At 36.1% G+C, this 269,474-nt stretch overlaps 2 protein-coding genes, 1 long non-coding RNA gene and 1 pseudogene across 10 annotated transcripts; 1 reads left to right on the forward strand and 3 right to left on the reverse strand.

The window, feature by feature from the left end:
• Positions 1-8,310: 8,310 nt before the first annotated feature.
• LOC103019875 (platelet glycoprotein 4-like) lies at positions 8,311-68,045 on the reverse strand. 2 transcript variants are annotated; one of them, XM_057550575.1, is made up of 15 exons: positions 67,967-67,981; positions 58,692-58,738; positions 53,198-53,406; positions 44,225-44,385; positions 28,144-28,291; positions 27,508-27,687; positions 26,124-26,215; positions 24,038-24,084; positions 21,268-21,337; positions 15,843-16,030; positions 14,707-14,825; positions 13,415-13,488; positions 12,795-12,849; positions 11,767-11,931; positions 8,311-9,232 (listed from the first exon to the last, which is right to left on the reverse strand). In XM_057550575.1, exons 3-14 carry the CDS (start codon positions 53,315-53,317, stop codon positions 11,767-11,769), a joined length of 1,419 nt encoding a protein of 472 aa, XP_057406558.1. In that variant the 5' UTR covers positions 53,318-53,406; positions 58,692-58,738; positions 67,967-67,981; the 3' UTR covers positions 8,311-9,232. The 2 variants fall into 2 exon arrangements, with proteins under 2 accessions (XP_057406558.1, XP_007187190.2); XM_007187128.2 differs by lacking the exon at positions 58,692-58,738 and having other exon boundaries at positions 67,967-68,045.
• Positions 33,796-35,324, reverse strand: LOC103005203 (cdc42 effector protein 3-like; annotated as a pseudogene).
• A 28,375-nt stretch (positions 68,046-96,420) lies between the features above and the next one.
• On the reverse strand, positions 96,421-210,396 carry LOC103018708 (platelet glycoprotein 4). 7 transcript variants are annotated; one of them, XM_057550142.1, is made up of 15 exons: positions 210,213-210,396; positions 128,538-128,626; positions 127,844-128,052; positions 117,100-117,260; positions 112,836-112,983; positions 111,906-112,085; positions 110,566-110,657; positions 108,435-108,481; positions 105,312-105,381; positions 103,640-103,827; positions 102,500-102,618; positions 101,453-101,526; positions 100,821-100,875; positions 99,835-99,999; positions 96,421-97,326 (listed from the first exon to the last, which is right to left on the reverse strand). In XM_057550142.1, the coding sequence occupies exons 3-14, from the start codon at positions 127,961-127,963 to the stop codon at positions 99,835-99,837; spliced, it is 1,419 nt and encodes a 472-aa protein (XP_057406125.1). In that variant the 5' UTR covers positions 127,964-128,052; positions 128,538-128,626; positions 210,213-210,396; the 3' UTR covers positions 96,421-97,326. The 7 variants fall into 7 exon arrangements, with proteins under 7 accessions (XP_057406125.1, XP_057406124.1, XP_007187186.1 ...); XM_057550141.1 differs by lacking the exon at positions 210,213-210,396 and adding an exon at positions 175,647-175,844; XM_007187124.2 differs by lacking the exon at positions 210,213-210,396 and adding an exon at positions 151,736-151,827.
• LOC103018505 (uncharacterized) lies at positions 175,887-180,158 on the forward strand. The gene is made up of 3 exons (XR_451428.2): positions 175,887-175,959; positions 177,610-177,702; positions 178,911-180,158. It is a non-coding gene; the product is annotated as an uncharacterized LOC103018505 (long non-coding RNA).
• Positions 210,397-269,474: the final 59,078 nt, after the last annotated feature.

Genomic DNA, 269,474 nt, shown 5'->3' on the forward strand with positions numbered 1-269,474 from the left:
CATACTTACGTCTTTATCTTGTATACCCCTTAAGTAATTATTGTAGCTACAGTTATTTTTACTACTTTTGACTTTCAACCTTTATACTACCTTTAGTAAATATTTACCTTTACCAGTGGGGTTCATATTTTCATAAGTTTTTTTGTTACTAGTTAGCACCCTTTTTTCATTTAAAAAATTTCTTTAACATTTCTTGTAAGACTGGTTTAGTGATAATTTATTCTTTTAGCTTTTTTTTTCTGTCTATTTTCTTTATTTTTTTCTGGTTTTATTTTTATTTGTTTTTATTTTTTATTCTTTTATTGAAGTGTAGTTGATTTACCAATGTTTCACATTACATCAAAGTGATTCAGTTATACACAAACACACACACATACGTATATACATAAATTCTTTTCAGATTCTTTTTCATTTTAGGTTATTACAAGATATTGAATACAGTTGCTTGTGCCATACAGTAGGTCCTTGGTTTTTAATCTGTTTTATATATAGTATTGTGTATCTGTTAATCCTAAATTCCCAGTTTATTCCTCCCCATCCCTTTCCACTTTGGTAATTATAAGTTTGTTTTCTATGTCTGTGAGTCTATTTCTGTTTTGTAAATAAGTTTATTTGTATCATTTCTTTGATTCCACATGTGATATCTTATGATATTTGTCTTTCTCTGTCTGATTTACTTCCCTTAGTATGATAATCTCTAGGTCCATCCATATTGTTGCAGATGGCATTATTTCATTCTTTTTTATGGCTGAATAATATTTCATTGTGTGGGTGTGTGTGTATATATATATATATATATATATATATATATATATATATATATATATATCTTCTTTATCCATTCATCTGTCAATGGACATTTAGGTGGCTTCTATGTCTTAGCTATTATAAATAGTGCTGCCATGAACATTGGGCTCCACATATTGTTTCTGATTAGAGTTTTTGTCTTTTCCGGATATATGTCCAGGAGTGGGATTGCTGGATCATATGGTAATTCTATTTTTAGTTTTCTGAGGAACCTCCATACTGTTTTCCACAGTAGCTGCACCAACTTACATGCTGACCAACAGTGTAGGAGGGTTCCCTTTTCTCCACACTCTTTCCAGCATTTGTTATTTGTAGACTTTTTAATGATGTCCATTCTGACTGGTGTGAGGTGGTACCTCATTGTAATTTTGATTTGCATTTCTCTAATAATTAACAGTGTTGAACATCTTTTCATCTGGATGTTGGCCATTTGAATGTCATCTTTGGTGAAATGTCTGTATAAGTCTTCTGTGCATTTTTTGATTGGGTTTTTTTTTTTTTATATTGAGCTGTATAAGCTGTTTATATTTTGGAATTTAAGCCCTTGTCAGTCATATCGTTTGCAAATATTTTCTCCTAGTCCATGGTTTGTCTTTTCCTTTTGTTTATGGCTTCCTTTGCTATGCAAATGCCTTTAAGTTTAATTAGGTCCCAGTTTTTTTACTTTTGTTTTTGCTTCCATTACTCTAGGAGATGGAACCAAAAACAGTTGCTGTGATTTATGTCAAAGTTTGATCTGCCTATGTTTTCCTTGAGGAGCTTTATGGATTCTGCTGTAACATTTAGGTCTTTAATCCATTTTGAATTTATTTTTGTATATGGTGTTAGAGAATGATCAAATTTCATTCTTTTATATGTAACTGTCCAGTTTTCCAAGCACTACATGTTGAAGAAACTGTCTTTTCTCCATTGCATATTCTTGCCTCCTTTTTTTGTAGAGTAATTGACCATAACTGCATGGATTTATATCTGTGCTCTCTATCCTGCTCCACTGATCTATGTGTCTGTTTTGGTGCCAGTACCATACTGTTTTGATGACTGTAGCTTTGTAGTATTGTGTGAAGTCAGGGAGCATGGTTTCTCCAGCTCAGTTCTTCCTTCTCAAGATTATTTTAGCTATTCAGGGTCTTTCATGTTTCCATGCAAATTTCAAAATCTTTTGTTCCAGTTGTGTGAAAAATGCTATAGGTAATTTGATAGGGATTGCATTGAATCTTAGATTGTTTTGGGTAGCATGGTCATTTTAAGACTGTTGGTTCTTCCAATCTAGGAACACGATATATCTTTCCATCTGTTTGTGTGGGATTCAGTTTCTTTCATTGGTGTCTTATATTTTCCAAGCATAGGTCTTTGGCCTCCTTAGCTAGGTTTATTCCTAGGTATTTTATTCTTTATGATGTAATAGTAAATGAGATTGTTTTCTTAATTTCTCTTTCTGCTATTGCATTGTTAGTGTATAGAAATGCAGCAGACTTCTGTATATTAATTTTGTATCCTGCAGCTTTACTGAATTCATTGATGTGCTCTAGTAGTTTTCTGGAGGCAGCTTTAGGATTTTCTAAGTAGAGTATTATATCATCTTCAAATTATTCCTTTAGGTTTTTCTTGTCTGTGAACGTTTTATCTCTTTCACCTCTGAATGATAACTTTTTCGGGTAGAATATTCTTGGTTGGAATTTTTTTTTTCTTTCAGTGCTTTGAATATATCATGCTTATCCCTTCAGGCCTGCAAAGTTTCTGCTGAAAAATTCTGCTGATGGTCTTATGGGTGTTCTGTTGTATGGGACAAGGTGTTTCTCTCCTGCTGCTTTTAAGATTCTCTCCTTGTCTTTTACTTTTAATATTTTAATTAAAATGTGTCTTGATCAGTGTCTCTTTGGATTCATCTTATTTGGAACTCTCTGTGTACCTGGATTTGGATGTCTGTGTCCTTCCAAACTTAGGCAAGTTTTCAGTCATTATTTCTTCAAATAAGGTATGTGCTCCTTTCTTTCTCTCTTCCCCTTTAGGGACTACTGTAATGCAAATGTTAGTCTACTTGATGTTGTCCCATAAGTTCCTTTAACTGTCTTCAGTTTTTTTTTCATTCTTTTTTCTTTTTGGTATTCTGACTGTGTGAGTTCCACTGCCCTGTCTTTGAGTTCACAGATCCTTTCTTCTGCTTCATCTATTTTGATATTAAATGTTCCTTAGTGTATTTTTAGTTTAATTACTGTATTCTTCAGCTCTGTGACTTTTATTTTGCAGTCTCTTACATTTTCTGTCTCTGTGTTGAAGTTCTCATTGTGTTCTCCTGAGTTAAAGGAGGATCTTTATGACCATTACTTTAAACTCTTTATCAGGTAAATTACTTATGTCTATTTCATTAAGATTTTTTCTGAGGTTCTATCTTGTTCTTTTGGGGGGAACATATTCCTTTATTTTGCTTTTTTCTCTGTGTTGGTTTCTGTGCATGAGATGTAATAGCCCTCCTTCTCAGTCTTAAAGGAGTGGTCTTCTGTAGGAAATGAACCATATCATTCATCTGTGCCCTAGTTCTTGGTTTTCTCTCACACCTTTGTGATTCAAGCAGCCTATTTTATTTTTAATAGCTCAAAGTAGTTACACGTGTGCAAGACCTGTCAGCATCCCAAATAGGAGGAGCTCACCAAGGACTTAGATTCAGGCTGATTGGAACCTCTTAAATTATGCTGCAGCTCTTAAATTATGCAGACTTATACTGTCTGGTGGGATCATAGTTTTATGCCATTTTGGCCTCCAAAACTAAGTGTTCTGGAGATGTGCCCTGAATGGCAGTTGCAAAAATCAGGGCTCCAGACTAGTAAAATAGTTCTTTTCTGGAAGTTACCAGTGAGCTATAGTGAGGCAGAGGGAGAAAACTGAGCTGGTGTTCACCAGCCTATGTTCCCTGAGAGTATCTCCATAGGACTCTAGATATATGCCAATCCTGAAGTCTGCCCCTCAGGTCAAAGCTCCAGGGCAAGCAAATACACCTCTATCACAGAAAGAATGGCAGTGTTTCAGTCTCTTGTTTGTGCAGTGTCCTTGGCATGGTAGTGTGCCAGGAACTGTCAGTCTGATTGTTAGAGTCCCATGAGACTCAGGAACACAAGGCCCTCTGGCCTCTAGAGCCAGGTGAGGGGTATCCCCTGGGAATCAGCCTCCAAACCCAGGGAATCAGGTATAAAAACTGAATTATTAAATTAATGTAAAACTCCATTATGGGAGATTCTGGTTTTCCTTAGCACTGCAGAGGGAGACTGTGAAATCGGCATCTTCTGACTGGAGTGGGGAAGAGGGGGTACATAAGCATGGCGCTCATGGAGGGAGGGGGAGGTGGCACCCACCTGCGGGAACAAGGCAGAGGAAGAGTGTGAAGATGGTGTCACCAGCCTCTGTCCCCCAAAAGTATCCCAGCAGGCCCCTATATGTGTATTAAATGAGATGCCTGCGCCTCAGTCTGACATTTTAAAGTTAGCAAGTGAGCCTCTTTCATATACAGTCTGGGTGCCTCTTGTTCTGCTGCTTCTGTACCTGGCCCTGGGGGAGGTGAGCCTGAGCATGTGAGCTCTTTAACTGAGTCATCTCTCAGTTTTTCTGTGCCCTTGTGGGTCTCATGGAATTGCTCAGCTAGTTTTTAGTTAGTTCAGAGAAAATTGTTCCTTATGTTGCTGTAGACTTGAAGTGTGTGTGGGAGAAGGTGAGTTCAGGATCTTCCTATGTTGCCATCTTCAACTGGAACCAGAGGTAAATATTCATTAATAACACAGCAAATATAAATAATACAGAAAAATAACACGTTTCAGCAAGAAATTTATTTGTAGAAGAAATTTCTGAATCCTAGTGACTCAACTGCCCACTCAGTTGGTTACTCCACTGATACCCCTTCTTATACTTCTAGAAACATGCTACATGTGTGCTGGTGGCAGGCTGGGGTGGGAAGGGAATGGAGATGGGCAAAAGGAAGTGGCTGACTATCAATACAGATAATTCTCACAATCTTATAGGACCTTTAATTTTAAATGATTATTCAGATATCTATGGGAAAATGTGCAACACTAATGTATGTTAATATTTCAAAAAAGTTTCAGAAGAAAATTTTTAGAATCCTGCTCCCTGGTCTCTATCAAAATCTGAAGATATTTAATACTTTCTCACAATCCAGATTTCTATTTTAAGATGGTTCCTCAGAAGTCTCCAATAACTAAATTCTCCTCTTTAATATTTAGGAAGTGGAGTTTATAAAACTACCCACCACTTATTTTCTATCCTTTCATGTAGGCCCATCTTTTCATAATGACCATAGTCCTCAACTATGTAGACTGAGGGTAGGATTAGAGAAGAACAATAGCTGTCAACTGGGCTCTTTGAGCCTAGCGAGTTCCAAGCTCAGTTCTCTCCTCCACACTGGCCTTATTTATTCTTCTGTAACTGTGTAGACACTCATTCTCCTCTAGAAATAAGCCTTCATCTTTGTATGCTTCTTCATTGCCCCTACTCCTTATCCCTCTCCAGACATCCTGCAAGTAAGCAATCCAACCCATTATTTTGCCCAGAGTAAAGCTCTGTAGCTCTGCAGCTACAGAGCTTTACTCTGGGCAAAATAATAGGCTGGATTTATATTTGTGTAATATATAAGACTCCTGGATGCTGAAGAGTCCCTTTATTCTGGTGGATAATTTCCATCTCAGATAAATTCTGGGGAATATCTCCAATGTTAATATCTCTTACTTGCCCCTGACCTATCTGCTACTTTACATGCAGTAAATATGAATACTTGTCATAAATATTGTCAAGCAGATCAAAGAACACATTCCAGAAAATTTAGAGAGTATAAAGTTAGAACTACCTCACCCTCTACTCTGCCATATAGATAGTTCTATTACCATCTGAAAATAGTGTTTACAAGCTCAACAGTCAAATGACAAAACTTAGTAGAATATTTATAGCAAATTTTAAAGTCTGATGGGTTTCTTCTCATCTCAGTATGCTTATATAGCTTTGCTCTCTTAAGTTGTTCTGCTGATATATCAAACTATTACCAGGAACAGGTCAAATAAAACTGTTACACAGTGGTCCAATTTCAGTATGACTTAAATCATGGCTTTTTCAATTTTTTGTGTATATAAATCACCGGGGGATCCTATTAAACTTCAGATTCTGATTCAGTAGATCTGGGTTAGCATATGAGATTCTGCATTTTTAACAAGTTCACAGGTTATGCTGAGGCACCCGACTCAGATTTCACACAATTAAAGAAATAAAACTTTAAAACATTTTGTTTTCCTAGGTATGTCACAGTTCTCCTTCATGAGTGTGTAGAATGGAACGTTTCTGAAGTATGTACACATAAGCTTACTAGCATCTGAGAACAGTTGGGAAAATAAAATAGTTAATATGTCAATAACTCATAGACAAAAACAGTTAATATACAATTATAGTAGCAATATCAAACAATATTGAAGTCAAGCACATTCAAAAATTATAAATGAAAAGCAAATCATTTTTCTAATAAAGTTTTTATTTTCACAAATATTTAAAAATGTAGCTTCCTTTGAGCCAGGAAAGGAAAAAGCAGAGTATGCCTGTATGTATTTGATACAGATATTCAACACTGACTCATTCTTAGTTCATTAACTCAGCTCGCTGCAAATAACTCAGAAAAAACAATCATAGGTAATTCTGTTAGTGTATGCAGAAAAGGGTAATGGGCAGTGATCATTTAAGTGGAGTGAATGGAGTGGTTATTTAGAGTTGTAGATGGACCAGAAGAGGCAGACAAAGAGAGAGCAACCACAGTGTCTCTAATACATTGAACTTCAACCGGAAACACTGAACTGACAGGTGGAACACACCTGCAACAAACTCCAGCTCCAAAGATAATTAATGTGTAGCTCAGACATTGAAAATGGGTTAAGATTGACAGATTATTTCACATGTAAAAATCCAAATACAAATATCCAGCACTTTCACAAGAACAAATTTTCAGGGATAACCAATTTGCCTTATTAGTACATTTTTTCCTGAAATGATACCCCCTTTACTTCTCTTTTTCTGAGAACTGAAAGCTGTATAGCTCTTTTCATGTACTTGTCAGCAACAGTAAGCCTTCACCCGTTTTAAGATGCTATATAGATTCTCTAACTTATGTTAACTCCTTTGCATATGCTATACATTTTCAAACTTAAGTTTTGAACGACTATAGTTTTGTGGTGATTAAACATACTTTGGAATGAAAATGTACCACTGTACAAGATGGTGCAGGTTTTCTATAGAATAAAACATACAAATTCATTCATGTGTACAATGACACCTTCTCTAGGTCAAACAAGTCACGTTTAACACATTCCCAAAAGCGCCCACTCCCAACTCAGCATATGCACATGCACGTGGAAACACACACACATCCAAATCTATTTTTTTATATGAAAAATCTATCTCCCATTTATTAAAGGAAATAGTATTTTTTTCTACTGGGTATTTTTAATGTATTTCACTTATCTTTGAGGATGAATTATCTTTCTTCTTATACATAATAAATAGAATTTAGAGAAAACATGGTGATGAATGGTAAAGATTAGAATATTCATGTATTTATAGACACATAAGTCAAAGCCTTTTTCCTGATACCTATATACTATGAGATGCATTTTTGTATGAAGATTTAAAAATGAGTAATTGATTGGTTGTGCAGTTCTACCATGAGGTGGATATGCAATTTCTCAACCAATTCTTTTGAACAGTTTCTACTTTACATCATTCAGCCCTACTTAGTTTAAGATTTAAAGAAGTATCCTTTATATTCCTCCTAGATCAACATGTCCACAAATATCCTAATACAGCGAAAGTAGACTCAAGTATCAGAAGAGGATGTTTAGGATCTCATATGTCCATATCTTAGGGGGATACTTTTTTTCTGTTCCCAATAAATGAGAGGACATTATTACATCAGTGTTTTTTGAGTATCTTCAAGATTTTCCAACAATCCTTCCAAACTGGTGGTATCTCAGTTTGGGGTTTTCAGTATTTACCCTGGCAGCTAACATGAGGAGATTAATTATTCTTGATTTTAATATCTAAACAAACCAGTTACTAATACTTTATCCTAGAAACCTCTGTGTGTAAAACACAGACAGAATGTGGTCCACCTTCCCTTTCTATGGGGGGCCTTTTTAGGGGGCCTAGTGCTCTCTGCCATAAGTGAACCCCTGCTAAAGACAGCAGGGTTACCTAACAATACGTCTTCTAATAAAAAAGAAAGATCCTTCATAGTCTAGACTTTAAGTACTGCAACTCTAAAGCCTGACCAAGTACCTTTGTATTTCCTTTTCCCCCAACTGGCTCAAAAAATTAGCGAAGGAAAAGTGGTCAAGATTGAATTTAGAAATGCTTCAGAAGGAAATATAGATGCATAAAGAAATAAAAATTCAGATAGAATACATCGGTCAGAAAACTAGAGTAAATGTTTTGTGACACAACAGGAACTGGACAAAAGCACAGGAATTTAAGGAGCAACATTTTTTAATGTTTGAAACCAGTCTTTCTGAGGCGACTATGAAAGCAAGAAATATTACAACAAATAACCATGAATGCACATTCTACTCTTTGTAATCTCCCACACAATAATTTCTTTATTATCATTTACATCTCTTAATACTAGCACAGCATTCTGAAGTTGCCAAGCATAAGTTGTATGCAACTGAGTGAAAAGATCAAAATCTACTCAGATTTCCAGAAGAGCCGCAGAATGTGGAAAACGACAAAGTCCCCAAACATGTTCATTTGCATTAGCACTGACAAAAATGTGAGCCATATTGTTATAAAGAGCATGGTGATAAGGCTTGCTCATTCTGTGTGTAGGATTTAATAGGGAAAGAAAATTAAGTAATATTTAATAAATGGTTCATAGGCCAGTCATTTAGTTTCCATTCTTAAATGTCTTTCAGAATAGTTGATACTCATGAAATGCAATGTCCTGACAGTCCTGGGGTCTGTGTATTGCAGGGACACTGATGAGGGTAGTTATGTTTTCCCTTTGATGAGGAAGACAAGAGTTCAGGGTCCAGGATTGTTTAGAACATCCACCCCTCTTCTGAATTTAGCAAAAGGGAACCAAATAAAAATAACTGGACCATGCTGAAGCCACATCTGTAGAAACTGAAGTCCATTCCATTGTGAACATGTTGAATTTTAAAAGGTGCCGTTTTTCTTCAAAGTATGGATTTTAATGACATCTTAATAATCCTTTAGAAATGTGCTGTTGCTCAGTACAAAAAAAAAAAAAAAAACAAATGCCACCAGTTCTTCCACTATAAGATAAGACGTGTTTTGCAAACATAAAGCATATTAAATCTTCATTTTGTAGGTCGATATTAAGAAAGGTCCTGATGTAGCTGGTGCATAAATGTAAAGGCTCATTTGCTTCCTGGAAAGCAGAAGAAAGGTAAGTACTTATCAGAAAGTCATGGAAAAATAAAACAGGTAATATTCGAATTCTAAATACTGAAGATGTCATGTTTTCTAGTAATTAGCCCAATTTCTCAAGCTGCAGAGAAAAATTCTCTGATGAACTTCATGGATAAGGCAATTATTTTCCCATTCCAGGATACATGGAAGGCTGCTTCCCAGCTCTCAAGAGCTGCGCATGGCCAGCTAAGGAGGGGTAGCTCGTTAAATCTGCTCTGGATGAGCATTTCCACTCTTTGCTGTCCCTTCAGACCATCCTCCATTTAGCGGTGTATATACTACTACTTTCCAAAGGACTATTGGCTTATTCTCTTTGTGATCCATTGAGCAAACTCACACCTTAGCTCCACCATCTTTGCTTTACTCCCTCTTGTACATCCATCTCCTTATTTTTCAATTGTTTATAAATCTTCCCAAAGGCATAATTTATTATAATATTTGAAACTGAAGCTTGTTTAAGGAAATCTATATCTGTGATTCTTCTAAATCTAGTAAATCAGGTAATCTACAGAGAACAGTGTTCTTCTCTATTTGTAAAGAAAAAAGAAAAAAGACGTATCGTTGTGTAAAGAGCAGTAGCTTTTCCCTGTAACAGTCAGATATTAAGCCAAACCAATATACTTGTTGACAAAGACACTCTAGAAAGTTTTCAATCTTTCACCCTAATAGAGCCATGTACAGACCCAAGATAATTGGCATTCAGGGCTCATTAAGCACTGATGAAATTGTTCATGTAATTTCAGTAGAGAACAGTACAGAAAAAATTTATGACTCATACTTCCTTTTGAAAAGCATATTTTCCCACTAGAAGTAGTTTTTGTTGTAATTTGGCTTTTCAGTGGATGATCTTTTTGTCTATTGTATAAGTGTTCATATGAATTACTTTGTTTAATCATAACTTATTTGTTACTAGACTAATGACAGGTCTTAAAGGTGATGCAATATTTCCTTTATGTGTTATAATGTGAATATATTAGGTTAGCATTTTGAATATCTATTCAAGTGGGTTATAGGCAGAATTGTTCAGTCCTCTTTTGAGTGAATAGTGACAGAAATAATCAGAACAAAAAATGGAGTTGCCTTCCTAGTCTCAAGCTCTCAATTTCATATCCAGAAAAATATTGTCCAAAAATTCCACTTCATTTTTCTTCATCTTCAGTTTGACTGATTCACACTGTGAAAATGGACAATTTTGCACAGTTTAAATTTATAACTTTCTGGGATGACTCCATAAGATAGAATGGATGCTAATGAATCCCTAATTATTGGAAACTCATGAAATATTATTAGGGATTAGTTGTGATAATTCATGTAAAATATTTAGCATGATTTTGGCACATAATAAAAGCTCAGTAATTATCAGTGGCAGTTCTAGAATTTCGACATAAGACAGGTTACAGTCAACAGGCTGATTGGAAGTAGAGCAAGAAGACTTGTATTGAAGTTGTGATTTTTCATACCAAGTATATTGCTTTTATTTTGATTGTGTATATTTTTTGAGGTTCCTGGGAAGGGAGGGCGGACAGAAACTATGGGTAAGTGACAAATTCCACCCCCCCCCCCACAGGCCATACCTATGCCAAGTAAGATTAGTAAAGAAAGGCTTAGGGAAGATAGGGTCAGACATTCATTCCTCTATGTACAAGGTGGCATGTGCAGTAATACCTAAAACACAGAGGCCTGAAACACCTCTACAGTTTTATCAAAACTCAAATCTGTCTACATTTAGCTGATTTTTCCTATAAACTCTGAGTAATTTGGTTTTACTGTGTTGAACATTTTTGTCTTCTGTTTTCTTGTATTGTTGTATTCAGTTCTAGCTCCTGAATTGTAGTAATTCATCAGGGCTTCCACACTAAACATCTAGAGTGCACACTGTGATTTTGGACAGCATGACTATATGCAACAATCTTGTTTATATATTAATATGCTATCTTCATTTAAAAATAGCATATTTTTACCTAATTTTAGTTCTATCATTTATTGAGTTTTCATTTCTCATTAATTTCTAGCTTATTTAATTTCCCTTTTTATTTTCTTTTCCCTTGTAAATTCTAATTTCCCTAAATAGCCACCATTTTCAGTTTTACATAAACTTTCCTGGTCAGTGATCTATTAAATTAATTATTTGTAATTTTAAACTATTTAACTAGCTAGAAATAATCAAGAAAAGAAAAGTTAGTACATATATAGCTTTTGTGCAACATTCTAACTTTGAAAGGTGACAATTTCATATTTAGCCCATTCCTCCAATAATAAAGATGAAATATAGTGATCTGCTTGATATTAATAGGCCTTATTACTCATTCAGGCTTTGTTTATAATTTACATTAAGCATCTCAAAACTTCAAGGATGTGTTAAAAATGATAGGTGACTAGACATATCCAGAAATATTTGCAGCCTAGTTTATAACCTCTTTTTGATAAAATGAAAACAAGTAATATATAAACTAATGTTATTAAAGCCATATATGATTTTTGTTATATACTTACTTAATTTACTCTCTTTGATCTGCATGCACAGTATGAAATCGTAAAAACAATAAACATCACCACACCAACACTGAGTAAGGTAATTTCTACCAGGCCAAGGAGGTTTATTTTTCCAGTCACTTGATTTCTGAACATTTCTGCCTTTTCATCACCGATGGTGCCAGTCTGTAATCAAGTTAACAATTAGCGTTATTTCAGTTGATTAGTGGAGCAAATTATTCAAAACTCTCCACTTATGTATCACTCTTTTTTCAAAACACCTCATAGATGTTAGTCATCTTTATCTATAAGAAAAGACAATGGAATTCCCTTTTCATGTCAGAGAAGGCAGTAAATGCCAAGGTAGAATATTTAGAGAGAGAAATATAACCTTCTTCCTTTGAAACATGTTATATAGCACACTCCAATACACTGACTTCATTGATCTATACAAAGGTCTTACTGAAATATTTTCCAGTTTTCCGAAGGATGTTTCCTAGTGACAGAAGGAAATGGCAAGGGCCAACAGTTTCTTTCCTCTGAAGGCTTCTGTAGTGCATTTCCTCATTCTGTGGCTAATCAATTCCGTGATTTGTACTAAAAATATCTTGTTAGGCACTCGGATAGACTGCAGACACCTACTCTTACATGGTCTTTATAAGTTTGGTTTGCTCTTATTAGCACTACAGTATTCACATTGAGTTACTTGGAGTTACATGTATGTATGACTCTTTCCTAACACAAGCACTATGACAAGAAAAAGTGTTTACTAGTTGTATTATGAAAATAATCTAAAAGTATAGGAAGTACTTCATCCTTCTGAAATAAAAACACTGGAAACTAACATAAACCTGATATTTCTGTGTGGCTTGGTTCTCTCAAAATAATTAATTATATAATTAATAATATATAAACTCGCCCGTATAGGTAATGGAAACACATACAACTTCAAATTCTATACATATGTGTTTAATTTTCAAGCATTAACAGCTTTTTCTATATACAAGGAAGTTTACAGTTTTTGGTGACTAATAGATAAGAATACTAACCTCATTAAGCCAAAGAATAGGCACCATATAATTCTGCTTCAGACCCTTTAATGCTCTGTAATAAACGTTGAAAATAATTATGAAAATATATACTAATATAATACACATATATAACAGAAATGTTAGTAATTACTAGTGTAAATAAATGTTCAGAAATTAGTTGCTCTTAAACTTGCTAAGTTCCTTGATTTTTGTTCCCTGTAATGAATCATTTAAATATTAATATGGCTGTTTATCAGACATCTTTCACTCTTATAAATCTTTCTAATGCATATTTCTAATTAGATTGACTTTTTCTAAGCATGTATTTTCCCTTTCGACAATTTATACCCAGGAAACTAAAACTGAATTTTAGAAACAATTGTCCTGGGAATATTTGGACAGCTAGCAAAATGAGAAACACCATCATACACTAATTCCAGAATATGTGTAAATACAATTTCAATACACACTAGATATAATTCTAAATTAAAGATGAAAGTTATAAACAGTAGTTATTTCATGATATTAAGCCAAAGAGAAGTTGAAATTTTATATTATTTCCACTTAATTTCATACATATACTCACTTTCTGACAAGAAAATACTAAAAATCATAATGAACCTGTTCAAGAGACTCACCCAATTTTTTTTCCTGGCTTAACCAGTATATTGATCTGCAGGCGTTTTGCAAACTGTAAAGTGAATCCAGTTATCTAAAAAGAGAACAAACTAAAATAATTACCAACTTCCTTTAAATAATTCATTTATAATATCCAAAACTTATTTTTACTGTTATATAGAACCTAAGGTAAAACTGTAGTACTTGAAACTTGTGAAATTTATTAAATAATTAATTAGATGTATTAAATATTATGTACATAACTTCATAATTACATTTTATGTGTATATGCATGTGTGTATACAGACCTATACACACGTGTATATATGCACACACACACAATTTCTTTGCCCAACCTACTGTCAAGGTTTTAGTTAAATTTGTGATATTTATCTGAACTGGTTTTGGGGAATCAACAACAGCAGTGAAACTTAGAACTCATATAGTCAATTTAAATCTCAAATTATATATGGTCAAATATATATTCAGTCAGAACCTATGTGTCATCAGTATAATTATAATACTACTTCTATCATTACTTAAAATTAAACGTGACTACTAAAATTCTGGCATGTCATTTAACTTTTGAAAAGGAGAATATTAAAATAAATTAAAAGTTGAAACTGTTACACTATAGGAAATTTAATAGATTTTTCCTGACGCTAAGTATAATAGATCTTGCCTCAAATGCGCATATACCCATAAAATCTCTTTTCATCCCTCATGATCTACAATGTCCCTTCATATAAGCAATACTTGCAGTTAAGTATAAAATGACAGTAAAATTGTAATTTATACCAAATTGTTTTAAGCCAATTAGAATCATACCCATCATTACTATCCCTGACCTACAAACAATTAAAAAGGATTATAAAGTTCCATACGCTGAAAAACTAAAATAGAATTACCTCAACATTTCATAAGCAACAACAGGAAGAAACCAGTGTTACTTTCCTTGAAATAAAAGTAGGTAATTGTATACGCATTACTCTACATAAAATAGATAACCAACAAGGACTTACTATGTAGCACAGGGAACTATACTCAGTATTTTGTAATAACCTATAAGGGAAAAAAAATCTGAAAAAAATACATATATATATATAAATATAACTGAATCACTTTGCTGTACACCTGAAATTAACACAACATCGTAAATCAACTATACTTCAGTAAAAATTTTTGAGTAATTTGTCAAGATTGTGATGCAGTAAGTATCATCAATAAATGTCATTGACAGAAAGGCGAGAACTTAATTTTTCTTTCATTTAAAAAATGCTAAACCAATCAGATCAATAATGTATTTGCTTACAGGTTCAACATCTAAGTACGTGCTATGTTCCTCTTCATTTGGACTTAAGCCTTCAACAGGTTCTGTAATTTCAGGACTTGCATGTAGAAAATGAGGAAGTGAAATGTACACGGGTTTTCCTGAAAACAAGTTTTAAGAGACAATTGGGATAAATCATTTTCCTCATTACGCATAGCACTCAAAAGATTTCCTTGAAAATAAAGATTTTTAAGTTAAAAGAAATGCAAAGTTGGCTTTGAATGCGAAATGGGGAATGAGGGTGAGAGAAAATTATTACATCTAATCACTTTAGAGCAAAAATAAAATATAAGCTTCTGCGTCATCCTACTAACCATTCAGTTGATGTCTGTCGTTATTCCCTTAGGTGTTTATTTTCAATATGTAAAGCTTAGCTGCTGAACACAAATTTACAACCACATACCTTCATGTTTTAGGGAGTAATATGTCTGTGGACTGAGAATTTAAGAGGCTTTTCTTTCTTTATTCTCACCCACTCCAATATGAAGAAGGTGAGCAAAATAAGATAGACTCCAAATTTCATGTTTGAGTCAGTTCTTCTTTCAGAGACACCCTGAAATATATTTATTTTTATTTACCATTTTCTAGGGTAGAAAAAGTTAGAAAAACGTCAGACGGGTAAGTTGGGATGCTCAGAGTATTCTGAGAATTATTTTCATTTTACCCTAAATCTAAAAGGAGCACAGGGATTCTGCACAGCAAAGAAAACCATCAAAAAATGAAAAGTCTACCTATGGGATGGGAGAAAATATTTGCAAAACACATAACCCATAAGTGATTAAAATCTAAAATATGCAAGGAATTCACACAACTCAAGAAAGTAAATAACCCAATTAAAAAGTGAGCAAAGGACCTAAAGAGACATTTTCCAAAGTAGCACAGGGAAATATCAGTAGGATTTTACCTAATAATAACTAAGTTTTGCAACACTGAAACAACTGGGAGGTTGAAAGCGGTACAAAAATCCAAACAAAAATATCCTATCATCACCTTTACTTTCTGCCCTTTTTACTTTCTCACTTTAAATTTCTGGTGGAAAGGAAACCTAGGTGAAATTTACATTTTAAAGAAAACTGCATATTATGCCATGGATTGTGACATCAAGACCTTTTACTCACCGTCTTTGCATTTGCCAATATCTAGCACACCATATAAGGTACAATTTTTGGAGATAATTTTTTCTGTGCAGAAACAGTGGTTGTCTGGATTTTGAAGTGGAGATGCAAAAGCCAAGGATGGAAGGATAAATCTATACACAGGGATTCCTTTCAGATTAATTTCAGCTCCAAACACAGCATAGAATGATCTAAACACAGACAAGAAAGAGCTTCATTCTGGAAAACTGAACTTCATTATGGAGATTCTGTTTTTCTTATTTTTAAATTTATATTATTGCTTTAAATTAGAAAAACTGGATATAGTCTTGTTAGAATTCTTGCTTATGTCTTAGGAAAAATGTTCTTGTGATATTTTAAGACACACCAGAACTCAATACCTGAGTATGAGCTCTTCTTACCTTTGTTTTCAAAAGCTTCTGAGAATAATTTTTGCTTGTGAACTACCATGGAGTATTTATACTGAGGACATTTCTCAGAGTTAGTTTCCTTTATAGATTAAATATTTATATGACCTCCTCAAGTCCTCTATTTGTGCCCAGTTTAAATGAAAGAAAATAAAATTTCAATCTTCCACCACTTAATCCTGGAGAGAAGGGCTGCTCACTTCCTAGGGTGTGTGCATGTGGGTTTTGATATATGTCTCCTATGCTCCATCATTTACCAAGTGTCCACCATAACCTCAGCAGCGTACTGGAACTCAATACATAATATTTCTAATGCCCAGCTTATTCTGTATGAAGAAATGCTGCTCTCTTCAATTTTATAGATAAGGAAAAGAGTCAGAGATATTAAATACTTGCCCACACCACACAGTGTCTAGAAACAGAGCTAGGATGCAAGCATACCAGTGTGGGTCAGTGCTTGTGTGATAGCTACTGGGCCCCATCAATTTGAAAAGATGCTGCAGTGTCAGTAGAGCACATGAACATAGTTCTGTGACTGTGGTATCACCATCTTGGACATTTTTTTAAAATTATAGTCTATTTACAGTGTTCTGTTAGTTTCTGGTGTACAGCAAAATGATTCAAATATATGCATATATATTCTTTTTCAGATTCTTTTTCATTATAGGTTATTACAAGATATTGAATATAGTCCCCTGTGCTATAAACTAGGACCTTGTTTATATAGTAGTGTGTATATGTTAATCCCAAACTCCTAGTTTATCCCTCTCCCACTTTCCCCTTTGGTAACTGTAAAACTTTGTTTTCTGTGTCTATGAATCTGTTTTGTAAATAAGTTTATTTATACAATTTTTTTAGATTCCGCCTATAAGTGATATCATACACTATTTGTCTTTCTCTGTCTGACTTACTTCACTTACTATGATAATCAGTAGGTTCATCCGTGTTGCTGTAAATGTCATTATTTCATTCTTTTTATGGCTGAGTAATATTCCATTGTGTGTATATACCAGATTTCTTTATCCATTCATCTGTTGATGGACATTTAGACTGCTTCCACATCTTGGCTATTGTAAATAGAGCTGCTATGAACGTTGGGGTGCATATATCTTTTCTAATTAGAGTTTTTGTCTTTTCCAGATATATGTCTAGGAGTGAGATTGCTGGTAACCGTAGTTTTATATTTTAAGGAACCTCCATTCTGTTTTCCATAATTGCTGCACCAATTTACATTCTCACCAACAGTGTAGGAGGGTTCCCTTTTCTCCACACCCTATCCAGCCTTTATTATTTTTAGACGTTTTGATGATGGTCATTCTGGCGGGTGTGAGGTGATACCTCACTGCAGTTTTGATTTGCATTTCTCTAATAATTTGCAGTGTTGAGCATCTTTTCACGTGCCTGTTCGTCATCTGTATGTATTCTCTGGAGAAATGTCTATTTAGGTCTTCTGCCCATTTTTCGATTGGATTGTTTGTTTGTTTGTTTTGACACTGAACTGTATGAGCTGTTTGTATACCTTGGAAATTAAGCCCTTTTGGGTCACATTGTTTGTGAATAATTTCTCCCAGTCTTTATGTTCTCTTTACAGTTTGTTTATGGTTTCCTTTGCTGTGCAGAAGCTTATAAGTTTGATTAGGTCCCATCTGTTTATTTTTGCTTTTATTTCTATTGCCCTGGGAGACTGACCTTAGAAACCACTGCTACGATTTATGTCAGAGAATGTTTTGCCTAGGTCCTCTTCTAGCAGTTTTATGGTGTTGTGTCTTATATTTAGGTCTTTTAGCCATTTTGCGTTTATTTTTGTGTATGTTGTGTGGGTGTGTTCTAACTTCGTTGATTTACATGCAGCTGTCCAGCTTTCTTAATACCACTTGCTGAAGAGACTCTTTTCTCCATTGTATATTCTTGTCTCCTTTGTTGAAGGTGAATTGTCCATAGATATGTGGGCTTCTTTCTGGACTCTCTTGTTCTGTTCCATTGATCCATATGTCTGTTTTTCTGCCAATACCACATTGTTTTGATTACTGTTACTTTCTGAAGTCTGGAAGGGTTATGCCTCCAGCTTTGTTCTTTTTCCTCACAATTGCTTTGGCAATTCTAGGTCTTTTGTGTTTCCATATATATTTTATGATTATTTGTTCTATTTCTGTGAAAAATGTCATGGGCAATTTGTTAGGGATCACATTAAGTCTGTAGACTGCTTTGGGTAGTGTGGCCATTTTTACAATACAATAAGTCCCCTACATACAAACCTTCAAGTTGTGAACTTTCAGATGCGAACATGCGTTCATATGTCCAATCACGTAAGTTAGTTCACATGTCTGGCGTACATTGTCACGTGTGTGCATCCTCCACAAGTGGTTGTGCTTTTGTGTACTTTACTGTACACTACTGTATAGAGTACAGTAGTACAGTATCTTTATTTCAAGCCCAGGATGTCCAGAAGTAAGAGTAAAAGCGGTGGTGATGTAGCTGGTACTACTGTACTGTATTGTAAGATTAAAAATGTTTTCTTTATTTTTTGTGTTTGTTTGTTTTTTATGTATTATTTGTGTGAAAAGTATTATAAACCTATTACAGTACAGTCCTGTATAGCCGATTGTGTTAGTTGGGTACCTTGGCTAACTTTGCTGGACTTACAAACAAATTGGACTTACGAACATGCTCTTGGAATGGAACTCGTTCGTATGTAGGGGACTTACTGTATTAATTCTTCCAAGCCAAGTGCATGAGATATAGCCATTTATTTGAATCATCTTCAGTTTCCTTTATCAATGTTTTATAGTTCTCAGTGTAGGTCTTTCACATCCTAGGTCAGGTTTATTCCTAAGCATTTTTTGGATGCGATTTTGAAAGAAATTGTTTTTTTACCTTCTTGTCCTCATATTTCATTGTTAGTGTAAAGAAATGCAACAGATTTCTGTATGTTAATCTCGTATTCTGCTACCTTGCTTTTGTGTGGAATGTTTAGGGTTTTTCTATATAGAGTATCATGTGATCTACATATAATGAGAGTTTTACCTCTTTGCTTCCAACTTGGATACCTTTGATTCTTTTTCTTGTCTGATTGCTGTGATGGGGACTTCCGATACTATGTTGAATAGAAGTGGTGACAGTGGGCATTCTTGTCTTGTTCCAGAATTTAGCAGGAAGGCTTTCAGCTTCTCATTTTTGAGTATTATGTTGGCTGTGGGTTTCTAATAAATAGCTTTTATTATGGTGAGATATGTTCCCTGTATATCCACTTTGGTGAGAATTTTTATCACGAATTGATGTTGAATTTTATCAAATGATTTTTCTGTATCTATTGAGATAATCATATCTATTGTGATAATCATTTTGTCTTTTTCTTTGCTGATGTGGTGTATGTCATTGATTGTTTGCATATGTTGAACTATCCTTGTGACCCCAGAATGAATCTAACTTGATCATAGTGTATGATTCTTCTTATATATTGTTGGATTCAGTTTGCTAATATATTGTTGAGGATTTTTTCATCTATATTCATCAAAGATATTGGCCTGTAATTTCTTTCTTGGTAATGTCTTTGTCTGGTTTTGTTATCAGGGTGGAGGTGACTTTATAGAATAACTTTGTGAATGTTCCCTCCTCTTCAATGTTGGGAAGAGTTTGAGAAAGATCGGTGTAAGTTCTTCTTTGTATGTTTAGCAGAATTCCCTAGTGAAGCCATTCAGCCCTAGACTTTTGTTTTCAGGGAGGTTTTTTGTTTGTTTGTTTGTTTGTTTTATTATGAATTCTATTTCACTTCTAGTGATCAATCTGTTCAAATTATCTATTTCTTCTTGATTCAGTTTTGGTGGGCTGTATATTTCTAGAAACTTGTCCATTTCTTCTCAGTTGTCCAATTTGTTGGCATTTAATTGTTCACAGTGTTCTCTTATGATTTTTTTGTATTTCTGTGGTGTCAGTTGTTATTTCTCCTTGTACCTTTCTTATTTTCTTTATTTGAGTACTCTCTGTTTTCTTCTTGGTGAGCTTGGGCAGAATTTTGTCACTTTTATTTATCCATTCAAAACACCAGCTCTTGATTTTATTTTTTTCTATTTTTTTTGATATCTATGGTATTTATTTCCTCTCTGATCTTTATTATTTCCTTCCTTCTGTGCATTTTAGGCTTTGTTTCTTCTTCTTTTTCTAATTCTTTTAGGTGGTAAGTTAGTTTATTTGAGATTTCTCTTGTTTTCTGAGGAATACCTATATTGCTATAAACTTCCCTCTTATGACTGCATTTGCTGCGTCCCATAGATTTTATATGGTTGTATTTTCATTGTCATTTGTCTCAAGGTATTTTTAATTTCCTCTTTGATTTCATTGTTGACCCATTGGTTTTTTAGTAGCATGTTGTTTAGTCTCCATGTAATCATTATTTTCTCATTTCTCTTTCTGTGGTTGATTTCTAGTTTCATGCCATTGTGGTCAGAAAAGATGCCTGAAATAATTTCTAACCTCTTAAATTTGTTGAGGCTTATTTTGTGTCTTAGTATGTGGTCTACCCTAGAGAATATTCCATGTGCACTTGAAAAGAATGTGTAGTCTGGTTATTTGGGGTGTAATGTTCTGAAAATATCAATTAAGTCTAACTGTTCTATTGTGTCATTTAAGATCTCTGTTGCCTTATTGATATTCTGTCATCTGTCCATTGATGTCTGTGAGGACTCTGTGAGCACACTGAGAATGAGGTTGCTCAGGTGGAGCCACGCCCCACCGTTTTACTAGTTTAGTAAAAGAAAAGAAATGTTCTTGCTTAGAAATGAAAAAGGAGAAAATGATTTTCATTATGCAAAGTATCCTTCTACAACCTTCAATTTTTTAAAGACTTAATAAACATATTATGAATTCCATATTTATTTATTCTTAATACATCAAGAAAAGCTTGCCTAAATGTATTTTATTTTTCTCAAATAATATGATTATCAAGTATCATCTTCTATGCCTATGTTTTTTCACTTGGAGAAAGAATTCTGATATATAGAAATATATCAGTTTCTTTGTCTTACCTGCAAACGTCAGGGGAAAAGAATTGCAATACCCGGGTCTTCTCAATGAAAGGTGGAAATGAGGCTGCATCTGGTTAAAAATCAAGCGAGTGGCAAGGGATTAGGTGAAATATGTGTCCTAGAAAAATCTAGAAATCTCAATTCCAGCAGAGTTAAGAGAAATAGAATACAAACTGTATATATAACATTAAAATTCTCCAGTAGCCACATTTTAAAAATAAAATAAGTATCAGGTATATTTTATCTAACCCACCATATCCAAAATATCATTTTAACATGTAATCAATATAGAAACTAACAAATCTCAAGATCCAGTGTGTACTTCAGCTTATTTCAATTTTTACTAGCCACATTTCAAGTGCTTAATTGTGACACATGGCTAGTAGCTACCGTATTCAACAAGTCTATATACTATACACATTCACTGGTATCCATTCATGTTAAATTTTCCTACTCCTTAAAAATAAATGAAAGTTTAAAAAACCAATGGCAAAACCACGTGTTGTTAAAACTGTGATTGTGTTTGTTTTTTGAAATCCCCACCCTATCTGTAGAGTAGTACTTTTCTTACCATGAGGTTCATTTAGAACTCCTGTTTGGTAAATGTTCTTCTTACTTTTAATAGTGATTCATTCATCTGCCCTAATGGCTGATTAATATTTTTTAAATCATTTATTGAAGTTCTCTCACTAAATAGAATTTCCTGAAAATGGTTGGAAAAATATACACATCAAACTAAAAAGGGCATTTGTTGAGTTTATTGAATCTCTACTATGGGTATGATCCATGCACACACTGGATATAAGAAGAAATAGTTAGATAATTCCTCCATTTGCTCCACAAATCAATATTACCAAAATGAGCCACCACTGAATGTGTTTGTTCAAAACAATAAGAACCATCCTTCAATTATGAATACCACACTCTTTTTCTGGTAACTGCACTAACCTTGTGATCTTATTACATTTCACTTATACTCTTGTGATAAGGGAAATACAACAGATGATCACAGTGAACTGGCATTGAGAGAATGAGATATTAAAGATTAGCTTAAACTCCCCAAATAGGTCCCTGAATGGGCATTGCCTACAACTGCCTTCCCAACACCTTAGCCATAAAAGAAAAGAATACATTGAAAAGCTTTAAAAAAATCATTTGAAATATCATCAAAGATTATGTCTTAATGACACCAGCAATTACCATGGGTCGTGATCATAAGATAGCTGATATTAGCAGGGCTCTTTTTTAAATGCATTCAAATGTAAATCAGTATTTTCCTTTTCTGTCTCTTTAAGTTTGTTGAAGAAGGGAGAGGAAGTACTTCTAAATCATGGTTAACACTCCTTGGAACATTTTCCATTTCATTAGTCTCTTTTCCCTAGTGCCATAACCAAAAATCTCTCTCACAGGGATGCCATCAGAGTCCTCTGGCTTGTTCAGTCTACCTCTGCTCCTAGTTTGTTTTACAGCTATTTTCTTCTTAGATACTTTTAACTTCATGCCTGATATTCATGTAGTTATGTTATTGTCATTAATAAATCCTCTACCTTGTTTTTTAAAACTTCTTTGCTTTTTAGTTTTGGAGAAAAGTGTTTAATTTTTTTTTTCTTAAACCCATAAAGACTCCTTTACTATTTAGGAGAAGCACAATATATTTCTCTCTGTATCTAAGGATACAGTATGAAGTTTATGGTTATGAAATTACTAGAGTTAGTGGTATTGGGACACTTGACAATTTATTGGCAGAAATGAACTACTTAGAAAGGAATTTCTTCACCCAATTCCATGACTCAAAGCACTACAAAGCAAACTCAACAGTGGTTTTGCTGTTTTTTCTACGAGAGTATTAAAAAATTAAATAAACATGCAAAACTCAGTAATACCTTTGGTAAAGTAAACATTCCCCATGTTTGCTTTTTATTCCCTACCTTTTACATAACTTTGTATTCAACATTTTTCATTTTCATTATATTACTTTCCTATGAAGTATTGCCTAACTAGCTTTGCAAGCATTATGCTCTGCTTCTGCTTTTTAGCAGCTGAGAGTTCACCTCCTGGTATTCAATTCCCATTGCTTTTTACAATCTTAATTCTTAAACTAATAGGCATATATATACTTTGCTTTACTTCAAGAAGAATAATAAGCTGGATCTAACCACGCTTAAATCTAAGTACATAGTACTTTCTTTCTTCCTAACTCTAATTCCGAATGTTCATTTTTGCATACATTTTTCATGGTTAGTACACATGTAACCTTGTTTTTGTTGCTGTTGTTCTTTTCTCTCTCTTTCTGACCATCTTCTTCAAGATAGATGGCTCTGCTTACAAGTTCACTGATTCTAACTAAGCCTGAAATCTTTGGAGGTATGTCTTACCTTTTGTAATTATCCTGATATTTTAATTCTTTTAATTTTAAATTATTATCTTTATAGTATTTACAAAAGATGTGAACAGTGACCACTACTCTAAGGTTTTCTAACCCTTTACTTCTGTGGTCAGGAAGGAGTTCATTAAGTTTGTACAAAGCAAACGTTTCCCCAGAAATGCAGTAAAGGCTCATCCTCGATGGTTAATCTTGAGAAATTCCATCACATTAGAGAGACATTTACTAAGCCTACATAAGAACAGAGACTCTGAATTATGTTGCAGGGATACAAAGATAGGCAAATGCATACGCTCAACCCCCAGAATATTGTAGGTATGGAGGTGGATTTGTGGGAGAAAGGAGTTGGTTTCACTGTGATTATTACCACAAAACATATGCCCTTACCTGTACCATTAATCATGTCACAATAACTTGGCCAATAGGAGAGACGCCTTAGGAATAAAAAAAAAAAGAAAATGTTATTCTTATTTCAAGGGCACCTTTCTCACATCACTTTGTCTATTATGATTCAGTACTTCTGCTAAAATAATAAATATTGATTAGACTAGATGTGACAAGCTAAGTTTAAGAAGTGTTCTAAATCATTTGATCCATGTTTTGTTTGAAGTTTCCATTTTGTTGAGTTAAATGAAGTGCCTGAAACCATTAAGTGATCAGATTATAAAATAAAAACTGCCAAATGTTGTTAGTTAGAAACAACATTGAACAGAAACACTTCTGCAGAAAAGAAAATTGAGAAACATTTATCAAACAGTTAGATCTTTTAGGGGAAAGTTTTTTTTTTCCCCCAATGGGATTATTTCATAGTATGCTGCATTCAAACTGAATAGGAGGAAGATAGTAAATGGATAACTGATGTAAACTCAGTATGAGGGAGAAGAGGGGAGTGTGGAGGAGGAAAGAAAGAGAAGCAGATGTTGGATCAATAGAGATTGGAAACATAGATAATTTATACTTTTCCTTCTCTTTTAACTCTTGCATGAACTGGCATTTAAGTAGGACAGAGTTTATTAATTTATACTCTGGCATCTACAAAAGATATATATATATATATATATATATATATATATATATATATATATATATATATATATATATATATATATATATATATATTCAATATATATATCTGGAAGCAATAAAAACAACAGTAGTGATAGTTTCTCTGCACACTCAGCCACTTTTTGGTGATGGGAAATGGGTTTTTCACACTCCCAACATACCATCCAGTAAGATGTCAAGGCAAGCTATTGTTTCTTTTTTAAACAGAATAAGCGATTAATCATGCTCAGTCTTGCCATGATCAGTTAAATTAACCTTGTCATAATCTTAAACTCTCCTCAAAACCTCTCTGTAATATTGAAATAGAAGAAATGCTTATTTTCCTCAATACAGAGATGTGATTCCCCTGAAGTGAGCATTTAGAAGTGTTTGTTTTCCTCCATTGGACTTTTCTATAAAAAAATATGTGACTGTGGACTCTGTGGAAGAAAAAGGACTACACGAGTGAACGTTTAACTGTTTTAAGCAATTTTTAGATAGGAACTCAGTGTGAGGCAAGGGTTACTTAATCAAAATATTTCATCTCTTGATTTTGATTACTTTATTCTTTGTCAGGAAATCACTGATCTAAAACTCATTTTAACTTTAAGGAGAAAAGATTTTCTCCCTTGATATTTATTGGGGTTCTTCCTATTTTAGACGTATGATGAATTAGGTATACTCTGGATAAACAGGAAGGAGCTAGGGTAAAATAGGAAATCATGGCTATGTGAACATATCTCATTTTACTACTATTTCACAGGAGGCGTGCTCTTTATCTTCAAGTTTAATATGTCAATTTTAGAACTTGAAATACTAATTCCATTTTTGCATTGATAAAGGTTTCAAAAAGCTGAGTTATTAATATAGAAAATTATTTCAAGAAAATTTTGAAAGGGAAGGTCATGAAAGCGTTGGCATGGATACATTGATCTTCCACCTCATGGCACATTTAGTCACGTTACTGGAATGAGCAATTTTTATATTCCATGCTCAGTAAAAAAAAAAAAAAAAAAAAAAACCACCCAGTAATATATACTTTTCAACCTGCTAGACACCAAGTTGATATGTTGATTTTCTTCCTTTTCATTTGTGGTTATGGAATTGTACGGGTGCTTGATAGTGCTGGTTATGCAGCAGAGATGGAAGTAGTCCCTTTAGATTTCTTTATGTAAGAGACCCTGTGCATAAAGGTCAACCCTCAAGTGGGGCTGATACTCAGCACCTATGCACTAGTATGACCAGTCGTCACAGCTAAAGGGTTAACGCCTGGCAGAACAGGAGTTTCTAGGGCTGAGATACAGGCAGGTCTGTTCCATAGGTTGGTGCCTGTGCCTTACCAGTTGTTAAATAAGTTTCTTGCCTGCCTTAGAGTATCCTAGTGACACACACACACACATACACATACACACTTTGCCTGGATACTTACTTTTTGCCTTTATATGTGTCAATTATGGCAACTTTGCTTATGTCATCTTTTCCATTGAAAACTTTATAAACTCCATCTGCAGTATTGTGGTACTGAAAAGATGCATACAAGAAAAAATTCCTTCTAGAACAAGCCATATTTTCCAAGTTATAAAATATGTAATTAACTCACCTTTGCATTTCTCAAACACTGGTTGTTTATAATTATTTTATGTGATTTGAAATATATACGCAATAAAGTTTAAAAATTATTGGTCTTTAACATTTTAAAAAGACAGAATATAAAAGGTGCCTAGAAATAAGTGCTAGATGCTGAGCAAAGGAAGAAAACAAATATAAGAAGCTGATGTGATCCAACTCTAGCACTCTTTGCCGTAATTAAGCCAGAAAGGCCATTTTGATCACTACTCCTATTATATTGAGGTGAGGGGATAGTGAACAAAACCTATGAGAACTGTGACAGATTTCTAGAAGTTTTCTCAACGTTATTATTTCTAATAAGTGGTTACTAAGGATTAGGTACACAGAATTAAAAACAGAATTAGCCAAGGAAAGAATTCAGAGTATTTAGTTAAATACTAGTAACTGAATTTATTATCCCTTAATGCTTTCTTAATTGATATATAACCTTGCAATCCTAAAAAACCATCTACAGTAAAATAACAACAGTGAACTGGAGAATATAACTAATGTCACATACAGTGCCAAGTGAAATCATGGTCAAAATTTCAATTCACTAGTCAGATTATCCTATTTATAACTTGAAACATTAAGGTATAACTAAGTACATCACCAAGTTCACATTTTTCTTAATCTCCAAACTGCCATTTCATAACTTTTGTAGATTAGAGAAATTCTTTTCAACTAATTCTATGAAAATATGACATTGCTGGTGTATCAGTCTCATTGTGTGCAATTTTGGCTAGGTTTTAAATATTCATTACAACAAACTTGTAGGATGTCTAGAGAAGGAAGAATAACATGATGAATATATTTAACATAAATAAATAAAAATGTGGCATTAAACTTGATTTTTTTAGACAGGAAATCAAAACCAAAAACAGTGTTCAAAGCCTTACGCTGCAGCTTACAATCTAATTTTAGACAGTTGTATATTTATCAAAGAGTGGAAACTTGATTAAATGTCAGTTTCTTAATTTTAAATTAAATTGTTAAAAAAATTTTAATTGTTAAATGCAGATAAGTAAATTTTCCCAACCAGGAAAGCTAAATCCATGTGAGATGGAGACTTAAAAAACTTAGAATATGTATTCCCAGATCAGAAATAGGGTTAACACACTAAATGATAAAATTGTGAATTACCAATGTCATTATATTTATCCAATTAAAGTTAAACAATATTGACATTCATATTTGGTACTCACAGGGTAAAACACACCAACTGTAGTAGTAATAGGGTATGGAATCAAGCTCAAGAATGGATCTTTATAGCCCCATAATAGTTCTTTCAAAGTTCTCTTTTGAAACATAGAAGAGTTTGATTTTTTGATAAAGATATTGACTATTGTTTGAACAAATGCGCTTGGATAGAGATGGGGCACAGCCTATAAAAAAAAAAAAAAAAATCACTGTTTCAGACACCAATAGCCGTATTAGATTTTTAAGAAGAAATGGATAAATAGTACAATTAAGTTTAATAAAACAACTTCCAACTGTCTCTTTAAAATTACTGCAAAATCTTTCCAGGACTAAAAGTGTAATGTTTCTTCATCTCTGAATGATTACTTTTCTCTGTCTCGGTGTGAGCCACAGGAAGAAGATTTCAAAGTTATATCCTACTTTTTTAAAATGATACACTTTAAGTGGTCTTCTAATTCAGTTGATTATTACATGATTTTGTCATCTTCCCAAAGGGCCATAATTCAAAATAATGCCATAAGAACATATTTTCGTAAAAATGACAAAACAAATAATATCTAATGATAGTTCTAATCATGAGATTAATTACAGAGGATACTAGAGTATTTCAAAACCCGTAATTTCGCTGTTTGTCTACTCACTGCTACAGCCAGATTGAGAACAGTGAAAGTGTCGCTCTCGGTTCCAACTGATAGTGAGGGTTCAAAGATGGCACCTTTGGGCTGTAGGAAAGACACTGTGTGGGTCTCAGAGTCCTGGGTTATATTTTCCTTGGCTAGATAACGAACTCTGAAAACAAAAGTAAATAAAATTCAAAATAATTGTTTCAAGTGAACATTAAGTCTCAAATGCCGTTCATTCATGCAACAAATAATTTTTGAGTGCATAGACTATGTCAGAAATTAGGCTAAACAAGCAGGTTAAAATGATATATAAGCAAATGCTGAGTTTCTAGCAAATCAGAGAAGGCGGGTTGGGGTGGGTGGGGAGGTGTCTTAGAGGTGCAGAGCAGGGGAGAAGGAATACGTGTTATTATAGGAGTTTACACAGAGTCTGTGGGAAAACACAGGACAGGTACAAACCCAGGCTTGGGATGGTTATGGTGGGGATAATGGACAAGATACAATTCCACATAAGTGGTCTGAATGACAAGGAGAAGTTTAGTTTGGTAAAGTAGGGTAGAAAATAGAATGTAGAAGATTAAGGAGTAAGAACATGGTGTAATTTTAGATATGCAAACATTTTTTTTTAACATCTGTATCGGAGTATAATTGCTTTACAATGGTGTCTTAGCTTCCGCTTTGTAAGTCAGAAAGAAAAACAAATACCGTATGCTAACACGTATATCTGCAATCATTTTACTATGGTTGGTTTACAGAGTTAGAGTAAGGAGAGTGGTGGAGATAAAGCCACTAAAATAAACAAGATCTCAAACACAAAGGGGTTGTGTCCTGTACTCAGATATTTAGCTTTTTATCCTGAGGCTCAGGAGGAGACAGCAGAGAGGTTGAAAGAAGGGAACAGTAAAAGCACGTTTTCTTATATTAGAAAGCCTGTTCAAAGTGCACAGCCTTTCCAGCATTGTTTTTTCCTAATTTCCAGTATTTTAATGAGAAAGATAACTAATGCAATATAGTTTCCACTTAAGAGATCAATTCCCCTCCATCTCTGCCTCATATATTGTATACTTATTAACTCTAAGCTCCTGGCTCTAAAATCTCTAGGCAAAGTACTAACTACTTTTTAGGAATGTGGTGAAGGGTTATACTATGGAAAAAAAAAATCTTTTGCAAGTACAAGATATTTACTGAGATGATATAAGGTAGACATTGCATTATCATATATTTGAATGTCTATTACTTGAGGCTCCAGTAGTTATCTATTATTATCTAACTAAGATAAAGACTGAAAAAAACATGGGACTGAAATGCATAAAACATAACAAACCAAAAAAGCCACACATTTCAATCAGGTATAATACCTGTAGGGTAGGTATATGAGTGTTTTTTTATTCCCAGACACAGTGCCTGGTACTTGGTAAGTTCTCAACAAAAAATTTTGAATGAATAAATTAATTAATATCTCACATTAATATCTCAAAAGAGAATTCAAAAAAGATAGAAATATATTTTACTTTTAATATAATTTCTTCAAAGCTTTATTATTTACTTTTCTCTGAGTACTGTAGACATACAAAGAATATAAAAATCTGAAACAGCAGCCAGGACAGTCTATTAATAGTCAATTACTATTTTCTCTTAGATAATTGTATTTTAAACCCATATTACTACTATTAACATTTAAAATTAAAATACTATAATTTTCAGGAACATTTATGTGTATATAATAATTGAGATAACAGCAAAATAATTGTGACCCAATTCTAGTTTACTTAGTTGTACTTACAATAATATACCAGTAGATGGCACTCACTAAGAGAAAAAAAATCCTTTAAACTGAGGCCTGTGTTTAGAATGTACTTTTAAAAAGAGAACATAATCACTGAATTTTTGGTTTAAAAATTAGAGTATAAGGAATTTCCTGGTGGTCCAGTGGTTAGGACCCCACGCTTCCACTGCCGGGGGCATGGGTTCTATCCGTGGTTGCAGAGCTAAGATCCTGCATGCTGTGCAGGGTGCAGCCAAAAGAAAAAAAAAGAAGAATATATACAGGTTTTGGAAAGTTTTTTTTTTTTTTTAATTTTTATTGGGGCATAGTTGATTTACAATGTTGTGTTAGTTGCAGGTGTACAGCAAAGTGAATTAGTTATACATATACATATATCCAATCTTTTTTATATTCTTTTTCCGTATAGGCCATTACAGAGTATTGGGTAGAGTTCCCTGTGCTATACAGTAGGTCCTTATTAGTTATCTGTTTTATATATAGTAGCGTGTATATGTCAATCCCAATTTCCCAATTTATCCCTTCCCACCCACCCCTTACCCCCTGGTAACCATAAGTTTGTTTTCTACGTCTGTGACTCTATTTCTGTTTTGTAGATAAGTTCATTGTACCCTTTTTACAGATTCCACATATAAGTGATATCATATGATATTTGTCTTTCTCTGTCTGACTTACTTCACTCAGTATGACAATCTCTAGGTCCATCCATGTTTCTGCAAATGGCATTATTTCATTCTTTTTTATGGGTGAGTAATATTCAATTGTATATCTGTACCATATCATCTTTATCCATTCCTCTGTTGATGAACATTTAGGTTGCTTCCATGTCCAAGCTATTGTAAACAGTGCTGCAGTGAACACTGGGGTGCATGTATCTTTTTGAATTATGGTTTTCTACAGATATATGCCCAGGAGTGGGATTGCTGGATCATATGGTAGCTCTATTTTTATTTTTTTATTTTTTTATTTTTTTTATTTTTAGTTTTTTAAGGAACCTCCATACTGTTCTCCATAGTGGCTGCACCAATTTACATTCCCACCAACAGTGTAGGAGGGTTCCCTTTTCTCCACACCCTCTCTAACATTTATTGTTTGTAGATTTTTTGATGGTGGCCAATCTGACAGGTGTGAGGCGATACCTCATTGTAGTTTTGATTTGCATTTCTCTAATTATTAGTGATGTTGAGTGTCTTTTCATGTATGTTTTAGCCATCTGTATGTCTTCTTTGGAGAAATGTCTATTTAGATCTTCTGCCCATTTTTTGACTGGGTTGTTGGTTTTGTTTTGTTTTTTTTAATTGAGCTGCATGAGCTGTTTGTATATTTTAGAGATTAATCCCTTGTTGGTTGCTTCATTTGCAAATATTTTCCCATTCTGAAGGTTGTCTTTTCATTTTGTTTATGGTTTCCTTTGTTGTGCAAAAGTTTTTAAGTTCAATTAGGTCCCATTTGTTTATTTTTGTTTTTTATTTTCACTATTCTAGGAGGTGGATCAAAAAAGATATTGCTGTGATGTATGTCATAGAGTGTTCTGCCTATGTTTTCCTCTAAGAGTTTGATAGTGTCTGGCTTTACACTTAGGTCTTTAATCCATTTTGAGTTTATTTTTTTGTATGGTATTAGGGAGTGTTCTAATTTCATTTGTTTACATGTAGCTGTCCAGTTTTCCCAACACCACTTATTGAAGAGACTGTCTTTTCTCCATTGTATATCCTTGCCTCCTTTGTCATAGATTAGGTGACCATAGGTGAGTGGGTTTATCTCTGGACTTTCTATCCTGTTCCGTTGATCTATATTTCTGTTTTGGTGCCAGTACCATACAGTTTTGATTACTGTAGCTTTGTAGTATAGTCTGAAGTCAGGGAGCCTGATTCCTCCAGCTCCATTTTTCTTTCTCAAGATTGCTTTGGTTATTCAAGATCTTTAGTGTTTCCATACAAATTGTAAAATTTGTATTAGTAAGGTCAAAGGGAAGAATCTGCCTCAGGTTTTGCTTTCTATGTACTCCTGCCAAAGCAAAGTAATTAAATAAAAAAAAAAGACTTACGTTGGATCTGAGAATATTCAGAAGGAGTTACCGGGTCTTCATAGAGATGGTGTAGGTTGGAATAATAATAATTAAGATCTCTATCCAGGTAATTTCATGCTTTGACCCATGTCACACCTTGTCAAAGTTTCATCAAGCTCACGTTAGCAGCCATTCTGTTTAAGGAAGGACATCCTCCTCCACTTCCAATTTCAACTGAGTTCAGGGTGTAATTGATGGGGAGGCAGGTTCACCTCAACACATGGAAGACTCTCAAATTATTAACTTTTTCTAAAATGTGACCAGTCATTTTCCCATCATTTAAGGCATCCAAACAGACACTAAGGACTCTGTTTTGTTGACATCATGAGAAAAGCTGACTCACAGTTGATCATAAATTCCTTTAACATTGTTATATAAATAGGAGTTTATTGCTTACATACTTTAGCTGCAGATCTAACTTCTCTTCTCCAATCCTCCCCATATTGCTTCTCCAAGTAAATCAGTTATACCTAACCCACCCCCTTTCATCCCTTAGAGAGATAGGTTAAAGCCTCTAAGAATAAAATTTATATTAAGTGTCACCTATCAGAGCAGGACTAGCACAGGATTCAATATTATGTTTATGTTTTCCAATACTCCAATTAAAATCTTTAAAAGTAAAAACATAACCCCTTCCAAACAAATAAAAAATTAAACAAAAAACTTGATCAGTTCTCAAATTCTAACAAATATTCTCTTTTCTCAGACATACTGAGTTCTCTCAGAGTATGATATTTATTTATTGACTGATTAATTTAACATTTACTCTATTGTGTTGTATAAAGTACCTATGTAATGCAAGCATGTACTGTCCTAAAATATCCATATTCCCAAATAACATGTGGTGTAGCCCACAGTCTCTGCAGAAGCATTGTGAGTAACCTGTGCCTTTACACTTTACAATCCATTTATGGCTGCTGTGAAAAGTGTGATAACAGCTGAAGAAAAAAAAAAATAAAGCTAAGTATGAAGACACTTTTCCAAACATACACAGCTTACAATGGAACGTCAATGGAAAGAGTCAAATGACCACATTTGATGTAGTATCTCTAAAATGTAGACTCTTCAATAAAAAGCCAAAGGCACATAAAAATATATTTTAACTTTAAAATAACTTACAGTGATACTTTGCTTGTGTCTTACCAACATGTTGCTGACAGTCAAAATTTCAGGATATAGATATAATATATAGGGATATATAAGAGCTACAAGCAAATATCCGAAACCCATCAAGTTCAAATGTGAAAACAGAGAAAAGTTTTAACAATGGAGAATTTGCTATGGTGAACTCAAACAATATAATATAGAAAAATATAAATATAATATAATATAATTATATTATATTAATTATATATATATAATATAATATAATATAATTCTATATAATATAGAAAAAAGGCTTAGGTGTTAAACAAATTTTGACTTCCTCTTGCTCGGAAAATGCCGAAGTACTGTAAAGGTCCTTAATGTGACTGACACAGCCCTTCATAGCTAGATAGTGCCAATCCTGCCCAAGCCAGATTTCTGACCTGTCTGGAAACAAAAAAATGTGAGCTGTACATCAGCAATGCCTGCCAAAAATGGGTTCTGACTCTCTTCCTCTCTTTGTCAGGACAGTTGTTTTTTGTTTTTTTTCTTTTTTAACTGTTTTTGCAAACAGGGCGTAACAGGTACAAAATATTTTGTTGGAATGTTATTTTAGAAAACCCATCATGTAATGGCAAATATAGTCAGTGAATCTTTCTCTTTGACTGTGGTTAGTTTTGTTTTGTTTTTTTGAAAACTTTTACCCCAAAGGAAAAGAGCCAGAGGTGTACTGTTACTTATTTTTATCCATGACCTTCAGCGCTGCATCCAGAAATGAAGGCCCAAGATGGAGCTGCAGGAAGAGGAGTGAACCCAGTGAGATCAGAGACAGAGTCCTCTGATTTTCAGTCTTTTCCTTGACAAGCTCACACCAGGCGGGATGGTCAAACATATTCTTGGCTGCCCAGTAGGGGTACAGTTTGGAGAGGCTGGAGGAGTGGCGGGATTGGGATGCGGACCCACCAGAGCCCCCATGAAACGTCCCCCTGATAGGCCATACTGTTCTCCTCCATGACCCGCTCACAGCTAAGCCAGGGCAGCTTTCCCGGACCAAAGGACTCCTGTTTGGAATTGAATGTCACCATTGACAATAAGGGCAACATGAGTGCTTGGGACCCTCCAATCGTCGGGAGGGAGATGGTGTTTTTGAGCACCAGGGTGAGCGTTTCTGTGAACGTGAAGTCAGTGGTGCTGCTGACCCTGAACTCCATACAGCCAGGGAACTGGCCCATGTGTGCTTTCTCCTGGTTTCCAGGTAGAAGATCAGAGTTCCCCTGAAGAAAGGAAATGTCTCCAAAGACATCGTGCTGGCCATCCTTGACCATGTGAATGGTGTGGCAGAAGTCTCCAAGGGGAGGACTGATCATATCGGGAGACAAGACGCCCCTCGGTTTAAATTTCTTTCCTTTCTTATTATTGGCAGCTTTCGGGTAAATTAGGGTCTTGGCTGCCCTTCTGGAGTTTGAGAATGTCGATTTCGCAAAAACGGCCACCTTCTTTCCGGATGTTATTTTTCCCCAATATCCTGTTTGATAGGAACTGTCACATCATTTTTCTCAAGCAGCCTCAGAAGTGGCTCTGAAAGGAGACGGAGGTGTAGGAGACCTTCTTGGACACACAGCCGACTGGGGCTTTCTGGAGAGCCGGCTACATCCTCGAATCCCTGGCACAGCGTGGAGAAACCAGCAGTGCCAAGGATCCCAGCTGCTGTGGGCTCCACACAGGTGGATGTGCGGGACCCACACCTCCCGAGGGCGCACTCAGCCCCTGCCCATCACGCGCAGATCCAGCCAGGTCAGCCAGCACCTGCTCACAGCAGTATCTGCGCAGAGGCTGTGTGAAGGCTCCCAGGGCTGGGGTCTCTGGGCTCGCCCCCCGCTGCTTGGCCCCCGCAGCTGCGCTCCCTGCCCTCTCAGGCCAGGATAGGAATATTTAAACAACCATGCTTAGATTCTTATTAGGTCATGTGGGAATTCTAGATTTTCACAGGTACACATCGTAGCTACAACTTTTTTTTGGACCAAGATAATACTCACATAGGCTTTTGATAATAACGGAAGAACTATAGACCATGAAAAAATAAAAATATTTTCCAAGGTGAGGGTTTTTTTTTTTTTTTTTTTTTTTGTAACAGTGAAAACCAAGCCGTCTTTGACAGAGCTGTGAATAGTCACAGATGGGCCTGGAGACAGGAGACGTGGGGATAATTACTAGGACAGAATAGGCACCAAGGCGCTTGGCATGCGTGCCGCTCACAGGCATGCTCATGTGCTGCGGCAGCAGACATCACCCTCCCAGCTACTGTTATTTCATTATATTTGAGTGTGAGTTGTCAATCTAGAAGTATATTAATGAATGGAGAGGAAAGAAATTATATAGTTATAGACCATCTGAAACAGATAAGAAAGTAAAACTATGAATTAGAAGAAATCATTACAAATATGAAATTTTGTGATAATACTTGATCATGGCATATAACTAGTTGTAATTATTCTTGAGGGAAAATCACACATTTTTTTTTAAACATCTTTATTGAAGTATAATTGCTTCACAATGGTGTGTTAGTTTCTGCTTTATAACAAAGTGAATCAGCTACACATATACACACGTTCCCATATCTCCTCCCTCCTGCATCTCCCTCCCTCCCACCCTCCCCATCCCACCCCCCCAGGCGGTCACAAAGCACCGAGCTGATCTCCCTGTGCTATGTGCCTGCTTCCCACTAGCTATCTATTTTACATTTGGTAGTGTATATATGTCCATGACACTCTCTCACCCTGTCACATCTCACCCCTCCCCCTCCCCATATCCTCAAGTCCATTCGTTAGTAGGTCTGTATCTTTATTCCCATCTTGCCACTAGGTTCTTCATGACCTTTTTTTTCCCCTTAGATTCCATATATATGTGTTAGCATACTGTATTTGTTTTTCTCTTTCTGACTTACTTCACTCTGTATGACAGACTCTAACTCCATCCACCTCATTACAAATACCTCCATTTCATTTCTTTTTATGGCTGAGTAATATTCCATTGTATATATGTGCCACATCTTCTTTATCCATTCATCCGATGATGGACACTTAGGTTGCTTCCATGTCCTGGCTATTGTAAATAGAGCTGCAATGAATATTTTGGTACATGACTCTTTTTGAATTATGGTTTTCTCAGGGTATATGCCCAGTAGTGGGATTGCTGCGTTGTATGGTAGTTCTATTTGTAGTTTTTTAAGGAACCTCCATACTGTTCTCCATAGTGGCTGTATCAATTTACATTCCCACCAACAGTGCAAGAGGGTTCCCTTTTCTCCACACCCTCTCCAGCATTTATTGTTTCTAGATTTTTTGATGATGGCCATTCTGACTGGTGTGAGATGTTACCTCATTGTAGTTTTGATTTGCATTTCTCTAATGATTAATGATGTTGAGCATTCTTTCATGTGTCTGTTGGCCATCTGTATATCTTCTTTGGAGAAATGTCTATTTAGGTCTTCTGCCCATTTTTGGATTGGGTTGTTTGTTTTTTTGTTATTGAGCTGCATGAGCTGCTTGTAAATCTTGGAGATTAATCCTTTGTCAGTTGCTTCATTTGCAAATATTTTCTCCCATTCTGAGGGTTGTCTTTTGGTCTTATTTATGGTTTCCTTTGCTGTGTAAAAGCTTTTAAGTTTCATTAGGTCCCATTTGATTATTTGTGTTTTTATTTCCATTTCTCTAGGAGGTGGGTCAAAAAGGATCTTGCTGTGATGTATGTCATAGAGTGTTCTGCCTATGTTTTCCTCTAAGAGTTTGATAGTGTCTGGCTTTACACTTAGGTCTTTAATCCATTTTGAGTTTATTTTTGTGTATGGTGTCAGGGAGTGTTCTAATTACATACTTTTACATGTACCTGTCCAATTTTCCCAGCACTACTTATTGAAGAGGCTGTCTTTTCTCCACTGTATATGCTTGCCTCCTTTATCAAAGATAAGTTGACCATATGTGCGTGGGTTTATCTCTGGGCTTTCTATCCTGTTCCATTGATCTATATTTCTGTTTTTGTGCCAGTACCAAACTGTCTTGATTACTGTAGCTTTGTAATATAGTCTGAAGTCAGGGAGCCTGATTCCTCCAGCTCCATTTTTCGTTCTCAAGATTGCTTTCGCTATTTGGGGTCTTTTGTGTCTCCATACAAATTGTGAAATTTTTTGTTCTAGTTCTGTGAAAAATGCCAGTGGTAGTTTGATAGGGATTGCACTGAATCTGTAGATTGCTTTGGGTAGTAGAGTGATTTTCACAATGTTGATTCTTCCAATCCAAGAACATGGTATATCTCTCCATCTACTTGTATCATCTTTAATTTCTTTCATCAGTGTCCTATAATTTTCTGCATACAGGTCTTTTGTCTCCTTAGGTAGGTTTATTCCTAGATATTTTATTCTTTTTGTGGCAATGGTAAACGGGAGTGTTTTCTTAATTTCACTTTCAGATTTTTCATCATTAGTATATAGGAATGCAAGAGATTTCTGTGCATTAATTTTGTATCCTGCTACTTTACCAAATTCATTAATTAGCTCTAGTAGTTTTCTGGTAGCAGTTTTAGGATTCTCTATGTATAGTATCATGTCATCTGCAAACAGTGACAGCTTTACTTCTTCTTTTCCGATTTGGATTCCTTTTATTTCTTTGTCTTCTCTGATTGCTCTGGCTAACACTTCCAAAACTATGTTGAATAATAGTGGTGAGAGTGGGCAACCTTGTCTTGTTCCTGATCTTAGTGGAAATGGTTTCAGTGTTTCACCATTGAGGACAATGTTGGCTGTGGGTTTGTCATATATGGCCTTTATTATGTTGAGGAAAGTTCCCTCTATGCCTACTTTCTGCAGGGCTTTTATCATAAATGGGTGTTGAATTTTGTCGAACGCTTTCTCTGCATCTATTGAGATGATTATATGGTTTTTCTCCTTCAATTTGTTAATATGATGTATCACGTTGATTGATTTGCGTATACTGAAGAATCCTTGCATTTCTGGGATAAACCCCACTTGATCATGGTGTATGATCCTTTTAATGTGCTGTTGGATTCTGTTTGCTAGTATTTTGTTGAGGATTTTTGCATCTATGTTCATCAGTGATATTGGCCTGTAGTTTTCTTTCTTTGTGACATCTTTGTCTGGTTTTGGTATCAGGGTGATGGTGGCCTCATAGAATGAGTTGGGGAGTGTTCCTCCCTCTGCAGTATTTTGGAAGAGTTTGAGAAGGATAGGTGTTAGCTCTTCTCTAAATGTTTGATAGAATTCGCCTGTGAAGCCATCTGGTCCTGGGCTTTTGTTTGTTGGAAGATTTTTAATCACAGTTTCAATTTCATTACCTGTGATTGGTCTGTTCATATTTTCTATTTCTTCCTGGTTCAGTCTCGGTAGGTTGTGCATTTCTAAGAATCTGTGTATTTCTTCCAGGTTGTCCATTTTATTGGCATAGAGTTGCTTGTAGTAATCTCTCATGATCGTTTGTATTTCTGCAGTGTCAGTGGTTACTTCTCCTTTTTCATTTCTAATTCTATTGATTTGAGTCTTCTCCCTTTTTCTCTTGATGAGTCTGGCTAATGGTTTATCAATTTTGTTTATCTTCTCGAAAAACCAGCTTTTAGTTTCATTGATTTTTACTATTGTTTCCTTCATTTCTTTTTCATTTATTTCTGATCTGATCTTTATGATTTCTTTCCTTCTGCTAGCTTTGGAGTTTTTTTGCTCTTCTTTCTCTAATGGCTTTAGGTGCAAGTTTAGGTTGTTTATTCGAGATGTTTCCTGTTTCTTGATGTAGGCTTGTATTGCTATAAACTTCCCTCTTACCACTGCTTTTGCTGCATCCCATAGGTTTTCAGTCGTCGTGTCTCCATTGTCATTTGTTTTGTAGGTATTTTTTGATTTCCCCTTTGATTTCTACAGTGATCACTTTGTTATTAGGTAGTGTATTGTGTAGCCTCCATGTGTTTGTATTTTTTCCAGATCTTTTCCTGTAATTGATATCTAGTCTCATAGCGTTGTGGTCAGAAAAGATACTTGATACGATTTCAATTTTCTTAAATTTACCAAGGCTTGATTTGTGACCCAAGATATGATGTATCCTGGAGAATGTTCCGTGAGCACTTGAGAAAAATGTGTATTCTGTTGTTTTTGGGTGGAATGTCCTATAAATATCAATTAAGTCCATCTTGTTTAATGTATCATTTAAAGCTTATGTTTCCTTATTGATTTTCATTTTGGATGATCTGTCCATTGGTGAAAGTGGGGTGTTAAAGTCCCCTACTATGATTGTGTTACTGTCGATTTCCCCTTTTATGGCTGTTAGTATTTGCCTTATGTATTGAGGTGCTCCTATGTTGGGTGCATAAATATTTACAATTGTTATACCTTCCTCTTGGATCGATCCCTTGATCATTATATAGTGTCCTTCTTTGTCTCTTGTAATAGTCTTTATTTTAAAGTCTATTTTGTCTGATATGAGAATTGCTACTCCAGCTTTCTTTTGATTTCCATTTGCATGGAATATCTTTTTCCATCCCCTCACTTTCAGTCTGTATGTGTCTCTAGGTCTGAAGTGGGTCTCTTGTAGACAGCATATATATGGGTCTTGTTTTTGTATCCATTCAGCCAGTCTGTGTCTTTTGGTGGGAGCATTTAATCCATTTACATTTAAGGTAATTATCGATATGTATGTTCCTATTCCCATTTTCGTAAATGTTTTGGGTTTGCTATTGTAGGTGTTTTCCTTCTCTTGTGTTTCTTGCCTAGAGAAGTTCCTTTAGCATTTGTTGTAAAGCTGGTTTGGTGGTGCTGAACTCTCTCACCTTTTGCTTGTCTGTAAAGGTTTTAATTTCTCCATCACATCTGAATGAGATCTGTGCTGGGTAGATTAATCTTGGTTGTAGGTTTTTCTCCTTCATCACTTTAAGTATATCCTGCCACTCCCTTCTGGCTTGCAGAGTTTCTGCTGAAAGATCAGCTGTTAACCTTAAGGGGATTCCCTTGTGTGTTATTTGTTGGTTTTCCCTTGCTGCTTTTAATATGTTTTCTTTATATTTAATTTTTGACAGTTTGATTAATAGGTGTCTTGGCGTGTTTCTCCTTGGATTTATCCTGTATGGGACTCTCTGTGCTTCCAGGACTTGATTAACTATTTCCTTTCCCATATTAGGGAAGTTTTCAACTATAATCTCTTCAAATATTTTCTCAGTCCCTTTCTTTTTCTCTTCCTCTTCTGGGACCCCTGTAATTCGAATGTTGGTGCATTTAATGTTGTCCCAGAGGTCTCTGAGACTGTCCTCAGTTCTTTTCATTCTTTTTTCTTTATTCTGTTCCGCAGCAGTGAATTCCACCATTCTGTCTTCCAGGTCACTTATCCGTTCTTCTGCCTCGGTTATTCTGCTATTGATCACTTCTAGAGTATTTTTAATTGCATTTATTGTGTTTTTCATCATTGCTTGGTTCCTCTTTAGTTCTTCTACATCCTTGTTAAACGTTTCTTGCATTTTGTCTATTCTATTTCCAAGATTTTGGATCATCTTTACTATCATTATTCTGAATTCTTTTTCAGGTAGACTGCCTATTTCCTCTGCATTTGTTAGGTCTGGTGTGTTTTGACCCTGCTCCTTCACCTGCTGTGTGGTTTTTTGTCTTCTCATTTTGCTTATCTTACTGTGTTTGGGGTCTCCTTTTCACAGGCTGCAGGTTCGTAGTTCCCGTTGTTTTTGGTATCTGTCCCCAGTGGCTAAGGTTGGTTCAGTGGGTTGTGTAGGCTTCCTGGTGGAGGGGACTAGTGCCTGAGTTCTGGTGGATGAGGTTGGATCTTGTCTTTTGGTGGGCACGTCCACGTCTGGTGGTGTGTTTTGGGGTGTCTGTGGCCTTATTAAGTTTTTAGGCAGCCTCTCTGCTAATGGATGGAGCTGTGTTCCTGTCTTGCTAGTTGTTTGGCATAGGGTGTCCAGCACTGTAGCTTGCTGGTCGTTGAGTGAAGCTGGGTCTTGATGTTGAGATGGAGATCTCTGAGAGATTTTCGCCATTTGGTATTACGTGGAGCTGGGAGGTCTCTTGTGTACCAGTGTCCTGAAGTTGGCTCTCCCACCTCAGAGGCACAGCCCTGATGCCTGGCTGGAGCACCAAGAGCCTTTCATCCACACGGCTCAGAATAAAAGGGAGAAAAAATAGAAAGAAAGAAAGAAAGAGGATAAAATAAAATAAAATAAAGCTATTATAATAAAAAATAAGAAAAAAATATTAAGAATAAATGTATTCAAAAAAAATTTTTTTTTCCAATTTTTAAAAATAGATTTATTAATTTTTATAGTAAAAAATAAGAAAAAAAATTATTAAGAAAAAATTTATTAAGAAAAATTTTTTTTAATTTTTTAAAATAAAAAATATGAAAAAACTTATTAAATTTTTTTTAATTTCTAAAAATAGAAAATAAGGAAAAAATTATTAAGAAAACATTTATTAGGAAAAAAATTTTTTTAAGTAAAAACAACAACAACAACAACAAAAAACAACACGGACGGACCTAACCCTAGGACTAATGGTGAAAGCAAAGCTATACAGACAAAATGTCACCCAGAAGCATACACATATACACTCACAAAAAAAGGAAAAGGGGAAAAATTAATATATCCTGCTCCCAAAGTCCACCTCTTGAATTTGGGATGATTTGTTGTCTATTCAGGTATTCAACAGATGCAGGCACATCAAGTTGTTTGTGGAGCTTTAATCCGCTGCTCCTGAGGCTGCTGGGAGAGATTTCCCTTTCTCTTCTTTGTTCGTACAGCTCCTGGGGTTCAGCTTTGGATTTGGACCCGCCTCTGCATGTAGGTCGTCTGAGGGCGTCTCTTCCCCGCCCAGACAGACCGGGGTTAAAGGAGCAGCTGCTTCAGGGGCTCTGGCTCACTCAGGCCGGGGGGAGGGAGGGGTACAGAGGAGGCGGGGTGAGCCTGCAGTGGCAGAGGCCGGCGTGACGTTGCAGCAGCCTGAAGCACGCCGTGCGTTCTCCCGGGGAAGTTGTCCCTGGTTCACGGGACCCTGGCAGTGGTGGGCTGCACAGGCTCCCGGGAGGGGCGGTGTGGAGAGTGACCTGTGCTCGCACACAGGCTTCTTGGTGGTGGCAGCAGCAGCCTTAGCATCTCCTGCCCGTCTCTGGGGTCCGCGCTGATAACCGTGGCTCGCGCCTGTCTCTGCGGTCCGCGCTGTTAGCCGCGGCTCGTGCCCGTCTCTGGAGTTCGTTTAGGCGGCGCTCTGAATCCCCTCCCCTTGTGCGCCGCAAAACAAAGAGGCAAGAAAAAGTCTCTTGCCTCTTCAGCAGCTGTAGACTTTTTCCCGGACTCCCTCCTGGCTAGCACCGAAGCCCGAGCCTCAGCTCCCAGTCCCTGCCCGCCCCGGCGGCTGAGCAGACAAGCCTCTCGGGCTGGTGAGTGCTACTCAGCACTGATCCTCTGTGCGGGAGTCTCTCCGCTTTGCCCTCTGCACCCCTCTGGCTGCGCTGAAGCTTCCCCCCTCTGCCACCCGCAGTCTCTGCCCATGACGGGGCTTCCTGGTGTGTGGAAACCTTTCCTCCTTCACGGCTCCCTCCCACTGGTGCAGGTCCCGTCCCTATTCTTTTGTTTCTGTTATTTCTTTTTTCTTTTGCCCTCCCCAAGTACGTGGGGATTTTCTTGCCTTTTGGGAGGTCTGACGTCTTCTGCCAACGTTCAGTGGGTGTTCTGTAGGAGCAGTTCCACGTGTAGATGTATTTCTACTGTATCTGTGGGAAGGAAGGTGATCTCCGCGTCTTACTCTTCTGCCATCTTGCCCCTCCTCCCACACATTTTTATAACAAATCATACAGCAGGACTTAACTCTGTTCCCATATGGGCACCATAAATGTATTTCTAATCCTTGGTTAAGTTTAGTGTCTTTAGCACCTCAGTCTCTATTTTTCTTACTTTAATAGTTAGAAAAGACACATAGTCTATAACTTAGATAGGAGAAAATGGACACAAAAATCTAAGAGTTACCAGTCCCTAGGTATGTGTGAACTTGGTAAATCACTTCATATCCCCTGGAATGAGTTTTCAAAATTTACAAAATGAAAGGTTCTGGCTAATTATTTCCCCCTAGTGCTAATGTCTAAGATTCTATTCAAAAGTGTGTTAAACTATTAAGGAATGTAGATAAAGGTATAGCTTATTCAGTCTCAGTACTGGAGAAAATATAAGAATGAAACTACTGGATGAATAAAAACACCCTTAAGACCTGGAAAATAGTTTGAATAGAAATCCTTAGTGGCATTGTAATTACGTAAAATCAGTTTAACGTTGTTCTCAAATTTGAGTGTGTATTGCAATCCCCCAGAGTACTTGTAAAACTCATTACTGGGGTCTAAACCAAGAGTCTCTGATTCATTTGGTCTAAGGAGGGGCCTGAGAATTTGCATTTCTACTTAGTTCCCGGAGATGCTGATGTTGCTGGTTCGGGAGCCGCCCTTGGAGAACCACTCGTATAACCTACACTTTCAATTTTAGGATTTTAAAGTGCTCTGGTTTTAAAACTTTGATAGATGGTTTTTTATTTAGCATGCATATTTTAGAGTTGTTTTTTAAATTCTATTTATTATTATTATTTTTTAATATTTATTTTATATTGGAGCATAGCTGATTAACAATGTTGTGTTAGTTTCAGATGTACAGCAAAGTGATTGATATATATGTATATATTTACACACACACACGTATCTATTCTTTTTCAAATTCTTTTCCCATTTGGGTTATTACATAGTATGGAGCAGAGTTCCCTGTGCTGTACAGTAGTTCCTTGTTTATTTTAAATATAGCAGTGTGGATAGATTGGGAGTTTGGCATTGACATGTACACACTGCTAGAGTTGTTGAGAATATATGCCACAAGTGTAAAACACCTGTAACTGCTTAAATGTAGAGCAGTTAATTGATGCTGGTGAATTCATAATAAAATCTGTATTTCTTATAATCATTAAATCCTTAGATTAGGGTTTTATATAGGCAGAAACAGAAATATTTCAATGTGTGTTAATGGCAAGAAAATAATAAGTACATTTCAATACAATGGCAGTTGTCAAGTGGAAGATTTTTCAGAAATGCATATGGTCAAGGAAAGAATGCCACTTTTTATGGGGACTCGCTCACCTGTACGTGTAAGGACCTCTTTGCTTAACTTTAATTTTGCTGCTGTTAACTGCCACCTCCTCTGGATTCTGCACATCAAAGATCCAAACCTGTCTGTAAACCTCTGCACCTGTTTTAACCCAACTTTTAAAAGCAATTGTACCTTCTTCAAGGACAGCTTCCTATGAAAAAGAAAACAAGTTTGGGTTATTTACTTGTAGTCAATATGGGCACTCGTGGGAGTTGAAAACCTTTAGTTAGTCAGCGAAAGGAGTAAGCTCAAGTACGTTGCTCATGAGAACTTTTGCAGCCTGCCACACGCTTGCAACAGAAATGTTTTCAACACGTTATGATTGCAATCTCTTAGTTAACCTTTTACAAAGAGAATCAGTGTGTAATATTGTAGACATGTCTGTCGATTGTAAGGGGAGCCATTGGCAAGCTTTAGAGTGACCCTATGGCAATATTGCGACAGTTCATGACACAATTTATTAAGCAAATTTTATTAAACTTTTTCCAAAAAATTCTTATCAGGTCAAACATTAACCTCTCCTCTGCCTTCAGTGAGTTAGACTGAGGAGGCAAAACAGAAAAACTGAGAGAAAAATGTAGTGGTATTGGAAGCTTTTTCATTTTCTTCAAATCTTGGACACTTCCAGGGAAGATGATCACTTAACATTTGTCAAACTAAGAAAAACACAAATTTGGCTTCTCCCCTTCAAAACGCTGCTCAATGAGGCTTTCCTAACTCTCAGTACATTTGCAGAAATCTATTAGTACATGTTTCCAAAAATTACAACAGTCTGATTCGTTACTATTAGGTTACTACATTTTAGATAAAAGGGTGAAAAAAGGACATGTCCTATTATTCTTTTGTGAAATCCATTAAAAATCTTTGATGCTCCTTGTAGTAAAGATAGATACATAGAAAAAAATACCAATGGCAGAATCAGAAAGCCCTACATTAGAAATTGGCTCCTGTGCTTTAGGAACTGGGACTGAGTAGAAAGTCACCAGGTCCCTTGGGTCAATTTCAGTATCTGTAAAACAAGGGAATTATAGATGGGCTCGTGGTTTCCTTCCAAGTCTTTCACTCTCTGAGCAGGAAGCCCATGAAGCTCTAGTAGCTAACGCAGACAAAGGTGACTTTGTATCAGGCAGTGTTTCCAAGTAAGTACCTTGGGAGGGATGTCGAGGTGTAAAGTTCCAACTTACCTTAGTGCTAGAGGAAGAGGGAGAAAAGTATTTCACACAAAATGAGCCTAACAAGACCCATGAATAGAGGGACAGTCTGACCTGTTTGTTTCCTTCACCTGCAAGCATCCATTCATAGAATGATGGATCAGGAAAAGACATTGAACATTAGCACATTTTCTAGGAGAGCGTGCTGAGGCTCTGAGAAACCAGGTGTCTGGCCCAAGGGTAACCGAGGCAAATACCTAGAAGTAGAATCATGACGAGGATCCTAGTCTCTGACCCTTAGGCTGATCCTCTTTTACACCGTATTTTTACTATTTTTTGTTCCTGTCACCTCTGCACTTAGTTGGTAGAAGTCAAATTAAGTTTCATATCTTCAGGAAACTTTACTTATTACTTAGTGGAGAGAATAAGGGAATTCCTTAGAGAAGAACAGGGCATCAGCTAAAATGCCTTTACAAAATCCTGTGCTGTTGCAATCCTTTTACACTGGGTACATTGGAGCTGCTAAAGTGATGTTAGATCTTACTTTTTTACAACTAATTATCCTTAAAAAATGCTTTATTGCTCCTAAAAATCTTATTTCCATAGTAAGCTGAAAATCAAGACAATATTGCACATAGATAAAGTATTATGGCCGTTCCTTTAAATGTAAAGGTGTTTATGAGGGTGTTGAAGCTGAAATCTATACTAAAATTGAAATCTGTGTTAATTTACCCATTTCAAGAAAACACACGAACCTACACATTATTACTCTCACACTATTGACATAAGAATCTTAAGGACTAATATAATATCAATTGTTTACCATGTACCTCTCAAGGACATATTTTATTTCAGTTCTTAATGAAAGGAACTCTATAAGTACTTAAAGAATTGAAAAGGGACTGTGACAGAATGTACTTGGCAGGACAGAAAACTTCCTCATTCTAATGTTTATGAATTTAATATCAAAAGGCATTGTAAGCGTATCATGTCTTTCTTCTAAAGGCCGTGAATCACTTTGCCTTATTTGTTCATCTGGAGATATTTTTTCAACTGGGAAAGTTGAAACACAAAGAGTTGAAATGAATGCATTGAATTACCAGCTATTAGAGTTAGGGTCATCTAATTCCGTCCATTTTTTAGAGGTAGAAGTGGGTCCTACAGAAAACAGATGTCCGATTCAATATTGTATGACAATTTAGTAGTAGATAATAGAGAATCAGGTCTTTTACTACAATCTTGTGTGGTTTGCATAACACCACGATTTGTTCACAAAGAAAAAAATATTGAAACAGTCAGAATAGGAATGCATTTCTTCTGATCCTAACACTAGTATATGTACTAGAAAATTGTATAGACCTCCTTGACTACTAAGATTATTTTATCATCAGTTCCTCTAATTTTAAAAGGAGCAAAAGTTTTTATGTCCTTTGTGAATTTAAGAGGCCTTTATTTTAAATTGACTTTGGACTACCTAGTCTATTTTGCAAATCTTTTGCTAAATTTGAAGTATAAAGGTGTTAATTATGTGTATAGAAAAAGTAATATAATTTAAGATCCTCGCACTTGGCTGATTCAGCCCTAGTAATGACCGGATTCCAGCCTGATGAATCTCACATGGCTTGGTCTCCAGCTGAGTTGAAAGACATTTACCTTGAAACTTCTACATTTGCTACATTTTGTTTACCTTGAACCTTCTATTTTGCTACATTTGCTAATTTGAAAGCAGATGTTTGGAAGAGTAATATCTTTTATCTAGTCACATGGTCATTTGATTATTGCTGTTACAGGAAAACAGTACTCATCCACATGACTGGCAACTTTAGTGTAACTATTAAAATGTCCTTGATATCTTCCTATGCATGAAGTATGTAGAGGACATATGTCAAAAATATATTGTCCCATTTCTCAAGGCTCTTACAGTATACCAGGAGACAGAATCATGTGTAGCATATTTTAATCTATGAGTTGATTTCCTTACCCTACTTCCAGCCTGACCAAGTCCATTGGCTTCTTTACTCAAAGCCTAGAGTGAAGTGGTTAACAATGAAACAAGATGCTATGAGTTTGATCCCCAGTTTGGTCACGTGCTAACCATTTAAATTTGGGCAGGTTATTTAATTTTTTATACCTCAGTTTCCTTATCTGTAAAATGGGGTAATAATAATATTAAGTTGAACTATACGAAATTAGTATTTTTCAAAGTCAAAATAAGTAGAACATGGTATAATTAAATATTTATCCTCATGGGTTGTTATAAGATTTATTAAATGTGAGCATTTAAAACAGTGTTAGCACATAGCAAGCATTCAATAAACGTTGGCTACTGTTATACAAATCCTATCCACCCCTTAGAAGGAGAACTCTCATCTCACTTGCTTCCCATCTTGCTTTAACTACTTTGCTCTTAGCATTACTGTCTAAACCACTTATGTGGCAATATCATGTAAAATCCTGTAACACTTCCTTTTCTGCTATTTAATTATTTATATATTTATTCTCCATCCAGTGAAATCAAAACTTCCTTAAAAAGCAGAAACATACTGAAAATAGTTTTCATCTTCTCCACTCACTACCAAAATCTGTTCCATTTGGGACCAATTACAAGCAGTTTCCTCGTCCAAAAATTTTTCTAATATGTGTATGCATGATGCACATGCATGTGTGTACAGGCTGAGAGAAAGAAATCTTTAATTTGCTTCTTGGTGTTCTGCAGTTAATATCATAGGGAAATTAAATTACAATTTATTTTAAATTACCTATGTTATACAGTATTCACTAAGCATTTATCAAGTGATACGAACAATGTCAAGGTGACAAATTATCCTTTGTAAATAGTGACAAAAGTTTGTCCTTTTTCTGAAGTCCTTTGGTAGTTTCTACTTTCCACATACATGGCAGCTCATGCCATTGACTTTTCGTCTGTCTAGCAAGATTGCATAAACCTGCTGGCCCAGACGAATCTACTAGGAGTCATAGTCTAAAATACTGGTAAAAAAAAAAAATAGTTTTCAGCTATAATGCATAAAAACCATGAAGTCCTTAAAAAAATCCCTTGAAAATAAACAGTAAAGAAATATGAATACATATATATATATATGAAGTAAACTGTATGGACTATTTTAGGCCATTTCAAATGCTGGAGTCTGGGTGCCATCTTTTAGAATTGAAAGGTATCGTAGAGTCTCAATTCTATACTTTAAAAATTAGATAACACCATGAGATGATTTTCTGATCTGTTAAAATTAAGCACTTTAATTCTTCTTTTTTTTTTTTTTTAAATGGTGTTTGTATGCAGGTAATAACTTTCCCAATTTGGTATTAGTCCATTAAATGAAGCAAGTAATCTGCAATGATTTCAATGGTAAACAAAAACTGACCAGTACTAAAACTTGTATATATTTGTAACATAACAGCATTAACTTAAGTGCTCTTGAGGTAGAGGTAAGACACTTGGCTCACTGGGTTTACACATAATTCAGAGATGTGACTCCTACTGTTGGCCAGTTTCTCTGTCTTTTTGTCTCTACATTCAGACGCTCTAGAAAGTGAACCTATTGCTTAGTTTTATCTGTAATCTCTATAGTAATGATCAAATCTCTCTGAGCGCTGACCTTTGAAATACATACTGATGTTCGTATCAAATCACTTCTAAAACCTCTGTCTTTTATTCTTCTAAGGAATACATCTCCTTCAATAACTCAACTAGTTATCTTACAGTTTGCAACTTTCACTCCTCTCCCTATTTAGTCCTTTTATTCCATTGTATCCCATCACCCATCAGTTCTATGTACTCCACCACACTAGACCAGAGTGCCTTTTATTATGTGCAGACTGTGCAATAATCTTATTAAAAGGGAGTCTTAAATGACACAAAAAAAAGTTGGAAAAAGAAAAACATGTAGAGGCTATATAATGTACTTCTAAACAACCAATGGATCTCTGAAGAAATCAAAGAGGAAGTCAAAAATTACCTAGAGGCAAATGAAAATGAAAACATGATGATCCAAAACCTATGGGATGCAGAAAAAGTAGTTCTAACAGGGAAATTTATAGCTATACAAGTTTACCTCAGGAAACAAGAAAAATTTCAGTTAAACATCCTAACCTCACACCTAAAGGAACTAGAAAAAGAAGAACAAAAAGAAATCTGAAGTTAGTAGAAGGAAAGAGATCATAAAGATAAGAGCAGAGGGGCTTCCTTAGTGGCGCAGTGGTTGAGAATCTGCCTGCCAATGCAGGGGACACGGGTTTGAGCCCTGGTCTGGGAAGATCCCACATGCCGTGGGGCAACTAGGTCCGTGAGCCACAACTACTGAGCCTGCGCGTCTGGAGCCTGTGCTCCGCAACAAGAGAGGACGCGATGGTGAGAGGCCCGCGCACCACGATGAAGAGTGACCCCCGCTCGCCGCAACTGGAGAAAGCCCTCGCACAGAAACGGAGACCCAACACAGCCAAAAATAAATAAATAAATAAATAAATAATTAAAAAAAAAAAAAGATAAGAGCAGAAATAAATGAAATAGATACAAAAAAAAAGATAAACATCAACAAAACTAAAAACTAGTTATTGGAAAATATAAATAAAATTGATAAACCTTTAGCCAGACTCATCAGAAGAAAAAGAGAAATGGTCCAAATCAATAAAATCAGAAATGAAAAAGTTACAACCAACACCACAGAAATGCAAAAATCATAAGAGACTGCTGTGAACAACTGTGTGCCAATAAAATGGACAACCTAGACCAAGAAATGGATAAACTCTTAGAAAGGTACATTCTTCCAAGACTGAACCAGGAAGAAATGGAAAATATGAACAGACCAATTACCAGTAATGAAATTGAATCAGTAATTTTAAAACTCCCAACAAGAGAAGTCCAGGACCAGATGGCTTTACAGGTGAATTCTACTAAACATTTAGAGCATAATTGACACCTATCTTTCTCAAACTATTCCAAAAAATTTCAGAGGAAGGAGTATTTCCAAACTCATTCTATGAGGCCAGCATCACCCTGATACCAGAAGCAGAGAAAAATATTGCAAAAAAAAGAAAACTAAAGGCCAATATCTCTGATGAACATGGATTCAAAAATCCTCAAGAAAATATTAGCAAACCAAATCCAACAATACATTAAAATGTTCATACATTATGATCAAGTGGGATTTATTCCAGAGATGGAAGTATTTTTCAACATCTGCAAATCAATCAGTGTGATATACCACATTAACAAATTGAAGAATAAAAACCATATGATCATCTCAATAGATGCAGAAAAAGTTTTTGTTAAAATTATACATCCATTTATGAGAAAAACTCTCTAGAAAATAGGCACAGAGAGAACATACCTCAACATAATAAAGGCCATACATGACACACCACAGCTAACATCACACTCAATGGTGAAAAGTTGAAAGCATTTTCTCTAAAGATCAGGAATAAGATAAGAACGCACACTCATGCAACTTTTATTCAACATAGTTTTGGAAGTCCTAGCCACACCAATCAGAGAAGAAAAAGAAATAAAAAGAATCCAAATTGGAAAGGAAGAAGTAAAACTGTTACTGTTTGCAGATGACATGATATTATATGTAGAAAATCTTCACTACACCACAAGAAAAGTACAAGAGCCCATCAGTGAATTCAGTAAAGTTGCAGGATACAAAACTAATATAAAAGAATCTGTTGCATTTCTATACACTAACAACGAACTATTGGAAAGAGAAATTAAGGAAACAATCCATTTACCATGATATCAAAAAGAATAAAATACCAAAATAAACCTACCTAAGGAAGTAAAAGACCTATACTTGCAAAAATGTAAGACACAGATGAAAGAAATTGAAGATGACACGAACAGCTGGAAAGATATACCGCATTCTTTGGCTGAAAGAATTAATATTATTAAATTACCATACTACCAAAGGCAATCTACAGATTCAATGCAATCCCTATCAAAATACTAATGACATTTTTCACAGAACTAGAACAAATAATTTTAAAATTTGTGTGGAAACACAAAAGACACCAAATAGCCAAAACAATTTTGAGAGAGAAGAACAGTGCCGGAGGAATCAAGCTTCCTGAGTTTAGACTCTAAAACAAAGTGACAGTAATATACTGGCACAAAAATACACACATAGGTCAGGTGAGCAGAACAGAGAGCCCAGAAATAACTACACCCTATGGTCATTTAATCATCAACAAACGAGGCAAGAATATACAATGGAGAAAAGACCGTCTCTTCAGCAAGTCGTGTTGGGAAAGCCAGACAGCCTCATGTAAATCAGTGAAATTAGAACACTCCCTCACACCATATGCAAAAATAAACTCAAAATGGATTAAAGTCTTAAATGTAAAACTGTATGTCATAAAACTCCTAGAGGAAAACATAGGTAGAACACTCTTTGACATAAATTGCAGCAATATTTTTTGGATCTGTCTCCAAAAGCAAAGGAAATAAAAGCAAAAATAAATCAGTGGGACCTAGTTAAACCTAAAATCTTTTCCACAGTAAAGGAAACCATACACAAAAAAGACAAGCTACTGAATGGGAGAAACTATTTGTAAATGATATGACTACCAATAAGGGGTTAATATCAACAATATATAAACATCTCATACAACTCAACACACATACACACACAAAAAAACAACTTTTAAAATGGGCAGAAGAACTGAACAGACATTTTTTCAAAGAGGAAATGCAGATGGCCAACAGCCACATGAGAATATGCTCAACATTGCTAATCATCAGGAAAACGCAGATCAAAACCACAATGAGGTATCACCTCACAACTGTCAGAATGGCTATTATCAAAAAGAACACGAATAACAAATGTTGGCGAGGATGTAGAGAAAAGGGAACCCTCGTACACTGTTGGTGAGAATGTAAATTGGTGCAGCCACTGTGGAGAACAGTATGGAGGTTCCTCAAAAAGCTAAAAATAGAACTACCATATGACCCAGCAGTTTCATTCCTGGGTTTATGTCCAAAAAACCAAAAACACTAATTTGAAAAGATACATGCACCCCAATGATCATAGCTGCATTATTTACAATCGCCAAGGTATGGAAGCAACCTAAGTGTCCATCAACAGATGAATGGATAAAGAAGAGTTGGTGTATATACACAATGGAATATGACTCAGCCATAGAAAAAGAATGAAATTTTGCCATTTGAAGCAACATGGATGGACGTGGAGGGCATTATGCTAAGTGAAATTAATCAGACAAAGAAAATACTGTATGATATGACTTACAGTGGAATCTAAAAAATACAACAAACTAGTGAATAAAACAAAAAAAAAAGCAGACTCACAGATATAGAGAACAAACTAGTGGTTACCAGTGAGGAGAGAGGAGGAAGAAGGGGCAATATAGGGGTGGGGGAAAAATGGTTATTATGGGATTATATGAAATCATGTGTGTGAAACTTTTGAAATTTGTAAAGTACTACAGAATTTAAAGAATATTTCAATAAAAAATGGTATATATGTATACCAAAAAAAGCATATCAACATACTCTTTGGACATAATTAAAAGAAATTAGTTCTATTAATCTGCATACCTAATATAGTTTTTAATCAAAATTTGGATATTTAGACTTAAGATGACAGTACATTCATATAGAATATAAATCATGCTTTGACCATTTCTCTATCACGTAGAGTTTCAATTGTTCATTATCACCTTTGTGTCAAAGACACAAAATTGCCAGTTACAATGAAATATAAAACAGGCACCCTAAGCCAAAACGGGATGGAAGATAGAATGAATCAGGATGACAAGAAATATTCTTGATAATACTTGTACCTTTTTAACTGTCTTCTCAATAAGCATGTCTCCAACTGGCATTAGAATACCTCCAAACACAGCCATGAGTGCACCAATGACAGCACCGGCGATGAGCCTGCAGTTTCGATCGCAGCCCATTTTTCTTGTTCAGGGAGAAAACTAAGGTTCAGCACCTGCTTCTTTCAAACTCCCAGGTCTGATGAAGGTGGTTTCCAAGAGGTCTGGTTCTATCATTGGAAGGAGATCATAAAGCAGAAACTTAAATACCAGTACAAAAAATCAAAGTAAACATGCAACTGAAACAGATCATTTTGCCAGTTATAAATAAACAGATGCTTTTTTTTTTTATACAAAACTTTGTAGGTCTCGTCCTTTCTTCATTTGAACTACCTACCAGTGGTAGAAGTAATAAGTATTGTCACATAGAGCATTTCTTTTAAATTCTCCTCTTTAAAATTTTCTTTCTATGGATGATTAACACACTGAAATATTAACTAAGGAGAAATGCTTACTGTACTCTCACCCCCTGCCTACCTTCCATCAGCCTGGGACACTTACGGGCATCTTTATCCTCTATCTGGCTTCTCCACCCAAACACAACCATCTGTCTGCACCCTACCTGGAGTTCTCCTGCAAACTGAATGTGGGTGGACTGATGTCTTTTCCATCCAAATGCTAAGCAAATACAGTGACAGATGTTTTCTTTACTATTCCTTTTTCACAAATAGAAAGATAGGGATTTTATAGGAAATGATCTGATGAGTCTGCGAAGAAATCAATTTTTCTAATCATTTATAAGCTATCTGTTAAAACAGAAAAGAATGAGTAAGTTGGGAAAATAATACTAGAATAGTTTCTAACATCATCAAAATTACAAGCACCATTAAAAGAAAATTCCACTGTCAGGAATATTGAGTTCATGCCAGAATTCTTTCTAATGCACAGTGTTGAAAACATTGAAATATTTTAAAGAAGAGTATTTTCAATTTAATTTTTAATAACTGACTTTTAGATAGTTGAGAGGTAAAAAAGATTTGAAGAAAATACGTAAGGTACAGGATACTTAGTTTCTGTCACGGCATTGGTTTCTTACTAGTCTCAAATGAATTTTTTTAACATATTCAAGTGCAATATTGTTCATTTTGTCATGGACAGCTGACTCATGCCAATTCTGTTAAAATATGTAGATTGTGTCAGTATGTATTTCACCTAGTCAGTCTTATCTTTGGTATCTTCATATAATATATGCTCCTTTCATAAAGATTGAAAGAAAACTCTTAGTGGAAGTGGTAGATCCTTTTGTAACAAAGTTAGTAAGAATTTGCTATTCTAATATTCGAAAACATGTTCATTTGAGATATTTTGTTTGCAACAGCATTTTTTTAAATGGGGTTGAGCTGACATTGATAAATGGAATGTGCTTTGTACTTATAAAAAATTATTCCCTGCTTCAAAATGCCCCTGGCCAAGCAAAACAAAAATGCCAACAGAATGGAGGCTACAGACAGAAAAGACACACAAACAATATTTTTGTCATCCTCATGAGTATAATAATAAAAATTATATTTTGTTACAGTCTCAGTTTTTCCCTCCCTAGCTTTGTAGTGGTAGAAATACCTCTCTGATGATTTTATTAGTATTTCTCTCCACTTGAGGAACCATTTAATTCTTTTAAAGTCTTGATATTAATTAATTCTTTAAGAAAATAAGGAAAGTTAGATTTTCCCCCAAATGTATAACAAAATTATAACCAATTTTCATGGCAATTTTTTTTTTTATACAGCAGGTACTTATTAGTCATCAATTTTATACACATCAGTGTATACATGTCAATTCCAATCGCCCAATTCAGCACACCACCATCCCCACCCCACCGGGGTTTTCCCCCCTTGGTGTCCATACGTTTGTTCTCTATATCTGTGTCTCAACTTCTGCCCTGCAAACCAGTTCATCTGTACCACTTTTCTAGGTTCCACATACATGCGTTAATATACAATATTTGTTTTTCTCTTTCTGACTTACTTCACTCTGTATGACAGTCTCTAGATCCATCTATGTCTCAACAACTGACTCAATTTCGTTCCTTTTTATGGCTGAGTAATATTCCATTGTATATATGTACCACTACTTCTTTATCCATTCGTCTGTCGATGGGCATTTAGGTTGCTTCCATGACCTGGCTATTGTAAATAGTGCTGCAATGAACATTGGGGTGCATGTGTCTTTTTGAATTATGGTTTTCTCTGGGTATATGCCCAGTAGTGGGATTGCTGGGTCATATGGTAATTCTATTTTTAGTTTTTTAAAGAACCTCCATACTGTTCTCCATAGTGGATGTATCAATTTACATTCCCACAAACAGCACAAGAGGGTTCCCTTTTCTCCACACCCTCTCCAGCATTTGTTGTTTGTAGATTTTCTGATGATGCCCATTCTAACTGGTGTGAGGTGATACCTCATTGTAGTTTTGATTTGCATCTCTCTAATAATTAGTGATGTTGAGCCGTTTTTCATGTGCTTCTTGGCCATCTGTATGTCTTCTTTGGAGAAATGTCTATTTAGGTCTTCTGCCCATTTTTGGATTGGGTTGTTTGTTTCTGTAATATTGAGCTGCATGAGCTGTTTATATATTTTGGAGATTAATCCTTTGTCCGTTGATTCATTTGCAAATATTTTCTCCCATTCTGAGGGTTGTCTTTTCGTCTTGGTTATGGTTTCCTTTGCTGTGCAAAAGCTTTGAAGTTTCATTAGGTCCCATTTGTTTATTTTTGTTTTTATTTCCATTACTCTAGGAGGTGGATCAAAAAAGATCTTGCTGTGATTTATGTCAAAGAGTGTTCTTCCTATGTTTTCCTCTAAGAGTTTTATAGTGTCTGGTCTTACATTTAGGTCTCTAATCCATTTTGAGTTTATTTTTGTGTATGGTGTTAGGGAGTGTTCTAATTTCATTCTTTTAGATGTAGCTGTCCAGTTTTCCCAGCACCACTTATTGAAGAGACTGGCTTTTCTCCATTGTATATCTTTGCCTCCTTTGTCATAGATTAGTTGACCATAGGTACATGGGTTTATCTCTGGGCTTTCTATCTTGTACCATTGATCTGTATTTCTGTTTTTGTGCCAGTACCATGTTGTCTTGATTATTGTAGCTTTGTAGTATAGTCTGAAGTCAGGGAGTCTGATTCCTCCAGCTCTGTTTTTTCCCCTCAATACTGCTTTGGCTATTTGTGGTCTTTGGTGTCTCCATACAAATTTTAAGATTATTTGTTCTAGTTCTGTAAAAAATGCCATTGGTAATTTGATAAGGATTGCATTGAATCTGTAGATTGCTTTGGGTAGTATAGTCATTTTCACAATATTGATTCTTCCAATCCAAGAACATGGTATATCTCTCCATCTGTTGGTATCATATTTAATATCTTTCATCAGTGTCTTATAGTTTTCTGCATACAGGTCTCTTGTCTCCCTAGGTAGGTTTATTCCTAGGTATTTTATTCTTTTTGTTGCAATGGTAAATGGGAGTGTTTCTTTAAATTCTCTTTCAGATTTTTCATCATTAGTGTATAGGAATGCAAGAGATTTCTGTGCATTAATTTTGTATCCTGCAAATTTATGAAATTCATTGATTAGCTCCAGTAGTTACCTGGTGGCAGTTTTAGGATTCTCTATGTACAGTATCATGTCATCTGCAAACAGTGACAGTTTTACTCCTTCTTTTCCAATTTGTATTCCTTTTATTTCTTTTTCTTCTCTGATTGCCGTGGCTAGGACTTCCAAGACTATGTTGAATAATAGTGGTGAGAGTGGACATCCTTGTCTTGTTCCTGATCTTAGAGGAAATGTTTTTATTTTTTCACCACTGAGAATGATGTTTGCTGTGGGTTTGTCGTATATGGCCTTTATTATGTTGAGGTAGGTTCCCTCTATGCCCACTTTCTGGAGAGTTTTTATCATAAATGGGTGTTGAATTTTGTCAAAAGCTTATTCTGCATCTATTGAGATGATCATATGGTTTTTCTTCTTCAATTTGTTAATATGGTGTATCACATTTATTGATTTGCCTATATTGAAGAATCCTTGCATCCCTGGGATAAATCCCACTTGATCATGGTCCAAGGATCATAATACTTTTAATGTGTTGTTGGATTCTGTTTGCTAGTATGTTGTTGAGGATTTTTGCATCTATATTCATCAGTGATATTGGTCTGTAATTTTCTTTTTTTGTAGTAACTTTGTCCGGTTTTGGTATCAGGGTGATGGTGGCCTAATAGAATGAGGTTGGGAGTGTTCCTTCCTCTGCAATTTTTTGGAAGAGTTTGAGAATGATGGGTGTTAGCTCTTCTCTAAATATTTGATAGAATTCCCCTGTGAAGCCATCTGGTCTTGGACTTTTGTTTGTTGGAAGATTTTTAATCACAGTTTCAATTTCATTACTTGTGATTAGTCTGTTCATATTTTCTATTTCTTCCTGGTTCAGTCTTGGAAGGTTATACCTTTCTAAGAATTTGTCCATTTCTTCCAGGTTGTCCATTTTATTGGCATAGAGTTGCTTGTAGTAGTCTCTTCGGATGCTTTGTATTTTTGCAGTGTCTGTTGTAACTTCTCCTTTTTCATTTCTAATTTTATTGATGTGAGTCCTCTCCCTCTTCTTCTTGATGAGTCTGGCTAATGGTGTATCAATTTTGTTTATCTTCTCACAGAACCAGCTTTTAGTTTTATTGATCTTTGCTATTATTTTCTTTGTTTCTATTTCATTTATTTCTGCTCTGTTGTTTTATTGTGTTGAATTGCATGGTTAGACAATTCCTAGTCTAACACTGTCTGGATGATGCATAAGCAAAGATACAAGAGTTACTCTAACATTCCTGCATATGTGTACAGATATTTTCAACAGAAAAAGATTGACTTTATCTACTTTTTCAAATTTTGAACTGCCTGACTCACTTTCGTTACCCTGATGTAAATTACCACGTTTTCCTCTAAGAACAGGCAAGATATTTCACATGAGTGTAGTCCTGCTTTATCAGCAGCTTTGCTTTCTATAGTTTCACTTACCCATGGTCAAACAAGGTCAACTGAGGGTAACTGAACATGTAGAAAGCAAAATCATGTATAAGGGAGGACTACTTAGGGTTCGGTGCTATCCTGCTATCCATGGTTTCAGGCACGCGCTGAGGGTCTTAGAAGGTATCCACCCACACCTGTGGATAAGGGGGGACCGTGAGTCCATTAATTATGCTTCAGTGTCTTGTCAGCATGATTAAGTATTGCTATTATAATCGTGCTTTAACCTTATGCTTCATACTACAAAATTCCAAACACATTTGACCCTTGAACAACACAGAGGGGTTACAGGCATGGACACTGTGCACAGTGGAAGAACCATATATAACTAACTATACAGTAAGCTCTCCTTATCTGTGATTCTGCATCCGTGGATCCAACCAACTACACATTGTGGATCGGGTAGTACTGTAGTACTTATTGAAAAAATTCTGTGTAAAAGTGGACTCACAAAGTTCAAACCTGTTTTGTTCAAAGGTCAACTGTAGTTTTATTCACCTGAAGCAAAAGAGGGACAAACACATTATGTAAGACGTGCACTGAGTACATAAGAGAAAAGTTCAGGTTACTCAGCATGTTTTACCTAACAGCTTTTCCACTTACGTTTATCTTTGGAAACCAGCGTTGTTTGTCCCCACTCTTCTCTCAAATGCAGCTATTTAGAGCATATAAAATTTTTGCCTTGCATGCTTGGTTTTCTTAATAGTGTAGCTTCTAACATATTAAAATCTATTTTACCTACTAATTAGATTAAATTTTATTCTTTATTGTTATTTCTTCATCATAAGAAATAGATAAGACATTGATATCTGTAGTAATTTACTGCTTGCTTAAAGTACTTAAATTTAGAAAACAAAGAATAATCACAGGTACAGGAAAGAAAACTAATTATTGGGACTTAGGTCAAGAAGAGAAAATAAGAAAGCATGTTTTAAGATACCGCCTATTACATACCTTTCTTGAGTCTATAGGGAGATTAGCTGTGTCAGCTCATAGATTGTTCTCATTTGTAGAACTCATGAGTATATCTACACGTGGGCTATCTTTGAAAGAGGAAATAGAATTTTTCTGTTTCTTTTTTTGCTGTCATATCTACGGAGTGTTTCTAGGATGAACTTATGAGCGTTATGCCTTTCCACTATGTTGGAAACCTGGTGGTAGGAACTGAGACTGAGCTATAAGAAGCATGTCCAGTAAATAGGTCAGAAAATCAGAGAATCTGTAATTATTCAGATGTGTGGATAGAGCTCTGTTCCCTGGGAAACCCCCCCAATGAAAGGCTTGGCCAGAGGTAAAATTTCCTGGGATGTGAACTACAAAACTTTAAAACAGTTTCAGATTACAAGAGTACATACTTGTACCACAAATGAATACCAGAACCTGTATGACATTTTTGTACTCATGAGTGAGTATCTCAAATTTCCTATTCTATCCATAAGCCTTCCTTCCACTTTTCCTTGGAATAGGAAGCCAGATCACACACCTCTGTTTTCCACTAGACACACATTGTGATTCTTTTGATACACAGTCTTCCTCACCTAATAAATACAGTATCTGCCCACAAAACCCAGGTTTAGCATTTTGGTTATGATTAATGCAACAACAGGTAGAATATGAATGATGAAAATTAACTTTTAAAATTAAGTTCCTTTTCACACTGTTACTTTACATGATATCTAGGTGTGTTTACAAAGGCATGATTCCCTAGACATGAGTATTATGCAGATTCACATTCAAGCTAGTTAAATCAATCATTTAAATCTGTTTGTGTTTCATTATGTGGAAACAGAAGGTCATTAGACTAGTACTTATTTTATGTGCAATCCCAATACATGAAGATAGTTAAAAGAACAGCTATTCTGGTCAAAGTTAGCAAGAACTGTGGCCCTTGCCCTTTCCAGTCACATCTCATTTGGGCTCTGAGTCATCCCCACAGAACCCAAGGGCTCTGTAGAAAATATTTAAATAATTAGATTAGGAGATCTCCAACACCTTTTCTTATTGAAGTTACCATAATCCTTCTAATTTACTTTTGCATTTCCATCCTATCAGAATATGTGGAGCTAAAAATATATAATAGAAAAACATTTATAGACATCTATAATATAAAATAATACACTTCACTAAATTATGCCTCTCAAATATTACAACTTACAGCTTGTTTTGGTCACAGTCTTAAAAAATTAAAACAATAAATACTATATTTATTGTTATATTGTTATATTATACTAAGGATTCTTCTAGAAATAAGCCTATCTTTTACAGTACTTTTTGCAGTACTTGATTTACAGGGATTACTATAAGTTTGAAATGATTCTCTTAGAGTCATGTTGGTTCAAATAGGATTATCTAGAGCCATTCTTGATGAATCCAAGACAGAAATGCTATTCTCTGTTTTTTTCTATCTCAAGTTTTACTGTAAATAATAAGATACTATACAATTTTCAAGAGTTATGATTCTGGGCTATGAAGTTAAGTAATTTAGGTCAATTCTGGGTCTTAATATTATAATTTCTCTGTGGCTCAATTTTCTCTAACTGGAGATAGAATACATCATATAAGATTGCAAATGTCAGATCAAATTAAATGAGATAATGAATAAAGATTCCTATCACAGCACATGTTATTTTTATTTCAAATGTTATTATGATGTGTTATTTTGAACAATCATAACAGTAAAATATTATCACATATTGGCCAAGTATTATTTTTTAAAAATCTAATAAATATATATAGTTTACACGAGTAGGAATGATTATTTGCAAAACACTTAGATTACCATAAAATCTGTTGAGATGATTTGTTCTTTATGTATACAGGAACTAAGACTATCATGCAAATAAAAAAGCAGCTTCTGGCTTAGAACAATGCTCCTTGAAATTTTCAGCTATGACTTGGGCCTAAAACACCCACTTGAACTAAAACACCTTGTGATTAAATCAGATAATAGTTACAGAATCAGTTCCTTCAGGACCAAAAAATCCACAAGATTCAAATATGTTTGAGTAAACTTCGCCAAATATTTTCATAAAAAATACGGGTAACAACTATAACTTTCAAGGTAAATTCCAAAATTTTCAGTACACTCTGTCCAAATACCTCTCCAGTTGTAATTTTGAGATTCTTCCCAGGTTAACCTGCTATCTGATGATTATGTATTGGATTTATTTTTCCAGCCTCTTAATGATTCTGATAAATGAAAAAAATTTTTCTATGTATTTTTTCTCTCATAAAATCCAGTCGACCACTGGACTATCTACATAACAATTTTTGTAAATTTTTTGGATTATTTTTTGAACCAATATTAAAAACAATGTTTCTTTTACTAATTTAAAACTACATAGTAAAGAAAGGACTGAAAAGTGCATGCAAAAGATTTTAGAAAACATCTTTCAATATGTAACTTGATAATTCCAGAAACTGAGATATAGAGAATTTATGCCATTTACAGTTATGTATGAATTCACTTACTAATTAAATTAAAACTTTAAATTTCTTCAGAATGATTTTTGTTATCTAAACTTGGTATCATCATTCGGGAAAATAATTCACTGATATTTGTAATAAGCTTCCTAAATAGCCAAAAATCATTAATTCTGAGTTGTTTTTATTCTGCTACCAAATTTTATATAATTTATACAAAATTATTAAGTCTAGAATCCTTATTTGGAATTAATATAATTTACCATTCCCAGTAGCAATTACAGTATCTTTGTTCACTTTAAAAGAACATATCCAAAGAACACATTGCGTTTAGCCATGTAGACAAAGTCAGGTTCACCAAAAGTTGTGAAATTCAGATAGAAAGTTAAACTAATAACTCTCTAAAATAATTAGTTAATAATTGCATATTAGAAAGCATGTTGGCATAAGAGTGTCAAATCATTTATAAGAACTAATTCCACTATACTAATTTTTATTAATGTTGACTTTTATTCATAACTTAAATTAAAAATTATGTATAAATAGCCTAAGTAGACAATGAAAGTTCTGCAGTAATCAAATTGGATAGTACCTCATTTTAAATATTAATAAATATGTACAGATAAACATAAGATTTTAAACATCAAGAACCAAAATGTTATAGACTAGTGGACAAGGTTTTAATATTTTTTTAAACATAAAAGGTAAGAAGATTACTAACTTGGAAAACAACACAAACCTAATTTTTTAAAAAAGCCTAATAACTTCAAGAAAACAATTCCTGCTTGCTGTTGTTGTTCTATAACTTCTTAAGAGTGTTTATATAGTAGTGTCATATCCTATTAATTTGGGAAATAGAAATCTTTTTATTTAAAAAAAATCATTATGATTCACCTTTAAAAAGGTTAAGAAGGATTTTTCAGTCAAATGCTCCAACATTTGAACAATCAATTTTTGTAGGACCAAATGGTATTCTGCAGAAAAACCCTACACTGAAATCTTTATTACATAAAGTGTGAGAGTTTAAATATGCTTTAAGAAAAATAAATGATGACATCAGATCCCAGTGAGTGGTTTGGTACAAGAGGAATTAAAAAAAAAAAAACCCACACACATCCCACCACTGATATGACTCCTATGGGTCTATTTTTATGTTCTGGTAAGGACCCATTACCTATATCTGAGATCCTCTGCAGCACTTTTTTTTTTTTTTTTTTGGCCATTTTCTATCCAAGTATATCAGATGCCAGAGAGACAGAAGGAACTAACTTGCTGAACAGCCTCTAATATACTGTTTTACTACACTATCATTATTCTGGGTGATAAACTGCGTCTGGGGAATTAAAGTGAATAATTAAAGAGAATTATCAGTCTCACTTTCCTGCATGATTTAGCTTGAAAAACTCATTTCATGACATTTAAATAAAACGTACTTTTCTATACAGCATTAATCTAAAGGGTGTTGAGGCTAATAATTGCGAAAATGACTGGAGACTGTCCGTCAACAAGGGTGACAAACAGACTTTAAAAAGGAAATAGCCTATTTTTCTAACTGGGAGTTCTTCACTATCATTTTCTGTTAGTTGTACAGAAGTTTCATGAGCACAGCAAAATCCTTCTATGAAAACCAAAAAAGTTAAATTTCTCTTAGATCTCTTCAGATAAAAAGACAACTGTTACATAACATTTAAACAAGTCTACTATTTATGATGACCCTTTAATATAAAAAAGCATATTCATAAGTTAGTTTAAAAGAAAGTCATTATTTTAAAATCTAACCAAATAAAAGGCCTTGCACTTTGGGAGAACAAAAGACCCTCAATATTAAAAATACATTTTTACAAAGAAATTCTCAGAAACATACAGGCAAAAATCAAAATCTTCAGGTTAAACTGTGACCTATCAGACAGACTAGCTGAATAAATGCCTCTAAGTCAAACTTGAAAGACAACAACCTAACAATAACAGGCAGAAATATATTTAGTTCATTAGATCATGTTTAAACCAGTCCTCACTGGATTGCTTGTGCTGTCCCTTCTGGGCCTGCGTTGGAGCCTCTCATTTGTTAGCTGTGCAATACAACTGGAAAGTAATCCAAAGCACTCTTTTTCCTCAAGCATTGCTTTCTTTCTCCAGGGTTTTTTGACTGACACACTTATTTAAAAATTAATAAGTTATAAAATTCTTTAGGTATATTGGGGTTTTTCAAATGTCAGATCACTTAATTATGAAAAAGTAGAAATGGCCTGTGTAATCTCATTATGATTTATGCTTTTCATTTAAAAAGAATAAGTTACAGGGATTTCAGGTAATTTAAGGAGATGATTCCCTTATAACTGTGACCTTTTTCTTTGTTGTATTAATAAAAAGGTAGTATAAAGTCTAATTTAATAAATATTTTAATTAAGAATATGTATTTTCTTGTAGTTAAACTGCTTTGATACATTTTTCTCAGTCTTAATTCTCACAAATACACACACATACACACACCCTCCTCTGTGACAATTCAGAAATAGCCTACCAACACAGGAGTTCAGATGCTATTTTAAACAGCATATCTTAAATATATTGAAAGGATAGTTAAATTACAATGAAAATATGAACACTATTAGAGATAGATATTTCAGAAAAAAATACATGTAAAATAGATGCCTAAGTTGACACTGGACTTACTTGGATCACTATTTAATCAGTAGCTTAATGACATCCAAATCCTCTGTTTCTGGAGGGGAAAATGTCACACCCTCCCATGAGCAAACCAGAGAATCAAATTTACATTCTCAGAGACAGCTGTTAAGTGTTCAGTCCCATAGACAACAGTTCCTGAGTAGCTTAGCACACAAGACTCTGAAAACGTAGAGCTATGTAAAATCTGCAACCATATTTTTATATTTCGAGCAAAATATTCTGCTTGAGCAATAAGGCAGAAAAATACTGTATCCATTTCTAACGTATGTTGGGGTTTCCATTTTTAAAAGATTATGCATGTGCAATATTTTGAAGGGATATTTTTTATGAGGGTATACCTTGCCTTATGTAAATCCACTAGAGCTGTAGACAAATTTAGTAGAATGAAAGCTAAAATTGTCCACATGCTAAAGGCACCTTAGGCACAGTGCTTTGGGAACTCTTTTTCCCTGAAAGACCACTTAGGGTTTGGAATCAGATGTTACCAGGCGCTAGATATATTGACTGGGGGTTAGGAGTTAACTAACAATTTATTCTTATTTTCTTAATCAAAAAATGGAGAAAACTAAATCAGGGCATAACAATAAGAACTAACTAAGGCAAGTCATGTGCAACACTTGACAGTGACCTGATTATGAGGCAACAAAATGCTTCCCTTCCCATCGGGTCCCTGCCCCTTTTCTCCCTTCTCTGCTCTGTTTCCTGGAGATTACATATCTTCGTCAGACATACATTTGACCTATTTTTTTGTCCTGTCTCTGCATCTACTAGAATGTTGGCTTCGTGGGAGGCGAGACAGTTTTATCTGTTTAGTGCACTGCTGAATCCCCAGAGCACAGAGCAGGCTCATAGCTGGTAATCAGTTGAATGAATGGACACACACATGATTATCACAACCACAATAATATTTTGAAAGGAGTGAGAATGACCAGAAATTAAAGGTTATTATATTGCTAGTTTGTAACACAAATAGGCAGTGCTTTGAGGTGAAGTGCATCTGCTATGGAAGTGAATGGACCTAAGTGGAATTTGGAATTCTTCCCTTCCTACAGTGTGTGACTTGTTGCTGACTACCTTACCTCTCTTAGTCATAGTGGAAATAGTTCCCTCTCAGCATTGCTGTAAAGATCGAGAGTGGTAATATGAAGGACTTAGCACAGACCCTGACATATAGTATTTGTTGAATAAATAATTGTTACGTGATCATTGGCAAATTTTTATTTTAGGAAATTCATTAAAGTAATATGGACAAGTAAAAAATATTGAAAATTATAGAGGGGTATAAAATGAGATGTCTCGTTCAACCACCAGTTCTATTCCTCAGAAGTGACCGATGTCAGGTGTGTCCTCATACCCTCCATTAATTTTAAGAATTTAAAACTTATATACATATGTATGCGGACTAGTACACACACTGAATCATACTTTCTGCAACTTGCCTCTTTTAATATCAGGTGCCTTGGAGATATTCTCATGTCATGGATAGTGTTAACTCTCTCTTTTTCTATTATTGAAAAATAGTCCATAATAAATGTAGTATTCTCTTTCAAATGACCATGTTTAATGGAACTTTTGATTTTTCTAGTTCTCTGATCTTACAAAAATGATGCTAAAAATTCGTGTCTGTATAGTTTTGTTTATGTGCTTGGGCACTAGTAAACAGCAAAAGTGAAATTTCTGGGTCAAAAATACGTGCTTATTTTTTTGGTAGGAAGAGTTTTACCTAATTTCTGTTCCTACGTGTACACAGCAATGTGTGAAAATGCCTATTTCCATACATCACACACACTGGTTTATACTGAAATTTAAGTTTTTAACAAGTGCTTATTTTATTGGTAAATATTTAATTGACTGAAGTTTTAACCTATTAAGTATATTGGCATGTATATTTTAAAATATTTCTGAGAATATACTTGCTCATCTTTTTTTTTTTCTTGTGGGTTTGTTTGTCCTTTCCTTATTAACTAATAATGAAATAGCCGCTCTTCTTACATTTGACACTTGAAAATTTTTTTGACTATATTAAACTTTATTTTTATTGTATTTTTAAATTACTGAAAATTTCAATTTTTATGCCATTAACTTTCACTTTTAAGTATTGTGTCATGCTTTGAAAGGCTTTCTCCAAGAATATAAAAAATAACAGACAAACTTTCTTCTAGCATTTGTATGGTTTCAAAAACTCCTTTAGAACAGTATTTCTAAATAAGCTGATTCATGGACTTTATCACTTGTGAAGTAAAAGAGGAAGAGTAAAGTATGTTGAGTAATTGTAAATATTACAACATATTTGAGAAGCAGACAATGGATGCATAATAAGAGTTCTAGAAGAGGAATCACACAGCCCAAGTCCTGACCACAGCTCTTTTAATAATAATAGGTTTTGTGAACTGGGCAGCACACAGTCATCATATTCCTGATTTCCTTTCTTGTCAAAGAGAATAACTACAGAGCCTACCTACAGCCTCAAGCTGAAGATCAAATCATATGGTAGATTTAAATTTAAAATGTAAAGATGTATGCAGGTTTTATATAGTAGATAAAAATGTTTGATTCATTTTATTTTTGCAGTCTAGCAAATGAAAAGAATTTTAGTATCATATGCTTTGCAATTCTAGATTGTATGGGCAATCAAAACCTATAAATTATGATGATGATAAGGTAACAGAATTAACATGTACTGGGGGCTTTCTGTCTGCCAGTTGTTGAAATAAGTGTTTCACATAGGTTATCTCGTTGACCCACCACACCACCTTACTATGTTCTTTAGACAACTAGTTGAGGTCACACAGCTAACGTGTGCCAAAACAAGGATTAAAACCCTGATAGACTGACTGAAGAGCTATACTCTTTCCCAAAAGAAAAAAAATATACATAAATGAGTTCTTGATCAATTCCTAACTTTACATATTCTTTTTAAGACATTTGTATAAACTGAATAACAATTTTAAATAACCTTATGTTAGAAAATTATATCTAAATTCAACAAACAAGGAATGACAATGAACATATTCTGTATGTGGCAAATAATAGAATTATTTTGAGATTAAATAAAACAAAACTCATTCTAAAGACCTGTAACACATACACTGTAAAGTACCTCAAAACATTAGTTACCAGTGCAAAACAATAAGGTAAAATTCATCTTATCACTTTAATCCTTGGGATAACTAATCATGGAGATTTACACACACATATTTGTGCACATGCATAACACACATGCTGTGTTTGTGTATATATATACATAAACAAACATCTATTTTTTCAATCACTGCCTTGTTCATTTACAGAAGTATTAAACCAATGGCAGGTTCTATCTGCTTTATATGGTGAGGGGCTTCACATGCAGGAATAAAAATAAATATAAATATACACATACATAGTTTGCAAAGAGAATATTAAACGCACAGGACATAACAGCAATGCCAGTGAAAGCTTGAGAGATTAAAACTGAGGTTTTTATATCACTTTTAAAAGAAAATTTCAAGGACATCATTAAAGATAAAATGCAGAATATCAAGGTCATTAAAGTTTAGACTTAAGCCATGTTGTCTAATTAACGAAAGCACAGGATGAAAGTAAACCTACTGCATCAAAGATATAAAATAAACTTACGCATATGTTTCATAGAAGCCGTGGTGGGAACTGTGTGTAGAAGACAGGTTAAATTGAGAGCACCTCTGTATACGTGGATAGTTCTCATGTGAGCAGGGCTAGATCAATATGTAAATGTCAAAGGCCTCCTAATAATCTTGGCAGACCTAATTTTTACTTGACTTGTTTGCAAAGCTGACTCAACCCTCTAAGGAGAGGGGAAAAAAATCATTTTTATGTTCTTATCTATATGCACTGTATATATGTATATACACATATATATATACACGCACTCACATATGCACGTGTGTGCACGCACACGTATGTTTGTGTGTATGTGTGCATCTTGTACTTCCCTTTGTTTATCTGCTTCAAAATTTTATACGTAACAGGAAATTTTTGTCATGACTGAGAAGTTAAGGTTCGGGTACTTTAGGGACCCACATGAATAATCTATTTGCATTTGGAGCTTGACTGCTGCCAGCTGAAGTTGAGGGTTGTCCCCATTTATTTCCATCCAAGCACTTTCTTGGGAGTAAAGAGGCTTCTTTTTTGAGCTAACATATATCTTCTTTATCTTCCCTATATTGTACCCATTTATCTGGAGCTCTTGAACTATATAAAATATGCATAATCCCTCTATCACTTGGCAGCCCTATTGAAAAGAAGTACTAAACATTTCTTTATGTTGGCTTTCCCACATTGGAATTCTGTAAGTTACTACCCCAAATATTTAATAGAAAAAAACTGTGTTCCATTCTTACGTTTAGAAAATTGGATTAAAGGAATATTGGTGTCTTGGAACATATATCATGCTTATATGTTTAGTGACTCTCCAAGAGGGCTATTTAGTTTGCCATATTTCCCAAATATTTCCCCAGAGGACCAAATTTTCCCATATAGTATGTATTATTATATCCCAAAATTAGTGTTCTAAGGGATACCATTTAGTTAACATTACTACAGGATATCTTAATTCTCAAATACAAGGATCTTCAAGGTTTCCATATTATCAAACAGGTAGTATATAGGCTGTTGGTGGCTTCGAAGAGAACCCTAAAAATTTCCAGCTTTTGGGGGATCTTTCATTATTCAAAACTGGTTTTCTTTTCATGATAATATAACTTAACAACATCTCCATGGCTTGACGCAACAGCAGTTGATTTCTTTCTCATAACACATGCCTCACACTTGAGAGCTGGTGGGGCTGTGCTCCACACGGTCCCCCAGGAAGTCAAGCTGATGGGAGCCCACCATCTCATCTGCACGTGGTCAGGTGCAGCAGCAGCTGATAAGAACCTGAATGCTCTGCACTGCTTCTGAGGAAGTATTTTGTGGCGCTTCCATCCGTGGACAATCAGCCAGAATTTATTGCAAAACTGCTCCTAATTGTAGGGGTCTGAGAGATGCAGGGGAGTGGACAAAATATTTGGGGCTACCACTGCATCTGCCACAGCTAATAACACTCCTTAACTTCTTTTCATGAGCAAAATTGCCATGGCGTTAACCGATTGATGTCTCCTGAATGTCATGATAGAGTAATCTAAATATTGTACAATGGTGAATAGAGTTTGCCACAGAGTGACGATGTATTGAATGTAAAGGAAGGATAATCATTAGTAAGATATCCCACATGTAAGAGTAAGAGAAGAATTTCAGAAAGTTATGGCAGGGAATTAAAGGAACGTTTAGCATTCACTTAAAAATGGTAGCTGTGTAGTCCAGGAATGTGTTATATGGTACAAAAAGTTAATAAAACAATGCAGTTGCTACCATGATCGGATGATTAAGGTTAGCATGCCAGTGAAAGCCACAGAAGAGGGAAGGCAACTATTTCAAATACTGAGCACTTTATATGTACCGCTTTCTGCCCTAGGTGCTTTATATTCCTGCACAGATTAAGGGTATTATAGTGATTTTTCTTAAACGACCAGGAAATAAATTGTGTGAAGCAAGCAACATATCAACGTCCAACAGTACTTTTGAAAAGTGCGCTTTGTATTCATAAGTAATTATTCTTAAGTAAAAGGAATCCATAGTCATAAAACTTTGGGAAACACTGTACAGTAAATTTTACCTCCTGGAATCTGAAAAATAATATATGTGTATAACTGAATCACTTTGCTGTACACATGAAACTAACACAACATTATAAGTCAACCATAAGTCAATTAAAAAGAACTTTAAAAAAATATTTTCCTCTTGGAGATTTACAGCACATTAATCACTCCGAAAAGCCTCCCCAGAAGAAGTCAGTTTAATGTTGTTAAACCCAAATTTACCAATTTTTTTAATCATAGAGCTAAAAAGAGTAAAGAAAAATTAACCTATCATACACTGCTGGGCCTGGTATAGAACTGAAAGAAGTAGCAGCCATGGGGCTTCTTGTTTTCCTACGTGTCTTGCTGGGTATGCCAAGAAGGAAAGGCACTAACTGCTCGTTACATGAGCCTTTACTTGGGCTTATGTTTGCAGTGGTGAACCTGGAGGAATGATGTAATGTCTCACTCCTGCCCCCAAACCATAAGAGGCCTTGCTTACTGCTTGCTCTCAAAGTGGTGGATCCCTGAAACTCAGTCTTCCTGAGCTGCAGTACAATCTCATGATGTGCACAGTATCCCTTTGACCTTGTTGCATCTCTCCTGTGAGACTTGAGGTCCAGGGGAACTGACGTGTGCTTTTTACTGAACTGTAATAAAGTCTTTTGCCAACATCCATGAACAATTTAGGCTAACTTATTAGCTTGTAAGTAGGGTAACTTCAAATCCAAGATATAACAGTACAACTTGGTAATAATAAACTTTCAGCTCTTTCCATAAATTGATTAATTTGAATAATCTTTCCAGGGCTACTAATTTTGCCAGAGGAGAAGTATGACTTACGAGATAATCAACTCACAGATGCTATGATCTACCAAAGTTACAAGGTCTTAATTAACATTTGAGTGCTTACTCTTTTATCTGCTGTGGAAAGAACTTTATATGCATTAACTTGTTTAATCCTCAAAGCCACTCTATGATGGAGGTATCAGTACCTTCATTTTACAGATGAGGAAACTAAGACACGGAGGGGTTAATTATTTCATAAGGTCACACAGTAAGTGGTGGGCCTGGAATTCAAACCCCAGGCACCAGAACCAAATTTCTATCCATCACATTTAGAGAGAGGAGATATAGGAATTTTAAATTTATTCACAATAGAAACAAGAACAATTGTCACCAAAAAAATAATAAAAACCCAATTAAAGAAGGATTTTTAAAAATATTAAAAACCTGAGTTTGCAAATGTCTACCCACAAAAAAAGCAAATCAAAATTTTATTGTCCAAAAAGTGTAAAGAATACCTGAGAAGAGAGCAAGTGAGTTTTGAGCTAGAAGGGAGGGCCTCACAATTCGAGATACGGTTAATACTCCTTATTTAATCATTCAGATCATATCGAGCAGAGCAGCCCCGTTCACATGGTAACACGGGCCTCTAATCCCCAAAGTCCAGAGTTCATTGTTGGTGTGGCAAAGCAATTCAGTCAGTTGAAGAATATCTATTTTGCGTAGCTCCAGTTTTGCATAACATATACTTTACGTAGCTGTGACAGGTTAGTATAATTGTAGTGTTATAGGAAACTCTCAGGTTAACCAAGCCACTCAAAATGATTACTCATGATACCAAGATTAAGCACCTTCAGCTACAGGGATCAACAAACTGTGGCACGTGGGTCAACTGTAGTCCACCCTCTGTTTTGTAAATTGATCTTCCCTGGAACACAGTCACACCCATTTGTTGGGTATCCTCTACGGCTGCTTTGTGCTGCAGTGACAGCTGAGTAGGGGCAACTGCTACAGAGGCCCTATGACCTGCAAAGCCTGCAATATTTCCTATCTGGTCCTTTACAGAAAAAGTTTGCTGATTTCTGTTTTAGTACCTTAAGCACATTTTCATCATGGTAAATATCTTTGTTTTGTTTTTAATTTTTATTGGAGTATAGTTGATTTACCATGTTGTGTTAGTTTCAGGTGTACAGCAAAGTGAATCAGTTATACACATACTACACACATCCACTCTGTTTTAGATTCTTTTCCCATATAGGCCAGTACAGAGAATTGAGTAGAGTTCCCTGTGCTGTACAGTAGGTCCTTATTAGTTATCTAATTTTATATATAGTAGTGTTTATATGTTAATCCCAATCTCCCGATTTATCCCTCCCACCCCTCTGAACTCCTGGTAACCGTAAGTTTGTTTTCTTCATCTGTAACTCTATTTCTGTTTTGTAGATTAGTTCATTTGTACCCTTTTTTTAGATTTCACATATTCGCAATATCATATGATATTTAAATACCTTATTCAGCATGTATATAAAAGTGAGTGAAACATGGAGCTTTAATGTTTCGAAGTGAACCCTACTATCAATCTACTCTGGACTTTGAGTGTTTTTGTTTGTATTTCTACAATGTGACAGTGAATTAAACTAGTTGACCATAAATGTTTATTCCATTTAACGATGTCAGTGGTTAAAGCCAGACATCAATTTGCCCATTTCATAGTTACCTTTAGGGATTTTTTTTCCTTCCCCTAGGGATGCATGAATTTTCTCACTTAACTTTTCTCATAATAGACCTTACTAACTGTTCATGGCCTTTGGTCTACACAGATTTGGGCTATCTATTTCACTTTCTCAACCAGTTTAAGTCTTTCTCCACCAAATGATTTCAGGTAACTACTGTCAAATAGATGTTGAAAGAAACTTATTTGCCATCTGTGCCTTATACTGCATGCACTATTTGTAACTTTTTGTTTATTTAGCAAGACTGTTGAATATTTTCTTCACATTTTGCATGCTAAATTATTCCAAATAAACAGACACTTGTTTTTGATCCCAACATAAGAACTATAGAGTTGTGTAGAAAATTACCTTGAGGCAATAGTGGCCTCCAAATACACTTTGAGGCACTCTCCCAGAGGTCTTAGAACAAAAAATCTCAGAGAACTTTAGATGGTCGAATACTATAATTTTAAAATCAATTTAAAATACAGTGAAGGGCTTCCCTGGTGGTGCAGTGGTTAAGAATCCGCCTGCCAGTGCAGGGGACAGGGGTTCAAGCCTGGGAAGATCCCACATGCCACGGAGCAACTGGGCCCGTGAGCCACAATTACTGAGCCTGCGCGTCTGGAGCCTGTGCTCCGCAACAAGAGAGGCCACGATAGTGAGAGGCCTGCGCACCGCAATGAAGAGTGGACCCCGCTTGCCACAACTAGAGAAAACCCTCACACAGAGACGAAGACCCAACACAGCCATAAATAAATAAATTAATTAATTTAAAACAAATTTTTTTAAATAAATAAATAAAATAAAATAAAATACACAGTGAGACGTTAGCAGAGAGAGGCGGGGTAGGTTTACAAATGTAGGACAGGTTGCAAGCAGGGTGAAAACCTCACTGTTCCTGAATCCTGAGGTACATGATTCAGGAACAAGGGAGTCCAAATACAGAAGGTGCTTGGTGTCAAATGCTACCCTTGCTGTATTGGAGAGACACAAGGACAAGAATGGCCACAGCTCTAGACAACTAGTAACCTGATGGACAGCATAGTTTTTGTTTCTGTTTTTTACTTCCTACTGACAGGGGATAAATGGGATATCTTTATGCCTCTTATAAATGTAATGTCTTACACATTGACTGACTCATGTATATTTGGTATTTCCACCCTTCTGTTTTCAGCAAATGATCTACTTTGTATCTAATGAGTCACACTAGCTTCTACACTTAGTTTCATCTGTCCTTGTTATTTGTTCTCTGATCAGCAGAGCTGAGTACACTTTTTAAAAAATTGTATAATTGACACACAGTCATCTCTCCATATCCATGGGGTCCCCATCCACAGATTCAACCAAACTTGGAGTTCAGTCTGTGGTTGGTTGAATATGGGGATGTGGATGGCAGACATGGAGGACCGATGGCCCTATGCCAGTTTATATAAGAGACTTGAGCATCCCTGGATTTTGGTATCCGAGGAGGTCCTGGACCAATCCCCTGCAGATACCTAGGGATGACTGTATAACATTACCTTAGTTTCAGGTGTACAACATAATGATTCGATGTTTTTATACACTGTGAACTGATCACCACAATAAGTCTAGTGAACAACTATCACTGTAAATAATTACAATTTATTTCTTGTTATAAAGACTCTTGAGATGTACTGTCTCTGCAGCTTTCAAATGTGCAATGGAGTATTACTAACTAGAGTCATCATGCTGTACAATACATGCCCAAGACTTACTTATTTTATAACTGGAGGTTTGTACTTTTTGATTCCCCTACTGACTTCACCTACCTCCACCCCTTGCCGCTGGCAACACCAATCTATTTTCTGTATTTATGACCTTGTTTTTTTCTTTTATCTTTTGGATTCCGTATATAAATGAGATCATACTGTGTTTGTATTTCTCTGTTTGACTTATTTCACTTAGCATAATGCCCTCAAGATTCGTTCATGTTGTCATAAATGGCAAGATTTCACTTTTCATGGTTGAAAAGCCATGTCGGCTTGTCTATCTATCTATCACAATTTCTCTATCCATCCATTTCTTAATCAACACTTAGGTTGTTTCGAGATCTTGGCTATTGTCAGTAATGCTCTAACAATATGGGGAATGTATATATCTTTCAAAATTAGTGTTTTTGTTTTCTTCAAAAAATGCCCAGAAGTGGAATTGCTGGATCTTATGGCCTTTTTTTTTTAAAATTTTTTGAGGAACCTCCAGCTGTTTTTCCAAGGTGGATGTTCCAATTTACATTTCCAACAACAGTGCACAATGGTTTCCTTTCCTCCATATCCTAGCCAAAACTTGTTATTTCTTGTCTTTTTGATGACAGCCATTCTAACAGGTGTGTGGTGAGATCTCAATGTGGTTTTGATTTGCATTTTCCTGATGATTAGTGATGTTGAGCATCTTTGAATGTACCTATTAGGCCATTTGTATCTCTTCTTTTGAAAAATGTCTATTCAGATCTTCTGCCACTTTTTTAACCAGATTGTTTTTTTTCTTTTCTTTTCTTTTTCTTTCTTTTTCTTTTTTTTTTTTTTTGGTATTCAGTGTTATGAGTTTTTTTATTCTTTACGTATTTCACATATTAACCCGTTATCACATATATAATTTGCAAATATTTTCTCTTATTCCATAATTTGCCTTTTTATTTTATTGGTTTCCTTTGCTGTGCAGAAACTTTTGAGTTTGATGTAGTTCTATTTGTTTGTTTTTGCTTTTGTTGTAAAATTTGAAAAATTATCACCAAGATTGATGTCAAAGAGTTTACTGCATATCTTTTCTTCCAAGAGTTTTATGGTTTCAGGCCTAACATTCAAGTCTAATGTATGTTGAGTTAATTTTTGTGTATGGCGTAAGATAGTGGTCTAGTTTCATTCATTTGCATGTGGCTGTCCAGTTTTTACAGCAACATTTGTTGAAGAGACTATTCTTTCCCAATTGTATATTCTGAGCTACTTTGTTGTAAATTAATTGATCATATATGCATAGGTTTATTGCTGTACTCTTTTATTCTGTTCATTAATATGTGTCTGTTTTTATGCTAATAACATCCTGTTTTGCTTTCTATTACTTTGTAATATAGTTTGAAATCAGGGTGCATGATGCCTCCAGCTTTGCTCATTTCTCAAAATTGCTTTCAGTATTCAGGGTCTTTTATGGTTCAATAGAAATTTTAGGACAATTTGCTTTATTTCTGTGAAAAATACCATTGGAAGAATCTGTAATTTGCTTGGAGTAGTATGGACATTTTTACAATATTAATTCTTCCAACTCATGAACATGGAAGTTTTTATTTTGTGACTTCTTCAATTTATTTCATCAGTATCTCATATTTTTCAGTGTACAGGTCTTTCACCTCCTTGGTTAAATTATTCCTAGGTATTTGGTTCATCTGGATGGAATTGCAAAGAGGATTGTTTTCTTAATTTCTCTTTCTGAGAGTTTCTTATTAGCGTGTAGAAACACAACAATTTTGTATTTTGATTTTGTATCATGCAACTTTACTGAATTTATTTATTAGTTCCAACAGCTTTTTTAATAAAGTCTTCAGGGTTTTTATATATAATATCATGTCATCTACAAACAGTGACAGTTTTACTTCTTCATTTCCAGCTTAGATATCTGTCATTTCTTTTTCTTGTCTGACTGCTATGGCCAGTGCTTCCAATACTATGTTGAATAAAAGTGGAGAGAGTAGACACCCTTGATCTTGGAGGAAATGCATTCAGCTTTTCACCATTGAGTATGATGATAGCTGTGGGTTTGTCATAAATGGCCTTTATTATATTGAGATACATTCCCTCTAACTTTGTTGAGAGTTTTTATCATAAATGGATGTTGAATTTTAAAATATTTTTCTGTATCTATTGAGAAGATCACATGATTTTTTTATCTTTCATTTTGTTAATTTGCTGTCTAACATGGATTGATTTGCACATGTTGAACCATCCTTCTGTCCTTGGAATAAATTCCACTTGATCATGGTGTATGATCCTTTTAAAATGTTGTTGAATTTGGTTTGCTACTATTTTGTTGAGATTTTTGTGTCTATGTTCACCAGGGATATTGGCCTGTAATTTTTTTTCCTGTGACTTCCTTGTCTAGTGTTGGTATCATGGTTTTACAGGCCTCATAAAATGAGTTTGGAGTGTTTCCTCCTCTTCTGTTTTTTGAAAGAGTTCGACAAACATTGGTTTCAATTCTCTTTGAATGTTTAGTGGAAAACACCAATGAAGTTGTCAGGTCCTGAACTTTTGTTTGGTGAGAGGTTTTAGATTACTGATTCAGTCTCTTTACAAGTAATTGATTTATTCAGTTTTTCTGTTTCTTCATGATTCAGTCTTGGTAGGTTGTATGTTTCCAGGAATTTATCCTTTTCTTCTAGGTTGTCACATTTGTTGACGTGTACTTGTCAAGAGTAGTCTCTTATGAACCTTGAACCTTTGTACTTCTATAGTATCAGTTCTAATGTTTTCTCTTTCTCTTGTGATTTTATTTATTTGAGTCCTCTTTTTTCTTGGTGCATGTAGCTAGAAGTTTGTCAATTTTATTTCTCTTTTCAAAGAATCAGCGCTTAGTTTTGCTGATCTTTTCTACTGTCTTCTAACCTCCCTTTATTTCTGCTCTGTTTTTATTTCCTTCCTTCTGCTAACTTTGGACCTCATTTTTTTTTTCTTTTTCTAGTTCCTAAAAGTGTGAAGGTAGGTTGTTTGAGATTTTTCTTGTTTCTTGAGGTGGGAATTTATCATTATGAACTCCCTCTTAAAACTGCTTTTGCTGCATCCAATAACTTTTGGTATTTTGTATTTCCATTCTCATTTGTCTCAAAATGTCTTTTGATTTCTCTTTTGTTTTACTCTCTGACCCATTGGTTGTTCAGTAGCACAGTAGCATGTTGTGGAATCGGCCCATATTTGTGAATTTTCCAGTTTTCTTCTTGAAATTGATTTCTAGGTTCAGAGCATTGTGGTTATAAAAGTTGCTTGATATGATTTTATTTAGTCTTTGTAAAGCTATTAAAACTTGTTTTGTGGTTTAACATATAATCTATTCTGGAGATCCATGTGCACTTCAAAAGAGTGTGAATTCTGTTGCTTTGGGATGGAATGGTGTATATATATCTGTTAAGTCCATCTGGCCTAATTTATCATTTAAGGCCAAAGTTTCCCTATTGATTTTCTGCCTGAATGGTATATCCATTGATATAACTGGGGCATTAAAGTCTTCTCCTAGTATTGTATTCCTATTTCTCCCTTTAGGTCTGTTAATATTTGCTTTATATAGTTTGTGCTCCTATGTTGGGTACATAAATATGTACAAATGTTACATCCTTTTATTAGATTGACTCTGTTATCATTTTGCAATGCTCTCCTCTTTCTCTTATTATTATTTTTTTTTATTAATTAATTTATTTTTTTGGCTGTGTTGGGTCTTCGTTTCTGTGCGAGGGCTTTCTCTAGTTGCGGTGAGTGGGGGCCACTCTTCATCGCGGTGCGCGGGCCTCTCACTACTGCGGCCTCTCTTGTTGTGGAGCACAGGCTCCAGACACGCAGGCTCAGTAGTTATGGCTCATGGGCCTAGTTGCTCTGCGGCATGTGGGATCTTCCCAGACCAGGGCTCGAACCTGTGTCCCCTGCATTGGCAGGCAGATTCTCAACCACTGCGCCACCAGGGAAGCCCCCCTCTTTCTCTTATTACAGTCTTTGTTTAAAGTCTTTTGGTCTGATATAAGTATAGCTACCCCAGCTTTCTTTTGATTTCCATTTCCATGAAATATAATTTTCTATCCCTTAACTTTCAGTGTGTATGTGTTCTTACATCTGAAGTGAGTCTTTTGTTGGCAGCAGATAGATGCATCTTTAAAAAAAAAGTTCATTCAGCCAATCTTTGTCTTTTGATTGGAGAATTTAATCCATTTACATTTAAAGTAGTTATTGACATATATGTTCTTATTACCATTTTGTAAATTGTTATTTGTCTGTTTTATAGTTTCTCTCTGTTCCTTTCTTCTCTTGTTCTCTTCCTTTTTGGTTTAATAACATTTTTTGTGGTGTGCTTAGATTCCTTTCTATCTTTTGTGCATCTATTACAGGTTTCTGCTTTGTGGTTCTCATGAATCTTTTATATAACAACATTATAACATGCACATAAAGGCTTACATATAACAACGCATTTATAACAGTCTATTTTAGTTCGTAACTACTTAAGTTTGAATACATTTTAAAGCCCTACATTTTTACTCTCCCACATGTTTTATGTTTTTGATGTCAAATTTACATGTTTGTATGTTGTAAATCCCTTAAGTAATTATTGTAGTTAGTTGTTTTTACTACTTTTGACTTTTAACCTTCATACCACCTTTAGTATATTTAGTTTTAACAGTGAGGTTTATATTTTCATATGTTTTCTTGTTACTAATTAGAACCCTTTTTCATTTTATAAAAAAACCCTTTAACATTTCTTGTAAGGCTGGTTTAGTGGTAATTTATTCTTTTAGCTTTTTTAGCATCTATTTTCTTTTCTTCTGATTTTTTACTTATTTTTTTATTGAAGTATAGTTGATTTACAATGTTTCAGGTGTACAGCAAAGTGATTTAATTATACACACACACACACATATATTATTTTTCAGATGCTTTGCCATTATAGATTATTACAAGATATTGAATATAGTTCCCTGTGCTATAAACTAGGACCTTGTTGTTTATTTTATATATAGTAGTGTGTATCTGTTAATCCCAAATTCCCAGTTATTCCTCCACCCTTTCCCCTTTGGTAATCATAAGTTTGTTTTCTATGTCTAAGAGTCTATTTCTCTTTTGTAAATAAGTTCATTTGTATCTTTTTTAAGATTCCCCATATAAGTAATATTGTATGACATTTGTCTTTGTCTCACTTACTTCTCTCCGTATGATAATCTCTAGGTCCATCCATGTTCCTGCAAATAGAATTATTTCATTCTTTTTGTATGGCTGAGTAATATTCCATTATAAATATATATAAAATAGAATTATTTCATTCTTTTTGTATGGCTGAGTAATATTCCATTATATATATATATATATATATATATATATATATATATATATATATATATATATATATTTATTTCTGTAACATCTTACAGAAAAGTCCAAATGAACTTTTTGGCCAACACAATACATATACATATACATATACACGAACACACCCATCTTCTTTATCCATTCATCTGGCAATGGACATTTAGGTTGCTTCCATGCCTTGGCTATTGTAAATAGTACTGCTATGAACATTGGGGTGCATATGTCTTTTCTAATTAGAGTTTTCACCTTTTCTTGATATATGTCCAAGAGTGGGAATGGTAACTCTATTTTTAGTTTTAAAAGCAACCTCCAGACAGCTTTTCCCTAGTGGCTGCACCAATGTACATTCCTACCAACAGTGTCAGATGGTTCCCTTTTCTCCACACCCTCTCCAACATTTATTATTTGTAGATTTTGATGATGGCCATTCTACCTGGTGTGAGGTGGTGCCTCATTGTAGTTTTGATTTGCATTTCTCCAATAATTAATGATGTTGAACATCTTTTCATGTGCCTGTTGGTCATCTCTGTCTTCTTTGGAGGAATGTCTATTTAGATCTCCTGCCCATTTTTGATTGGGTTATTTGTCTTTTTGATGTTAAGCAGTATAAGTTGTTTGTATATTTTGGAAATTAAGAGCTTGTCAGTTGCATCATTTGCATATTTTCTCCCAATTCGTAGGTTTTTTCTGTTTATTTATGGTTTCTTTTGCTGTGCAAAAGCTTTTAAGTTTAATTAGGTCCCATTTGTTTATTTTTGCTTTTGTTTCCACTACTCTAGGAGACAGATCCAAAAACATATTGCTGCAATTTATGTCAAAGCATGTTGTGCCTATTTTCCTCTAGGTGCTTTATATTTTCCAGTCTTACGTTTAGGTATTTAATCCATTTTGAGTTTATTTTTGTATATGGTGTTAGAGAATGATCTAATTTCATTCTTTTACATGTAGCTGTTCAGTTTTCCCAGCACCACTTATTGAAGAGACTGTCTTTTCTCCATTGCATATTCTTGCCTCCGTTGTTGTAGATTATTTGACCATTTGAGGGTGGGTTTATTTCTTGGCTTCCTATCCTGTTCCATTGAGCTATGTGTCTGTTTTTGTGCCAGCACTATACTCTTTTGATTACTGTAGCTTCATATTACGGTGTGAAGTCAGGGCATGTGATTCCCCAGCTCCATTCTTCTTAAGATTGTTTTGACTATTTGGGGTCTTTGGGTTTTCCATACAAATTTCAAAACTTTTTGTTCCAGTTCTGTGAAAAAGGCCACTGGTAATTTGATAGGGATTGCATTGAACCTGTAGATTGCCTTGGGTAGTATGATCATTTTAACGATACTGATTCTTCCAATCAAAGAACATGATATATCTTTGCATTTGTTTGTGTGGTATTCCGTTTCTTTCATCAGTGTTTATATTTTCTGAGTGTAGGTCTTTTGCCTCATTATGAAGTTTTATTCATAGGTAGGTCATTCTTTTTGATGTGATGGTAAATGGGATTGTTACTTTAATTTCTCTTTCCGATATTTCATTGTTAGTGTACAGAAGTGCAACAGATTTCTATATATAAATTTTTTATCCTGCAACTTTACTGAATTCATTGATGAGCTCTAGTAGTTTTCTGGTTGCATCTTTAGGATTTTCAATTTTGAATGATAACTTTTCCAGGTAGAGTATTCTTGGTTGGAAGTTTTTTGTTTTCATTTTTGTTTTTGTTTTTTGTTTTTTTCCAGCACTTTGAATATATCATGTCTCTCCCTTCAGGCCTGCAAAATTTCTGCTGCAAATTCTGCTGATAGTCATATGGGATTTCTTTGTATAGACCAAGTTGTTTCTCCCTTACCGCTTTTAAGATTCTGTCCTTCTCTTTTACTCTTGATATTTTAATTATAATATCTCTTGCTGTGGGAATCTTTGGGTTCATCTTATTTTGCACTCTCTGTACTTCTGGAGCTGAATGTCTGTGTGCTTCCCCAAGTGAGGGAAGTTTTCAGCCATTATTCCTTAGAATAAGTTCTCTGTTCCTTCTTTTCTCTCTTCTCCTTCTAGGACCACTGTAATGAGAATGTTAGTCCACTTGATGTTGTCTCATAATTCGGTTAAATTATCTTCACTTTTTCTCATTCTTTTTTCTTTTTGCTGTTCTGATTGGGTGAGTTCCACTGCCCTGTCTTTGAGTTCATTGACTCTTTATTTTGCTTCATCTGCTCTGATGTTAAACCCCTCTTAGTGTATTTTTCAGTTCAATTATTGTATTCTTCAGCTCTGTGACTTGTTTTTCTATAAAGTACTTTATTAATTTTGGGGGAGGGGGCCTTCATTTTATTTTATTTTATTTATTTTTAACATCTTTATTGGGGTATAATTACTTTACAATGGTGTGTTAGTTTCTGCTTTATAACAAAGTGAATCAGGTATACATATATCCCCATATCTCCACCCTCATGCATCTCCCTCCCACCCTCCCTATCCCACCCCTCTACATGGTCACAAAGCACCGAGCTAATCTCCCTGTGCTATGCAGCTGCTTCCCACTAGCTATCTATTTTACATTTGGTAGTATATATAAGTCCATGCTAATCACTCTTTGTTCCAGCTTACCCTTCCCAATCCCCATGTCCTCAAGTGCATTCTCTACATCTGTGTCTTTATTCCTGTCCTGCCCCTAGGTTCTTCATAACTAATTTTTTTTTTAGATTCCATATATATATGTGTGTGTGTGTGTGTGTGTGTTAGCATACTGTATTTGTTTTTCTCTTTCTGACTTACTTCACTCTGTATGACAGACTCTAGGTCCATCCACCTCACTACAAGTAACTCAATTTCGTTTCTTTTTATGGCTGAGTAATATTCCATTGTATATATGTGCCACATCTTCTTTATCCATTCATCTGTCGATGGACACTTAGGTTGCTTCCATGTCCTGGCTATTGTAAATAGTGCTGCAATGAACATTGTGGTACATGACTCTTTGAATTACAGTTTTCTCAGGGTATATGTCCAGTAGTGGGATTGCTGTGTCGTATGGTAGTTCTATTTTTAGTTTTTTCAGGAGCCTCCATACTGTTCTCCATAGTGGCTGTATCAATTTACATTCCCACCAACAGTGCAAGAGTGTTCCCTTTTCTCCACACCCTCTCCAGCATTTATTGTTTCTAGATTTTTTGATGGTGGCCATTCTGACTGGTGTGAGGTGATACCTCATGGTAGTTTTGATTTTAATTTCTCTAATGATTAGTGATGTTGAGCATCCTTTCATGTGTGTATTGGCAATCTGTATATCTTCTTTGGAGAAATGTCTATTTAGGTCTTCTGCCCATTTTTGGATTGGGTTGTTTGTTTTTTTGTTATTGAGCTGTATGAGCTGCTTGTAAATTTTGGAGATTAATCCTTTGTCAGTTGCTTCATTGGCAAATATTTTCTCCCATTCTGAGGGTTGTCTTTTCATCTTGTTTATGGTTTCCTTTGCTGTGCAAAAGCTTTGAAGTTTCATTAGGTCCCATTTGTTTATTTTTGGTTTTATTTCCATTTTTCTAGGTGGTGGGTCCAAAAGGATCTTGCTGTGATTGATGACATAGAGTGTTCTGCCTATGTTTTCCTATAACAGTTTTATAGTGTCTGGCCTTACATTTAGGTCTTTAATCCATTTTGAGTTTATTTTTGTGTATGTGTTAAGGAGTGTTCTAACTTCATTCTTTTACCTGTAGCTGTCCAGTTTTCCCAGCACCACTTATTGAAGAGGCTGTCTTTTCTCCATTGTATATTCTTGCCTCCTTTATCAAAGATAAGGTGACCATATGTACATGGGTTTATCTCTGGGCTTTCTGTCCTGTTCCATTGATCTATAGTTCTGTTTTTGTACCAGTACCATACTGATTTGATTACTGTAGCTTTGTAGTATAGTCTGAAGTCCAGGAGCCTGATTCCTCCAGCTCCATTTTTCTTTCTCAAGATTGCTTTGGTTATTCAGGGTCTTTTGTGTTTCCATACAAACTGCGAAATTTTTTGTTCTAGTTCTGTGAAAAATGCCATTGGTAGTTGATAGGGATTACTTTGGGTAGTATAGAAATTTTCACAATGTTGATTCTTCCAATCCAAGAACATGGTATGTCTCTCCTTCTGTTTGTATCATCTTTAATTTATTTCATCAGTGTCTTATAGTTTTCTGCATACAGGTCTTTTCTCTCCTTAGGTAGGTTTATTCCTAGGTATTGTATTCTTTTTGTTGCAATGGTAAATGGGAGTGTTTTCTTAATTTCTCTTTCAGATTTTTCATCATTAGTGTATAAGAATGCAAGTGATTTCTGTGCATTAACTTTGTATACTGCTACTTTACCAAATTCATTGATTAGCTCTAGTAGTTTTCTGGCAGCATCTTTAGGATTCTCTATGTATAGTATCATGTCATCTGCAAACAGTGATAGTTTTACTTCTTCTTTTCCTATTTGGGTTCCTTTTATTTCTTTTTCTTCTTTGATTGATGTGGCTAAAACTTCCAAAACTATGTCGAATAATAGTGGTGAGAGTGGGCACCTTGTCTTGTTCCTGATCTTAGTGGAAATGGTTTCAGTTTTGCACCATTGAGAATGATGCTGGCTGTGGGTTTGTCATATATGGCCTTTATTATGTTGAGGTGAGTTACCTCTCTGCCTACTTTCTGGAGGGTTTTTATCATAAATTGGTGTTGAATTTTGTCAAAAGCTTTTTCTGCATCTATTGAGATGATCATATGGTTTTTCTCCTTCAGTTTGTTAATATGGTGTATCACATTGATTGATTTCCATTTATGGAATAATCCTTGCATTCCTGGGATAAACCCCACTTGACCATGGGGTCTGATCCTTTTAATGTGCTGTTGGATTCTGTTTGCTAGTATTTTGTTGAGGATTTTTGCATCTATGTTCATCAGTGATATTGGCCTGTAGTTTTCTTTCTGACATCTTTGTCTGGATTCAGTATCAGGATGATGGTGGCCTCATGGAATGAGTTTGGGAGTATTCCTCCCTCTGCTATATGGTAGAAGAGTTTGAGAAGGATAGGTGTTAGCTCTTCTCTAAATGTTTGATCCTGGGCTTTTGTTTGTTGGAAGATTTTTAATTACAGTCTCAATTTCAGTGCTTGTGATTGGTCTGTTTATATTTTCTATTACTTCCTGGTTCAGTCTCAGAAGTTTGTGCTTTTCTAAGAATTTGTCCATTTCTTCCAGGTTGTCCATTTTATTGGCATATAGTTGCTTGTAGTAATCTCTCATGATCCTTGTATTTCTGCACTGTCAGTTGTCACTTCTCCTTTTTCATTTCCAATTCTATTGATTTGAGTCTTCTCCCATTTTTTCTTAATGAGTCTGGATAACGGTTTATCTCTTTTGTTTATCTTCTCAAAGAACCAGCTTTTAGTTTTATTGATCTTTGCTATTGTTTCCTTCATTTCTTTTTCATTTATTTCTGATCTGATCTTTATGATTTCTTTCCTTCTGCTATCTTTGGAGTTTTTTTGTTCTACTTTCTCTAATTGCTTTAGGTATAAATTTAGGTTGTTTATTTGAGATTTTTCTTGTTTCTTGAGGTAGGATTATATTGCTATAAACTTCCCTCTTAGAACTGCTTCTCCTGCATCCTATAGGTTTTGGATCATCGTGTTCTCATTGTCATTTGTTTCTAGGTATTTTTTGATTTCTTCTTTGATTTTTTCAGTGATCTATTGGATAATTAGTAGTGTATTGTTTAGCCTCCATGTGTTTGTATTTTTTACAGTATTTTTCCTGTAATTGTTAGCTATAACAAGCATTGTGTCAGAAAAGATATTTGATACGATTTCAATTTTCTTAACTTTACCAGGGCTTGATTTGTGACCCAAGATATGATCTATCCTGGAGAATGTTCCATGAGCACTTGAGAAGTAAGTGTATTATGTTGTTTTTGGATGGAATGTCCTATAAATATCAATTAAGTCCATCTTGTTTAATGTATCATTTAAAGCTTTGTTTCCTTATTTATTTTCATTTTGGGCGATTTGTCCATTGGTGAAAATGGGGTGTTAAATACCCAACTATAATTGTGTTACTGTTGATTTCCCCTTTTATGGCTGTTAGCATTTGCCTTATGTATTGAGGTTCTCCTATGTTGGGTGCATAAATATTTACAATTGTTATATCTTCTTCTTGGATTGATCCCTTGATCATTATGTAGTGTCCTTCTTTGTCTCTTGTAATAGTCTTAAATTTAAAGTCTATTTTGTCTGATGTGAGAATTGCTACTGCAGCTTTCTTTTGATTTCCATTTGCATGGAATATCTTTTCCCATCCCCTCACTTTCAGTCTGTATGTGTCCCTAGGTCTGAAGTGGGCCTCTTGTAGACAGCATATATACGGACCTTGTTTTTGTATCCATTCAGCCAGCCTATGTATTTTGGTTGGAGCGTTTAATCCATTTACATTTAAGGTAATTATCTGTATGTATGTTCCTATTACCATTTTCTTAGTTGTTTTGGGTTTGTTATTGTAGGTCTTTTCCTTCTCTTGTGTTTCCTGCCTAGAGAAGTTCCTTTAGCATTTGTTGTAAAGCTGGTTTGGTGGTGCTGAATTCTCTTAGCTTTTGCTTGTCTGTAAAGGTTTTAATTTCTCTGTTGAATCTGAATGAGATCCTTGCTGCGTAGAATAATCTTGGTTGTAGGTTTTTCCCTTTCATCACTTTAAATATATCCTGCCACTCCCTTCTGGCTTGCAGAGTTTCTTCTGAATGATCAGCTGTTAACCTTATGGGGATTCCCTTGTATGTTATTTGTTGTTTTTCCCTTGCTGCTTTTAATATGTTTTCTTTGTATTTAATTTTTGATAGTTTGATTAATATGTATCTTGGAGTGTTTCTCCTTGGATTTATCCTGTATGGGACTTTCTGTGCTTCCTGGACTTGATTAACTATTTCCTTTCCCATATTTGGGAAGTTTTCAACTATAATCTCTTCAGATATTTTCTCAGTCCCTTTCTTTTTCTTTTCTTCTTCTGGGACCCCTATAATTCGAATGTTGGTGCATTTGATATTGTCCCACAGGTCTCTAAGACTGTCCTCAATTCTTTTCATTCTTTTTTCTTTATTCTGCTCTGCAGTAGGTATTTCCACTATTTTATCTTCCAGGTCACTTATCCATTCTTCTGCCTCAGTTATTCTGGTATAGATTCCTTCTAGAGAATTTTTATTTTCCTTTATTGTGTTGTTCATTGTTTGTTTGCTCTTTAATTCTTCTAGGTCCTTGTTAAACGTTTCTTGTATTTTCTCCATTCTATTTGCAAGATTTTGAATCATCTTTACTATCATTTCTCTGAATTCTTTTTCAGGTAGACTGCCTATTTCCTCTTCATTTGTTTGGTCTGGTGGTTTTTACCTTGCTCCTTCATCTGCTGTGTGTTTCTCTCTCTTCTCATTTTGCTTAACTTACTGTGTTTGGGGTCTCCTTTTCCAGACTGCAAATTCCGAGTTCCCCTTGTTTTTGGTGTCTGCCCCCAGTGGGTGAGGTTGGTTCAGTGGGTTGTGTAGGCTTCCTTGTGGAGGGGACTGGTGCTCGTGTTCTGGTGGGTAAGGCTGGATCTTGTCTTTCTGGTGGGCAGGACCACATCCGGTGGTGTGTTTTGCAGTGTCTGTGACCTTATTATGATTTTAGGCAGCCTCTCTACTAATGGGTGGGGTTGTGTTCCTGTCTTGCTAGTTGTTTGGCATAGGGTGTCCATCACTGTAGCTTGCTGGTTGTTGAGTGGAGCTGGGTCTTAGCATTTAGATGGAGATCTCTGGGAGAGTTTTCACCATTTGATATTACATGGAGCCCGGACGTCTCTGGTGGTCCAATTTCTTGAACTCAGCTCTCCCACCTCAGAGGCACAGGCCTAGCAGCCGGCTGGATCTTAAAGACCCTGTCAGCCACACGGCTCAGAAGAAAAGGGAGAAAGAAAGAAAGAAAGATAGAAAAGAAAAGGAAGTTAGTAAAATAAAAATTTTTTTTTACATAATTAAAAAAAGGAAAGAAAGAAAGAAGATAGCAACCAAACCAAAAAACAAATCCACCAATGATAACAAGTGCTATAAACAATACAAACAAACAAACAAAAACGGACAGACAGAACCCTAGGACAAATGTTAAAAGCAAAGCTATACAGACAAAATCACACAAAGAAGCACACACATACACATTCACAAAAGAGAAAAAAGGAAAAAATATATATACCTATATATAAAAAAGTAAAAGAAAAAAAGGAAGAGAGCAACCAAATCAATAAACAAATCTACCAATGAAAATAAACTTTAAATACTAAACTAAGGTAAACATAAGACCAAAAACAAATTAGATGCTGAAAGCAAACCCCAAGTCTACATTTGCTCCCAAAGTCCAGCACCTGAATTTTGGGATGATTCATTATCTCTTTAGGTATTCCACAGATGCAGGGTACATCAAGTTGATTGTGGAGATTTAATCCGCTGCTCCTGAGGCTCCTGGGAGAGATTTCCCTTTCTCTTCTTTGTTTGCACAGCTCCTGGGGTTCAGCTTTGTATTTGGCCCCGCCTCTGCGTGTAGGTCACCTGAGGGCATCTGTTCTTCGCTCAGACAGGCTGGGGTTAAAGTAGTATCTGATTAGGGGGCTCTGCCTCATCAGGCTGGGGGGGAGGGAGGGGTATGGAATGCGCGGTGAGCCTGCGGTGGCAGAGGTTGGTGTGAGGTTGCAACAGCCTGAGGCACACCGTGTGTTCTCCCAGGGAAGTTGTCCCTGCCTCACAGGACCCTGGTAGTGGCGGGCTGCACAGGCTCCTGGGAGGGGAGGTGTGGATAGTGACCTGTGCTTGCACACAGGCTTCTTGGTGGCTGCAGCAGCTGCCTTAGCATTTCATGCCCGTCTCTGGGGTCCACTCTGATAGCTGCGGCTCGCGCTCTCCTCGTGCACCCTGAAACAATGGTCTCTTGCCTCTTAGGCAGGTCTAGACGTTTTCCTGGACTCCCTCCCGACTAGCTGTGGTGCACTAGCCCCCTTCAGGCTGTATTCATGCAGCCAACCCCAGTCCTGTCCTTGGGGTCTGACCTCTGAAGCCCGAGCCTCAGCTCCCAGATCCTGCCCATCCCGGCGTGTGAGCAGACAAGCTTCTCGGGCTGGTGAGTGCTGGTCGACACAGATCCTCTGTGCAGGAATCTCTCCTCTTTGCCCTCTGCACCCCTGTTGCTGCACTCTCCTTCATGGTTCCGAAGCTTCCCTCCCGCTTACCCCCTGTCTCCACCAGTGAAGGGGCTTCCTAGTGTGTGGAAACCTTTCCTCCTTCACCGTTCCCTCCCAGAGGTGCATGTTCCGTCCCTATTCTTTTGTGTCTGTTTTTTCTTTTTTCTTTTGCCCTACCCAGGTACGTGGGAGTTTCTTGCCTTTTGGGAACTCTGAGGTCTTCTGCCAGCATTCAATAGGTGTTCTGTAGGAACTGTTCCACATGTAGATGTATTTCTGATATATTTGTGGGGAGGAAGGTGATCTCCATGTCTTACTCCTCCGTCATCTTGAAAGTCTCCTCCAAAGTACTTTAAAACGTTCTTTCTTAGATTTTTTTTCTCCATGTTGAATTTCTTATTGTGTTGTATTGAATTTGGTGAGCTTCTTTATGACCATTACTTTGAGCTCTTTATCAGGTAAATTACTTCTCTCCATTTCATGAAGGTTTTTTCCTGATGTTCTACCTTATTCGTTTCTGGGGAATATATTCCTTTACTTCTTTATTTTGCCTTTCTCTCTGTGTTGGTTTCTATGCATGAGATGTAGTAGCCATCTCTCCCAGTCTTAAAGGACTGGTCTTGAGTAGGAGATGAACCATATTGTTCATCTGTGCCCTAACTCTTGATTTTCTCTCACACCTTTGTGATTGTCCAAGCAGCCTATTTTATTTTTTTTTATTTTTATTTTTTTTAAATTTAATTAATTAATTTATTTATTTATTTTTGGCTGTGTTGTGTCTTCGTTTCTGTGTGAGGGCTTTCTCTAGTTGTGGTGAGCGGGGGCCACTCTTCATCATGGTGCATGGGCCTCTCACTGTCGCGGCCTCTCTTGTTGCGGAGCACAAGCTCCAGATGCGCAGGCTTAGTAGTTGTGGCTCACAGGCCTAGTTGCTCCGTGACATGTGGGATCTTCCCAGACCAGGGCTTGAACCCGTGTCTCCTGCATTGGCAGGCAGATTCTCAACCACTGTGTCACCAGGGAAGCCCCCTATTTTATTTTTTTAATAGCTCAAAGTAATTGCAGGTGTGCAAGACCTGTCATTCTCCCAAATACGAGGAGCTCATTGAACACTTTTATTCAGGCTGCTTGGAAGCAGTACCTTAGGCTGCAGCTTTTAAATTATGCACATTTATACTGTCTGGTGGGATCACAGATTTATGCTGTTTTGGCCTCCAAAACCAAGTGTTTTGGAAGTGTGCCCTGGGTGGCAGTTGAAAAAATCAGGGCAGCAAACAAGTTAAAATAGTTCTTTCCTGGGAGATACCAGTGAGATATAGTGAGGCAGAGGGAGAGCACAGAGATGGTGTTCACCAGCTTATGTTCGCTGAGAGTATCTCCATAGGACTCTAGATATATGCCAATCCTGAAGCCTGCCCCTCCGGTCAAAGCTCCAAGTCAAGCAAAAACACCTCCTTCACAGAAAGAATGGGAGTGTTTCAGTCTGTTGTCTGTGCAGTGTCCTCGGCATGGTGGTTTGCCCGGAGCTGGCAGTCTGATTGTTAGAGTCCCATGAGACTCAGGAGCACAAGGCCCTCTGGCCTCTAGAGCCAGGTGATCAAGGGGTATCCCCTGGGAAGCACCCTCCAAACCCAGGGCACCAGATGTAAAACCTGGATCACCAAACGTGTGTAAAACCTCCCCTCTGTGATATACTTGCTCTCCTTCACACTGCAGAGTATGAGTGTGAAACTGGCATCTGTTGGCTGGAGTGGGGCAAAAGGGGAGCGTAAGCACAGTGTCCAAGTTGGGACAGGGGAGGTAGCACCTGCCTGCTAGAACAAAGCAGAAAAAGAGTGTGAAGATGGTGTCACCAGCCTCTGTCCCCAGCAAGCATCCCAGCAGGCCCCTACGTGTGTGTCAAATGAGATGCCTGTCCCTCAGTCTGAGATTTTAAGGTTAGCAAATGAGCCTCTTTCATATACAGTCTGGGTGACTCTGGTTCTGCTGCTTCTGTACCTGGCCCTGGGGGAGGTGAGTCTGAGCGTGTGAGCCCTTTGACTGAGTCATTTCTCAGTTTGTTATACCTTTGTGGGTCTCATGGATGCAAGATCTATTGGCTTTCAGACCGAGATGTTTTGGGGACTCATGTCTCAGGTGCACATATTAAAAGTTAGGGTGCCCAATGTGGGGTTCAGACTCTTTGCTCCTCAGGGAGAAGCTCCGGGTTAAGTTTCCTCCTGAATGTTTCTTGCCAATGGCAAGATTGGGTCTCAGCCTCTCCTACCTGCTTCGATATGGGTTTTTTTTCTCATTTGCTCTATGTGTAGGAATTGCTCAGCTAGTTCTTAGTTTATTCAGAGAAAATTGTTCCTCATTTGCTGTAGATTTGAAGTGTGTGGGGGAGAAGGTGAGTTCAGGATCTTCCTATGTTGCCATCTTCAACTGGAACCAGAGCTTATGTTATTCAGTAATAACATAAATAATGCAGCAAATAACACATGTCAGCAAGAAATTATTTGTGGAAGAAGTTTCTGAATCCTAGTGACTCAACTGCTCATTCAGTTGGTTACTCCACTGATACCCCTCCTTATACTTCTGTAAACATGCTACATGTGTGCTCGTGGCAGGATGGGGTGGGAAGGGAATGGGGCATGGGCAAAGGGAAGTTGCTAACTTAATAGTCAGTGCAGATAGTTCTCACAATCTTATAGGACCTTTAATTTTAAATTATTATTCAGATATCTACGGGGAAATACGTAACATTAACATGTGATGATATTTCAAACAAGTTCCAGAAAAGAGAAAATTTTTAGAATTCTGTTCCCCAGTCTATATCAAAAGCTGAAGATATTTAACACTTCCTCACGAACCATATTTCCATTTTAGGATGGTTCCTTGGACGTCTTCAATAACTAAATTCTCTTCTTTAGTACTTAGGACGTAGAGTTTATAAAACTACCTGCTACTAATTACCTATCCTTCCATGTAGGCCCATCTTTTCATAATGACCATAGTCCTCAACTGTGTAGACTGAGGGTAGGATTAGAGCAGAATAGTAGCTGTCAACTTGGTTCTTTGAGCCTAGATAGTTCCAAGCTCAGTTTTCTCCTCCACACTGGCCTTATTTATTCTTCTATAACTTTATAGATACTCATTCTCTGGAAATAAACCCTCATCTTTGTATTCTCCCCCCTTGCCCCTGCTCCTTACCCCTTTCTAGACATTCTCCAAGCAAGCAATCCCGCCCATTATTTTGCCCAGAGTGAAGCTCCATAGCTGTTAATATATTCCTTATAACTTACATAATATGTAAAACTCCTGGATGCTGAAGAGTCCCTTTACTCAAGTGGATAATTTCCATCTCATAAATTCTGGGGAATATCTCCAGTCTTAATATTCCTTACCTGCCCTGAGCTATCTCCTACTTCACATGCAGTAAATATGTGATCAAAGAACACATTCCAGAAAATTCAGAGAGAAAAATTACTTTCACTTCACCCTCTACCCTGCCAAATAGATTAGCTATATTACCATCTGAAAATAGCATTTACAAGCTCAACAGGGCAAATGAGAAAACTTAGTGGAATATTTATAGCAAATTGTCAAGCGAGATGACTTTCCTCTCATCTCAGTATGCTTATATAGCTTTGCTCTCTTAAGTTGTTCTGTTAATAAATCTAATACCAGCAACCAGTCAAATAAAACTTTTTTACACAGGTAGTCTGATTTCAGTATGACTTAAATCTGGACCTCTCGAATTTTCTTGTGTATAGAAATCGCTTTGGTATCCTATTAAACTACAGATTCTGATTCAGTAGGTCTAGGATAGAACCTGAGATTCTGCATTTTTAACAAGTTCACAGGTGATGCTGAGGCACCTGATTCAGATTTCACATAATAAAGGAAACAAGACTTTAAAACATTTATATTTGTCCTAACTACATCAGAGTTCCCCTTCATGAGTGTGTAGAATGTAGCATTTCTGAAATGTGTGAACATTAGCTTACTAGCATCTGAGAACAGTTGGGAAAAGAAAATAGGAGTTCATATGTCAATAACTCATGCACAGGCAAAAACAGCTAATATACAATTATAGTATTAATATCAAACAACATTGATGTCAAACACATTCAAAAATTATAAATGAAAAGCAAATCATTATTCTAATAAAGGAAGTTTTTATTTTCACAAATGTTTAAAAATGCAGCTACCTTTGAGCCAGGAAAGAAAAAAGTAGAGTATGCCTGTATGTATTTGATACCAATATTAAACACTAACTCACTTTTAGTTCATTAGCTCAGCCTGCTACAAATAGCTCAGAAAAACAATCATAGGTATTTCTGTTAGTGTATGCAGAAAAGGGTAATGGACAGTGATTCTTTTTTTTTTTTTAACATCTTTATTGGAGTATAATTACTTTACAATGGTGTGTTAGTTTTTGCTTTATAACAAAGTGAATCAGCTATACGTATACATATATACCCATATCCCCTCCCTCTTGCTTCTCCCTCCCACCCTCCCTATCCCACCCCTCTAGGTGGTCACAAAGCACTGAGCTGATCTCCCTGTGCTATGCGGCTGCTTCCCACTAGCTATCTGTTTTACATTTGGTAGTATATATATGTCATTGTTACTCTCACTTCATCTCAGCTTACCCTTCCCCCTCCCTGTGTCCTCAAGTCCATTCTCTAGTAGGTCTGCGTCTTTATTCCCATCTTGCCCCTAGGTTCTTCATGACCTTTTTTTTTTTTTTAGATTCCATATATATGTGTTAGCATATGGTATTTGTTTTCTCTTTCTGACTTACTTCACTCTGTATGACAGACTCTAGGTCCATCCATCTCACCACAAATAACTCAATTTCATTTCTCTTTATGGCTGAGTAATATTCCATTGTATATATGTGCCACATCTTCTTTATACATTCATCTGTCGATGGACACTTAGGTTGCTTCCGTGTCCTGGCTATTGTAAATAGTGCTGCAATGAACATTTTGGTACATGACTCTTTTTGAATTACGATTTTCTCAGGGTATATGCCCAGTAGTGGGATTGCTGGGTCATATGGTAGTTCTATTTTTAGTTTTTTAAGGAGCCTCCATACTGTTCTCCACAGTGGCTGTATCAATTTACATTCCCACCAACAGTGCAAGAGTGTTCCCTTTTCTCCACACCCTCTCCAGCATTTATTGTTTCTAGATTTTTTTGATGGTGGCCATTCTGACTGGTGTGAGGTGATACCTCATTGTAGGTTTGATTTGCATTTCTCTAATGATTAGTGATGTTGAGCATCCTTTCATGTGTTTGTTGGCAATCTGTATATCTTCTTTGGAGAAATGTCTATTTAGGTCTTCTGCCCATTTTTGGATTGGGTTGTTCGTTTATTTGATATTGAGCTGCATGAGCTGCTTGTAAATTTTGGAGATTAATCCTTTGTCAGTTGCTTCATTGGCAAATATTTTCTGCCATCCTGAGGGTTGTCTTTTCATCTTGTTTATGGTTTCTTTTGCTGTTCAAAAGCTTTTAAGTTTCATTAGGTCCCATTTGTTTATTTTTGCTTGTATTTCCATTTCTCTAGGAGGTGGGTCCAAAAGGATCTTGTTGTGATTGATGACATGGAGTGTTCTGCCTATGTTTTCTTCTAACAGTTTTATAGTGTCTGGCCTTACATTTAGGTCTTTAATCCATTTTGAGGTTTTTTTGTGTATGGTGTTAGGGAGTGTTCTAATTTCATTCTTTTATATGTAGCTGTCCAGTTTTCCCAGCACCACTTATTGAAGAGGCTGTCTTTTCTCCATTGTATATTCTCGCCTCCTTTATCAAAAATAAGGTGACCATATGTACACGGGTTTATCTCTGGGCTTTCTATCCTGTTCCATTGATCTATATTTCTGATTTTGTGCCAGTACCATATTGTCTTGATTACTGTAGCTTTGTAGTATAGTCTGAAGTCTAGTGATTCTTTAAGTCCAGTGATTCTTTAAGTGGAGTTGTAGATGGGCCAGAAGAGGCAGACAAAGAGAGAGCAGCCACACTGTCTCTAATACATAGAACTTCAACCAGAAACACTGAAGTAACAGGTGGAACACACCTGCAACAAACTCCAGCTCCAAAGATAATTATTGTGTAGCTCAGACATTGATAATGGGTTAAGATTGACAGATAATTGCATATGTAAAAATCTAATGTATAGCTATGTTTTTTTTCCTGAAATGATACCCCCTTTACCTCTCTTTTTCTGAGAACTGAAAGCTATATAGATTGTTCTCCATGTACTTGCCAGCAACAATAAGCCTCAACCCATTTTAAGATGCTGTAGACTCTCTAATTTATATTAACCCCTTTGCAGATACTATACATTTTCAAACTTAAGTTTTGAACACCAATAGTTTTGTGGTGATTAAACAATTTTGAATGAAAATATGCCTCTCTAAAATATGGGGTAGTTTTTCTACGAAACAAAGCAAATTCATCCTTGTGTACAATTACCCTTTCTCTGGGGCAATCAGCAGGTCAACGTTTAATACATTCCCAAAAAGTGCTCCACTCCCACCTCAGCACGTGCACGTGGGCATGCACACACATATCCAAACCCATTTTTCATATTAAAAAATCTATCTTCCATTTTTTTAAAGAAAGTATTATACTTTCTACTGGGTATTTTTAATGTGTTTCACTTATCTCTGTGTATGGATTATTTTTCCTCTGCATAATTTATAGAATTCAGAGAAAATATGGTGAGGAATGATAAAGATTAGAATATACATGTGTTTAGTTGAACAGTACTAAAGACACATAAGTCAAAACCTTTTTACTGATACCCAAATACTATGAGGTGCATTCTTGTATGAAGAGTTAAAATCTGAGTCACTGATTGGTTATGCAATTCTACCATGAGGTGGGTATATAATTTCTCAACCAATTCTTTTGAACAGTTTCTACTTTACATCATTCAGCCCTACTCAGTTTAAGATTTAAAGAAGTATCCTTTATATTCCTCCTAGAACAACATGTCCACAAATATCCTAATGCGGCGAAAGTAGACTCAAGTATCAGAAGAGGATGTCTAGGATCTCATCTGTCTATATCTTAGGGGGATACTTTTTTCTGTTGCCAATAAATGAGAGGACATTATTACATCAGTATGTTTTGAGTAGCTTCAGATTTTCAAAAGATCCTTCTGAACTGGTGGTATCTTGGTTTGGGGTTTTCAGTATTTATCCTGGCAGCTAACATGAGGAGATTAATTATTCTTGATTTTAGTATCTCAACAAACCAGTTACTAATAATTTATCCTAGAAACCTCTGTGTATAAAACACAGACAGAATGTGGTCCACCTTCCCTTTCTATGGGGAGCCTTTTTAGGGGGCCTAGTGCTCTCTGCCATAAGTGAACCCCTGCTAAAGAAAGCAGGGTTACCTAACAATATGTCTTCTAATAAAAAGGAAAGATCCTTCAGAGTCTAGACTTTAAGTACTGCAACTCTAAAGCATGACCAAGTATCTTTTTATTTCCTTTTCCCCCAACTAGTTCAAAAAGTTACCTAAGGAAAAAGTGGTCAAGGTTGAATTTAGAAATGTTTCAGAAGGAAACGTAGATGCATAAAGAAATAAAAATTCAGATAGAATACATCAGTCAGAAAACTAGAGTAAATGTTTTGTGACACAACAGGAACTGGGCAAAGCACAGAAATTTAAGGAAGGACATCTTTTAATGTTTGAAACCAGTCTTTCTGTGGTGACTATGAAAGCAAGAAATACTACAACAAATAACTATGAATGCACATTGTACTCTTTGTAATGTCCCACACAACAATTTCTGTATTATCATTTACATCTCTTAATACTAGCACAGCATTCTGAAGTTGCCAAGCATAAGTTGTATGCAACTGAGTGAAAAGATCAAAATCTACTCAGATTTCCAAAAGAACTGCAGAACATGGAAAATGACCGTCCCAAACATGTCCATTTGTATAATCATTGACAAAAATATAAGCCCATATTGTTATAAACAGCATGGTTGTAGTGCCTACTGATGCTGTACAAAGGATTCCATAGAGAAAGAAACTTATGTATAATAAATGGTTCATAGGCCAGTCATTTAGTTTCCATTTTTAAACGTCTTTCAAAATGGTTGATGCTCATGAAAAGCAATGTCCTGACAGTCCTGGGGTCTGTGTATTACAGGGACACTGATGAGGGTAGTGATGTTTTCCCTTTGATGAGGAAGACAAGAGTTCAGGGTCCAGGATTTGTTTAGAACATCCACCCCTCTTCTGAATTTAGCAAAAGGGAACCAAATAAAAATAACTGGACCATGCTGAAGCCACATCTGTAGAAACTGAAATCCATTCCATTGTGAACATGTTGAATTTTAAAAGGTGCCGTTTTTTGTTCAAAGTGTGGATTTTAATGACATCTTAATAATCCTTTAGAAACATGCTGCTGCTCAGTGTAGAGAACAAAAGTGCCGCCAGTTCTTCAACTGTAAGATAAGGTGTGTTTTGCAAAAATAAAGCATATTAAATCTTCATTTTGTAGGTCGATATTAAAAAAGGTCCTCACGTAGCTGGTGCATAAATGTCGACTCATTTGCTTCCTGGAAAGCAGAAGAAAGGTAAGTACTTAACAGAAAGTCGTGGAAAAATGAAACTGGTAATATTCGAATTCTATATACTGAAGATGTCATGTTTTCTAGTAATTAGCCCAATTTCTCAAGCTGTGGAGAAAAGTTCTATGATGAACTTCATGGATAAGGCAATTATTTTCCCATTCCAGGATACACGGTAGGCTGCTTCCCAGCTCTCAAGAGCTGCGCATGGCCAGATAAGGAGGGGTAGCTCGTTAAATCTGCTCTAGATGAGCATTTCCACTCTTTGCTGTCCCTTCAGACCATCCTCCATTTAGCGGTGTATATACTGCTACTTTCCAAAGGACTACTGGCTTATTCTCTTTGTGATCCATTGAGCAAAATCACACCTTAGCTCCACCATCTTTGCTTTACTCCCTCTTGTACATCCATCTCCTTATTTTTCAATTGTTTATAAATCTTCCCAAAGGCATAATTTATTATAATATTTGAAACTGAAGCTTGTTTAAGGAAATCTATATCTGTGATTCTTCTAAATCTAGTAAATTAGGTAATCTACAGAGAGCAGTGTTCTCTATTTGTAAAGAAAAGAAAACAGACATATCATTGTGTAAAGAGCAGTAACCTTTCCTTGTAACAGTCAAATGTTTAAGCCAAATCAATATACTTGTTGATAAAGACACTCTAGAAAGTTTTCAGTCTTTCACCTTAATTTAGCCACATAGAGACCCAAGATATTGGACATTCAGGGCTCATTAAGCACTGATGAAATAGATCCTATAATTTTAATAGAGAATAGTATCAGAAAATTTTTACAACTACTATATACTTCATTTTGAAAAGCATATTCTCCCACTAGAACAAGGTTTTGTTGTAAATTGGCTTTTCAGTGAATGATCTCTTCTATCTATTATATAAATGGTCATATGAAGTACTTTGTTTAATCATAACTCATTTGTTACTGGACTGATGACAGATCTTAATGGTGATGCCGTATTTCCTTTATTTATTATACTGTGAATGTATTAAGTCAGCATTTTGAATACATTCTGTCCAAAAAGATTGTAGGCAGAATTGTTCAGTCTTCTTTGCAGGGAATAAGTATAGGCCGACAGCATCGGAACAAAAGGTGGAGTTGCCTTCCTAGGCCTAAGCTCTCAATCTCACACACACACAAAAATATTGGTCCAAAAATGCCACTTCAATCTTCAATTTGACTGATTCACGTTTTGAAAATGGTTAATTTTGCAGTTAAAATTTACAATTTTCTGGAACGTCTCCAGAAGACAGAAGGATGGATCCATGGCTATTGGAAACTCATAAAATTTTATTAGGTATTTTTTGTGATAATTCATGTAAAATATTTAGCATGATTTTGGCACATTAAGTAGTTCAATAATTATCAGTGGCAGCTTCAGAATTTCTATATAAGACAGCTTACGGTCAACAACCTGATTGAAAGTAGAATAAGAAGACTTGTTTTGAAATTGTGATTTTTCATAGCAAGTATATTGCTTTTATTTAGATTCCATATTTTTTTTGATGTTCCTGGGAAGGAAGGGTGGATGGAAGCTATGGGTAAGTGGAAAATCCCACCCCACCCCCCACCTTCAGGCCGTACCAGTGCCACGTATGATCATTAAAGAAAGGCTTCCATTTAGGAAAGATAGGGTCAGACATTAATTCCTCTATGTACAAGGGGGCACAGGCACTAATGTCTAAAACACAGAGGCCTGAACCGTCTCTTCAGTTTTGCTAAAACTCCTATCCACATTTACCTGATTTTTCCTGTAAACTCTGAGTAATTTGGTTTTACTATGTTGAACATTTTTTGTCTCTATTTTCTTGTACTGTTGTATTCAATTCTAGCTCCCGAATTGTAAGCTCCTGAATTGTAATCATTCATCAGGGCTTCCACATCATGATTTTGGACAGCATGGCTATATGCAGCAACTCTGTTTTAATATGCTATCTTCATTTTAAAACAGCATATTTTTATCTTACCTATATCATTTGAGTTTTTAATTCTCATTAATTTTTAGCTTACCTAATTTTCCTTTTTATTTTCTTTTTTCCTTTGTAAATTTCAGTCTCCCCAAATATCTACCATTTTCAGCTTCACATACCCTTTCCTAGTCAGAGATATATTAATTATTTGATTTTTTAAAATAACTAGCTAGAAATAATTAAGAAATAAAATTTAGTACATGTATAGCTTTTGTGCAACATTCTAACTTTTCAAAGGTGACAATTTCATAATTTAGCCCATTCCTCCCAGAATAAAGATGAAATGTAGTGATCTGCTTAATATTAATAGGCCTTATTACTCATTCAGTCTTTGTTTATAATTTACCTTAAGCATCTCAAAACTTCAAGGATGTGTTAAAAATGATAGGTGACTAGACATATCCAGAAATATTTGCAGCCTAGTTTATAACCTCTTTTTGATAAAATGGAAACTAGTAATATATAAACTAATGTTATTAAAGCCATATATAATTTTTGTTATATACTTACTTAATTTACTCTCTTTGATCTGCATGCACAGTATGAAATCGTAAAAACAATAAACATCACCACACCAACACTGAGTAAGGTAATTTCTACCAGGCCAAGGAGGTTTATTTTTCCAGTCACTTGATTTCTGAACATTTCTGCCTTCTCATCACCAATGGTACCGGTCTGTAATCAAGTTAATAAATAGCTTTATTTGGTTAGATTTGAGAACAAAATACTCAACTCTCCACTTAAGTGTATCACTCTTTTTTTGAAACACTGCATAGATGTTAGTCATCTTTATCTGTAAGACAAGCCAATGGAATTCCGTTTGCATGTCAAAGAAGGCAATAAATGCCAAGGTAGAATACTTAGAGAGAGAAATATAATCTTCCTCCCTTGTAACATGTCAGCTAGCATTCTTCAATATACTGATTTCATTGATAAATACAATGGTCTTACTGGAATATTCTCCAATTTTCCAAAGGTTGTTTCTTAGTGGCAGAGGAAAATGCCAAGGGTCAACAGTTTTCTTCCTCTAAAGGGTTATGCAGTTCATTTCCTAATCCTGTGTCTAATCAGTTCCCTGATTTGTACTAAAAATATTTTGTCAGGCACTAGATAGACTGCCTACATCTACTCTAACCTGGTTTTTATAAGTTTGATTGATTGGCTTTTATTAGCACTACAACATTCACATTGAGTTATTTGGAGTTACACATTTGCATGACTCTTTCCTAACACATGCATTATGACAGGAAAAATTGTTTAATAAACACATTATGAAAATAAGAACACTGAAATCTAACATAATCGTGATACTTCTGTGTGATTTGGTATTCTCAAAATAATTATTATATAATTAATAATATATAAATCTCCCATATATGCAATGGAAACACAAGTTCAAATACTATAGATGTGTATTCAGTTTTCAAACATCAAAAACTTTTTCTATCTACTGAGAAGTTTACTGTTTTTAGTGACTAAGCAATAAAAATACTAACCTCATTAAGCCAAAGAATAGGCACAAAATAGTTCTGCTTCAGACCCTTTAATGCTCTGTAATAAACATTGAAAACAATTATGAAAATATATACTAATATACTACCCATATATAACAGAAATGTTAGTAATTATTAGTGAAAATAAATGTTCAGAAATTAGCTGCTCTTGAAACCTGGTTAAGTACCTTGATGTTTGTTCCCTGTAGTGAATCATTTAAATTTTAATATGGTTGTTTCTCAGACATCTTTCACTCTTATAAATCTTTCTAATACAGATTTCTAATTAGACTGACTTTTTCTAAGCATATGTTTTGTCCTTTCAACAAATTATACCCAGGAAACTAAGATATGAATGCTAGAAACTATTCTTTTGAAAATATTTGGACAGCTAGCAAAATGAGCAGTGCCACAAATACTCATTCCAAAATATGTGTAAATACCATTTCAATACACACTAGATATAATTCTAAATTACAAATGAAAGTTATAAGCATTTAGTAATTATTTAATGACATAAAGCCAAATAGAAGGTGAAAGTTTTATTATTTCCACTTCCTATCATAGATAGATATACCCACATTCTTACAAGGAGGTAGTAAAAATCATAATGAAACTTTTTCCAAGGGACTCACTCAATTTTTCTTGCTGGCTTGACCAATATGTTGATCTGCAGCCGTTTTGCAAATCGTAAGGTAAATCCAGTTATCTAAAAAGGAACAAACTCAAAAATTACCAACTTATTTTAAAAACATTCTTTTATAATATCCAAAACTTATTTTTACTGTTGTATAGAACATAAGGTGAAACTGTTGTACTTAAAACTTGTGAAATGTATTAAATAATTAATTGGACTTATTAAATATTACATACATAACTCTCCATAATTACATTTTATGTGTATATGCCTGTGTGTATACAGATGTATACACACATGCGTATATATGTGCACGTGTGCGCGCACAATTTTTTGCCCAAACTACTGTCAAGGTTTTAGTTAGATTTTTTGATATTTATCTGAACTGGTTTTGGGGGATCAACAACAACAACAACAACAGTAGTGAAACCTAGAACTCATGTAGTCAGTTTAAATCCTGAACTATATATTATCAAATATATATTCAGTCAGAATCCATGTATCGTCCATATAATTATAATGCTACTTCTGTCCTTATTTAAATTGAAATGTGACTACTAAAATCCTGGCATTTCATTTAACTGTTGACAAGGGAATATTAAAATAAAACTTAAAACTGTTACACTATAGGAAATTTAATAGATTTTTTTACACTAAGTATATCATAGATCTTGCCTCAAATACACATATACCCATACAATTTTTTAATCCCTCATAGTCTACAGTGTCCCTTCATGTAAGCAATACTTGCAGTTAAGTATAAAAGAAGCATAAAGGAGTACCTTATACCAAATTGTTTTAAACTGATTAGAATCTTTTCCATCATTGTTATTCCTGACCTTTGCTGAAAAACTAAAATTGAATTAACTTGACATTTCATAAGCAACAATAGGAAGAAATCAACGTAATTTTCATTGAAATAAAAGTAATTTATCAAGATTGTGATACAATAAATATGATCAATAGATGTGATTGGCAAAAGGAGAGAATTAAATTTTTCCTTCATTTTTAAAAAACAATTGAGATAAATAATGTATTTGCTTACAGGTTCAACATCTAAGTACGTGCTGTGTTCTTCTTCATTTGGACTTAAGCCTTCAATAGGTTGTGAAGTTTCAGGACTTGCATATAGAAAATGAGGAAGTGAAATATACACGGGTTTTCCTGAAAACAAGTTTTAAGAGACAATTGGTATAAATTGTTTTCCTCATTTCATATACCACTTAGGAAAGACTTCCTTGAAAATAAAGTTTTTTAAGTTAGAAAGAGAAATGCATAAAGTTGGCTTTGAATACTAATTGGGGGATGAGGGTGAGGGAAAATTATTATATCTGATTGCTTTTTGATCAAAAATAAAATATAAATTTCTGCATCATCTTACTAACCATTCAGTTGATGTCTGTTTATCCCTTAGGTGTTTATTTTCAATATGTCATGCTTAGCTGCTGAACACAAAGTTACAACCATATACCTTCATGTTTCAGGCAGTAGTATGTCTCTGGACTGAGAATTTATTTAATTTAAGAGGCTTTTCTTTCTTTATTCTCACCCATTCCAATATGAAGAAGGTAAGCAAAATAAGATAAGACTCCAAATTTCATGTTTGAATCAATTCTTGTCTCAGAGACACCCTGAAATATACTTATTTTTATTTACCATTTTCTAGGGTAGAAAAGGTTAGAAAAACATCAGATTGGTAAGTTGGGATGCTCAGAATATTCTGGGAACTATTTTCATTTTTCCCTAAATCTAAAAGCACAGGGATTCTGCAAAGAAAACCATCAAAAAATGAAAAGGCTACCTATGGGATGGGAGAAAATATTTGCAAAACACATATCCCATAAGTGATTGATTAATGTCCAAAATATACAAGAAATTCACACAACTCAAAAAAATAAATAACCCAATTAAAAAATGAGCAAAGGACCTAAAGAGACATTTTCCAAAGTAGCACTGGGAAATATCAGTAGGGTTGTACCTAATAAAAACTAAGTTTTGCAACACTGAAACAATTGGGACCTTGAAAGTGGTACAAAAATCAAACTAAAAATATCCTACCACCACCTTTACTTTCTGCCCTTATTGCTTTCACACTTTAAATTTTTGGTGGAAAGGATTCCTGGGTGAAGTTTAAAGAAAACTACAAATTATGGCATGGATTGTGACATCAAGACCTTTTACTCACCGTCTTTGCATTTGCCAATATCTAGCACACCATATGAAGTACAATTTTTGGAGATAATTTTTTCTGTGCAGAAACAGTGGTTGTCTGGATTTTGAAGTGGAGATGCAAAAGCCAAGGATGGAAGAATAAATCTATACACAGGGATTCCTTTCAGATTAATTTCGGCTCCAAACACAGCATAGATTGACCTAAACACAGATAAAGATCTTCATTCTGGGAAACTGAACTTCATTCTGGACATTCTTTTTTTTTCTTACTCTTAAATTTATATTATTGCTTTAAATTAGAGAAACTGGATATGATCTTGTTGAAATTCTTGCTTAATTTTTAGGGAAAAAATTCTTGTGAAATTCTAAGATATACCAGAACTCAATACCTGAGTATGAGCTCTTCCTACCTTTGTTTTCAAAAGCTTCTGAGAATAATTTTTGCTTGTGAACTACTATGGAGTGTTTATACTGAGGACATTTCTCAGAGTTTCCTTTATAGATTAAATATTTATATGACTCCCTCAAGTCCTCTATTTGTGCCCAATTTAAATTAAAGAAAAATAAAATTTCAATCTTCTACAACTTAATCCTGGAGAGAAAGGCTGCTCACTTGCTGGGGTGTGTGCATATGGGTTTTGATATATATCTCCTACACTCCCCCATTTACCAAGTGTCCACCATAACGCCGGCAATGTACCGGGACTCAATACATGTTTTCTAATCTCCAGTTAACTCTAGTTGAAGAAATGCTGCTCTTTTCAGTTTTACAGATAAGGAAAAATTCAGAGATATTACATGCTTACCCACACCACAAGCATTTAGAAACAGGGCTAGGATTCAAGGATATCGGTGTGTGTGCCAATGCTTTTGTAATAGCTGCTAGGCCCCATCAATTTGAAAAGGTGCTATACTGTCTGTAGGGCACATTAACATAGCTCTGTGACTGTGGTATCATCCTCTTCGGACATCTTTACAAAGACTGAACATGCCTTTCTAGACTTGACTCTTATTACACATACTACTAGTTTAGTAAAAGAATGAAAATAGGGGCTTCCCTGGTGGCGCAGTGGTTGAGAGTCCGCCTGCTAATGCAGGGGACACGGGTTCGAGCCCTGGTCTGGGAAGATCCCACATGCCGCGGAGCAGCTGGGCCCGTGAGCCACAATTGCTGAGCCTGCGCGTCTGGAGCCTGTGCCCCGTGACGGGAGGGGCCGCGATAGAGAAAGGCCCGCGCACCGCGATGAAGAGCGGTCCCCGCACCGCGATGAAGAGTGGCCCCCGCTTGCCGCAACTGGAGAAAGCCCTCGCACGAACCGAAGACCCAACACAGCCAAAAATAAATAAATAAATAAATAAATAAATAAGAAAATCCTTTAAAAAAAAAAAAAAAAAAAAAAAAAAAAAAAAAAAGAATGAAAATAGAGTTCTTGCTTAGAAATAACGAAGAAGAAAATGATTTGCATTATGCAAAATATCCTCCATCTTTCAATTTTTTAAAGACTTATGAACACATTATGAATTCCATATTATATTTCTTCTTAATACATCAAGAAAAGACTTCCCTAAATGTACTTTATTTTTCTCAAATCACATGATTATTAAGTATGAGCTTCTTGGTCTGTGTTTTATCTCTTAGGGAAAGAACTGTGACTTCGAGAAATACATCAATGTCTTTGTCTTACCTGCAAATGTCAGAGGAGAAGAATTGCAATACCTGGGTCTTCTCAATGAAAGGTGGAAATGATGCTGCGTCTGTTTAAAAACCAAGCCGGTGGCAAGGGATTAGGTGTAATGTGTGTCCTAGACAAACCTAGAAATCTTGATTCCAGCAGGGTTAAGAGAAATATAATGCAAACTGCATATATAATATTAAAATTCTCCGGTAGCCACATTTTAAAAATGAAAAAAGTATCTGGTATATTTTATTTAACCCAACATACCCAAAATATCATCATTTTAACATACAATCAATCAATATAAAAATTAACAAAAACCTCAAAATCCAGTGTGTACTGTATACTTACAGCACACTTCAGTTTGTACTAGCTGCATTTCAAGTGCCGAATTGTGGCATGTGCTAGCAGCTACCACATTGAACCAGTCTGTACACTATACACAATCACTGGTATTCAATTTCATACTAAATTTTCCCACTCCTTAAAAATAAATGAAAGTTTGGCAAAATCGCACGTTGTTAAAACCGTGATTGTGTGTTTTGAAATCCTCCACCTATCAGTAGAGTGGCACTTTTCTTACCTTGAGGTTCCTTTAGAACTCATTTTGGTGAATGTTGTTCTTACTTTTAATAATGATTCATTCACCTACCCTAATGTCTGATTAATATTTTTTAAGTCACTTATTGAAGTTCTCTCACTAAACAGAATTTCATGCAAATGGTTGGAAAATGTACACATCAAACTAAAAAGGGCAGTTGTTGAGTTTATTGAATCTCTACTATGGGTATGATCCATGCACAAACTGGATATAAGAAGAAATAGTTAGATAATTCCTCCATTTGCTCCACAAATGAATATCACCAAAATGAGCCACCACTGAATGTGTCTGTTCAAAACAGTAAGACCCAGCCTTCAATTATGAATACCATGCTCTTTTTCTGGTAACTGCACTAACCTTGTGATCTTATTACATTTCATTTATATTTTTTTTGATAAGTGAAATGTAACAGAATATCTCAATGAACTTGATACTGACATTGAGAGAATGGGATATTGAATATTACCTTAAATTCCACAGACAGGCCCCTGAATGGGCATTGTCTACAACTGCTGTCCCAACACCTTAGCCATTAAAGGAAAAGAATACCTTGAAAAGCTTTAAAAATGATCTGAAATATTATTGAAAATTGTGTCATAATGACACCAACAATTACCATGGGCCATGACCATAAGATAGCTGATATTAGCAGGGCTCTTTTTTGTAATACATTCAAATGTAAATCAATATTTTCATTTTCTGTCTCTTTAAACTTATTGAAGAAGGTAGAAGAAGTACATCTAAATCATGATAAAAAACACCTTGGAACATTTTCCATTTCATTAGTCTCTTTCCTAGTGCCATAACTAAGAATCTCTCTCACAGGGATTCCATCAGAGTCCTCTGGCCTGTTCAGTCTACCTTTACTCCTAGTTTGTTTTACCGCTTTTTTCTTCTTAGATACTTTTAACTTCATGCCTGATGCATATGTATTTATATTCATTTATAGTCATTAACGAATCTTCTAATTCCTGTTTTAAAAAACTTCTCGGGCTTCCCTGGTGGCGCAGTGGTTGAGAATCTGCCTGCTAATGCAGGGGACACGGGTTCGAGCCCTGGTCTGGGAAGATCCCACATGCCACGGAGCAGCTGGGCCCGTGAGCCACAACTACTGAGCCTGCGCGTCTGGAGCCTGTGCCCCGCAACGGGAGGGGCCGCGATAGTGAAAGGCCCGCGCACCGCGATGAAGAGCGGTCCCCGCACTGCGATGAAGAGTGGCCCCCACTTGCCGTAACCAGAGAAAGCCCTCGCACGAACCGAAGACCCAACACAGCCAAAAATAAGTAAATAAATAAATAAATAAAAAACTTCTCTACTTCTCTGTTTTGGACAAAGTTTTAAAATATATTTTTAAGCCCATAAACAGTAGTTTACTATTTAGAAGAAGCACAGTATATTTTTCTCTGTATCTAAGAACTGAAGTTTATGCTTATGAAATTACTAGAGTTAGTGGTGTTGGGACACCTGACTATTTGCAGAAATGAATTGCTGAGAAAGGACTTCCTCACCCATCCCCCTGACTCAAAGCACTACAAAGCAAACTCAACGTTTCGGTTTGCTGTTTTCTTCTAGAAGAGTGTTAACAAAATTAAATAAACATGCAAAACTCAGCAATACGTTTGTGAAAATGAACATTCTCTGTTTCCTTTTTATGCCCTGCCTTTTACATAACTTTGTATTGAACATTTTTCATCTTCATTATATGACTTTCCTATAAAGTATTGTCTCACTAGCTTTGTAAACATTATACTATGCTTCTGCTTCTTAGCAGCTGAAAGTTCACCTCTGATTTTAATTACCTCATGGGATTCGATTCCCATTGCTTTTTACCATCTTAATTCTTAAAATAATAGGCATATGTGTACTTTGCTTTTCTTTAAGGAGAATAATAACCTGGATCTACCACACACTAAATCTAAATTCATAGTACCTTCTTTCTTCACAACTCTAATTCAGAATGTTCATTTCTGCATACATTTTTCATGGTTACTACACTTATAACCTTGTTTTGTTGCTGCTGTTGTTTTCTCTCTCATTTCTGATCATCTCACTCAAAAATCCATGGTTCTGTCTTAACAGCTTCACTGATTCTACCTCATATTGAAACCTCAGTTTGGATGCATGTTTTACTTTTGTACTTATCTTGATTTTTTAATTCTTTCAGTTTTAAACTATTATCTACAGAGTATTTACAAAAGATGCAGACAGTAACTACTACTCTAAAACTTTCTAACCCCTGACTTCTGTGGCCAGGGAGGGAGTTCAATTAAGTAAAGCTTTTATGAAGCAAACATTTCCCCAGGAATGCAGTAAAGGCTCATCCTCAATGGTTAATCTTCAGAAATCCCATCACATTAGACAGACATTTACTAAGCCTACATAAGAACAGAGATTCTGGATTATGTTGTAGGGATACAAAGATAGGTAAATGCATACCCTCAACCTCCAGAACATTGTAGGTACCCTGGTGGATTTGTAGGAGAAAGGAGTTGGTTTCACTGTGATTATTACCACAAAACAAATGCCCTTACCTGTACCATTAATCATGTCACAATAACTTGGCCAGTAGGAGAGATTCCTTAGGAATAAAGAAAAAAAGAAAGAAAGAAAGAAAATGATCAGTCTCATTTCAACAGCACCTTTTCACATTACATTGTCTATTATGAGTCAGTACTCCTGCAAAAATAATATTGATTAGACTAGATGTGTCAAATGCTAAGTTTAAGAAATGTCCTAAGTCATTTGGTCTACATTTTGTTTGAAGTTTGTATCTTGTTGAGATAAATGAAGTGCCTGATGCCATTAAGTGGCCAGATTATACAATAAAAGCTGCCAAAAGTTGGTAGTTAGAAACAACTTGGAACAGAGTTCTGCAAAAAGAAAATTGAGAAGCACTTATCAGAAATTTAGCTCTCTACTTAGGGGAAAGGTTTTTTGTTTTGTGTGTTCAACTGAATAGGAGGAAAATATTAACCAGATAACTGGTATAAACTCAGTATGAGGGAAGAGGGGAGTGTGGAGGAGGACAGAAAGAAGCAGATGTTTGATCAGTAGAGATTAGAAATATGTAGATAATCAATTTACACTTTTCCCCTCTTTTATCTCTTACGTGAGTGGGCATTAAAGTAGGATGGAGTTTATTAATTTATACTCTGGTATCTGCATAAGATATATGTATCAACATATATATCTGGAAACAATAAAAACAACAGTAGTGATAGTTTCTCTGCACACTCAGCCACTTTTTGGTGATGGAAAATGGGTTTTTCACACTCCCAACATACCATCCAATAAGATGTCAAGGCAAGCTATTGTTTGTTTGTTTTTTTTATTTAATTAATTTATTTTTATACAGCAGGTTCTTATTAGTTATCTATTTTATACATATTAGTGTATATATGTCAATCCCAATCTCCCAATTCATCCAACCACCATCACCTCCACTGCTCCTGCTTTTTTAAACAGAGTAAACTTAATCATGTTCAGTCTTGCCATGGTCAGTTAAATTAACCTCATCATAATCTTAAACTCATGTAAAATTCTTATTCCAATTTGGAGCATTTGGTAACTCTCCTCAAAAACTCTCTGTAATATTGAAATAGAGGAAATGCTCACTTGCCTCAATATATAGTGATTTCCCCTAAAATGAGCATTTAGATGTGTTCATTTTCCTCCATTAGAATTTTCAACAAAAATACATGACTATGAACTCTGTAGAAGAAAAAGGATTATACGAGTGTTTAACTGTTTTAGGCAATTTTTAGATAGGAACGCAGTGTGAGGTAATGTTTACTTAATTAATAAAAGTATTTCATCTCTTTTGATTTTGATTATTCTTTGTCAGGAAATCACTGACCTAAAAGTCATTTTAACTTTGAGGAGAACAGGCTTTTCCCTTGATATTTATTGGAGTTCTTCCTATTTTAGACATATGATGAATAAATTAGGTGTACTCCAGATAAACAGGCACGAGCTAGGGGAAAGTAGGAAATCATGGCTGTATGAACATATCTCATTCTACTGCTACTTCACAGGAGGCGTGCTCCTTATTTTCAAGTTTAATATGTCAGTTTTAGCACTTGTAATACTACTTCCCTTATTGCATTGATAAAGTTTTTAAAAGCTAAGTTATCAATATGGAAAATTATTTCAAGAAAATTTTGAAGGGAAAAGTCATGAAAGTGTTGGCATGGATTCATTAAGCTTCCACCTTTATAGGCACATTTAGTCATGTCCTTGGAATGGACAATTTTTATTTGACATGCTCGGTTAAAATAAAAAAAGCAGAAAGATATATTTTCCTACTTACTAGACGATGGAGTTGATGTACTGATTTTCTTCCTTTTCATTTGTGGTTATGTAATTGTATGAGTGCATGATAACGCTGGTTATGCAGCAGAGATGGAAGTAGTTTCTTTAGATTTCTTTATGTAAGAGAACCTGTGCATAAAGGTCAACCCTCAGTGGGGCTGACACTCAGCACCTATGCACTAGTGTGACCAGTCATCACAGCTAAAGGGTTAACGCCTGGCAGAACAGGAGTTTCTAGGGCTGAGATACAGGCATAGGTTGGTGCCTGTGCATTACCAGTTGTTAAATAAGTTTCTTGCCTGCCTTAGAGTATCCTAGTGACACACACACACACTTTGTGTGAATACTTACTTTTTGCCTTTATATGTGTCGATTATGGCAACTTTGCTTATGTCATCCTTTCCGCTGAAAACTTTATAAACTCCGTCTGCAGTATTGTTGTACTGAAAAGATATGTACAAGAAAAAATTACTTCTACAACAAGCCACATTTTCCAAGTTATCAAATATGTAATTAACTTACTTACACATTTCTCAGTGGTTGTTCATAATTATTTTATATGATTTGAAATACATATGTGCAATAAAGTTTTAAAATGTTTGGTCTTTAACATTTTAAAAAGACGTAATATAAAAGGTGCCTAGAAATAAGTGCTAGATGCTGAGACAGAAGGAAACAAATAGCAAAGCTGACATCCAACTCTAGTACACCTTTCATAATTAAGCCAGAAAGGCCATCTTAATCACTACTCCTATTTTATTGAGGTGAGGGGATAATGAACAAAACCTATGAGAACAGTGACAGATTTCTAGAAGTAGTCTCAATGTTGTGATCTTTAATAAGATAATAAGTGGTTATGAAAGATTAGGTCACAAAATTTTAAACAGAATTAGCCAAGGAAAGAATTAAGAATATTTGCGTTAAATAATAGTAAATGAATTTATTATCCCTTAAGGCTTTCTATATTCATATTTGATTGATATATGAACTTGCAATCCTAAAAACCACCTAAAGTAAAATAACAACCATGAACTGGAGAATATAACTAATACGTCATATAATGCCAAATGAAATCACAGTCATATTTTCAATGCAATAGTCACCTTGTCCTATTTATAATTCAAAACATTATGCTATAACTAAGTACATAACCAAGTTCACATTTTTCTTTATCTCCAAACTGCCGTTTCATGGCATTTGTAGATTCCTAGAAGTTCTTATCAACTAATTCTGTGAAAATATGACATTGCTGATTTATCAATCTGCTGTGCAATTTCTGGTGACTTTTAAATTTACATTGAAATAAATTTGTAACAGGTCTAGAGAAGGAAGAATGATACGATGAATACAATTAACAAAAATAAAAATATGGTATTAAACTTGATTTTATCAGACAGGAAATCAAAACCAAAAACAGTGTTCAAAGTCTTACCAGCTTATAACCTTATTTTTGACAATTGTATATTTATCTAAGAGTGGAAACTTGATTAAATGTGCTAAATTCAGATAAGTAAATTCTCCCAACTAAGAAAACTAAATCCATGTAGGTAGAGACTTTTAAAAACTTAGAACATGTATTCCCAGATCAGAAATAGGGTTAACACACTAAATGATAAAGTTATGAATTGCCAGTGCCATTATATTTATCCAATTAAAGTCTAACAGTATCGACATTCATATTTTGTACTCACAGGATAAAACACACCAACTGTAGTGGTAATAGGGTATGGAACCAAACTCAAGAATGGATCCTTATAACCCCACAATAGTTCTTTCAAAGTTCTCTTTTGAAACATAGACGATTTTGACTTCTTGATAAGTGAATTAAGTACTCCTTGAATAAATACGTTTGGGTAGAGGTGGGGTGCGGCCTGCAAAAAAAAATCACCATTTAAGACACCAATTGCAGCATCAGATTTTAAACAAATAAATGGAAAATACTAGAATTAAGCTTGATAAAACAGTTTTCAACTGTATCTTTAAAATGACTGCCAAATCTTGCCAAGACTAAAAGTGTATTTTTTCTTCATCTCTGAATGATTACATTTCTCTGCCTCAGTGTGAGCCACAGGAAAAGACTTTCAAAGTTAAATCCTACTTTTTAAAAAATACACTTACAAAAAAAAGTTATTTATTTATTTATATTTGGCTGTGTTGGGTCTTTTTTGCTGCGTGCTGGCTTTCTCTAGTTGCGGAGAGCGGGGGCTACTCTTCTTTGCGGTGCGCGGGCTTCTCATTGCCGTGGCTTCTCTTGTTGCGGAGCACGGGCTCTAGGCGCGTGGGCTTCAGCAGTTGTGGCTCACGGGCTTAGTTGCTCCGTGGCATGTGGGATCTTCCCCGACCAGGCCTCGAACCCGTGTCCCCTGCATTGGCAGGCGGATTATTAACTACTGCGCCACCAGGGAAGTCCTAAATAATACACTTTAGTTTTCTAATTCAGTTGATTATTCTATAATCTTGTTAATTTTCCAAATGAGTGTAATTCAAAATAATGCCGTAAGAACACATTTTCATAAAAATGACAAAATAAATGATATCTGATGGTAGTTCTAATCATGAGATTAATTACAGAGGATGCTAGAGTATTTCAAAACCAGTAATTTCGCTGTTTGTCTACTCACTGCTACAGCCAGATTGAGAACAGTGAAAGTGTCGCTCTCGGTTCCAACTGATAGTGAGGGTTCAAAGATGGCACCATTGGGCTGCAGGAAAGAGACTGTGTGGGTCTCAGAGTCCTGGGTTATATTTTCCTTGGCTAGATAACGAACTCTGAAAAAAAAAGTAAATAAAATTCAAAATAATTGTTTCAAGTGAACATTAAGTCTCATGCCGTTCATTCACGCAACAAGTAATTTTTGAGTGCATAGACTATGTCAGAAATTAGGCTAAACAAGCAGGTTAAAATGATATATAAGCAAATGCTGAGTTTCTAGCAAATCAGAGAAGGTAAGGTGGTGTGGGGTGGGTGGGGAGGTGTCTTAGAGGTGCAGAGCAGGGGAGAAGGAATACGTGTTATTATAGGAGTTTGCACAGAGTCTGTGGGAAAACACAGAACAGGTACAAACCCAGGCTTGGGATGGTTACGGTGGGGATAATGGACAAGACACAATTCCACATAAGTGGTCTGAATGACAAGGAGAAGTTTAGTTCGGTAAAGTAGGGTAGAAAATAGAATGTAGAAGATTAAGGAGTAAGAACATGGTGTAATTTTAGATATGCAAACATTTCACTATGGTTGGTTTACAGAGTTAGAGTAAGGAGAGTGGTGGAAATAAAGCCACTGAAATAAACAAGATCTCAAACATAAAAGGGTTGTGTCCTGTACTCAGATATTTAGCTTTTTATCCTGAGGGTCGGGAGGAAGACAACAGAGAGGTTGAAGGAAAGGAACAGTAACAGCACGTTTCCATATATTAGAAAGATTTCAAAGTGCACAGCCTATCCACCACTGGCTTTTCCATAATTTCCAGTATTTTAATGAGAATTAAAGATAACTAATGGAATATAATTTCCACTTTAGAGATCATTCCCCTCCATCTCTGCCCCATATATTGTATACTTATTAGTTCTAAGCTCCTGGCTTTAAAATCTCTAGGCAAAGTACCAACTACTTTTTAGGAATGTGGTGAAGGGTTATATATGGAAAAAAATCTTTTGCAAGTATAAGATATTTACTGAGATGAAATAAGGTATACATTATTCATTGCTATATCATATATCTGAATGTCTATTATGTGAGGTTCTAATAGTTATCTGTTGCTATCTAACTAAGGTAAAGACTGAAAAAGCATGGGACTGAAATGGAAAAAATAAAACAAACCAAAAACATGTGACCTGATTTCAATCAGGTATAATAAAAATGTAAATTCCTATAAGATAGGTATTATGTGTGTTTTGTATCCCCAAGCAGTGTCTGGTACATGGTAAGTTCTTGGTAAATATTTTTGAATGAATAAATTTATTGTTCACATTCTTTAAAAAGAGAATTCACAAAAAATAGAAATAGATTTTATTTCTAATGTAATTTCATCAAGCTTTATTATTTATTCTTCTTGGAGTACTGTAGACATGCAAAGAATATAAAAATCTGGAACATCTCCCTGGAGAGTCTACTACTCGTCAATTACTGTTTTCTATTAGATAACTGTATATTAAAATTAGATAACATATTAACATTTAAAATTAAAATACTTTAATTTTCAGGATTATATATATAAAATAATTGAAATAGCAAAATAATTGTGACCCAAATTCTAGTCTACTTAGTTATACTTACATTGTACCAGTAGATGGCACTGACGAACAGAAAAATCCTTTAAACTGAGGCCTGGGTTTAGAAGGTACTTTTAAAAAGAGAACCTAAATCGCTAAAGTTTTGGTTTAAAAATTAGAATGTATACAGGTTTCAGAAAGTGTTGGTTAATAAGGCCAAAGGGAGAAATTTGCCTCAGATTTTGCTTTCTATGTACTCCTGCCAAAACAAAGTAATTAAAAAAAAAAAAAAAAAGATTGGATCTGAGAATATTCTGAAGGAGCTACCAGGTCTTCATAGAGATGGTGTAGGTTGGAACATATATAATTCAGATCTCTATCCAGGCAATTTTATGCTTTGACCCATGTCACATCTTGTCAAAGTTTCATCAAGCTCACTTTAGCAGCCAAAAGCCAAATAAGCCTGTGGTTCTGTTTGAGGAGAGACATCTCCTCCACTTAGAATTTCAACTGAGTTCAGGGTGTAATTGATGGGCAGGCAGGATCACCTCAACACGTGGAAGACTCTCAAACTATTAACTTTTTCGGAAAGGTAAACAGTCATTTTCCCATCATTTAAGGCATCCAAGCATACACTAAGGACTGTTTTGTTGACATCACGAGACAAGATGACTTGTAGTTGATCACAAATTCCTTTAACATTGTTATATAAATAGGAGTTTATTGTTTATGTACTTTAGCTGCAAATCCAGCTTCTCTTCTCCAATCCTCTTCTCACTGCTTCTCCAAGTAAATCAATTATATCTAACCCACCCCCTTTCATCCCTTCGAGAGCAAGGTTTAAGCCTCCAAGAATAAAGTATGTATTAACTGTCAACTATCAGAGCAGGATTAGGACTAGATTCATTATGTTTTTCCATACCCCAATTAATATCTTTAAAAGTAAAAACTCCTCCAAACAAACAAAAAATTAAAAACTGCGATGAGTTCCCAAATTCTAAGTATTCTCTTTTATCACATGTATTCGGTTCTCTTAGGGTATGATTTTTAATCAGTTATGCTTAGATTCTTACTAGGTCATATGTGAATTCTACATTTTCATAGGTACACATCACAGCTACAACATTTTTTGGATGAAGGTATTCATACAGGCTTTTCATAATAACATAAGAACTATAAGACCATGAAAAAATAAAAATATTTTCCAAGGTGAGGTGTTGTTTTGTTTTGTTTTCTGGTTTTTTTTTTTTTTTGGTAACAATGAAAATCATGTCTTCTTTGACAGAGCTGTGAATAGTCGCAGACCTGTGCCTGGAGACAGGAGACGTGGGGATAATTTTTGGGACAGAATAGGCACCAAGGCTCTTGGCAGCTTACATATCATGTGCTATGGCAGCAGGCATCACCCTGCCAACTACACTGTTACTTCATTATATTTGAGTGTGAGTTGTCAATCTAGAAATATATTAATGCATGGAAAGGAAAGAAATTATATAATCATAGACTATCTGAAACAGATAAGAAAGTAAAACTACGAATTATAAGAAATCATTACAAATATGAAATTTTGTAATAATACTTGATCATGGCATATGAGTAGTTGTATTATTCTTGAGGAAAAACCACTCATGTGTATAAACAAATGATACAGCAGGATTAGCTATGTTCACATATGGGCACCATAAATATATTCCTAATACCTGGATAAGGTTAGTGTTTTTAGCACCTCAACCTCCCCTTTTCTTACTTTGATAGTTAGAAAATACACATAGTCTATAATTTAGACAGGAGAAAATGTACACAAATATCTAAGAGTTACCTGTTCCTAGGTTTGTGTGAACATGGACAAATCATTTCACTTACCCTGGTGTCAGTTTGTTTTAAAATTTACAAAATGAAAAGTTCTGGCTAATTATTTCCCCCTACTTCCAATAGCCTACGATTGTATTCAAAAGTATGTTAAGGCATGTAGATAAAGGTATAGCTTATTCAGTCTCAGTACTGAAGAAAACATAAGAATGAAACTACTGAATAAATACAAACACCCACATGACCTGCAAATTAGTTTGACTAGAAGTCCTTAGCAGGTATTGTAGTTAGGTAGAATCAGTTTAATGCTGTGGTTCTCAGAATTGAGTGTGTATTGCAATCCCCCAGAGTATTTGTAAAACTCATTGCTGAGCTCCAAACCAAGAGTCTCTGATTCATTTGGTCTAAAGTGGGGCCTGAGAATTTGCATTTCTACTTAGTTCCCAGGAGATGCTGATGTTGCTGGTTCGGGAGCCGCCCTTGGAGAACCACTCGTATGACCTACACTTTCAATTTTACGATTTTAAAGTGCTCTGGTTTTAAAATTGTGATAGATGGTTTTTTATTTAGCATGCATATTTTAGACTTGCTGAGAATACATGCCACAAGTGTAAAACTCCTGTAACTTCCTAAATGTAGGGCAGTTAATTGATGCTGGTAAATTCATAATAAAATATATATTTCTTATCATCATTAAATCCTTAGATTAGGGTTTTATATAGGCAGAAACAGAAATTTCAGTGTATATTAATGGTAAGAAAATAACAAGTACATTTCAATACAGTGACATTTGTCAAGTGGAAGCTTTTTCAGAAATACATATGGTCAAGGAAAGAATGCCACTTATTGCGGGGACTCGCTCACCGGTACGTGTAAGGACCTCTTTGCTTAACTTTAATTTTGCTGCTGTTAACTGCCACCTCCTCTGGATTCTGCACATCAAAGATCCAAAACTGTCTGTAAACTGCTGTGCCTGTTTTAACCCAATTTTTAAAAGCAATTGTACCTTCTTCAAGGACAGTTTCCTATGAAAAAGAAAACAAGTTTGGGTTATTTCTTTGTAGTCAATATGGGCACTTGTGGGAGTTGAAAACCATTAATGAGTTCGTGAAAGAACCAAGCTCAAGTATCTTGTTTGTGAGAACCTCTGCAACCTGCCACAGGTTGCGACAGAAATGTTTTCAACACATTTGATAGCAATAGCTTTTCGTCAACCTTTTTTTTTTTTTTTATAAATCTGATAAGAATTTTTTTTTAATTTTATTTATTTATTTATGGCGGTGTTGGGTCTTCGTTTCTGTGCGAGGGCTTTCTCTAATTGCGGCAAGTGGGGGCCCCTCTTCATCGCGGTGCGCGGGCCTCTCACTATCGCGGCCTCTCTTGTTGCGGAGCACAGGCTCCAGACGCGCAGGCTCAGTACTTGTGGCTCACGGGCCTAGTTGCTCCGCGGCATGTGGGATCTTCCCAGACCAGGGCTCGAACCCCTGTCCCCTGCATTGGCAGGCGGATTCTCAACCACTGCGCCACCAGGGAAGCCCTCGTCAATCTTTTACAAAGAGAATCAGTGTGTAATATTGCAGACAGGTCTGTCGCTTGTAAGACCAACCATTAGCAAGCTTAGAGTGACCTTATGGCAGTATTGCAACAGTTTATAACACAATTTATTAAGCTAATTTAAAGCTTTTCCAAAAATTTCTTATCAGGTTGACTATTAATTTCTCTTCTGCCCTCAGTGAGATGGATTGAAGAGGCAAAACAGAAAAACTGAGGGAAAATTCTAGTGGTATTGGAAGCTTTTTAATTTTCTTCAGAAGTTGGATACTTGAGGGGAAAACCACTTAATATTTGTTAAATTAAGAAAAACACAAATTTGACTTCTCCCCTTCAAAACCCTGCTGAATGAGGCTTTCCCAACTCTCAATACATTTGCAGAAACCTACTAGTACATGCTTCTAAAAATTACAAGTTTAATTCATTATCATTAGGTTAATACTTTTTTTAAAAAAAGGATGAAATAAGGAAATTTTCATGTTATCCTTTTGTGAAATCCATTAAAAATCTTTGATGCTCCTTGTAATAAAGATAGACAAATAGAAAAAATACCAATGACAGAATCAGAAAACCCTACATTAGAAATCTCCCTTGTGCTTCAGGAGCTGGGACTGAATAGAAAGTCACCAAACCCCTTGGGTCAATTTCAGTATCTGTCAAACGAGGGAATTATCATAGATGCTCTCCTGGATTCCTTCCAAGGCTTTCACTCTCTGAGCAAGAAGCCTATGAAGCTCTAGTAGCTAACGCAGACAAAGGTGACTTTGTAGCAGGCACTGTTTCCAAGTAAGTACCTTGGGAGGAATGCCCAGGTGTAAAGTTCCAACGTACCTTGCTGCCACAGAAAGAGGAAGGAAAGTATTTCACACAAAATGAGCCTAATAAGACCTATAAATAGAGGGACAATCTAACTTCTTTGTTTCCATCACCTGGAAGCATCAATTCATAGAATGATGGATCAGGAAAGGACATTGAACATTAGCACATTTTCTAGTAGAGCGTGCTGAGGCTCTGAGAAACCAGGTGTCTGACCCACGGGTAACCGAGGCAAATACCTAGAAGTAGAATCATGACGAGGATCCTAGTCTCTGACCCTTAGGCTGGTCCTCTTTTACACCGTGTTTTTACTATTTTTTGTTCCTGTCACCTCTGCACTTAGTTGGTAGAAGTCAAGTTAAGTTTCATATCTTCAGGAAACTTTACTTATTACTTAGTGGAGAGAATAAGGGAATTCCTTAGAGAAGAACAGGGCATCAGCTAAAATGCCTTTACAAAATCCTGTGCTGTTGCAATCGTTGCTGTTGCAGTATACACTGGGTACATTGGAGCTGCTAAAGCGATGTTAGATCTTCTTACTTTTTACAAGCAGTTGTCCTTGAAAATCTTTTTATTTGCTCCTAAAAAGTCTATTTCCATAGCAAGCTCAAAATTAAGACAAAATTGTGTACAGATAAAGTATTAATGCTATTCTTTTAAATGTAAGGGTGTTTACCCTAAATGATGGGGCTTTTGAAGCTGAAATCTATATGGAAGCTGAAAGCTGTGTTAATTTACCCATTTCAAGAGACTTTTTGAGGGGAAAACTCACACGAACATACACACATACACATTATTACTCTCACACTATAGAATGTTACGGACTAATATATATAGTATCAATTGTTTATCATGTACCTCTCAAGGCACATATTTTATTTCAGTTCTTAATGAAAGGAACTCAATAATGTACTTGGCAGGACAGAAAACTCCCTAACTCTGATGCCTGTGCATTTCATATCAAAAGACATTGTAACTGTATCATGCCTTTCTTCTAAGGCCATGAATTACTTTGTCTTATTTGTTGTCCTAGAGATTTTTTTTAATGGGGAAATTGAAACACTAAGAGTTGAAATGAATGCATTGAATTACTAGCTTTAGAATTAGGGTCATCTAACCCCATCCAGTTTTTAGAAGTAGAAGTGGGGCCTAGAGAAGCAGGTGTCTGATTCAATGTTGTATGACAATCTAGTAGTAGATAATGGAGAATTTGGTGTTTCACTCCAATCTTGTGTGGTTTCCATAACACCATGGTTTGTTCAGAGACACAGAGAAAATATTGAAGCAGTCACAATAGGAATGAATTTCTTCTGATCCTAACATTACCAAATGTACTAAAAAATTGTATAGGCCTCTTTGACTACGAAGGCTAAATATATCATAAGTTCCTCTAAAAGGAGCAAAAGTTTTTATGTTTTTGTAAATTTAGGAGGCCTTGATTTTAAGTTGACTTTGGACTCTCTACCCTATTTTGCAGATCTTTTACTAAATTGGAAGTACAAAGGTGATAATTATGTGTACAGAAAAAGTAATATTTAACATCCTCTCACTTGGCTAATATGTATATCAGTATCTGTCCCTGACTTTAAGTGTTCAGACCATCCAGCCCTAGTAATGAGTGGATGCCAGCCTGATGACTGCCACATGACAGGGTCTCTAGCTGGGTTTAAAGCCACTTACCTTGAAACTTCTATTTTGCTACATTAATTTAAAGGCAGATATATGGGACTGTAATGCCCTCTATCTAGTCACCTGGTCACTTGATTATTGCTGTTATGGGAAAACAGTACTCATCAACTTTAGTGTAACTACTAAAATGTCCTTGATATCTTCCTATGCCTGAAGTATATAGAATACATATGTAGAAAATCTATCGTCCCATTTCTCAGGGCACTTACAGAGTACCAAGAGACGGAATCGTATATAGCAGATCTATTTTTTTTTTTTTGGCCACGTCATGTGGCATGCAGATCCCAGTTCCCTGACCAGGAATCAAACCTATGCCCCCTGCAGTGGAAGCACGCAGAGTCCTAACCACTGGACCACTGGGGAAGTCCAAGAGATTTTAATCTATGAGTAGATTTCCTTAGCCTACTCCCAGCCTGACCAAGTATACTGGCTTCTTCACTCAAAGCCTAGAGTGAAGTGGTTAACAATGAAATAGATGCTGAGTTTGATTCCCAGTTTGGTCACATGCTAACCAGTTAAACCTGGGCAGGTTATTTAATTTCTTTGTACCTCTGTTTCCTTATCTGTAAAATAGGGATACTAATAATATTAGATTGAACTATATGAAATTAGTATTTTTGAAAGTCAAAATAAGTGGAATATGCTGTAATTAAATATTTATCCTCATAGGTTATTGTAAGAATGAATAAATGTGAGCACTCAGAACAGTGTTAGCACATTCAGTAAACCTTGACTATTATTATTATACAAATACTCTCCACCCCTTAGAGGGAGAACTCTCATCTCACTTACTTTCCAGATTGCTTTAACTACTTCGTTCATAGGATTCCTGTCTAAACCATTCATGTGGCAATAACTCATGTAAAATCCTGTGACACTACTTCTTCTATTTAATCACTTTTCTATTTATTCTCCATCCAGTGAAATCAAAATTTCCCTAAAAAGCAGAAACATACTGAAAAGGGTCTTTATCCTCTCCACTCACTATTACAATTTGTTCTGTTTAGGACCAGCTACAAGCAGTCTTCCCATGTTCAAAAAATATTCTCTTATGTGTGTACATGATGCATGTGTGTGTGTGTGTGTGTGTGTGTGTGTGTGTGCGCGTGCTGAGAGAGAGAATGAATTAGAATATTAGTGCCAGTTGTGTTGAGAGTCAAAAAGTGGTTTTAGTCTCAGGTTATCAAGTCATCAATTAAACCACAGAATAACATTTGGTGAAATGGATCAGATTTAATGTGTTTCTGGAACTGAGAAATCAGCCGTCAAGAGTTTATGTAAGAACCTAAAATGGGAGATTTTGTATTTGGTATGAAAAGTAAACTATGTTGATATTAAATTGGGCTGGAGGGAGAAAATTACACATGCTGATCTGCTTTTTCTTAAAACATTTTAAAGTGATTTTATTATTGGAGCTAATATGCAAATATATGTGTTTAAACCATGTTATTCTGCTATTTAAATTTATAATTTGTTTTAGATTATTTCATGTTCTCATATATTATCATTAAATTTAAAACAAATGCTACCATCTTTAACAACCTATACTTCTGGCACTTTTTTTGAGCTTTTTAGATACTATAATAATGTAAAAATGATTTTATCATATCTGGAAATGCTCTAAGCATATATTATGAAATTATTATAAATTAATTTTACTATTAAATATGTATGTTGATTTGAAATTCTAGTCATTTTAATGAACATAAATAATTGTTATTTCAATTTATTTTATCTGGAAGCATTTTTTTTGGCTACTGAAGGATCATTCTTTTCAAGAATGGGAGAAGGAAATGATGGTATAATTGAATGATGGTATAATTGAACATTAGTTTTTAATTGGAAAAAAAGGTATCTTTAATTCCCTTCTTGGTGTTCTACAGTTACTCTCATAGGGAAATTAAATTAAAATTATTTGAAATTGCCTATGTTATATAATATTCACCAAACATATATCAAGTGACATTAACAGTGTCAAGTGATAAACTAACCTTTGTAAATGGTGGCAGAACTTCGACCTTTTTCTGAAGTCCTTTGATAATTTCTACTTTCCACATTCGTGGCAGCCCATGCCATTGACTTTTAGTGTGTCTAGCAAGATTGCATAAACCTGCTGGGCCCACACGAATCTACTAGGAATCAAAGTCTAAAATACTGGTAAACAAGTTTCCAGTTATAATGCATAAAAAGCACGAAGTCCCTAGAAAATATCCCTTGGAAATAACGAGTAAAGAAATACATATAGGGGCTTCCCTGGTGGCGCAGTGGTTGAGAGTCTGCCTGCTAATGCAGGGGACACGGGTTCGAGCCCTGGCCTGGGAAGATCCCACATGCCGCGGAGCGGCTGGGCCCGTGAGCCACAACTGCTGAGCCTGCGCGTTTGGAGCCTGTGCTCCGCAACGAGAGAGGCCCGCGCATCGCGATGAAGAGTGGCCCCCGCTTGCCACAACTGGAGAAAGCCCTCGCACAGAAACGAAGACGCAACACAGCCAAAATCAATCAATCAATCAATCAATCAAACATACGCATCTGATTCAAGATCCTCATAAAAAAAAAAAAAAAAAAAAAGAAATACATATATATACATATACACACACACATACACATGAAGTAAAATGTATGGACTAGTTTAGGCCATTTCAAAGGCTGGTGTCAGGGTGCCATCTTTTAGAACTGGAAGGCATCGTAGAGTCTCAATTCTATATTTAAAAATTAGATAACAACATGAGATGATTTTCTGATCTTTTTAAATTAAGCACTTCACTTCTTTTTTTGCATGGTGCTTGTATACAGGTAATAACTTTGCCAATTTGCTACTAGACCATTAAATAAAGCAAGTAATCTGCAATAAGTTTCAATGGTAGACAAAACTGACCAGTAGTAAAACTTGTATATATTTGTAAAATACCAGCATTAACCTAAGTGCTCTGAGTCAGTAGTTAAGATACTTGGCTCTCTGGGATTACACACAATTCAAAGATTTGACTTATATCGCATGCCGAACAGATACGTATGCCAATCTCATTTAAAAAATAATTTTGTAAGCTAAATAAAAAAGAAACAGTTTTATTTAAATAAAGAAAAAGTCCCAGGATCTTTACATGATTCAAATGGGCAAGGTCATCATGGATATATGAACAGCTGAGAGCAAACTCAGGCTTAGTCTTAAATGTACCACACAGCCCCTGACCATTGAAGGGATTCTGATGATGTCTTAGTCTGTGGATATTGAGCTGGGTTACAATGTAAACCAAAGATTGCAGATAACCCTCATTTCAAAAACAAGAAGGGAAAGCACTCTATTTCTTTATTTTATCCCTGCTTTGTTACCCTACCCAACTGAAATTATACTTTCAAAGTCATTACTGACCATATTCTAACCATTATTTCCTTAATTTTCATCTGCCTGAGATCATTTTATTCTCTTTCCCTGAAAACTGGCTTCCTATTAACTTGCAAAAAATGCACTCTATTGTTTTCATTTCTTCATATAAAATAATTTTACCCTTTTCTGTTTTCGTTTTCCTACCTACCTCTGAATGCACAAATCCTATAGTAATTTCTCTGCCCTTTTGTCTCTATATTCAAATTCTCCTTAAGCAAATCTACTGTTTAGTTTTATCTGTATTCTCTATAATAATGATCAAATCTCTTGAGCTCTGACCTCTGAAATATACACTGATGTTCCTATCAAATCACTTATAAAATGTCTGTTTTTTATTCTTCTAATGTATACATTTCTATCAATAACAACTGGACATCTTGCAGTTTGTTCTTTTTACTCCTCTCTCTCCCTGTTTAGTCCCTCTATCCCATTGCATCCCATCACCCATCAGTTCTATATACTCCACCACACTAGACCAGAGTGCCTTTTGTTATGCGCAGACTGTGCAAAGATCTTTCTAAAGGGAGTCTTAAATTCTCCTTGAAAGTGGTCATGTCCTACATAGCGTTTCCTGTTTTCAGTCTCCTCACTTTCCAGTACATTCTATTGTACAATTATAGAGTACAAAACTGTGTAAATCATCTAGTCTCTCCCTTCAGGTTGCCTAGCTTTGGAAACTAACTCGTCCTCCTTTTGGCTAGGTGAGTTGGCAAGTTGATTTAGGGTCTTGTGACTGTAAAATGGGTAAAATAATAGTACCTTCTAATAGATATTTGTGAAGATTAAATGAATTAGTATATATGCAGCTCTTAGTAGGACTAAATAAATGCTTTATTAGTATATTAGTATATAGTATGGTATATTAGTATGTATGATATATATTACTATATAGTATACTTGATATCAATCTCTGAATGCAGATTTTGTTATATCTAACACCTACCAGAAAACATATACCAACTATTATTGCCTGTCATGTCATTAATTAGTCTTCTGACTGATGTTCAAAGCTTCCTAAATCTTACCCCATGTTATTATTTTTCTAATTGTCTCTCCTGTTAATCCTATATTTTTGGCACATTTTTTAATATTCTTCCTTCCCTCGTCACAACATTTAGTTGCATTTCCACAACTTTTCCCATAGTATTAAACAGTCCTTTGACACTTCTATTGGAGCCTTCTTTGGACTTTCAAAATTTTATGCTTCAAAATCCAATTCAAGTCTCACCTTCTTCCTGAAGTTATTGAATACTCTGAGCAAGTTCTCTCTCTAAATAATATTTATTTTCTATAGTATATGCTTTAGAATTCGATTATAGAATTTCACAGGTCTCTAGTTTTTTACAATATGCTTTTCCCCAGTTAAAATTTATATTTCTTGAGATAAATATTTATTTTATTCTCTCTTAGCCTCTATATAAAAGCCAATTTTTGATGGCTCACAACTCTTATTTCCTCAGGATTAGCCATTATGAACTTAGAGATAAATATTAAACAATTAGGGCTTCCCTGGTGGCGCAGTGGTTGAGAATCCGCCTGCCAATGCAGGGGACACGGGTTCAAGCCCTGGTCTGGGAAGATCCCACATGCCGCGGAGCAACTAAGCCCGTGAGCCACAACTACTGAGCCTGCACGTCTGGAGCCTGTGCTCCGCAATAAGAGAGGCCGCGACAGTGAGAGGCCCGCGCACCGCGATGAAGAGTGGCCCCCGCTTGCCACAACTAGAGAAAGCCCTCGCACAGAAACGAAGACTCAACACAGCCATAAATAAATAAATTAAAAATAAAATAAAATAAAAATATTAAACAATTAAAATAGATGCTGGCACCTCTCATGCCATCTAACAGGGTCTAAATGAATAATATTGTTGAATAATAAGAAAGAACAGATGATCACTATTCAGCTACAGATGATCAATTATGTATCAAAAAATAGTCTTAGTCTAAAATGCTGTGCACTGGAAGATTATTGTCACTTTTCTGTTCTGAAGATTTTTCCAAAAAATAAGTTATAGCTCTGTGTTAGAACTGATCCTGTTCTCTCGCCACAGAACATACAGAAGAGAAGCAAGTTTATAGAGCAGAAAGGGTGCTGAACAATGGCAATTCCCTCTCGCACTATTAGATACTCCCCACCTCACCATCACCTGTCTGTCTCTATTGAACTGTATTAAAAATAGGGCTTCCCTGGTGGCACAGTGGTTAAGAATCCACCTGCCTATGTAGGGGACACAGTTTTGAGCCCTGGTCCAGGAAGATCCCACGTGCCGCAGAGCAACTAAACCTGTGTGCCACAACTACTAAGCCTGCACTCTAGAGTCTGCGAGCCACAACTACTGAGCCCGCATGCCACAACTACTGAAGCCCACGTGCCTAGAACCCGTGCTCCTCAACAAGAGAAGCCACCGCAATGAGAAGCCCGTGCACCACAACGAAGCGTAGCCCCTGCTCACCACAACTAGAGAAAGCACGTGCGCAGCAACAAAGACCCAATACAGCCAAAAATAAATAAATAAATTTATAAAATATAATAATAATAATATCAAGAAAACTGGGAATTCCAAGGAAGGAGATGGAATTTAATTTAATTTAAATGCATGAGGTTGAAAATTTTGCAGTCTGTTAGCAAGAGAAAGGATAGAAATGACTATATTGTTATTAAGCAAATATAGCGTGCAAGTATAGAAACTGTACCTAAAAATGTCCTGTTTTTAAAAAACCTATTATACTAAGACAAGAGCTATAATGGTATAGTGAGAAAATTTTTAAAATTTAAAGTCTAAGCATTTTAGCTAAACAAAAAAAAAAAAAATTGGAAAATAGTAACTTCTTGTCCTGGGTAACTAGATTTGAAATTAAATCTTCATATTTATTTGTCAATTAGGTCAGTGCTTTAGTGAAATATAATTGTATGTGTTTATACTCCTAGTAAGAGTAAGATGTTAAACATGGATGAATGGATGAGACAGATCAAGGTCTTGGCAGGAACAGAAATTGCAGTGTGAGTTGGTAGTCTAGCCCATTTTCAGATTCAGTTCTTGTTGTTCTCCATGGGCACTGTGCTTACTGACATCTAGACTGCTGACATCTGAACCAGGCTGAGAGCTGAGGCCAGCATTCAGATATGTTTTATTTGGCTAGCATTGTATTTTAAAAATGAACATACATGCCTTTGGGCAGAGCACACACTTTTAAATTCACGATAGTCCTTGTCTTGTTTTTACCTTGTTCTTGGTAGTTCCCCACTTTTTTTTTTTTTTTTTTAAACCTTGTCTCCAAACCCCTGAAGCCATTTGAATTTGCCATCCCTGGTTTAGGACTTGAGCAGATCTACTTTTCTGTATTCTAGTCTTCCTTCTCTTTATCAATTGAAGTTGGTGAGTATGAAACTGAATTAGAAGGAACTAGGGTGGGAGATGAATTCTAGTTTGTTGTACAAAGCCTATATATTAAGTCACTTTATTTTTAGTGACTTAATATATAGGTGACTAAATATATTTTAGTCACTTTTATTTTTAGTTCTGTTAAAACTACAGTCAACTTGTTACATATATACTAGGAAATGTTCTACATAACATTTCTGGAAGTATTTTCTAAAAGTCAATTATCAAACTTCATCAATAAGAAATGTTTATAAGACAATCATATATTATTACACATATCATATTGAGCAGTTTACCAAACAAAAATAATTTTTACCAGTTTTACCAAATATTCCTACATCAATATTAAACACAATTTTGTTTAAGTTATATATATATTAAATATGATTTTACTTTTCTCAACATTAATCAAAGTGCAACAATTTTATAAATGTACCCTCACAAAATAACACTCATTTCTCATTCAAAAGCTTATCAGCATACTCTTTTGACATAATTAAATGCAATTATTTCTACTTACCTGCATACCTATAATAGTTTTTATCAGAAATTAAATATTTAGACCTAAGATGACAGTGCATTCATATAGAATATGATGGTAGAATATACATCATACTGTGACCACTTCTCTATCATGTAGAGTTTCAGTAGTTCACAATCACGTTTGTGTTGGAGACACATTATTGCCAGTTACAATGAAATATCAAACAGCCACCCTAAGCCAAAAAGGGATGGAAGATAGAATGAATCAGGATGGCAAGAAATATTCTCGAAATTACTTGTACCTTTTTAATTGTCTTCTCAATAAGCATGTCTCCAACTGGCATTAGAATACCTCCAAACACAGCCAGGACTGCACCAATGACAGCACCAGCGATGAGCCCACAGTTTCGATCGCAGCCCATTTTTCTTGTCCAGGGAAAAAACTAAGGTTCAGCACCTGCTTCTTTTAAACTCCTGGGCCTGATGAAGGTGGTTTCCAAGAGGACTGGTTCTATCATTAGAAGGAGATCATAAAGAGAAGCATAAGTATCGTACAAAAAGATCAAAGTACAAGGAAAACACGCAACTGAAACAGATCATTTTGCCAGTTATAAATAAACAGATGCTTTTTTTTTTTTAAACAAAACTTTCTAGGTCTTGTCCTTTCTTGATTTGACCTACCTGCCAGTGGTAGAAGTAATAAATAATGTCACATAGAGCAGTTCTTCAAAGTTCTCCTCTTTAAAATTTTCTTTCTATGGATGATTAACATTCTGAAATCTTATCTAAGGAGAATATGCTTACTGTACTCTCGCCCTCTGCTTACCTTGCATCAGCCTGGGACACTTACGGGCATCTTCACCCTCTATCTGGCTTCTCCACCCCAACACAACCATCTGCACCCTAACTGGAGTTCTCCTGCAAACTGAATGTGGGTGGACTGATGTCTATCACATCTAAATGCTAAGCAAGTTTGGTGACAGATGTTTTCTTTACCTTTTTCACAGATAGAAAGATACGGATTTTACAGGAAATGATCTGATGAGTCTCAGAGGAACCAATTCTTGTAATCAATTGTAAGCTATCTGTTAAAACAAAAAAGCATGAGTAAATTGGGAAAATACATTGTCAGAAAATTAGCACTAGATTACTCCCTAATATCATCAAAATTATAATCACTATTAAAAGAAAATTCCACTTTCATCAATATCGAGTTCACGCCTGCATTCTTTCTTATACATGGTGTTGAAAACATTGAAATATTTTAAAGAAGAGTACTTCATTTTCAATTTCTTTTTTTAATACTGATTTTTAGATAGTCTAAAGGTGAAAAGACTTTAAAGAAAATATGTAGAGGATGTCTAGTTTCTGTGATAGACATTGCTTTCTTGCTGGTCTCAAATATATATATTTTAACATATTCAAGGGCAATATTGTTCATTTTGTCATGGGCAACTGACTCATGCCAATTCTATTAAAAGCAACTAGATTGTGTCAATATGTATTTCACTTAGTCTTATCTTTGGAAGAAAACTCTTCGTGGAATAAGTAGATCCTATTGTAACAAAGTTAATAAGACTTTATTATTCAAATATTGAAAACATACTCATTTGAGCTATTTTGGTTGCAATAGCATTTTTTATAATGGGGTTGACCTGACATCAATAAACAGAATGTGCTTTGTAGCTTATAAACAAATATTCCCTACTTCAAAATGCCCCCGGCCAAGGAAATCAAAAATGCCAACAGAAGGGAGGCTACAGACAAAAAAGAGGCACACGCAATATTTTTCTCAACCTTGTAAGTATAATAATAATTATATTTTTTTATGGTCTCAGATTTTCCCTCCATAGCTTTGTTGTGGTTGAAGTACCACTCTGATGATTTTATTAGTAGTTCTTTCCACTTGAGGAAACATTTAGTTTTTTTAAAGTATTCATTGCATAGCTAAGAAAATAGTGTTAAGACTAATGTTAAGAAAATAAAACTTTTCCCCAAAATGGAAAAAGATGCTATAAAATTTTTTATGGCAATTTATTTATTTTTCATCCTTTAGGATTTCCCTTTACCAATGCCTTATAGCTAGGATGCTTCCACTGTAAATCAGGATGAGCAAACTGATTCACACTGAGGTCCTCATGGCTAAGAAGCTTGAATAGTCATTAGTCTCACATGTTTTTTTCCAACGTAAACAAAACACACAAGCCTAAACAAGTGATTTATTTTTCCTGTGGAATTTTATGTGTCCCTGAGCAAGTAGAGTTGGCTTTTTATTAATTGCTTGGGGGTGGAAGGGGAAGAATATATGCTACCTCCTATGGCTTTGGCCAGGATGGTCATAATGCAATGGAACAAATTATTTAAACCTGATAATAATGACTAGATATTCACAAGTAGAATCTCCTTTGCAAAGGATAATTGTACAGCACCTTAAAATTTTTGTGAAACATCATCTTTTAAACGATCAGTATAATTGCTAAGTAGAGAATGTCACCCAGGTGTTCTGTACTGTATTCAAGTGATCATATTCAGGGGAGCTTATCAAGTAATATTTTACTGAATGCCCATTTTATAGAACATTCTCCAGTTCAAAATCTACAAGTTATACTTAAGGTAGTCATCAAAATACAGGGATCGAACCTGCTGTAATTGAGACTGGTAGACTGGAGAATAAATAAACCGAAGCGTGATTGGCTACTCTCTTGCCAGCTGACCTTGGGCAAGTCACTTAATAACTCTAGTCCTCCGTTTCCTCATGTGTAAAATAAGATGCTAAGATGAGATCCCCAGTTTTTAATTTAGGCAGCTGAACTGGTTCTTCACTCATATTCTTACATGGAAGACCAGGCAGAGTGACTTTGATTACAGCAGTGGTGGGAACCCCGAGATCCTGATTCCTAACTTGGTCTCCCCACTCCCAACTAACACTATCCTATCCCATGTTTTGGAAACTTGAGGAGAATCTCTGTAGAAACCTATGGACTGCAATTCGTTAAAAAATTGGGACATGAAATCCCGAGGGTCAAATTCTAGTTTTGTTTCTATAACATCATGAATCTATTAAAAAATACAACTCAAAGATAAAATCATCTCTTTCAGAAAGATACTGTATTTTCTATATAAACACCACTAAAAATTATTCAATATTAATGTCATTTGCTATTCTGACAGATGGAATATAAAATGAGTTAAACATTACAATTCTATTGTTTCTGAGATGGATAGAGGTGTGTATTATTTGCCCCTTTCCAGATCTATGCCATCACCTGGTTAAGAATCTACCTGACCTTTCCCAGAATCATTCTCCTTTATTCAAGCAGCCCCATGGACTACAGGAAAGAGTTTCTGCAAGGGGCAAAGAGTCCCAAGAAAGTCCACTGGATGACCCAGGGGGCAACAGGTTATTCAATGCCTCTCTCTTTAAACCTGAAAACTCATTATTATGACTTCCAAGGACCCTGAGCCCAGAGATGTGAAGTCATGGGCAGACCTGGGTACTGCCTAGGCTCTGTCTGCTTTGAACTTAAAACTGAAGTGAGATAGTATACACAGCCCACTACTGTTGAGTCAAGTTCATCAGAAAACAGAAGTGTCAATAATTTATTGGGTTGAATTGCATGGTTAGACAGTTCTTAGTCTGACACTGTCTGGATGATGCATAAGCAAAGATACAAGAGTTACTCTAACATTCCTGCATATGTGTACTGATATTTTCAACAGGAAAAGATTGAGTTTATCTAATTTTTCACATTTTCTATTGGCCGACATACTTTTGTTACCTTGATGTAAGTTTCTATTTTTTTTCTCTCTAAGAATAGGCAAGATATTTCACATGTGTAGTGTAGTCCTTTATCAATGGCTTTGCTTTCCACAGTTTCACTTACCCATGGTCAAAAGTGGTCAAGTGAAGGTAACTGAACCTGTAGAAAGCAAACTCTTGGCTACAGGGGGACTACTTAGGGTTTGGTGCTATCTCTGGGTTCAGGCACCCACTGAGGGTCTTAGAAGGTATCCTCCACACCCGTGAATATGGGGGAACTACTTACCTGCATTCATTTATTATGCTTCAGTGCCCTGTCACCATAAGTAAGTATTGCTATTATAATTATACTTTAACCTTATGACCCTTGAACAACACAGAGGGATTATGAACCCTGCAGGCAGTGGAAGATCCACATATAACATACAGTCAGCCATCCTTATCTGTAGTTCTGCATCTGTGGATCCAACCAACTACACATTGTGGATCAGGTAGTACTGTAGTATCTACCAAAAAAATTCTGTGTAAAAGTGGACCCACAAAGTTCAAACCTGTTCTGTTCAAGGGTCAACTGTAGTTTTATTCACCTGAAGCAAAGGAAGGACCAACAAATAAAGTAGGACATGCACTGAATACATAAAAGTTCAGGTTACTCAGGACATTCTATTCAAGAGCTTCATAAAAAAAGTGTAGTTATTCCCCACTCTCCTCTCACATGTAGCCATTTAGAGCACATAAAATTTGTGTTTTGCACACTTGGTTTTCTCAATAGTACAGCTTCTTACATAATAAAATTTATTTTACTTGCTAATTTTAGATTAAGTTTTTTTTTCACTGTTATTTCTTCTTCATAATAAGACATTGATGTCTGTAATAACTTACTTCTTGCTTAAAGTACTTAAATTGAGAAAACAAAAAATAATCAAAGGTACAGGAAAGAAAACATATTTTTGAGACCTATAAGAAGAAGGAAGAGAAAATAAAAAGAAATGTTTTAAGATATCACTAATCCCATAACTTTCTTGAGTCTATATGGAGATCAGCTGTATCCTGTCATTTCACAGACATTAAATCCTGTTCCTTTTGTAGAATTCATGAGTATATGTTCACGTGGCTGTTTCTTTTTTTTGCTGTCATATCTACAAAGTGTTTCTAGATGAACTTATGAGCGTTATGCCTTTCCACTATGTTGGAAACCTGGTGGTAGGAACTGAGACTGAGCTATAAGAAGCGTCTCCATTAGTAGGTCAGAATAATAAAGTTCCCAGAGAATCTGTAATTATTCCCATGTGCAGAGAGAGCTGTGTTTCCTGGGAAACTCCACCCAGAAAAGGCATGGCCCAGAGGTACAGTTTCCTGGGATGTGAACTACGAAACTTTAACAGTTTCAGATTATAAGAGTATGTACTTGTACCATAAATGAATGCCAGGACCTGGATGACATTTTCTAACTCATGAGTGAGTTAGAAATTTCCTATTCTATCCATAAGCCTTCCTTCCACTTTTCCTTGGAATAGGAAACCAGATCACACACCTCTGTTTTCCACTAGACACACACTGTGATTCTTTTGATACACAGTCTTCCTCACCTAATAAATACAGTATCTGCCCACAAAACCCAGTTTTAGAGTTTTGGGGGTGATTAATTCAACAACAGGTTGAATATGAATGATGAAAATCAGCTTTCCAAATTAAGTTCCTGTTCACACTCTTACTTTATATGATATCTAGGTGTGTTTACAAAACCATGATTCCCTAGCCATGAGTAAGATGCAGATTCACATCAAGCTAGTTAAATCAATCATTTAAATCTGGTTGTGTTTCATTATGTGGAAACAGAAGGGCATTAGACTAGTACTTATTTTACACACAATCCCAACATATAAAGATAGTTAAAAGAACTATCTGGTCAAAGCTATTCTGGTCAAAGTTGGCAAGAACTGTGGCCCTTTCCCCTTCCAGTCACATCTCATTTGGGCTCTGAGTCATCCCCACAGAACCCAACGGCTATGTGGAAAATGTTTAAATAACTAGATTAGGCGATCTCCGACACCTTCTCTTATTCAAGTTACCATAATCCTTTTAATTTATATGGGCATTTCCATCCTATCAGAATATATGGAGCTAAACATATATAATAGAAAAAAGTTTATAGACCTCTACAAAACTATAATACAAAACTATAACATGCTTTACTAAACTATGCCTTTCAAATATAACAACTTAAAACTTGTTTTGGTGGTAGTCTTAGAAAATTAAAACAATAATTACATTGACTTCATTATTACACTAAATGTTCTTCTAGAAGCAAACCAACATTTCTGGAGTAGTTTTTGGAGTACTTGCGTATAGAGATTACTATAGGTTTGAAATGATTCTCTTAGAGTCATGTCCATTTAAATAGGATTATCTAGAGCCATTCTTGATTGTCGAGTCCTAGATAGAAATGCTATTATCTCTTTTTTCCCAACCCAACTCTTACTATAAACAGTAGAATACTATAAGATTTGCAATAATTATGATTCTGAGCTTTGAATTCAAATAATTAGGTTCAATTCGCAGTCTAACATTATAGTTTTCTGTGGCTCAGTTTTCTCTAAAATGGATATAAATACATCATATATGGTTAAAAATGTCAAATAAAATTCAATGAGATAATGAATAAAAATTCCTATCATAGCACATGTTATGTGATTTGAAATATTATGGAATATTATATTGAACAACCATAACATAATAGTAAAATGTTATTGCAAATTGGCCAAGTATTATTTTTTAAAAATCTAATAAATGTGTATAAGTTACACAAAGAAGAATGATTATTTCCAAAACTCTTAGGTTACAATAAAGTCTGATGAAATGGTTTATTCTTATGTATACCAGGATTTAGAATATCATGCAAATGAAAAGGCAGCTTCTAGGTTAGACTAATGCTCCTTGAAACTTTCAGCCATGACTTGGGCCAGTGAATTAAAACATGTTTTGATTAAATCAGAAAACAGTTACAGAATCCATTCCTTCAGGAAGAAAAAAAAATCCACAAGTATTTTTTGCTAACATTTTCTTAAAAATTAAGCCTAGCAACTATAACTTCCAAAATAAATTCCAAAATTTTTGGTACACTCTGTCCAATACCTCTCCAGTTGTAATTATGTTATTCCTCCCAGCTTAATTTCTGATGATTTTGTATTGGATTTATTGTTCCGGTCTCATAATGATTTTGGTAAATGAAAAAAATTTCTATGTATTTTTTCTCTCATAAATCCAGTCCACCACTGGACTCTCTACATAACAAAATTTTTAAAAATTATTATTTTGGTTATTTTTTGAACGAATACTAAAAACACTGTTTCTTTTACTAATTTAAAACTACACAGTCAAGGACTGAAAAGTACATGCAAAGATTTCAAAAACATCTTTCAATATGTTACAATTCTAGAAACTGTTAGAAATTTACTCTAGAGAATTTATGCCATTTACAGTTATGTATGAATTCACTTACTATAAATTACTATAAATTAAAACTTTTAATTTCTCTAGAATGATTTGTCCTTTAAACATTGTATAATCATTCAAGAAAATAATTTGCTGATATTTGTAATAAGCTTCCTAAATATCCAAAAACTTTAATTTTGTTTTTTTTATTCTGTTACCAAATTTTATATAATTTATAAACATTTATATAAATCAGAATCATTATTTGAAATTAATACAATTAACCATCCCCAGTAGCAATTACAATATCTTTGTTCAGTTTTAAAAAATACTTAATAAGAATATATCCAAAAGATGCACTGCATTTAACCATGTAGACAAAGTCAGGTTCACTAAAGGTTGTGAAATTAAGATAGAAGATTAAACAAAATAACGACTCTCTAAAATAATAGGTAATTAACAATTGCATATTAGAAAGCATGTTGGCATAGAGTGGCAAGTCATTTATAAGAACTAATCCTACTATACTGGTTTTTATTTATGTTGATTTTCATTCATAATTTAAATTAAAAATCATGTATAAATAGCCTAAGTAGACAATGAAAGTTCTACAATAATCAAATTGGATAGTACATCATTTTAAATATTAACAAATAAATATTTACAAATAAACAAGATTTTAAACATCAAGAAACAAAATGGCATAGGCTGGTGGACAAGGTTTCAATATTTTTTTAAACATAAAAGGTAAGAAGATTGATAACTTAGAAAAGAACACAAACCTACTTTTTAAAAAAAGCCTAATGACTTCAAGAAAACAGTTCCTGCTTGCTGTTCTGTTCTATAACTTCTAACGGGTGTTTATATAGTAGTGTCATCTCCTATCATTTGGGAGATAGAAATCTTTTTATTAAAAAAAAAATCATTATGACTTACCTTTAAAAAGGCTAAGAAGGATTTTTCAATCAAATGCTCCAACATTTGAACGGTCAATTCTTAGTAGCACCAAATGGTATTCAGCAGAAAACCCTACACTGAAATCCCCATTATAAAAAGTGTGAGTTTAAATATGCTTTAAGAAAAAAAAAAAGAGAGAGACAGACAGACAGACGTCAGATCCCAGTGAGTGTTTTGTTGCAAGAGTAATTAAAACAAACAAACAAACAAACAAAAACCCCACACACATCCCACCACTGATATGGCTCCTACAGGTCTATTTTTATGTTCTGGTAAGGACCCATTACCTATATCTGAGATCCTCTGCTTTTTTTTTTCTTTTGGCCATTTTCCCATCCAAGTAAGTCAGAGGCCAGAGAGACAAAAGGAACTAACTTGTTGAGTAGCCTCTAATATACTCTTTTACTGCAGAATCATTATTCCAGATGATAAACTGGGCCCAGGGGTGGAAAGTGTAGATTGGGCAGAATTATCAGAGTCTAACTTTCCTGCTTGAAAACCTCATTTCATAAAGTTTAAACAAAATGCACTTTTCTATGCATCATAAATCTAAAGTGTGCTGAGGCTAATAATTGCGAAAACGACTGGAGACTCTGTCAATCAACAAGGATGACAAACAGACGTTAAAAAAAGGAAATAGCCTATTGTTCTAACTGGAAGTTCTTCACTATTTATTATTTTCTCTTAGTTTTATAGAAGTTTCATAAGCACAGCAAAATCCTTCTACGAAAACCCCCCAAATTAAATTTCTCTTAGATCTCTTCAGATAAAAAGACAACTGTTACATAACATTTAAATAATTCTACTATTTAGGATGACCTTTTAATGTAAAAAAGCATATACTAAAGTTACTTTAAAAGAAAGTCATTATTTTAAAATCTAACCAAATCTTGCACTTTGGAAGGATAAAAAAGACCCTTAATTTTAAAAACACATTTTTACAAAGAAATTCTCAGAAACATACAGGCAAAAATCAAAATCTTCAGAAGGTTAAACTGTCATCTATCAGATAGACCAGCTAAATAAATGCCTCTAAGTCAACCTTGAAAGACAACAACCTAACAGTAATAGGCAGAAATACATTTAGTTCATCAGATTGTATTTAAACCAGTCCTCACTGGATTGCTTGTGCTGTCACTTCTGGGCGTGTGTTGGATCCTCTCATTTGCTAGCTGTGCAATACAACTGGAAAGGAATCCAAAGCACTCTTTTTCCTCTAGCATTGCTTTCTTTTTCCAGGATATTTTTATAGACACATTTATTTAAAAATTAATAATAAGTTATAAAAGTCTTCAGGTATATTGGAATTTTTAAAAAATATCTGATCATTTAATTACGATAAAGTAGAAATGGCCTTGTGTAATCTCATTATGATTGATGCTTTTCATTTAAAAAGAGTAACTTACAGAGATTTCAGATAATTTAAAAAGATGATTCCCTTATAATTGTGACCTTTTAACTTTGTTGTATTAATAAAAAGGTAGTGTAAAAGCTAATTTAATAATTATTTTGATGAAGAGTATCTATTTTATTGTACTTAAGCTGCTTTGATACATTTCCTTCTCAGCCTTCTCACAAATACACACACCCTACAGTGTGACAATTCAGAAATAACCCACCAACATAGGAGTTCAGATGCCATTTTAAACAGCATATCTTAAATATATTTAAAGGATAGTTAAATTATTATTTTTTTAAATTTTGGCTGTCAGGTCTTAGTTACGGCATGCAGGATCTTTCACTGCAGTGCGTGGGCTCTTCTTTGTGGCGCATGGACTAAGTAGTTGTGGAACGCGGGCTTAGTTGCCCCACAGCATGTGGGATCTTAGTTCCCTGACCAAGGATCGAACCCACGTCACCTGCATTGGAAGGCGGATTCTTAACCATTGGACCACCAGGGAAGTCAAGGATAGTTAAATTATAATGAAAATTTGAACACTGTTAGAGAAAAATGATTCAGAAAAAATACGTGTAAAATAGATGCCTAAGCTGACACTGAACTTACTTGGATCACTATTTACTCAGTAGCCTAATGCCATCCAAATCCTCTGTCTCTGGAGAGGAAAATGTCACACCCTCCTATGAGCAGCCCAAAGAATCAAATTTACATTCCCAGAGGCAGCTGTTAAGTGTTCAATCCCATAGACAACCGTTCTGAGCAGTTTAGCACACAAGACCCAGGAAACCTAGAGCTAGGTAAAATCTGCAACCATATTTCTATATTTTGAGCAAAATATTCACCTTGAACAAGGCAGAAAACTGCTGCACCCATTTCTGAGTAATGCATGTTGGGGTTTTCATTTTAAAAATATAATGTATGTGCAATATTTTGAAGGGATATTTTTATATGAGGCTATACCTTGCCTTCTGTAAATCCACTACAGCACTAGACAAATTTAGTAGAATGAAAGATAAAACTGTCAATATGCTTAAGTAAGCTTAGGCACAGTGCTTTGGGAACTCTTTCTTTTTCTGGAAGACCACTTAGAATTTGGAATCAGACAGACATCCATGACTTCTGATGTTACCACTGCTAGCTATATTGACTGGGGGTTAGGAGTTAAATAACTACTTATTCTTATTTTCTTAATCAGAAAATGGAGAATGAAGCCTTTATTGAATTTGTTACAATATTGCTTCTGTTTTATGTTTTGGTTTTCTGGCCGCGAGGCATGTGAGATCTTAGCTCCCTGACCAGGGATCAAACCCACACCCCCTGCATTGGAAGGTGAAGTCTTAACCACTGGACCACCAGGGAAGTCCCCATATAGTTTTGTTTACTGTGCTAGAACACTAGTAAACAGCAGAAAGTAAAATTTAAAAGTATGTACTTTTTTTGGCAGGGGGAGTTTTACCAAATTTCTGTTCATACATGTACACAGCAATGTGTGAAAATACCTCTCTCCATACATCACTCACACTGGTTTACACTAAACTTTGTTTTAAACAAGTACTTATTTTATCGGTAAATATTTAATTGAGTGAAGGTTCACCTATTTTCTTAAGCACATTGGCATTTATATTTTTAAATATTTGTGATAATATCTTTGTTCGTCTTGTTTTTTTTCCCCTGTGGGTTTGTTTGTCCTTCCTTATTAGCTAGTAAGGAAATAGTCAGTCTTCTGACATTTGACAGTTTTTAAAACTTTTTGACTATTTTAAACTTTATTTTTATTGTATTTTTAAATTACTGACAATTTCAATTTTTATGCCATTAACTTTCACAGCAATTCCTTTTAAGTATTGTGTCATGCTTTGAAAGTCTTTCTCCAAGAATATAAAAAATAATAAACTTTCTTCTAGCATTTGTATGGTTTCAAAAAATCCTTTAGAACAGTATTTCTAGATGAGCTGATTCATGGAATTTAACACTTGTGAAATAAAAGAGGAAGAGTAAAGTATGTTGACTAATTATAAACATTGCAACATATTTGAGAAGTAGACAATGTATGCATAGTAAGAGTTCTAGAAGAGAAATCACACAGCCCAAGTCCTGACCACAGCTCTTTTAATAATAATAGGTTTTGTGAACTGGGCAGCACACAGTCATCATATTCCTGATTTCCTTTCTTGTCAAAGAGAATAATTACAGAGCCTACCTACAGCCTCAAGCTGAAGATCAAATCATATGGTAGATTTAAATTTAAAACGTAAAGATGTATGCAGGTTCTATATAGTAGATAAAAATGTTTAAGTGATTCATTTTTTTTTTTTTTTTACAGTCTAGCAAATGAAAAGAATTTTAGTATCATATGCTTTGCAATTCTAGATTGTATGGGCAATCAAAGACCTATAAATTATGATGATGATAAGGTAACAGAGTTAACATGTATTAGGGGCTTACTGTCTGCCAGTTGTTGAAATAAGTGTTTCACATAAGTTATCTCACTGACCCACCACACCACCTTACTATGTTCTTTAGACAACTAGTTGAGGTCAAACAGCTAGCATGTGCCAAAACAAGGATTAAAACCCTGAAAGACTGACTGAAGAACCTATACTCTTTTCTGAAATAAACAAATATATATATAAATAAGTTCTTGATCAATACCTCATTTACGTATTCTTTTCAACACATTTGTTCAAATTGAATAACAATTTTAAATAACCTTCTCTTAGAAAATGATATCTAAGTACAATAAACAAGGAATGAACAGTGAACATATTCTGTAAGTGGCAGTTAACAGAATTATTTTGAGTTTAGCTAAAACAAAATTCATTCTGAAGACCTGCAACACATAACACTGTAAAGTATCTCAAAACATTAGTTACCAGTGTAAAACCATAAGGCAAAATTCTTCTTATCACTTTAATCCTTGGGGTAACTAATCATGAAGATTTACACACACACACATATTTATGCACATGCATAAGACACCTGACTGTGTGTGCTATATAAACAAATACCTATTTTTTCAATTGCTGCCTTACATTTATGGAAGTATTAAACCAATGGCAGGTTCTACCTGCGTCATATGATGAGGGGGGGCTTCACATGCAGGAATAAAAATAAATATATATGTACATAACTTTAAAAGAGAATATTAAATGCACAAGACATAGCAGTACACGGTAATGCCAGCGAAAGTTTGAGAGATTAAAATGGAGGTTTTTAATATCACGTTTAAAGGAAAATTTCAAAGGACGTCATTAAAGGTAAAATGCAGAATATCAGGGTCATTAAAGTTTAGACTTAAGCTATGTCGTCTAATGAATAGAGCACACGATGAAAGTAAACTTACTGCATTAGTGATATAAAGTAAACGTCCCCATATGTCTCATAGAAGTCATGGTAGGAGCTGTGTGTAAAAGACAGATTAAAGAGAGAGCACCTCTGTATATGTGGATAGTTCTCGATGTGGGCTGGGCCAGATCAATATGTAAATTTCACAGGCCTTCTAAATATGTTGGCACGCCTACCTTTACTTGAACTGTTTGCAAAACAGACTTAACTGTCTAAGGAGAGTGGGGAAAAGTCAACATTTAAACAATACTAAGAACCTTACGGAAGTGTTAAGATCAGCATAGTTGTCAGGATAATTTGTGTTCGTACATTCGAAAGGAAATTATTAGGGGGGAAAACCAGAAATCTTCAGGTAAAAGAATAACTAGGCCTCAAAGCATGTTGTTATGAAATAATAAGAAAAAAAATCAATAATCAATTACAAAAAAATAAGCATTTAGCTACCAAATACCAAAAAGAGGTTGAAAAAAATTATGTGAGCAATTAATTTGTAATTTCAGTGGCAGAACTATAAAATTCATTGAATTGTGGGTACAACAGAGTTTTGTGTTGAGAAATGTCACCTACCCTATAAATAGTCCCTGAAGTGGGGTCTTAAAAAGGAAATCAATAAAATAATTTTAAGAAGGGTTAGAGAAATCAATTTACACGTTCACATTAGCTGATGGTTTGATCAAGGTGATATGCTTTGAAATGCTAAGAAGCTTTCATTGTGATGAATGTATAAAAACAGAAATCAGATGGATAATGAGACTTAAAGTGATTTTGTTCCACTTAGTAAATAAACAGACATACTAACCATACTCTCTAGTCTGTCTTTGAAACAATTATATTGACATCTATGCCATCTGACAATCTGTTAAGTTTGGAGATACACAGCACTTGGGTGTCAGATTCCTGAAAGAGTTAAACTCACATACATGCATGCACAGGCACGCACACACACACACACACACACACACACACATACACACACACACATTTTTCCAGGGACATGGGAGCATACCTAATTAAATTCTTTTTTAAAGCTGAGAAATAAAATACTTTCTAAGAAGTATGTCACATAACAATGATTTATCTTAGAAATCACCACACAGGAAATAAGATATTTCTGATGCCTTTCTTTTTCTGTTTGTTTGCTTGAAAATGGAAAAGTTTGAAACTTCTGCCCTGACACTTTGAAGAAACATTTGGCACAAACCTTGCATTTGAGTGGCACAGAAGCTTCTGCTAGAAGCTTTAAAGAACTATTAAACAGCCTATCAAACCCTATAGTGAAATCAAATCATCATTTTCCAGGTTGGTTCTCAGTGGGCTTAAGGGAAGGATTTGCTTGTGGATAAGCCAGAGTTTTCTGTCTTCCAAAAGACCAAAGGGTTTGGTTTAGAGTGCTGCTTCTCAAATGAACTCCTTGGAAGAATTTGAAATAAATTCTTAAGATCTCCAAGAATCCATAAGGATTCAAAGTGGGACCATCTTGCTCTAAATGTATTTTTCAGTTTGAACAAAGCCTCGTATAATAGTCTGTAAAAAACAAAACAAAACAAAAACCTGTGTAACACACATACATACCCAACATATAGAGTGTATGGGGGTGTGTGGGTATATATCTATCTAATATATCAAATAAAACTTCTAGAAGCAAATATTTTCCTGGAAATGTTATAAATCATTTAAATTTCTTTCTATATATCTTATTTCCATGACTATATTCTATAAATCATAAACATTAAAATCCAAACAGATAAAAGTGACAGACTACTACTCTATCATGCATAAGGTAGATATAAAAATTCAGAATTCTAAAATATCAGAACCCTGCAACTGTTCTGCATGTTTCTCTGTGACAGTTGGTTATCTGCTTGAATGAAAGAAATGACAACTAGTCAGGGGTACAGTAAAACCTTCCCTTTAGTATCTGCACACTTAAATTTTGAATAATAGAGAAGTTTAACTTACCTATTAAACTTCATTTTAGCCCTAACGTTTTAGTAGCATCATTAAAGTTTGTTTCACATTAGGGGGCACTGACAATGGACTCGATAAAGGAATTTACCTTATGGTTAAGTAGAAAGAAATCTTCTATTCTGAAGTAGGTTTAAATAACATCAGCCGTGTCTTTATGCAAGTGTCTGTCATCCTCATCGTTCTCCAACAAGTGACCAAGGACTCAAATCATGTTCATTCTGACCATCCCCTTTCAGATTCCTGAAAGTCGCTCTTCTCTTTTGTCTGGAGGTTGTGACTTAAGTAAACAGTAGCAGGTTATGGAATCTGAATTGCTATGGAATGTCACCCTAAATGACTCTACTGGTCCTGCTAGTTTTGCACTGGTTGATTAGTACATCTATCCTCAGAGATTGCTAACACAACTGTTTTCCTGGCTTTCAGGGCCCAGGGCCCTCAGTTGTGGTATTTAGCAAGCAAACTGTCCTACTCCACGTTGCCTCCTGTTCATGGGTAAAGATACAAATGTGAATCGAGATGCTTATGTTATCCGAGTGCGTTTCAGTGTACTCTGTAGTACACCCTTTTTTAAGGACACAGGGCTTTCCTGTTGAGAGTGAATACGCTGAGATCCTCATTGTTTTCCCAATCTGTGTATATAAGGCTTGGGGCACCATCCTCCATGTAGTCCAAGGACTAAAAACATTTTCTGGATGTGATCCAAGACTGTTGCAGGCCTGTTTTTCCTCTCATTTTCTACAACTCCTCGGGGAAAACTGGATAATCACAGTAGGTTGAAGAAATGAGGACTGCAGCGAGTAATATTTGGAGGTGAAATAAGCCCATAAAAACACGGAAACCATACCATTTCATGCGACTCAAAATTAAAAACCACTAAATATTTCCCATGTTATAAAGAAGTCTGTGCCAAAACATTATTTTTATAATAAGTTTCAGTATAGACTTCTCTCCTCCACAAGATTCTCAGTTTTCAGTTTTCCTTCTTTTCTTCCTTGGTTTACCTTGCATTTATCTGTCCTAGTTGTTTTTTATTTGACATCTCATTTTTATCTTTCTAATCGTTTTTCAAAATTAAGTGTGGTTTTAGGTATGTACATTTGAAATTGCACCCAAATTAACTTACTGCAATTATACTTACAAAATTACAGCTATTCCTAAATTAGCAGAAACCATGAATTCATTTGTTCCTTCACTCCTTTTATTGGTACACTCACATTATCCACTTAATGGGTATTTCTGTTTTGAAAGACATCTACCTCCTGACGGCAGTTCAATACACAATCACGGGTTTCCAAATATTACCAAAAAATATGTTAGTTATAACTGAACCTTATTCTGCCACTTATTCTTTTAAGCTCATATTTATTTACCATCCTGTATAGTAGAAAATATTTAAATTCTTCAAGCTATGAAACTAAAAAAAATAAAGATTAAACTAAATTCGTACTGTTTACTAAACTTTCTCTGGCTTATTTGCCATGTCATTTAGGTTAGGGAAAAAATACTGTGGTGATTTTCCTTTTTAAGTTTTAAGTCTAATTGGTGCCAATAGGGAACACCTTTTCTTTCTATGATAAAACATTCTACCATTGAAGATGTCACCCTTTCAGGCAATCCTCCTCCAATCTTAGGTGAATAAAATTAAAATTGAAAATAGACAATATCTGTTTTTTGAAAAATTCCAATATGCATGTGCTAAGACGTGTTTTAGGAGATTGGCTTCAATTTTTTAAAGATGAAACATAATGAATAAATATAACTAAATTCACCCATTTTGATTGACTAAATCATAATCTCGAGGGGACATTTCTACATGCTTAAGAATTTCCCAGAAGAAAGGAAGATAGTAATGTTTCTTCAAGAACTTATCCTCAGATCCGTAGTACATCCTGTGTAGTGAGAAGCAACTAGCGTTCAAGAAGCCACAAGCAGCTGACTTTGCTTTCAGAGATGCCCCTTAATATTGAGTACAGAAGGAAAGATTCAAAAGCAACCTCCATATTTTGATTTATAAAACATGTATTAACATGGTACTAACATGATATTGCCTCTAAAGATGTCAGTGTTCTATTTAATATTTTCCTTTATTTAATTAAATCCCTATTTATTTGTTATAAGTTAAAGCGTTATCAAAAGTTTAGTGTTGGGGCTTCCCTGGTGGCGCAGTGGTTGAGAATCTGCCTGCTAATGCAGGAGACACGGGTTCGAGCCCTGGTCTGGGAAGATCCCACATGCCACGGAGCAACTGGGCCCGAGAGCCACAATTACTGAGCCTGCGCGTCTGGAGCCTGTGCTCCGCAACGGGAGAGGCCGCGATAGTGAGAGGCCCGCGCACCGCGATGAAGAGTGGCCCCCGCTCACCACAACTAGAGAAAGCCCTCGCACAGAAACGAAGACCCAACACAACCAAAAATAAATAAATAAATAAATTTATTAAAAAAAAAAAAAAAAGTTTAGTGTTATAAGAACCTACGTCTCCTCAGGATTCACAAAATCTAGGCTCCTTTGTTCAATATGGGTGGGAGTTGATCTTCCCACTATCATCTTTCCCCATTCACATACTCTATGTGTAAGAGTGTTTAAGAATAAGGGAACGTGTACTCATGCTGCCAGGAACCATCTCAAAACTTCAAGGAAGGCCAACCAGGGTTAAAGCCAACACCCAAATAAAGGGAAGAGCCAAGAAAAATCAGAAGAGACAGCACTTAGATCCAACTGTGCCTGAAGAGTGCTAACTCTGAAGTTTTCAATTAAGTGGGCCCCTCATATCCCTGTATCAATTCAGCTAGTTTGAGTTGAAAGTACTCAAACTGATACCCTGAGATTCTACGTCAAATATGGACTGTAGATCACATACATTTTAAACAACTAAACATATAACCAAATTTCTCGCTCATTAAGTGTGGTCAAGAAATATGAGTTAATCAGTAGGTCCCTAAAAAAGAGTAAAGAAAGAAAAAAAAAAACCCTGCAACATGGTTTTCTATAATATATGCAACAGAGGTTTTAATATTAAGCACATACAAGATACCACGTGACTATATTTTATTCATCTCTATATCTCCAGAATACTTTAGTGTCCTACTTGTACAAAATACCGTAAAAAAAACTCAATTCATTATTTATTTGCTCACTAATGAGTTGTAAGGGAGTAGGTCCCAATGAAACTCCCTATAATGTATTCACTGGGAACTGTGTTCGGTAATATGCCAGATTCTACAATAGTGCCTGACAGATAATAGGTGCTCAAATATTCATTGAATAGATGCTGAAAAACCTATACTACAAGTATCCCAACATACATTAAAGAGACATGGGTATGTTAAATACTTTGGTAGAAGAGTATATTTACTTTTCCAGGTTATCCGACATCAAATTTAAAAGGACCGGTTATTTTCCAGATGTGCATCTTTTACATTTAGTAGACACCAGGCATGTAATGGAATAAAGAACAGATGTAGTCTACTTTAAGCAAGAATCTGAATGTGTTAAACAGTCTGACTCTTCCACATTGGAAAATATTCTTCAGAAGGGCTTACTTCTTTTGTTCCACAGATATTTATTGAGTAACTGCAATACAAGGACAAATGACATGTGACTACACAATCAGTTTTTTCCCAAACATTTTATATGATCAAATGTGCCAATTGTGCTTATGTCTCCAGTTGCCAGGAATAGACATACTGATTAAATTGAAGATTTTGTAAATTTGTGACAGTACTTCAATCACACACCAAAAACCACAATTAAATATAAAATGTAGATCATTCCTTGTACTGCGTTTTTCTTGCCTAGTCCAAGTCTCCTTAATATTTTACTCTACCATCTAATTTTACATGCTAATCTCCTATCTCTTTATAAACTAACATGTGTGATCCCTTGCTGATAGTTTGATTCCTTTGGGTTGTTTAGTGGATTTGTACCGGACTGCTCACTTATCTTGTTAAAAAACAGCAGGCCTTTATCTGACAACAAAATGCACCTCTGTTGAGGGTGCCAATGTAGCTTAGTCACTGGAGCCTTAAATAAGGACCCCTGGGAACTGGCTTTTCTGTTCTGATGGCAGTTAATTCAAGGAAAACAATTCAAGTTTTGTTCTCATACTTGTTTCCATCTGTGAAATGAGATATATCATCAGTAACATGGGCGCTGCCCAGATGAACTGACATACTAGAGGACTGACAAATTTGATCAACTGCAGAATTCTGTAGAAATCAAGAATAATGAAAAATCGAAAACATCACCGAATGCATCCTTGTCACATAAAAGCCTGAGTCACACTGATTCTTTTATTCTCAAGAGAACCTGTAATATGATAACCTCTTAAATATCAAAACAAAATGCATAAATGCCAAAACCCATGGGAAAATGACAGTAACTAGAACTTTGTAGCAGTCTAGTCTCAGGAGAGGCTGCCGGCTCTACCCATGCTTTCGGCTGTGATAAACATGAGAGTTGGAATCAATAAGGAGATAAGATAAATACAGTGCCTACATATGAAGAGGTACAGAGAAGATCACAGTTTATATATAGCATGAGTATGTAAAAAACTAATAAACAGAAGGTATTATTAAAAGCTAAAAACATGCCTTAAATTAGAAGGGGCAAAATAGTTGAAAATGTACTGCAAGGAGCAAATACTTAGACTGAAGTGGAGAGTACATTCCCTAATGTCTTTTCCATTATTGCAAAAATGTGCTTTTCTAATACATTAATTTTCGAATGCATTTGTGTATACAAATTACATGGCATATTACTTAAGACTTAAGATTTTAAAGAGAAATAATATGGTTAGTAATATTTTTAATATATTATATTTATATATGAAAAAGGGGTTAGTAAGGTAAAATAAAAATATCATTAAAATGTACTACATATACATGTATGGTTAAATTTATTGATTTGTATAGATTAATAGAAGTCAAATTTATAGAGCCTTTTTTATTAACACATAGATTATATACTGTACTAGTCTAACTTTCCCACGCTTCTAATTTAGCACAAATCTTACACGTATATAAGGAAGTTTAGGCAATGGGATAATAACCAGCTGACATAAATTTGAAACAACTAAAATTACATAGTGAGTTTAAGATAAATTTTCATGTATTTGCTAGCTATTATAAACTATAAATTATTCTTTTCAAAATTTGGTAAGTTGTAGTATTATTTAGTTTGATTGTGTGAATAATAAATACTTATGTGATAGAAGAGCTGATCTGAATATTCATACTAGCAGAATATGGAGATTTGGCAAAATGCCAACTAAGTTACTTTTGCATTCACTGATAAATTGGGTTGCCATCACAAGCACATAGTCACTGAGTTTCTAAGCAACCTAAGACTCCACAGACTTCAGATACTTAGGAGTCCACTGATCTTTCATCATCCTTAAGGGAAAACATGAGAACCTGTGGTACCAAACTCAGTGGAAGATTCCCTGATTACCAAGTAGAGCAGTGACCCCCTATATAACATCCCCTATATTGATAGATTTAATTTATTAAATAATGATGTTTATGCTGGGGAATTAATTGATCACTCAAAGTGCTAAGTGGATGAAATTAGGTACAGAAAATGGTCAATGTGCAGTATGTGATGGGCAGACAAATATTTGTTGAATGAATAAACAAGATGCAACACATAATCCAACTCTCCAAAGTCATTTACATAATGCTGACATTCACAAAGTCCTTGACTTTTCATATAAAAATATATCTCTTTGTGAATGGATAAAGAAGATGTGGCACATATATACAATGGACTATTACTCAGCCATAAAAAGAAACGAAATTGAGTTATTTGTAGTGAGGTGGATGGACCTTTAGTCTGTCATACAGAGTGAAGTAAGTCAGAAAGAGAAAAACAAATACTGTATGCTAACACATATATATATGGAATCTAAAAAAAGAAAAAAAAATGGTTCTGAAGACCCTAAGGGCAGGACAGGAATAAAGACGCAGACATAGAGAATGGACTTGAGGACACGGGGAGGGGGAAGGGTAAGCTGGGACAAAGTGAGAGAGCGGCATGGACATATATACACTATCAAATGTAAAATAGATAGCTAGTGGGAAGCAGCTGCATAGCACAGGGAGATCAGCTCAGTGCTTTGTGACCACCTGGGGGGGGGGATAGGGAGGGTGGGAGGGAGGGAGATGCAAGAGGGAGGGGATATGGAGATATATGTATATGTATAGCTGATTCACTTTGTTATAAAGCAAAAACTAACATACCACGGTAAAGCAATTATACTCCAATAAAGATGTTAAAAATAAAAATAAAAATATATCTGTTTAGTAGCATTACTATACAGCATGTCATTTCAAGTTTTTTGTTTTCTAATTATTTACATTTAGGTAACATACATAATTGTAAGTCAGTAATTGTTTTGTGATCTTGGATCGAAATATTTAATTATGGGTTGTCTGGAATGCTTAAATAACAATATTAACTACCAAAATGTCAAATAGAATTGTATAGGTCTGAGGTGCAAGCAAGGTTATGAATTATTCCTTGAATGAGCTTGTATTGACATTTCCTGTCCCTGTCTATGTTACACACTTTCTTTAGTATGCTATCTTCACACAATACCCACTGAGGCAAACCACTGCCTCCAATTTTACTTCACAGTTTACAACTATTTAAGATAATCACAGTGAAATAAAGTTAAGGTATACAAATGTTGTTTGGTCCTACAGAACACTGTATCATAATACGGGTTGAAATAAAATGTCATTAATAGCAATGGTTATATGAGACCAATAAAACTATTATGTCTGGAATCTGTAAATTTTTACCTAATTCTTACACCTGGTTTTCTATGCCTCCCATTCATTCTATGTAGCTAGTTCTTGCCATGAAAAACCTCATAGGAATGATTTGCAAATGGAAAATTGGCTTAAATTTAATGGCTAATTTTGTGACGTTACTTCCTATATCCTGTTAGCTGTTGCATCAAAGATTCAGTAGCCCAAGTCAGGTATACAAGATCATGACTAAGTTTCCCTAACCTGAGGGTAAAATAAAATTGCAAAGTCACCTCTCTAGCAAGTCACAGTGACCACTTGCTGACTAGATCCATTCCAGGAACGCCCCAGTAGAAACTGCCTGTGACCTCTACTGGTTACTGTTGACTATAAGAGATGGGGGAGGATAGCTTCTTTTTTCTTCATGACTGGGAAGACAACCACTCTGCCTTACAATCTTAATATAAGAGACTCCAAAACATATATAATAATATTCATTCTAAGTGCCTCTTCGGGTAAAAGTGGCCATTTATAATTTAACAGTCTTCCTGGGCATATATTTTCTTAAGAATAAAAGGTAGCTGCACATGAATTTGCCCTTTTAATATGGTGCTCTATTAAGATATTCCATCGTTGCCTGTATACAAGCATAGGTAAGTTGGAGGGTTTGGACAATTTCAAATATTTTTGAATGTCCTCTTATCACTTAGTATGGTAGTTATTACTGACAAGATCATAGTAAAATTACAACACCTGACCAACTCCTTCCATTTTCTTTTAGACACAATTTCTTGTCTAAAAGCTTGGGACAGGGTGCCTGAATGTCTATACCATCTCATATATTCTATTCCTTAAGAGAAGAGAAAAATGCACGTATAGCTTAAACTGGACAAGAACAAAGCAAAACTCAGAGCAAAGTAAGAGATTTTAGTATTGCAGGCACTGGTCTTGAGTCCTACACTATTAGGCTAGATAACTTCACAGTGATTATATAGGTGTAATTACCAGTTAGAAGTCCGATGAAAAAGTGCAAGGCCACCAATGTCAACGCACTTTCAAAATGCTGGTTGGAGGATACGGAATTAACACTGATGACTCTGGTTGTGTTTGCCTCAAGTGTTGGGTCAAGTCACCGCTGTACATCAATCAGCCCCACGTCCAAGTATCCAAGAATGGCTGTGGAACTTTGATTGACCCTCCAGTGAGGCAGTGGGATTCCTAAACCAAAGTAAACCCTGCAGCCTATATTTGCCAAGCTCTCCAGCTTGAAAATGAGCTGCTCTCCCCCCTTGTTCTTTCCTTAAAAAAAGAAACAATTACTCTGTGACACTTAAAAGAACACAGAAGCAACTCCTTCTCCAGGGATATCCCTACTTATTTTCTCATAGCAATTCCCTTGACCCTTTTCATCCTTTGTCTTTGTTTAGGACATTACAGTCTTCCTAGGAACCACGTAACAACATGCACACTGGTCTTTAGAATAAGAAACAAAGCATTAGTGAATATTCTAGTTTGTGGAAAGCTGGAGATGTTAGCAACGTTGGGCAGGGTCTTGCAAAATGAACAAGTTCAGGTTTATGATAGTTATGACATTCTTTTGCCATGTAAGATTAGCAATATTTGGTGAGTATGCTATTATATATGCAACTCATAAGAATAAAGAAACTAAGACAAAAATAAAGATATTGTAAAAGCAAATCAAGCCATTACAGTATATGCTACATTAGACAAAAAATGTATGATTTTCCCCGTATCTCTTAAGGCAATAATTCTGTAAAGGTTAAAGTTGATGACATGCATCCTCACACACATACTCAATGAAGATTCATAATGTGGCCACTGTGTGCCTAGAATCCTGTCACAAAGAAGAAGAAAGCATGATCCCTATAGTGAGGTTTTCTGTAATGAACTTCAAATACTCGCATATAAAATGCAGTGAGGAAGTACTGAATACTTTTAATCTACCATCTCGAAATGGGCAGCTAACCTAGTTGTGAACATTCATTCTAGAACTGTTTACTTAGCGTGTAATCAAAATCTGTCATTTAGTTATCTTTATCTCCTAAACTCTGGAAATGTTCATCATAAATGTAACAATGAGGTTTTTACTGATGGAATTAATGGTCTCAAAGATTTAAGAATTGGCTAGAAATATTACTGGCCTGAGTCTCTACCTTTACATTATAGGCTATAAAAACCCACTAAGCCCAGTTCAGAAATGGCCCATTGTCCAGCTCTTGATTTCAGGGCATTCCTGGTTGCCTGACTGGGATTGGATGGTTAGCTGAATTCCGTAGTTAGTATGTTAAGTCTGTGCCTCTGAGGAATCTTCCATGCAAGAACTACTGGGATACTTAAAAGGACAGAGTGGGGACTTCACAGACCCCATGGAGCAGGTTGGGTTCCTGCTGGCTACTTAACTCCTTCCTTCAGAAGCCAATTCTGAGGTTTCTCTGTAGCTGTCTTTCGAAGAGATCTATAGCTCACCCTACTGTTGTTTATTGGAAGCTACCAATATTTACCGAGATAACCCAATAATAGTGTGTGCCCAAATTGGCTTGGATAGTTTAGCAACGCTTACCTTCAAGGAGGTCATATTTTAGAGATGTAGCTCAGACACAGAGGACAATTCTCCATAAAGATTCTAGTGTAAACAACCACAAGTCTCCAGGCTCACAGGACATCCACATTTACTCAGATATAAATAGCTGTGACTGTTAGTTCAAAGACCTTTTACCCACTTCCATGTATGACACATTTTTTCTCTCTCTCATTTGTGACCTTTATGTTACAAAATGTGAAGGAATTTTAAGAATCATCTAGTCTTGATCATTTAGCAGATGAAGTTTCAGAGGTCTGGGGAAATGCTCGTTTTACATTGCCTTACTGACAGTTAAAAAACAAAACCCCTCAGCTAGAATATTGCTCTCTTTTTCTCCTTTTCACATATCTTGTCCCAGGATCTGGCCTGATATTTGCTAATATATTACTTTAGTTTTTTTGTGTATGTCATTGTACTCTGTTCTTCTTCAGCAGTGCTAGTCACTTTAATATTAATTTCCTGGATAATTGGAATAATTTACACCTCTTCGATTCCCATACACTGTACCCTGTTACTAGAGTGAAGTTAGTTGTTTTTAATTATTCTGGTTCCAATGCTCTTTTGACTTTTTAAATTTTACTTTGTTTTAAATATGTTTTTTAAATTATTTAAATTAAATTATTAAATATAAAAGTAGAATACTATTTCTTCTCCCTTATAAGGACCACTTGAAAAGTTCTAAGAAAGGATAAGGGGGAGGACAAATATTTGTTAACATATTATCATGCTAAATGCTTCCATGTCATTATTTAAGTCTACAGAAAATTCTATAATTAGGTATTGTTAACCACATTTTTACAGAGGGCATAACTGACAGAGAAAATTAGGAAAATTAGATAAATGCTAAGATTTCCAGGATTTGTATGAAATAGGTCACCTTGGGTTTATGCATCCAGGTGACAAGTAATATCAAAGATTAGTCAGAAGACATAAGGATGCATGATCATGTAAGGCATTTTCTTGCCCATATCTAAATCCTTACCTTGTGTCAATATAAATCTCTCAGCAAATGCATTGTGCTATGCTACTTTGATGTTTCAGAATTATTTTCATTATTTTCATATACAGATTATAGTTAAAATAATTCATTTGTTCACAAAATTACTTAATTTAATAAACTATTCCTCCTTGCACTAGATATTTCTGGGTGCAGAAATTATGAAAATAAATAAAACTCTAGTTTCATGGAATGACAGATAGACATATAGAAAAATTATTATAAAATCATACAGTAGATGGTCTAATGGAAGGTTTATGGTACAGTGGAAAACCTACAGGGGGGGGGAGGTTTTAGAAGGAGAGATGACAAACTTCTCAGAGGACCTGATATTACAGCTTCTTCCTCAAGCATGAGTCAGAGAACAATTACCATGCATTGGCTAACACAGAGAACACATTGGCTAACATAAAGGCAGAGAATATTTCTCCATCTTTTGAAGGATACAGCAGTTTTTACCAGAAGCCAGTGACTTCAAGGAGGAAAATATGAAAAGTTGCTGTGGCGACATCAAAATATATAAGATTAGAGGAAATTCAGTGCAAATGAATTGAGTGTCTGCTATGTCCAGGCACTGTTAGGGAAAAAAATGTAGTTTCACCTTAGAATTTAAAAGAAATTTGTATTAAACTAGCAAAAGTTATAATCTTTTATTGTGTAAAAGCAGTACAAGTAAGAACTAAAAATTCTGCTTCAAAGCACAAAAATTTTACTTCATACTGAAAAAAGAAGAAAACCATACTGGATGCATTTTACAAGTATCTTTGTTCTGTTACTATCTGGTGCCTTTATAGATAAAGAAAGGCTCATTTAAATTTAGAAAATGAAAGCAAATATGTTGACTGTTATAATAAAAACCTACCAGTTTAATTTGAAAGTGATGGAGATTAAAAGTAAAGGTGTATACATAACTTTGGAATCACTTCAATGATTTTTAAATTGAAAACTAGTCAGACTAAATGTATCAAAGGTAAGTGTTTAAGATAGTTACAGATTTCTTTGCTGTATTAAGTAATGTAGATTTAAAAAAAGATCTTAGTATGTCTCTATGTCTCTTATTATACAAAAAACTTATCACCTTACTATGAATGTTAGGGATTAGAGAAAGCAAGCATTCATACTCAGGGCTAAGGAAATAAGAAACCTGAGGTTGTATAAATACTAATTCACAGTAAGATAGAAAATTAATAATGCATTCTTATTAAAAAATAATAAACCTGGGGGAAACTTATTTCCATTTGAAAGCACAGAGGAAAAATATTTTTAAATAAAAATTTCTTTGTTCTTCTATTTTTCACTATAAAACTTTTTGAAAATATGTGGAGCCTATCCCTGACTTCAGACTATACTACAAAGCTACAGTAATAAAGACAGTATGGTACTGGCAGAAATAGAAATACAGATCAATGGAACAGGATAGAAAGCCCAGAGATAAACCCACGCACATATGGTCACCTTATCTTTGAAAAAGGAGGCAAGCATATACAGTGGAGAAAAGACAGCCTCTTCAATAAGTGGTGCTGGGAAAACTGGACAGGTACATGTAAAAGTATGAAATTAGAACACTCCCTAACACCACACACAAAAATAAACTCAAAATGGATTAAAGACCTAAATGTAAGGCCAGACACTGTCAAACTCTTAGAGGAAAATATAGGCAGAACACTCTATGACATAAATCACAGCAAGATCCTTTTTGACCCACCTCCTAGAGAAATGGAAGTACAAACAAAAATAAACAAATGGGACCTAATGAAACTTAAAAGCTTTTGCACAGCAAAGGAAACCATAAACAAGACCAAAAGACAACCCTCAGAATGGGAGAAAATATTTGCAAATGAAGCAACTGACAAAGGATTAATCTCCAAAATTTACAAGCAGCTCATGCAGCTCAATAACAAAAAAACAGACAACCCAATCCAAAAATGGGCAGAAGACCTAAATAGACATTTCTCCAAAGAAGACATACAGATTGCCAACAGACACATGAAAGAATGCTCAACATCATTAATCATTAGAGAAATGCAAATCAAAACTACAATGAGATATCATCTCACACCGGTCAGAATGGCCACCATCAAAAAATCTAGAAACAATAAATGCTGGAGAGGGTGTGGAGAAAAGGGAACACTCTTGCACTGTTGGTAGGAATGTAAATTGATACAGCCACTATGGAGAACAGTATGGAGGTTCCTTAAAAAACTAAAAATAGAACTACCATACGACCCAGCAATCCCACTACTGGGCATATACCCTGAGAAAACCAAAATTCAAAAAGAGTCATGTACCAAAATGTTCATTGCAGCTCTATTTACAATAGCCAGGACATGGAAGCAACCTAAGTGTCCATCATCAGATGAATGGATAAAGAATATGTGGCACATATATACAGTGGAATATTACTCAGCCATAAAAAGGAACGAAGTGGAGTTATTTGTAGTGAGGTGGATGGAGTTAGAGTCTGTCATACAGAGTGAAGTAAGTCAGAAAGAGAAAAACAAATACAGTATGCTAACACATATATATGGAATCTCAGAAAAAAAAAATTCATGAAGAACCTAGTGGCAAGATGGGAATAAAGACACAGACCTACTAGAGAATGGACTTGAGGATATGGGGAGGGGGAAGGGTAAGCTGTGACAAAGTGAGAGAGTGGCATGGACATATATACACTACCAAACGTAAAATAGATAGCTAGTGGGAAGCAACCGCATAGCACAGGGAGATCAGCTCAGTGCTTTGTGACCACCTAGAGGGGTGGGATAGGGAGGGTGGGAGGGAGGGAGATGCAAGAGGGAAGAGATATGGGATCATATGTATATGTATAACTGATTCACTTTGTTATAAAGCAGAAACTAACACACCACTGTAAAGCAATTATACTGCAATAAAGATGTTAAAAAAAAATATGTAGAGCCTAGATTGTAGCACTATGTCATGGAAGCTGGCTTTTTAGAAGTACTGCTTTTCCTCTAATCTCCTTTATTCCCCTCACTTTAAAAGTTTTTTCACAAACTCAGATCACTCATTTAAAAATCTGCTCTACAGGTACCACCCAATTATAATGCTTTCTGATTATATTCACTTCCAAGCTCTACTAACCTTACCAGACTCAGAGGCAACGTGAGGACAGCACACTCTCTCCATGTGTAACCCTCCCTCTGGCCTCTGTTGGGCAGTTTGTCCTGGAGTCTCTCCCTCTTCTCTATTGCTCAACTGGATTAAGTAAGAAGAAGCAGAGTCTTGCTCTCGCCTATCTAATAGGTAACTTCCAGAGTCCCTGGGGGCAGGGACTGGACTCTTCTTGCCTTGAAATCCACTGAGCTTCAATGTCTAAACTCACAAATCAATGTTCAGGTACATGGGCAACCTCGTAGAATGAAACAACAGGTCAAATAATTATTTAAGTCTAACTGTAAATACCACCTAAATGGTATCTTGTGCCCTTTCCTCCTTTAGGCTAAGTGTAACCAAAGCTCTTTCTGGCAAGTACTTTTAAAAGTCATTGAACTTATCTCCAGAATCTGTCTGGAGGGCAGTTGACACACTTGTTGTGTGTTGACTGACTTTTAAAATAACCACATCACCATTTTTATTCCTTGGAATATCACTTGGCATTTAATCTTATTAGAAGCTCATTTTTTGAAAAACCCAAATTATGTCATGTTATACAAATGGCTGACACTGAGGGTGCTTACTATAGGCCAGACACCATTCTAAGGACTCTATGTGGATTATCTAAATTAACCTTCATAAAAATGACTTGAAATAAGAATTACTGTTTTGCTAATATTACAACTGGCAAAAATACTAAAGCACTGAGAGGCAAAAGGACTGAGAGGTTGAGGTTAAGTAAACTGCTCAAGGTCAAAGAGTGCCAAGCTACAGTTGTATCAATTAGGATGCTTTTGTCTACAAGTAACATAATACTCCAATAAAAGTAGATCAGAATATAGTGGGAACTAATCTACTTGTCAAATAATAAATATTAGGAAATAATTATCAGCTTCCAAAATGCTAGCTTTTCTCCAAAGCAGCCATTTTACAATATTGGGCTGTCATACCACCTTGATAATACAATTATTTGCTCAAATTGCACATACATGTGTATGTATATGCAATCAACGTTAAACAAAGGCCATAGAAATGCCACCACCTCTCCTGTCACCTAGAAGGGTATATTTCTTTGAAGGGAGAAAAAATTACATGTTAAGTTTTCAAAATCAAATCAAAGTTCAAAATAAAAATCAAGTCCAAGTTTCCATCACTCCCGGAAAACAGAATTGTCTATCTTGACAAAGGGAATGTGAAATATAAAATTAACTAATCTAAAACAAAGAAAAGCTATCATGGTTACCTGGTAGGGTTTTCCATTTGTTTTGGCAAGAAAGAAACTTTGGGGATGGCTGTATATTACTGAAATGGAAATAAGTTTTATAGTCACAGACTCAGGTGTGCAAAAATGAAATTTCATTTTACCTCAAGCCTCCATTCTGCCTGATCCAGCATAATTAATTTAGTCACTTTTAAGAAACTTTTCATTTTTGATATTTCTCAGTCATTTCAAGTTTAAAACTGTGTTATATTTTTCTCAATAGGTGCTATTTTCAGAGGAGGAGATGAGAACACAGAGCACGCCCTCTCTAAATTTGTGGCTATAACTTTCCCTCATCCTGGCCTTGAGCACTTTGCAGGTGATGGCTCTCTTTTTCTCAGCTGACTTGCACAAACTTCAGGGGCCTTAAGCTCAGTGTTGGGGTCCCAGGGGCTCCATAACACGTAGCTGCCTACACACCACACACAGTCCAGGATACTCCACTGTTCTGGTGCCATGACTGATGCAGTGTTTTCTGAGGCTTGTTCTCCCTGAGCGACACTTCCACTCTGAGATCCTCGCACTTGTGGGGTGAAAGGGGAGAAAGAACTTGCCTTCAGGAGTGAGTCTGCATCAGGGCAGATCACAGCAGCTCTCTGGGATTTACTCACATCTAAGCTCCCACGTTCTCACTTCTATCCAAGCTTATGGCCCTTTTATCTTTTTTAGGACAGTGTTGAAAATAACGGTTTCAAGTTGACCATAACTATTTTCCAAGTCTTTATTAAGACCGAATAGTAACATAATGTCAGTTCCTTGTCTCCACTAAAAGTCCTCCCTCAATTTGTGGCTTCATATCTTGCAGTTAGAAAAGAGAATGAAGTGGGAGGAACAAAACCATATGGATTAATACCTCACAATATCATTTTATCGTAGTATAAAAACTATAAATTTTGGGAAACAAACACGTGATAGAAGTGTAGCTAAGAAAGAGATCAATGGGGACTAAATTCCTAAGAATATGGTCACAGAACTCTTAGATCCTTAATCTTCCCTAGAAGATTAGTTAAATGTGAAAAAGTAGAAGGAAGTGGGATTCTCAGCAAATAAAATTAGATAATCACATAAAGCCTTTAGAAATGTAACTGGGATGGTTGGAAAAAGGCATGTGCACAAGCTAAGCCTAGCGTGCCATGAAGGTTCATATCTACAAGTAGAGGGAAGTATATTAGACCAGGTTATACGAGACTTAAGTATCTGAACATAATCTGACAGAAAAGATTGAAGAAGGGAATGACAAGATGATTTTAAGGTTTAAACGTGGCAGATTGAATACATTTTCACTTGCACCTGAAATCTCATTAAAATACAATTAACAGAATTTACAAAAATATGAACACACATGTTCAGCTCAAAGATTTAGATGAGAGAAGACAGGAAACCAGTCAACATAGAGAAAGCCATAATGGACTAACGGTAATTGCTCAGCCTAACGTGTCATAGTCTAAACATCTAGACCTAGAGCAGAAGCCAAAAGAATCTATTATATAATCCCAGATAGGACCATGGGTGCATGGGAAGCAGAGTCTAAGTTGGTTGAATATCTTTAGAAGTCCTAAGCCCTAGATCTTCTCCCCATATACTCTGCACACCCTGCTCACTCTCCTTCCTCACCTGTCAGAAGGTGGGGTGTTTCCTCTTTGGAGACTTGGAGTAAGAGATCTCTGGACCTAAGACCAGGAGGCCCAGCTAAGGGTGTGAGAGAGATCCATGTTGAAATAAGTTTAAGTGAAAGTTCACATGCTGATTCCTCTTCCACTGCCACTTCCAGAACTCTACCAAGCAAAAGATTACAGGATTCAAAAGTAGTGTTGATACTACTTTTTAGTGGAAGTGGGGAGTTCAGGGAGCATAATGAAATGGTCAGGCCCTCATCTGATCACTCCAGAGCAGTACTGCCCCGTGGAAGTGTGATATGAGCCTCATGCTAAATATCCTTCTGAAATGTCCAGTAGCCACATTGAAAGCATAAGTAAACAGGTAATATTAACTTTAATATTATGTATTACTTAGTCCAGTATCATAACTGCTATCATTTCAATCAATATAAATTATTAATGAGATTTTTTTTTTCAGCGCCAAGCCTTGAAGTTTGGTTTTTACTTTACTCTTGGAGGACACCTCCATTGGGATGAACTACATTTCAAGTTCTCAATAGCCACCAGTGGCTAGTGGCTACCGTATTGGACAATGCAGCTCTAGAATGCAATCTGTATTCATTTGGCCACAATCTTAAATATAAAGGGACAATCACCAGACATTTGAGGAATACTTCCGACTTGCATGAAAAAAGTTAAAAGCAAATAAGCAAACAATAAGGATGAATACAAGAAAAGGGAATAAAAAACACTAAATATTTTTGTGATTAATATCTTCAGACAACAAAGAGATGACATTACATCATGAAATCACGAAATACTGAAACCCAGGGAAATAAAAGGCAGCAATCTGGAAAATTAAAACCATGATTGTAGAAATAACACAGTCAAAAGGGCAAGCAGTTGGAGTATCTGAGTACAGAGGAGCTTCTGGAGTAGCGTTAGAGTAGCCGTAGAATAGATCCAACCTCTACATAACAGGGTTTCCTGAGAAAACAAGATAAAACCAGACAGAAAGTGGGGAAATACGACACAGTGCATGCATATTTTCTAGAATCAAAGGACATAAGTCTCCGGAGTGCAGGAAGCCACCCAACTACAGCACAGTGGATAAAAAGGGCCACAGGACATGGTCTACCTGCCTGTCTTCATGTCACAAGTATCAAGAATAAACAGAAGATCTTAAAAACCTCTGGTGGGTTTGGGAGTAATGTCACATATAAATCAGAAAGACAACAGACAGCAGTACTGGGAGTTTAGAAGTCAAATGAGCAATCTCTTCAAAAATCTTCAAAACTGATTTCCAACTGTTATTCTACGTGCAAACACATTTTCAAGAATGAGGATAGAGACATTTTAATATATGCAAGGTCCTAAATTTTACCTCTCTTTTACTCTTTCTTAAGGAGCCCAAGAAATTCCAGAATATAAACTTTACCGAAACAAGGAAGTAAACCAAGAAATCGGAAGACAGGGGATTAAGGAAATAGCTAATCTGACAAATGAGGGGCAGAGGGAATTTCCAGGAAGAGCTGAAAGGAAATTTCAGGGTAAGAAATATGTTACAGGTCGAGGGGAAAAAAAAAACCAAACAGTTAGTATTGGACCAGGAGGACAGAGGATTTAAGGATGCAATTATCACCAGGAAAACATAAATTGTACCAGAAAGAAAGCACTCATTGTTTATTTCTTGGCTCTGCTGCTCAGAAAATTCATAATAATGATTTAAACAGTCAATAATATTAAAAAATAACTACATTGACTGGGTGGAAGATGAGAAGCATGTATATGGATGTGGTGGGTGGAGTGGTATTGTGTGTGATAACTATAAAAGTTAGATTCTTCTCTTCCACAGGAGGAAATTGTGTAAAACAAAACAATTTTTTTTTTTTTAAATCAAGGAGTAACACTTTAAGTATGTTATCTAGAAATAGTTCAGTGTCCTCCTTGAAAAAAAAACATGGGGAATGGGAGACGGTGGGAAAAATAGGGCAATTGTCTTTATTTTTCTTCAAGCTTTGAAATACTATTTGACCGCTTGTTTTTTTTTAATAACAAACATTCATTTGACAACCACATACATTTTTAAACAAGATTATATTTGAACTGAGCCATGCTTACCAATCTTTTACTTTTTTTCCTATCTTGTGACTCTTGCCTTCACTCTCTTGGCTTTGTTGTGGCTTCTTCATTTTCCTAAGAATTTCCCTGGAAACCTATGTTCTCAGGATACAGCTTTATTTTGTACTTTACTGAAAAGTTTGAGGCCATCTACTGTGTATCTCTTAACATCTCTTTAAAATACAGTACCTCCTTTACCCAGAAACTATAATCCCTCACCTGGAATCCTGAGCTCTTGTGAAGGTATTTTTGTGCATGGATAGTTCTTTAAATTCATGTTTCTGGTAGGTGATGGGTGTCGAAATTCCTGTAACGGCCATTTTGCTTACATCATTTCTGTTTAGTCTAAAAATGTTATTGATGTCTTCACCAACAGTTGCTATATAATTCTATAATCAGAAAGTCAACACCAAGAATGCAATTCTTTCTTTGGAATTTGGCCAAGATATTTAGCCAGTTGCTTACTAGCTCCCAGTCACCTGCTCTGTAAATCTAGAACACTTTCTCCTATTGAAATTATGTTCATTTGTCAATAATTAAAAAAAAAAAAAAGTACTTGGGAAACTTTAGTGTAATAGTATATACACAAAAGGAAGGAAACGGAAACATAGGTTCACATAATAAATGATCAAATAAACCTAGCATTGGAAGATTTTTTATAGATCATCTAGTACAACTGCTTCATTTTAGCTAAGAAGCAGAGATAAGATGTTAGAAATTACTTTTTCAGTGTCACAAATAGTAAGAGAACAGAGAGCAAGTTAATGTCTCCCAATTCTGAAAGCTGAAAGGGATATTAAAAATAATTTAAATGATTTATTTTTCTGATGAGGAAACAAGAATGTTCCCAATTGTTCATGTATAGTTAGATTTAAAATCTTAACCATAAGATAATTTTGTAGCCATTTTACAGATGGGAAATCTGAGACACTGAGAGGTTACATAATTGATTCAAGGTCACAAAACTAATGTGTGGTAGTTAACACTTGAACTCAAGTCTATCCAATGCCATGTAGCCTCTAGTTTTTACATTTACATTTACATTTTTCCTGAACTACTATCAGGAAAAACCACTGAAGCTTCCTCACTAAGCTTTCATAGGAGAAATTATAAAAAGTAGAAGTAAACATAATTCCAAGCTTTGGGTTAAAAGAAAGGAAAGGTGTTCAGGAACTAATTTATTCATCTGAACACTTACTGACCATCAACTATATACAGACTTTGAACTTGGCACTGGGACATTAAGATGAATAACATAGGGTCTTTAATAGATTGTGGTTTTGTTGAGAGAAGTTAGACTATAAAATGATGGAAGGGCTTCAGTGATAAAAAGACATTTTTTAATCACACAGGAGGGAGAAAGGTCAGTACAAGCAGAAAGAACAACATGCGTAAATTCAGAGGCAGGAAGGAATGACATATTTGGAAAATCATAAACCTTGATTTTTAGGGCAATAGCAAAAAGTGAGACAAATGGGTGAAGACCAGATGTCGAAGTTCCTTGTATAATATTCCAAGGAGCGTGAACTTTATTCTGGAAGCAGAACAGAATCGTTAAGTAATTGTAATCAGGGAAAGGGACAGGATAAGTGTTTTCACTTTTAAAGGGTCAAATTAAAAGCAGTAAATTGGGATGAGAATCTACATAGAAGACTAATAAAATAATACTGGAAAGACATATAGCTCTGAACTAAGACTTGTGTTCAGTCTAATGAAGAGAAGGTGTCCACCTTCAGACAGAGTTTGGATTAGTGGGAAAATGGGTGCAGTTTATGGCTGCAGCCGTTGGAAAGAGGGCTGTAAAAACAAAAAGCAAGCCCTTACACCCATCATCATGAGGGGCAGAAATATGCTTGCTAAGGTTTGTTGCTTTTGTTTTGATGGCACTCTGGAGCATAACAGCAGGGGTAGAAAGAGGAGAAGCAATGAAAACTGGCTAAAAACTGAAGTAACAGTCCTGGTACAAGCAGAGACAATACACTAAAGATCACAGGAACTGAGGGACTTAGCACTTCTTTTATATTGGCTCTGGTTGAAGTGATAAACATAGTATCTGTTCTACAAACAGCAGACCAGATAACAAGAGCAAGCACAGACTTCAGTTGATATTAAGAAGTAGTTAATCTCCTAATTTCTCAATTTCCCCACTTCACATTCCAGGCTGAGGTTTGTGGAATTAGGGCCGTGTTTGACATCTTTCCCCCGGGTTGGGGGAAAATATGTCGGGGCTGAGGGTGAGGAACAAAGGTCAGGAGATGGAGAGCTCTGATGCAAACGGCCACGGAACAGTAAGCAGGAGACATCGATCATTTGATTTACTTAGTCTAGAGTCAATAACCGGCCCTTGTAAGGAAGATGCAATGGATAAAATGATTATATGAACCTACTTTTTGTTGAACATATTTATAATTTATCTTGTTTGGCCAGTAGGTGTGTAAAACGTAAATGCATTATGACAGTTCAAAAAGGATAGGATAAGAGAGAAAGAGAATCTAAGCCTAAAGACAGTCAGAAAGAAAGGAGACTCTCCGAGAAATCATCTGGGTGGTTTTCGCAGTTGAAAACAATTGCCACTGTTTGCCTCCAAGCCTGATATGCTCTGAGAAGCAAGGATTATATGTAAGCAAAAAAGAGAAAGCTGCCGTTTTATTCTGGCTTACGTCATATGATAACTACTTTGAGAATATCTGTGATGTGTAAAGAATTTGCAGAAACACACCATGTGCAGGAATATTTCAGGTAAGAAAACTGACTGACTCTAATCCTTTTATTTTCATTTCAAATAGGTACCTGCTGATAAAATGGGTACACAAAATACTCCTTTTGACAAAAAGCAGTAATAAATGTTCATCTGCAGCAAACTTCCAGACAGTAATATTAAAGAATATACATACCCAAAAGCACATTATACAAATTTGACCGCACATAAAATCGACTCCAAGAATAATAAGTTCCCAAGTAACCAATGGATATTTATTGGTATTATTCCCCTTTTATTACTGTTAACAAAGAATTAAATCAGTTATCAGGATTCAGATGTAATTTAATTATTGAACCATTCAGATTTAAGGATCCAAAGTGCTGCCATTGGTTGTACGAGGCTTGAATAAACCCACCTCTAGGCCCATGACAGGCATCTGTAATCTTTAAAATGATTTAAACCTTGTTGTTTAATTAAAAGTTAAAATGTTTAACTGGAAATTTAACTTCTCAATTTCAGTTTCCCATTCAGTAAATTATTATTTCTGGCTCATGTAAAATGTAGCTACATGTTTTACTCGAAAACAGAAAAGATGAAATAGGATCATACAAAAGGATAAACCATAAGGAGAAAGTGAAAAATGAGCATCTTTCTTTGTTTAGATCATATCTTCAAGGGTAACTAAAGGGCAAACTCCATGAAGTTCAATCAAGACACCTTCTCCTTATTAACAAGATAATATGATAAATAAAGCAGAGCTGGAAAACAAATAGCTATTTCTTCTGTACTGCCTCAAGTCTATTTCAAAACCAATCAAAAAAACTCAAAGATGAAGAAACTTAATTTTACGTATGAGATTGTAACCTTGAATTGATTATATAGCTCATGTTTAAAGAGCATATATGTGTAAGTCAAAGAAAGTGTTATATTTAACAATATTCTAAATACCTTAAATATTACATTATGTAAAGATGTTTTCTCATGCATGACTAAGCCTAGTTTATACAGCCTCATCTCACCTCCTCCTCTCCCCAGAGCCCCACAGCACTGCCTCTACAGACCTATGACAAGTTACAAAGCGAATTATCAGCACAGGACATTTGTCAATGGTTCTACCTATTTTAAATCCATACATTACTCAAATATTGAATATTACTCAGTCATGAACTTGACTCACTTATAAGATGTTCTCTTCTTTAAGCAAAACTTATGGTAATGATAGTCTATTATGTAAGAGAAAAAGTAAGATTATCCCATTTATTTTAGGAGGCATCTAGAATGTCTAAGCAGAAAGCTTTTTAACCACATTTACATTAGTTTAGCTTACATGTATATTTCTGGAGATATGTTGATTTATGATCATTCCCAACTCCAAGATTCTACAGTCTCTGATTATTAAGCTCTTTCTCTCTGTAGTAAGTGGTAAGACCCTCTAATTTCTTCATGAGTAACTTTCACTAAATAAAATTAAGATTTTATTCCATCTATTTCCTATCTGCCAATGGTATATATTTTCACTTATATAACAAATCAGTGTTTATGGTATAAGTACAAACAAATTAATCAATTCCCTAAGCAATTTGTATACTTTTATTATACCCAGATTAATCTTCTCTTCTGGTTCTTATTGGTCATCATCATATTGCTAGCATAAGGGAATGCAATTTTGTATTAAAATACCCAATGTGTTGAGCATACCGTAGCACTTAGGGAGGAAATTACAAAGAAACTGTATGAAAATCTTATTGCCAAAGTAGTGGAAAGTGGATTTCATGGAAGTAGGTTTAATTACTGCAGTAGCAAAAAGTTTTATCATGAGATAGAGAAAACAGCCCCTGACATCCAGGACCTGGCCCGGTGCTATCTGTTAGGTCTTGTTGTTTCTGGACACTGGCCTGGCACTCACAGCCTGGCCTTGGTATCCTCTTGTTGAGCATAAACAATTTCGCAGAACATCGACACTAGATGAGGGCACTATATGATCATGAAGAAACAAGACAAAAACAAGACACTCTGTAATTGTGTCTGAATACAGACCAATTATGAACACTGTCTAAGCCACAGACACCACATGTTCCCATTTCCTACCTAATATGGGTCACCGCTGCTTCATTACCCAACCAGTCTCCTCTTTTCCTCTTCCTAGATAAGACTTATTAAGGCACCAAACTGTAAAAATTACCCTGCTTCCTAATGATTCAATTCAGAGCAATGCTCTACTTCATTAAACCCTCTCCCCGAATCACTCAACCGAAGTTGAAATTCTATAAGACATCCTTTCTAACACCTCAGACCAAGTCACCATTGGTTCCATATGGTATACACTCCTCCCTCTTTGCAATAAGTAATGAATTCAACTTTTGCAACTACAGGCATCTTTCTGGTGGTCCCTGGTTGAAGGGCAGGTACAGTAATAAGGCAGCTAAAAAGCTTGACTCTTCATGCCAGTGTTATCAGGAGGATCTGACATATTCGGTAGCGTAATTGCCTAGAATTTTGGAACAGAGTAAATAGAACTTCAAAGAAGGAAAAGTAGAAGATGACATAGTGATGACGAACAGGAAAGATTATTATGGGGTGTGCAAAATGACACTGGACAAAGATTTTGAGGTAAAAGTAGTTGTTTCAAGTATGGAGTAAAAGATCCTGCTGAGATGAGGACCACAGGCCAGGGCACAGGGAGGGGCAGATCATCAGCCGAGGGACCATGAAACATCAAAGAGCTTTATAACCCTGTTTCAAAAGTATCAATAGCTAGAAGAGAATTTTAAGTCTGAATCACCAAGTCCCAGCCACTATGTTAAAGATATTATACTATTCTTATAACTGCAAAAGAGCACAAAAGAATAGCATAGTATCACTAGGGAACTAGGGACCCTCCCAGGAAAGGGCTATCAAGATAATAGTAGGTGAATTTTAATGACTTAGAAGGGATTAAGACAAAGTCAGTATTTAGAAGGGATTAAAATTTTACGTAATCAGTGAGGTGGGAAGAACAGGGTACAAATGTAGATTAGGAAAACAATAAGAGTAATGATGATGAAGATAATTATAACAACAATGAGTTTCTTAAAAGCAGGCACTATGAGTACTGAGTTAAGCAGTGCTGGGCTTCACCCCGCAGGCCTGCAAGCCCTGTGCTTGCCCAGCCTCAACACTGAAGAAACAGACTGGAGTCAGTGACAGAGACATCAGTGGTTCAATGGATGAGGGACCTTACATGCCTGAAGCCAGGTCCTGGAGTGACAGTGCGGCAGACAATGAGCAGGACATGGCAGCAGTCTTTGCTGGGTGCGGGGGTGGCGCGGAGAGGGAGGTTACCAGTTGACATCAGGTTGGGTCATTGGTTACCATGGAAACCAGCAGAGGAGCACATCCTTCACTTCCCCCTTTGATAAGCTATCTTGGTGGAGATGTTCTGATCTACAGATTAGAACGATCACTAGCTGGGGCCTGGGACAAGTTTGTAGGCATTTATTGATTAGACTCAATGATTAACAAGGAAGGTCAGTCATGTGAGTAGGATGTAGGTGGGCAGGGACTGGTTGAGCAGTGGATGTACAGAGAGCAAGAGAACAGCCATCTTGCGTGGCCTGACCATACAAGCATTCTTGGTTATTCTCATGCACACTGATTTTTTGAGATCTACTGTGCTAAAATCTAATCTGATTTAAACAACTGTTAAAACTGAGCTGAGTGCTATGAGATAATGCTTCTTACTCTCTAGTTTCTAGCACTCACTTGCTAGTCCTTACTTTCTAAGAGAAGGAAGAATTTAAAACCAGACCAGACTCTGAACTTGGCTTACCCATCATAGTACACGTCCTTCCCTAATCTTATCTTGCCCTCAACCTCTTGCCTACATGGCAAGCACCTGCCAGGCAGTCACGCCTGCAACCTGAACCAACTTCTGATCTGGCTCCCTTCACAGCCAGATCACAACCCAGAAAATAAGCAAATTCTGTCTGCAGTCTTTTTTTTTTTTTTTTTTTTTTTTTAATAAAGCTGTTTTGTTTTTTTTGTTTTTTTTTTTAATTTTATAGCTACTTTATTTATTTATTTTTGGCTGTGTTGGGTCTTCGGTTCGTGCGAGGGCTTTCTCTGGTTACGGCAAGTGGGGGCCACTCTTCATCGCGGTGCGGGGACCGCTCTTCATCGCGGTGCGCGGGCCTTTCACTATCGCGGCCCCTCCTGTTGCGGGGCACAGGCTCCAGACGCGCAGGCTCAGTAGTTGTGGCTCACGGGCCCAGCTGCTCCGTGGCATGTGGGATCTTCCCAGACCAGGGCTCGAACCCGTGTCCCCTGCATTAGCAGGCAGATTCTCAACCACTGCGCCACCAGGGAAGCCCCTGTCTGCAGTCTTTTTGCAATGATCTTTACTGGTTCTCATATTGGATCATTTCCCCTATCAAACTCTTTCCCATTTTTGAAAATTTCAGATTACTTTTGAAGCTACTTTCCTAGAACAGTTTGAATCATTAACTTTGCTTTTCATTTATTTATGCTTTTATTCCTCCAATGACACTCGCACATGTTTCATTAACCTGTAGCCCTTGCAAGAGTAAAATAAAATAAATTCCTTATGTATTCTTAGCCTGGACTTTTAATTGGGATAAAATGAGAGACTTGACAAAACAAAAACCTGATATATTTTCCTGCAAGTAGCTCACAGCATGCCTAGGAAGACAGATTTGTAAACAGACAATTATCATACATTGTGACACCTACACCCAGGTGGGGAGAAGAATGGTGGGTCATGGAAGGATGTGAAAGGACAACAAAGGGATCAAAGGCATACCCCCCAAATACAGATGCATAAGAAAACGTAAAACTACGGAAATATAAATAGTTTGGTATGGCTTTGGTTCAATGTACGAGTTTTAGAAAAGACAAGAAAGGACATTGAAGAGGTGGGCACAAATGACATCATGAAACCCTAACATAATGCATAATATACCACTGAGGGTTGTGCCTGAACACCTAGGAATTCATTCTCTCAGGAATTTCTCTTGAAAGCAATATAGAATCCCTTAGGCATTTTAGGGAAGGAGTGTATGATAAAATTTGGGTTTAGGAAGATGGCTGTGGTGTACCATGGAGGAGAGATTGGAGCTAAGGCATGAGAAAGTCTTTTGAAATAATCTAGGTAGGAGATGATATGGTCTGAATTCATGCAGTGGTTGAGGAAGAAGACATTAGGAAAGATTTCAGAGATATTTAGTAGAGATGAGGAGGTATTTAGAAGGTAGCATGAAGAGCTAAGCTTTGGTGAGTAATGAGCTAGGTAGAGAGGTAAAAAATCAAAAATGGATTCTAGGTTTCAGGCTTGGAGTAACAAGATAAAAGGAAAGAATGGAGAAGAAATAAAGAGATTTGGGTGGGGGCAGAGGATAGTTCTATCTAGCATTTTCAAAAACTAGCTGCGGGACCCTGGGCCAGTATCTTAATCTCTGTGAGTCTGTTTACTCAGTCTTATGTGAGGGTAACACTGCCTATTTTAAATTATTGTGAGAATTAAATAATAATAGTTAACCCTTCTATAGCACCTGTGCAAGGCACTTGTGTAAGTATTTTACGTATAGTCACTTGTTTATTTTGAACTACTGACCCATGAAGACGGTACTTTTATTACTCTTATTTAACAGACAAGGAAGCAGAGACACAAAGAGGTTTACTATTTTGCCCAAGGTCACAGAGCTGGAAAGTGGCAGATCCCAAGTTTCAAACCTTTTCAATCTAGCTGCGAGTGCATCTCAACCAATAATTTACACTGCCTCTCATTAAATACTAGGCATTTTGCATAATTATTATCAGAGTGCCCTGAGCCCACCAGTAGGTTATAATTAGCCTTTTAATTTAACCCATCCTATTTATTTAAAAGTATTTGCAGAGTACATGCATGTGCACATATTTTACTGAACATTACAAGAGATTCAAGCAGAGTAAGAAACACACCACTCTTGGGTTTGTTTACAATTTAATTTTGAGCATAAAATGCACATCATGAATCAGAACAGAGTAACAAGGTTATGTGTTGAAAGAGGTTAGATACTTTCAGCTCAAGAGGAGGGCATCCATGCCTAGAACTTGACCAGCAGGCACATAAATAGATGAGTCTAAAGCCCAGGGAAGGGTTTCCCTGGTGGCGCAGTGGTTGAGAGTCTGCCTGCCAATGCAGGGGACATGGGTTCGAGCCCTGGTCTGAGAGGATCCCACATGCCGCGGAGCGAGTAGGCCCGTGAGCCACAACTGCTGAGCCTGCGCGTCTGGAGCCTGTGCTCTGTAACAGGAGAGGCCGCGATAGTGAGAGGCCCGCGCACCGCGATGAAGAGTGGCCCCCGCTTGCCGCAACTAGAGAAAGCCCTCGCACAGAAACGAAGACCCATCACGGCCAAAAATTTAAAAAATAAATAAATAAAAAATAAGAAAAGACTAGCAACTAAAATAAAACTCTTTAAAGCCCAGGGAAGAGACTGGGGTCGTGAAAAGTAGATTTGGGTCTCTTCAACATCTAGGTTATAGGTTGAAACCGTAAAAACTAGATGTTGGTGTTGATGGGAAGGGGGGACCTAGAAAAACTGCAGAAAGGGAAACGAGAATGACAATCCAATGGCTAGGCCAGGACATAAAAGCTCACTTCACTTCTATGCCCCTCAGAGTCCTCACTTATAAAAATGAGTGGATCTTGTTTAAGACTGTGCCAAGAACTATTCCCACTTCCAAAGTTTGCAGCTTTTGCCATGAACAAATGTGAACATCGGGAGACCTGCTAAAAGTTGACTTCTAGCCTTAAGCCGCAGAAAAAACCAAGCTTCATAGCTGCTGCTCTGCCATGGTAAATAATTATTAACCAAGTTTTCTTCTCACAAAAGCCCATTCAGATGGTTTCAATGGCTTTTCTTTATTCTACAGGATTGCAGCTTCAGAAATGCTCTTGCTGTTACTATGTACAGAGTTCTGCATGGGAGATGTGAGAGAGAAAACAAAATGGCATCTTTCATACTCAGGAGGAATATTAATGGGGTAGAGAAGATAGCGGGAGTCATTATAGTAAGCTTCCTTTCTGCCTGCCTCTCAATATTAGAATTTACTTTTTTCCTTGCCTAATCCTGTTTTTCCTGACTTCGTCTGGTAAAACATAGAATTTTGCTGAAATACTGTAATAGGACTGCAGTATAAGAATGCAAAACACAGAAGGTTGGCTAACTGGAGGCAAAGAAACTCTCAACGAGGTCTGGAAGGAACTCTGACCAATGAATTGAGGAAGAGAACAGATAACGATGTCTGCATCTCTACTACCCACTGGCTTCTCCATCCACCCCAAGGGAGGGTTTTGGAGGCATGTGTGATCAGGCTAGCAAAGAACAACTACTATACGTACTGTGGTTTCCCAACAAGTAAGAAATCAAAATCTATTCGTTGCCTGTTAGCAAATCTTAAAGAGGACCATTGGACCCAGAGTGGAACAAATGAGCAAAGAGCTTTTCTCTGGCTTTATCCAGAAACTTGGTACGTGTAGTGAAGACATCTAGGAGACTGAACACACAAGCAAGCGCATCTAAGCTTTCCATGTAGATTGGAGAAAAGGACTAAAGCTGCAGTGGCATTAGCTGAGATGAATGAGCTTCATAGACTTGACTCACTGAGAAATTATCCCTGTCTGTGAGTTTACATACTTAGTGTAATGTGAAATATAGAATGTTTCTCTGTTAAATTTTATAATTAATTTTAATAGATGATCTGTCCTATCATTTTAATAGATGATTGCCCTATACACCCCCCTCCACCAAAAAAAAAAAAAAAACAGACATGCTGGGAAAGGCGGGGTTGGTGCTAGTGATGGTGATTGTCTATGAAACTACCTACCTGAGAATTTCTCACTCAAAAAACTGCACACATCTATGTATTACTTTATAGTAGAGATTTATGTCAATTTGGATATTTTAAAAAGTGCTAAGCATAAGAGATGGGTAAAAAAAAAAGATTTTAAATTATTTTAAATGACTAAAAATTCTTAAAATTCTATTCATAAACCTCACTGGAAGGTGAACATTTTGGGTTAGAAAAGATTTAGACCTAGTTGACATATATACACTACTATGTATAAAATAGATAACTAATGAGAACCTACTGTGTAACACAGGGAACCATACTCAATGATCTCTGGGGACCTAAATGGGCAGGAAATCTAAAAAAGAACGACTATATGTATACGTACAACTGATTCACTTTGCTGTACAGCAGAAACTAACACAACATTGTTAAAGCAACTGCACGCCAATAAAAATTAATTAAAAAAAAGATTTAGACCTATTTTTGAATAAATGGATACAATCTGTCTATTGAGTGCTTACTATGTGTCCGGCATTGGATATTGCTGATACTAAGTTACAAATGACTCCTGACTTCATGGAGCTTACAGCACAGCAGGAAGTGTAGACTCTACCTAATAGCAAAGTTCTGTGAACAGAGCCCTTATCACCAAACAGAGCCCTTATCACTGAGCATTGCCCTTATCACAGCTCACGTTCTCTTGCATTGTAATTGCCTGTCTACCTGTCTGCTTGCATGTGACTTTTGACCAAGCAGCTCTTAAAAGGATGGGGCTCATATCAACTAGAGGTTTCCATGCAAACGAGAGGTCTTCCCCCTAACCAAGAGACTCAGCTACAATTTAGATTATATATGTTCCCCATTTCAGACAAAAATAATTCAACCAGAAATAAATTTAGGAAGCTATGAAACCTACGGCTTCCTAGTGCACAGTGCAGTTCTTTTTTTCTGGAGGTATTTCCATGTGCTGCATGTTAGTTACTTAGAATTTTAGGAGTCAATTATGCATTTGGAAAGGCAATGGCAAGAAGCTAATTCTGCCCGGTATCTTCCTTCAACTCATCCTGTACAAATAGCATTATTTTTAAGTCACTTAAAAATGGCCTATTTTCTTCAGGAGACTGACCGCTGCTTAAGGGGTCTGTTTGTGGGCAGTGGTGGGAAAGCATCCACAGAATTCAACTTCTGTCTTCATCATTTACTAACTTAACTTTTTCTTTTTTAATTTTCATCAAAAGGTTTCATTCCATATAAACAAAATGTAGAACCACCACCTGAAAAAAAGATCCTGGATCCTTATAAATGTCCAGCACAATAAGATTTCTAATAACGTTCTCTGTAGCCTACAACATTGTCTGACACACAGTAAGTGCTCATAAATATTTTTCAACAAATGTATCAGTGAATAAGTGTATCTGAAAGATAGTGACTCCATTATGTATCCAACCAAAATAGCTTTTTGCTGTTTTAGGGTTCTGTCTTAAAGTAAGAATACTTGTAGAAAAGATCCCACTTATTAAAATGTATGCCTGCTCTGAGAAGACGTGTTTAGGGGTCCATGCTTTGGGCCCATTGCACTGAATAACCTTTTATTACTTCATTTCTAAAGCTTCCTATAGTGAGACACAAGAAAGACCCCTTACAATAGCATCTGTTACATTTCAAATAGAGTAATGATGAAGTTCCACATAGAACAAAGCGAGCCTCCAAATGAATTTCAGTAAGACTGCGTTCTCATGACTACTAATATCCCTTTTGATTTCCTAAAAATTAAAGTGGGAGAAATAAGTTTGGAAGATTTAATAAGAAAAAAAAACAACATTAAGAGATCAAACTAATCATTCTTAAAACTGTTCTCATTCCACTTTTAAACTTCACAAACACTGAAGGGTGAACAATGCTTTTCTATTTGAGCACACTCTGGAGACCTTGATGAATGTAGCCAAGCTGTCTGCTATGTCCCCTCCAGAATGTTTGCCAATTTTCTGTCATTTCCTCCTTCAGATGCTAGTGTTTGTGTGACAAAGGTCTCTGGGTATATTTCAAAACATCTTAAACTATTAACAGTGTCCTATCAAGCACCGATTTAAAAGTGTTATTTATTCTCCACACAACTAAATTTGTCAGAAGACACAAAGCAGAATTCACCTTACCCTTCTCCATAAAGAAATGGCTAGAAAGTTCATTGTGGAATCACTGGCATACCTACTAACTGCCCTTTGTAATGGAAAAAAGTTTCCAGTGGCTTAGCCAATATCTATATACTTCAACATAAAACACACGAAACAGTACAACTATTTACTAAACTATATTTCTTTTTTTATTCCCTGTGCACTTAAGCTAGCTTTAGACTATTTCCTTTTCCTGACAATTCATTGTTTGCGATTGAGAGAATCATTTTGGATTAGGCATTATTTCGGATTCCAGGAACCTGATATGGAAATAGCATCACTCCTCCACCAGCAACGCCCTGCTTCTTACTCCAGATCTTTTAGGTTGTAGTAAAGTGGCGACACACTTTTCAATTTTCATCCAAAAGCATCAAAAACATATAAACAACTGACCAATAAAAAACACTTTTCATTTTAAAGCATTTCTTTTTCATTTCAAAATTTTATGAATTTTTTTGAAAGAATTCAACTGTGACGCTTCATTTGTAAATACTAAGACTATTAAATTCCTTAATCAGTCATCTCAATCAGCAATCTGTGCTAAAAGCAAAACTAGCCCTAGTCACATCAACAGCAATATATTACTATGTATTTTTTCGCTCTAAGAAAAACATATTCTGCCATTTGATTGGTCCACTCTGCAGTCTTACATGGTCTTTGCCACTAATTTGTTAGCACTTTAAAGCCTTTTGCTTTTTCCTTTTTCTTTCTTTTTTTTTTCCCTAACGGTTCTTCTGAGTTCAGGAGCTAACCTCCTTTTCCCAGGTGAAAATCGTTTTATTATCCTCAGGTGTTTGTTTTCTTTCTGAAACTCTCAGAACAGTTCATTGCAAAGTCCTGATTGTCCTTTACAAAAGGATCTGATTCCAAATAGTTACAGTTTGTGTTGTACCTCATCTGAAAATATCTCTCCTTTCCCCTTGTCAGGATTGCAGGAGTCTCATATATTGCCCCACAAATCCCACTTCCATCACTTAGTCAGGTATACCTGAGAACAAGACAGGTTGCCTATTTCTCTTCATCTGATCCTGAGTTCTGAATTCTCTCACAGGAAGTGAACAAGAAGTTAATAATTTTATAAGTATCAGTCTAGAATGCTTTCCCCTGACTTCAGCACAGCTCCAAGAAACCATTCTCCAAAGAATAAAAGGAAATGACCTTTAAAGGTAAAGAAACCTGTCCAATTCATTCTCAGCGTTTGTAGCATAGCATAGAGAGTCAGAGGGAACTGCTTTTTTTTGGTATCAGCACTTAATTTTGTCTCTAAATAAGTATATCCTTAAGTTTCCTGTCTGAGTAAGTCATTATCATTCTTTGAAGTGTTTCCTGGTCTTATATAGCCATTGTATGAAACATACCATGTAACAAAAATTCTGCTATGTAACAAAACCCCCTCCCCTCAAATATCTGGTGCCCACAGTCAATACAATTTCTATGATCACTAGTGATGGATAAGCTTATGTATGGAATGATTTTTTTTTTCCTTCTAGGAGTCAGTTTGTAAAGAGGATTGAGTCTTTTAAATTATCAGTCTTGACAACACACCAAAAAGCGTTTTTCTCTCCCATGAACACAGGTCATTCAACTTCTAGTCTCATTTAAAAAATGTTTTTCCAGTTTGGAAGCAAAAAATTGAATTGGTCAGAATTTTAGAGCATCCTTTTCAAAAGAGTAACAATTTTAAAAGAAGATGCACAGAAATTTAAATAAAATAAGAAATCAGTTTAGATTAGGACATGCCAGATCAACTAAGAGAATCTGAAGGAAGAAAAATTTCCACTAAAATTGTCCTTTTTAAAATAATTAGTTCAAGTTTCTGATACTTTCTAAACAAAAGGTATGAATATATGCAAATGGAAATTTCATAGGATGAACTGAGAGACTAGTGGAAATGAAAAATTTGTGTTAAGTCTATCCATTTAGTTGAAAGTTTATAACTCTGTTAAAAGAAGCATCATAAACTAAATTATTATACCAGTTAATATTTATCTTCTTAAGGAGTTAGAAATAACAATTACTAATATTTACTAGATGATAGTCCATCAACCACAAAGACATTTATAGCCACACCCCTAAACAAATAATTGTGCTCACCAACTTCTAGAGGAGCTTGCTTGCCCAGATGTAGGATCTTAAAACTGGCTTCAGAGTGACTGTTGTAGGAGGAGACGCAGAAAATAAACACATGATTTCCACAGCACAGCAGCTGAGAACTCAGAAATGAGGCTCAGGGTCTTGACCATTCCTCTGTCTTTAAGGTTATCCTGACATGTGAAAGCCATTGACATCCTGAGACTTCCAGCGCTTCGGACGCATGCCTAAACCGAGATAAATATAGATCCCTGACACCTGAGCCAGATGAAATGAAAATTAACTTGAAAAAAATCTTACTCATTTTGTGCCTCAGGTGAGGAAAATAAAACCCTTAATCCTTTTCCTTTTAAAACCTGTTATGCCCCTTAACAGATAACTGCTTTGCTTATGAAACATGGGAATTCAGATCATCAATCTTAAACAATCAATTTGCTTCCCTCTATGATTAGCATTTGTTGTGATAGTATAGAGACAGGTTTGAATTTTCCTTGCTTGATTGAGTATGAAAGAAACATAATAGTGAATATTAAATATTTATTCAACAAACTTTTGTGGGGAAATTTTGCAGATGAGTCCCTGAAACGTGAATATCTATTTGGTAAACTTTCTAGTATTTTTTATCCTACATGGTTTAAGTAGTAATTTGGTCCATTTTGGTTTGCCTCAATTAACAAGGCAGAAAGTGTCATGCATTGCCAGGGTGCTTCGTTTTTAAGTTAATCTTTTGGTATAGGTGTATAATGTAGTAGATTTAAATTGAATTTTGCTTAGTCCTGTTGGTAAGCATATGAATAAGGCTCTACCCTCAGCCTGAGCAGACTCTATGATTAAAGTTATTACCCTGAAGCTATAAGGGCAAGATTTCTAACAATAAGTCACTTCCTGGGATTCATACATTAAGGATCTATAATAATATATTAGAACAATGTGACTAGAGAAACTAGAAAAGTCATGCTGCTTTCCTGAGACTTTGAGGTATTAATTATTATCAGTTAATATTGTCTTTACAGAATGGCATTAGAGAAAAATGATGGATTTTGGAGTTACCACTTTCTAAATGAAGCTGATCTTACCTACTATATTATCTATCATCCCAGGAAAGAGAATGACTTTTTTCAAATTACCAAACCTGGTATTTTCATATCTTGATAATAGATCCCATGCATTGAGCACTGTCTACATGCTTGGCACTTTGCTAAATTAGGTATTGTATAATCTCATTCTCTTTTCCTAATCCCCAAATATCCTTTCAAATCAAGTTAATATTTTTAGGTCCAAATGTTTACAGAAAAGAAAACAAATTCAAAAGGATAAATATTGACAATGGACACATGGCTAATAAGTAGTTCATATGAGAGTCTAACTCATACAGTTTTGACTGAAAGCATGTTTCTTTCCCACCCTAAAATATAGTTATGGGTTAAAAATGAATTTCATCCACACTTTATTTGTGTCAGATTAACCATCCTATGAGTAATGAATGTCAAGGCTGCTTTAATTTTTTTCAAACAAAGTTAGGAAAAGTACAGAAATGGTCCCTATGGAGTATTGCTATGACACCAGGAAATCCCCAGAAGCATTATGTCCCTAATACAAGGAAAAGACAGAAGATCTGTAAGGCACAACCTTACAACCAGAGATATTTCTCATCTCTTGCATTTACTTTTTTCAACTTGTCCTTGTCAGTTTGCATAAGCAGAGTTTGACCTACCAGAGCCTTGAGGGTCAGTCTCATGGCCCCTTCTCAGCCATTAATATCATGTTTGGCAGTCGGAGGTTGGATAACTGGCATAGGGGGTGACATCCAAGTGGCAAGGAGTCAGCTGGTGAGGTCAGGAGATCAGAGAGATTTTGGCATGAGAGGGAAGGCCAGATTCTCATCTATCATAGAACGTGACCCCTTTCTTTATAGGAAAAAAAAATGTTCTATATGTATAAAAAGTTTTTCTATTACTTGAACTAGGAACTTGTTGAACAAAATGTTTTATCAAAGAGGTCAAAGGACAAACCACAAATTCAGTGAACTCAGGACCACACATACTTTCTATGAATCACAGTAAGTATCATAGCATGCCCACACCCAACGCACCATTATCTTTGAATATGGATTATGTCTGATAAATAAGAATAGGAAGTGTGGAATTTCCTTTCTATGAGTTATATATTCATTATCATTAAATTTTTCACTCCCTGCTGGCATTGACTTCTGAAGGGTGGGTGGTGAGGGAGAGGGAAGAATAGTGGTGGATTGAGCTAAAAATTAGCTGGGCTGGGGCTTCCCTGGTGGCGCAGTGGTTGAGAATCTGCCTGCTAATGCAGGGGACACGGGTTCGAGCCCTGGTCTGGGAAGATCCCACATGCCACGGAGCAGCTGGGCCCGTGAGCCACAACTACTGAGCCTGCGCGTCTGGAGCCTGTGCCCCGCAACGGGAGGGGCCGCGATGGAGAAAGGCCCGCGCACCGCGATGAAGAGCGGTCCCCGCACCGCGATGAAGAGTGGCCCCCACTTGCCGCAACTAGAGAAAGCCCTCGCACGAACCGAAGACCCAACACAGCCAAAAATAAATAAATAAAATAAATAAAGTAGCTATAAAAAAAAAAAAAAAAAAATTAGCTGGGCTCTGGGGTAACTAACTCCGACAAGACCTCTGACCCTCTTCAGCCAAAGAATCGTCATTCTTCAGCAACTATCTTCAAAATTAAACATTTCATCACAGGATGTTAATTAAACCTAGGACTTTTTCACCCCAAATTGGTTGCCTTTCAAGTGTTTATGAACCTAAAGTATTAAACTAGGCAAAATCAAAGCCTCTCCCAGTTTTTGTTGCATAATGAGAGCCATAAACTGTAAGGCATGAAAGTTGAACCAACAGTCCTGCTGCTAACAGCAGCTTTTGCCAGCTGTTGATAGTATGTTCTTTACAAGACATTATTGCGAAATGTCCCATTGCTATGTGAAATTTTTTTCTCAGAACAGCAATCATTTTAATCCATCCATACACATAGCATCATGGTTGCAGTGGCAGTAGTCACAATCATATTTTCTGTCCTTCCCAGTGCCCCAGCCCCCAGATCCTATTTCCCTGATGCCCTCAGGGTACCATCTCTCTTGCAAATATCTCTTCTCCATCCGACCAGCACCATCCAGGGTGCTTCATCAAATACTATTAACAGCAATGACTTCATCCCTAAGTACTATGTCCTGCTGAACGTGTTTAGGCCTTTTCAATTAATAACATGATGCTTTTTAAAAATTCCCTTCAGGACTTCCCTGGTGGTGCAGTGGTTAAGAATCTGCCTGCCAAGGCAGGGGACACGGGTTCGAGCCCTGGTCCGGGAAGATCTCACATGCCACGGAGCAACTAAGCCTGTGCGCCACAACTACTGAGCCCGCGTGCCACAACTACTGAAGCCCACGCGCCTAGAGCCCATGCTCTGCAACAAAGAGAAGCCACCGCAATGAGAAGCCCACGCACCACAATGAAGAGTAGTCCCTGCTTGCCGCAACTAGAGAAAATCCCGCATGCAGCAACGAAGACCCAACGCAGCCAAAAAAAAAAAAAAATTCCCTTCAGAAAAATTCAAGTTTTAAATCAGTGATTCACCCCTGTGTTTATATTCTTGTCCACTGTATAAGTGTTAACAGCAATCTGTTCTTGAGTCCCTGGCTCTGTAACATAACAGGGAAGGAATGGTTGTGGCCTTCGTCAGGAGATTTTGGCATAAACCCCTGTACACACTTGAAAACAATGAGAATATTCACCAATATATTTTAACATGTGAACCTTGCTAACTTGTTTTTAGGAAAAACACATTTGAAAAACACCCTTGGATTATCATCAGCTTGTGTAAAGTATATATTTAGGATCTGAAAGACATTTTGAGGACTAATTTTTCACTGATTCTAGTAACACACCCTTCTTTCTAGGCTTTTCTGTTTGTCTGTTTGCTTTCCCATGTTAGCATGGAATAAATAATTTCACTCAGACATTCTTTGTAAAGACCATTTTCTTGCAGAAAAGCTGGGGAAAAGTCTTTTTATTAAAACATTGGGGTATAGTTGCTTTACAAAATTGTGTTTAGTTTCTGCTGTACAACAAAGTGAATCAGCTATATGTATACATATATCCACTCCCTCTTGGACCTCCCACCTTCCCACATCCCACCCATCTAGGTCACCACAGAGCACCGAGCTGAGCTCCCTGTGCTATACAGCAGGTTCCCACTAGCTATCTGTTTTTCACATGGTAGTGTATGTATGTCAATTCCAATCTCCCAATTCATCCCACCACCCTTACCCCCCTCCATGTCCACATGTCCATTCTCTACGTCTGTGTCTCTATTCCTGCAAATAAGTTCATCTGTACCATTTTTTCTAGGTTCCACATATATGTGTTAATATACGATATTTGTTTTCCTCTGTCTGACTTACCTAATCTGTGACAAAGGAGAAAAGAATATACAATGGAGAAAAAGTCTTAATATTAATCTTCTCTGCTTACCTTGCTCTCCTCAAATCTATACGTGTGTGAAATGTCTTTATTCCAAACATCAGCCTGAGGTAAAGGTTTTACCACCATTTCCTCTCAAAGCTGACTTTAGAGGCGAGTGCTGGCTTTATGTTTGTCATCCAAAGTAATGAGGATTGGGACTTCCCTGGTGTTGCAGTGGTTAAGAATCCGCCTGCCAATGCAGGGGACATGGGTTCAAGCCCTGGTCTGGGAAGATCCCACATGCCGCAGAGGAACTAAGCCCGTGGGTCACAACTACTGAGTCTGTGCTCTGGAGCCCACGAGCCACAACTACTGAGCCCACATGCCACAACTACTGAAGCCCGCACACCTAGAGGCTGTGCTCCACAACAAGAGAAGCCACTGCAATGAGAAGCCCGCACACTGCAACGATGAATAGACCCCACTCGAGGCAACTAGAGAAAGCCCGCGTGCAGCAACGAAGACCCAACGCAGCCAAAAAGAAAGAAATAAATATTTTTTTAAAAAAACAAAAGTAATGAGGATTGATGGAAATCTATACTATTAAAAATGATCTAATGGAGTAGTCCTCTTAAGTCTTTGAAGTCTAAAATTATTGCTCAGTTGTATATCTTTATTTTTTTTCTCCCTTCCAATGTCATCTTCATTAGTTGTAAAAGCCTTACGAATAATTTGCAGTGTGAAGGATACTCCAATAAAAATTAATTAAAAATATAATTTGCAATGAAATATTATAGCTCCAAAGCACCATTCTTCCCTTCTAAGGTGGATGGTTGATCATTTAATCATTCATGCATCCAACAGCAAAACACATTGAGATTCTGTTTATGTGTATGGTATTGTGTTACTCCTTTGAGAAAAAATGGTGAATAAAGGGCCAAAGTTTGTGCTCTCAGCATCTTATTGTTTAGTGAAGGGAGGCAAGCAGTATTTCACAAATCATAATATATTATCATAAAGTGGGATAAATAATGAAGGAAAGTTTTATTGTGATAAGCTAAGCTAAAAGATCAGAGAGTTTTCCATAATATACATATACATTTGAATGTATATATATGTGTGCATATATGTATATGTATATATACATTGTATGTATTTGTTTATATATGTATATACATGTGCATATATGTATACATCTATATATTGTATGCATTTGTTTATATGTATGTGTGTATACATCTATATGGCTATATGCAGATATTGATTGTTTATGTATATATATGTATATAAATATACATATTATATAGGGAAGCCTATATATAGATATATTAGGGAAGTCTCTCTGACCTCTCAGCTTATCACAGTGTAAATTCCTTCAAAATTTATCCTTGTTTATCTCAGTTTATTATAATATATTAAGATGTCTTAAATACTGCTTGTCTAAACAACAAGATACTTGAGAGCATTAACTTTGGCCCTTTATTTACCATTTAGTTCAACCATATATAAATATTGACATATAATATATTTATATGTATATCATATATATCATACACACACACACACAAATATCTAAAAATGAGTTGCTTTTAAGTGGCAAAGAATTAGGAAAACATTCAAAGGTAGGGGTCCAGCAACTCTAAGGAGGCTGCCATGGTCAGGAAGGAGCATGGTAGAAGACCAATGTGACTGGATGAAAGAGGACAGGGAAGAGTAATATGAGATGAGGCAGAAGAGTTGGGGAAGAACCAGATGTCACAGGGATTTGTAGGGATTTATCCTAAGAACAATGGGAAGCCTTTGAAAAATTTTAATCAAGAGAAATACATGATTGGATCTGAATAACATTTAAAAACAAGCTCTCTGATAGCTTCATGGTTAATGGATTAAAGAGAAGTAAGGATGGATGTGGGGAAACCATCAAGGCAACTATTACGGACTTTAATGGTAACGTCCTAAAATGATTGAAAAAAATGGAGGAAAAAACATGGATTTGTGAAATATTTAGAAGGTAAAATCAACGGAGTTTGCTGTTGTGGTATGTGAGGAAAGGGGAAGAAGAATAATTGATAAACTGTTTAAATTGAAGCTATTCTAGAAATTATTCTACACCCTAACATGAACACTTATTCTTCAGTTAACATATGAGAACACGTCTAGCTCAATGACTGGCATAATTCAGCTGGTACTGAAACAACATTTCTTGAATGACAGATTATATAAATGAATGAGTGACTGAGTGGAACTGAGTACAATGTGAACAGGAGTGAACGCTTATTGCAACGTCAATTTATCTTTTTCGTTTGGGTTATCCTACAAAGCTTTCACAAGACTGTGGCAGGGAGATTCACAACACAAGTGACACCTTAGAGACTGGAAGTCCAGGGAGATGATTAATTCTCATGGAGGAAGGACCAAAGGAAACTGAATGAACCTAATACTAAAAGCAAAAAATTTTTAAGTGACTTAGAAATTGTGCAAGAGTCTTGCACACATCTGGCTCTGTGTATAGAGCTTGTAATCTAATGGAAACTTGAGTCCCCCTGGACCAAGAGCAAATAATATCCACAGGACATAAAGTCCTTCTAGCACAACAAAACAACAGGCTGGTGGCCAATTATGGTAGCAACCAAGCAGATGTCCCACTGGTTTTTAAATCAGACACAGAGCTTTGGTTTTTTTATAAGTATTACTTACATGTTGTAGCACTTTCTGTTTATGAAATTTTGTTTTGATGTTATCACATGATAATCAGCTAATAATCAGACAGTTTTTATGTACTTTTTTGGTGAGCAATTGTACAAAACACTATCTAGTGTGCTGTAGCTCTGTTATCTTTGGGAGAGACAGGGGAAGATTAAGTAGGAGGATACTGAGGCCAATCAAAACGTACTAACAAAGCTCTAGAACCAAGATTTCCAGCCCTTAGATCATACTTCAAATAGGATTCCTCTGTTTCTGCATAAATTCTTCATACCCATGCTCTTGATTGTCCTTTCCCTGTCCATTTTTGTGTTCCCCTTGCTCTATCTGCATTCTAAAAATAGGTATCTTCTATGTTCTAGTCCTATCCATTCTCTTTTCTTCCTGTATCTTCTCTTCCTGGGCAACGTATACTACTCTATGGGCTCAATTTAGCACCTCTGCACAGTTAATCCCCAAATCTATTTTTTACCCCTAAATTCTACCCTAATAGTAAATTTACTTAGCATTTTTGAGAATTCTCTATACACTACTAAAGTGTCTCTATTAACACATTTTCAAAAAATTCTGGATATAAAACTAATATTTACCATTTTACACATTTAAATGAAAGTTTAGTAAAGTTAAATAACTTACTTCACTGTTACAGTGCTCCGAGTAGCTGGATTTGGGCCCAGATCTCCATGGCTCCAGGTCTTAAGCTCTTAAACACCATGTTTTGATTGACCCACTGTGATATAACTGCACGTCAACCTTCCGTGCACATCTCTACCCCACTGCCTTAAACACATCTCCCCTTTCCTACCTCTACGTCTATGTTCTTCATCTCTGTAAAATTACATCACCATACCTCCTGTTACCCAGCCTAAAACTGTTCCCCATACACCCAATCATCTTCCAATTCCTAACAACTCTAACCTCACCATATATTTTCCATTTGTCTCCTGTGTTTTATTTTCACTGCCTCTACCTAAGTCAGGTTTCAATCACCACCTACCTTTAACCATTGTCATGGTCACCTGATTGATTTTTCTGCATGCAGAAATACTCCCCTCTCATTTATCCTTCTCACTGCTTTCAGGGTAATCTTTCTAAAACCCAAATTTGATTTTATGATTTATTTATTTAAAATAAAACATTAATAGTACCCACTTCCTAGAGAATGAACTTTAAACTCCTTAGACCAGTACGGAAGTTTCTCAACTATTATTCCTATTCCTGCATGAAGTCTATTCTTCAATGAAATATTCTCTGCATTTTTTTCTTGCGTTTTCCACTGCTTTAAATATTTCCTCTATCTAGAATTTTCAATTCTCTACCTAAATGTTACTCTCCAAATTCAATGATCCTTAACATGGTGTGGACACTGAAAGCTTTAAAAAACATAACATGTTCATTCTTCATCCCAGACAAATTGAACTGGAATTAATGGATACTTTCATGTTTAAAAATTACTGTTTGTGCTACTACTGGCCTATGTGGTTACTTTGTGCAAATGAAAGGAACCACTTCTTCAAAATACTTTGAAGTACCCTACAAGAAAATTGCCATTATATATGTACATATATTATATCATATATAATACATCACATATATATATAATATCACATATACAATGTGAATGGCACCATTTAGTATTGTTCAGTGTATAATGAGTCTTACCATATTCAGCAGGAGTCTTCCTTTAAGTACCTCCTCTCTGTGATTTCTTCTTCAATTCCCCTTAGCCAACAAAAGCTCTTCATGAACTGACCTCCCATAGTGTTATATATGAGACTTTAATTCCCTGTAAATTTAAATCTTATTTTATTATACTTAGCATACAAATTTATCTCTTTGATGGAATCGAGGGCTTATTCATTTAATTTAATCCATAGTCTCTAAATACTAACTAATTGTTTAATAAATGGATGTCATATGAATCATAGTTTTAGAAAGAAAGATCTCTGATTGGCAGATTTGGTCTTTTTTGTATTATACCTATTTCCAAAAGGTATTTAAAGCAACAATAAACAACAGAAAATTAATGAATATGTGAGACAAATAAAAAAAATCGTGAAGGAGTGGAGATGAGTTTACCCCAAAACCTTAGCTGAGGAACATTAGTTCACTCAAGCCCAAGCTTGGTGTCTCCTGGCAGTCATGACCACTAGGGTACTGTTATGTGTTTTAAAACTCTCATCATAAAAGAAAACTTAGCAGTCCTTCAGAAGGCATCAAATTTCTTCATGAACCAAATTTTAAGATAACTTGAATACTAGATCTTTAAAAGAGATATACATTAAAATGGACAGTGTCATCAAAGAGTTCTAACAAAAGGCTCAGAAGTAGAAAATATCTTCAAAGGTTCAGAATCTAAAAGACCTCATACGGTTGGCCATTGACCTCTCCTCCATCTTTAACTCTTACTATGTTCTACTTCATTCACTCTGCTCACACCATACTGGCCTTTCTGGAACACGCCAAAATACATCCTACCTCTGGACCTTCCACCGGCTATTCCCTAGACCTGAAACCCTCTTCTCCCAGATATTTGTGTGTTGGTTCTGTTCCCCCTCTTTATTCAGCTTCTCTGCTCAAATGTTATCTCTCTAGTGTCCAATGTATTTAAAACAGCAATCTCTCATCATACTCTATCTTCTAACTCCACTTTGTTGCATTTATTATGCTACTTGATTTTATCATATATTTCTTTGGTATTTTTAAAATCTTTAATATATATTATATGAAGATGTAAAGTCCTTGGGGCCAGGGAATTTTCACTGTCTTGTTCACTGCCATATTCCACATTGCTTAGAAGAGTACCCAACACATAGAAGGCATACCAGAAATATTTGCTGACTAGTTGAATAAACTATTTTTATATATTTATTTATGTCATTAACCTGCAACCAAAATGTTTAAGATTTAACATGGAACCCTTAATTCCATGAAAGAATTTCTGTGGGGAATGGAAAGTCTTTAGTCCCACAAATAGCTTTCAGATTATTTGTTTTGATATAAGAAACAATGGGAATTAATGCAACAAAAAAATAAACCAAAACAAAACAAAAAACCCTATCACATTAATTTTCTATTGCTTCATAACAAACTTAGTGGCTTAAAGCAGCACCCATTTATTATCTCACAGTTCTGTATGTAAAAAGTTCGAGCATAGAGGGCTGAATTCTCTTCTCAGTTTCACACAGTTTCTGCTGGGCTACTTTCTCATTTGAGGCTTGAGGTCATCTTCTACACTCGTATGTTTGCTGGAGAAAGTGAGTTCCTTGTGGTTGTAGGACTGAGATTCCTGCTTCCTTGCTTGCTGTTAACTAGGTGTTGTCCACAGCTACTAGAGGCTGCCTTCAGGTCCTAGCTATATGTGATCCTCTCAAAACATGGCAGATGACTACTTGAAAGCCAGCAGGAGAGTCTCTCATACGGCATAATTTTAAGACATACGTTCTTATTCTAATGAAACTTTTGATCCTAAAATTCCAGTCATTATAGATATATTTTGTTATTTGATAGTCAATATTTAAATGTAATTTCAATCCATTTCCTCTTTTTAGAACAGCATTCTCAGACATGTTTGTGGGAAATAATGGAGAAGAACAGAGAGAACTAAGACTTCTACTATCTCTTGGCCAATTCATAGATCTATCCAGCCAAATATAACAGAAGAAACTAGAATGGTGCTGCTGACTTTGAGGTTTAGGCATGAGAAAATTAAGAAGATTATCTGAGCTTATGAAAAATATCTAGGTGATAATATCTAATTCCCTCCCTTAATTAGATGAATGATTATTGTTTATTAGATTGAATTTTATAAATTTTTTTAAAGTTTGGTACAATGTATTATAAAAGGTAGATGAGATGGAAGACTAAAAGATTAGTCTTAGTCTTTTAGTTTTCCATCTCATCTAGGAAAGTAATGGATGATATCAAAGAACAGTTGGAAAAAATGCAATTGAATTTGGATAAATGAGGATTACACAGAAGAAAGCTAGGAAGAAATACTAACTTCTAGGATTTGTGTCTTTCTCCTGAACATTTCAACACAGGTTGAAGCCACGTGTATACCACATGCAGGCTGAAACTACACTCAAAGTGGAGCAAGAAAAGAATGGGATAAAAACTTTGCATAAGGATTACTGCATAGGTAGGTATATTACTGGAACTGTCATATCTATTAATTTTATAATTAACTTGTGCTCAAAGACTTTTGTTGGGATATCTTTCCTAAGGACCTATAGCTCATAAGTGGCAGTTTTAAAAATTCAAACCAGGTCTGTCTGGCTTTACAATCAATTTCTTCTCTAACAAATCTTGTTCTTCCCTCCTTCTAATTCATGTATTTATTCATCTATTGACTTATTTATATATCACATTTCTAAGTGAATGTAAAGTATTAATTTGTTATATTCAGTTTTTAATTATTTTTATTTATCAACTAACATTTCTAAACCTTTTCAGACCTGTGACCCATTTTCATAGTTATATCTATAGCCTGTCATGTTAAAAAATGTTATTCATTTTTAATGATATGAAGTAAAGAGTCAGATTTCTAATTATATTAGGAAATTATTAAGGATTGTGTATTCTTTAATATAGCCATAATAGAAAACTAAATTTGATTTTTTCTACTAAAAAAGGAAATTTTCCCTCCAAATAAGTAATAAGAAGCTTAATTTGTTAATGCATAAACTAAAATTTTAATGTATTGTGTTTCAGTACCAAATATATAGTGAAAGGTGACCTGAAATTTAACAATTTTTTGTCATCAAATATGGACAAAAATGTTTCCTTTATCATACTATTTTTTTATTTCTATTATTTAATTTCTTAATTAGGGGATAAGAAAGAAGGTTAGAGGCTGCTTTATGAAAACACTTCTACATCAATAACACTATTTGGATGTGACTTGCTTTTGTACCTAACAAGTAAAAGATTAAATATATGTGACACATATTTTCTTTGGTTACTGATCTTGAATTTCCAGACACAACTCTTTCTTCTTTACTGAAATGTGAATTGCCTGAATGCACTTTTCAAACCTGATAAAGATGGTTTTGGTGCAAATTTGCAGATATACAAACTTCCTTACTTCTACTTTCACCTCTGGTTTTCAATACCCTTAGGTCTCTCAATGTCTTTAATCAATGATTTATAAAACAGTTTTTAAAATAAGAATAATGGCAGTTTAAAACTGAATAGAGTTTAAAGCTCTTCCTTTCAGCTGGCATTGTTCAGTTTTGATAAACTGAATGGGTATTCATTTGACAGTGTTTGAGACCTCAAACTGTTTTTTTTTTCTTCTTTTAAACAGTTATATTTCAAATTGATTTTAAAATTGAAATTGAAATGGACACATTTACCATCTTTATCATTGTTAATCCATGAATATTTTAAATCAGTGGTTGGAAAAACTGCTTTACAGTAATAGATAGGTAGCTAGTTTTACAATCATAAGATATGCATAACTAATTTGCTTTGAGACCTCAGAGAGAGATAAGGAAATGCAGAGATAGCAGGTTATTATGTTAAGCTTTGAAAAATGAGTAGGATTTGAACAAGTGGAAGAGGCAAAAAAAGGGCTTCTAGGTAGGGTACACAATGTTAAGAAAAATTCTGAGGTCCTTAAAGGTGTGTGCAGAAAATAGATGGGCAATCAATTTGCCTGAAGTTCTGCCAACTCAAGAAGTAGGAGATAATTTTTAAATGGGGAATAAAAGGAAAAGAAAGTCTGTATGTTTGCTGATCACAGAAGCAGTTCAATGCTTGGCCAAAGTATCCATTCAGGGACTGTAGAGATATCAAAGATTTATGAAAGAAGTTGGTAGAATTTAATCTCTGCATTATCTTGGCTCATGCGTTCCCTTTGCTTTCCTTTTTTTTGTTTTTTTGCTTTGCTATTTTTAACTCCCATTATTCTCCTTGAAAATTATAAGTATCTCAGGACAGTAATAAAGAACATTAGAATGATATTCAAGATGCCTGTACTACCTTTTGCCCTGATATTGCTGTTATTATTATCCTAAATTTTGCAATCCATTACTCTCCATGATATTCTATTTCCTTAATCACATATTGGCATTCAAGTACCAAATTTCTGTTTTTTACCTTAGAACTCTAAGCATATAAATTGAATATTCTTTGCCACACCATTTTCTGAGTATCACCTACGTACATGTAAAGAGTATTTTTATTTTAGTAAATAGTTTATAACAACTTACTACTAGAGGGAGATAAGGGATAGCCAGGTGAAGTCTATGTACCTTATTACTGAGTTCAGGTCATATCACTGGTCCTGTCCATGATTCAGCTGGAGACTCAACAAATAGCCAGAAATCAGTCATAACTATAAGTGTATAAGAAAGAGAAACAGTTTTGCCATAAAGCCTAAAGACCTAATAATAATATTATATAAGAGGATGTTTTTATATTTTTGTATGAGGTAAAGGTCAAGTAACTGTTTAATAATTACATAACATATCACAATAGTCTCTTTTATTAGATGATAATGAAAGCCTGTATGTTTGCTGATCATATTTGTTTATTATCGAATTTTGGCACTCCAGTAATACATTCCTGAAAGATGTGAGCTAAATTCAGTTTTTTAACTTTTGCCTGTTCATTTGTAGATAAGATACCTTTCAGGGTATATGACACCAATAACAGCTTTCTGTTCTTTATTTCATGTATCTCTGATGAGGTTTTTATTTTGCTTTTTTTCTAGAAGTTATTTGCTTTGTGTTTTTTTTTTTGCCTTTTCATGTACAAATAGATAGATTGACTAACTTATACACAGTACTCAAAGGACAGTGTTGTCTACAATTGCTGATGGTGGCTAAAATGGCATAATGAAGCAGTGATCATTCTGCCTGAACGGAGGCCATGTCAAATTATATTTGGAAGTGCACAGATATAAATGGGAAACTTTATGGAATGACTGTAGATTTACTACATGTCTGTTAGTCCAAAGAGACAAAATATAAAGGCCAAAGCATAGATGACTAACTAGGTCATCGTTTGAGCAAAGGTCAAAGGTCTGAAAACTAAATGGATCCACTGTAGCCATGGAACCGTGGAACCATTTTTTTGTGATCCTATCAGTCTTGTTAATGTATCCTTCCCATGATGGCTCATTCTGCTGTGCATTGGATGTGAATCACTAGTTTTTTAACCCTGGATCCCTGCAACTTTTCCTTGGGCGACTTTTTGTTCTGAGATACATCATGACTCTGAAACTTGAGAATATTTTTTCTTTAATGTTCCCCCAAATAATATTTCAACAGCTAGCACAGAGAGTGGCAATACACTCAGTGGGGACCTACCATGCATTTTTCAGTGACTGAAGACACTAGAAATTATTGAATATAAACTTTATGTGATATGACTGATGTAACTGCCACAGACCTTCCAGCAGGCAGATGTTAAGAAATTGTTGAACATGCAATAATGTAATTTCTTTCCTTTTAATTCCAGTGTAAATGGTCTGATTTGTGTGTGGGGTGGAGGTGGGGGGGCAGTTAGGGGGTCTGAAGCCTTCATTGAGAACATAGGTTATTATTCCTGATGGAAAAAAAGCCCAGCAGAAAGCAAAGAGAATTTTGCTAAATCACTGCATCTAATCACTAGCATAGATTTCCATTCAGAAAATGGGAGAAATTAGTCTGCATCATTGGCATCTGAACTCTGCTGCTCAGCTCAGACAGCCTGTGAAACTCAGACCTGTTTGCTCCTTTCCAATCTGTGTTCATGACATTGCTCATTTCCAGTCTGTTTGCTCATTTCCAATCTGTGTTCATGACATTCTCTCATCCAGCTCTGAATACTTCTCTGATTTTAACTTTAAGCTTCATCACTGGATGTGGTGTTCATAGGTGCTTTGCCTGGAATATTGATCTCAGCTTTATCTTATGGTCTTTGCTTAGGCTCATGCCATTGGCAAATAGGGTTTGCCAGATTTCTGAGTGGGATATTTTCAATGAGGTTCTTGGACCTTGGAAAAATCAGTCTTCTTTCTCGACACTCGGATGGTGCTTCAAATGACCAGCTTGTGTACAGTTTGGGGGTTAAAAATAAAGTCTAGATAGGTCTCCTGAATTCATTTATCACCTATTATTAAAATGCATTTCAAAAGAGATATTTGAGTATTTAAAGGCGTTTTAAGAATCTGTTTATATACTGTGTATATGTCTATGAAGTTACTTGATAGCAAAATAAATCCAATCAGTTTCCTCTGAGTTGTGAATTGGCATGTATGCAAAACAAACAAAATTTAATGACTGTTTTTTCCTAGTGATGTGATTCCTTATCACAATTTCAATGAGACTTTAAGTTAGGCTTCATCCATAAAATATAGCATCTACTTTAAAAAAAAAAAAAAAGATACTGTCTTGTCATTTTTTTCTTTTGGAAATATCCTGTTTCTAAATCTAACAGGTTCTTAAGAAATACTGTAGTTTCTTAGGCAAAAACATTATGTAACCACTTGCAATGAGATTAGATAAAATTCAGCACTCAACCATTCAACACATTTGAAAATCAAATGACAACCTGGTTGCGATTCATTTACATCTTCTGTAGAAGACTTCTGAAAAGCAGGGAAAAAAAAACCTGGAATATATATTTTTCAATGCTATGTTTCTTTTATTGTCAAAGGAAACAAAAGTGCTTTTCATTAATGGGATCCCTTGAAAATTAAACAGTTCTGAATCAGGAGATCTGGGAGTGCTTATAATGGTAGTATGATTCTCCAACTTTGAGATGTGTGAGCATAGGCTACTTACCCTCTCTAAATGTTAATTTTATCAATTGTAAAATGTGGAGAAAGATAATAACTTACAGGACCTGAGGAACTTGGTTTTGTAGTAGCCAGTATAATCCTGAATGCCTTTTGATGGTGCATATATTCTATTTGATCACATGGAACAAAAGTTACATCAAAAGAAGCATAGTGAATGACATTGTCAGTATTTTGTTTTTCCCACTAAATGATATATAATATAAAATTTAATGATACAATGAGAATATTAAGCCATGGAAATAGTCATATTCTAAAAGAAAATTATTAAAAGTTTTATCTGAATATTAAAGTAACCTAAGAAAGCAGATTGGAATGTTTCCCCATAAGGTTTTTTTTTTTCCTTCTACATTAAGATTACAGTTAAACAAGTTGTGAGAATGTTTTTTTCTTAGCTTCATCTGGTATATCCATACACTGTGCTTGTTTCCTTTTTTTTCCCTTCCTTTTCCACCACATTTTTCTCTTAGAGCTTCCTTCCTTGTCCCTGAGACACTATTCCAAGCTTCCAGCTCAAGGACTGTACACTGTAATGTCTCTAAAACAACCTCGTGGAAGATGTATATTATAAGAAAAACAAGGGAAGCAACTAAGAAGCCCTACCCTGATCTAGAGGAAACATCTGGTCCCTAACGTTAGTGATATGTTAAAAAAGAAATGCAGACCTGTATAATTTTAAATGTAAGTTAACAACAATGACCACAACATAGAAGTTGGTGAATTTAGCAGTTAAGATTCCAAGCCCTGTTGACCAAGATGTATATGACATCACTCCATCAAGGAAACTTAGAAACGATTAGAGACTGATAGTCTTTCACATAAAGCCTTGATTGCACACAAACTTCTTAAAGCAGAAAATCCTTGCAGTTTCTGATAGACAGAGGTAGCACAGTTAGGCCTGTGAGTCTTTCTCTAAACTTCTCTCTTCCTGTAAAGTTAAACATCAGTTTCATACTCATCTGGTTCCCATACACAGTATCTGAAAATCACTTCTATTATGGTTTTCTTTGTCTTTTAACTTTCTCTTGAACTTTTCAAAAGTGGAAATAAGGGTATAATGACCTTGTATGACCATCCCCCAGCTTCAATGTTTATCAACATTTCACCATTTGGACAGCAAATAATTTTGGATCTTCAGTCCTAAAGGCCTTGACGAAAACAAAGGGAAACATGGAGGACTCATACAAAATAAGTGGTTATGTAAATACTGGGAGTTGGAAGCTAAGTCAGAGATTAGATTAAAGTCACAAAGACCAAGGTCTGGAGTCACCAGGAAAAAACAGTTATGAACTGTAATGTTGGTTTTGTATGCATGCCAATCCAGAAGCCAGAAGACACTGTAGATCTATTTCACAATAGTATGCTATAGTGTTAAGAAATCTGTAGGATCAGAGAGATGATATAAATCACTGAACCTAAAAATGGCAACTCTACTTTTCTTGATGATACCTCAAATGAGAATTCTATTCCACTGCCTTAATGTCACCTAGGGGTTTGTCACATTGTAATACAAATTCCCTTGGAGGTTTGGTTCAGTTTTTTTTGCCAGCGTTAGTGAGTTTACCCTTGTTTAGCACAGAACCTGTCACCCTGAAAGCTTTCCATGAAAATTTACTGCACAAATTAGTTCAATGAGCCATGTAAGAAAACGTGTTCCTGGGTACCAGAATAGGCAATTGAGAGATTAATGTGCTACCAAGGTGACAAGAGCCACTAAAGGGAAGGCTGGTCATACTCTGAGGACAAAAGTCACCCACTTTACATTTTTGAGCCATGTCAGCACTGGCTCTATGAGTGAAGTAGCTGAGCTCACCCAATGACATTAGCAAACCTTCCCACACTCCAATGAGCATTATAGAAGCGCTAAGAACAAAAGGTGTATGTGACCAGTGACTCTCCATCTTCCTTTTCTCCTACTTAAACCCAGCCTCCCTTCCCCATCTTTGAAAATCTTTCCAGACCATACAACTAAATCAGATTTCTAGATCCCCTTCCTCCTTTTCCCATGCTGAGGATTTCATTCCCAACTTCACAGGAAGAAACTAGAGAAAATCAGTAACTTGCACAGCAGTCTAATGTGTAAGGAGCTTGCAAATATCCTGAGGAGAGTCTCAACACTTGTGTCACTTGCCTTGAATCACTGATCAACACTTAGATATCCTCTAGAAACTATAAGAAGAAGCATTTAGATATGGTACATAAAAATTAGAAAAGATATTATATCCCTACATTATGTGAGGTATCTCAGTGTATGCCTTTGAATGATTTCATGGAGTCAATGAAGATTATTGCCATCATGTAACTTTCCATTCATCATTCTATGAATTCACAAACTTTCTTTTGCAGTTCTTTGAATAACTACCTTACAAACAGCATGACACATATGCTTTTCTATCGTGGTTTCCCTCAGGAAGGACAGTTAAGTTATCTGTTCTGGTGGCTTAAAATTTTTTTTTAATGTATTTATACAACTGCAATATAAGAGAATGATCAAGATGTATTATCAAAGCAACTTCTTTTTTCTTTCACCAAGAACCTAGGTCCTAGATAAACCTTCACATTATTTAGTTTATCAGTAGGCTTGATGTTTTTTCTGTATTTCTTATGAGATGTAAGAGTTTCCTTTTCAAGAAAATTTTTCACATTTAGTCAGGTAATAGAAACTTCTCGTAATTTTGCATCATGGCTTAAAAAATATGTTTTTAAAAGACACAAATAAAATATGTTCAGGGAATATTACTAATGTCTTCATTTGTTTGTTGCTGCTCCCAGCCATGTTATAAAACACAAATAAAGAATAAGTTGCTTATGGCAATAATAAAGCCAAAAGGAATTCTATATAAACACCAGCTGGTTTTCCTTGAGGAAGAATTACATTTGGCTGAACATTTCGCTTCCCATGAGGCTGGACAAAATACTGTCAGGAAGCAGAGAAACTTTATGAGCCCCTCTATTCAAAGAGATTGTTTCTTCTGATGAACTCCTGGAGAATTTACTGTCAGTGACACTCATTTGAAAATTAATGAATGCTGTTTTGTGTTATTAATTATCATTACCCACTAAATTAGAAGCCTCTGGAAGAAGTGATTGTGGCTTAATAGCCGTCACTGTGTCTAGAACATAGTGGATGCTCAATAATATTTTTGAATACATGGATTCATCAATACTTTAAGGGAATAATCAATTATCAATCAATACTTTGAATCCTGATCCTCTGTTCTATCAGAATCCTGTACAGTGGGTCTCCCTCATGTACAAGGATTTCCTATTGCACAATCAAGCAATTTTAAAGTTTAGCTTTAAGATCAAGCTAAACGATCTCTCCCCTTGGATCTCAGAATTCTCTCCAATGTCAAGCCATTCTTAGTGACTTCTTATGATTGCACTTTGCAGAGTAAGGCTGAATTTTAAGAAAAAGTCTTCTGATGACTTGTGACCATAAAATCCAGACTGGCTGACACATATATGTAAAGCAATTTATTCATGGTGAATGCATATTAATAGTGCAAACTCAAGTCACACATATGGCAGAGGAGGAAACTTAAATGCCTTCCTCAAGGTTCCACAGCTATGAGTGGACAACTCCATCACAAACTCCTGGTCTCTACACTACGCTGAGTTTATGTCTCAAGGTATAACTTAGGACTGATGTTCCTTCAATGTGCAGTTTATAACTACTCTTTTACCACTCCTACCCCTGCTGCTACACCCCACCTTTAAGTTACTTAGCAGTCACAGAACTAACTCATTAACCATCTCATTTAAGCCTCATGAAGTCTCCTTTGAAAAGAACACTATAGTGCAGGTAATCTATGAGATGAGGAAACTATCCTATATATTAGCCAGACATTGCTCATTACCATTGCTATTAGAAGAGCTACTCATTAGGTGTCAAAATCTAGTTTGATAATAACATCCTTCCTTATCCTGGTAGTCAGTTCTTATTGTCTTTACCTTTACGACTACAGTTCTGGAACAGGAAATGAATTTTTAATGGATCACCCATGAATCTATGTTTTCCAAACACTGTCACTTGGGTGATTTCCCAATACTCAGCTGCCCCAACCCACCTTCTTTTAAAACCAAGGACCACTTTTCCTCAGCTATGAGCAAGAGCTATGAATCCTGGGCCCTTGAAGGTTAGATTGTGGGTTACATGGATTCTAAATTTGGCCTTGGACTTATCACTATATAAATTTGAAATTGAGGGGTGTGAGGGGCCTGAAATCAGAATCAAGGGTGTTTTTTGTTTTTTTGTCTTGTTTTGTTTTGTTTGTTTTACTATGCTCTATAGATATTTGCTATGATAATATCTAGGAATAGTGGTCAAAATGAACCATACTAACAGATATTTAGAACATCAGAAAATATTCCAATCAGAAAAAAAAAATGAATCCAATGGACGCAAAGCCTAAATGAATGAGAACTAAGTTGTCATGATAAATTTAGTTAAGTAAGACTATTGTATTTCTATCATTTCTTTCAAATCCTAATTAGTAACACTGGATTTCTTAATTTTTTGATACTTTACAGTAATTGATCTTCATTAAGTGCTACTCTTAAGCAATAAGAAATAGGCTTTTCATTGGAAGAAAATATACAAAACCTTTAGAGTGGTCACCTTTAGTTAGTGGAACAAATAATAGATATACATGTTTTTCATTTTTAAGTATTTCCCTAATTACATTAAAAAATAAAAAATATGAAAAGACAGTATGAATGCTATGGTTTAAATATTTTTCCAAGGAAATGTCACTTTATGCTACCTGCCAGAATTACACTTATATTCTTAGTTTATGTAAGAGTCTAAGAAATAAAAATATAAATGTTTATTTACTTGTAGTAGAATAAGAAATAGAAACAACAGTGCCTCATAAACAATAGTCTACGGTTTTTTTATAACTACCTGATGAGTATTAATTCAGTGTAAAATTAGTATTCATTCAGTTTGCGAAAGTTGATCATGCAAGTGAAGATTCCTTAAGGACTTTTACAAGAAATAGCATGTCAAATCACTTCATAGCCTGTGTACCCTTTTTTCTATCTTGTACCTTCTTCTCCAAAATCATCTACCTCCTCCAAGATATATACAGCATTGGGGAAAAAAAAAAAATCAGTCTTAAGTCCAAGAACTTTGATTGAAAGAGCTGGGAGAATGACTTAAGAACAATTGTCTTCCACCTGGGAGATCTTGCAAATAAAAACGGAATACATTTCCTCCCTAGAGAAATCAAGCTGTAAATAAACAGAATGAGCTCAGATCCTAAATTATCTGACATCCAGACATCTCTTACACACCTGCTCCCAGAACGTTTCTTTCTGTAATGTTAAAACTATTTAGAAAATCTCGGGTACAGTTAAGTGGTGACATTAAGGTTTCTGAGAGCAAAGTTTGAACAAGATGATTTGAAAAAAAAAATCATCTTAAGGCTCTTTTACAGGAACACATAGAGATGTTAGTGTCTTCACCAGGCATCCCTTACCACAATCATTTTCTAATCTTTACTGTATATAAAATTACAGTGTATTGGTTATCCATTTTTTGCCAACTATGCAAGAGCATTAGAAAACAATCTTTTGAGGGTAAGCAGAAAACGATAGTGCCTAAAGTGGGGAAAATGCGCTATGAAGTGAAGTCCGTTTCCTTTCAGATTTTGAAAACAAATGACATTTCAGAGATTGCATTAAAATACATTCTAAAACTTTTCTTATTTCTCCTATAATCCCTTGGAACAAAATCTGTAACAAATTTCAGAGAAAAATGAAGTACAAACAGTATTAGTGAGTGATCCAGGCCTCTACCATAGCTTTGCGTGTCCCAGCTATACTAGGGAGATCACAAGCTCTGGGCCACAAAAGGAAATGTCTATTTCTTGGCTTTGATCATCGATCAAGTGGTCTAATAACTCTTCTCACAGTTAGATTCTGGATTTTATTTCCACCTTTCTCTATCAGTAAGCTCTCTGACAGCATGGCTGCAGAAGGAGCCGACAGCCTCTCCTGCTTCTAGTGCATTGTGGTAGCAGTTCTCTGGTTTTCTCTTTTCCCCTTTCACTCTGTCTTACTTCTTTGGCTCACCCTGCTCACTTTGTCCCATGTCACAGTATCTGATTACATGATCCAGGCACTTACACAAGGTGCTGGCACGCCTCCTGACGCCCTGGCACCTTGGCCAACATGCTTATGGCAGAGATTATCATGGGAACCTCTGACTGGGTCTATTTAAAATATGATGAAACAGATTCAATATCAAGGCCAAGGGGCAAAAGGTGCTTGGGAAATAGGGGAAAACGGAGAAAAATGGAGAACATTACTGCAATAAGCGAAGTGAAAAAGAAATCGTACATTTATTCTAGAAACACTTATTTAGTACATTCTACATTCCAGGCATGGAAGATGCAATATATATATTCCAGGCCCTTAAGAAGTTCAAAGTCTGGTAAGGAAGACAGGCATAGTATACACTGTGGCGCCCTGGTTCTTGAATAATTGAGTCCATAATTTTGTCTTCATAAATCCTTTTAGGGATTAGATTTTTTTAATCACAAAAATTGCTTTGAATGAACTAAAGTCCCCAAACTTGTTTTCTCCTAATTGGGCCTTGGGCAGCCGCTATCGATATCCCCTGATACATTATTGTACCTAATATAAGAATACTGATTATCTATTTGCACCAGACACGAAGGTGCTTACATAGGCCACTTCATCTAGAAAACTTGATATTATCCACTGAATGCCATTCAAAGCCTAAATGAGTGTTTCTTGTGGCCTCTTGTGGTGGGGGTCAGTGTTAGACGCACACATGGGACGGCAAGCCTAAAGACTGCTATTTACCAGTCTGATCTCCCTTCCTCTTTGACATGTCCCATCTAGGAACTTATAGCTTCATTGGCATCCAAATGTTTTTATTTTTTTTAATTTTTATTTATTTTACTTATTTATTTTTGGCTGTGTTGGGTCTTCATTGCTGCGCGCGGTCTTTCTCTAGTTGCGGTGAGTGGGAGCTACTCTTCGTTGCAGTGCTCGGGCTTCTCATTGCAGTGGCTTCTCTTGTTGCGGAGCACGGGCTCTAGGCGCATAGGCTTCAGTTGTCATGGCACGAGGGCTCAGTAGTTGTGGCTCGCGGGCTCTAGAGTGCAGGATCAGTTCCTGTGGTGCAGGGGCTTAGTTGCTCTGCGTCATGTGGGATCTTCCCGGACCAGGGCTTGAACCCGTGTTCCCTTCCTTGGCAGGCAGATTCTTAACCACTGCACCACCAGGGAAGCCCTCCAAATGGTTTATACTCTCTATTTGAACTCCGAATTATGTCATCAGTACTGAGTGTATCTAGAGTATTCTTATTCTTGGGCTTTTCTTTCTTTTTTATGATAAAAATTTTAAAAATGGGGATTGGTGCCTTCATCAGCATTACTGTGGCAATTGGGAAATATGTAAGTATCTAGACTTGACCATTAACCAACATCTCTAGAATTGTTCTGATCCAACCAACCACACTATTCTGTCCATATTCTAACCTTGTTTGACTTGGTTCCTCAACTCCAAATTCTTTTCTTAAGAGCACTAGCCTTATTCTTTAGAGTCAGACACACACAAATACCTTGGCCTTGTAAATCACCTTGGCTGATTTTCTGATATTTGCCCTCTGGCACCAAGCACAGTGGTGTGAAAGACACTCTTAAAACTCTCTGCACTCTCCCTTCAGACCTGAGAAGCTGGGTCCTTGCATGATCAGCCTTCCCACTAGGTCAGGAAACAAGATATTCTCTTTTCCTGCCCTTCTCAAAGAGGAAACAACCCCAAGAGCAACTGCAAGGAGTTTTTGCAAGCATACGCAACTCTTTGTGGGAAAGAAGAACATTTCAGGGTGAACCACACCCACCCAAGAAAACAACACTCAGTTGTTATTGATGGAATAAAGTCATAATACTGTTTTGAGCAACTGACATTTTCCGGTAAGCTAGAGTGAGACCACTCTACTCCTAAGCAATTATGCTCCATAAATTCTCATTCTTCTCTCACCCTTGAAAATCTGATCCTCAAATGTGTGAGATAAAGAGGCCAAACTAACTTAATCTAGGAAAACATCAACAGGAGATCTTGCTACAGGTATGGTGGAAGAAAAGTGATGATTAGGAAGATGACACTATATTGGTGGAGATAAGATTCAATGCTATAAATGCCAGTAATCAATATAAACTTCATATAACTGCCTTTAGGTCAGATGTGCTTATGTTTAGGACAAACACGAGTGAGAATAAGTGGGGTCCTAGAACCCTTCTAAGACTGAAACCCTGGGTAGGATGGAGCTGGTGGTGGGAGAAGGAAGATTAAGAAAAGTGAGCTCCTGAAAGGGATCGTCAAACATTATCCTGGCACCCAAGCTCACCTTCCTAGTTCTTGAGATGTCGACAGGCACTGTTTTGTGTACATGTCACACTATGGGGTAACATCTCCATACAGGATGACATGTACATGTTTCAGCTTTCTGGTGGTGGTAGAGACGGTGACCGTGATAATGGTATGTGGTCACACAGGAATGGGAAACAAGTGTTCTTTGAGAGGACACAAAGGTTTACTAGTGGTACAAAGTGACTAGATAAATTATTGAGTTACGTATATGTGACTGACCTCCATTTTTTTCCTTCCCTTACTTCTAAGCATATTGCTGTGCAATTTGAATGTTCTTACCATAAAGATTTTTGTAGAGCAGAAAATAGAACTCACTTGACGTTAACTCCATGTAACAGCTTTTTAAGTGTTCAAACACATTTGAAGAGATAATGCTTGATATCATGGAGAAGAAGTGATTTTGGTAGAGGGTGGATGGGCAGGACTCTAAAAGGCAAAAATAAGAGGACTTTTCTCCATTTTCATTACCATACCCCAGGGAGAGTGGTAGGCTTTCAATGGCTGTAAGCTGAGCCTGGGGAAGCATCTCCTAGCATCTCCAGGACTCCCACTTTCCATAAAGGTTTTTTGTACCCAAAACATAACACAGAAACAACAGAGTCCCAGAAACCCAGGGTACCATGAAGACTTGGTCATTGGACATTTTAGTAATAATCAGTGAGAACAAAGTACATGAAGAGCCTCTGAGGGTTTCATGCAGATTAACCTTCTAGAATTTATCCATGACCTTGACAGGAAGAAAGAGAATCTCCAAAGTAAACAGAGACTGAATTCCCCCAGTTGATTGGGTTCTCAGAACCTAATTTGAGTTTATAAGAAGAAGGCATAGGTATATGACATATTTCTCACTCTTCAGCTTGTGGCTCTTAAAGCCATATCCACTACAAACCATACCTACAAATATTGAAGGTGACTTCCCAGAGCCCTATTTCTGATAACTCCTACTGTGTGGTTTGGTGATAAGAATTCACTAAGTGAACTTACCAGGGAGTGATAGAACATTCACCAGTCACTCATAAACTTAAATACTTCTGCTTTCTTACCCCTTTGAACTCAGTTCCTTTCCTTAGAGAAATAAAGGCTTCCGTTCACATTAGTCACTGGCCCTGCCTCTTGATGACGGAGTCCCAGCTCCTCAACTTCATGTTTCTAAGAAAAACTCCTCTTCTTTACCCTTTCCTGAATTTTACTATTTTCTTCCGTCTCCACCTGTCCTTTATACAATTTTTGACAGCCTAATCTAATCTGCTGCCAGGATTTTCATTTACATATCTTGATTTATACCTACAGAGAACACTGTAACTCTAATCTACAATTTCTCCAGTCTTTTCAAGTGTTTTGCTCTTGTCTCAGTCTGATCTCCTTGATACTGACCTACAGCATATACTGTCTTCTTTTCTAAACTTGGAAACTACAACTAAACACCAACTCTTCCTAACATCCTCATACTTCCTATTCCTCAGTGTGACATGAGGATGTTTTCAACTTAATAGGTGACTCTATAAAACCAAAACACTTTAAAGATATAAAAATAAAGGTGGCATTTGTTTTTATTGATTTTCCCCCTTTTTTCTTGTTTTGTTTGTTTGTTTGTTTTATTTGTTTTAAAGCAAAGTGCATGCCTCTAATCATGTGTAGCCAATCACATCTATTTCTGCCTACTAATAAGCTCCTGGTAGAGATCAAATTGATTTAAATCACCAATGTTTTGTTATTTCTAAAAAAAATTAAATGACATTAAAACGTTAGTGGGGCTTCCCTGGTGGTGCAGTGGTTGAGAATCTGCCTGCCAATGCAGGGGACACGGGTTCGAGCCCTGGTCTGGGAAGATCCCACATGCCGCAGAGCAACTGGGCCCGTGAGCCACAATTACTGAGCCTGCGCGTCTGGAGCCTGTGCTCCGCAAGAAGAGAGGCCACGATAGTGAGAGGCCCACACACCGCGATGAAGAATGGCCCCCGCCTGCCACAACTAGAGAAAGCCCTCGCACAGAAACGAAGACCCAATACAGCCATAAATAAATAAATTTTAAAATTAAAAAAAAAAAGGCCAACTTGACCTAGTTTAAAAAAAAACAACAAAACTTTAGTGAACAGAAAATTAATGAATTGTAAAGGAATTCCTTTATGGCCCCTATTAACCATATTCATTGTCCCACCTTTGCAGTTTGGCTTCTACATTAAGTGAAATTTGAAGAACATAAAGTAGTTCAAGAGAAAGACCTAAAAATGACTAGAAGACTAGTGGTATAAAGAGAAGCAAAAAAAAAAAAAAAGTTGGAATAAAGAACTAATATGAATATAGTACAAAAGACCATACAGTTGAGTGGAAACCATCAATGAACATATGATTTGTTAATCTAAAAAACAAATAGATTTGTTTTACCTTTAAACATTGGTAAGCAACACTATGAAGCACTGAACATGGTTTTTAAAAGTTTTTTAGGTTTTTTTTCATTTCAAAGAAAATCATCTGCCTTAATAAATCATCACAATCCAATAGGCAAATAAACTCAAAGGTCAGCAAGAAAGGACATTCTACTAGTTAACTATTGCCTGCACACCAAAACAATGTTCTTGAAACAGTTATTCAGAACTAAACCCATCTTCCAGTAATACTAAAGTGTGACTGTATGTTTAGTGATGACTCATCTACTCTTTTATGGAAAGCCAGTATTATCGATATGACATAAAATATATGGTATGACAAGAACAACAGCATTTTAGAGATCATGTACACCATTCTTTTCAGCCTACAAACAAAGCAAATGGAATACCCTAGGATTCAGTGACTTGCATAAATACATATTGTTATTTAATAGAATTGGAGGTGTCCTCATTTCTAATATAGTGTCCAATTGCTATGTAGGACACTGATAGATTCAAGGAGCCTATGTGGAATAGATAGAAAACCACAAACACTAGCAAGGTGACCATCATAAATAAAATTTGAATGCATTTAAAAGTTTTTAAATTTACTGTCATTTTAAAAATTATTCAAAGAGCTCATCAGCCTAGAAATGTCTTGAAGCCAATAACTTATTATAATTTTTAGATTGTTTCATAAAAATGTCATAGGGCATAGCTTCCAAGTAAGATTTGCCATTGAATTCAGAAAATATTATTCTTTCTTTTTCTTTCTTTTTTTTTTTTTAACACCGTTATTTTTACCAAGCACTCTAGTCAACACTGGGGATAAAATGGCAAGGCAGACATGTTTCCTGCTCTGTAATTGCTTAAAGACTAGTGGGGATTTGAAGCAATTAAACAAGCAATTAGAATCAATGTAAAAACCTTTTTGTTTTAATTGAAATATAGTTAACTTACAGTATAATATTAGTTTCAGGTGTATAACATAGAGATTCAATATTTTTATAGCTTATACTCCATATAAATTAGTATAAAATGTTGGCTATACTCCCTGGGCTGTACATTACATGCTTATATTTTATTTATTTTATACCTAGTAGTTTGTAACTCTTAATCCTCTTCACCTATCTTACCCCTCCCCTGCCTCCCCACTGGTAACCACTAGTTTGTTCTCTGTATCTGTGAGTCTGTTTTGTTTTATTATATTCATTTTTTGTTTTATGTTTTAGATTCCACATATATGTTAAAAAGTATTCAGTATTTGTCTTTTTCTGACTTATTTCACTGAACATAATATCCCCCAGGTCCATCCATGTTGTTGCAAATGGCAAAATTTCATTCTTTTTATGGCTGAGTAATATTCCATTGTGTATATATACCACATCTTCTTTATCCACTCATCTGTTAATGGACACTTAGGTAGCTTCTATATCTTGGCTATTATAAATAATTCCACTATGAACACTAGAGTGCATATATCTTTTTCAATTAGTGTTTTCATTTTCTTCAAATATAACCCAGGAGTGGAATTGCTGGATCGTATGGTAGTTCTATTTTTAATTTTTTGAGGAAACTCCAAACTGATTTTGACAGTGGCTGTACCAATTTACATTACCATCAGCAAAGTACTAGAGTTCCCTTTTCTCCACATCCTTGCCAACACTTGTTATTTCTTGTCTTTTTGACAATAGCTATTCTGACAGGCATGAGGTAATATCTCATTGTGGTTTCGATTTGCATTACCCTGATGATTAGTGATATTGAGCATCTTTTCATGTTGACCATCTGTATGTCATCTTTGGAAAAAAGTCTATTGGTGTCCTCTATCCAAATTTTAATTGAGTTGTTTTTTTTTCTTTTTTGATATTGAACTGTATGAGCTCTTTATATATTTTGGATATTAACCCCTTATTAGACATATCACTTGCAAATATCTCCTCCCATTCAGTAGGTTGCCTTTTTGTTTGGTTGATAGTTCCCTTCTCTGTGCAAAGCTTTTACATTTAATTAGGTCCCATTTGTTTATTTTTGTGTTATTTTGATCCAAAGAAATATTGCTAAGACCTTTGTCAAGGAGAATACTGCCTATGTTTTCTTCTAGGAGTTTTATGGTTTCTGGTCTTATATTTAGATCTTTTATCCATTTTAAGTTGATTTTTTTATATGGTATGAGAAAATGTTCTAACTTTGTTTTTTCACGTTTAGCTGTCCAGTTTTCCCATCACCACTTATTGAAGAGACTGTCTTTTCTCCATTGTAAATTCTTGCCTTGTTTGTTGTAGATTAAGTGACCATAAGTGCATGGGTTTATTTTTGGGCTCTCTATTCTGTTCATTGATCTACATGTCTGTTTTTGTGCCAGTACCATGCTGTTTTGATTACTATGACTTTGTAGTATAGTCTGACGTCAGGGAGTGTGATACCTCTAGCTTTGTTCATTTTTCTCAGGATTGCTTTGGCTATTCAAGGTCTTTTGTGGTTCCATACAAATTTTAGGATTATTTGTTCTAGTTCTGTGAAAAATGTCATGGGTATTTTGATAGGGATTGCGTTAAATCTGTTTTGGGTAGTATGGATTTTATCAATATTAATTCTTCCAATCCATGAACATGGGATATCTTTCCATTTATTTGTTCAATTTCCTTCAACAATCTTCAGTTTTCTTTATCAATGCCTTATAGTTTTCAGAGTATAGGTCTTTCATCTCTTTTCATCTCCTAAATTTATTCTTAGACATTTTATTTTTTTTATGTGGTTGTAAATAGGATTGTTTTCTTTATCTTTATGATAGTTTGTTTTTAGTGTGTAGAAATGCAACAGATTTCTGTATATTAATTTTGTATTCTGCAACTTTACTGAATTTGTTTATTCTAATAGTTTTTTCAGGGGGAGTCTTCAGGGTTTTCTATGCAGTATCATGTCATCTGCAAATAGTGGCAATGATATTTCTTCCTTTCCAATCTGGATGCCTTTTATTTCTCTATCTTGTCATATTGCTGTGGCTAGGACTTCCAATTCTATGTTAAATAGAAATTATGATAGTGGGCATCATTGTCTTGTTCCTGATCTCACAATGTGAGATCCTTTTTATGTTTGTTGAACTTGGTTTGCTAATATTTTGTTGAAGATTTTTGTATCTATGTTCATCAGTGATATTAGCCTGTAACTTTCTTTTTTTGTAATGTCTTTGTCAGGTTTTGGTATCATTTAATGCTGACCTGGTAAAGTGAGTTTTTAAGTGTTCCCTACTCCTCAATTTTTTGGAATAGTTTTAGAAGGATAATTATTAGTTCTTCTTTATATGTTTGGTAGAATTCCCCTGTGAGACCATCTAGCCCTGGACTCCCAACAAAAAGTTGGGAGATTTTTGATTACTGATTCCATTTCAATACTAGTAATTAGTCTTCAGATGATCTATTTCTTCTTCACTCAGTCTTGGAAGACCGTATGTTTCTAGGAATTTATCCATTTCTTTCAGGTTGTCTAATTTGTCGGCATATAACTGTTAGTGGTATAGTCTTATGATTGCTTATATTTCTGTGATATTGTTTGTAACTTCTCTTTTTTTTAATTAGTTTTGCTAGAGGTTTATCAATTTTGTTTATCTTTTCAGAAAACCAGCTCTTAGCTTCATTAATTTTTTTCCTTTTTTTTTTGGTCTCTTTTATTTATTTCTGCTCTGATCTTGCTTTTTCTGACTTTGGGGTTTGTTTGTTCTTATTTTTCTAATTCCTTTACAAGGAAAAGTAGGTTGAGATTTTTCTTATTTTTTGAGGTAAGCTGGTATCTCTCTTAGAACTGCTTTTTCTGCATCCCATAGATTTTGGAAGTTTGTGTTTTTGTTTTCATTTGTCTCAAGGTATTTTCTCATTTGCTCTTTGATTTCTTCATTGACCCATTCATATTTTAATAGCAAATATTTAGTCTTCACATGTTTGTGTTTTCCCCAATTTTCTTCCTGTAATTGATTTCTAGTTTCATACTGTTGTGGTCAAAAAAAGATGCCTGATATAATTTCAGTCTTCTTAAATTTACTGAAACTTGTTTTGTGGCCTAGCATGAGATCTATCCGGGGGAACGTTCAATATGCACTTGAAAAGAATGTACATTCTGCTGATTCTGGATGGAATGTCCTGTAGAAATATTTTAAGTTCATATGGTTTAACATATCATTAACTTCACATTTTCCTTATTGATTTTCTGTCCGAATGATCTATCTATTGATGGAAGTGGGTTTTAAAGTCACCTATTACTATTGTATTACTGTCAATTTCTCACTTTATGTCTGCTAATATTTACTTTATATTTAAGTGCTCTTATATCAGGTGCATATGTGTTTATGAATGTTATATCCTCTACATGGAGTGACCCCCTTTATTATTAAATAATGCCCTTCTTTGTCTTTTATTATAGACTTTGGTTTAAATTCTACTTTTTTGATATGAGTATTGTTACAGCCACTTTCTTTTAGTTTTCACTTCCATGGAATATCTTTTTCCATCCTCTCTCTTTCAGTCTTTGTCTTTAGCTCCTAAGTGAGTCTCTTGTGAGCAGGATATAGACCAGTCTTGTTTTCTTATCCAGTCAGCCACACTATGTCTTTTGATTGGGGCATTTAGTCCATTGACATTTAAAGTGATTATTGATAGTTAGGTACTTACTGCCGTTTTGTTACTTGTTTTGTAGGTGTTTTTGTAGTTCTTCTCTGTTCTTTTTTTTCCTTCTTCTTTTAGCCTCATTTAGTCTCTCATTATGGTTTGATGATTTTCTTTAGTGTTATGTTTGGGTTCCTTTCTTTTTGATTTTTGTGTATCTCTTGTAGGTTTTGGATTTGTAGTACCATGAAGTTCATATATGCTTACCTATAATTGTACCTATGTGTTTTAAACTGATAGTCATGTAAGTTCAAACACATTCTAAAAGATCTACATTTTTTACTCACCTGTCCCCCACGTTTTGTGTGTTTGATGCCATATTTTACATCGTCATGCCTGTCCCTGAACTGTTTATTGTAGTTATAGTTGACTTTATAATTTTTGTCTTTTATCCTCCATACTAGCTTATTTAAGTGATTGATCCACTGCCTTTACTATATATTTGCTATATATTGTACATTACTAAATATCTTCTCACCTCCTACTAGACTCCATTTGATTCTTTCTTTACAGTCTTTTTTACAAAAGAGTGATTCTGCTAGTTCAGGTTATTCTCAGTGAGAGTTGCTTGGTATTTAGTTGTAGTTTTGAAACGTTCATAGGAGGATGTGAGCTCAGAGTCTTCCTAGTCTACCATCTTGACTCTGCCCCCTCTCAAAATAAAAATATTGTAAGTCCCTATTATTTTTCAGGCACTAACCTGAAAAAGCTGCTAGAAAAAGCTGTACATCAGCAAAGGAGGCAGGCAAAACCTCTCCTCTACCCTTCTATGGAAAGAAAGAAGAGGAAGAGAAAGAAAAAGAGAGAGAGAGAGATGGAGAGACAGAGGGATGGAGATAAAGAGAAGTAAAATATAAATAAATATATATTCATAAATAATTCATGTGATAGCACAAAATGATAAGCTATGAAGAAAATAAGTTAGGGCAAAGGGAATAGAGTGCCTGGGTCTGAACAACAAGCATGGCTCTTTTTGAAGTCCTCTCTGAGGTGATGCATTGGAGCAAAGAAGTAAATGGGAAGTAGATCAGCCATAGAAAGATCTGGGAGACCATTCTAAGCAGAGGATACCACAAGTGCAATGGCCAAAAGATGGAAAGGGTTTGACAGTTAGAGAAGCACCAGAGCCAGTATTGTGGAAATGGAGTAAAGGAGTGGGAAAGAGATTAAAAGAAGATGAGATGGGAGGAAGTCACGTCAGATTAAGAAAGGTTTATAGGTCATGGTAGGAGTTTTGATTTGATTCTATGTGTGTTGGGAAACCCTTTCAAAATAGTGGAATGTAGGGGAAAGAATGGAAGCAAGGGAACCAGTTAGGAGAATGGGACAGGAGGTTAGAGTTATAGGGGTGACCCAAGAGAGGGTGGTATTGGTGTAGTTGTTAAGAAAAGACTAGATAAATATGTATTAGAAGTAAAGCATACTTGCTAATGAATTGATTAGATGTTGAATATGGAGGAACAGGAAAAATCATGATGAATCCTGGATGTTTGCCTTTCAAGGGCTAACAAACTCAGCACTGGAGAACAAGTAAGCGTTCCTGAAGACCATAATAGTCTGCCAGATTTATTTGGTCAAATTATGCATATGTTTCCCAAATACACAACTAAGTATTACCCAACTACATTAACTAAAATGGGCATTACTGAGCTTAAATTTCAATAAGAATTAAGATAAAAGGTTTATAAGTTCTTTCCTTCTAATTGCTAACCTTGAAAGAAGGTGATTATTAATGAAGGGTGGTAGAATGTTCTATGATATCTATCAAATTTCATTGCTCATGTGCAATCATGAACATAGTGGGGATATAAACAGAAAGGCAGTATGTGTAGATTATGTTTTATTGAAACAGATTAAGCCAGCATAAGATAAAATCAATATAAGGTTAAAATGTTCAAGTTGGAAGGAACTTAGAAATCATCTTATTCATCCACTTTATTTTCCATATGGGAAATCAAGTATCAGAAATATTAGGTAACTCAAAGTAATTTTGCATAAATTTCTCTGTCTTCCCTATTTACATGAAAGTATGTATCATTTAGCCTTCTTCTAGCTCCCTCTTGATTTCTTAATACATATGATTTTTAAACTCAAGCTGTCTAATCTTACAATATGACAAACTAAGCTCATGTTGGTTACCTCCTTTCCTCCAAAACTCCACTCAAATAATAGTAAACACATAATAAATGTATAAACTAATAAAATGAATGCGAGGAGAACTTTGAGTACAGGAGATTCCAACACATTTCTGGAAAAAGCTAAATGGATAAAAAAAAAATCACTGAAAGGTGAAATAAAAACAAGAAAGTCATGCCCTAAAATACAAACAGAAATGGTTGCAGAGGAGCAGCCAGCCAAACTGGTTTTTGTGAGTTAGATCTTTATCTCATCAATAGAAAATATTTAAGATTGATGATTCAAAAAATAGGGATATAACTAAAGTATTTAGAAATTTGGACATATTAAGAAAAGATGGGATGGCAAGGAATGTGGGCAGCCTCTAGGAGCTAAGAGTGGTTCTGGCTGATAGCAAGAAAGGAAATAGGACTACCGGCCTACCACAGCAAGAAGGTGAATTTTGTCTGCTCCAAGAATGAATTGGCTTTTCCCCAGATCTCACACGCAAGAACTCAGTTTGGCTTATACCTTGATTTTAGCCTTGTGATACTCTGAGGAAAGAACCTAGACAGGCCGTGCTGGATTTCTGACCTAAAGAACTGAATTGGTTCAAGATGGCGGAGTAGAAGGACGTGCTCTCACTCCCTCTTGTGAGAGCACTGGAATCACAATTAACTGTTGAACAATCATCGACATGAAGACCCTGGAACTCACCAAAAAAGATACCCCACATCCAAAGACAAAGGAGAAGCCACAAAGAGATGGTAGGAGGGGTGAAATCACAATAAAATCAAATCCCATAATTGCTGGGTGGGTGACTCACAAACTGGAGAACACTTATACCACAGAAGTCCACACACTGGAGTGAAGGTTCTGAGCCCTACATCAGGCTTCGCAACCTGGGAGTCCGGCAACAGGAGGAGGAATTCCTAGAGAATCAGACTTTGAAGGCTAGCGGGATGTGACTGCAGGACTTCCACAGGACTGAGGGAAATAGAGTCTCCACTCTTAGAGGGCACACACAAAGTAGTGTGTGCATCAGGACCAAGGGGAAGAAGCAGTGACCCCAGGGGAGGCTGAACCAGACGTACCTGCTGGTGTTGGAGGGTCTCCTGCAGAGCAGGGGGTGGATGCGTCTCACCGTGAGGACAAGGACACTGGAAGCAGAAGTTCTGGGAAGAACGCCTTGGAGTGAGCCCTCCCAGAATCTGCCACTAACGCCAAAAAAGAGCCCTGGTAGACTCCAGTGTTGGGTCACCTCAGGCCAAACAACTAACAGGGAGAGAACCCAGCCCCACCCATCAGCAGACAAGCGGATTAAAGTTTTAGTGAGCTCTGCCTAACTGAGCAACACCCAGCTCTACCCACCACCAGTCCCTCCCATCAGGAAACTTGCACAAGTCTCTTAGATAGCCTCATCCACCAGAGGGCAGAAAGCAGAAGAAAGAATAACTACACCCTGCAGTTTGTGGAACAAAAACCACATTCACAGAAAGATAGACAAGATTAAAAGGCAGAGGGCTATGCAGCAGATGAAGGAACAAAATAAAACCCCAGAAAAACAACTAAATGAAGTGGAGATAGGCAACCTTCCTGAAAATCAATTCAGAGTAATGATAGTGAAGATGATCCAGGACTTCAGAAAAAGAATGGAGGCAAAGATCAAGAAGGTGCTAGAAATGTTTAACAAAGACCTAGAAGAATTAAAGAACAAAGAAATAGAGATGCACAATACAATAACTGAAATGAAAAATACACTAGAAGGAATCAATGGCAGAACAACTGAGGCAGAAGAACCTGGAAGACAGAATGGTGGAATTCACTGCTGTGGAACAGAATAAAGAAAAAAGAATGACAAGAAATGAAGACAGCCTAAGAGACCTCTTGGACAACATTAAACTCAAAAACATGCGTATTATAGGGGTCCCAGAAGGAGAAGAGAGAGAGAAAGGACCCAAGAAAATATTTGAAGAGGTTATAGTCGAAAATTTCCCTAACATGGGAAAGGAAATAGCCACCCAAGTCCAGGAAGCACAGAGAGTCCCATACAGGATAAACCCAAGGAGAAACATGCTGAGACACATAGTAATCAAATTGGCAAAAATTAAAGACAAAAATTATTGAAAGCAGCAAGGGAAAAACGACAGATAACATACAAGGGAACTCTCATAAGGTTAACAGCTGATTTCTCAGCAGAAACTCTACAAGCCAGAAGGGAGTGGCATGACATATTTAAAGTGATGAAAGGGAAGAAGCTACAACCAAGAATACTCTACCCGGCAAGGATCTCATTCAGATTCGATGGAGAAATCAAAAGCTTTACAGACAAGCAAAAGCTAAGAGAATTCAGCATCACCAAACTAGCTCTACAACAAATGCTAAAGGAATTCTCTAAGTGGGAAACACAAGAGAAGAAAAGGATCAACAAAAACAAACCCAGGTCAATTAGGAAAATGGTAATAGGAACACACATATCAATAATTACCTTAAACATGAATGAATTAAATGCTCCAAAGAAAAGACAGAGGCTTACTGAATGGATACAAAAACAAGACCCATATATATGCTGTCTACAAGACACCCACTTCAGACCTAGGGACACATACAGACTGAAAGTAAGGGGATGGAAAAAAGATATTTCATGCAAATGGAAATCAGAAGAAAGCTGGAGTAGCAATATTCGTATCACGTAAAATAGACTTTAAAATAAAAAATTTTATAAGAGACAAGGAAGAACACTACATAATGATCAAGGGATCAATACAAGAAGAAGTCATAACAATTATAAATATATATGCATCCAACATAGAAGCACCTCAATACATAAAGAAACTGCTAACAGCTATAAATGAGGAAATCAACAGTAACACAATAACAGTGGGGGACTTTAACACCTCACTTACACCAATGGACAGATCATCCAAAATGAAAATAAATAAGGAAACAGAAGCTTTAAATGACACAATAGACCAGATAGATTTAATTGATATTTATAGGACATTCCATACAAAAACATCCGATTACACTTTCTTCTCAAGTGCGCAAGGAACATTCTCCAGGATAGATCACGTCTTGGGTCACAAATCAAGCCTCGGTGAATTTAAGAAAACTGAAATCATACCAAGCATATTTTCTGACCACAACGCTTGAGATTAGAAATCAATTATGGGGAAAAAAACGTAAAAAACACAAACACATGGAGGCTAAAAAATACGTTACTAAATAACCAAGAGATCACTGAAGAAATCAGAGAGGAAATCTAAAAATACCTAGAGAAAAATGACAGTGAAAACATGACGATCCCAAACCTATGGAATGCAGCAAAAGCAGTTCTAGGAGTGAAGTTTATAGCAATATGACCCTACCCCAAGAAACAAGAAAAATCGCAAATAAACAATTTCACCTTACACCTAAAGGAACTAGAGAAAGAAGAACAAACAAAACCCAAAGTTAGAAGAAGGAAAGAAATCATAAAGATCAGAGCAGAAATAAATGAAATAGAAACAAAGCAAACAATAGCAAAAGTCAATAAAACTAAAAGCTGGTTCTTTGAGAAGATAAACAAAATTGATAAACCATTAGCCAGACTCATCAAGAAAAAGAGGGAGAGGACGCAAATCAATAAAATTAGAAATGAAAAAGGAGAAGTTACAACACACACCACAGAAATACAAAGCATCCTAAGAGACTACAACAAGCGACTCTATGACAATAAAATGGACAACCTGGAAGAAATGGACAAATTCTTAGAAAAGTACAACCTTCCAAGACTGAACCAGGAAGAAATAGATAATATGAACAGACCAATCACAAGTAATGAAATTGAAACTGTGATTAAAAATCTTCCAACAAACAAAAGTCCAGGACCAGGTGGCTTCACAGGTGAATTCTATCAAACATTAGAGAAGAGCTAACACCCATCCTTCTCAAACTCTTCCCAAAAAATGCAGGGGAAGGAAGACTCCCAAACTCATTCTATGAGGCCACCATCACCCTGATACCAAAACCAGACAAAGATACTACAAAAAAAGAAAATTACAGACCAATATCACTGATGAATATAGATGCAAATATCCTCAACAAAATACTAGCAAACGGAATCCAATAACACATTAAAAGGATCATACACCATGATCAAGTGGGATTTATCCCAGGAATGCCAGGATTCTTCAATATATGCAAATCAATCAACGTGATACACCATATTAACAAACTGAAGAATAAAAACCATATGATCATCTCAATAGATGCAGAAAAAGCTTTTGACAGAATTCAACACCCATTTATGACAAAAACTCTGAGAAAGTGGGCATAGAGGGAACCTACCTCAACATAATAAAGGCCATATATGAGAAAACCCACAGCAAACATTCTCAATGGTGAAAAACTGAAAGCATTTCCTCTAAGATCAGGAACAAGACAAGGATGTCCACTCTCACCACTATTATTCAACATAGTTTTGGAAGTCCTAGCCGTTGCAATCAGAGAAGAAAAAGAAATAAAAGGAATCCAAATTGGAAAAGAATAAGTAAAACTGTCACTGTTTGCAGATGACATGATACTATACATAGATAATGCTAAAGAGGTCACCAGAAAACTACTAGATCTAATCAATGAATTTGGTAAAGTTGCAGGATCCAAAATTAATGCACAGAAATCTCTTGCATTCCTATACACTAATGATGAAAAATCTTAAATAGAAATTAAGGAAACACTCCCATTTACCATTGCAACAGACAGAATAAAATACCTAGGTATAAACCTACCTAGGGACACAAAAGACCTGTATGCCTGAAAACCATAAGACACTGATGAAAGAAATTAAAAATGATACAAACAGATGGAGAGATATACCATGTTCTTGGATTGGAGGAATCTATATTGTGAAAATGACCATACTACCCAAAGCAATCTACAGATTCAATGCAATCCCTATCAAATTACCAATGGCATTTTTTACAGAACTAGAACAAAGAATCTTAAAGTTTGTATGGAGACACAAAAGACCCTGAATAGCCAAAGCAGTCTTGGGGGAATTAAATGGAGTTGGAGGAATCAGGCTCTCTGACTTCAGACTATACTACAAAGCTACAGTAATCAAGACAATATGGTACTGGCACAAAAACAGAAATATAGATCAATGGAACAGGACAGAAAGCCCAGAGAGGAACCCACACACCTATGGTCAACTAATCTATGACAAAGGATGCAAAGACATACAATGCAGAAAAGAGGGTCTCTTCAATAAGTGGTGCTGGGTAAACTGGACAGCTACATGTAAAAGAATGAAATTAGAACACTCCCTAACACCATACACAAAAATATACTCAAAATGGATTAGAGACCTAAATGTAAGACTGGACACTATAAAATTCTTAGAGGAAAATGTGGGAAGAACGCTCTTTTACATTTATCACAGCAAGATCTTTTTTTGATCCACCTCCTAGAGTAATGGAAATAAAAACAAAAATAAACAAATGGGACCTAATGAAACTTCAAAGCTTTTGCACAGCAAAGGAAACCATAAACAAGACGAAAAGACAACCCTCAGAATGGGAGAAAATATTTGCAAATGAATCAATGGACAAAGGATTAATCTCCAAAATATATAAACAGCTCATGCAGCTCAATATTAAAAAAACAAACAACCCAATCCAAAAATGGGCAGAAGACCTAAGTAGACATTTCTCTAAAGAAGCCATACAGATGGCCAAGAAGCACATGAAAGGATGCTCAACATCACTAATTATTAGAGAAATGCAAATCAAAACTACAATGAGGTATCACCTCACACCAGTTAGAAAGGTCATCATCAGAAAATCTATAAACAACAAATGCTGGAGAGGGTGTGGAGAAAAGGGAACCCTCTTGCACTGTTGGTGGGAATGTAAATTGATACAGCCACTATAGAGAACAGTATGGAGGTTCCTTAAAAAACTAAAAATAGAATTACCATATGACTCAGCAATCCCACTACTGGACATATACCCAGAGAAAACCATAATTCAAAAAGACACATGCACCCAATGTTCATTGCAGCCCTATTTACAATAGCCAGGTCATGGAAGCAACCTAAATGCCCATTGACACATGAATGGATAAAGAAGATGTGGTACATATATACAATGAAATATTACTCAACCATGAGAAGGAACAAAATTGGATCATTTGTAGAGACGTGGATGAATCTAGAGACTGTCATACAGAGTGAAGTAAGTCAGAAAGAGAGAAACAAGTATCGTACATTAACGCATATATGTGGAACCTAGAAAAATGGTACAGATGAACCGGTTTGCAGGGCAGAAATTGAGACCCAGGTGTAGAGAACAAACGTATGGACACCAAGGCGGAAAGCGGCAAGGGTGGTGGTGTGATGAACTGGGAGATTGGGATTGACATATATACACTAATGTGTATAAAATGGGTAACTATTAAAAACCTGCTGTATAAAAAAATAAATAAAATAAAATTCAAAAATTCAAAAAAAAAAGAACACATGATATTACATGCCAAACACCATTCTAAAATACTTCAATGTATTACCACTTATAAATTTGATACTTCCATCTCTATTTTACAGAGGCACTGAAGGTTAAGGAGCCAAAGCTCATCCAGCTAATAAGTGGTGAAGCAAGGATTTGAACCCAGACTCTACACTTTTAGCCACAACATTATGCTCACTGCACATACATTTGTGGAGGAACTGCAATGAAAACTAAAACTAGAAATAGTTTAAAGATTTTATTTCAGAGAAGTGGGACTGGGGCTAGGCAGAAATGGGACATAGATTGCACTTTTTCTTTTTAGAGGTTCTATATCTTTAAACATTTGCAAATATTACTTAAAAGTAAAGAAACAAAATTTTTAAAAAAGAAGTAAAAACAAGGGTTCTAAAAGCATTAAATGGTATTGAGTAATGTGAATATATTCAGATTGCCCTAACATAGAGCACACGAAGAGTTTTCTCTGTTTTTCAGTTTCCATGCTAGGATCCTAAGGATCAACAGAAACAACAACAACTTCATATATCAAGAGACTCATATTTTCAAACTTCAAATAGTTCTATGGCCACCCCTGTAATATTTTAAAGTGTACAAGTACCTACTGTGTTAGCACAGGGAAGTCTACCCAATACTATATAAGAGCCTATATGGGAGAAGAATCTAAAAAAGAGTGTGTATACATATACGTATAACAGATTCACTTTCCTGTACACCTGAAACTAACACAACATTTTAAATCAACTATAACACCAATAAAATTTTTTTAAATAAATGAATAAAAGTGTACAAGGAAGAAAAAGCCTAAGCCTAAAGAGCCATAACTTAATAATACAGAGTCGATATAATCCAAACCCTCCGTAAGAGTTATTTTTTTTTCCCATATGAACTTAGATTCTAAGAATGAAATTCAGAAAGAAGTCCATTACATAAGACAACCAACACCAGGAACTGATGATCTTACTGTGTGAAGGCCACAGAGTCCTAGAGAGACTATAATTATTTAAAAATAAGAATAATTAGTTAATTGAGATGTATATTATTTTCTTAGGTCCTAGGCCATCATCTCAATATATATCTCATGAGCATGAGTAAAGCAGGAAAATATAATCAAAATACAGCTTTGAAAGAGATGGTTTAAGACAAAGAGAAACTTAATTGACTTTAACAAGTTTTCAACCCAATAGAGCAAAAATCAGCTGTGGAGTTTATTAAAAGTTCAGATGGCTGGACCAATGCTTGCAAATTCTGTTTACTTAGGTAAATGTGCAGCAGAGATACTGGATAAAACAAAAAACAAACAAAAAAACACAACATGTCCACAGCCAGATGCTGAAAGCCCCGAGCTAGTTAATAGAATATCTATGTTTAGGATAGATTACTTCCATTTGAAATAATCTTGTGACTCAGCTGGAAACAATCTATCCTAAACATAGAAAAAATGGATTATCCAGCCAAAAATAGTTAAGGATAATTGGGGCCAGGAGTTCTCTTTATTTTTGTTATTCCCATCAATTCCAAGAGAAATAAAGTACCAAAGAGGACAAATGGAATACGCATTAACGAGTGTCTTCAGAATATTTCCTCAAACAAAACAAAAATATGTAGTTATTAACCTGGTCCTTCTCTACTGTCATACATTACAGCCGCATTTTGCAAAAACTATATGGATGACAATGGAATACTTGGACTTAACAAATTGGCTCCGTTTACAGCTGCAATGTGGATGTGTTATTTTTACTGGAACACATCAACGCAACCTATGGCACTTAGTATGTATCTATTGATCTCACAAATATATTTTTTCCATGCCCATCAATAAAGAGAATTTAAAACATCAGTCTGCCTTTACATGGGAATGGCAACAATAAGCATTTACAGTCATGGTCCTAGGCTTTGTTAAAGTGCTTGCTCTCTGTCGTAATACAGTACACAGGATGCTTCATATTCTGCACAATGTCACCCTGGTTCTATGTATAGAGAGAAAATGACGTACAAATTGGAACTGGTGAATATAAAGCCCAAGTACTCTGGATGGCCTTGTTAGACACTTTTGAACTAGAGGGTGGAAGATAAACCTACCAAGATTCATGGGCCAGATCATCAGAGAGGGTCTTAGGAGACTGGTGATTTTTAGGATATCCCCTTAAAGGAAAAGAGCAGGTTATTATACCTTGGATATGCTACGTCTAAGAAAGAAGTACACAGTTTGGTTAGTCTATTTGGATTTCGGAAGCAGCACGTATGACATTTGAGAATACTGCGCCAACGAATTTATCAGGTGACTTAGAAGGCTGCCAGCATTGAGTAGAGTCCAGGACATGAGAGAGCTCTGGAGAATGTCCAGGCTAAGGGCTGAGGAACCTGCAAAGAGGTTCACAGACTAAAGACTTACCCAGAGGTCAAACCTATGATTCCAAACCAATAAAAAGAGTAGAGATAAAAATAATTCTGATTTCATAATTTATATAATAATACAATTATGTTCTATATATCAATAGTATTCTGTTTTGTGCTTATATAGATGTAGGTAATGAATACCACTATGAATCAGATTCCTGCTTTATTCAAAAAGAGCAAGTAATAATATAGTTTATCGTGAATACATTCACAATTAACTAGTTTCATTGGTGCACTTTACCACTTTAGACTATGATATTAAAAATAAGAGAATGATATAACTGGAATAGCATTTTCTTTATTCTGTGCATGTATATGAGACTGCACACAGAATTTTAAAACATTTTGTTAGAAGTGAATTATACTTAATTCAGTAAAAAAAGAGTCAGTAAAAACATAGTTGTTGCCCATCTGATCTTTTAGACATCTTTATAAATGTATACACACTGCTTAAGAGCATTGTCTCTGAAGTCAAATATATGTGGGTTTATATGTTGCACTACCACTAACTATTCAGTATTTTAGTCATATTCATTTTCCTAATAGTACAATCAATGTTTGTAGAAATTTTATAGTTTATGGAATTATGTCATTCTTAAACAGAACACTTCAGTGCCTAGCACTGTGTCTAGAACATAATAAAAGTTTAACACATGTTAACTATAATTATCATTACTATTATTATCTTGCATATATATACACATAAACACACTTTATATATGATCTTATATTTGTATATATATGACATATATACATATATATGAACTCTCACTTGTAGTCTATAATATATGCATACAAACACACACACACACACACACACACACACTCAAAAGGAGAGATTCTTTTAGCATAATGTGGGATGGTCATTTAAATTCTCCATTTGTATTCATTGAATAAATAATTGCTGTCCTAAGGCTAGGAATAAACCAGACCTGGTCTCCATCTAAAGGAGGCTACCTTCTATTTCAGAACAAGGAAGAAGTATAACTATACCTATAAGCATCCTCATGATTTCACCTTTTATTGTAAGTACTTTTACTTTTCCTCTTCCAAAGGATACTCGGAATGCATACAAAACACACATGCCCCAGTTGGAGATTAGTTACTAAGAATTCAATCACTACTTTATGCTTAGCTCCAGAGTTCCTGCATCGAATACACCAACATTGTGTCACCTGGAATGACTGCTCCACACAGTTTCAGATGCATATCTGAGCCAAAGAGTCCAATCGTCTCAATATCTCCATTATCTCTTTACATCCAGTTAGAACAACCCTTATTAGGAAATAAAAATTGAAAACCTTTTCGTATTACAACCACCAGGTAACATAAATAACAGGCCAAGCACTACCTCCAAGTCCACCAAGTGCCACATTCAAAGGAACACGCTCCAATAACTCAAATAATTTAAAGCAATGCGTATCTATAACTGCATCTCCCAAAACATCAGAGGTAGATCCAATCCATAATTCCCAGCACTGAGGTTCCATTCCTTAATAACTCATTCCCCTTCCTGTTTCTGTGCTTAAACCCTTCTTTCCCACACCAAAATTTTCCTTGAATTCCAGACTACATAGACGCTTCTTCAATTATTTACCTTATATTATACATTTATCAGTTATTTAGGGAAGTAACTTGGAACAATCCAAAGCCCCATAAGGACTAGATAGATGCTTAACAGATCATTCTAAGAGACACATATTTTCTTAAGGTTCCCACAATCTTCTTGGAAATCAAACATGGTCATTTGATAACCAAAGAAGATGCTCCATATAAAACTCCTGACTGATTCTAGAAACATTTCTTTTTCACTGAAAGTTTTCCAACTATTACCATATTTCTGCATTTATTATTAGTAGTATTTATTTGATGATGATAATAATTATATAAACAATTCTAATATTAGCATCTACTGCCTTTTAAATGTGATAAATAAATAAATGTATATGACTAGTTTGTAAATTTATATGACTAGGTCACCAGAGTTCAACTAAGAATCAGAATTAAGGGATACTATACGTTATGAAAATCAAATGTTCGCATTACTTTTGTACTACCTAAGTACTCTGTAAATTTTGAGAAACTGACATGCAAATTTAAGCCCTTCTTCATCCAGGAGCTTACTTCTCTGTGAACTCTTTTCTTTCATAAAAATTTAAATCAAAAGTTACATAAGACCATTGTAAAGCAATTATACTCCAATAAAGATGTTAAAAAAAAGTTACATAAGGCATTCTGTTAATAGTCAACTCTCAGAGAGAAAAAAAAAAAAAATGGTAATAGCTCCTCAGCCTTTCTTGACCAGCATTTTCACAGTATGGTTTTGAATTCAATACTTGAACTACATTTATTTGGGGGTTTCCATCTGTAAAACTAGAATTCACTCAACAAATATCACTCATTGTGTGCCAGGCACTGTTCATGAACTAGAGGACAACTAAGTTTTTACTTAACATTTTCTATATATTAGTTTATTTAATCTATACAGCAAATTTTGTGGCAGATTTTCTTATCTTTATTTTTACAGCTGAGAAAAATAATTTTCGGTAAGATTGAGGAATTTTCCACGAATATATAGCTAATATATGGCATAGGTGAGATTTAGCCCTAAATCATATCTGACTTCTAAGTTCTTTCCAGCTACACAAAATGTTTTCACAGAAGAAAGGAATATTAACAAAAACCACATTGCTAAAAATAACAATTCAATGTGTCTAAGATGGTAAATGAGAACAACATGTAAATAAAAATACAGGCATTTAGACATTGAAGGTACTTATTACTTTTACACAATAGGAAAAAAGAATGTTTGAGGAAGCAACATAAATCAAAATCAGTATGTTTATATCTGGTAGGACAAGGTTATGCTTTTCACATGGGAAAAATACTAGAGTAATCATAATTTAAACAAGTTTATTCTCCCTCTAATTTCACAGTAGCAGGGATCCAGGAGACTTCTATCTTATTATTGTTTGGTTGTGGCTTCCAGTCTCATGATCTGAACAATAAATCTTTCAGAATTACTGCTAAAGCTTCAGACATGGCCCCTGCCTTCCATCTATCGGGGTGAAGGGGTGGAAGAGGAACATAAATTTGTTCCTTAATGACATTTCTTGGAAACTGAACTTAACATTTCATTTACTTCCTACTGGCCAGAATTTTGTCACATTTCAACACCAGTTTACAAGAGAAGCTGGAAAATGTATTCTTTATTCTAGACAACCAGGTAATAGTTAAAAATTGGAAGGAAATTGATTGTGGAAGGAGAGGAAAATGGACATGACAGCCAGAGATTCCGCTTCAGTATCCAAACCAAACTCATTATCATTCTCCGTGGCTAGTTTTTCCTCTTGTCATTATTAATAGCAACATCCCTTTTTCCTTCATTAAGACTCAAAATCTCCTTGTAAATGCATTTTAGGGAGGTAAGGTAGAAAAGTGAGAGCTTGTAGAACCAAACTATAGGACTGGACTTGCAAGATAGTCTTCTACTTGCAAGTTTTTTTTTTATCCATAAAAGTGTTCTAACTTCTTTCTGCCTCAATTTCTTCTTTTTAAAAATAGGAAAACCAATGGCATGTGACTTTGAGAATCACAAACATATAATTTAAGATATTTAGCATTGTGCTTGACACAGAGTAGTTTTCATTAAATATCAGCTTATTATTATTCCCTTCTTAATTTTGCCTCTTCTTTCCCTTCATGATCCACACCAAGTCAGTTGCCACATCCTTGAAAGTTAACTAAAATTGTATTAGCAAATGTGCTCCTTGTCCTTCGCCATGCCCTGTACTCAGTTTTCTTTCATTAGTACTCACATAGCTCTCATACCTAGCCCTCTAAACTGACCTCCATGCTTCCATTCTTTCTTCCCTGAAAGCCATTCAACCCAACATGCTAGGAATTCTTTCCAAATAGTACCTCTGAAGAAAAAAAAATCTGTTATCTACAGAAAAAGTTCAGAACATCTTATATAAGATAATACAGAAGAGAACATGCAGCATAGGGCTTTACACAAAAGAAGTTAGATCCCTTCTATCCCTAGCATCCCATTACACATGTTCTTGAGCTTGATGTTCATATGATCCAAATGCAAGTTAAATGATAAACTTGGTTTCTCTTTTGTCCCTTATCCTCTTATGTCTTGTTCTTAAGCAATCCCTGAGTGACTTTACTCCAGTGCCTTTCTTTATAAAGTTTCTTTTAACTAAAATGTCTACCCTGGCTTTTCCACCATCAAAATCTAATTTTTTGAAGCAAATATGGCAAAATGTTAATAATAGTTGAATCTAAGGGATTGGGTATATAGGTTTCACTATACTGTCCTTTCTGATTTCCATAATTTTGAAATTTTGATAATAAATGTTAAAAAAAATTTTTTTTAATCTAATTTGTTCCTCAAGGGTAAAACAACTCCTCAAGCTGGAAATATTCTTTCTCTTTTCTTTTCTTTTCTTCTTTATATGGCAGATGGGATGTGGCTCTCATACTATCACTTAATTTTCAGTTTGTATTGTAGCAGCTGGTATATGTGTTTTGATTTCTGCTCTAGGTTGTAAGCTCCATGTGGGCTTAGTGCACACCTCACTCATCTATGCATACAGTATAAACAATTCAAAAAAAGAACACTCAGGGGATAAACCTTAATATCTTAGTCAGTTCATAATGCTATAAAAATATCATAGACTGGGTGGTTTAAACAACAGTTATTTCTCACAGTTCTGGATGCTGGAAGTCAAGATCAGCATGGTCAGGTTCTTGGTGAGGCCTCTCTTTCTGGTTTGTAGACAGCTCCCTTCTTGCAAGGAAAACAAGCTCTGGTCCCTCCATCTTCTTTTAAGGGTATTAATCCCATCACAGGGGCTCTGCCCTCATGATCTCATCTAAACCTAATTACCTCCCCAAGGTCCCATCACTAAATACCAACACATTGGGAATTAATGCTTCTACATATTGAATTTTGGTAGGACACATTCAGTCCATAGCACCTAATGTCTCGCATACTTAATTGAATTAAAAAGAGAGATATGCATCTAGTACATGTATCCGGTGAGTAGAATTGGCTTCATAAAAAATTAGTGAAGAAAAATAAAACAAATAGACAACAGCAAAAGCAACAATAAAACCCTATAAATAAATATTTTCAACATGATAAACTAGTGGAAAATTTGGAAAAGAAAATTAAAATTCCCCATAAATTATTGACAATTTTTTAGATGATCAAAAAAATTCTGATGATTAGGATCATTCCCTTCCAAATCACTTTTTACATCCAAGAAGTATCTGTTAAGACTTGGACCTGAGTTTCAGTCAAGTGAAATCAACATTTATTTATTCCCACCCTCCATAACCACACATATTACATGTTCAAACTTGTGCATGTCATAGGATTCTGAGTCATAAGAGGAAAATTAAAGGTCATAACATTTGGTAAATTAAGCAAAATAGAAAATGTTTTTTAGAAATGTGGAAATTGGCTAAACAGAAGAGATATTGATTCATCAAAAAAGGAATGAATTACTAAGTATATAAGAATATATTTAGTCTCATAAATAAATGTTGTCATTGAGAGATGAGCACCTGGAAGTTGTTAGAACTTTCCAGTTGCTCAGTATGCATGATAAGTATTCTTAAGTTAGTTCTCAAATATCTTACTTCACACTAAGTGTTTAGTCATTCTCAACAGATAATTTTGACTCCTTCAGGTATTCTCAAGTTAGACATGCTGTGACAGCTACCTTCATTCAAGGATTTGTGGCCCAGAGATAGTAAAAGCAAGAAAAACAGAAACCTTACTATATTTTCTGGATGTCTTATAAATTATAAATGTAAGTTCCATGTCCTGATAAATTACTTAGCCAGATTTAAAGCATGTAACTATTCAAAGTAACCATTTTAGAGTAGTATCTTGAGAAATATCATTATAAGTAGTCCCAATTTCCACAGCAACTCTGCAGGAGAAATTCTAATTGATTTATTCTTGCTGGAAAAACTTATAATCAGGAAAGGTTATCTCTGGGTCATTAGGATGAAGGCTAACATTGAGAGACAGGAACAGTGACGGAAGCTCTGCCTATACTCCTGACTGAAAGGCAGGAAGTCTCAGGATGACTTTTCCTCTTGACTTTTATCCCAGTAACTACATGTTTATAATTCATTAATTAAAGAGGCACAGGGGTCTCTTGACCTAGATAAGCAGGTATATGTATACTAGCAAAGATGAAAATGATATCTCAAAGTGGTTCCCCCCACCCCCAATTTCTTCCTGACTTACGGATTCTTGCCTAAAACATCTATTTCTTTCCATCTGGTTTTGCTTTTACAAAGATCATGTGATACATCAAGAAGGGAAATGAAATTATTTTCTGTCAGACTTTTTTTTATGGAGAAATAAGCTTTTCTTCCTCACAGCAATCACGTTGTTTGGTTCTAGCATCATATTCACCACAAAATGCATTTCTTCAATACAAATTCACACAGTCACTTAAGAGAGCCTACCTTAATCATTTAAGAGTCATTTGAGGTATTCCTAGCCACCATTAAAAACTGCAAACTAAAATTAAGAAAGTCTTTTGGGACTAATTGAGACAAATGTGTCATGCCTACTGATTACTGAGAAGCTTCATGGGAAAAACTTTCTGGTTTTCACCAGGAAAGATTGGATGGTTTTACTTTAAACTAGAGTAACCTTCCTTCTCTTAGCATGGAGATGAAAGATGGAATCAGAGGGAGAATGGGTAGGAGAGCCAGAAAGCAACAAACCTAAGACAAAAGTAGGACTTGAAAAAAGGAGTAGCATCCAGTAAACACAAAATGGAATGAAAGACCCCATGTGTTGAGCAGAATTCAGGCAAGTGCTTCTCCCGTAAACATGGTAGGCATCTCTAAAACTTGGCACGTGTGCTAAGGCTCAGTTCTCCCTCATATTTATATTCCATACACTGGAAACTCCACGTGGTGTGGGGAATACTGAAGCAACTTCAGGAGAGGCAGCTTACAAATTTGGGGTTTGGAGTTCGAGATTTTGGCTTCTATACTTCGTAAAATTGGGCCAGTTACTTAAACTCCTAAGCTTCAATTTTCTCAACATTTAAATATTAACCTTATGGGACAATGCTATTAGGTAACATGTAAATATAAACATTATATTTTATAGGTATTATATTAAATAATACTTAACACATATAGAGATTACCATGTGGCCAGCATTATTCTAAGTGCTTTCATTTACCAGCTCTTCACAACAGCACAAAGAGGTAAACACCATTACTACCCACTGTTATACATGAGAAAATGCTAATAAATTAGAGATAACATGTGCAAATTTCTTGCCCCAGTGTTTCATACACAAATGGAGCTCAATAAATAAAGATCATTGCTACTTAAAATATCACCAACGTGTTTTATATTGTGGGGGGAAAAAAACAGTTTCTTAAATGATGAAGTTTTGTAATTGCTGAAACTATCTAGAAAGAGAATGTAACCCGTAACAAAAATATTTGATAGAAAGGAAATATCTCAACAAATAATTAAGGAAAACTATACTTATATCTACCTGAGGAGTTAATGAATTAGGAGTCGATATAAATTTGTCAAGTCTGCCTTAAAAGAGAGAGAGAGAAAGAGAGACTCAGTTATTCAATAAAATAGTATAATCATTGTTGAAGGGTAAAACTTTAGATTTTTCCCCTCTAAGGTTTAAGACTGAGAATTTTGGTTTTTAATTCTGAAGTCAATAAAATGTCAAATCATTAAGTGTGAACACTACAGGGAGTAAATATCTATCTAGGCAATTCCATTTCACATATGACCAGGATGAAGCAGTTGATATTTAACGCTTTTTGGTTTTCCTTTTATAAAAACAAAAATGGGTAAAATTCTTAGATCTCTGGATTTTCACAAGCACTTGTTTCTTTCTTTTCTTTTCCCATGGAGCAGGAGAAATAGCTCAGAAAAAGCAGTGGGTTTTTAATCATTCTCTCTATTTCCCCTTTAACTTTTACATCTTGAAAATTGTTCAAAAAATATTTTGCAGAACAAGTCCCAGTTTTTTTGACAGCTACATAGTGCTGCATGAATTCTAAGTTGTCTTCTCATAATTGTTTTTCCCTTCTCAGGTGAAATGTCAAATAGTTCTTTCACACAAGATATCTTGCTCCAAATTTGAGTTGTAAGTCCTGTGAACAGTTTTGGATTACTATTTGGCCCTTTGGCTCCAATCTTAGAAACAGTTGGCCTCCACCTGGTAAAAATACTTGCCAAACTGCTCTTTGGAGTCGACCTGATTGAAAATTTGCATGTTAAGGCAGCCATCTGGAACCTGATTATAATTGGGGAAATGGAGGAGGATATCACTCCCATTGTACAATGGAGACAAAAAGTGTTTATTTCCTCTCATGCTGACTTAATTTTAAAGGGAAAGGTTAAAGTGGAGAATATGAAAAACAGAACTTTGTTCCCATATGTTCTCATTGCCTTCTCATGTAAATTTGAAGGCATTGTGTGAACCCGGCAGCTCCTAAGACTGCCAATAGCAGGAACTGAAACAATCTAAAATTATATGTTAATGGGGAAAGTCTCTGGGGATGTTCAAAAATGTTCTTTTGTTTGTTTTCTTTTGTCTCATTAAGTAAATGTTGTAAATCATAGGTCAAAGTTTCTGGAATGCTTCCAAAAGCCAACTCCCTTTTACACTGAGCACAAATACCAAGAGAATTATAGAAAAATAATAGGAATTCACTATGACAGAGAAAAACACCCACAGTATAACAATAAACTAGTTAAACAAAAGACAAAACCACTAATTAAGATACTCAAACTATGATAAGGAGCAGATAGTAAAAAACAACAGATGAGAAATTAATGAAAAAATACTTATGACATGTGCCGTTTTGAAGGAGAGCAAGAAAAAGAGCGAGAGCTAGAGAAAGAGAGAGAGACAGAGAGAACTAAGACCCCCAATCAGTCCTTGCCTATGGAGAAAATCCCTAGCCTCCAATCATAAATGCAACTCTGACTTGCCATCAATTTGATGAAGCCATTCCAAAAACTACTCCCCAATCCCAGGAGAACTAATAAACCCACCCACGGCAGTCCTACTGCATGGCTGGTATAGTTGTATTTCATATTTATGTCATTATGCCTTGTACTATAGGAAAGTGTACACATGCCATTCAACTATGGATATCACAAATATTCATTGATCACATTCTATTTACCAGAGAAATTTCCCAAGGTCTTGGTAAATGCTGGTGAATGGTCCTGCCACTGGGGATTTTACTGGCTACTGAGGGAGACAGACAATAAACAAACAGTTAGGTAAATCTGTGAAGAAATGGTCAGAAATGTATTGACAAACTAGTGCAGCATTCTACATAGAGAGAGCAGACAGCAAAGATGTGTGACTGAGAGTGAAGAGGGTAGTACAGAGCTGGTGAAGAGTTGTTGATGGACCCCACACCAAAGCTACGACCTGATTCAGAGGGCCTTGAACACCAGGCTGAGGAGTTTAGGCTTGATTTTCTAGTCCAGAATCTCAATTGGTAGGGATTCAGAAATGTACATTTTAACAAGCTTCCAGGATGATTCTTGCTAAATCATCCAGCCTAATCAGATAAAATAACCTTTCTGCTATTATCAGAGATCATTAACATAGCTGATATATTATTTTTCCAACACTATATACCATTATTATTTTTTCATAGTCTTAGAATGATACATTATTGAATTTATGTCAGTGATTTTTCAATTGAAACACGAAATTGCTATCTCTATAGGTGAAAAATGTTCAAATATCAGTAGCTACATATAATTCCACCTATTTACTAAAATTTCAAGAGTATTTAAGAAAATAATATCAAATATTTCAGGGCTTATATATCTTGGACCTTATTATTAACATAGAAGCTTTATCACAAACCCTTCAAATATTGTCTTAATGAATCAATGTATTCAGTACACATTCATGTATCCCACAAATACTAGTTGAGTGCCTAATATCAACAGGCATTGTTTTTGACTGTAGAGACACCACAATGAAGCAGATAAAAATCTTTGTTCTCAAAGAGTTTATGTTAATAACATGAATAACTTTTTTAAAGGCTTCAAGCAGAAAACTCTGTATTCTAACTTTGTCTTGGCCCTGAACTGGCTGAATTACTTTGAGAAAAATATCCAGGGCTCTATTTCATGACATAAAAACTTTTTATTATATAATCTCTACATATCACCTACCATGAAATTCCAAGTTTCTGTTTTCACCCAGATATCATAAACTCCCATACTTTTCTCAGATTTTTATGTCAATAATTTATTAATATCCTACTTTACAATACTCTGTATTTGCATTTTGCTTACTCTCTTTGAGCTCCATTTTGTTTACTACTTCCTTTTCACTTTCTTTTTTTATTTTTTGTACCTCTGACAGGTATATTTTCACTCCTTTAATTTCTTCTTATTATCACAGAGTCATAGAACTGGTATGAGACAGCAGGAAAAATAAAGCATTTGCCCAATTGCCGTTAGGGATAACAGGTTCTTGACGTTACCTTTTTGAAAGCCTTATAGGAAAAGATAAAGAACCACAAGAAAGCAGACTATATTCCCTCTGAGGAATATCTCCTTGACCTGAACAAATTGTGCTTTCTTTGGGCTTAGTGTTTCCAAAATACAAAGAAAAGGAGAGAAAACAAGAAAAAAAAAAAAAGTGGGTTTCAAATATTTACAGAGGCACACTAGTTTTACATGGTTTTTTGTTTTCATCTTAAATTTGAGGCCTTTAAAATAACAAGTATAGCAGGCTATAAACCAAAACACTGTTAAGAATTATTTTTAAAAAGGCAAAATATAATGAAGAATAAGCTAATTACAATGACCGCCCTCTTAAAATAACTTGGAAGAATAGAGGAAGGTCAAGGAAGGTAGTAAAGTATCTGTATTAATAAATATGATTATTCACTGCTTTTCTTTCATTTACACAGACATTTAGTCAGTACAGCAGTCAGAAAATCAATACATAAGTTTTAAGGGTCTTCTATGCCTCAGGGACTCTAAGGGAGACAAAAATAAAAGTATAAATAAAACACGTCCCCTGCTCAGAAAGATCTTCCAGGTAAGTTCCCGATTTCCATAGCTTTTCCTCCAGGAAACTGAGGAGGAAGCAGTAAATTTTCGGGGTCTGTGGGGAGACAGGAGTAGGTGGGGCAGGGGAGATTCAAATAAGGATTAGAGAGCCTCAGGACAACATAATAAGTTTTCAAAATTTTTTAAACCCCAAATTTTCTACTCCATACATTTTTCTAGATGGGACTTTAACACAATAACTTTGTGCATGGAAATGCTTTCCCCTGAGTGCAGAAAAGGCTGAATGAGCCACTTCATTCTGTGTGTGCCTTGAAATTCCTTTTGGCTGGTTGTCAAAATGAGTCAATAGGTACAAAGCCTCAAAATCAGGCTCTAGGAAAATTGCAGATGTAATCAAGTAAATAAATTCTTTGAGAGATTCTTATCAATTCACTGATGCCCCGTATCTTCCTCTGTACTTACACTGCCTCCAAGAGAGCAAACCTTTCCTAAGCAAGATTGTGGGAATAATTATAATGGAAATGGGTGGCTTCCACTACCACTTACCTTTCAACTTAATTAGAGAAAAAAAATCACTGGAAGATTTTGAAATAAGTGAATAAAATGAGAATTAAGAAATATATGCATCCTCTTTAACAGAAGAAAAGATGTATTCGTAAGTCACAGAAGAAGGATAGTTTTCCTTGACCCTTTCTGATGTTGCCTTGAGTAATAATTCTTATGGAAGATGGTGGAGTAGGAGGACATGCACTCACTCCCTCTTGCAAGAGCAGCAGAATCATAATGAACTCCTGAACAATCATCGACAGGAAGACACTGGAACTCACCAAAAGAGATACCCCATACACAAAGACAAAGCAGAAGCCACAATGAGATGGTAGGAGGGGCACAATCACAATAAAATCAAATCCCATAACTGCTGGGTGGGTGACTCATAAACTGGAGAACACTTATACCACAGAAGTCCACAAACTGGAGTGAAGTTTCTGAGCACCACAGCAGGCTTCCCAACCCAGGGGTCTGGCAATGGGAGGAGGAATTCCCAGAGAATCAGACTTTGAAGTCTAGTGGGATTTGATTGCAGAACTTAGACAGGACTGGGGGAAGCAGAGACTCCACTCTTGGAGGGTAAACACAAAGTAGTGTGCATATCGGGACTGAGGGGAAGGAACACTGACCGCATAGGAGACTGAATCAGGCCTACATGCTAGTGTTGGAGGGTTTCCTGCAGAGACGGGGGGTGGCTGTGGGACAAGGACACTGGCAGCAAAAGTTCTGAGAAATACTCCTTGGCATGAGCCCTCCCAGAGTCCACCATTAGCCCCACCAAAGAACCTGTAGCTACCAGTGCTGGGTCACCTCAAGCCAAACAACCAATAGGGAGGGAACTCAGCCCCACCCATCAGCAGACAAGCAGATTAAAGTTTTACTGAGCTCTGTCCACCAGAGCAACACCCAGCTCTACCCACCACCAGTCACTCCCATCAGGAAACTTGCACAAGCCTCTTAGATAGCCTCATCCACCAGAGGGCAGACCGCAGAAGCAAGAACTACAATCCTGCAGCCTGTGGAATGAAAACCACATTCACAGAAAGATAGACAAGATGAAAAGGCAGAGGATTTTGTACCAGATGAAGGAACAAGATAAAACCCCAGAAAAACAACTAAATGAAGTGGAGATGGGCAACCTTCCAAAAAAAGAATTGAGAATAATGATAGTGAAGATGATCCAGGACCTCAGAATAAGAATGGAGGCAAAGATCGAGAAGATGCAAGAAATGTTTAACAAAGACCTAGAAGAATTAAAGAACAAGCAAACAGAGATGTACAATACAATAACTGAAATGAAAACTACACTAGAAGGAATCAATAGCAGAATAACTGAGGCAGAAGAACGGATAAGTGACCTGGAAGACAGAATGGTGGAATTCACTGCTGCAGAACAGAATAAAGAAAAAAGAATGAAAAGAAATGAAGACAGCCTAAGAGACCTCTGAGACAACATTAAACACAACAACATTCGCATTATAGGGGTCCCAGAATGAGAAGAGAGAGAGAAAGGACCTGAGAAAATATTTGAAGAGATAATACTAAAAAAACTTCCCTAACATGGGAAAGGAAATAGCCACCCAAGTCCAGGAAGCACAGAGAGTCCCATACAGGATAAACCCAAGGAGAAACATGCCGACACACATAGAAATCAAATTAGCAAAAATTAAAGACAAAGAAAAATTACTGAAAGCAGCAAGGGAGAAACGACAAATAACATACAAGGGAACTCCCATAAGGTTAACAGCTGATTTCTCAGCAGAAACTCTACCAGCCAGAAGGGAGTGGCACGATATATTTGAAGTGATGAAAGGGAAGAAACCAGCAAGGATCTCATTCAGATTCGACAGAGAAATCAAAAGCTTTACAGACAAGCAAAAGCTTAGAGAATTCAGCACCACCAAACCAGCTCTACAACAAATGCTAAAGGAACTTCTCTAAGTGGGAAACACAAAAGAAGAAAACGACCAACAAAAACAAACCCAAAACAATAAAGAAAATGGTAATAGGAACATACATATCGATAATTACCTTAAACGTGAATAGATTAAACGCTCCAAACCAAAAGACACAGGCTCGCTGAATGGATACAAAAACAAGACCAGTATATATTCTGTCTACAAGAAACCCACTTCAGACCTAGGGACACATACAGACTGAAAGTGAGGGGATGGAAAAAGATATTTCATGCAATGGAAATCAAAAGAAAGCTGGAATAACAATACTCATATCAGATAAAATAGACTTTAAAATAAAGAATGTTACAAGAGACAAGCAAGGACACTACATAATGATCAAGGGATCAATCCAAGAAGATATAACAATTATAAATATATATGCATCCAACATAGAAGCACCTCAATACATAAGGCAACTGCTAAGAGCTATAAAAGAGGAAATCGACAGTAACACAATAATAGTGGGGGACTTTAACACCTCACTTACACCAATGGGCAGATCATCCATAGAGAAAATTAATAGGGAAACACAAGCTTTAAATGACAAAATAGACCAGATAGATTTAATTGATATTTAGAGGACATTCCATCCAAAAACAGCAGATTACACTTTCTTCTCAAGTGCACATGGAACATTGTCCAGAATAGATCACATCTTGGGTCACAAATTAAGCCTCGGTGAATTTAAGAATATTGAAATCATATCAAGCATCTTTTCTGACCACAACGTTATGAGACTGGAAATCAATTACAGGGGAAAAAAAGTAAAAAACACAAACACATGCAGGCTAAACAATACATTACTAAATAACCAAGAGATCACTGAAGAAATCAAAGAGGAAATTAAAAAATACTAGAGACAAATGACAATGAAAACATGACAATCCACAACCTATGGGATACAGCAAAAGCAGTTCTAAGAGGGAAGTTCATAGCAATACAATCCTACCCCAAGAAACAAGAAAAATCTCGAATAAACAATCTCACCTTAAACCTAAAGGAACTAGAGAAAGAAGAACAAACAAAACCAAAGTTAGTAGAAGGAAAGAAATCATAAAGATCAGAGAGAAATAAATGATACAGAAACAAAGAAAACAAAGCAAAGATCAATTAAACTAAAAGCTGGTTCTTTGAGAAGATAAACAAAATTGATGAACCTTTAGCCAGACTCATCAAGGAAAAGAGGGAGAGTACTCAAAACAATAAATTTAGAAATGGAAAAGAAGTGACAATGGACACCACAGAAATATAAAGCATCCTAAGAGACTACTACAAACGACTCTATGCCAATAAAATGGACAACATGGAAGAAATGGACAAATCCTTAGAAAGATATAACCTTGCAAGATTAAACGAGGAAGAAATAGAAAATATGAACAGACCAAACACAAGTAATGAAATTGAAACTGTGATTTAAAAACTTCCAACAAACAAAAGTCCAGGACCAGATGGCTTCACAGGTGAATTCTATCAAACATTTAGCAAAGAGCTAACACCCATCCTTCTCAAACTCTTCCAAAAAACTGCAGAGGAAGGAACACTCCCAAACTCATTCTATGAGGCCACAATCACCCTGATAACAGAATCAGACAAAGATACTACAAAAAAAGGAAATTACAGAGCAATATCACTGATGAATATAGATGGAAAAATCCTCAACAAAATACTAGCAAACAGAATCCAACAACACATTAAAAGGATCATACACCATGATCAAGTGGGATTTACCCCATGGATGCAAGGATTCTTCAATATATGCAAATCAATCAATGTGTTACACCATATTAACAAATTGAAGAATGAAAACCATATGATCATCTCAATAGATGCAGAAAAAGCTTTTGACAGAATTCAACACCGATTTATGACAAAAACTCTCCAGAATGTGGGCGTAGAGGGAACCTACCTCAACATAATAAAGGCCATATACGACAAACCCACAGCAAACATCATTCTCAGGGGTGAAAAACTGAAAGCATTTCCTCTAAGATCAGGAACAAGACAAGGATGTCCACTCTCACCACTATTATTCAACATAGTTTCAAAAGTCCTAGCCATGGCAATCAGAGAGGAAAAAGAAAAGGAATCCAAATTGGAAAAGAATAAGTAAAACTGTCACTGTTTGCAGATGACATGATACTATACATAGAGAATCCTAAAGATGCCACCAGAAAACTACTAGAGCTAATCAATGAATTCAGTAAAGTTTCAGGATACAAAATTAATAAACAGAAATCTTTGGCATTCATATACACTATCAAGGGAAATCAGAAAGAGAAAATAAAAAAACAATCCCATTCACCATTACAACAAAAAGAATAAAATACCTAGGAATAAACCTACATAAGGAGGTAAAAGACCTGTTCTCAGAAAACTATAAGACACTGATGAAAGAAATCAAAGATGACACAAACAGATGGAGATATATACCATGTTCTTGGATTGGAAGAATCAATATTGTGGAAATGACTATACTACCTAAAGCAATCTACAGATTCAGTGCAATCCCTATCAAATTATCAATGGCATTTTTTACAGAACTAGAACAAAAAATCTTAAAATTTGTATGGAGACACCAAAGGCTCAGAATAGCCAAAGCAATCTTGAGGGGAAAAAATGGACCTGAAGGAATCAGGCTCCCTGACTTCAGACTATACTACAAACTTACAGTAATCAAGACAATATTGTACTGGCACAAAAACAGAAATATAGATCAATGGAACAGGATAGAAAGCCCAGAGAGAAACCCACGCACCTATGGTCAACTAATATACGGCAAAGGAGGCAAGGATATACAGTGGAGAGAGACAGTCTCTTCAATAAGTGTTGCTGGAAAAAATGGACAGCTAAATGTAAAAGAATGAAATTAGAACACTCCCTAACACCATACACAAAAATAAACTCAAAATGGATTAAATGCCTAAATGTAAGGCCAAACACTATAAAACTCTTAGAGGAAAACATAGGAAGAACACTCTTTGACATGAATCACAGCAAGATCTTTTTTGATCCACCTCCTAGAGTAATGGAAATAAAATTAAAAATAAACAAATGGCACCTAATGAAACTTAAAAGCTTTTGCACAGCAAAGGAAACTATAAAGAAGACGAAAAGACAACCATCAGATTGGGAGAAACTACTTGCAAATGAATCAATGGACAAAGGATTAATCTCTAAAATATATAAACAGCTCATGCAGCTCAATATCAAAAACACAAACAATCCAATCCAAAAATGGGCAGAAGACTTAAACAGACATTTCGCCAAAGAAGACATACAGATGGCCAAGAGGCACATGAAAAGCTGCTCAACATCACTAATTATTAGAGAAATGCAAATCAAAACTACAGTGAGATATCACCTCACACCAGTTAGAATGGGCATCATGAGAAAATCTATAAACAACAAATGCTGGAGAGGGTGTGGAGAAAAGGGAAGTCTCTTGCAGTGTTGGTGGGAATGTAAATTGATACAGCCACTATAGAGAACAGTATGGAGGTTCCTTAAAAAACAAAAATAGAATTACCATGTGACCCAGCAATCCCACTACTGGGCATATACCCTGAGAAAAGCTTAATTCAAAAAGACACATGCACACAATGTTCATTGCATCACCTTTTACCTGGTCATGGAAGCAACCTAAATGCTCATCAACAGACGAATGGATAAAGAAGATGTGGTACATATATACAATGGAATATTACTCAGTCATAAAAAGGAACGAAATTGGGTCATTTGTAGAGACGTGGATGGACCTAGAGACTGTCATACAGAGTGAAGTAAGTCAGAAAGAGAAAAACAAATATCATATATTAACGCATATATGTGGAATCTAGAAAATGGTACAGATGAACCCGTTTGCAAGGCAGAAATAGAGACAGATGTAGAGAACAAACGTATGGACACCAAGGGGGGAAGGGGGGGGGGTGTGGTGGTGGGATGAATTGGGAGACTGGGATTGACATATATGAACTAATATGTATAAAATAGGTAACTAATAAGAACTTGCTGTATAAAATAAATAAAGTAAAATTAAAAAAAAAATCAGTGGACTTTGAGTAAAGTGGATTATCCTCCATACCATGGGTGGGCCTCACTCAATCAGCTGAAGGCCTTAATAGACCAAAGACTGACTCCTCCCAAATAAGAAGGAATTCTGACAGCAAACAGCCTTTCGAACTGAACTGCAAAATTGATTCTTCCTATACATACACCCTGCAGATTTTGGACGTGTCTGCTCTATAACTGCATGAGCCAATTCCTTAAAATCAATTAATATCTCCTCTCTCTCTCTCTCTCTCTTTCTCTGTCTCTCTGTTCTGTTTCCCTGGGGAACCCTGACTAACACAGTTACTATCAAGACAGTGAATCAGTGTAGATTGGGACCTCAAGCCATTTCACCTTAAAGACAAAACTTAACACCTAGGTGTGATTCTCAAAGTGCTGTACATAGAGAGGATTTCCTTTTTCATTGTCTTCCAGCGACATGCTGATGGGGCTGTGACGTTACAACTCTTCCCTTCCTGCTGGTGCCATACTAGACAGAACTGTATTTGAGTAAGTTCTTTGTTAGATATGTTGCACATATTTTCTCCTTTTCATTCTTAGTGATATCTATTAATGAACAAAAATTCTTAAATTGAAAGTAGTCCAATTTATTATTGTTTCATTTATAATTAGTGCTTTTTTCTATTTAATACATCTTTACCTATATTGGATGCATGAATATTTTTGTCTACATTTTATTAAAAATGTTTTGGGGCTTCCCTGGTGGCGCAGTGGTTGAGAATCTGCCTGCCAATGCAGGGGACACGGGTTCGAGCCCTGGTCTGGGAAGATCCCACATGCCACGGAGCAACTAGGCCCGTGAGCCACACCTACTGAGCTTGCGCGTCTGGAGCCTGTGCTCTGCAACAAGAGAGGCCGCGATAGTGAGAGAGGCCCGCGCAACGCGACGAAGAGTGGCCCCCACTTGCCGCAACTAGAGAGAAAAAGCCCTCGTACAGAAACGAAGACCCAACACAGCCATAAATAAATAAATAAATAAAATTAAAAAAAAAAATGTTTTGAAGTCCTGGTAATGGCAGTGTGGGAAAGTCAAGCAAATCCCTCAAAACAAGTATACAACTGGACAAAATTATTTTTAAAAATTTCACTGCACTAGAAATTTACCAAAGGGGACAATAAGTTGAGAAGTGCATTTACATGAAAACGGCTAGTGGAAAGTGTGGCTTTCTTGCCTGGATGCTGTCCTGTTTTGCTACTTCAATCCTCACTCTCAGCTCAGGCTACAGACACCTGCCCTCTTTCTGGATGGACAGGATAGACTCACTTCAGTGTGGCTGATAGAGCAGATAAAAAGCTATTTGGGGAGTGATAGGGCCATAGATAGATTGAGTTTATAAACCCTCTATGCATCCCTGCTGACTACTAACCAGTGCATGTTGGACGCCCCAGGTAACCTAGAGAAAATTTGAAGCCTGAAGAAATCTGTAAACTTGCTGAACCATTCAGTGTGACCCTCAACCTACAATCTACTCAGAAGGCAAAGGGTAGAAACCTCATTGGCATAAAATGTGTTAGCATAACGACTGCTCAAATCACTGCCTGCTAAACTGTGAAGAGACAGGGGAGGCAGCTAGGGGTGCTGGGCTTAAACAAAACAATATGAAACAGAGTAGAGACATCAGGGGTTGTATATTGTGGGGTAAGATATTTCACATTTGAAATTCAGGCAAGGTTACTGCTTACTAAAACCAACAGCATTTAGAAGAACAAAACAAATTTAGAGATGCTACAGAACAAAGGTATGCATGTGGACCATTTCTATTCAATGATTTACTAGAAATCTTAGGTAATGCAGTAAGGCAAAAAGGGAAAAGGACTTGATTTTAGCAAAGTAGTATATTTCTAAAAGATACAATTTGATATACAAAGAGTCAATTGTATTTCTATTATATATTAAAAATTCCAAAAGAATATTTTAATTGTTCATTTACAATAGTGTATAAATATTTAGAAATAAATCTGACCAAAAAAATTCTTATGGAACAAGAAAGGAAATAATTGATTTCAGCTATGCTAATTGCATCTGGCCTGTGGGTGAAGGCTCTCTCTCTCTTCCTTTCCTTTTTATTTACATTTCTAAAATAGCTCACCAATTTAAGATTGTTCTTTAAAACTCTGAGAAATAAAAATGTGAAAACAGGGAATGACAAAGAGAAAAGGGTTAACATTTGAGTTCGTCTGAGTTAACATTATAAATGTGCCAGAATAGCAACTCTTAAGAAGGCTGGCCAATGTGGGAATGTGAGACACTGGAACTGACTGGTGGGAGAATTTGAAACCACTCAAATTATATCATACGTTTATCAATCTACCTATTCCATGCATGGGCAGAGTTGGTCCTTTCTTCAAAATATTGCCTACAGAAGGAATCAATAAGCTAGAAGAAGCTGGGCAATAGTAGGAGGTGATATATATTACCATCTAACAAAGTGTCATAATCTGTACTCTCAGTAGTAAAAGACATAAAATATAAAATTCTTAAAGTAAGGCATTCTCTCCACTTGTGGGAAATAAGCTAGAGAATGCCAGCACATCAACTGGAAAACAACAATTTCCCAAAGAACTGGAATCACTGCTAATAATCAAATACTTCAAACAAATCATAAAAATAATAAGGTCTTGGAATTTGATTAGAACTAATCTAAGTCATAAAACCTGAAAAAATATAGTAACACGCCAACAATTCACAAATTGTCATTAAAGTCTTCTGTGAGAAAGTTTTTCATTCTTGCTAATTCATGTATCTAAAAAGGAAATGTCCTTTCATGTGTGTTTATTCTGGAATATTATTGGAAAATTTTTAAGAAATTAATAATTACTCTTTTAGAGAAAAATAGTCATATAATTCAAAATACAAATGCCTCACTTATATAAGAAAATGTAATGAAAAGGCTAGCTTGGATATTTAAATATTCTTAAACACACAACTATAAACTTTATTTTTGCTCACATAGGTACACATAAATGCATTTCCGTGCAGTAGAAACTGATAGAAGTAAATATCTTCATGTAATTATACTTAAATACAGAAAAATTTCCTCTTTATTTTACTTGTTAAATATTTCTGAGTACTCTGTCCTTAGAATTCTGGTCTCCTCATTCCATGAATACCATCTCCATGCAATTTTATCCACATGTAGTATAAACACTATACGAAATCATTATTGTTTCAAGTCCCTGAGATCTTGGCATTGTCTGTTCATGCAATATGTCTTGTTCCATTTTGATTGATGCAGAGTCCTAAAATAATATCAATACTTTAAGAGAAAAAAATTTCCCCCAAAATGTCCACAGCTTAGAACTATGCCTAACCACATTCAAAACAACAGTTTGATTCTATCAAGTTAGTGAAGAGAATACTCATTCTACTCAGAAATCACTCATTCTATCAACAAATTTTGAGTGCCTACCATACGTCAGGCACTATGTCAAGATTTAAGACTACAACAGTAAATAATACTTAGCATCTTTCCTAGTTATTTTGGAACCACATTTGATGAATCAAAAATGAAATGATTCTGTTTCATGTATTAGTGAATACTATTAGCTAGATAAGCCAAGAGTGGTAGGAAGAATACCCGGCCTCATGTAGGGTAATAGAAAGTGTTTGGTTTTGTTTTCAATTTTAAGAGGATAAGACATTAAATTTGATACTTGAAAGATTAGAGGAGCTATCCAAACTGGAGGAGTTTAAAGTAGTTAGGAAATTCGAGACAGAGGAAGCAATTTGTGCATAGTGTCCAGAGTCCAGAGAAAGAATGTCACGTCTGTGGAGGCTAAGATGCTTAGTATGACTAGGGTGGCGGTGTGGTGTGGTGACAAGAAAAGTGCCTGTGGAGTTAAGGAAAAGCTGTATCATGAAGAGCCCTGTACACTGTGGAAGACCTACTGCTGCTTGTTGAACTGAGTAGCCAAGACAAGCAAGCTCTCTATCCAGCAGCCTGAGCGAGTGAGTGTGAGTGAGTATGTGTGTGTGCATGTGTGTGTTCTTCTTCCCTACAGTAATATATGATGGACATGTTATAGTTAATTTATTTCCCACCTATGATTTTCTTGGAATAGTTGTTACCCTAGGCAAAACCATGTATTTATCGTCCTCAAAGAACACTCACAGTGTTACAGGTGAAGGAAGGTGATGAGAAGAGTGATGATATTAATAAGGTCAGTTATGTTCAGGAACAGATAAACTACAGAAAGTCCACTCCTCAGTCAACTGGAAATTTACTGTTGTCATTTGAGCCTCCAGTTTATTTATTCTGTCCAATTTGTCCCATTTGCTGTCATCCTTTCCACACCCTTCCCACACTTCTAAGTCCTCATGACCTTCTACCCTAATTCCTAGCAAGATCTGATTTAAAGAACAATCTTCAGCTCTTTCACTGCAAAGCAGAAAGAATAACAACTTAAATAACTTTGGTTTATGGTAATACAATCTTCCTTCAAAAAAATCTATCTAAAGTTATTTAAAAGTTTTGTATTCCTGGACAACTATTTTTTGTGGAGGAAGGAGTGATCATTTGAACAAACAATCTAAGAATCTTCTGTCTTCAAAATTATTATAAATCACAAGTGTGTCCTTGGGGGACCTAGGGGAATCACTGAATATTAAAACTCTGTACATGAATCTATACTAATACATTTTAAATGTATTGAAGAGGGACCATGAGAAAAGCATGGCACCAATTAGTATGCTCTTACAATAAATCAGAGAAGAAATAAGTGAACAAAAGCAGTGGAAATATGAATGAAAAAGAGTCATAAGTTTGAGAGGTTTCAGAGTTAAAAACACCGACTAAACTTCAAATTTCTGGTTCGAATGTAAGGAGCTTGGAAGTCACCACTGCATCCAAACAAGTAAAACGCTGAACGAACTGTAAAATCAACAACTGTCTTTAGATCCTTAAGAGAAGTGAGGTCACAGGGAAAATTGCTACCTCACCCCCAAGTTGTAGAGATATAAAGGCAAATACAACTTACCAGAATCACAACTTACCAGAGCAGAAACCTCTTGGAAACCAGTGCCAGGGTAGGAAAACCTGAACTGTAATTCACAAATTGCCAGAGGGTCAGTGTGGACAAGTCTGAGAGTTTAAAATTCCAAGGGGATTCAGTCAGAGGAGATCACCCATACTTTGAGAAGTTTTACCTCCTGGAGCTTGACCAGGTTCTCACAGTGAAGATCAGTAAAAAATCCCCTCATGCTTCCAGCAGAGGGACGGGAAAAGGAACCATTTTGAAACATGCCAGAGCACTCTATTCTTCTTAACAAGGTCTGTCCTCAGCAGAAACCATTTAACCAGTGCCTAACCTGCTGGGAATACAGTAAGTCCCCTACATACGAACAAGGTCCGTTCTGAGAGCACGTTTCTAAGTCCAATTTTTCCCTAAATCTAACAAATTTAGCCTGGGTACCCAACTAACACAATCAGCTATATAGTACTGTATTGTAATAGGTTTATAATACGTTTCACACAAATACATAAAAAACAAACAAAAAATAAAGAAAACATTTTTAATCTTACAGTATAGTACCTTGAAAAGTACAGTAGTACAGTACAACAGCTGGCATACAGGGGCTGGCATCAAGTGAACAGGCAAGATGAGTTACTGACTGGAGGAGGGAGAGGAGGTGGGAGATGGTAGAGCTGAAGGATCGTCAGCAATAGGAGATGGAGGGCAAGCTGCAGTTTCACTCAGGCCTGACATTGATGGAACGCATGTTCACAACTTCGAAAGTTCGCAACTTGAAGGTTTGTATGTAGGGGACTTACTGTATAAGTAAGTCCCCTACCTACCTATATAGGTAGGTAGGGGTCTTACTTACTTATATCCCTACCTATATATAGGGAACCTATATATACCGTATATATTCGTATGTAGGGGACTTACCTAACTGAACTGGGGGAAGGGAAGTACCCAACTCCAGCCCACTCTAGACATCCTGTTCCATCCTGGTTGGTGAGGGAGGACTGAGAAGCACTTGTGAAGTTCACAGTCCAGAGGCACAGACTCACTAAATTGGGGCCTAACTGCAGGACTGTAGAATGCTTCTCTTCCCCCACCATACCTTACCATCACATTACTAAAAGCCCACTGCAGCAGTTCCTTTTACCTAGTACAATGACAAGGTATACTAAGAGGCAAAAAACACAGTTTGAAGAGATTGAGCAAGCATCAGAAACCAGACGCAAATATGGTGCTGAAGTTAGAATTATCACACTGGGAATTGAAAACAACTACGAGTAAGATGCTAAGGGATCTAGTGAATAAAGTAGAAAGCATGCAAGAACACATGGGCAACCTAAGCAGAGATATATAAATTCTAAAAAAGAACCAAAAAGAAGTTCCAGAGAACAAAAACACTGTAACAGAAATGATGAGTGTCTTTGAGGACTTAGTAGACTAGACACAACTAAGGAAAAAATTTCTGAGCTTGAGGATATCTAAACAGAAATCTTCAAAAACTGAAAAAAGAGAAAAAACAATGAATAAAAGCAGAACAGAATAGTCAAGAACTGTAGGACAAGTACAAAAGGCATAACATATGTGTAATGGGAATACCAGAAGGAGAAGAAAGGAACAGAAGAAATATTTGAGACAATAATGACTAAGAATTTCCCCCAAATTCATGTCTGACACCAAACCACAGATCCAGAAACCTCAGAGAATAGCAGGCAGGATAAATGCAAACAAACAAACAAACAAAAAACAAAATGGCACCTGAGCATATTATATTCAAACTACAGAAAATCACAGGTAAAGGACAGATCCTGAAAAAACCAGAGGACAAAAAAACACTTTACCTCTTGAGGGAAATCCCCCACCAACCTAGAATTCTGTACTCTGAGAAATTATCCTTTAAAATTGAAGGAGAAATAATAATAAGGAGGGACATTAAATGATGATAAAGGAGTCAATTCTCCCAGGAGACATAACAATCCTTAAGGTGTTTTTACCCAGCAACAAAATGAGGAAAAAATTGATAAAACTGTAAGAACAAATAGATGAAGCCACTATCACAGCTGGATACTCCAACATCCCTCTATCAGAAATGAACAGATCCAGCAGGCAGTACATCAATAAGGACATAGTTGAACCAACAATACCACCAATCAACTGGCTATAATAGACATCTATAGGCTACTTCACCCGACAACAGCAGAATACACAATCTTCTCATGTTTGCATGGAACATTCGCCAAGATAGACCACATTCTGCACCATAAAATATACCTTAACAAATATAAGAGTAGAAATCACACAACGTCTTCTCTCGGACCACAGTGGAATTAAACTAGAAATCAATAACAAAATGATATGCAAAATGATAGCTGGAAATTCTCCCAAATACTTGGAGATTAAACAGCACACTTTTAAATAATACGTGGGTCAAAGAAGAAATCTCAAGAGAAATTTTAAAATATTTGAACTAAATGAAAATGAAAACACAGCTTATCAAAATGTGTGGAATGCAGTGAAAGTAGTGCTCAGAGGATAATTTGTAGCAGTGAATGCATATGTAACAAATGTTCCACTCTGGTGGAGCATGTTGATAATGGGGGAAGCTATGCATGTGTGGGGACCAGGGTGTAGGGACAATCTCTGTAACTTCTGCTCAATTTTGCTGTACACCTAAAACTGCTCTAAAAAATAAAGTACCTTATTTTTAAAAAATGAATAGTCTGTGTTGCCTTGGTTGTGGGAATAGAGTGAGATTGAGTGACAAGAACGCCTTCCTTGATTGGATTGAAATTGTGCTGTTCAGCACGCAAAATGCAGTGTGAAGTACAGACCTGCTGGAAGGTGTGGTAGTCTGTTTTGGCTTGAGGAATGTTACTTGGTGTGTTTCCCTGGGAAGCTAACTCTGCAACAGACTGTTGAACAGGGAAAGCCCTTTGGATTTGTGCTGGTTTGAGGTACCAGTCACTGGATGCAGACTAGCCCCCTTGGAGGCATGTGACCTTAGGAGAAGTAGATATTTTCAGTAGAGGGAAATTTCTGGAGAGAACCGACAGCTCTCAGCTATCAGGAAGCAACATTCTAGCAAGTAGAGGAGTCAGTCCTTCAGTCCTGAAGGAGGGTGCAGATGGATAGCACAGCATCCACACAGGAATATCTATGGACAATCCTAGTAATCATGACCATTACGCTACCCACAGGATAAAGAATTCTGCTGGAGATATAACATTACTGGTTACCTAGGTGAATGCAATCAGGACACCTCTTTTTGGCACAGGACAAGAATATAATTTTTTTTAAACAGTCATATGCAGGCACTGTTCTAATATTCTCTCATGTGTTGTTAGTTCATTCACTTGTGACTAGATTTTAGGGTCTTCATTTTTAGGTAAGAAGATTTAAGCTCGTTGAGTTGCTTGACTTTCTGTTTCCCTACACTGCTTACTAAGACAGATTTGACAACTTGATCTTCAGAGGGTAGAATAGGCCTGAATTATGACATTCTGTTTAGTGGGTGGCTCTGAAGGAAATGTGACATTTGGAAAATGGGAAGTCTTGGGAGGTCTCTGAGCTTTTAAGGAAGAATGTACCAAAAGACAGAAGAGATAACTCTCAGAGGAGAGGTAGGATGGTGCAAATAATGATTTCATTCACTTCAAACTAGGGCAATTCTCTTTAAAAGGACTGGCCGCAGGTCAAATAAAAATAGCTCAATGATTATTCAGTTATGTCAGCTGCCCATTCTAGGCAAACACTACGGTGAGTAATAAAGCCTTTTCTATATTCTGTCAATGGTCCATTACTGCCCTTAATGAGAAATCTTTGGGTTTGCAGTATTTTTAAAGCTAAGAAGGAGGAAGGACAACCTGATTCTCACTTATTTTGCATGTGACCCAACTTATTTGAGTCAACACCTAACAATATAAATCCAATACCCTGACTGCTAGATCTAAAGTTACCTAAAAGAAATTTTCTAACTTACATAGAACATATTTTCAATTTTAAAATGAGTGCAACCCTGATATCCTGGACATGTATGGGATTCATGATAACATTTCACAAAGAAATAACTTCAGCGCACAGAGAGATAAAGCAAAGAGTTTGTTGTGAGGAACGCTGAAAAGTCTTGGGAGACTTTAACTAGAACAACAATGAACTTATGGCAATGTGGTGAGTTATGAGACTAAATTGGTTCATTGGATCCATACAGCAGAAAGATGAGGATGTCAAGCCCCCCAAATCAGTGGAGATTTTCAAACTGGGCTTAGGAGAATATATTTAGCCATGTTGTGGAAACTGAATGGGAGGGGTAAGAGTGGCAGGCTAGGAAACCTATTACCAAGGTCTAAGTAAGATTTCTTCATGGTCTGAACTCAAGGAAGGAGGAGTGTACGTTCAAAAACCTCACAAGGGGGAGACCTTCAAGATGGCAGAGGAGTAATATGTGGAGATCACCTTCCTCCCCACAAATACATCTACATGTGGAACAACTCCTACAGAATACCTACTGAACGGTGGCAGAAAACCTTAGGCTTCCCAAAGGGAAGAAACTCCCCCATGTACCAGGGTAGGGCAAAAGAAAAAAGAAAAAACAGAGACCAAAGAATAGGGATGGGACCTCTATCACTGGGAGGGAGCTGTGAAGGAGTAAAAGTTTCCACACACTAGGAAGCCCCTTCACTGACGGAGATGGGGAGTGGTGGGGGGGAAGCTTCGGAGCCACGGAGAAGAGTGCAGCAACAGGGGTGCAGAGGGCGAAGTGGAGAGATTCCCGCACAGAGGATCGGTGCTGACCAGCACTCACCAGCCCGAGAGGCTTGTCTGCTCACCCGCCGGGATGGGTGGAGGCTGGGAGCTGAGGCTCTGGCTTCGGACGTCAGATCCCAGGGAGAGGACTGGGGTTGGCCGCATGAACACAGCCTGAAGGGGGCTAGTGCGCCACAGCTAGCCAGGAGGGAGTCTGGGAAAAAGTCTGGACCTGCCTAACAGGCAAGAGACCATTGTTTCGGGGTGTGCGAGGAGAGGGAATTCAGAATACTGCCTACACGAGCGCCAGAGATGGGTGCGAGCCGCAGCTATCCGCACGGACACCAGAGACGGGCATGAAATGCTAAGGCTGCTGCTGCGACCACCAAGAAGCCTGTGTGCAAGCACAGGTCACTATCCACACCTCCCCTCACAGGAGCCTATGCAGCCTGCCACTGCCAGGGTCCCGTGATCCTCAGGCTGTTGCAACGTCACGCCGGCCTCTACCACCACAGGCTCTCCCCCCATTCTGTACCCCATCCTCCCCCACCCCGGCTTGAGTGAGCCAGAGCCCCCAAATCAGCTACTCCTTTAACCCCATACTGTCTGTGCGGGAACAGATGCCCTAAGGCGACCTACAGGCAGAGGCAAGGCCAAATCCAAAGCTGAACCCCCAGAGCTGTGCGAACAAAGAAGAGAAAGGGAAGTCTCTCCCAGCAACCTCAGGAGCAGTGGATTCAAACTCCACAATAAACTTGATGTACCCTGCATCTGTGGAATACAAGAATAGACAACGAATCATCCCAAAATTGAGGTGGTAGACTTTGGGAGCAATGGTAGAATTGGGGTTTGCTTTATGCATCTAATTTGTTTCTGGTTTTATGTTTATCTTAGTTTAGTATTTAGAGTTTATTATCATTGGTAGATATTTTTATTGATTTGATTGCTCTCACGCTTTTTTTTAATTTTTTTATATATAGATATATATTACTTTCCTTTCTCGCTTTTTGTGAATGTGTGAATGTATGGTTCTTTGTGTGATTTTGTCTGTAGAGCTTTGCTTTTACCATTTGTCCTAGGGTTCTGTCTGTCCGGTTTTTTTTATTACTTTTTTTATTTTTAATAATTTTTAAAATTTTAATAACTTTATTTTATTTTATTAGTTTTTCCTTCTCTTTTTCTTTTTTTCTCCCTTTTCTTCTGAGCTGTGTGGCTGAGAGGGTCTTAGTGCTCTGGTCAGGTGTCAGGCTTGTGCCTCTGAAAGGGGAGAGCCAAGATCAGGACATTGGTCCACCAGAGACCTCCCGGCTCCACGTAATATCAAACCGCGAAAGCTCTCCCAGAGATCTCCATCTCAATGCTAAGGCCCAGCTCCACTCAATGACCAGCAAGCTACAGTGCTGTACATCCTAAGCCAAACAACTAGCAAGAAAGGAACACAACCTCACCCATTAGCAGAGAGGCTGCCTAAAATCATAATGTCACAGACACCCCAAAACACACCACCAGACGTGGTCCTGCCCACCAGAAAGACAAGATCCAGCCTCATCCACCAAAACACAGGCACAAGTCCCCTCCACCAGGAAGCCTACACAACCCACTGAACCAACCTCACACACTGGGGGCAGACACCAAAAACAATGGGAACTACGAACCCATAGACTGCAAAAAGGAGACCCCAAACACAGTAAGTTAAGCAAAATGAGAAGACAGAGAAACACACAGCAGATGAAGGAGCAAGGTAAAAACCCACCAGACCAAACAAATGAAAAGGAAATAGGCAGTCTACCTGAAAAAGAATTCAGAGAAATGATAATAAAGATGATCCAAAATCTTGGAAATACAATGGAGAAAATACAAGAAATGTTTAACAAGGACGTAGAAGAACTAAAGAGTGAACAAACAATGATGAACACCACAATAAATGAAATTAAAAATTCTCTAGAAGGAATCAATAGCAGAATAATTGAGGCAGAAGAACGGATAAGTCAACTGGAAGATAAAATAGTGGAAATAACAATCACAGAGCAGAATAAAGAAAAAAGAATGAAACGAATTGAGGACAGTCTCACAGACCTCTGGGACAACATTAAATGCACCAACATTCGAATTATAGGGGTCCCAGAAGAAGAAGAGAAAAAAAAAGTACTGAGAACCTATTTGAAGAGATTATAGTTGAAAACTTCCCTAATACGGGAAAGGAAATAGTCAATCAACTCCAAGAAGGACAGACAGGCCCATACAGGATAAATCCAAGGAGAAACATGCCAAGACACATATTAATCAAACTATCAAAAATTAAATACAAAGAAAAAATATTAAAAGCAGTAAGGGAAAAACAACAAATAACATACAAGGGAATGCCCATAAGGTTAACAGCTGATCTTTCAGCAGAAACTCTGCAAGCCAGAAGGGAGTGCCAGGACATATTTAAAGTGATGAAAGGGAAAAACCTACAACCAAGATTACTCTACCCAGAAAGATTCTCATTCAGATTCAATGGAGAAATTAAAACCTTTACAGACAAGCAAAAGCTAAGAGAAATAAGCATCACCAAACCAGCTTACAACAAATGCTAAAGGAACTTCTCTAGGCAAGAAACACAAGAGAAGGAAAACACCTACAATAACAAACCTAAAACAATTAAGAAAATGGTAATAGGAACATACATATTGAATAACTACCTTAAATGTAAATGGATTAAATGCTGCAACCAAAAGACATAGACTGGCTGAATGGATACCAAAAAAAGACCCATATATATGCTGACAGCAAGAGACCCACTTTAGACCCACGGACACATACAGAGTGAAAGTGAGGGGATAGAAAAACATATTCCATGCAAATGGAAATCAAAAGAAAGCTAGAGTAGCAATTCTCATATCAGACAAAATAGACTTTAAAATAAAGATTATTACAAGAGACAAAGAAGGACACTACAAAATGATCAAGGGATTAATCCAATAAGAAGGTACAACAATGGTAAATATTTATGCACCCAACACAGGAGCACCTCAATACATAAGGCAAATGTTAACAGCCGGAAAAGGGGAAATCAACAGTAACGCAATCATAGTAGGGGACTTTAACAGCCCATTTTCACCAATGGACAGATCACCCATAATGAAAATAAATAAGGAAACAAAGCTTAATATGATACATTAAACAAGATGGACTTAATTGATATTTATAGGACATTCCATTCAGAAACAACAGAATACACTTTCTTCTCAAGTGCTCATGGAACATTCTCCAGGATAGATCACATCTTGGGTCACAAATCAAGCCATAGTAAATTTTTAAAAATTGAAATCATATCAAGTATCTTTTCCGACCACAGCGCTATGAGAATAGATATCAATTACAGGAAAAAAATCTGTAAAAAATACAAACACATGGAGGGTAAACAATACACTTCTAAATAACCAAGAGATCACTGAAGAAATCAAAGAGGAAATCAAAAAACACCTAGAAACAAATGACAATGAAAACATGACGACCCAAAACTTATGGGATGCAGCAAAAGCAGTTCTAAGAGGGAAGTTTATAGCAATACAATCCTATCTCAAGAAACAAGAAACATCTCAAATAAACAACTTAACCTTAAACCTAAACCAATTAGAGAAGGAAGAACAAAAAAAAAACCCCAAAGTTAGCAGAAGGAAAGAAATCATAAAGATCAGAGCAGAAATAAATGAAAAAGAAATGAAGGAAATGATAGCAAAGATCAATAAAACTAAAAGCTGGTTATCTGAGAAGATAAACAAAATTGATAACCCATTAGCCAGACTCATCAAGAAAAAAAGGAAGAAGATTCAAATCAATAGAATTAGAAATGAAAAGGTGAAGTAACAACTGACACTGCAGAAATACAAAGGAACATGAGAGATTACTACAAGCAACTATATGCCAATAAAATGGACAACCTGGAAGAAATGGACAAACTCTTAGGAAAGCACAACCTTCCGAGACTGAACCAGGAAGAAATAGAAAATACAAATAGACCAATCACAAGTACCAATCACAAGAAATTCAGACTGTGATTGGAAAACTTCCAACCAACAAAAGCCCAGGACCAGATGGCTTCACAGGCGAATTCTATCAAACATTTAGAGAAGAGCTTACACCTATCCTTCTCAAACTCTTCCAAAATATAGCAGAGGGAGGAACACTCCCAAACTCATTCTACAAGGCCACCATCACCCTGATACCAAAAGCAGACAAATATACTACAAAAAAAGAAAATTACACACCAATATCTCTGATGAATATAGGTGCAAAAATCCTCAACAAAATACTAGTAAACAGAATCCAACAGCACATTAAAAGGATCATACACCATGATCAAGTGGGGTTTATCCCAGGAATGCAAGGATTCTTCAATACATGCAAATCAATCAATGTTATAAACCATATTAACAAACTGAAGGAGAAAAACCATATGATAATCTCAATAGATGCAGAAAAAGCTTCTGACAAAATTCAAAACCCATTTATGATAAAAACTCTCCAGAAAATAGGCATAGAGGGAACCTACCTCAACATAATAAAGGCCATATATGACAAACCCACAGCCAACATCATTCTCAATGGTGAAAAACTGGAACCATTTCCTCTAAGATCAGGAACAAGACAAAGTTGTCTACTCTTGCCACTATTAGTCAACATAATTTTGGAAGATTTAGCCACAGATGTCAGAGAAGAAAAAGAAATAAAAGGAATCCAAATCACAAAACAAAAAGTAAAGCTGTCACTGTTTGCAGATGACATGATACTATACATAGAGAATCCTAAAGCTGCTACCAGAAAGCTACCAGAGCTAATCAATGAATTTGGTAAAGTAGCAGGATACAAAATTAATTCACAGAAATCTCTTGCATTCCTATACACTAATGATGAAATATCTGAAAGAGAAATTAAGGAAACACTCCCACTGCAACAAGAAGAATAAAATACCTAGGAATAAAACTACCTCAGGAGACAAAAGACCTGTATGCAGAAAACTATAAGACACTGATGAAAGAAATTAAAGACAATACAAACAGATTGGGAGATATACCATGTTCTTGGATTGGAAGAATCAACATTGTGAAAATGACTGTAGTACCCAAAGCAATCTACAGATTCAATGCAATACCTATCAAACCACTGATGGCATTTTTCACAGAACTAGAACAAAAAATTTCACAATTTGTATGGAAACACAAACGACCCCAAATAGCCAAAACAATCTTGAGAAAGAAAAACGGAGCTGGAGGAATCAGGCTCCTGGACTTCAGACTATACTACAAAGCTACAGTAATCAAGACAGTATGGTACTGAGACAAAAACAGAAATATAGATTAATGGAACAGGATAGAAAGCCCAGAGATAAATTCACACACATATGGTCACCTTATCTTTGATAAAGGAGTCAAGAACATACAATGGAGAAAAGACAACCTCTTCAATAAGTGGAGCTGAGGAAACTGGACAGCTACATGTAGAAGAATGAAATTAGAAGACTCCCTAACACCATACACAAAAATAAACTCAAAATAGATTAAAGACCTAAATGTAAGGCCAGACACTACACTATCCTCTTAGGGGATAACATAGACAGAACACTCTATGACATAAATCACAGAAATATCCTTTTTGACCCACCTCCTAGAGAAATGGAAATAAAAACAAAAATAAACAAATGGGACCTAATGAAACTTAATAGCTTTTGCACAGCAAAGGAAACCATAAACAAGTTGAAAAGACAACCCTCAGAATGGAAGAAAATATTTGCAAATGAAGCAACGGACAAAGGATTAATCTCCAAAATTTACAAGCAGCTCATGCAGCTCAATATTAGAAGAACAAACAACTCAATCCTAAAATGGGCAGAAGACTTCAATAGACATTTCTCCAAAGAAGATATACAGATTGCCAACAAACACATGAAAGGATGCTCAACATCACTAATCATTAGAGAAATGCAAATCAAAACTACAATGCGGTATCACCTCACACCGGTCAGAATGGCCATCATCAAAAAATCTATAAACAATAAATGCTGGAGAGGGTGTGGAGAAAAGGGAACCCTCTTGCACGGCTGGTGGGAATGTAAATTGATACAGCCACTATGGAGAACAGTATGGAGGTTCCTTAACAAACTAAAAATAGGACTACCACACGACCCATCAACCCCACAACTGGGCATATACCCCGAGAAAACCATAATTCAAAAAGAGCCATGTACCACAATGTTCATTGCAGCTCTATTTACAATAGCCAGGACATGGAAGCAACCTAAATGTCCATCAACTGATGAATGGATAAAGAAATGTGGCACATATATACAATGGAATATTACTCAGCCATAAAAAGAAACAAAATTGAGTTATTTGTAGTGAGGTGGATGGACCTAGAGACTGTCATACAGAGTGAAGTAAGTCATAAAGAGAAAAACAAATACCGTATGCTAACACATATATATGGAATCTAAAAAAAAAAAAAAAGGGTTTTGAAGAACGTAGGGACAGCACAGGAATAAAGATGCGGCCGTAGAGAATGGACTTGAGGACACAGGGAGGAGTAGGGTAAGCTGGGACAAAGTGAGAGAGTGGCAAGGCCATATATACACTACCAAATGTAAAACAGGTAGCTAGTGGGAAGCAGCCGCATAGCACAGGGAGATCAGTTCGGTGCTTTGTGACCATGTAGAGGGGTGAGATAAGGAGGATGGGAGGGAGACTCAAGAGGGAGGAGATATTGGGATATATGTATATGTATAGCTGATTCACTTTGTTATGAAGCAGAAACTAACACACAATTGTAAAGCAATTATACTCCAATAAAGATGTTAAAAAAAAAAACAAACTCACAAGGTGGTGTCATCCCAGGCTTAGATTTCTTTCTCATATTTCTAAAATAACCTTCATTTTCAAAATAAAATAACTGTGTCTCTCTTGAGTACTAATCATGTATTTTCAAATGTCTATTATATGCTGACTAAAGGAGACCTGCTGTTATAGCAAATCAGGCAAATAAAATGTTAGTCGTCTTATTTTCTATTTCAAATATGTTGTTTTTTTCAGCTATCTTGTTCTTATTTTCTATTTCAATCCTGTTTATTGATGCTATCATAATCTCAATTCAGAATTTAAATTGCCTTAGTACCCCGTCGTATTATAATCACACAGCAAATTCAATGGTATCACTATTTTTATTTTACAGATTAACTAACTGAGGCTCATGGAGGTTGGGTATATGATTAAATTGACAGAAAGAGTGAAGGCAGGTTTTTGAGCCCAACTCTCTGACTCCAAAAACGGTATTCCTTTCACTGCATTGAGTTTTCATTTTATGCTCCTCTTTTCATCAAGCATCTATTAGCTTTTTCTAGATACTAGTTCTTATGTTTGTACATTATTTTAAAAATTACTTTTCCATATCTAATACCCTAATTCTCATCCTTATTTTCTAATGTTTTAATTACTGTAATAGACTCCTGACTTGATAATCTATTTCTATTCCCTTTCTTCCCAGCCAGCTGACATGGTACTGGTGGGTTTATATTCTTAAGACATCACTTCTACTTGGCTACTCCCTTACTCAAAAATATTTATTGGCTCCTTCCAATCTTTATAGTAAACTTTCTACCTTGGAATACAATTCCCTTCACCATCTTGTTTCAGTCTATTTTTCTAAGTATATCTCCCATTTTTCCCAGATACACACAGTCCTTGAGCCAAACTGATCTGTTCATGGCAACTTACCATGCTGTCTCTTAAACTTACCTGTGTCTGTAGGGATTCCTGCCTCTGGTTCTCAGGACATGCCATTTTCTTCATCTGGAAAAGCCATAAATGCTACTCTGTACTGAATTCCTATGATCCTCCAGGAACCATGCTAGGAGTTTTACAGACATTATTTCTAATCTTCAAAAGAACATTGTAAACAAAAAACAAAACCCAAATGAAAAATGGGCAGAAGATTTAAACAGACATTTCTCCAAAGAAGAAATACAGATGGCCAATAGGCACATGAAAAAGATGTTCAACATCACTAATTATTAGAGAAACGCAAATCAAAACCTCCATGAGGTACCACCTCACACAGGTCAGAATGGCCATCATGAAAAATTCTACAAATAACAAATGCTGGAGAGGGTGTGGAGAAAAGGCAACTCTCCTACACTGTTGGTGGGAACGTTAGTTGATGCAGCCACTGTGGAAAACAGTGTGGAGGTTCCTCATAAGACTAAAAATAGAATTATCATATTATCCAGCAATCCTACTCTTGGACATACATCCAGACAAAACTATAATTTAAAAAGATGCATGCACTCCTACGTTCATAGCAGCACTATTCACAATAGCCCAAACATGTAAACAACCTAAATGTCCACTGACAGATGAATGGGTAAAGAAGATGTGGTATATATGTATACAATGGAATACTGCTCAGCCATAAAAAGAATGAAATAATGCCATTTGCAGCAAAAGGGATGCAACTAGAGATGATCATACTAAGTGAAGTAAGTCAGAAGGAGAAAGACAAATACCATATGATATATCATTTACATGTGGAATCTAAAATATGACACAAATGAACCTACCCATGAAACAGAAACAGACTCATGGACCTAGAGAACAGACTGGCGGTTGCCAAGGGATAGGGGGTTGGGAGAGGAATGGAGTGGGAATTTGGAGTTAGCAGATGTAAGTTTTTACATATAGAATGGATAAACAACAAGGTCCTACTGTATAGCACAGAGAACTATATTCAGTATCCTGTGATAAACCATAATGGAAAGAATATTTTAAAAAAGAATGTATATATATGTATAACTGAATCACTTCACTATACAGCAGAAATTAACACAACATTGTAAATCAACTATACTTCAATAAAAAAATTAAAACTGAAGAAAAAGAACACTAAGCCTCTCACTCCTTAAATACTAAGGAATTTGTACAAGATGACACAATTACTAAGAAAATGGCATGTCTGCCTACAAATTACATGTCCTTTCAGTATTCTACACTGTGTTCTGAATGCCTTTTATTTATTTTAAATTTTATCTATAATTAAAAGTATAGCTAAAATCATAACTTCTTCATATCACATTTCTTATATATAAAAGCATGTAAAAACCATAGGTCTCTCCTCTGAACTCCTTAAATCTTGTGTGTGTGTGTGTGTGTGTACAATTCTTTTGACATTAACTATAAACCTCATGTACCATCGTTCTCTTTTCATGTATACCTGTAGTGTTGCCCTAACTATATTTTATATTCTTCAAGAGTATCATTTTTCATTGTGACTACAGTTCAGGACTTCGGTAGAAATGTAAGTAGGGTTGAATAGGCAGATAAACCACTTGACGATTTGCCAGGGAAAGGATAATTCAATGAGGACGTGAAATTATTCTTTAGCTAGCACAATGAAGGGCGAGAAAAAGCCACAGTCATTGAAACAGGTTCATTTCTCTTCCTGCTCCCATCAAGCAGCCAGTAATGTCTCTCTAACTCATATGTGGGTGGAATATAGAAATGACAGCCAACAAGAATGAAAATACAGGAACAGGGGTTAGCGTTTTTGTGACTGCTTTCAGGCTTTCACGTGCTTCCGGTGGTACGGGAAAAGGAGGAAATAACCAGATTAGGATTCACGTAGCGTGAGTCATAGAAGGGGGGCCAAAGTTGGTACATACAGTGAAGTTCTGCAATAGCTGGGTGAGGTCTGAATCTTAAAGCAGCGTTCACAGCAAGGGTTTGCACGGGGTGAGATGAATGGATTTTGCAGAGGGAGGTACCCCAGGAAATCTTAGAGTCCATATGCAGGCCAAACATGTAATATCGAAAAGCCACTTGCAGTTATTTAAATAAAAATGATTAAAATTAAATAAAATTTAGAATTTAGTTCCTTAGTTGTACTAGCCACACTTCAAGTGTTCACTAGCCATTCACAGCTAGGGGATGCTGAACTGGGCTGTGCAGATACGGAACATTTCCTTTCACCGCAGAAGAGTTCTGACTTAAGTACCAATAACATATAGTATTTCAGATTTTTGTTTCCAAAGCCTACAGCGTGTCAATTAGTATGAGTAATAAGTTGGCTACATAATTTAAATAAATTGCAGTAAGTTCAATTAGTACTATAAAAGTGGTGCCAGTAAAATTTTCTATTTTTCACAGAATATTACTTTCAAGTTAGGATGGAGTTGAAAGTACTCGATGCAGTTGCGTTTGAATTCGGCATTAACATATTTTTTGAGTTTAGAAAGGGCAGTGTGGCAACAAGAAGAGCCCAAGGTTAATGATGAAAGGCATGAAGTTTCACAAAATGCGTGGGAAATACTATGTGATTCCTTTTGATTAGGATTTAGAATAAACATGGGAAAGAAATGTAAAATTTAGGAGAAAGGTGGATTGAGATCAACTAGTGTAGGCTTAAAAGTTTGTCTTAAATTTAAACAATGGATGTGTCATAAGAGACGTTGCCATTTGCTCCTTGGGAATATAAATCTTCCAGCCCCATGATGCCAGACTGAATAAGCGTGTCGTTAAAAGAAAAGAGGAAGTGAGATTCTTTAAGGGACTGCTCCAATAATCAGGGAGAGAGAGGGAACTATATGTGTCTGGATAAGGGAGTTGGCAAAGGAAGTGGAAAGGGAGAAAAGGATTTGAAAGTGCTTTTGAGTGCTATCGAACTATATTAAACATAGGAAGAAAGGAAGAATCAGAAATGGCTCAGATTTCAAGTGTGAGGGATGAAGAGAATTACACTGCTGCTCAAGGGAATGGGGGAGGGTTCATCAGGAACTATGGTGAGTTCACTTTCAAACACTTTCACTTTGAAGTGCTGTAGGACTAGCCACAAACTGAAGTGGGGTGGTCTATGTGGTAGTAAACATTTGGGGTAAACAACTTCATCTCGTGATCGTTGAACCCTAAAGAGGAAATGAGATTGCCTGGAGAAGGAACAGGGGATTTAAAAGACAGAAACATGAAGAAACCTGGCTTTAGAAATGAGTAAGAGAGAAAGAATTTAGCAAAGACAAGGTGTGAAGGCAGAAAAGGAGAATAGCCCTAGCATGAAAGCCCTAGCGAGAGAGGCTTCAGGGGAATGAGTGGTTAGCAATCTCCAGATTTGCAAAGAATTCAAGGACAACTCCTAAAAGAAAATGGATTGGATGATTTGGAGAACGTGAATGGCTGTTGAGACATCTTTGGTAGAGCCGGATGGGTGGGGTTGCATGACTGATACAAGGAGTTATTTAAATAAGAGCTGATAAGGAAGTAGATCACTATTTTATTCTTTTTCTTTTTTTCTTATATCTCCAACACATGTTCCCACTCTTGCTTACTATTTCACTAAGAGAAGCAACCAGAAGAGACATTTAAACCCTTCCACCATCACACCTAACCTCTATCTGCTTCTGTATTTAGTTACTTTTCTTTCTCTCTTGTTACTGTGAATGAACTGTGTGGTGTTCTAATAGAAAACAACCATCCACGGTGCACTACAACCCATTCCTCATCACCTACTGAAGGATATCACTTTGACAATACCATCCCTTCTCTATTATGCATTATCAAATTTTAACATTTTTCCTCTCCACTGTGTCTTTCTCATCAGCATATACAAAACCATCCTTTTTTTTTTAATTGGGGTATAGTTGCTTTATAATGTTGTGTTATTTTCTACTGTACAACAAAGTGAATCAGCTACATGTATACATATATCCCCTCCCTCTTGGACCTCCCTCCCACCCCCTCTGCCCCCATCCTCCCACCTAGGTCACCACAGAGCACCGAGCTGAGGTCCCTGCGCTATACAGCAGGTTCCCACTAGCTAAGCTATCTGTTTTACACATGGTAGTGTATATATGTCAATCCCAATGTCCCAATTCTATCCCTCCCTTCCCCCTGCCCTGTGTCCACACATTCTTTCTCTACATCTGCGTCTCTATTCCTGCCCCGTGAATAGGTTCATTGGTACCATTTTTCTAAATTCAACATATATGCATTAATATACGATATTTGTTTTTCTCCTTCTGACTTACTTCACTCTGTATGACATAGATGGACCAAAAGCAGCCTCTTTTTTTTTTAACATCTTCATTGGAGTATGATTGCTTTACAATGTTGTATTAGTTTCTGCTGTATAATAAAGTGAATCAGCTATATGTATACATATATCCCCATATCCCCTTCCTCTTGCATCTCCCTCCCACCCTCCCTATCCCACCCCTCTAGGTGGTCACAAAGCACTGAGCTGATCTCCCTGTGCTATGTGGCTGCTTCCCACTAGCTATCTATTTTACATTTGGTAGTGTATATATGTCAATGCTACTCTCTCACTTCATCCCAGCTTATCCTTCTCCCTCCCCGTGTCCTGAAGTCCATTCTCTACGTCTGCATCTTTATTCCTGTCCTGCCCCTAGGTTCTTCAGAACCTTTTTTTTTTTTTAGATTCCATATATATGTGTTAGCATATGGTACGTTTTTCTCTTTCTGACTTACTTCACTCTGTATGACAGACTCTAGGTCCATCCACCTCATTACAAATAACTCAATTTCATTTCTTTTTATGGCTAATATTCCATTGTATATATGTGTCACATCTTCTTTATCCATTCATCTGTTGATGGACACTTAGGCTGCTTCCATGTCCTGGCTATTGTAAATAGAGCTGCAATGACCATTGTGGTACATGACTCCTTTTGAATTATGGTTTTCTCAGGGTATATGCCCAGTAGTGGGATTGCTGGGTCATATGGTAGTTTTATTTTTAGTTTTTTAAGGAACCTCCATACTGTTCTCCATAGTGGCTGTATCAGTTTACATTCCCACCAACAGGGTAAGAGGGTTCCCTTTTCTCCACACCTTCTTCAGCATGTATTGTTTCTAGATTTTTTGATAATGGCCATTCTGACTGGTGCAAGGTGATACCTCATTGTAGTTTCGATTTGCATTTCTCTAATGATTAGTGATGTTGAGCATCCTTTCATGTGTTTGTTGGCAATCTGTGTATCTTCTTTGGAGAAATGTCTATTTAAGTATTCTGCCCATTTTTCAATTGGCTTGTTTGTTTTTTTGATATTAAGCTGCATGAGTTGCTTGTATATTTGGGGGATTAATCCTTTGTCAGTTGTTTCATTTGCAAATATTTTCTCTCATTCTGAGGGTTGTCTTTTCATCGTGTTTGTGGTTTCCTTTGCTGTGCAAAAGCTTTTAAGTTTCATTAGGTCCCACTGTATTTTTGTTTTTATTCCCATTTCTCTAGGAGGTGGGTCAAAAAGGATCTTGTTGTGATTTATGTCAAAGAGTGTTCTTCCTGTTTTCCTCTAAGAATTTGATAGTGTCTAGCCTTACATTTAGGTCTTTAATCCATTTTGGGTTTATTTTTGTGTATGGTGTTAGGAAGTGTTCTAATATCATTCTTTAACATGTGGTTGTCCCATTTTCCCAGCACCACTTATTGAAGGGGCTGTCTTTTCTCCAGTGTATAGTCTTGCCTCCTTTATCAAAGATAAGGTGACCATATGTGCATGGGTTTATCTCTGGGCTTTCTATCCTGTTCCATTGATCTATATTTCTGTTTTTGTGTCAGTACCATATGGTCTTGATGACTGTAGCTTTGTAGTATAGTCTGAAGTCAGGGAGCCTGATTCCTCCAGCTCCATTTTTCTTTCTCAAGATTAAAGCAGCCTCTTTTGATCAACTTCCCCTACCAGTTACCATGCTAGTCCTCTCATTTCCTGTACAGGAAAGCACCTTGAAAGCAATGTCCATTGCAGTCTCTAATTTTTCTCCCTTACCCCCCCTTTTTTTGTTCTTTTGGGTTTTTTTTCCACTCTTGACAATGCCTTGAAACCACTATTGTCCAGGTCAATGTTTCTAAATTCTGTACCACCTCTAGAATCAGTCAACAGGGGACACTTCCCTGGGCCCTGCAACTTGGAAATTCCTGCTCTGGCCCTTCACAGGCTGAGCTTCTCCCCAGTGGAATTCAGGAGGCCAAGGGGAAATGCCCACCTGGAGCCTACATTCCTCTTGTAGCCCACACTCCAGGCAACCAGAACCCCATAACTTCCTGCTAAGGTCACTTAAACCCACTTCAGGATCTGCATGGGCCTCTTCTGTGAGTCTGACCACTCAGGAGTAGATCACACCACTGACATACTTATCCCCAGGCCAGAGGGCTTGCCAAAAGGGCTTGCCAAAAGGGAGCCTGTCTGTTGGCTGTTAACAGAGCTTGGCCAGGGCTTGCCTGTGCAAGAGTTCTCATGACAGAGCACTGAGTGGATAGTGGGAAGAGAAGGGGGTAAGATCCTTACACTTTCATATTTCACTAATGAAAAGGAGGCAAATTGTGTTAAATTTGAACATGTCTTTACATAGCATTATCAAGTTACTTTTTTAAGTAAGAGGAAAGAATTTTTCTTTTAAGTTTGTAAGCTTGATTTATAACATAAATATTTAGATGTCTAGTACGAATGCTTTGAATGATACTCTGGCCCTGGAAATGTTAGATGTAGGCCTTATTGGACTCAATGATTAATTCTCAGTATATTTTTTACTTGACCAGTCAGTCAGTAGCTTTTGACAGAGTTAGTCACTCCATTTTCTTAAGACCCTTTCTTCCCTTGGTTTCTAGGAGGACAATCTATTCTCCAGACTCTTCTCCTTCCATGTTAGCAGCAACTTCTCAGACTTCTTTAAATGACCTTGGACACAGTCCCTGAACCTCTTTTCTCTCTTTACATGTTCCCTTGATTATTTCATCTACTTTTGTAGCTTTCAATGTCATTATCTGCTGATGACTTTCAAATTACATTCTAGCCCTCGTATGATATTACTTATATGTGGAATCTGAAAAAAATGATACAAACTAACTTATTTTCAAAACAGAAACAGACTCCCAGACAAAGAAAACAAACTTATGGTTATCAATGGGGAAAGCTGTAGGGGGATAGGGGGAGGGATAAATTAGGAGTATGGGATTAACATATACACACTACTATATATAAAATAGGTAAACAGCAAAGATGTACTGTATAGCACAGGGAACTACACTCAATATCTTGTAATAACTTATCATGGAAAATTATCTGAAAAAGAATACATACATATGTGTATGTATGTATAACTGAATCACTTTGCTGTACACTTGAAACAAACACAACATTGTAAATTAACTATACCTCAGTTTAAAAAGTTATATTCTAGCCAAAATTCTGACATTGAAACGCATGTATGGGTAGCCTGCTTGAACACGTAATGTGGCTAATAATTTTTCAAATATGATATTCAGAATTGAGCTCCTGATCTTTCTCCTCCAAATCTGCTTGTTCCATAGTATTCCTCATCTCAATATGTAGAAACTCCATTCTTACAATTACTCAAGCCCCTTTCTTTCTCTTAAACACTGCATCTCAAACCCTGCCAGTTCTACCTGTAACATGTGTCTGAAATCTGTCCATTTGTTACCATGGCAACAATCCAGCCTAAATCACGTTGCCTTTTACCCGGACTACTGCGAAATTTTCCTAATTTTCAACATGTTATCCATAATTCTCCTGTTAACATGTTGGTTCTATCAATTTATTCCCCTGGTCAAATCCCTGCAGTGTTTTCCAAACTCTCACAGGGTTAAGTCCTGAGCTAATTAAAGAGTCCCTCAATAATCTGAAGGACCCACCCTATGCTCACTCACTCTTTTCTTCTTCTACTACTGTCCCTGCACTCAGTCTACTCCAGCCACCCTGGTTCCCTGTGATTCTTCATTCACACTAGGCCAATGCCTGCCTCAAAGCCTTCACAATTACTATTCCCTTTGCTCAGATTTGTCTTTCTCTAGATGTCTGTGTTTTTCATTCCTCATCTCTTTGATGTCTTTGCCCAAATGTTACTGAAGTGAACATTCTGCTGCACCACGAAGAGCTCCTTTCACGACTGAAACACTTATTCTTCCAGCTACTGGCAGTGTTGGCAGCTGAGTACCTCTCCAGGGAGGGGTCCTTGACCAAAAGGAGCTGCCTTGCCCAAGGTTATAACTCTCACCTGAAAGCAACCCTCATCCAATGACTGGCATCTTGGGAGTATAAACGTTAATCTCCCTTCTCAAGTACAACTTTGAAGAATCATTCCAGTTATAGACTCCCCAAAGGATCCGTTGAAGCCCTTGTTACAACTGCATATAGTTCACCCTTTCCTACTGCCGAGTTCTGCCTGCCTCCTTCCATACAGGTATATCTGCCAAAGGTGTTCTCCACCCCTCTTCTTCATGCAAATCTGCCTCAGATTCTGTTTCCAGGAAACTTAATCTGAGAGAGTTGGTACCAGGAGTGGTCCCTTAGAAGCAGACTGTAAATGGGATATTGGAACTAGATTACCCACCGCCCACCCTCAACCTTCAGCCAGCTGGGCAATTAGGGCCCCATTACTGGTGGTAGGTTTATGACTGATAGCCCCCGGCTTGCAATAGCAGTTAAGCTTTTAAAAATTTCACTGGTAGTAATCTGAGACTGGAGATCAATGAGAGACGATATATAAGTAAGAAAAATCTCAGTGTTTGAAAGAGATAGGGCAAGTAGAAATTATAAGGACGGTAGCATCATGGCTGTTGCTGGGAGCTATCAATTCACTGAAAAATGACAATGGAAGCCCAAGGGGGATTAATCAGAAACTTAATGCAAAGTCCAAAAGTCAGAGGATCTCCTGTAGAGATGAAGGTGGAAAAAGTAATCATCAGGCATAGGACTTAATTATAAAGATAGGAGAGTCCAACAGAAGATTGAATTTTCAACCTTGGCAAGACTGTAACACCAAAGTCAAGGTCTTCATGGAAAGGAATGGGACCTAGATAATTAGAATAGCGACGCCTGAGTTGATGCATCAAAAAATCTTGAATCCTTAGATTTTACTTGGACCTTCTGAGCTAGCAAAAGTGTTACACAATTCTCTTTTAAAGATAACACCCCCTCTTGTATGAAGACAATGCAGGGTCCTTTGTCTTATAAGGTAATATTCAATCTAATGAGGATCTATACCCACTGCTTCAGGAGATCAGGTTAATAACTATAATCTACTTCTGACATAACCTGACCAGGGAAGTTCTGGACCTGCTACCAGAAGAAAGAGCTCACAAATCAAAAGAGCTCCAGAAACTAACCAACATGTACTTGCAGGAGCTAGATGAGTGTATATGTATATTTATATACATTCCTATATATATTTGGATTTTAAGGGTGCTAGATCAAAGGAAGGTGGAACATAAAGTTGGATAAAGGAGAAGTATCATACAGAAGCCCTTTCCTATGATACAGGATGCCGACCCCCTAGGAGACAGTACCAACATATTTTCTAGGATGGCTCTTAGAAGCCTAGATATAGTGTTGTCCCAGCGCAAATGGTAGAGGAAGGCAACAAAAGACTCAGAGAAGTTGGCTTCCTAGATTGGAAAAATAATCAGACTTTAGGAAATGATCAAATAGATTTACATGTATTAAAATAGTAAGGAATGCACTAGTGGGGGGAGGAATTTCAGCATTATTGAGATGGTTCTTTATAGGCAGGGGTTGAAGACAGAAAATGCAATTACAGACCTAGGTTTCCTCAAAGCAATGGGAATTATAAGACCCCAAAATAATAGAAACCAGGTACCAGCATTTAATTATGAGCACCGAAGCAGGTGTAATATTATAAGGAGAGTAAAGGTCAGAGTGGCAGCCAGCAGAGCCTGATATGCAGAGAACTATGGAAATAGTTAATAGAACAGAGTGTTCTTAAAACCAAAATAAATGAACAGGCCATACGAGTACTGCTGAATTTAAACAACCCCAAGCGGCAAGGATAATCATTAGAGGAATAATGTCAAAAAATATCTTAATCCCTTATCCTGCTTCCAGAACTGAGCTATTTCTCAGAGCCAGATCCCAGATACTGAAAGATCCTCATGAAGGAGAAATCTTCAACACCATGACAAATGTAGAGAATGAAGATTCACTAAGCAAATCCTAGGAGGTCTGATTGGACTTTGATACGTGGGGACCAGCAGTAGCACTGCGGCCCTCATGTTAGAGTGGAGACATATGGGAACCAGGTAATAAGTGTATCCTGGACCACATCAATGTCACAGTGGGCCCAGTGGATTCACAGACCCAGCCAGTAGTTATTTCTCAATTCCCTGAATGTATAATTGGAATGAGTATATATCGCAGTTGGAATGAATGTACATGGCAGACTCCCCATTTTGTTTTTTTGGCTTGTACAGTAAGAGTTAGCATAGTGAGGAACGTCAGATGGGAGCCTCTGTTACTGTCCCCACCCAGTCACCAGCTGTCATGGTCCTTAAATGGAGTGGAGTGCCCCAGGCTTTGTGCTCCATTTCAGTAAAAAGCTGAAGGACCATCTCAGCTTTGAAGCTCCCCAGAGGGTTGGCTAAGTTCCCTGTTGCAACTCCACTGCACTCCAATTTCTCCTTTTGCTAATATTGCTTCCTTCACTCACTCACATGGATGATTCCAAAGAACACTTTCCAGTAAACTTTCTGCATGCCTTTTTCATATAAAAGTCAGTTTTTATGGAACTTGACCTGAAACAATTACCTTTTCAGTTTGGTCTTTCTTGGATGTATTACATAAAATTCGAATCGCTCATCCTTACCACTACCCCCATACTCCTTATGTCCATTCTCTGTTTTTTTTTTTTAAACACTTGTCACCATCTATAATTCTATATCCTTGAAATATTTAGTGTGTTTATTGTCTGTGTGAACCCCCCTACACACTCACACACTAGAATTTGAGCTCTGTGAGAGGAGGCATCTAATTTGTTTACTGCTGAATCTCCCATGCCTGGTACGTAACAATGGTTAAATATATCAATTGTTGAATAAATGAATTCCTGCCATTCTAGAGGTAATATTTCACATTTGCAATCATTTGGGAAGGAGAATCGTGCCTTTCCAAGATGGAGCAAAGAGCTGTCAAACAGCATATATCTACTGATCACTCACTATTTACTAATTATTTCAATAAACAAGATTTTCTTCTATGTACTCTCAGTTTGGAGCTTACAAACAGAAGAGAGGTACCAGAGGGCATGGTCACTGCAAAATACTCTGCCTAGTTAATGAGGATGGACAAACTGATCGGCAGCAGATTCTTCTTAGGGATTTGAAAAGTAAAGAATCACCTAATGGGGGATAGTAGATGTGAAGCATATTGGAGAATATACAGATTAGGTTCTCTCTTAAAGGATGATTATATGAGAAAAAGTCAGGCATGGAAGAGCAAGATATTCCTAGTGAGAATAAAAAGCATGAGTGAAAGCTAAGTTGTGACACCTAATTAGGAAGGAGGTAAAAGCCCAGCTCTAATAGAGAATGTGTTATGAGAAGTCATGGGAAGTACATTTGGAGAGTTGGGTGGTGCTGACTATATTATTGAGTGCATGGTGGTAGGATTAACATAGGAGACAGTGATAAATAAGAAGTTCTTTTTCAACATGAAAAGTAGTATGATGACACTTGAGTTTGAGGTAATTTAACATGGCACAAGCAGACAGGTTAGATTGGGATAGGGTAGAGACTAGAATCAGGAAAGCTAAATAAGAGGTGGTTACAAATTATCAGGACTGAAGTTACTGATGAGTAAGATTAAGGGAGTATGTAGTGGAAATGTTGCATTAAAGAAATATAAAAGTTTTTTTTTTTTTTTAAAGAGACAGAATTTGGGACAGGAAGAGGTCCCTCAGGAAATAATTATCTCCTTTGTTAGTTAGGCTTGTAACATTTTTTATTTCCAGTAATCATTGTATATAATTACATCCTAATCCATAAAGAGGAGTATGTAGAAGAATAAAGGTAGAAATCAACTGCAATGGGGCTTCCCTGGTGGCGCAGTGGTTGAGAATCTGCCTGCTAATGCAGGGGACACGGGTTCGAGCCCTGGTCTGGGAAGATCCCACATGCCACGGAGCAGCTGGGCCCGTGAGCCACAATTGCTGAGCCTGCGCGTCTGGAGCCTGTGCCCCGCGACGGGAGGGGCCGCGATAGAGAAAGGCCCGCGCACCGCGATGAAGAGCGGTCCCCGCACCGCGATGAAGAGTGGCCCCCGCTTGCCGCAACTGGAGAAAGCCCTCGCACGAACCGAAGACCCAACGCAGCCAAAAATAAAATAAATAAATAAATAAAATCAAGTAAAACTTTAAAAAAAAAAAAAAAAAAAAAAAGAAATCAACTGCAATGAATACAAATAAGTATTTGCACTACCTCTTAAGATATAAGAGCTGCTTAAGGCTGGCACTGTAAACTTATTGCACCATCTGAATGTGCTAACTTGAAACACCAAGTTTTGCCCTATTCCCTCAAGATGGAAAGACTGCTCTCAGGAAGTCCCCAAAGACATGAGCTCTCTGGAGGAAATACCACGCACAGAGCTCCCAGAAGTGCACATCTGAGTACAATTAGCAAAGAAGGGATAGTTCGCCTCAAACATCATGGGAATACACAAGGATAAAGGTCATTGCTAAGGGAGCCAGGACTCAAACCGCCCAGGGACCCAATGCCTGAAGTCAACACCTCCTATTAGATTTGGAAACAAAATAAAGAATAATACAGATGGCAACCTGATTTGACAATTTTCAGAAGGAGCTGAGCCACTGAAGCCACTTATTGAAGTCAGCCACATGTCACAATCTCAGGGGAAATCCAGCTTGATGACTGTTTTAGATCCGGTAATACCGGCAAAAGAGACATCTCTAAAAACGTAGGTTGACATCTCAATACTAAAAGCAAATGGTAAATAATCGCACATTATCTCAAGCTAGATGTTGAAATATAAATGTAAAATGGTGATTTTTCAAACTGTTTAAAGGCTAATGTCCCAGTCTGAAGATTCAACAGAGAACCTGACCAAAAACAGCCAGAGGAAAAATTATGACACCGTATAAGCTTGCAGTATTTCAGTGACCTTTAGCGCTGAGGACTCACTCTCTGTATTTTACCTCCTCAATTTTCTTTCTTGCACAGCCTGTTGTCCAAAGAAGATGTTGCCAATCAGGTTTGTGACTCTTTTTTTAAAGGCAACAATGTTCTTAGAAGTCATTTTTGAATGACTATTTTAAAAGACCATGATGCTCCAACAGTGTGTTTTGCTTCGTGTGTATGTTTGGGTTGTGCATGCACATAGGTGTGTATCTCTCTGTGTGTGTGTGTGTATGTGTGTACACAAAGTAATCTGCCTTTTTTAGCTTGTCAATATATAAAACTCTAACATGATATGGTCTTGAATAGCTTTATGTTTCTGTTTTAAAGAACAAAATGTATGGCCACATTTTTCCTTGAACAAAAACATCGAATTTAGTTACCTTTTCCTATTGTCATCGTCTATCAATTTTCCCTCACTATGGAGCAAGGTTTAACAATAGAAAGGGAGTGTGCTGGTGTTATTTTTAAGGCTGAGAAAAAAAAAGGGGGTAAATATTGGGCTAACAGTTGTCATTGTATCAATAGATATTGACATAATTTCTGACTAAAATTGGGCTTTTTTGTTGACTTTTTGAGTCACTCTAAAATTTCTAGGGTGTTGAGATAGACCCACTATGACGTTGAACCTTGGAAAGAAATGCTAACCATACTATCACCTCAGCAGAGCACACACAAAAAAGGCCCCAGGTCTCTATCAATTTATTAAAAAGAAATAATTTTTGAACATTTCCTCTGGTTAGCACTGTGCCAAATACTATGGAGGACATCCAAGCTAATAAGATGTTGTGCTCACTCTAGCAGAATTTACTGTTTTATTCTCATCATTTTCTTGGGTCCAGAAAGCCATAATCCCAAGTGAAGCAACAAAGATTAATAGCTGTATTAACCTCAGCTCATTATTGAAGCTGTGTCCCAGGCACCCAGGGGAGAGGGATGGGAAAGAAGCCTTTCTCTTTTCTCTGGCTTTCTCCAGCCTCCCTCCCTTAAATATAGACACATGTTGAATTTTATGTCAAGATTGTTTTAGTCACTGATGAAAAAAATCACATAATAATCTCATAAAGTTGATGACTAAACATTCTGGGTTACACAGAAAAGTGGAAATTCGTAATTTTATACAGTGCAGAAAATGCACAATTCTACTCCTGAAAGAGCTGGTCCGTTTTCGTCAGTAACCCCCTTCGGAAGTCCTACTAAAATGCATACCCTTTCAAAGCCAGGGTATGTCCCCACCAAAAAGCTATGGGGTATATTTACCTGTATGCAATTATACGAAGTACCTTATCCGTTCATAATTGCTATGGAACATGCAAGAGTCTTTTATATTCAAGGTACTTTACATTCAATTTTTATGTAAAAACAAAAGGCAAAAAGATTTTAACGGGGGCTTCCCTGGTGGTGCAGTGGTTGAGAATCCGCCTGCCAATGCAAGGGACACGGGTTCGATCCCTGGTCCAGGAAGACCCCACATGCCGCAGAGCAACTAAGCCCGTGCGCCATAACTACTGAGCCTGCGCTCTAGAGCCCGCAAGCCACAACTACTGAGCCCGCGTGCTGCAACTACTGAAGCCCATGCACCTAGAACCCGTGTTCCACAATGAAAGAAGCCACCGCAATGAGAAGCCCGCACACTGCAACAAGGAGTAGCCCTCGCTCGCCGCAACTAGAGAAAGCCTGCACGCAGAAAGGAAGACCCAATGCAGCCAAAAATAAATAAATAAAATAAATAAATTTATAAGAAAAATAAATAAAAGATTTTAATGTTTGTGATCTTGTGTTGCAGTTAGCATGGACTCTGTGTTCGTGGGTGAGTATAAATAAAGCAGTCATTGCAAATCTTGTTCCTTTGGGGCAGGCCCTTTGCATTGTAAAAGCAACACCACGTGATTTGCATGGACCCTCACATACCTACCTTTCCACATCCTTACACTATCGTAACATGTCTTTGGATGGATGAAATCCAGAAAGTTTTGACTACACTTATGTATTGACAGCCTAATATTTTATGTGAAAAAGTAAACAAAGCAGGACTATGTATTGAATTTGACAGCCTGTTACCTTGTTCTATGAATATGCAAAAATTCACCTGTTCAGACTTTGCCCATGGTCCCACAAGAACAGCACCAACATGCTGATGGACTGACTATATTCTAACATTTCCCGGTTAGGCACGTTCACAAGTCCCAAAATGTGCACTGAGAGATTTGTCTGCTGCCACAGGTAGCCAGCTCTGTTTATAAGGAAAACATCACTTGGCTACCTAAGCACTTTATGCTTCATATAAACAAAAAATCATACAACAGAATCTCTGTCCCCAAGCTTGCAGATCGTCAAGAAGGACATGGCATCTATTGGGGTAGTCAAAAGGCATGGAACATATTTAGGTGTATTTACTGTTCTTACTTTTCAGGAGAATCCAAATGACCTAGTGTTACAAAGAATATTGCTTTTTATTCCCTCGGTACCAAATCAATCAAAGTCCTTCCAGCAAAGCAGCTGTTGCTTAATGGCCCCAAAGAGTTAATGTACTGCCTGAATCAAACACATTTCTGTGTCTACACCAAGCAGATCCTCAATTAATGTTGATGGATTGACTTTCTCACAAGCAGTAAAAGCTCTATGTATAGAAATCGATCCTAAGAGATGAAAATAAATAATTTAAGAGCACTGTGTGTTGAATGTTATGTTTGGCAGCACAGCAATGTGTATAGATGTAAGAACTACATGTATTTATTTCCATTTTTTAAATAAAAAGCTGTTTTCTAGTTGGCTGACAGATACTAAGTGTCAGTCATTTTGAGTCATAATCTAAGCATAGCAAGGCTATAAATTTGGATGATCCAATATAAATATTCTGATAGTGATATTAGAGTGATTATGAAGAATTTCAAGACTCATACATCTAAAGACAAGACACAAGCTTATTCATTAGTAATTATAACTTTAAATCATGTAATAAAGATTGCTTATTAGTCAGAAACATTCTATTTGAACTGTTCATTTCAGATTATCTTTAGTGTACAGATTTGGACAACTTTCTACATTATTGTATGCTATTCTTTAAGGAAGAAGAGCAGGTTTGAAGATGTGTCAGAAGTAACCATTTAATCTGAAA

This window comes from Balaenoptera acutorostrata, chromosome 7, assembly GCF_949987535.1.
Source record: "Balaenoptera acutorostrata chromosome 7, mBalAcu1.1, whole genome shotgun sequence".
NCBI classification, from domain to species: domain Eukaryota; kingdom Metazoa; phylum Chordata; class Mammalia; order Artiodactyla; family Balaenopteridae; genus Balaenoptera; species Balaenoptera acutorostrata.

Excerpts from the sequence above, each read along its gene's own strand:
- LOC103019875 (XM_007187128.2), bottom strand. The coding sequence starts at position 53,317 with ATGGGCTGCGATCGAAACTGCAGGCTCATCGCCGGTGCTGTCATTGGT. Across the intron at positions 44,386-53,197 it reads TTGAGAAGACAGTTAAAAAG|GAAGCTGTCCTTGAAGAAGG; the intron begins GTACAAGTATTA and ends TCTTTTTCATAG. Across the intron at positions 12,850-13,414 it reads AAGCCAGGAAAAAAAATTGG|AGCATTAAAGGGTCTGAAGC; the intron begins GTGAGTCTCTTG and ends CGTTTATTACAG.
- LOC103018708 (XM_057550142.1), bottom strand. The coding sequence starts at position 127,963 with ATGGGCTGCGATCGAAACTGTGGGCTCATCGCTGGTGCTGTCATTGGT. Across the intron at positions 103,828-105,311 it reads TTCTCCTCTGACATTTGCAG|GTCAATCTATGCTGTGTTTG; the intron begins GTAAGACAAAGA and ends ATCTGTGTTTAG. Across the intron at positions 102,619-103,639 it reads TATTGGCAAATGCAAAGACG|GAAAACCCGTGTATATTTCA; the intron begins GTGAGTAAAAGG and ends ACTTGTTTTCAG.